The sequence below is a fragment of the Monomorium pharaonis genome, chromosome 3 (assembly GCF_013373865.1).
Source record: "Monomorium pharaonis isolate MP-MQ-018 chromosome 3, ASM1337386v2, whole genome shotgun sequence".
Taxonomy (NCBI): domain Eukaryota; kingdom Metazoa; phylum Arthropoda; class Insecta; order Hymenoptera; family Formicidae; genus Monomorium; species Monomorium pharaonis.
Window position 1 is genome coordinate 14,438,248 of NC_050469.1, and position 287,147 is coordinate 14,725,394.

The 287,147-nt window shown below is 37.7% G+C and overlaps 26 protein-coding genes and 3 long non-coding RNA genes across 78 annotated transcripts in view; 14 read left to right on the plus strand and 15 right to left on the minus strand.

Annotated features, from left to right (window-relative positions):
• Positions 1-2,081: 2,081 nt before the first annotated feature.
• LOC105834070 lies at positions 2,082-2,637 on the plus strand. The gene is made up of 2 exons (XR_001138858.2): positions 2,082-2,218; positions 2,304-2,637. It is a non-coding gene; the product is annotated as an uncharacterized LOC105834070 (long non-coding RNA).
• A 2,473-nt stretch (positions 2,638-5,110) lies between these two features.
• On the plus strand, positions 5,111-16,450 carry LOC105834067. 3 transcript variants are annotated; one of them, XM_012676283.3, is made up of 3 exons: positions 5,111-6,311; positions 11,981-12,876; positions 14,473-16,450. In XM_012676283.3, the coding sequence occupies exons 1-3, from the start codon at positions 6,286-6,288 to the stop codon at positions 15,009-15,011; spliced, it is 1,461 nt and encodes a 486-aa protein (XP_012531737.1). In that variant the 5' UTR covers positions 5,111-6,285; the 3' UTR covers positions 15,012-16,450. The 3 variants fall into 3 exon arrangements, with proteins under 3 accessions (XP_012531737.1, XP_012531736.1, XP_012531738.1); XM_012676282.3 differs by lacking the exon at positions 5,111-6,311 and adding an exon at positions 7,381-7,919; XM_012676284.3 differs by lacking the exon at positions 5,111-6,311 and adding an exon at positions 7,960-8,591.
• A 4,045-nt stretch (positions 16,451-20,495) lies between these two features.
• On the minus strand, positions 20,496-27,463 carry LOC105829075 (haloacid dehalogenase-like hydrolase domain-containing 5). Its single transcript, XM_036284376.1, has 4 exons — positions 27,301-27,463; positions 24,564-25,006; positions 22,958-23,772; positions 20,496-22,864 (listed from the first exon to the last, which is right to left on the minus strand). Exons 2-4 carry the CDS (start codon positions 24,618-24,620, stop codon positions 22,552-22,554), a joined length of 1,185 nt encoding a protein of 394 aa, XP_036140269.1. The 5' UTR covers positions 24,621-25,006; positions 27,301-27,463; the 3' UTR covers positions 20,496-22,551.
• A 981-nt stretch (positions 27,464-28,444) lies between these two features.
• On the plus strand, positions 28,445-37,436 carry LOC105830940 (eukaryotic translation initiation factor 2D). Of its 3 annotated transcripts, XM_036284464.1 has the most exons (10): positions 28,445-28,742; positions 28,997-29,384; positions 29,812-30,108; positions 30,175-30,385; positions 30,443-30,510; positions 30,657-30,799; positions 30,980-31,060; positions 31,137-31,341; positions 31,411-31,579; positions 31,659-37,436. In XM_036284464.1, exons 1-10 carry the CDS (start codon positions 28,687-28,689, stop codon positions 31,721-31,723), a joined length of 1,683 nt encoding a protein of 560 aa, XP_036140357.1. In that variant the 5' UTR covers positions 28,445-28,686; the 3' UTR covers positions 31,724-37,436. The 3 variants fall into 3 exon arrangements, with proteins under 3 accessions (XP_036140357.1, XP_036140356.1, XP_036140358.1); XM_036284463.1 differs by having other exon boundaries at positions 28,447-28,742; positions 30,175-30,510; XM_036284465.1 differs by having other exon boundaries at positions 28,740-28,874; positions 30,175-30,510.
• Positions 37,437-48,828: 11,392 nt separating this feature from the next.
• LOC105839793 (ELAV-like protein 3) lies at positions 48,829-95,294 on the minus strand. 15 transcript variants are annotated; one of them, XM_028191298.2, is made up of 10 exons: positions 80,073-81,338; positions 72,463-72,663; positions 67,770-68,005; positions 65,884-65,987; positions 65,085-65,238; positions 63,231-63,269; positions 61,469-61,727; positions 57,598-57,639; positions 56,350-56,352; positions 48,829-54,670 (listed from the first exon to the last, which is right to left on the minus strand). In XM_028191298.2, the coding sequence occupies exons 3-10, from the start codon at positions 67,963-67,965 to the stop codon at positions 54,346-54,348; spliced, it is 1,122 nt and encodes a 373-aa protein (XP_028047099.1). In that variant the 5' UTR covers positions 67,966-68,005; positions 72,463-72,663; positions 80,073-81,338; the 3' UTR covers positions 48,829-54,345. The 15 variants fall into 15 exon arrangements, with proteins under 15 accessions (XP_028047099.1, XP_036140361.1, XP_036140360.1 ...); XM_036284468.1 differs by lacking the exon at positions 72,463-72,663 and adding an exon at positions 78,910-79,062; XM_036284467.1 differs by lacking the exon at positions 72,463-72,663 and adding an exon at positions 78,825-79,062.
• On the plus strand, positions 81,345-94,355 carry LOC105837901 (cytosolic carboxypeptidase 6). Of its 6 annotated transcripts, none has more exons than XM_036284460.1 (8): positions 81,345-85,955; positions 86,552-86,858; positions 90,072-90,436; positions 91,248-91,681; positions 91,852-92,055; positions 92,197-92,420; positions 92,645-92,840; positions 93,192-94,355. In XM_036284460.1, the coding sequence occupies exons 2-8, from the start codon at positions 86,843-86,845 to the stop codon at positions 93,514-93,516; spliced, it is 1,764 nt and encodes a 587-aa protein (XP_036140353.1). In that variant the 5' UTR covers positions 81,345-85,955; positions 86,552-86,842; the 3' UTR covers positions 93,517-94,355. The 6 variants fall into 6 exon arrangements, 5 of the variants coding, with proteins under 5 accessions (XP_036140353.1, XP_036140354.1, XP_036140352.1 ...); XM_036284461.1 differs by having other exon boundaries at positions 86,627-86,858; XR_004962609.1 differs by lacking the exons at positions 81,345-85,955; positions 86,552-86,858 and adding an exon at positions 87,163-89,838 and having other exon boundaries at positions 93,192-93,581; positions 93,662-94,355.
• A 4,302-nt stretch (positions 95,295-99,596) lies between the features above and the next one.
• On the plus strand, positions 99,597-101,528 carry LOC105833318 (THAP domain-containing protein 2). The gene is made up of 4 exons (XM_012674974.3): positions 99,597-99,998; positions 100,230-100,419; positions 100,493-100,873; positions 100,971-101,528. Exons 1-4 carry the CDS (start codon positions 99,855-99,857, stop codon positions 101,057-101,059), a joined length of 804 nt encoding a protein of 267 aa, XP_012530428.2. The 5' UTR covers positions 99,597-99,854; the 3' UTR covers positions 101,060-101,528.
• Positions 101,529-106,940: 5,412 nt separating this feature from the next.
• LOC105828638 lies at positions 106,941-112,380 on the plus strand. Of its 3 annotated transcripts, XM_012667094.3 has the most exons (7): positions 106,941-107,096; positions 108,157-108,461; positions 108,577-108,976; positions 109,083-109,391; positions 109,463-109,853; positions 110,013-110,658; positions 111,268-112,380. In XM_012667094.3, the coding sequence occupies exons 3-7, from the start codon at positions 108,650-108,652 to the stop codon at positions 111,326-111,328; spliced, it is 1,734 nt and encodes a 577-aa protein (XP_012522548.1). In that variant the 5' UTR covers positions 106,941-107,096; positions 108,157-108,461; positions 108,577-108,649; the 3' UTR covers positions 111,329-112,380. The 3 variants fall into 3 exon arrangements, with proteins under 3 accessions (XP_012522548.1, XP_012522549.1, XP_012522550.1); XM_012667095.2 differs by lacking the exon at positions 108,157-108,461 and having other exon boundaries at positions 106,942-107,096; XM_012667096.3 differs by lacking the exon at positions 108,157-108,461 and having other exon boundaries at positions 106,957-107,096; positions 108,515-108,976.
• LOC105828637 (ionotropic receptor 25a) lies at positions 111,892-119,969 on the minus strand. The gene is made up of 6 exons (XM_012667093.3): positions 118,090-119,969; positions 117,327-117,685; positions 116,149-116,943; positions 114,316-115,154; positions 113,890-114,225; positions 111,892-113,823 (listed from the first exon to the last, which is right to left on the minus strand). Exons 1-6 carry the CDS (start codon positions 118,232-118,234, stop codon positions 113,484-113,486), a joined length of 2,814 nt encoding a protein of 937 aa, XP_012522547.1. The 5' UTR covers positions 118,235-119,969; the 3' UTR covers positions 111,892-113,483.
• Positions 119,970-120,824: 855 nt separating this feature from the next.
• On the minus strand, positions 120,825-124,530 carry LOC118644757. The gene is made up of 2 exons (XR_004962523.1): positions 123,323-124,530; positions 120,825-123,203 (listed from the first exon to the last, which is right to left on the minus strand). It is a non-coding gene; the product is annotated as an uncharacterized LOC118644757 (long non-coding RNA).
• A 5,015-nt stretch (positions 124,531-129,545) lies between these two features.
• LOC105828639 (putative tyramine receptor 2) lies at positions 129,546-155,578 on the minus strand. Of its 6 annotated transcripts, none has more exons than XM_028194324.2 (3): positions 155,500-155,578; positions 145,286-145,454; positions 129,546-137,608 (listed from the first exon to the last, which is right to left on the minus strand). In XM_028194324.2, the coding sequence occupies exon 3, from the start codon at positions 137,589-137,591 to the stop codon at positions 136,377-136,379; it is 1,215 nt and encodes a 404-aa protein (XP_028050125.1). In that variant the 5' UTR covers positions 137,592-137,608; positions 145,286-145,454; positions 155,500-155,578; the 3' UTR covers positions 129,546-136,376. The 6 variants fall into 6 exon arrangements, with proteins under 6 accessions (XP_028050125.1, XP_028050124.1, XP_028050123.1 ...); XM_028194323.2 differs by having other exon boundaries at positions 155,486-155,562; XM_028194322.2 differs by lacking the exon at positions 155,500-155,578 and adding an exon at positions 155,230-155,348.
• Positions 155,579-160,576: 4,998 nt separating this feature from the next.
• LOC105831058 (delta-1-pyrroline-5-carboxylate synthase) lies at positions 160,577-170,678 on the plus strand. Of its 2 annotated transcripts, none has more exons than XM_012670910.3 (6): positions 160,577-161,136; positions 163,810-164,155; positions 166,552-167,187; positions 167,388-168,205; positions 168,865-169,155; positions 170,165-170,678. In XM_012670910.3, exons 1-6 carry the CDS (start codon positions 161,038-161,040, stop codon positions 170,330-170,332), a joined length of 2,358 nt encoding a protein of 785 aa, XP_012526364.1. In that variant the 5' UTR covers positions 160,577-161,037; the 3' UTR covers positions 170,333-170,678. The 2 variants fall into 2 exon arrangements, with proteins under 2 accessions (XP_012526364.1, XP_012526363.1); XM_012670909.3 differs by having other exon boundaries at positions 160,578-161,136; positions 166,540-167,187.
• Positions 170,679-171,291: 613 nt separating this feature from the next.
• Positions 171,292-173,816, minus strand: LOC105831057 (U4/U6 small nuclear ribonucleoprotein Prp4). Its single transcript, XM_012670908.3, has 5 exons — positions 173,623-173,816; positions 172,876-173,443; positions 172,382-172,759; positions 172,082-172,295; positions 171,292-172,000 (listed from the first exon to the last, which is right to left on the minus strand). Exons 2-5 carry the CDS (start codon positions 173,399-173,401, stop codon positions 171,547-171,549), a joined length of 1,572 nt encoding a protein of 523 aa, XP_012526362.1. The 5' UTR covers positions 173,402-173,443; positions 173,623-173,816; the 3' UTR covers positions 171,292-171,546.
• Positions 173,817-175,268: 1,452 nt separating this feature from the next.
• LOC105831056 (histone H2B) lies at positions 175,269-176,136 on the minus strand. Its single transcript, XM_012670906.3, has one exon. It carries the CDS (start codon positions 176,119-176,121, stop codon positions 175,663-175,665), a length of 459 nt encoding a protein of 152 aa, XP_012526360.3. The 5' UTR covers positions 176,122-176,136; the 3' UTR covers positions 175,269-175,662.
• A 1,697-nt stretch (positions 176,137-177,833) lies between these two features.
• Positions 177,834-178,549, plus strand: LOC105831059 (histone H4). The gene has a single exon (XM_012670911.3). The coding sequence runs from the start codon at positions 177,884-177,886 to the stop codon at positions 178,193-178,195; it is 312 nt and encodes a 103-aa protein (XP_012526365.1). The 5' UTR covers positions 177,834-177,883; the 3' UTR covers positions 178,196-178,549.
• Positions 178,550-181,417: 2,868 nt separating this feature from the next.
• On the minus strand, positions 181,418-182,903 carry LOC114255472 (histone H3). The gene has a single exon (XM_028194220.2). It carries the CDS (start codon positions 181,875-181,877, stop codon positions 181,467-181,469), a length of 411 nt encoding a protein of 136 aa, XP_028050021.2. The 5' UTR covers positions 181,878-182,903; the 3' UTR covers positions 181,418-181,466.
• A 2,394-nt stretch (positions 182,904-185,297) lies between these two features.
• Positions 185,298-186,274, plus strand: LOC105840289 (histone H1A, sperm). The gene has a single exon (XM_012687176.3). It carries the CDS (start codon positions 185,405-185,407, stop codon positions 186,083-186,085), a length of 681 nt encoding a protein of 226 aa, XP_012542630.1. The 5' UTR covers positions 185,298-185,404; the 3' UTR covers positions 186,086-186,274.
• Positions 186,275-193,328: 7,054 nt separating this feature from the next.
• On the plus strand, positions 193,329-202,628 carry LOC105840917. 6 transcript variants are annotated; one of them, XR_001139414.2, is made up of 4 exons: positions 193,329-194,128; positions 196,313-196,516; positions 201,326-202,121; positions 202,200-202,628. XR_001139414.2 is itself a non-coding variant. In XM_012688002.2 (3 exons), exon 3 carries the CDS (start codon positions 201,326-201,328, stop codon positions 202,019-202,021), a length of 696 nt encoding a protein of 231 aa, XP_012543456.1. In that variant the 5' UTR covers positions 193,329-194,128; positions 196,313-196,701; the 3' UTR covers positions 202,022-202,628. The 6 variants fall into 6 exon arrangements, 4 of the variants coding, with proteins under 4 accessions (XP_012543456.1, XP_012543455.1, XP_028045506.1 ...); XR_001139415.2 differs by having other exon boundaries at positions 202,203-202,628; XM_012688002.2 differs by having other exon boundaries at positions 196,313-196,701; positions 201,326-202,628.
• LOC105840916 (homeobox protein 2) lies at positions 202,584-205,597 on the minus strand. Its single transcript, XM_036283663.1, has 2 exons — positions 203,157-205,597; positions 202,584-203,008 (listed from the first exon to the last, which is right to left on the minus strand). The coding sequence occupies exons 1-2, from the start codon at positions 205,527-205,529 to the stop codon at positions 202,691-202,693; spliced, it is 2,691 nt and encodes an 896-aa protein (XP_036139556.1). The 5' UTR covers positions 205,530-205,597; the 3' UTR covers positions 202,584-202,690.
• A 389-nt stretch (positions 205,598-205,986) lies between these two features.
• On the minus strand, positions 205,987-213,406 carry LOC105839878. Of its 2 annotated transcripts, none has more exons than XM_012686490.3 (4): positions 213,377-213,406; positions 206,851-207,024; positions 206,657-206,785; positions 205,987-206,340 (listed from the first exon to the last, which is right to left on the minus strand). In XM_012686490.3, the coding sequence occupies exons 1-4, from the start codon at positions 213,389-213,391 to the stop codon at positions 206,149-206,151; spliced, it is 510 nt and encodes a 169-aa protein (XP_012541944.2). In that variant the 5' UTR covers positions 213,392-213,406; the 3' UTR covers positions 205,987-206,148. The 2 variants fall into 2 exon arrangements, with proteins under 2 accessions (XP_012541944.2, XP_036139558.1); XM_036283665.1 differs by lacking the exon at positions 213,377-213,406 and adding an exon at positions 209,564-209,720.
• A 19-nt stretch (positions 213,407-213,425) lies between these two features.
• Positions 213,426-244,758, plus strand: LOC105839872 (cytosolic carboxypeptidase 1). Of its 6 annotated transcripts, none has more exons than XM_012686481.3 (19): positions 213,426-213,895; positions 216,221-216,369; positions 218,264-218,346; positions 218,914-219,025; positions 219,156-219,298; positions 219,707-219,851; positions 219,935-220,066; positions 220,140-220,283; positions 220,461-220,632; positions 221,888-221,957; positions 222,176-222,354; positions 222,443-223,061; positions 223,265-223,777; positions 223,871-224,049; positions 242,059-242,311; positions 242,638-242,762; positions 243,258-243,410; positions 243,680-243,823; positions 244,084-244,170. In XM_012686481.3, the coding sequence occupies exons 1-18, from the start codon at positions 213,558-213,560 to the stop codon at positions 243,789-243,791; spliced, it is 3,621 nt and encodes a 1,206-aa protein (XP_012541935.2). In that variant the 5' UTR covers positions 213,426-213,557; the 3' UTR covers positions 243,792-243,823; positions 244,084-244,170. The 6 variants fall into 6 exon arrangements, with proteins under 6 accessions (XP_012541935.2, XP_028049212.1, XP_012541931.2 ...); XM_028193411.2 differs by lacking the exon at positions 216,221-216,369 and having other exon boundaries at positions 213,426-213,732; positions 213,804-213,980; XM_028193412.1 differs by lacking the exon at positions 244,084-244,170 and having other exon boundaries at positions 213,651-213,732; positions 213,804-213,895; positions 243,680-243,791.
• LOC105839873 (C-type lectin 37Da) lies at positions 224,080-231,379 on the minus strand. 2 transcript variants are annotated; one of them, XM_012686483.3, is made up of 4 exons: positions 230,970-231,379; positions 227,595-227,952; positions 227,120-227,275; positions 224,080-226,037 (listed from the first exon to the last, which is right to left on the minus strand). In XM_012686483.3, exons 1-4 carry the CDS (start codon positions 231,013-231,015, stop codon positions 225,191-225,193), a joined length of 1,407 nt encoding a protein of 468 aa, XP_012541937.1. In that variant the 5' UTR covers positions 231,016-231,379; the 3' UTR covers positions 224,080-225,190. The 2 variants fall into 2 exon arrangements, with proteins under 2 accessions (XP_012541937.1, XP_028049214.1); XM_028193413.2 differs by having other exon boundaries at positions 225,903-226,037; positions 227,113-227,275; positions 230,970-231,371.
• On the minus strand, positions 244,346-257,504 carry LOC105839874 (mitochondrial uncoupling protein 2). 2 transcript variants are annotated; one of them, XM_012686484.3, is made up of 6 exons: positions 257,340-257,504; positions 251,806-252,309; positions 251,540-251,655; positions 248,746-248,855; positions 246,863-247,078; positions 244,346-246,709 (listed from the first exon to the last, which is right to left on the minus strand). In XM_012686484.3, the coding sequence occupies exons 2-6, from the start codon at positions 251,923-251,925 to the stop codon at positions 246,324-246,326; spliced, it is 948 nt and encodes a 315-aa protein (XP_012541938.1). In that variant the 5' UTR covers positions 251,926-252,309; positions 257,340-257,504; the 3' UTR covers positions 244,346-246,323. The 2 variants fall into 2 exon arrangements, with proteins under 2 accessions (XP_012541938.1, XP_036139557.1); XM_036283664.1 differs by lacking the exon at positions 257,340-257,504 and adding an exon at positions 252,762-255,929.
• A 2,662-nt stretch (positions 257,505-260,166) lies between these two features.
• On the plus strand, positions 260,167-262,222 carry LOC118644777. Its single transcript, XR_004962548.1, has 2 exons — positions 260,167-260,624; positions 261,202-262,222. It is a non-coding gene; the product is annotated as an uncharacterized LOC118644777 (long non-coding RNA).
• Positions 262,223-262,437: 215 nt separating this feature from the next.
• Positions 262,438-264,357, minus strand: LOC105839879. Of its 2 annotated transcripts, XM_012686491.3 has the most exons (6): positions 264,207-264,357; positions 263,850-264,015; positions 263,556-263,765; positions 263,354-263,483; positions 262,692-263,023; positions 262,438-262,581 (listed from the first exon to the last, which is right to left on the minus strand). In XM_012686491.3, the coding sequence occupies exons 3-6, from the start codon at positions 263,754-263,756 to the stop codon at positions 262,480-262,482; spliced, it is 765 nt and encodes a 254-aa protein (XP_012541945.1). In that variant the 5' UTR covers positions 263,757-263,765; positions 263,850-264,015; positions 264,207-264,357; the 3' UTR covers positions 262,438-262,479. The 2 variants fall into 2 exon arrangements, with proteins under 2 accessions (XP_012541945.1, XP_036140125.1); XM_036284232.1 differs by lacking the exon at positions 264,207-264,357 and having other exon boundaries at positions 262,456-262,581; positions 263,850-264,198.
• A 101-nt stretch (positions 264,358-264,458) lies between these two features.
• LOC105839877 (rho guanine nucleotide exchange factor 3) lies at positions 264,459-267,973 on the plus strand. The gene is made up of 5 exons (XM_012686486.3): positions 264,459-264,996; positions 265,509-265,750; positions 265,902-266,265; positions 266,530-266,958; positions 267,423-267,973. The coding sequence occupies exons 1-5, from the start codon at positions 264,919-264,921 to the stop codon at positions 267,858-267,860; spliced, it is 1,551 nt and encodes a 516-aa protein (XP_012541940.2). The 5' UTR covers positions 264,459-264,918; the 3' UTR covers positions 267,861-267,973.
• Positions 267,974-268,770: 797 nt separating this feature from the next.
• On the minus strand, positions 268,771-272,890 carry LOC105839876 (N6-adenosine-methyltransferase subunit METTL3). The gene is made up of 4 exons (XM_012686485.3): positions 271,801-272,890; positions 271,450-271,645; positions 270,369-270,875; positions 268,771-269,946 (listed from the first exon to the last, which is right to left on the minus strand). The coding sequence occupies exons 1-4, from the start codon at positions 271,952-271,954 to the stop codon at positions 269,157-269,159; spliced, it is 1,647 nt and encodes a 548-aa protein (XP_012541939.1). The 5' UTR covers positions 271,955-272,890; the 3' UTR covers positions 268,771-269,156.
• Positions 272,891-274,461: 1,571 nt separating this feature from the next.
• Positions 274,462-279,830, plus strand: LOC105837258 (cysteine-rich PDZ-binding protein). 4 transcript variants are annotated; one of them, XR_004962479.1, is made up of 2 exons: positions 274,462-277,519; positions 277,681-278,087. XR_004962479.1 is itself a non-coding variant. In XM_012681864.3 (2 exons), the coding sequence occupies exon 2, from the start codon at positions 278,528-278,530 to the stop codon at positions 278,828-278,830; it is 303 nt and encodes a 100-aa protein (XP_012537318.1). In that variant the 5' UTR covers positions 277,125-277,312; positions 278,479-278,527; the 3' UTR covers positions 278,831-279,830. The 4 variants fall into 4 exon arrangements, 3 of the variants coding, with proteins under 3 accessions (XP_012537318.1, XP_012537317.1, XP_036139829.1); XM_012681864.3 differs by lacking the exon at positions 277,681-278,087 and adding an exon at positions 278,479-279,830 and having other exon boundaries at positions 277,125-277,312; XM_012681863.3 differs by lacking the exon at positions 277,681-278,087 and adding an exon at positions 278,479-279,830 and having other exon boundaries at positions 277,129-277,519.
• A 201-nt stretch (positions 279,831-280,031) lies between these two features.
• The window catches only part of LOC105837257, a 37,047-nt gene continuing 29,931 nt past the window's right edge, over positions 280,032-287,147 (minus strand). For both annotated transcript variants that reach the window (XM_012681861.3, XM_012681862.3), the window contains one exon: positions 280,032-286,809. In XM_012681861.3, coding sequence (XP_012537315.1) covers positions 283,685-286,809 — 3,125 coding nt within the window. In that variant the 3' untranslated portion in view covers positions 280,032-283,684. The remainder of the gene's footprint in view (positions 286,810-287,147) is intronic.

Below are 287,147 nucleotides of genomic sequence, written 5' to 3' on the forward strand. Positions count from 1 at the left end.
CAACACGCGCGTATTCTCGGATCGTCTACCGGAGGCGAGTGCCGCGTTGCTTCGGAACATGTGGCTGTTACGAACCGGTCTTTCGAAATTTTAGATAGATTATGAAGGATCTGAACCTGGAAATTACGCAACATCGATTCTGGAACCCGGCAGTCCGTGGCGCTAGTATCATATACGTACGAAGTATCATATATTGTATAATACATTACTTGATTTTATATATATTATATGCCATTTGCACGTATTCAATTCTTAGAAAAAAATTCAGCTTTTTATTTATAATATAAGAGTAGCTATTATAAATAAGATTATATATTAATATATATATATTATACAAAAAATAATATACAAAATATACATTTTATAATAGCATTTCGACCAAAACCTATCGAAACGTGCTATAAATTTGAAATAAATCTGGCCAGTCAGGTCAAAACAAAACTAATTATTCGAGTTTTTTATAATAACATCTTTGCATTAATTAAGAAGTAAAAAATTTAGAGTAAAAATAAACTAACTTTTAAAGTTTGTAAGTTTGTATGTAACATCTTTATAATTCATGCTATGCATGTACTTTCCATAATAAAAAAACTACAAGTGTTCCAATTCTAGCATTTTTTTTGTAGTTTCTACAGAAAAATGCTAGAATTGGAACACTTTTGTAAATTTTTGTAATTTGTTTTTTAGAATTTTGTAGAAAATTTTTCCGCCAGGGTACATAAGTGATCTTTTTTTTTTATAATTGCATTACTGAACTATTATTAATAAGTTAAAGTAAGACAATTATATTTTTTCTCATTCTAAAGGCTGGAACATTTAAAAAAAAAACTTAAGCAGCAAAATTTAAGCGAATTGGCGGATCAGCCAATCAAGAATTTAAGGCAGTAACGTAAAATAATAGCAAATCCATATTGTTGATTTCCTTATTGTTTAAGGCCGCGTTCCAAAATTCACTGTCAGTACCGAAAATCTCTCATTAATATTACGTATATTGTAGATTTTTAGTTCGGCAGCCTGTGCCTTAGTACTTAAGTTTTTTGTTGTGTGTCCCGGTCTTAATGTATATTGCGTCAGTTTAGCAGTGCAGACCAAAGAATTTCATTGCCTTTGAAACGGCCAGTTACAGTTAAGGCGAATTCACACCTTAGCAGAAAAGCAGGAAGTAGACATTATATACATTATTAACGTACTATACGTAAATTATCGTAAAATATTGTAAAATGTAGAAAAAAAAAACTGTTAGAAAATGCTTGAATGACTCAACTCTATTCCCGATCGCTGATGGGTTCCTCGGTAATCCGCGCGATTACAATACCACAGCGGTTCTCCATCGCAATCTTACGTTGTGCAGATACGCGCCGCCGCCGTCGTTAACGGTGCAACGGTGCAAGTGGTGCAACGCGATGATACCATCCTGACTCATGTCGCGCGCGTGAGAACAATCACACTACGACGAGACACAACGACGAGACCGTACATGTATATATGCAGCGCAGCTTCCGACCTATCGCGACAATTTATGTGTGTTAAGCGAGCGATGCGTTCTCTTTCTCTCAAATGAGCGCGGAGCGTCGATCTTCGTGAGGAAGTTGTTATAACGTAACGACGAAAGCCTCGAAAAGGTACTCGGATGTCTGGCGAATGGGTTTTTCCGCTCTCGTCGCGAGCACAGTTTCCGGGACGAACGCTGCTACGATTTTTCGGCAACGAAATCGCGAGCAGGGCCCGAAATACACGAGAGACTTCTGTCGAGGACGCGCCGCTGAAATCGAACTAGATCGCGTTTCCCCAGAGGTAGCCTCGTAGTCTCACGCTCATCGCGATCATTGTCAACATTACGCATGCACATCACTCGTATACGCGGATCGCTGTACAGCTGCGCACAGCTGATGAGCGCGAATACGTCACGACTGCGGAACGCAACACATATGTCGTTAGATTCCAAAAGTAACCGACGCACTAGTATAGTTCCCTCTTTGTCGTTTACTTCTCGCCGGCTGACTAAAGCGGCGTTCGGAAATATCACCCGAGTATCTCCTCACGTATCTTTTTATTCTTGTTGTTCGTCGAATGTGAAACGAGAATAAAACTATATTCGAGGGTACTCAAGTGACGTTTCCGAACGCAACCTTAAGCGGCGTTTCGCGCTTAAATGGCGGTGGAACGTGCGATTATCGCGAGATTACGTCAAGAAGCACAATATCACGTGGCATAACGCGTAAGATATGTCTGAATTGTTTGTGAAATAATATAATAACACATAGCGCCGAGATACGAGTTTATGAGTGATATCTTTTCAATAGTGGAGATAACAAGACGTAGTATCGGCGAGATTGTGAAATATCTCTGGCTGACAGTGAGTTACAAGATTCGCGGCGTTCGGTGCGAATGCACCGGGACATCGGTGCACGTGCACCGAGCGCGTTATCGAACGTGCTTGCTTCCGAGCGTACGGGATGAACGGGTAACAGTTGGTGCAGGTGCACCAAGTGTACGGAAATGAGAATTATATAGGTAGGTTCTCGTATCACAGCTTTGGCACGAGACACTAAGAGTATCGCAATATCAAATACAGATATTTGTAACGTTTCGTGTGTGAGAGGATAAAAAGTAATAATAAAAGATGGTAAAAAAGTCGATGTTTCCAAAGTATTTCATGCTTCCTTTCTGCAGTCCTTCCGTTCCTTTAAAATCAGCCTTTGAGTTTATTCTCGCGATTTTATTTCATTATTTTTTTGAATTCAATAAAATGAACTTGATTAACTTCTGAAGATGAATAATCTCGGGTTCTCGAATTTGTCGACGTTCTTGTCAATTTTGCCGTATAATTTAATTGCGACGTATCAGAATGGTCGGAGTTATCGAGAAGATAATTCTGGCGTTATAAATACACGTATCTTATATATCTCGTCATGCCAAATAAATAGCGGACTGTTTTCGCTAAGTGCACGCGTACCGAAAGCCCCACGGTTCTTAAGTACACGAGAATTGTTTACGAAGAGCCTTGATGTTTTTACATCTCCTCTTTTTCCGCTTTTCGAGTACTGTAATTGAGACTGAATAAGCAGTTTGCTAGCTCATGCAAATTAAGAAGAACACAAGTGAACTTTAATAAGACATATAATTAAACAAAAATTATTTTCAGCTATGTCTTCAATTTGATAAAAATTTACTTATTACACGCATTAATTATGTGTATATATATATAATAAAATATTTGCAGACACGGAATAATTGTTATATATAGTATTATGTAATATATATAATTAACCGAGGACATAATAGAAGAGATGTGTAGGATGTGTGTCATCCAAAATAAATACTATCGAAAATATTTAACTTTATAGATTGTTTTGCAATAAAATATTTGTATAGAATTTAAGTTTAATTTTCTTATTGGTTAGTTAACAAATTAAAAGTTATTTAACCACTTCGTCGATAGGCGAAATTTCACTGTTCGTGTCCCTGTGGGCAAGAAAAAAAAAGTAATCGCAATTCAAAGCATTAGATACAAAAGATACTTTGTATCTAAAAGCTTTTGGGGTCGCTGATTACGAATCAGACATCAGAATTTTTAAATTCAAAATGGCGGATCTAATATGGCGGACCGAAAATATTTTAATTTAATTTATTTGGATAAAATTTATAATACGGGGGTTTTTGAATTGCTAAATTTGGGTTCACATTGGGTCCGCTATTTTGAATTTTGGAGTTTTGACTTTAGATTCGTACTTAGCGACCCAAAAAAACTCCTAGATACCAACTTTTATAACAATCGAAAAATTTTGATTATTTTGGGTCCGCCATTTTAGATCCATCATTTTGAATTTTGGAATTTAAACCTTGGATTCATATTCAGCGACACAAAAAACCTTTGGATATCAATTTTCACGCAAATCGATCCAGCCAATTAAAAAATAAACGATGTGCGCCATATAGCGTCAATGCCCCCTGGGGCACACATATTTTCCATGCCATATGGCGTCAATGCCGACGAAGTGATTAATTTTTTTGTTCTTGACGTTTACGTAATATTAGTTTTGTAGTATTTGCAAATTTGACGAAGAATAAACATTATGAATTTAATTACATTTAGTAAAATGTTAAGTTTTTTATATAAATATATTATTGAAATCCTAAAAATATTTGTACAATAATTTATTTGGATCTATTTACTTGTCTATTTACTTATTTACAAATTTATTCATCTAACACTGTTATAAGTTAAATTTTTTATTGTTTTCCTTTTTGCAGCTGCCTTGAGAGCTAAAAATATTTGCGACAAAAATGGCTTTCAAACAAGTTGAAAAAAACGAAATAATGAAAAATTTTAGTTACAAAGCAAAAATGACTTTATTTTAATCGTTAATTTGGAAGAAAAAATAATAAATTTAATAAGCCTTCATTTTAAATTTCGAAAATATTGGGCTGTCTGATATCGTAAAGTCAAAATCTAAAGGAAACATTCTCTCATTCAAAGAGTCAATAGAATATATGAGACATTATAGAGTCAACTCCACTTTGGATGCTCCGATTTTCGTATCTTTCTGGCGTCAAGGAAATCCGTACCTACGCTCATTTTGCACTTTCCAAATGTGGAAAGCGCGAGAGAGTAGGTGATTCGAGCGGAAATCGTCATTGGCCAGTGGTTTTATCGAGATCGGAGAACCGGCAGAAATAATCGTTGACGCCGACGGAAAGTTCATAACCCTGTCATCGTCCTTCCGAACACTTCGCAAATCACTCGGATAAGTCAGAAAAGTCGCGCGTGATCTCAGTGGCGTTACGTAACAGTCTGACGCACTCAATGCGTGCGAATGCACCGACGCGACGCAACGCGCCGGCGATTAATCATTGACGATACTCCCGCGCCAAGATTCTACTCGCAAGGAATAAAGAGTTTGTCGCGCTTTCTCTTTCGACTAACGAGAGAATCAACTCTGCACGCGGTGAATAAATCTTAGTTACATCGCAAACTTCAGTTGAAATCTACTTCCGACTTAACAAAATCAATCCCATTTCTGAATAATCCCACGTCTTTTTAATTAGGTTAAAGTTTATTTTTTTTTTAGGTTTAATTCCACGTACGATTCAATTTTTATTCTGTTGAAATTAAATTTATGTAGGATTTATATGTACTCAAACTATTTTAAAAACTTGAAAAAATTTCCGTTTTTTTCCTGATTATTCACATTATCTTGTCCATCTTTTGTATATTTGCACGATTTTTATCATGGTTTTATCATCATATTGTAATAGTTATAATTGCATGTTCTTAATTAGCAAAGTGCGTCATTATATGACTGTGTTCTTTATCGATCATCAGTATCGCTAACTTCCAACAATTAGACATGTGGAATTGAAGATTAGAATGAAAATTATATTACGACGTATCATAACAGGATATCTATTAAGAAAAACCAGAGAATCTCGAAATTATTTTCATTAATAAGAGATTAATTCATCATATGTCTTTAAATAAAATTTATCTTTGAAATAAGATCATACATTGTTCAAATAGTAGGTACTTATCAATATTGTTCTTTTAATAAAACGTTCTTTAATTGATTTTACAAATAATATTGCAGGAAAAAATTGGCACTTTTCATACCATTTTCCAAAATTGTTCTTCATTTTTTAAAACATTAAAGTTTTTTATTGCTAATGTAAATAAATATCATTATAAATAGTTTTAATAGTTTTAATTCTTTTCCTTCAATATCTCTTAAAAAGTGTTCTCTAGAAAAATGATATTGCACTATTAAAGTATTGTACATTATATTTATTCGGAACAAGGATGAAGTCTGTATTAAAGATAAATAACGACCCAATTTGTCATTGATATAATAAGTAGTGTATTTCCCAGGTATTCACATTATTTTGTCTATATTCCCTGTACATATTTATGGAAAGCGGTGGATAGAACGGTATCTAGATGGTTGAATACGGGGTCATGACTTCGAAGTTCGAGCCGTTTGACCCCTCTTTTTTTTGCAACACGATAATTCTTCGCGGCTACTTCACATAATAAACAATATTATCGCTCCAAGTACGATCGTTCAAACTTCATTTTTAAGTGATAATCAGGGAAATTAAAGTCCACGGCCGATTCAGTAGCATCAATCGTCTATATCTTAAACGGATGAATAACAAAATTCTATTTGATTACAAGGTGACGTTGAAATGTACCTTGTAGTTTCTCTTTGATATCTGATCGAAGTTCGAAAGAGTTGCGGACGATTTGGTTCAAGTGCCGGCGCGTCGCACCGAGGCCGCCACACGGCGATGAACATCGCCAGGATTAACGAACGGTAATTTCAGCGATTTGTTTCTGTTGCCTTTCGATACTGTCGAAGGCTTGCAGACGTACTGCTCGACCTGATATACTTAATCAATCATTACCAATCTGATACACAAATCAATCGCGCCCTTGCAAGAAATAATTCTATATATTCAGCGAGTTGTTTAGCCGAGCTTGAGCGATAAAACGGGATGAAGAATTTTGATTTCCTATCATTGTGTATGCTGACAGTCACAGATCACTTATCTAATTTATGGCACACGCTACGCGTACCCGTGAGAAAGAACAAGAGAGTAAAAAGAAAAACAGGAAATCATCTTCGAACAAAAAGAACGAAGAATAGCATAATCTACTGCTATTTTGCAGGAAAAAGATGAAGAAGAATGTCTTTATCTTTAGTGAAACATATTTATTCAGGGACTTGGCTGCATGTAAATATAGTGCTGTATGTAAGTAGAGAGTTTAAGGGTTTAAAAATTAAGATAAAGATTTGTAGAACGTGTGCCATTTTTTATATAACGCGATTGTTATACGTTATCTCGTATGTTTTCCGTCCTCTTGAATTCTTCAGTCTCTTTTATTCGAGTATCTTTTAGTAAGGGTTGGTTATTTCAACTTCTTCGTAAACTTATCTATTAGGTAAATACGTGTCTGTCGTTATTTATTTAAAGAAGAAATGACAATAGACGCATGCTTATCTAATAGATAAGTTTACCGAGAAGATGGAATAACCTAAATCAATTATTTAGGAATTATATTAATTCCTTCAGACAAATACCAAGGAATCCATACAATTTTTGAGCAATTATTAAATTGCCAAGTAATTATCAAATAAAATTAAATAGATAAAACAATTTTGTCTACTAAAATACAAACTTAAGATACTTAAAATATTGCTTCGTACGTATAATACAGTCATTCTCAAATTACAATGCAGAAAAATATGATCTAATATCTGGATTAAGATAATGTATCCAAAAATATATACAAAGATATGCGTATCTGGGTGGAATTTAAGTTCTAGGAGAGATCGTAACTTAATACTTATTCTTGATACTTTGCGGCATGAAATTACGTACGAATAACATTTCGCCCTTATGCCTCGGTAGAGTCTCATCGGTACGAGGACACCTGCATCGGCAACGATAATTCGTATCTGTCCCCGTTCGCGACGCTTATGGAGGCTAAACAAATCTCGCCTGGTCCGCCTGTGTGTCTGACAGAGGGGTCAGATAAGCGAATTGAGTTCGAGCTCCTCCGTGCCCCTAAGTAGGTCTTTAGCGGTGGAGGACCGTTATCCGACTCGCGACCTTCGACAAACAATTCGTCTGCGACCGTTTTGTCACGCGCTTCTCCTGACGGCGTCACGCGGCCGGATCTAGCGACACAGTGCAGCCTGACTCCTCCAGCTTCCCGTACGTTAGTCAGAGCGATCCGAAGACGCGATTATCGCGTTACGCCCCATTGACTCGGTGCACTATGATCACGAAGACCGGACGGTTTCAAGGAATCTGCACGGTGATCGATGAATGTCGGATGAAGTTCGGCGAATAACTGAACTTCATTTTTACTCGCCCGTCGCTCCCATTATGCAAATACTTGCGGTAATAATTGAAAGGTGCGCGAATAGTATTGTTTAGAAATTTACTTTGCTTCTACTCAAGTCTCTTAAACTTAAAAGTGGAAGAATGGAAAGGTCAAACGGTTAAGGAATTAATTAATCTTCAAGTTAAGGAAATGGAAAATATCATTGGAACCTTGGTGATGTTCTTCATTTCCTTGCCTCCTCACCTGCATCTCATTTTTACGGATTCCTCTTCCCTGAGCAGAAACTATCATCTAGAGATATGATCTGTCAAGGATGATCGTGGAGGTGGGTTTCACCTTCGCTCGTATCGTCTGCATATCTAAATAATCTGTAGATAATCTACCACCCACGCGGACTTCTGCTTTCGGCAGCATCCTTTTCCGGAAATACCAGACCAACCAGTTGGTCTGCAACCTTGAAATTGTTTTGGGGATATCCGATGCGACTTGTTTCTCGGTTCTTTCGTTTTTGGCCCGTTCGGAACCGGTCCTCCCACGGAACGAAACGGGCGAGTGGCCAGGTAAATTATGAGGTAAAACGGCGATTGGCGACGCAGCCAAGGTGTCAAGGTAGGGAGTTCGCTCCCGAAGCGGAGTGAATGCCTTTCCCGGCTTGGTCCCGGCATCTCAGTACTCCTGGAGCCGCACTAACTGATGGGACTCGACGTCTCCTCGCGCGCGGTCGCGATCAAGAAGGGTGAAGGTACGTTCGTTTGACCGGCGATGAGCCGATCAGGTCAAGTTCAACGATCGACAGGTCGCATCGTGTTGTTGTGGGCCGATTGAATTATTGCCTTGGGCAAGAATCGAGAGGTCAATCCCGGAAACTCCCTCTCAGATAAATCACGATCGAGTACCTCCCGTTTGTTGCATATACATTTGGATATTGAGTTTAATAATTTGTAAAACGCTTAATCACTCAATCGCTCCTATGTCATAAATCATGTATTAGTGAATACAAAAAAAAAGCGCATACGTAAAGTTTAAAATTTAAAGAAGTTCGGATAATATTTTGCCGATAATCGCATCTGAAACGCTCTAGTAATTTAGGAAATTATTAATTTCACGGTTTACGATCGTCAGTTAGCGTGATAGTGATGTTATCTTTTGCAGTGTGTGAAAAATAAACTGCATACGTTTTCCACGGGAATAAATCTGGTGAAGTGGAATTGATTAATTATTCGAATTTAATTCAAGAAATTATGTGAGAAAATTAGCTTCTAATTGAGCAATTCAACAAAAAACGTAATGTAGGATAATTATAATTACATGATGCACGCGCGACAAATTATGCACATATCAAACGCATTTAAAAATGCCACACGTAAGGATATCGTTATATATGAGAATCTTTACATAAATGAAAACATGATTAATCTCTTGCAGTCAAAAATAATTTAATCGCTGTGGAAAACACACTCTTTATGCAAATTTAAGTAAGATTTAATACAATTTAGCATCTCTTAATATCCGCCTCTTAATATCCGCCTTATATATTTCAAGTATCTCTTTCTGTGTTAATATTATCCTTGTCATTCTTGGAATTTTAAATGAACCTTGATATAAGAATAAATTAAAATAATAAGATGCGTGATATGTCCACAAAGCTAAATGGATGTTTAAATCTTGAAGATATATGAAATTACTTTTAATGTCAGACGAAAATGAAATAGTAAATTCGCGAATAATTGATAATCGAAATGTATTTGTTCCTTCACGAATCAGCTGTGACCTTAAGACCGAAAGTAGAGTGAATGAATGCAAGCGATATATTCTACAGATGCCTGACCGAATTTAAGGTCAAACGCAATAATTCACGTAGATATGGATGCACCATTGAATTTCGGTCGTACATTGAATCCCCAATGGAATTAACGGTTTTAGAAAGCTGCGAAAGAACCGATGGAACAGGAATCGCAAGGAATGACCATAAAGTTGCAGAACAATTTGCGTCGAAAACCAATTTCCGAGCGCGCGGGACACTTGGCGCATAAAGTCACCTTTTCTCCCAACGTCGTTACTTGTAACAGTACGACTGAAATATTAATTGAGCAATAACAATAATTATATCTAAGATTGATCTTAGATTGCAATGTAACAAAAAAAAAAAAAACAAATGCAATTGAGTCGTTAACGCATTCGAAAAATCAAGAGATTAATTCTTGTGTTAAGGGCTGGCTTTTGTGCCGTTTAGATATCCGTGCTGATCAAACACGAAGATTAAGAATCGAATAGGCTGACTGAAAGTCTTGTGCATTCACTCCCGCTATAATGACTTGACTAATGTAACGAACAATTACGGACTTGTCTCGCGTCGCATTGTGACTTTTAATTGTCACATTGTATGTACAACGCGACGCGGCGGCGCGGTCAATCTCGGAAAAGTAGTTCTCAGAGTAACGTAATGTAAATGATGTCACCGAACTCTCTATACACCGAGGGTCAACAAGGTGAAAGGGGAAATAAATCGAGCGAGAAATCGGGAAATATCCAAACACATTTGTCGCGTCATGAATTTTTAACTTCCTTTGTTAAGCATGAAGCTCTCGAAGGAGAGAGGAAAAGAATGCATCTCGCGACGCTCTCTAACATGACGCAGCGATCGCATACGCTTTCGAGCACATGGGATAAACTTCGGGCCCAAATACACTCTCTCTCCTCGAGGTGGGCCAGCACGCACGTGACTAACATGCTCGCGTTGTTCGTCACTCTCTCGTGGAACGGCTTTTCTCTTCCATTTCGGGGTCGCGTTTTAACGTGCGAGTACTTTCGATGCGCCGTGCCTCGATTTCCTGATTTAATATTTCTCTTATTTCAGAGATCAACGCGTATGTAAAACGTCAGTTGGGGTTTTTTTTTTTTTTAATATTATTTTTCTTGTTCCTTCAGCTCGACCGTATAATTTTGTAATTAGTGTTCCGGTAGAATTTGGCACACGTATGCTAATAAAAAAAAAACGAGTCTTCGAAAATGTCCAAAATTAGGACATCAGATTATTCGGGTTAATTAAATATTCGCAAGTCAAGTTGAAGATACATTTTTGCGCATTTTTGTTAGTTGCTGTGCGCCTCTCGACCGACGAAAGTGTCACGCCATCAACGATTTGTTGAATCGCGCATTATAATGCATGTTTACAGTCCTCGATCTATCTCTTCGATTGCTCGCATCTGTCGAATCCGGTCACTGAATGATAGCTGCTGCAAATAATGGCAAAGGACTTTGGCGAAATTGCCGCGGGGAGACATTCTCCCGTCCCGTTCCACTTACATCGATCTATCGCGACGAGCAAAGGCACGATAGTGTGTTTGTAAGAAACGCGGGCATTTAGAGACAATCGTGATAATGTGTGCGATGTTGCATCCCGCGAACACCATTTCTTCCCTCTCCCGTTACAGCGCACTAAAAATCCCACACTCGTTCGTTCCGCTGGAATAGCGGCAGACCGACTGCCGGTTCTCTTGACCGAGAATACCGTCATTAAAATTTACTACGAGAAATTTCGTTGTTAGCAACATGTCGCTGAGATATAATGATACAAATAATTAGAAGTACCCAGTACAGCAAAATTGCTCCTTCTATATTTTGATAAAAAAAAGAAGAAAAAATCCAATTACGGAAATTATTTTCCAATTCGTGATTTACCATATTTCTTTCTAGAACAGATAAAAAGGGAATTTGCAGATTTGGAACTTGGAAGGCAGAAAAAACTCTCTGCCTTTTTTTTGCAACAAAACATGTTCTGTATGTTTCCTTAACTCAATCATGCACAACGAGCACTCGAAAGGTCTTTCGGTGCTTTCACATTGCAAAAGATCGAAACCTGATTAGCAGTCGACAGTGTTAAAAAAATCGGTTCAGTAAACTGTATACATACTGAGTGTACACATAAAAATTGTGCTTGCAATAAAAAAGAAGCTTGAAGAAGTATTAAGATAGTTTACTGAAGATTCTCGAGAATTAGATTTAATAATAAATTTTGTATAATAGATATAAATGTTGCCCTCTCCCTGACTAATCGTGGGTACAACCATGATTACGTGAGATCTTTCATATTGTATTTTCAACATTTGAAAATTATTTTTCCTTTTTCAGAATCATGATCAGGCTTGCAATCCTCCTCGTTCTCGTAATCAACCTGGCAAATGGCCAGCTCAACTACGAGGGAAATCCGTTTACCGAATACACCGAATACATCGCGGAGGAGAGTAATCTGTCTGAAAAATCCGCTAGGAAAAATGACGCCTCGATCGATCTGCCTAATTCCGAAGTATCGTCTCGTCCTCAGAAGCTATACCCAATCGTTGAGTCTGAAAACGACGGACGCTCATTGCAAGCGATGGAAACCGATAATTTTCTCAAACAACAGACTTCATCTTCGGATACGTCCGCTCGGCAGTTTCAGGATTCTTCCGGAAACTCGCCGACCAGCCATGCGCAGGTTGCGCTAAACACATTCTTGAACTCCAGGACACCCGAGGAATCTCGTTTGTCTCTCGATCACTATCTCCGCAGTCAACAGCCGCCAGAGGATCAGTCGCGATCCTCGGATACGATTATCGGTCAAGAGCCGTCAAAGTCGATCGAACCCTTTAATCCTCATCCAATCTCTCATGTCGAGCAACAACAACCGTCGCTGGTTCCCCAAGTGAACCAGCAACAGGTGCAATTGACGTCGCAACCATTGAATCAGGCCCAGATAGTGTCGCAGACCGATCAACGGCAACAATTGTTCCCGCTTGCCGGTCAGTCTTACGGTTACGTAGGACAACCTACCGTGGTACAGGCGCTACAGCCCGTGATTAGGACACCCGCCGGAGTCGTCCTGGGGCAGAAAATGTTGCCGGTACCGCTCGTGCCTGCTTTCCAGTCCAGGAACGACATGATAACGCCGGCGATGTGGCGGGAGAGAATGAGGAGGATACGCGGGAAACCGTTTCCTTTAGCGCAATCCAGGATAACGCCGGCATTGTACCAAGGACCAATTGCAGGTAAGAAAATTTTCCTCAGAGAGGAAATGTACGAAACGAGTTGTTTCGATAAGAGATAAATAGTCTTAAACACAAACAAATAACAATTTTTCGCGAATTGTAAAAAAAATATCTTTTAAACCTTTTTTATTTCTTTCCATTAAAAATTTGCATTCATTATTTGTATCTTTTTTTGAGAGATAATAACGTTTTTTTTATAGCAAGGTAACTATTCAAATGATTCTATAATATAACTTCACGTTTTTACATTCCAAGTGCGTGAATATTAATCCGACAGAAATGTGACTTTTAACTCGATGTCGCAGGAATGCATGTTACGTCACGTTGCATATTTTTGTGCGAAAAGAAAAGCTGAATAAACACTTCTCAATGCATCAGCAATATGTCATCTTTTTTAAAAAATTAATATATAAATATATTATGTTAGTCAATTCATAAATCAAATCTGCATAACTATACCTCTAGATTCTAGATGTATTAATTAAATCTTTTCTTCGATCATTTATCATAATTTATAGTCTCTCATAATTCAGTTAGCAGAAAAACATCAATATTCTTAAACATATATGAATGATTAACTACTCAGATAACCAAGCATAATGTAGCATCCTCAGCAAACTAACGCATTACATATGTTGTTATATGTAATGCGTTAGTTTGCTGAGGATGCTACATTATGTATACCCAGGTAGCAAAAGTAGAAGGTACAACTATATGCGAATAATGTTTGACAACCTAAGGATGCATGTAGAATGCTTTTGGCAGGCATTTGTTGATGAATTTATCGTACAAGAATAAAAATAATTTTGTAGAACACAAATGTGGCGAAAAATAGATAGCATCTTTATTTAATTCACTATGCATGAAGAATTGTTAAACATTATTCGCATACAGTTGTACTTTTCAACTTACTCTTGCTACCTGCAGTATTTGCTATACATTTGCTGACATTGAAATAAAACACTTTGCAAATTTAGCAACGTGACTACTTATACGTACACGTCAGTTAAAGGCATTAAAAAAAAAGAAACGGTTAGTAATATTGTTCGTGATATAATAGCGACACGACAACAATAAATGATTGATAAAAAATTGATGCTGACACGTTACTATCAATTTGCCGTTGTTAAAAATAGAATTTATATGAGCTCAACCTAACAAACTTAATACTGTCTCATCTTGTTCCGAATTAATCTAAATTAGTTACTGCAACGATTGTTGACAACACGACTGCAACATCAAGACATTTGATTATCTAGGATATTGACAATTTGACCGACGACTTTTTCTTTTCTAAGATTTTCGGTTGTTCCAACTTCTTGGTAAACTTACCTATTAAATAAATATATGTTCGTCTTTATTTATTTAAAGAAAGAAATGAAGATAGACACGTGCTTACCTGGTAGGTAAATTTACCAAGAGGTTGGAACAACCGGCCCTAAAAGTAGTAGATGATAAAACGTACGTATTATCTTTGTTCTCAGTTATCAATATTCGTTTATGTTTGCAAAACAAACGCGTGTAGAATATACCGCGAATAAATTATATAATTCCTTGCCACGATCATAATGAAATTAATCGTCGTCTGGACGTCAGTTCCTTTCAAGGCCAAGGCACCGATGGAAGTGATCTATACGAAGCCACCGGGTTTCCATCGGGGACCACCCGTTCTCAGCAACCCACCGGTTCCCTATGAAGACGCGAGCGCCTGGTTCCCCGAGACCGATCAACCGCCTACCCACAAGGACGTTTACTACTCGCAGCTGTACGCACAGTCCTACGATCCTCATTATTACAATTACATCGCCACGACCGGCAAAATCCGGCCGTACTTGTACGGAAAGCTGGGCAAGCATCGGGAGGAGGAGGAGGACGGCATCTGGTCGGAGCTGTATCGCGGCTTCAAGAAGCACGGCCTGAGGAACATCATGACACCGACCTTCCTGCTAGGCATGACACTACCGGTGGTGACTCTGATGCTCTCCGCTCTCGTGCAGAAGCGATCTCTCGCGCGCTCCGGCGACGCGAGGGAACTGACTCAAGAGGACGCTCTGCGAGAATACCTCGAAAGGCTGCAAAGAGCGATGGAATGTTACGGTAAGAATTCCCGAAACGCGAAGCTAGACGAATGCTAGAATCAAAGATACGTTGGAGGCTCATGTTGGATGCATGACGTCAATCTGATACGTGTATCGGATAACGCGCGAAGAAGTAGCTCGATCGGCCACGACGTTGAGAGTTGCATTAGATATTCAGGTGGCAGCGAAATGTTAACATTCGAACTGTTTATACATCGATATTAAAATATCGGACTGCTTCTTTGCATTTCGCTCAACGACAATCGGATGTATGATCTTTTGATTCTGGAATTTGTTTACTTAACGCGACATTACACCTAGTTTCGAGTAAGCTGTCGTATGTTTTGGGATAAACACACGGCAAGAATAAGAATTTTTGTATTTAAATCGTGATAAAAATAATACTCTTAATTAAAATCGCGCGTGCTTTGCAGACATAAACATGTAGGTAACTGCATTTGAACAGAGGTTGGCCTCGTTAATCAAGTATGACAATTTCAGTCTATAGAACGTTAATACATCTACAGAATCGTAATAGAGAATATTATATATATATATATATATTACATTCTTAGAATGGTTGCATGAACCCGATACATCAAGGATATCGAGAGCACCGTAGATTCGTAAAGTAATTTACGCCATACCAAATCGTAACATATAATTTAAAAAAAGCAATGCGTTCTGATTGCAACACGTATTTGAGAAAGAAAGGCGAGCAATTTTTTTCAAACAATTCTTTCGACGGAAAAAGGAAAAAGTTTTATCCAGATATTTTAATTTTCGTGTACTCAAAGGGCCGTTTCCAGCGGAAAAACGTTTCGCGCACGCGATTCATTTCATATGCCGCCGTGCTACTGTAATGTACGCGATCACCGTAACATAAGTCTAATGACACACTAGCGTCATGTCATTAGCGTGTTACGCAAGATCCATGTGTCTCTCTCTTGTTTATTTCAAGTCGTTAGTTGCTATAATGCTAAAATAATAAAAAGAAGAATAGATAAAAACTACTAAAGGCTACTCTTCCGGATTAAATTTAGGAGAATTAAATAGCGAAAGGCAAGCACACACTTGCCGATGGTACTGCATTAAACACTGTGTATATATAATATGTATCTAATATATATAAAAAATATATATAATACACTTGCGTTAAGTATGTATTATTGTGCATATTTTGTTCACTGTTGCTGACGCAACGAACATTTCCCACATTATCCATCAATCTCGGGAAATCGAGCGCGGAAATCTTCCTTTCTTTTTTATTTTAAGCAAGAGGAGGAGGCACGATAGTGAAATCTTCATGAGAACTAAACTTTCGCGTTTCAATCATCGTTGCACCTGTTCGCCGGATGAAGATAAATTAAAGGGAAGAAAGAAACTAATTATAGCAACAATATTATTTATTCTTTCGTATGTGAACGCGACATCTCTCGTTTCGCAAAGATTATTCTACGGATTGTGAGTAACATTGAATTATACGTTGTAAGAGACAGGACAGAAGAGAGTGATTTATTGTCTTCACCCTGCAATGCCGTTGAACGTGATGTAGGGCAAAAGCTTCGAATTCTAATCTCGCACAAGTGTTGCAACCTACGCCTTTTATTGCAGTCACCATATAGGCAGTCACCTAATTTACGAGCTTATTAATATATTAGTTCAGGCTAACGTAATTGACCTTGTTGTTAAATTGCTAATCCGGTATCATTCGCTGGAACTGTCGTACATTCAAGCTATCTGGTCTATTAAAAAATATAGCACACAAGTTTTACAATGTATTCTTTTATACGCAACATACGCATTAAAAAGGAAAATGGTAGAAAGTTATGATCTATACAGAACAATTTATCACAATACAGTTTAAGTTTCAAAAGAAATTGACGCGTATAAATTTAAAATAATTCAAAGTAATATCTCTCTCGTTCGCCAACCACAAATGAATCAGTTATGTATTCTGAGATTATCAAATTAAACTTTTCGTATCATCATTTTAAAAATATGTCATGTGGAGTAATGTGCAACTTACAAGGGAACCTCGCAAACCCGAAAATTCTGATTTTAATGAAACTTGGCATAAATGTAGAAGGGGTAAATACATGAATTCAAAAATTTTTAGTTAGTGCTTATAAACAATTTAAAGAGTTAAAACTATCCTTCAAAAATTGAGGGTTTTTGCCTTTTGTCGATATACCTCGTAAACTAAACAAAATATAAAAAAATGTTTTATACAAAAGTTTTACAGTATAAATATTTCTATTTAACTATGCTGTTTATTTTTTGAAAAAAAACTTTCAAAAATTTACCCTTTATACATTCCCTATGTTAAATATTTATTGCATCAAAATTTCAATTTTAGTGAAATTCGGCATAAATATAGAGGGGGGCAATACACAAATTTAGAAAATTTTAATTAATGCTCAAAAATGGTTTAAAGGATTAAAACCACCCTTTAAAGGTTGAGACATTTTTGCCTTTTTTTCAATATATCTCGTAAACTTAACGAAACATAAAAAAATGTTTTATACAAGTTTTACAGTATAAATACCTCTATTTAACTACGCTGTTTATTTTTTTCTAACGTGTGCTTGATTATTCTGTTAAATTGTTTAAATTTTTAATCAAACAAAGCATAATGTTACACATAAATGTTGCAAATATTTTTAATATGTTAATTGTTTATTTCAAATTACACATATTTCTCCAACGCTTATAAATGGAAAAGATACAATTACATGAAGCAATGCAGGATATTATAACAAATAATGCAGCAATTGTTGCATACCGATACTACTTTGGAATTTCAAAATTATTGGAAAGTGGATTTAACTGACATAAAATTTTTAACAGATAAAGAGGAAGAATTTATAGAAAATGATAATGATAATTATGAACCTGATAATGAGAATAATTGTGAACCAAAAAACGAAATTTTAAACTATAAGAAAAGAAAAATAGTGGAATATTGGAAAAGTGGAAAAAAGACCGATACAATATGAGATAGTATAATTACTTTATAAATGTTAAATACATAAAAGTCAATTTTATTGAAAAATTTTTTTAATTAGAAAAACTTTTTTAAATAAATTTTTTAAATAAATTTATTAGAAAATTTTTGTATTAAAACAAATTTTTTTAAATAAACAGCATAATTAAATGAAGGTATTTATACTATATATTTGTACCCTCTACATTTGTACCCTCTACATTGTACCCTCTACAACCCTTACGGAAAAGACACTCTAATTTTGAGAGTTTACACCCATGTAACAATTGAATGTTAATACTCGATTTTGGGAGTTTATTCCCAAATTTAGGTGTATACGCTCAAATCTTGAGTATTTACACTAAAGATTGTTTATACTCGAACATTGAGTGTATACACCCAATGATTGAGTGTTCATACCAAAGTTTGGATTTAAATATTGAATATTTGAAAGTATACTCTCAACATTTGGATATGACACTCAATAAATGAGTGTATACTTCCAACATAAAGTGTGAACACTGAAACGTTGGAGATGTACATTCAACATCTATCGGTTGAAGGTATACACTTAATATTGAGTGTGCACTCTCAAACATTGGATTAGAAAATGTTAAATAAAAACAAAAGCAAGAAAAGCAAGTTCAACCGAAACATTCAACTATAGAGTGTTCAGCTGGCTTTGAGTATTAATTTGAGTATTACTTTCTACTTGGATGTTTGCCATTTAATTGAATGTTAATTTCAGTGTTATTCTTAAATTTACAATTAACATTGAAATTAACACTCAATTAGATGGCGAACATTCAAGTTGAGAGTAATAATACTCTAATTAAAAGTAAATTAAAGAGCAAACACTCAAGTTGAGTGTTTACACTGAATTGAATGTTTACCCCTTGTCCCAAATTATGCTCAAATTGAGTATTTTTTAAAGTGTTATTTTTAGTGTTTTTTCCGTAAGGGAAATTTCACTGAAATTGAAATTTTGATGCAATAAATATTCAACATAGGGAAGGTATAAAGGGTAAATTAAAAAAATTTTTTTTTCAATAAACAGCATAGTTAAATAGAAGTATTTATGCTGTAAAACTTCTATATAAAATATTTTTTGATATTTTATTTCGTTTACGAGATATATTGAGAAAAGGTAAAAACTCTCAATTTTTTAAGGGTGGTTTCAACCCTTTAAACCATTTATAAGCACCAACTAAAAATTTAACTGTATTCATTTAACTGTATTAACTAAATTCATGTATTCATCCCTTCTACATTTATGCCAAGTTTCATTAAAATCAGAATTTTCGAGTTCGCGAGGTTCTTTTGTTAATAAAATAGTAATTTTATTGAAAATAGAATCGATTAAATTTTAGCGATTTGAACGCGGAGTTTTGTCACCGTCTGTTTATTTCATCAATAGTATATACAAAAATATATAATAAAAAATTAATAATTATAAATAATACAATTAAATATTATAATACGTAAAATAAAAATATTTCTCTAGATCCGTAATAATTGTAAAAGCTTACGAAAATCAAATAACAACTTGTAGAATAAATACTGTTTGTACAAGGATGAGCTGTGTTCACAGTTTAGAAAGTAATATTAATCAGATCGTCGTATCAGGATTAAGCTGGTCGTGCCGGTTTTGTCCGATAGAATGCGACATGTTACGATTCTACAGTGTAGCTCACAATCTAGAATGGCTGAAACTTGTTAGCATATGTAAACCGTTAATAATAAAATGTAGGTCGCGTATACGAGTACCGTTTTTTAATTAGTTAAATCAACAAAATTGTTGAATAGAAAGACATCCCTATCATTCGGGATTTGCAATATCTCTGGAACATTGTCATGAATTACAATTTCAAACATTACATTAAATTTTAAACACAATTATATAATTACTAAAATTTTTTACAGATTTAGTTCCAATTCTGTCATAAGACTCTATCTCTCTTAATTAAATATTGTTGAATAGTATTTTTTTTTTCAAATTTATTTGAAAACACAATTTCTTGAAAAGCTTTTCCTGGAATAGAGGATAGGCAAATAAAAATTAATTAAGAAACATATGTAATAGGACATGCAATGTTTAATTAGTTATTAATTTATAAATTTTTAATTTTATTATATATTCATGAGGATTACTTTTCATTCTTATTTCTAGAAAATAGAATTAACATTTTGCAGAATTAATTTTATATGTTGACGAATTAAATTAACCATTACAGTTTTTGACTTTCATAGTTGAGATCAGGTTAAAGAACGGATTCACGTATAAACTTATTTAAGTTGCTTGAATTGTTGCCAAATTGATTGCAATCGAATTATTTAATCGAACCTGTGATGTCTCAACTCAAGGGTCATGAGACTCAGCCGTCGTAATGTCTGTGGCATGAATAATTATATGTTGCTGACAAGGTAAGTATTACACTAGGTAAATACCGAAATCACAAGTTTTAAAAAAAATTAAAAATATACTTTAGTATATGCATTGAAAATAACATTTCACGGAATTCGATTTCTTTACAGATTATAAAGGCGGTAGGTGAAATAAACAAACCTGCGATTTATTAAAATAAATTCTAATTTGCTCCATAAAAGTCACAGAGGCTACATCATCTGAAAATTTTACATTTGATATAGCTAGGAGATATAATATTGATATATTGCTCTCGATGAAACGAGATATTCCTCTACACATATAATAAAATTGCCTTGAATATAAAAAAGATGCACCATACTAAAATACATATTATGCATAGATATGTGAATATGAAAAATATGTAAATAATTATATACAAAAACTTTATAATTTTAAATATATGTATATAATATGTATAAGAATTTAACAAAATCATTAAAGATCATGTATAATATGTATGTAGATGAGTGTTTTGTACTTAGTATAGTGTATCTCTTTTTTTTTCATCAACTATCAAGTGATACTGGCGACAGAGGCAGAACTTTTATTGGCATGTGATCGTTGTAACTTTGACCGTTGCACGATACCTCATTGTCGCGAATGATTGGTAAGCCGGTTTGTTCATGATGTTCATTAAATCCTATTTAACTGATCAGTCTTTGTCCTGACGGACATTAACGCGTTGATCATTATTTGATTCTATCATTGTGTCAAAATCGCTCGTAAGAGCAAGTACAAAATATAAATGTGCGCTTTTATCTTCGAATTAGCTTGTCGTCAATTCATGCGACTTTTATACGTAGAATATCTCAGCACGAATGGCACCTTAAGTATTTTAGTTTAGAATCGATTAATAAAAGTTTTAATAAAAATTGAATAAAGCGTTTCTAAAATTTATTTCTATTATCTACACATTTCGAAATATCTTGTACAAAAAGAAATTAATGAGTCGAGAAGAATGCACAACAATTTAATTTCAGAATTAAATTTTATATTTTTAAAATTGAGAAGTGATCTTAGAATAGTTGTAAAAAAGAAAATTTTAAAATACATTCTACATACACCAATCCTTGTTTCCAAAAATCGACGTTATTTCACAATAATAAATTCGTAATAAAATCTTATCGATTGTTTCGAATTTATTTAATAGATTTTAATAGATCTATTTACGCGATCAAAGGTAATTTCCTTTAGTCTTTGTTACAACAAATATCTTTCTGTTTTTTATTTACTCGTATTTGCTAACGAGCTGCATTTTAAGACTAGACCTGACTATATATGTATACGTACATATATTTTGAAGTATAATTTATACATACTATTATTTTTAGTATAGATTACACTTTTGTATATAATCCTCGGAACACAGTGTAAATTAGCTGTAAATTTTAAGAGCAATCCAGTTACATAAGTCTATTGTTTTTTTACTATGGAGCGTTATACATATAAGATACTTTTACATATCTTGCATTGCTTTCGACTAAGTAAGACGTAATGCACAGTGCACTTTGCGGACAAAATATATTCAGTTCAGTTTACCGTATATCTATGACAGAATGATATAATAAGGTGTAACTTAGAATTTGTTCGTGCACAACGTGTCGAATCATGTAAGATTTTAGTATTAAATAGATATCAAATTATCCCTGGGGTATGTATCAGACTGTTGTCTAAACAAAATTTTATTTTAGTAGTAAATATAGTCATAAATGTACTTAAATTCGTAATAAAAATCTTTTATATACGTCTATTTATCATCTCAACTGTATGTACAATATTATTTTTTATATATTGTACTATCTACACAATATAAATTATCCTGAATTTATTTTTCATGTAGTTTTTTTTTAATTGATAAAATCACAAAAAGTATTAAAATTTGTTTCTCTTTTGTTAAATATATCTGTTAAGGCAGTTGAAAAGAATCAGAGATATTTAAAACCCCCCCCCCTCTCTCTCTAAATATATTATATCTTCATAACATATTATAGCCTCTCTTGCTATTTTCTATTTCTTTGCTGCGAAACATCGTCTATGATGAAGACTAACACTTTTTAAAAGATTATTTGCTATAATACTTACGTTATCATGCACACTCTTCCCTTCTCTTTCTATATATATCTCTTTTTTTCTCCAAAGATATAAGGATATGAATATCCCAAGACTATCTATTATACACTAACTTATTCAAACTTTTCTTCTTGAAACGCGAGATTAATAGCTTGTCCGACGTCCTTCACAATAAATGCCGGTTTACATAGACTATCGTCGACCGGCAAGAAATCTCTAGGACTATGTTCTGGTATGAATTTGGAATCTCGCTGGTGCACACCAGTCTCAACTAAAATACTAATGCAGGCCTTCACGCTGGGATCCCTCATATTATTCCCAAGGAGTTTCTCCAGGCTGCGAGTCTTAGTACCCTCCCCGGATCCATAGTGGGATAGATATTTGTCGTATAAATTCGCGCCGAAAATATCGGTATTAATATTGTCGCTGTAAAAGTCATATGTAGAGTCCATATTAGTTTGTAATATATAAATAAAAATCTATAAACATATTTAAAAAATATTTCTGAACGATACGCACCCAATAGCATAAATCGTGTCGATATTGTCTATGCCAATGCTTCTGGCGTGATTAACGAGCATTTGGTTGGCATGGTAATACGTAATTTCACTAGGCTTTCCGACTAGAACGGTGTATGTCATGTCTTTCCCTGTGACTTTCTTGTACAAGCTCTCAAGACACAATAAGAAAGCACCGTGGCCGTATCGAGGGATCGGTGCCTGCGACGCCCATAGCAAATCCATGTTGCATGCCAACACTGGAATGTGTGGATATGGAACAGCAGTAGGCAATACCGTGGGCATTCCGTTGGTAAGCAAAAGATCTACCATTAATTGCAACGATGTTTCCCAAATTACTGGCTCGCTCAAGAGCACGATTCCTTCGATTTGTGGGAAGTTTGGGTCAATGGGACCGCAAATAGGATTTCTTTTCTTTACGTTTACGTAATCTAAAGATGGAAAGTTTTTCGCCAGTTCCTCTATAGTTGTCGTTTTCTTGAAGCCCAGTTCTTGGGCTATATCAGTTATTGGACCTTGACCGGATATGAGAACTTGTTTGTCATGAAGAGAGTTGAACATTTGCAATGGTGAGTGGGCCAGGACAACTTGTGACTCCGTGACTTCAACGCCTATCCATTTTGATAGTTCTGCTGCTTTTTGCTTACGCAGAGAATTTCCGCTATTGGTGACGAACAGCGTGGGAATGCGAAATTTTCCATTGTTCCCTTGCAGCCGTTTAAAAGATTCTTTTACTGGTGGTAGTATCTCTTTACCACGTATTATGACGCCGTCAATATCAAAAAGTAAACCAAATTTTGGTTTTGTACTTAAATGCTGCAATCAGAAAAGAATAAATTATTAAACATAATACATTTAAGCTCTGGAAATTCTTTAAGTAGTATATAGAGGATACAGAATTTTTTACATAAAATTATTTTTATTTTAAAGTGGCATAAAGATACAAAAGTATTTTTATTTCAAAATAAATTACATATACTATATTGTTATACAAAACTCTATATTTTATTTTATAAAAAAATTTAATTTAACTTTTGCTAAAATTATATATATAGTAAATCATAATTAATAATAATATCATAAATATTGCAGTATTTTTGGAAAAAAATTGACTCAAATAAAATTGATATAAAATTGAATTTAAAAAATTGACTGTAAAAATTTTTAATAAAATTAAAATATTTTGATAAAATTTCTCAAGAACTTTGAACACGAGGACACTTATTTTATTATAAATTATTTATCAATGGCTGATAACAAGGAAAGATTAGCATCAAATGGGTCGATAAAAACAAGGTAAACACGACCTTCAATATGAATAATTCCAATAGCGATACATCGTCAAGGAGTGCGCATACATAAAACTAAAAATAATGCTTCGCACAATAACAAAGTTATGAAAGAGCATTATGTAAAATACGGACAATAACGCACAGTGACACAAGTGATGAGTATGCGCGATCTTGAGTACGCGGCGAAATGAAAAAGAGCAAAAGAAAAAAAAAGTACCGGAAAGTTTCATAAATAAATCGCTCTCATGAATCCGCGCTCTCAAAAAGGGAGGGGGGGGGGAAGGGGTAAAGGGAAAGACTAGCGGAGAAACTCACCCTGATTCCGGTGAGCCTCGCGACGTTTAGCCGCAGTAAGGCGTTGGCGATCGCCATGTCCTCCTGTTTCTTTCAATTAGGCGAATGATTCAATGATGAGACAATGAAGTGCGCGCGCGATCCCGTCGCGACGACCTCAAAACGCTCGCAAGCCGTCCGTCGCGGCTCGACCGTGCATAACGACGCGCTTTGAGGTTATGTCAACCTCACAGCACACCGCACACTTCGCATGTACTATCCGCACGTGCCGTAAGAGGACATGACGGCCGCGACTCGCGAGTCGCGCGAGCGGTACGCTAGGCCTAGCCTAGGCGCGGTAAAGGGGAACTTTTTCTGTCAAGTGTCAGCTGTGATCAGCTGTTATGTTATTTTCTCCAGCGTTCTTTTCAATCGAAACGGGATGAGACTTTGCATGGTTAAGGCTGCCACGTCACAAGATGTTACTAAAGATAAAATTTCATTAATTGTTCTGTTATTATATACGTTTGAGCATCTAATGTGAAATTTAAGCATAACCCTTGATTTAAAAATTATCACATTTTTGTTTTTCATTTTAGTTTTCAAAATCATTCTACAATAGTATAAATCTAATGTAGTTGTAAATGGTTGTAAAATGTTATAGGATGCAATTCTTTTTGCTCATTTTTATCAACGGAAATTAACTTTAATCTCCGTTTTTCTTACTCGTAGAATTAGAAAAAGATAAAAAGGAACTTAAACTAAGATTAAAGCTATAATTATTATCTACACAGCATGTCTTTCAAAAGCTTTCTGAAAGATATCTTGGAAATTAATATTGATACAATACAACATTGTAATCATTCAGAAATATTTGTAAAATATTTCATCATCAAAATCATTTTTGACTTTTTTCAGTGAAATATTTCAGAAATATTTTGAAATATTTAAAAAATATTTTGCATGTAATGTCTATCATTGAAAGTTTTTAAAAATGTTATATTTAATATGACAGCTAACATTGAAATAATTCTAAATGTTATTAAAATATTTAATACAATATTTAATACAAATATTTCTTATTTGATTTTTAAAGTAAAATATATGAAAAGTTTCTAAAATATTATTAACATTATTACTTATACTTTTAATTTATTGACATTAATTTCTTTTCTCGCGTCGATGTGTGAACTGAATACAACCTCATACAGCGCATCTTTAAAAAAGTTCTGAAAGATATCTGGCAGTGTGTTGTATGGAAAATCAGTGAAAAACTGTAAACTTTATTTATAATAATATAAGTTAACTATATACACATATATATGTTTCATCTTTCTGATAGCATCTATTGAAATGATCCATAACAAATATCTCAGATAGCACAAAATATTATCATAAATATTTATAAATATTTTACAAATTTTATATTTTCAAAAAATATTTTTTAAAGATTATATAATTATTTTCATAAACCATTTAGAAATGATACAAAAATTATTATCAACAATATATAAAATATATTTTTAAAATGTACTGAAAAATATTTATGGTATATGAACTTGAAATATTTTTTATATTCTTTGATAATAATGGTATAAATATTTATTTTAAATATTTTCATAAATGTGTAGCATAATTTTTTTTATACCTGACAAACTCGGACATAAAAATATGTACAAAATATTTATTCTTCTTATAAATATTTTATAAATATTTTATAAATATTTTGTGCTATCTGGGATATATGAATAAACATAATTAAAGTATTTGTGGATCATCACTATGCGTTAGATTGCATGTGCCCTTTTCTAAGTCAAGCAACGTCGACGATGGTTGACACTTGGATGGGTGACCCTTTTAACGTTTATAACACCGAAAGATTTCAAAAAGCAGTCAATGAAATATGAAACATTTCAAAAATATATTTCAAACATGTTTCAGATACATGAAATATCCGCTTTCATATATAAATGTCGCAAATATATTTTGGAAACTTTTCAGAAATATTTCTGACATTACATCAAAGCGGACATTTCATGTATCTGAAACATATCTAAAATATGTCTAAAATATTTCATATTTTATTTATAGCTTTCTGAAAACTTTCTGAAATCTTTCGGTGGTGTGTGGGTAACATTGATAAAAATAGACATTTGTATTTTACAATCATTTACTTGTGTGTATGATTACGTTATTATAAAATGGCTCTTGTATTAAAAAATCGCATTTTTTGAAATACTTATATTTTAATATAACTAAATATAGTTTTAATTGATTTTTCATAAATGACTCACTTTTCATATTAATCACGGGAATGATCGCAGTTGATGCATCTCCGATTATTATATAAATCCCTATAGTAGCAAAATACATTGGCAGTATATTGGCTAATATTGGTTAAATATTGATTATATTGGGAATGCATTGGCCAATGTTTTCCCAATGTTTCCCAATGTAACGCCAATATTGGTTATAAAACATATTTCACACATGGCTCCAAATTAAAATGCAATTAATGTTCAATATGAAAAATTGATTGGTTCAATATTGACCCAATGCTGAACCAATATTGAACCAATATTCCTTCTTAGACAAATTGGCTAAATAAGATGAAGCGTCCACTTTACAATATTGGACCAATATTGGGAATATTGTTTTCATATTACTTTCTAATACTGCGCCAATGTTTTTAGGGTTTGTTCAAATAATATTATATTCCGGCTAAGTGTCGGGTGGAAAAATAATTAATTAATTACAAATAAACGAATGACTGACAAACCTTTTTAATGCAATTGCACTTCAATTCTCTTCATACGAAATACAAACGATTACACATAGCAATTATTGACAAAAACGCGTTCACTTCCGGTCAAATGTGTGCGAATGACAGCAACTGGTCCTCCGGGTGTCAAGCGCTGTCTCTGTCTAACCTGGTCTAACCAGTAGCATAGTGGGTGCTAGACAGAGAAAGAAATTGACTCGGAACCACTAGAGATACTATAACAGAGATTCGCCAATGCGTTAACGATTTCTGATTGGCTCCCGTCGCTTGGGGTATAACCGGAAGTATGAGAGAGAAAAATAGATATAACTGACAGAGAAAGCCTAGCCGATCTAACCTGTAATCTGTCACCTGTCACCTGTCAAAAGAAAACAGAGTAAACCGCCATCGAAAACGTCATATCCGATATCCGGTTTTACCCCAAGACGGCACATTGGCGAATCTCTGTTACATTGGCCTAGTTTACATCGTGCATTTGATACGCGTATCAAATAGTAAATAACTAGTGAATGTGTTTAATCATTGGCTGATCAGCTTAAATTCACTACTTGATACGCGTATCAAATGCACGATGTAAACTAGGCCAGTATCTCTAGGAACCACGTCTCATCTTTGTCTTTCTGCCGAACATTTTCAAGGGCTTTTTGCAGGGAATACGTAGTCCATGTTTGGTTGCGTTCGGAAACGAGAGCACTCGGGTGACGTTTCCGAACGCAGCTTTTTAGGTCGAGGAAGAGGAAGAAGAACTAAAGGCAAGGACCAATCATATCAAAGAATTACTCAGTGCTTACTGAGTTTAATAGGTTTGTTCTGGTTGTCTATACTTTTACACTTCTACGAAAAGTATAAGTTCTTATTGGCTGGTTAAAAATATAAACCAATAAGAACTTATATTTTTCGTAGAAGTGTAAAAGTGTAGGCAACCAGAACAAACCTAATGTGATTGATTCTTACCTTTAGTTCTTCCTTTCCCTCCACACTCTCCATAGGCTGCGTTTCGATATTCACCAAATTCACTGCCAGTACTGAAAATCTATAGTTTACGTCACATACACTGTAGAATTTCAGGGCAGCAATCATGTAACTTTTTCCTTAAGGTGGAAACGTGAAAAGTGAAAAGTTTCATGTAACTGTCTCTTTCTATTGGTATTGAATAGAAAGAGACAGTAACTTGAAACTTTTCACTTTTCACGTTTCCGCCCTAGAGGAAAAATTACATGATCGATACCATACCCTGTACTGACAGTGAATATCAAAACGCAGCCATAGTTGTGGCAAATCCTCAAAATTGGTCAGATAAGGATGCGGCGCCGTATGGAAATTCAGGGTTAGGTTAGGTTTAAATGTCGTGCGCTCATCGATTGTGAATTTCACTCGTTCAAAATGTTTATCAAGCCATTCAAAGTTAAGACCAATTACCAGTTGAAGGGAACTGAAAGGTTCGTGAAACGTTTTCGAACGTTTTGATAGCTTCAGATTATACTCTGTATGCTCATTGTCAACCGAAGACTTTTCTCGTGAACGTCTCTTGCATACTCCAACGGAAAATAATGAAAAATATGAAAGAATTTGCAAGTCTAATTATAACAATCATGTTTTTTATGAGATTTATTTTTACAGTATATTTGGAATGTTTATAATATATATGTATGTATTAAATGAAGACTAATTATCTTTTTGTTATCTTTTTCAGGAAAAAACTATGTGAGGAAGTATCGATGGCATATCCGAGTCTGTCAGATGAAGAGATTCAGTCATTGTTGCCCAAGAAAGAATCTATCAGCATTATGAAAATACTAACTCACAATGGACATGTAGGCAAGGTGTATTGCGTCGCCAAGATACCCATGTTTTTTCAACTAGATTTGTATGATACTCTGTTGTTTCCTACAATCTATACGTTATGGCATCATCCACACTTGTTGAATGTCTTCACTACACACACACCAGTTGTATCCAATTTGGTACGTGGTGCAGATCTCATGTTACCTGGATTGATTCTGAAGGAGCCAGTGACCTTGTATAGCTTTGGTAAACTATCAAAGGGAACTCCAGTATCGATTAATACTGAGGAGAACAAGGTTTGGATCTTTATTACTCCATTGCTTAACTCATGTGGGATATATAAATGAAGTGATCAAAATAGGCGATTAATTAGAAGGTGTTGATTTAAAATTCTCAAGTTATTTAAATTTGAAAACAAATTGAATTGAATTTATTGATTCGAATTATTTGCATACCTTATTAATTATATATGTGAAAATTACAAATAAAAATTCAAAAATGGCAAGAAAAGATGTGATACTTTCTCCGCAGCATATGTCATTTAAGATATTGTATACAATATCTTTATATAAAATGTGTTATACTTGCAATAAATTGTGCTGCAAGTATCATGTCAATACTCTGCCAACACTTCTAAATTTTTAATAATGGTTTCATTGAGTTTTTTTATTAAACTTTTATTTGTATATAAAAATATATTTGCAAGAGAAAATTTTTATGTAGGCTGCAGTTGCTGTTGGCGTCACTGCGCTTTCCAGTGAGGATATGTATTTGGCAGCTGGACATGGGAAGTGCGTGGAAGTTTTTCACGTCATTGGTGATATGCTGTGTCAATTAGGCAAATCTCCAGCGAGGCCTAATTTAGGCTCACCAAACGTTGACAGTCCTACAAATATATTGGAAAATATTGAATCGACGAATCAAGAGACAATCGTAAATCAAATGGAAGTTTTGCCGGCTAAGTTGGATGAGCTAGACATCGCCGAGAATTTAAGCGACAAAGACGAAGTTATTTCTAAGGTAGATACGTCAGAAATTCTTTTGAAATTAGATGAAGATAAATTGATCATGTTTAATGTTATTTAGGAAGAAGATGAAGATCATGTAAAAGAAGATATAGAAACTGAAGATATACAAATTTCAAACGTAATTGAAGTTGTTGATCCAATTCAAGAAATGGACAGGCTACTGGAATATTGTTTCTTGAAAGCATGCAAAACGACAGTGAAATCTAGCGATCTGCCAATGTTATCATCTAACTTCTTCAAAAATCATCTGTTGGCTGCTTGTCCGCCAGGTAAAAATATTGATGTGAAGAAATCTCGTTATAAAAAGCTATCGGTTTTTCTAGCAGAAATGAAAGCCAAAGGAATAATCAACACATCCATCATGAAGGGTGTCGAAACATTGTTGTCCATTAAGGTAATATTTTTTACAATACTTTCTCGGCGAAAAAATGTTTTTTTAATCACTTTTTGAATTCTTAAAATATAAAGATTAGAAAATGTTTTGAAAATAAACTCTTTGACTAGCAGTGCATGATTACAAGAGATTTTCATTTATTTCAGTTTGATCATCCACTTGTGAAAGGATTAGTCGTCACTGAAGAACCAATTGTGGCTGAACCAGTGGTTTCGAACAGCGCCGTCGTGTCGGAATGTTATCGAGTGACCGCCGACGTTTTGCCGGTTCTATCAAAATTCGGCTATGAGTAAGTATGGCAGGCATGGCACCTGCTGAGCAACGCCATTTTATCGCGACGCAATATAATTGCAGAAGGGAAGATTTTCTATGCTGTGATGACAAGTCGCTGAATGTTACATCATTGTAATATATAAGCATATGTATTGTGTATTCATTTTACATCGAATATACACGATGATGATTGCAGAAAGGGTGACGTAATGAAAAGAGTCGACATCAGAAAGTATTTCACTGAGTACGTGAAAGCGGAGGATCTGCAGGATGGAAAGTAAGACAATGCTATTTACATATAAATGTGATCTCTCATCTCTTTCAATCATCATCGACAACAATTAATTTTGCAGAATATTAAAGTTAAATCCTCAGTTGGCGGGAATCATGCGTACTAAGGCTCATCAAGAGACAGTGACGATGGAGGACGGGATAAACAAGTTTATCGGACGCATGACGCACATGCATGAGGTTACTCTTGCGGGAAATACTTTGTTACACACGGGAAAATTAGAACCAATCGACATGAGAGTGACAGTGCGATCAGGCGGGAAAAAGGTAAAAACGGCATCTCGAGGAAAAAATTGATACAGGAATTTTACATTCGTTTTTTTAACAACATTGCAGGTAACATTGGTAAATAATTTGGAAACATTTGGAATCAATCCAAAGGAGTTTAGCAAAGAATGCCAGAGTATTGGCGCGAGTGCGACAATCACCGACGATCCTGGCAAAAAGACCCCTAGTGTTCTTGTTCAGGGAAATCAAATTTTATATGTGTACAAATTACTCACAGGTGAGTAGTTTTCATTTCAATATTTATTTTAATATTTTATATATATTATGCAAATTGTTTATAACTTTATTATTTGCAGAGAAATATCAGATAAAAAAGAATTATATAAGAGGATTAGAATTCGCCCCGAAAAAGAAGAAATAGATATTTGTAAAAAAAAGATGTTTAATGATTGTCAACGCTGATTGTGAAATCATTCCCATGTGATTTTATATATTTTTTTCGAGATTTTTATGAATGATTTATTATCAATGAGAGTGCAATTTTAACGAAACAGTTTTAATCGTAATGGGATGCTGCCATTTTAATTATCGTGGAATTATGTTTTCCAAGACAATTGGAAAATTAATATGTAACTTTCTTAGCAGAGGAAAATACGTTACGAGTAATTGTCAAATAAAAGCAACTTAGGAATGTGTAACATGTGAATTCTGATTATTATCATATTTATCCGATTCTCCATATAATTCCTTATCACTACATAATAAAGGATAATAATAATAATGTAATAGCTGAAGAAAAGACCAAGAAAAGATGCAATGAATAGGTAATATTTATGCGAGAGACGACAGGCGGATCGAAGTTTGTTAATATAATTTATTATATATCGAGGTTTCAACATGGAAAAGTACAAATATTGCAGTATGGGGAGGGCCCGCGAGCTCTCCTCGGGTGGGAGGGAGGGAGGGAGGAAAGCAGGAAGGCAGGATAGGGTTTTCGAAAGCACAGAAAGGTAAAAGGGGCGACGCACGTAAAGGGGATGCCTTTTGCAGGGATACAAGAGGGAATGCTGCGTTCGGATGAAAACTGAGAGCGAACCGCGTATATGTGTATAATGTATATGTATATGTATATAATTATTTCTCACATATATATAATATATATTTATATATCTTTATATCGCGCGTTTTATTTTTGTCTTAAATTTATCTCTTTCTTTTTTCGAGACAACGGGATGCCGATGGACGTCGCGGAAAGTGATGGAGGACGTCCGTCGGTGGTTTCTTTTTCCTTTTTTTTGCATGGATAAAAGGAAGGTTCCCTCCTCTCCACGGCCCCCATATATATCTAATACTCATTTTGTTCTTCATTTTTTCTTTTTTTTCCTCTTTTTGTTCTACTATACCTGCACGCACGAACGCGTTACAGAAAGCCTCACAACGCGCGCGTGCATGTTTCATGACAGTAATTACGCTTTTTTTTCTTTGTTCTCTTTCTCTCTCCCTCTCTCTCTCTCTCTCTCTCTCTCTCTCTCTCATTCTCTCTTTCTTTCTATCTCTATCTCTCACTACTCTCTTACTATCATAATCACCATCCGATTTAAATTGCTGATGTTATCGTTACTTTGCGCTTTCCCTAATCATTTTATAGACACATCGATTGATCGAGACATAGCGATCTGTTCTATGATTTTTTTTTATTAAGCGCGCTTTGATTCATAGAATCTATTCATAGATCATTGTTAATATCGTTGTGTGTAACAGATCGCGAAGAGAAAATTTGGGGATACGAAATTAAGAAAAAACATCGTCAATTATCGCGTCAAGTCTTGCGATTCTGTATTTAATTACTTCACTCTTTCCGTCATTTCTGGAGTCATTTCCTGCGATGACGATGTCTCTTTCAATTCGTACCACCAGGAATCCAACTATTGAATCAACAGCTAATTCTCTGCTTCGTTCCCAAAGGGTCTGATTATTAGATCAATTATATTTTACTGTCAGCGGCCGTAATTCAGTCGCTTCAATAATAATCGTCTAAAAGTCTAGAACTCATGCGCGTTTTGCCGCGTTGTTTCAGGTTACAATCATCAGTCTTCTTTTGTTGAAGCGCGACTTGCGATTAGCCAACCGCTCTTTTCCGCACGATTCTCGTCTTCGTTCTAATCAGCAAGATCACGATTCGAATATGAAAGAATCGCGACGAAGGACCGCTTTCTCCTCTCCTCAATCCCTCCGCATCATAAATCCGATCACTACGACTCGATCATCGTCGATTTATCAGCGGTTTTACGTTCGCGAAGGAAATCCTCGCGTTCGCCTCTTTTTCTCTTTTATGTGCTTCATCGTGTTTTTTATTTCATTCTACACCTTACACGGGGACATATGAAGCGCTGAAAACACAAATCAAATCCAGTTTCAGGGAAATGTGAATCAAGTACTCGGTATTCTTTTCATAAATTAATAGGCTGTTTATGTTGGAAGGGTTTTCTGTAGACACCGTTATTTTACGTTAATATTATTTTCTTTTTTATTGCAAAAGAGTAGCTTTACATTTTCAACGCCTCATATTGTATTTGTCGTTGTTATCATCGCACGAATCGTCATCATTGTTCGAATCGTCTCTCTTTTGCTCTCTTCTTACACTCACTCACTTTTTCTCGCTTCTCTCTCTCTCTCTCTCTCTCTCTCTTTCGTTTTCTCACTCGTACGGTTTCTTTTTTGCCTTTGGAATTTTCGTAGTTTTTTTTTTCTCTTTATGCAACACATAATGCGACTAGGTAGTACAGATTAATTAATAATTAATATCATTAGTTATACAATAATAACGTATGACTAGACAATGCAAGATAATAATTATATCGTAAATAGTAATAATCATATTATGGATCGCAATTCATATCAACAATGTAGTGGTGGCGCGCACGTGTTTCGAAGAATGTAATGTCTAATTACTGTTTTCTTCATGTGTGTGTGTGTATTCGCTTCTGTCTCATTGTGTGCGTGTTCCCATGTGCGTAACTATTTCCCGCTTCTTCATTTGTATATATGTATATTTATATATGTATATTTATATAAATGTATACGTGTGTGTATTAACTGCATGGTATGTATCCCTTCTTCCATTCCAACATAATTGTGTTTCATTCGTTTTGCTACGTGGATGTTACATCGCGAATGGAATCGGAGGGAGGGAATTGATTTGGAGATTCTTGAAAAATTGGTCGAACATATATAAGTGTTTTTAAAAAGATTTTTACATTTCTCCGTGATTCGACGTGATTCAGAAAAAAAAGGTCTTCCCCTCCCGTTCCGTTTCTACGGCATGTAATATCCCGTTTACACGCACTCGTTTCACAATGTACAATTTGTATAGTTTGCATGCTGTAGGAAGCTTTCTGTGTTTTAAATTATCGTCGGTATCCCGATTAACCCCTTAAAAAGTATCGACAATCGTCAGCGCGGCGACCAAACGGCTCCGCGCCGCGTTTCGCTTCGAGGGAAACCGTTTAATTAACGGATCCAGCTATCACGATGAAGTGCACGTAGTAATCCTGCCGCGCGATCCTACAATGTACATTTATGGAAATAATGAAATCATTATTATAATATATCTCTCGGTGAGAAATAAATAGCAACGCGACGCGACGCGACGTCCCGCGAATGCTCGTCACGTTAATTAACCGACGTACGCCGTTAATTTCGTCCAGGTCGTATTCAAGCAAGGAGCATGCGAAAACAAACACGAATGGAACGGATCTGTTTGAATGAACGCTGACAGATCCCCAGACTTCGGCGGGACCAAGTTTACGCTATTAATTTTTCTTTACAATATGTTGTAGGAAAAGCGTTTGTCGCATTCGTTTATATTCATTCGCAATCTTGTTCGCTCGCGATCGCTCGTTCTTGCTTGATCTAGAATCTAGATGAGTCTAGGACAGCAACGGCAAACCGTGAGATGTCTCATCGCTCGCAAACATTATCTTGCTCGATATAATAATACGTACGCAATAATCTGATAATAATATTCATGCGAGACGCGTAATATCGCGCTTTGTTCACTAATAATAATATACGTAATAATAGCGTGACGATAATAATAGCAATAATAAGAACGATAATAACACCAATAAGTAAGTATGTGTATTACAGAGTTCTGTCGAGAATATAATATGGTAATGTCTTTCTCGTTCTCTTTCTCTCTCTCTCTCTCTCTCTCTCTCTCTCTCTCTCTCTCTCTCTCTCTCTCTCTCTCTCTTTCTCTCTACGCATTGCTATACGTAACGGAAAAGCCGTTTCCGCGATTGCACAGGTAAACTTAGATCTCCGAAGGTGTAACGAGGGAAAATATCTCTCTGAGGCCCGTTTTTTTTTTGGCCCGGTTTCCGTAAAGATAAATCCCTACTCCTTAAGAGGTTAAAAAAAATCGTCCTGAATAGAGACTTCTTTTCTCCCGTCTTTGTCGTTTAATGTTACACGATATGCGATTTTGTGGCGTCGATGCCCGTCGACGATGGATCATCTCACTAGAGTGTCCATCGACGGGGATCGGAATGCCCTGCCCCAGGGCTTGCTCCAGGATGCGGGTTTTCGAATTTTCGAGTTCCGTTCGATAAACGGAAAAAAAATCGATCGGAAAAATCCTTGGGAAAGGCGAAACTCTTCCGCGATATATCCTCTTCCAGTCTGTTTCTTACGCGTATATATGTACGTATTGTTCCGTTTTGATACGTCCGCACCGCCGTGCGTTCTTTCTCACGACGGCGTCTTAATTATATATATATACAATATATATATACAAATAAAGCACATATGTGTATATATATAATATATACTAGTTTGCGGTCCTTACCGGCGCTCACGGAAACTCCCACGTTTAACCCGCAACTAATTCAGCGTTGTCGGGCAGCAACGCTCGTTAGAGATTCGATTATCTAATTAATTACGAATTTTATTCGAATCAAGTATCATAATCTTTAAGGTTTACAGGGTTAAGCTGTCTCCGCAAGTTCACAGCGCTTTGAGCACCGTGCGCGACAATCGATTCTCGTGAAAAGAGATCAATTAATCTCGCTGACGAGCTTCGAAAACACTGCATCGCCGAAAGCTACGAGCTACATAGAATTAATAACGAAATAAACGCTCGGCTTAAGTCCGCGAAGATAACTTCTCCAGCGAGACATACAGAGTATACTTTTACGTCACCATTCTAAGATTTGTTTTTTTTTTTTCTTTATTGAGCTCTGTGACGTATTAAAGCTGTTCGCAGTAGTAAAGTTTGGTGTATAGTCAGACATATGCTCGACGAGTGGTTCGTTTCCCGATTCGAGTGAGTTGATCCCCTCGTTCGTACCCTTTTCGCGAGGCCTATAAGGAGTAAAATCTATTTTTGAGAGTCAGCACTGGTCGTCAGCGGATGTTACTTTTTTTTACATTCCGATTATCAAAAATTTATTATTCTCCTTCCTCATCATTTTACGCACTAAATAACTTCATCGATTGCCTAACGTCGATTGTTTCGACAGGTATATTGGTACTTATCACGATGGTCGCCGCGTCAAAATTGAATTCGAATTAATGCAACAATCCCTTAATTATCCTAACTTGCCTACCCCTCTCCGCATTCCACCCGAGATTTGCTTAGTAATTACTACGTTTTTTTTCTTTTTTTTTTTTTAAATCATACCATCGTTAAATATTGAGTATCGCGAAATTAGAAATGCTTAGGTCTTCGCGATACTATCGTTATTATTATCACTTGGAGTTTTATACAGTCCTTGGTGCGAATCGTCCGATTAGATTGGAAGCATTAAGGATTCGCGTGAAATTCCTTTCGCGAAGATATAATCTTATCTCTTCAGCCCTCCCCGCCCTTCAGCAAACCATTCGGATGGTACTAATCGATTTACACATCCGTGTGCGAACGATTTGCTATTTAATTACAGAATAAGGTCTGTCGTATTGCAACAAATCTTTAAAATTGAATCAAAATGAAAAGAATTCAATCAATTCAATTTCGGCGATAAAATTTATAAGCTTCTATTTTTACGCTTAAATTCGTTTTGAATTACATTAGAAATGAACACAATTTTCGTATATAATATGACAGCAAATACCGACTTTAAAAAAAAAAAAAAGAAAAAGATAAGGAAAGAAATAGTGGTTTGGATGAAAAAGTTGAAGAAACATAATTTTCACGATAATCTTTCATAACGTTTAAAACAATATATCGAAAGTCATTCGAACAAAAGTTATTTATGTTAATGAAATTTGACATCCTTGTTTATTCTGTTCGTTCGCCTACGTTGTTCTCCTTTCGCGTTAACGAATGCATGTCACGTAATAACTTAGCGTTATCCTTATTTTAATGTACAGCTATCGCGCATGATTTCTTTTCCTTAATACCACTCTTATTATTCGGTTACAGTAAATATCACTATTAATACCGTATAAATCCATCATAAAATACATCACTTTATTTAGATCCGCGTACTTTCGCTTACGGCGTCTACAACGTTAAGCGCCTCGCCCTTTTCGCTGCATATGTTGCGTCAATTAATCACTTGTTTCAATGATAGCATACCAGATCCAGCGGCGATCCTTCTTCCTCGAAGCGTAAAAAAAAATCCTCTTTGTTCCCACGCCTAAATCGTCTAATTAATACCGTTGACTTTAGTTGATTTTAGTTAAGCCGAATTAACTGTTAACTGATAAAACATGTCATGTTTTAAAAACTTAATAAAAAGTGTAATTGAGATTTCATGTCAGTGAACTATTTAATACTATTTAAATAAATTAATATACATATTAAAAAACAGAAAATGTTATGTAAATTTTTGATATTTATATAAAAATTTCATCGAGACAAAAATTAGTTCTGAGTTTCATTGAGAAATCTTAAGATCCTTCTTTCTCCGGAATGCTCCGTAGAGTCTACTTATCTTGTTTGTCATTATATCTTGACAATCACATGTCACATCAATAAACAGATTGAGAAGAAATAACTTTTTAGCGCACTTTTTACAGCGGATAATTAATAGTGCAAGGCAGTTGATTAGACGGACACGTGGGATCAATGAGGAAATGTATCGATAATTCATCTTTCGTCTTTAAATGTGTGCGTGATTAATTAATCTGTCCGTTAATCCTCATTACTTAAAACAAATAAACTAAATTATTAATTCCTAAAAAAAGAGTGGTTTTATATATGTCTTTAAAATCGAAACATCGGAATATCGTGCATTGTATTCTTTATGATTTTACTCTAAATTAAAGATTAATCTCGCAGATAATCGTACACGCAAATCGATCAGATGATCTGATATGTGGGATAAAACATTTTTAAAAAATTAGTCTTAGCATTATAATCACGTTATAATTTCCCTCGTGGCCATCCATTTGTAACTCGTTCGTGTGCGTGATTAACTTTCCACGTTTCTTAATTTTTCTTTTTGGTTGACAGACGATAATTAAACAGAACAAAATCAAATTATAAAAATTTTAAAAACGTAAGTCTGTATCGTAATATTATTTTAAAACATTTTAAAAAATATTTCCATAAAAACCGTAAGCTTTAATAAATCTCAACAAATATTGTTATCTCAAAACGACTTATTTTTAAAAGAAATTGTTTGGAACTGGAGAAAAATAATAAAAACAGACGACGAGTCACGGATTAAAGTTAATTTTTCCATTCATTTCTTTATATCACGATTTGACATTCACTTCTTCGTTGATTAATAATTTGTATAACAGAAAAATACAGTATCATCATCAAATTAAAAGAAATATTGGACAAAATTAATTATCATATTTTAAAGTGTGCGTGTTTTTTGTCTTACGTCCTTTCCTCAATTGTATCTATCGATTGCACATATCAACATCTACCTGTGGCAACGAAATTATGAAACAAATCTCCGCGTGGAAATCATATCGCGTATCAAACGATGTGCGTGATTGGAATTCTCCGGTTCTCGATATCTCATCAATATGTTTGATACTTATAACGAGAACGAAAGTAATCGAATAGCACAGAAGTGTAAGTTATTCAAGGAATCATATATATTTCGTCCAAAGTGGCATAAACAGATCATTCGTCTATTTACAGTTACGATTATCGTTGGTAAAATACGATATTTATCTCGGATAGATCGGCGAACGAGGCGAAGCGAACGATGAAAAACAGTCTTACGTTATTTCGTTTTCACTTACAGGAGTGCGTGCGATCGAAAGGAAATGATATTTTATGTGCGCTTCGATCGTATCAATTTTTTTCTCTAAAATTCGATGAAAAAGGAATATATATCTCTCTTTTTCTTTCTCGCTCTCTCGCCTCTCGCATTGTCTTTCCTATTTAATGCGCTTAACGCTAACACACTTATAATCCTTTTCATCACACGTTCGTATGCCTTTTTCTGCTTTCTCACTCGGTTTTTTTTTTCCTTTTCTTATGGCACGATCCATTTATTTAGCGACTGCTATTTCTCACTGGACATATCCAGATAAAAGTATTGCACTGCATTAGCCTGCCGGGAAAAAAAGTTAATTTGACTGAATTTTTCAACTTGATTTAATTTCTTTTGAGTACAAGTATTTTAATTAAACTGAAGAAATTGAATCAAGTAAAACACGTTATAAAATTTAGTCAAATTAATAACTTTTCTCAGTGTGTCTGACAATAATCTTTATATGAACACTTATATATATATAATATATATAACGTTGTAATATCATAATGGTAAAATTGCTGTGGTAGTCATAATAATAGTAGGAGGCCGTCGCAACAGAAACGACGACAACTCGCCGATGCATACATTGGAAAATATCGATTGTATTGGCGATTTTTTAACATCTGGTAACTATGCCTGCTCATTTGGACGTTCTTCTCAAAACATATATTGTGCAACAAAAAAATGTTTGCTTTAACTCTAGAATGCTGTTGACATTTCACGTTGTGGCAAACGATCTTGAATATTTTGCACTGGCATCTGTATAATTCGATAAATTGACATGACAATTAAGAGAGGTACAGTAATACACTAATATTCTAAGATTAACAATTATACTGTGAATAAAATAAGAATTGTGTATAGTAAAAAAAATAATGTATAAGAATTATAAATATTATATATATAAGATTTATGCCAATTCAATTTAAATAAACGAAGTAAATTCAATTAAATTAATTAATATTTGTCCAATTTTGACCAAACCGATATTTATAATAAAATCAATGCTAAAGCCGACGCCTATAATTTTGTTGTTTTGATCAAGAACCTTCGCGATTGCACTCTCTAAATCTTGTAGTGCCTGAAAATTAAGTCTGTGCAGTTATTCGAACAATTTGTCACTATATATAAAAGTCAAAATTCATTCTTATAGGACTGAATGTGACTCCTAGGCAAATAATAACTCGAATAATTGCACAAGCTCAAACTTTTCACTCTTTTAGAGGAACATCTTACTTTACAAACATTTAGAGAGTACTGGTCTTCTCCAGATATAAGCTTTTTTTATATTCCAGAAAAAAAATGTAACCTCTTTGCTCTTTAATAATGATGATATTCCATTAGGTTCCGTTCAAGTTTACATAAAATATGTCTGCTTCAAAGGAGAGTCTGCTACATATATCTTTAGTGGTTGTATGATAATATGTTTATATAATTCGAAGTCAATAATCAAAAGCGCGTACATACACACACACACATATATATATATACATATATATATATATGTACATATGTGTTTATATATATATATATAATATTCTCACAGCTTTTGTACGTAGAGGATTAACGCGCCTGGAATGTATAGGAATGTATGTGAACGTTCTCGTTCGTCTCTCTGTCCAGCAATACCCGCAATAAAAGTAAAGAATCCATAAAAGTTCCAATGTGTAAAAAATCCCTTCAAATTATAATAGTTGCAACAATTCCGACCCTCGAAGATACATAGAATTATGCATGGTAAATTAAAGTAGCCCTTAGAATATTGAATACTGTACGATATTATTGATCGTCTGGGAATCGCTTAAAAGAGTGAAATACGGGAACGTGGACGAGAGAAGGAAGTCTTTTATGTCGCGCGGCAACCCTCAAGATTCGGATGGAATGTTTTGATAGAACGATTGATATTTTGGCCTCTGATCTTATACAACAAGCACCTCGGAAATATTCTGTCGAAAAATTAAGTAATCCAACCCTTCGTTCCTCTTGCCCCACCCTCCCAATGAATCTTTCGTATTATTCTAGTACTTCGTCCTCGCGACAATAAAACGGTTCATTCGGTGAAAACGCCGAATTAATTGTAAGCTCTTGTAAATAACCACCTTCCTTTCTTCTTTTACGTGATTATGCGCGAATTATAACGTTCTCCTGGAACTATTTTTTCTTCAGCTGTTACCCTCTGATTCGCGACACGCCACAAAAGTGGAAGATAAAATTCTTTATTAGTAGATTTTGATGAGAAACAAGATATGTGCACGTCAGAGAAATGTTACCGAATCGTGATAAAAATCATGAAAAAATTTGCCCAAACGGATCGCGTATGCGCGGCATATGTGATTATTAATTTTATCCTCCGGCGTACCGAGAATCCAAGCCAAGAATTATCGCGAGGACAATATTTCTCCTTTCGCATATGTTTTAGTATAAGTGAAATTCCATGTACGTTCAGCGTACATTCAACGGTGAACCTAACTCTTTATATCTGCATATCGTGTCGAATCGAATTAAATGCTAGTATTTAATTCGCATCGTCGTACACTGATAAGGAGGAAAGGATCGCTGCCGGGCTTCCTCGAGATGCCCATAAAAGCACTCGGGAAGGAAGATCATCTTCAATTGGCTTCTAAATTCTCGCGTTGACGCTAAACATCCCTGCTTCGAGTAGGCCTCATCTCCTGCGTACTGCATACGATTGACTGATCGCGAGACAACCTGGTCCCGACCCCAAACCAAGTCTGGACCAGTCGCGACCAGTCTGGTTTAGGAGACGGAGCGTTCATGCACGGTCTTTTCAATCATTCTGAACGCAGTAAACTTTGTTTTGTCCAACAAAAAAGGAGTTCGAGGGTAGTTGGAAAAAGAAGTTTTCCCTATATAGAAACTCTTCCCAGATGTTTGCCGAGGCTTCTGATGAGCCTCTTATGCCAGAGTCAGTCGATATCGCGGCATCAGGAAGGATACGGAAAAAGGAAACTTCATTTTCCAGCTTTCCTTTCGAAGGGCGGCTTCGTCGAGAAAAGCTCACCCTCGTACTTCACAGTCATAAAACGAGATCCCTCGCTAACGCGTCGCCACGCGTATACGCGCATCGAAGTACAAGTAACTTCCTCTTGTCGCACGAGGACGCTTAGTAGTTCGAATAGCTTAATTAGAAACGTGAAATTACGAACGTCGATCGTTGCGAGATTCGGTAACAGTCTTATCGATGAGCGAGCGAGTCTCTCGGCGCCATCGTGATTCGGAAAGAAGAAAACGACCGATGCGGTTGCATCGCGCCTAACGTGGAATATTAAACGAGATTATCGCGCTATTTAGCGATACGCGATGTGGCATATTTCGCCGCGGCTGCTACGTTATCGCACGTACGTGCGGGCTTGTCTGCTTCACGAGGTTGATCGAGCGTCAATTTAACTTAACTAATCAACGGGGACGGTCATGCCAGATCGTAGCAAGACCGCAGCAAATTCATGACGATTCTTTCAATGCACGCGGCGAATCACAGCTGTGGCAATGAGTCAATCAATTGGCGACGATCAGTTTAGCCCGCAAGGACGCGCAAAAACTGGAAAAATGTTTTTCACGTCCTGGTCACGAGGAGGACCCGACTTGCTTTCAAATAGAAGATTATAGACCGGAAGAACTCTACCCTTCTCCTCTCCTTTCCCCCCCCCTCCCCTCCCGCAATTAATTACGAAATCTGTCCCATTAAACGCACAACGAAAATCTTCGGGACACCCGTTAGAAAACCGATCTTCGTTTATCTCGAATTGTTCGTGTTTGTATTCGCGCGCTTTCCGTCTTCTTTTTTTTTTGTATTTTTTCCCGTTAGTTTAATAATTACATTTATATTCTTATATACTCGAACGTTGTGTGTATGTATGTGTGTATATGAGATGTGTATTTACGTGTATGTGAGTGTGCATGTGGCATTCTCGCTCCTCTCATACCTCCTTTCGCTCTCATTCGTTTGCTCTCTTTTCTCAACACTTGTCAATCGTTCTCCAGATTCTCCTTTTTTTCGCTCTCTCGTTCATCCTCGCGCAGTTATCTTTGTTCTGTTTTTTTTTTTTTTTTAAATATCACTATAGAGTTATCGTAATTAAATATTTATACACCCATTGACAGACTAGCTACCACGTTTTTTGTTTCGTTTAAATATAGTTTCATAGATATCAATTAATTTAATTAATTAATTAATTAGTTATTATAAGTTATGATAATTAATAATTATAATAATCAAAACATGTACAGAAGATTATAGACTATCTCACTGTTTCCCTTCCCCTCTCTCTATCCGTATATCCCTATGCTCTCTCTTTCATTTCCTGGACTGACGTATTTTCCTCTCTCCGCCACCTAATCTCTGTCCCTTATCTCTTTCCCTTTCTTATTTACCCTTTTTTTGTTACAGAGTAGTTATAGAGTAATTACCAGTTTCTTTTTTGGATCGTTGTGGCTCGCCTCGGAGTAATATTTCTCGAGTATTTTAAATATTTTCTATCTCACTCTCTCACTCATTCTCGTTCACTCTTCGTTCACATTCGCTCTGATTCTCTCTTTCTCTTATTTGCACAATATCCCTTCTCTCTCTCTCTTTCTCTCTCTCTCCTGCTTTCTTTCTTGTCAGCATTTTTAAAAATTAGTTTAGACAGTACATAAATACTTTTCTTTTTTTTTCTTAGTTAGGCCTACGGTGAGCTAGAGTTGCTTTTGCTGTTTTCTTTCATGACACTATTTCCGTTCCGCGCACACCGGATTCCGCATTCACGCACGCCGGAAGTGCACGCGGGCGTGCGTGCGTAAAATACGGGGTGTGCGTGCGCGCCCAAGTCCGCACAAAAAATAATATCCCACCCGTTCCGCATTACGCAACTTTATTACCTACCCCCTTCGTAAATGTGCCGACTCTGCGAATGCCGCTTGCATCCACTTCGCAAAAACTATCGTAGGCAGCAAATTGCTGCTTAAAAATAAAAATACTCCTCTACGTAAAGTTTTACGTTTAACCCGCGCAAAAAAATAAATTATTTACTTGATAGCCCAGATAATTGATTTCAAATAAAGATCCGGTTATTTGTCACGTACACCTGTTGTACAATAATTCGAAACTTTTTTATATGTTGGAAACTAAAATAGAGTTGCCAATGGTTAGAAAAAAAATGCATGCAAGGGCGCCCGCGAAATCCACAACGATGGTAATTAAAGTTCGCGGATGTAACTTCTATTCTCTGGACGGTGAGAATTATCGAGCGATGAGAGGTGGTTCGGATCGGAAAAAAAGTTTGGAGCGGGCGATGTTTATTCGATCACTGATGATGGCTCAATTGCAGATCGGATGATATCTCTCTCTCTCTTTCTTTCTCTCTCAGGGATTTTCCCTATACGCTACTTCTACTTTCCTCGTAACATGAAGGAAGAAGGCGATCGATGATGAGTAATGACGATGGGTGTGAATGAATCAATGGCTATGAGTCTTGTAATAAATTTATTATGCCGCATTTAAATGTATGAAATGGAATAATGATTACGAATGATCGCATGAATTTATGCGTAATAGTGAACGATTCGATGAAACAGATCGTGGCATTTCGATGGTAGTACATAACGACGCGATATGAGATGATGAACGTGTCAGCGAATCGACGAATGAGTCTTTAAAGCGAAACCGAAACAATCCTAGGATGAATATGCCACGATTGCGATAGAATGACACGATGCGATTAATGACAATGATTTCATGGACAATCTCGTGTTTTACAACTAACAAACAGATCGCCGCCACACACTGGCGATAAATTGTGCGTACTTTAGCATACAGCGACGCTGCTTCGACGTGTCAGGTACGGTTTCGCTGAAAATCTCGCGGCGGGGGATACCATTTTATCCGTCCGCGCATTCGCGAGTTCTCGGAGTCGATTTTGAGATTTACGAAAAAATTTACGCCACGAATTTTCAGCGATACCGTCCGCAAAACGATCCCATTGGCTGGGATCCTTTTGACCGATTATCAATACTGCGAAGAAAAAAAAAAGGGAAACGAAGTCGGTTTCGTTGTCATTCGAAATTTCATTCCCAGCTCCGAACAATTAATTTCGTCAATGTCAATGACTGCTCTGATTGCACTTAATTATATAATCAGTTTTTTTGTTCTCCTTGTTCAAATTGTTCGTACAATCGGCTCGCTTTCGGCGAGACGCCAGTCCACGGGGAAAAATAACGTTTTTTTCATATTTTTTTTTTTACTACAGCACCACTTTTGGATTTTCCCGGAGCTGCGCCTCGGCCGATCGATGGAGCTTTTATATTGCACAGATGCGAGGCGAATAAACATCGCGCGCGCACTTTACGTCGATCGATCTCCAAATTATTCATTTCGAGAAATATCAGCAATGGATAGATTAGAGAAAATTAAATAAAAACTGGTATAGGGATGACAATGAGTGAGCGATGCGCGGCAAGCCTTCAAAATATATCTCCAAAGTAATAATAGGTACGGGTAGTGAAGAATAGAATTAAGCAGACTTCTTTTACCAACGTCCACATTGCTAATATTTCCAAGGCGGCCTAAACGCGAGTAAGGAGAAATTTATACCATTATAAAAAGGTCCGTCAATCTCTTGCGACATACCAAGGAATATGACGATTCTCGTTATGGAGTTAACGGAATGTCCTCGAGCATGCAAAGCGAACGCCCTCGACGCTTCTGGTGTGCTCGATACCGCCCGCCGTTTCTTTTCTTTCGTTTCTTTCGTCGCCGACCTTTTTACGGCCGGTTTGCCTTCCATCTAGCCGAGCCCCCTCTCATCCCTCGCGTCGCCCTGCCGAGAATATCGTCTTTCTCCGCAAACAATTCCGCGCTGTTGTCCCGGGAGGACCCGTTGCCGAAGATTGTCTCCCCGAAGGTTTCTTAAGCTTCGAAAGTGGATCTGCCACTCGACGACGAGTACATCCCGGCCAGCTTCGCTGACGAACGGGCAATAGGAAATCCCGGCGACACCGTATCTCGAGTACTCCCGACCGAATCCGATGATTAAAGACCCGCGCCGCGCGTATCTGAATGAAATTCAAAGCGATTCAGCACTCTCGAATACGGTATCGCGAGAACGACCTACTGAATAACGCCCCGTCGATCCCGCGACGTTATTCCACGCCCTTCCCCGCAACAGTACTCGATTCCCATCATCGCGCGCCGATCGTCGTCCGACAGATTGAGCCGCGTTCGATTCTTCCAGCACGCGTTTTTCTCCCCGTCTCCTCCGCAATCTCTGTGCCCTTCCCTACTTCCTTCCTTTTCTCTCGCGCTCTCTCGCTCTCGTTCTCTCTCGCTTTCTCTCTCTCTCTCTCTCTCTCTCTCCCTTTCTCTCGCTCTCTTTCTCTCTTTCATTTTTTTTTTTTTACGAGTATAAGAGGGTACGAGCGCTAGTTAGTAGTACAATAATATCGATAATGCGACTAATGGTTAAATGTAAACCGTTTAATAAATGTAATATCGTTCGTTCATCGCAGAAATCAGTTAGAAACCGCGAATGTACCGATCTACTTCGAGACTCCCTTTCGAGATGCTTGCACAGGATGCCTCGACATCCTGCCGGTCGGGGGAAAGACTTGGCGTTTCACGGGCGCGCCTGTGCGAGCGGCGAGGTGCGCATCGGGTGTATCGGAAATTCGAGGAGGACCGCGTTTCAGAGGCGCACGAAGAGGGTGCGCCTTGTTTTTTCTCGTGTGCCCGATAGACAAGGCACAAATCTGGAAATTCGACTTGTGCAAGTTGAATTTGGAAAAAGTGAAAACACGAGTGTATTAAAAAAAAAAAAAAAAAAAAGATGTACGAATAGAAGTATTATGTATTATCTCTTAAATTAATTAAAGAGGAGAAAGGAAAGTCCTCCTCGAGCACAACGCGACACAAGGACGACACACTTTCGCAGATCGCACAGAGCAAGCTCGCGCAGCGTGGTAAATTTATGTATCGTGTGTAATGCCTGTCTAGTTCCGTGTTTGTATTCCTTCCCCTTCTCCGAAGCCATCGGTAATTATCATACTCATTATCATCATCATCATAGCGATATAACTAACAACGATTATTGAGACATAAATACAATACACATAATGTATATCTAACGTATATATAATAATCGTATGTAATATTATATTTAAGTAGATTAGCGTGCTCATTCTCCCTTTCTCTCCCTCTCTTTCTCGCGTTTTATTTCTCTCTCTCTCTCTCACTCTCTCTTTCTCAAATTCACGTCTCTCCATCCTTTCGCTTATGACATTAATTCGGTCGACAAATCGTTGCGAGCGAGTCGGCACCCCCTAAGGGTGGGGTAGGGCTCGCATTTTTTACTCTGTTCAATCACTCGGTCGTCAATCTTCCCTCTCGTCGTACTTTGCTACTCCTCTCCCGTTATGGACTTTGATTCGCTTTAGTTTTTTCGCGTAGACGTCCCTCTTTCTCTCTCTCTTTGGTTTACCCTCGTTAAATTATATTTTACTACACTTAACGCCTAACTCTCGCGACTTTCGAGCGACGCGCCTCCCTTCGGACCATTCGATCGGGATCGTAATCCAGGAAGTTATACCCCTCGGATTTCAAGAATCGACGAGTACTCGAAACGATAGAGTACCAAATATCGCCTTGCTCACCTTTCGAATCATTCGTCTTCGCGGAGGATACGCAAGTAACTCTATACTCGGATATCTTGCTGAACTCCAAGTTCGATGTAAATTGCTCGAACGAGAATCCGTGGATCGTCAGCGATCTCGACTCCCTTGGAAGTGGGATGGCAGGGGTGATTCGATGGTTGTATCTGGACATCAACATTGGCTCGCGGAGCTTCGTCTTTCGAGGACTATCGTCCGCGCGAAGAATCGATTTCGCTTGTACACTCTCTGTTAGTGTAACAAAATTATATTTATTTTTTTTTTTCACAGTATCGAGATCATTAAAACTTGACTCGATTTTCTTTCACCAATTCATATCGAGTCATCCCTCTACAATGCTATCATTTTCGATCACGACCCTTCTTGGAACGTACATAATACAAGTTCCGGGAGTAATAAATGGAATATTGAGGACTAGCTTAAAATTCGAATTACGCATATTAATCTCTAGACCATTCTACGCGCGGTCGTGAACGCCGCCAATAGAGCGTGTACTGATAATTTTTTTTTTTCCCCCAAAATCATCTCTCGCCCCCGAGAAGAACGTGCGTGGCATCACTTTCCACCGGTACGCCTGGCGCTTATCGAAATCGCAGCGTTCTTCAAAGGTTTTAATAATTAAAACGAGTAATTCGCACAGTTTGGTAGTGTCTATGGCGGTGTTCGCGACTTTACTAATAGTAATTATAAATAATGAAGCCGCTACGAACCAGGATCCATGAGCGGTGTCTCGTGCATCGAGGTCCAGCGGCTCGCCGTTTTTGTTTTTCTTTTTGTTTAATATCGCTATTACATCAGTCTGTAACTCGTGGAATGTCAGGAAGAGATCGTGGAATGTCGGTGAAGGGAGGATGGGTCGAGACTAAGGAACGAATCGGCGATAATTGTAGGTAGGGTCGGGTCGGGACGCCGGGTGAATGGCAACTGAAACAATTTTAATAGAAATAAAACAAACGACGTTTGAACCAAACACAAATCAGTTTAATCCTTAAATAAAACATAATAAGTGGTTATGTTATTTAATTAAATAAATAAATAAATAGTTGTATTAAGTAGTAGTAGTAGTAGTAGTAAGTGATAAGTAATGGTGGTAACATAGCGGTAGCGGTAATAGCAACGTAATAGTTATAGAGCGATTGGCAGAAAGTGGCGACAGAAAGAGCAATGTTAAGTGAGCAAGTGAAGAGTGAGTAAAGTACTTGTTTATATTTTTCTCTAGTAATATTATACGAGAGTAAGTAATGAGGTGTTAGAGGTTACACGTAGCTACTAGACGATAGACACAGAAAATATACACGATCATAAGTAATAATAATAATAATAATGACAATTAATAATAATAATAATAATAAGACGATGACGATGGTAATAATAATAATAGTAATAGAATAATAAGTATAATCATAATAATATGGCAATAGCGAAAAGGAGAAGATAAGTATAATGGCAAATGTGAATTCGCATGTGTAATATAAGAGAAACGTCCCGAAAAAACGGACGTCTCGCTGATACCGAGAGGATGCCGCCGAGATACAATTCATCTCTCACGTATCCGCGTGAAATTACTACAGCTGTTAAATTACTACAGCTATGGACACATTTTTCGCGGCAAGTGGCATCAGCACGCTATTAATTTATTTTCTATATTCTCAATAACGATCTATTAATATTCTATCGGTGCTCGCGCGAGAAAATACACGCGAAATATATATATCTCACATTGCGAATAAAAATTACCGTTCGCGAATCAATCGGGGGGGGGGGGGGGGGGGAGAGGAAATGCCTCATACATGTCTGCACGTACGAATGCGTTGGCGCTGTATCGACACGACATTCGTACAATGATGCTGCGATATAAATTACGAATATGAGCGATGAAGACCAATCATCGTTCAAACACCCTCCGATCAGCGAGTTTGCGTTTACGCGGCGACGTTTTAATGCCCGTCGACGCCTTAAAAATTTGCACTAACATTCGAGATCCTGGCGCCTCGCCGAGATGCTCCGTGTCCCCCACGTGCCAAGTGAGGGCTCGCGCGCGATTCGGCGGCGGCGGTTCTGAATAAAGTAACGTCTTAGAGAAAAAGAAAATCCACAACGCTCGTGGGAGTCGCGCGACTTTTCAAAACGAGAGAGAGAGCGTTGTATCCTCTGCCCTCGCGCGTCTCCTCGTGACTCCCGGACTAGACACAAAAAGGTACACATAAATAAGACAACATACATGTTATTTTTTTTTTTGGTTTCCTTGACTAAATCTATCCTTAACCGAGTATCGCTTAATTCATAATTATTAAGTACACGCGACCTGCGTCCTCATGCTCGGCCCCTCCCCACGTCTTCTTTTTCGGAGATCCGTCAATCGTTCGCCGTTCAAAAGTCGTCCCGCAGGAGTTCACGATGACGGTTCAAGGACTTTTTATCCGCATTCGTTACGGAATCACTCGGGTGAGCGATCCTGACAGAAGCGGGTGCGGAAATCCCTTTGACGAACGTGATATCTGCGCGCAGTCGAAGAGAGTCACTTTCGCAAAGTAATTTCTGAATTTTTCTACTTACAATTGCGGAGAGTCACTCCTTGAGCTGTGGTCGTTTAAAGTCTCCTTGGGACGACTTGCCGAAGCGGCAAAAGCTACGTATGCACTTACGGAGAATCCCTCCAGGATTTTGTCTATAATACAATCACCATTTTAATAAACCATCGATCCATGGTCATTCGAAAGAATGACGACAACGCGAGTGAGCATGAGGAATCCGGCTCGCATGCTTCGCGTCGTTTCACTTAGCCGCGCTCGTCGTTGCGTCCACCGTTTCCAGCTTCTCTCTACTGGTGTTCGTTACCGACGTCTCTGTCGTTTCCTTTTTCTTTCTTCGAGGGCAAAACGCACCGACGACGCGACAGTTTGCACATAGACTAGATACGTGATTCCTTAATCTGACTTGAGATCGAACATTAATCAATCCTGTCATTAATCCGTATCACATACCGGTCGCATACACCGTCCTCGAAGTACAACATGCAGGAACGGGAGGAGCTTTCTATTCCAGAATTTTAAAGTTCTAAAGAGATTCAATCCGCGACAAATTTGTAAAGCTTATATAAATTTTCCGTAATATCAATATTTTGAAACGAGAACGGTATCAATGCTCTATGAAACGCGAAGGTAAAATAACGAATGTTACATCCGTTTCTTCTATTTCACAGTACGATAACCGCTCTTGTCGTATCAATGTAATCAATATTCGCGGAAATATTTCCCCTAGGAACGTCAAAACGTGCAATGCTAATCAACGACAAGAAGCGTAAAAAGCCAAAGACGACGCTTGAGCGATCGCGCGATCTGAATTATTCCTTGATGTTTCACATACTATAAAATGTAAACAGCATGTATATTTACATGTGCAAAAATTATTCTTAATTTTTTTTCTGTTAAACAAGAACTCTTTGTTATTTTGATTCCCGATAGTCATGAAAATTTCTCGAGGAAATCATAAAATTGATGCCATCGCGAAGCTGCGGAACATCTCGTAAAATACCTTCTCGGACGGTGCATCCTCGCGGAGAATTGTCGAGAGTCAGAGAATCCGATCCTGCGAAAGCACATTTTTACTACCTAATAAATACGTCTCACATAAAAAAGGGGGAAAAAAAAAGAAAAACAAAAGAGACACATTATATACGCGCATATCATCAGCACGTATGCGCGGCAATGAAGACCACCTGAGTACTGACTAGTAGAAATGTAATGGTTATTATAGTTACGCGATTAGATCGCTTTGCGATCCCTCAGGCCGTGCTCTCTTCCTCTCCCTCTCTCTCTCTCTCACTCTCTTTTCCTCTTTCTACCTATACCTATACCGAGCCCCGAGAATCGCCGATTTCGCGATCCTCCGGGAGCCGCCTCGCCCGAGAATAAATACGTCCATTCTCATCAAACGGTAACATTCTAATTAAACTTACGGGGTTACATTAAGGTACACATCGTGCCCGCACACTGAAATCTTTTCCATGCGATCGTACGAACACGTGAGTGCGAGCCCTGCCCCACAATACCTGACTTTCCTTCTTTCTTTCTTTTTTATTTCCTTCCTTTCCTCTCGATTACCATACGGCTCCCGCACGCTTTTGCACTCGTAAACCCTCGAAATCAATTTTACCTTCTTTCCCCCCCGATATTTCCATTTCCTCCCTTCGCATACTTCGTCCGTACCTTCATCGTATTCCCCAATCTGTTTCTCTCCCGTTCTCATCCACACGACGCTAATACTCTAAAACTTATACATAAAACGAGTATGTATAACCACCTACTACTAAGCACTGTGTGTGAGTGTTTCTCTGAGGTTTCATTCTTTTATACTCCCCTCTATCTTTCTTCTGTCTCTCTTGCTCTCTCTCTCTCTCTCTCGCTCTTTCTCTTTCTCTCCCTCTCATCCATTCTCTTTCTCCTGCATTTCGACGAGTTTTATCTCGTGTGAGCGCGTCCCGAAATATGTTTCCTTCCACGACAATCCGCTATTCTCTTAACACCGCGTTTTGGTGATCGTTCTACTTGTACGTGCAAGTGTATGTGTATGTATGTATATGTATATTAATTGCGTGTCTGGTGTGTATGATTCAGTCTCACAGCCCGATATCGTCGTGACTAACCCAGTTATGGAGAGATGTATATTTAAGTAGAAAAAAAAAATAAAAATAAAAAGATTTGCCGAAATGCCTGGCGGAGGCTCTCGACGCATCGTCAAATGCTAATCAAAGGGAAAGTCCTTTTTCTCTCTTTCTTTCTCTATGCCTTTCTTCCTCGCTTTTATACCTCGTTTTTTACGCCTTCCTCTTTCTTTGAGCTTTCAATTCTTTCTGTCGACTTGCCGCCCTGTCCCACGCGGACACCACTTGGTCCACAAGCATGCCCCTTCGTGTATACATACATATAAATTGGCAATATGTATACACAGAGCGTGGATAGGTCGCTGTGTGAGTCACGCGTAAGACCTAAGAATCAATTCCTCTTTTTAACCGATCTTACCGCGTTATTCTTCTATCATCCTTTCGCGCGTCATCTAGTCAGGAAAAATGTATGCGTTTGTAGCTAGGAATGACACTTCCTATTCGACATCTTGTGATAGCAGAAGGACGCAAGACGAAGGGAAAACGCGCTTCGATCTCGTGTCCCTCTTGTCAAATTTTTTTCTATTTTATGTTAGTAAGATGACAAGGATGTCTCCCCCGATCTTCGCGTGTCTTCTTTTCACCTTTGACCCTGATCGAACGCAGGGACAGAAAGAGGAATTCGAAAGAGGAAGAGCGCAGCGAGGAAAAGAAGGGGAATGAGAGGACACGAGAGAACTCGTTAATATCTTCTTTTAACCCTCCCCCTCTCCCCATTGTTTTCCTTCGAGCTTTCCACACGCACAGTCCACGATTACATATCGGACAGTCGAACGATCCAATCTACTTTTTCTAATTATCTCTCGCGCGGCCTTCTTTCCGTTTCTTTAATTTCTTCTTTCTTAATTTCTTCTTATCTCTTGCTTTCTCTCTCTCTCTCTCACACATACACACATACGCACATACGCACGTACACACATAAACGCATACATACGCTCATAGTTTCTCTCTGCCTCTTTCTCTTTCACACACTCCTCGCAACTACACTTTCTCGCTCTGCTGGAGCTTCTTGCTGCCGGCCTGACGGTTGTTGTTGGGTTTGCTCTTCAGGGAGGTCTGCTTGGCTTGCGCGTGGTGACGCTGCTGTTGCTGATGCTGCGTTGCCGTATTCGCCGCTCCTGAGACGGCCATCTCGATCGCCCGAGTGAGATCGTGTATGCGCGACGGTAGGCGCTGAAGGAACGGCTGTCGTTGGGCCTTGACTCCTCCGTGAAGGATGCCGCCGGCGCCGGTGCCGGCGACCCCAAAGTGACTGTTGATATTGTTGTTACCAATACCGCCCGGCACCAGGCCAGGCCCCCGCTTGTTGTAAAGGTGACCCGCCGGCACCGGCACTGGCAGCTGTACCACCGCCGCGGTACGTAGCAGCCGATGACGACGATGATGATGATGATGATGATGATAAGGTGCCGCCACCGCCGCCGCGTCCGCTGCCGCGTCCGCCGCCGCAGCCGCAGCCGCAGCCACCGCCGCCGCTGCCGCCTGTTGCTCGTCCTACGCCGCCTTGCTCTTATTCGTCTTGAAGCTGACCTGGAGCACGCGGTTACCCAAGGTGTAGCCGTTCAGGCTCTGTATGGCCACCACAGCCTCCTCGTAATTGGTCATCGTCACGAACCCGAAGCCTTTGCACTTGTTCGTCTGCAGGTCACGGATCACCTTGACCGATTGGACGGCGCCGAACGGCCCGAACAGCTGCCAGAGCACGTTCTCCTCGGTCTCCGGTGCGAGGTTGTAAACGAAGATGCACCAGCCGGCGCCGTTCATCGTGTTACCGGGCAGCATCGAGTTCGCGAGAAGGTCACCCGCCAGAGGACTGTACCTGAAACACGGTGGCCGGACCGGTCATTAAACGGACATTGTCGCCGCGTCGTGGCGACTGACAATGACGGCCGCGGAGGCGACGACTGACAGGACGAACGATGCTGAAACGTCGTTGCATCGGATACGCGATACGGCAGTTATAGTCACGTCTAATGGCCCACCTCGAATCAACAACAGAGAAACGGAAATCTACATCACGCTTGGTCACGATAATTCATTTTAAATAACAATTTATTAAGATTTATACATCTTTAGAGATTGAATTTGTGTTTCATTTCTTCACGATTGCAAAGATTTTTTTTTTTTTTTTTAATATAGTGCATTTTATCTTACATTGTCATTCACGTTTCACGAGAGAACGCTTGAGCACCGTTCAGTTCAGATTATAAATAATACTTGCTAATGTTTCTTTTCTCTGAGTATAAAAGGATATATCTATGTAAGATTTTACATTATATACGCTACTCGCACAGTATATCGCAATCCCAATGAAATTAAACGTGTAAAAGATGCGAATATATACATACTGATGTGAACACCTATTTCGCGTGATATGTAATCAATCTTTTTCTTTACACAAATGACACTTCCGCAGACATCTACGTATGACATTGGCATAAAAAAAGTGAAAAAAAAAAAGTAAGGACCACGCGAGGACTAAGTACTACGTAACTTACGCGAACATTGTATGAAATATAAGTGATAGCATAAGTGATATATATAAAATAAAGATAGCGTGCAAAAATTTATAATATATATCATATACGTGCGTTACATACAAATATTTATTTCAGTTCGTGTGACATTATGGAAATTTAAAAGAAATGTATATATTTAATAATGTAAAAAAAATGTTTTAAATTTTTCATACAAAAAAATATTTTATGTTGACTACATAATTTTAAATGTATTATATATATATATATATATATATATATATATATACATATAGACTATATAAAAGCAGCATTCACTCTAAATAATTTTAACAAATTTTATTTTTGGCGCATTATGTAATGATGCGTCAAAAGACTGAAGAATCGCACACAAATTTCTATGCACTTATGTAGTAAACTTTGAAAAATAAAATTAATGAAACATTAAAAAGAGTATAATCATAAAGAGATAAATAGTAATGCTGACAATTTATAATTCTGAAACAGAGAATTATAAATTTTCAAATAATAATTAAAATTATCAAGTGGAAAAAATCAAGTGGCATTATCACACGGAATAGAGAAATGACATTTCATATTTTACACATATTTTATAGAAAGAAAATTAACAAATGCACGTTATCCGGATATTGATCCTTTAATCAAATGTAATTAAATCTTTCTTTCAAGCCATGCATTCTTTATAAGGATATAACGCAATATCCAGAAAAAGCAAGATTAAACAAAGATACATTAATGCTTCAACATTCATGCATTCACATGCATGGGGGATCGCATAGGTACAGAACGTGTTTCTTAAAACGCAAGCCAATCTCCTCGGATGGAGTTTTCTACGATAGACGTTAAAGTTAATTCTTAAATGTGTGGCAGAATTTTTTTGCTAGATAGACAAGAGATTTCAGAGGAATGGAAGGCACACGTCCCATACGAGGGCACTTATACAAGTGAGAGGGAGGGAAGAGGGAGGGAGGTATTTACAGTTGTAAAAGTATCTACGTACCTACTTGACGTCACAAGCCGCGTTAAAACAGGGCACATCTCGGTGAGTACTCAGTATAATGCCGAGGCCATAGTAATTACATATGCATTCATTACGTACGTAGTACGTTACACCGCGTGAAGTAAACGTGTGATACGTATCGTGTAATTTTTTTATGTGTACGCAGAGATATGTGCATCGGGTGGCTATATAGGACCGATTCAATTCCGTGTGTAATTGTATGTGTGCGTGTGTGTGTGTGTGTGTGTGTGTGTATAACCGAAAAAAAATAAATGATGGAATATCTATACAAGGACGAGGAAATGAAAGGAGTAACATCACGTTGCTTGCATATGAGTTCGTCGTTCATCAAGCATATGTACACATATGTACACAAGTATAGAAGTATTTGACTCTAAAGTATCATCGAGAACCAATTCATTGATATTTTTGTAATTTTAATTATATTTTAATTAATATTTTCCAAATAAAATTTCCTCAACAAATTTCTCTAAAAAAATATTACGGTGAAACATAACAAATCTCAATCTTTTCATTAAACAGAAATGTAAGTTCGAAATTATGTAATTTTTTAACGCATTTTTTTCTTTTTCAAAAAGTATTATTTTACGCATATTGCGTAACAATAGCAGCAAAACTATTATAATATAATCTATAAGCTGCAATCGCGCATTACTATACTACGGTTGCAAATACTGAGGCAATTAATCATTTTTAAATAGATTGCACTATGTAAAGATGTAGGAAAACCAAGGAGGCTTGGTTGCGAAACTAAGAAAACGTGACGTCACATATCTACCATTGTGTTTGCATAACTGAATCAAATAAAGATCGAAGCAAAAACAGATGCAGTGGTGGAAAATGCGAAAGAATAGTGGGACCCCGTTACGAAATTACATAACGGCATTACGTAAAGAAAGAGATTGGTGGTAAATATTTTATATCTTGAAAAAAATGTTCGCGTAAGATTTTCCAGACGAAAATAATTTAAAAAATTCAAGAGTAATAATAATAAAAAATTATAAACAATAACTTTTATTACCTCAAAGTTGTTTTAATGATAAAATCATTTCGCCATGTCATTTGATATCGAATTCGTAACGAGTCGAAGAAAAGGAATGTGTAAGTGAGAGTGAGAAAAAGAGAGAGAGAAAGAGAGAGAGAGAGAAAGAATAAAGCCACACAACGGAAGAAATAACAAAAATTAGGAGTGGAAAATGTAGCGGTAGTAACGAAAAAAATACTGACCTCTGTAAGCCTTTGTTAATGGCAAGCATGGCCTTGCCAGTGCTAAAACAAAACACAAAAAGAACAACGTAAGAAGAGAGATACTCCGGGATCGAGCCAAAGTCGGGGGATAAGTCGCGCTCCCTGTGTATTTTATTTTCTACCCTCTACGTAGCGGTGCGCTGTTACCCCAAACGGGACCCAATAAGGGATGCAACATGGGACTCAGAGAAACGACAATCATGTCGATATTTCGAGAAAAAAATGTAATATACAAATATATGTATATCACCTACAAAATAATACAATTGTTATTTCTATGATATAACTTCTCACACAATTTAAATAATATTATATGTTAGATTATAAACAGAATTAATTTATTTAGATAACATTTGTAAACAGAAAATTTATAATTTTTATTGTTTTGCTAAATAATCGACATGAAATTCATCTTTCGTGAGACCATTTCGGTTCTCTGTTAGGAGAGGAAGCCAAGGAATTATTGTCGCAACGGGGATAAGCGCTACTTAGGTCAGACTATGACCGTATTTTCTAAACGATGTCGAATATGTATGTTGAACTCGATATCGTAAGAATTCTCAAGTATAGAAATTTTTTTATATTTTTAAATTAAAAAAAAATATTACGAAAAATATTAAAAATTGTTAAGAGAAAAAAAGAAAAACATCTTATTTTAATATAATCGATATAATTGACGTCAAATTATATATTTTTACTTGTGTAGATATTGTAAAATTTGTGGAAGACAGACTGATTACTTAAATTTAAAACCAACTGAGTTTTGTCGTTTCAAATTTTTTATAACATTAACAATCCAATTAATTACTATCAGCAAACTATCCTTCCACTCTGTCGGAAGCGAAAATAAAATAATGAGAGACAAAGCAACAACAAAGTGCAGCTGCACTCGGTTAGCGCTTTATATTTGTGGAAAACAACGATCAATGTCTGTAACGAGTTTTAGGAGGATTTCGATAGTTTTGTATCTCAAATCTAGACATACGAATAGATTCTGACACGTGCGATCAATGAAGATGTATAGTGCATGTATCGTCTCCTTCGTACTAGAGCGAAAATTTACGAATATATGTATAACACGTAGATATCGCTCTCAATAGCGAGCATCGTGACTTATGAACATTATATGGGAGGCTCGAAACGAAAGAGAGATGATAAATTGTTAGTGTCCGTAGTCTTTAATTCTATAATTGATATTTGTCGTTAGGCAAATAATTATCAATATTTGTAAAATAATTATAAAAATATTTCTATAATAATTTCATAATACATTTAATAATTTGCCGAAGTAAAATATTGCAAAAGTAACAGCAGATATCAATACGGAATGTAAGACTACTGTGTACGCTTTGCTCCTTCATATTTCGAAAATGGCCAAAAATCAGCTTACGTTTCCAAATCAAACTTGGGCATTATTTTGTTTCTCTGCATTCGATCGGTTCGCAGTACAAATTACATACATCTGTCTCATCCACTGACCGCTGGCCTTGAGAACCAAAAAAGATGGAAAGCGGAAAAAAAATCAAAGTCTACATAAACAATGGAAAAAACCACGGCGAGTGCAGGTAAAGAAGAGCCAGCCAATGTTCTCTTTCTTTTTTTTTTTGTTTTATTTAGCAACATGGATGTTATCGAACATAGATCTATAATTTGATAAGGTCATGGAGCCTTTCGATCGACCTTGAGGTTGTTTCGTCGATATGCAAGTTTAATAGAATCGTATCGATTGAAAGATAGAAGGACCTTTCGAAACAAAGGTAACACGGATTCTTTATGGATTTATTCGTGCTCTGAAATACTTTATATATCTTTCCGCGATACGTTTGCGTTTCGCAAACACGTTAACGTAATAATTTGCAAAGACAAAAAATAAAATGTCTATCTATATTTTTTAAGTGATAATTGTGCGTGGTGGCACAATAAAATGGTGCACGGTAAAATAAATTTCAAAAATTCTTTAATTAAATGTTGTCATCGACCGGTACCCTCTCACAACTAAGTGAGAATATGAACAATACTGTATCTAATAATTACCGTGTAAATAACACAAAGGTCTAAGCCATAATTTCCGAAAGTAACAGAGCGTGCACAGTCACAATTTAAAATAAAAGACAGACACGTTAATGCATACATAGTTTAAATTAGAGTCGGATGGTGTAGGAGGAGGAGCTTTGTGCCGAACAACTCGATAAACGTGGAAATAACGATAACTGTCTGCTATCGACTGACCGATCGATCAACATAAATAATTATATCGACAACATATATTTAATTCATCTTAGCAGTTAAAAAGCAATACATAATAAAACAGCGGAAATAAATTTTTATTGCTCATTCAAACAATTTATTACTTTATTTATGTAAATGTATTTAGCATTGTTAATTTTCAATGTCTATAAAATAATCTTTCTCTTTTTTTAATTATGCTGTGAGATTTTTTAAGTAATAATGAAGCGTAATAATACACACTATCGCACACATGTTCTGTACGAAAAGTTATTTTTCTTCTCGTTGGATTATAAATAAAAAATCATACTGTTTTGTAGTACTAAGATATCATTAAAATAGCAAAGTCTCATGTTTATATATGAATAATCGATCGATCTAATCGAATAATTCGTGTTTGCACGACGTGTGTGTGTGTGTGTGTTTGTGTGGGTTGGTGGGTGGATGTGTGTGTGTGTGTGTGTGTGTGTGTGTAAAGAGAGAAAAATAGAAGGAAGAAGACAAATAGTATATGCAAGATAGAGTTTTTAGAAAGAAAAATACAAAAAAGAAATAAACGGACAAGAAGAGATTCGGGGATATGTAGGTAAATAAATCAGTAGAAGGAACTCAATGTGTATAGCTAAAGACTTATTAGGTAAATCAATCGATAGCGAAACAGAAGAGTAAAAAAAAAAGCGAGAAAACGATATGCGGTCGATCGGTCGCGATATTTAATTCGTACGTGCCCGGAGCATATGGTTGTGAACGAGGCAGTGCTGGGGAACAATTGGAACAGATTCAATTATAGAAATATATATTTAAAGGATGTATTTATTATTTGAAATAAGTTTTTTGTAATAATTTAAAAAACGACAAATCGTATCTAACATTTATTTTTATGTTAAATATAACATAATATTTATGTTGCTTAATATGTTAAATTAACACAAAAATTTGAGTGGATGATTTGAGACATGTAAAATGTGTTAAATTTAACACGAAATTTTTTACTGTGTGTTTTCTATTTCTCAAAAGTACAAAAATAGAAAATAATAAACAATTAGAAAATGGAGAAAATTTATTTGTCCCTATATGTAAAATAAATCTCATTTCAAGTAAAATGTTAATTATTATTTAATTATTTTGCATTTACAAAACAAAGAGTTGCGTGGTTCCGTGTGAGAGCGACGGACTTGCACGTGACAGGTTGTGAGTTTGAATACCCATTTCGTATGGATTCTTAAAAGCTTGTAATCTTTAATTATAGTTATAGTTATAAACTCTTTAGATTCAGGTGACGTACAGGGACTGATACAATCTCACTCGCTTCAACTATTACTACTACTACTACTGCTACTATTAAACAAAATACTTATTAAAAATATTATTTTATAGATGCATCCTTCAAATAAGTAATATTACTACTATTGTGCCATTTCAACCATTTTCCCCAGTATCTTAACAACCGCGACAAATCGTTCCGCGTAACAGCATTTCTAACGAAAGCCGTGAGGATAAGAGAGTAAAGCGGAAAGAGAGAAAGAGAGAGAGAGAGAGAGAGAGAGAGAGAGAGAGGAGAGAGACGAAGAGTTAGAAAGATAGTGAAAATCCTTGGGTAGAGCGAGTAGAGGCGAGTAGGTACCTGGATAGTGGCGACAGTGGAATGTACCTGAAGCGGCCGGTCGGATGGTGGATCGGCCCGCCGAAGCGTCGCGTGGCCTGTGGTGCGAGATAGGCGGCCAACGGCGGTATCGCCTTGTTGTTGTTGCTAGGGTTGTTGGCGAACTTGACGGTGATCGGCTCGGACGAGCCCTTCGGTATGGTGCCGTTCAGCTCTTGGATCGCCCGCTCGGCTTCGACGCGCTGGTCAAACCTTATGAAGCCGACGCCCTTCGACAGGCCTGCCGAGATGTGCCGAGGTAATCGGCGGAACACACAAAGATCGCATCTGGTTATTGCTGCCGACGCGACGCGCGACGCGACGCGACGCAAACGTTCGCCGAAACCGCGTCGTCCGATCTCTCTCAGTTCACGTACTTTTCTTCTCCGTTTCTCTTTCTGATCTAACTAGTGGCAACGTCAACGAAAAGACGAAACAGCAAAAACCAACTTGGAGGACTCTCGACTTTTTTTTTAAGTTAATATCGTTAATATCGTTATTAATATGCCTTTAGCTAACTTTCTTCTACTAACGATTAACAATTAACAAGGTGTCGAGTTATCACTTCGTTGCACTAAGAATTATGGAATGCATGCAGAACAGTTCACATTTCACATATTGCGGTGCATATTTTCCTGCGTTTCGTCGACAGCAGCGATTGTAAATTACGAGTGTAAATCGCTCATCTCTCGTAACGATGGAAAGACACGACTCTTGAGTTACACGTCGCGTTAAGAACTCGAGAGACGCTAAAGCTCATTTTAGGCTAGAAAATCTTTTCCTTTACATAGAGACAAAGCGAGTGGTTCGGTGCGCGCAAATTCGTTTCTTTACAGACACCACGACAGTGTTTCGTCGGGTGGACGTCTTTTTGTCTTTCTTTTGATTCTCTATTTTATCGTAGATCTATAATCGTTATTCGCGAAATTCTAGTGTCGATCGATAACAGGTAGACAGGAATGAAAAAAGAAAAAGTGAGACAGTGAGAGATAAAGAAAAGTGATAAAGAGAGAAAGAAAGAGAGAGCGAGTATATTTTCGATCGCGGACACATGTCGATATAATCGAGAAATCGTAATAGCAAATCATAATCATAACGAATGACAAAAAGCGTAAAGAAACAAAAATGGCGCTCAGGGAAACATTGGATGCGCGCATCATCTGTCATTGCACGACGAAGATGGACATGCTATCTTTTTTTCTTCTCTTTATATTCGGTCTCTCAAAAATCTCGTATCAATTAATTTTGAATTTGCCGAGTCGCAGTAGAACTTGTAAAAAAAAATTAAAAAAAAAACGCAGAACGTTAAACAACGCAATGTTTAATATCGACTTTGGATTTCGTGTATCAACTTCGTAAAGTTAAATCTAATAGTGATATACGCATACTGTAAAATTTCCAAGTCGCCGGAGTTGCAAATTAATTTTGACAAAGCGTCACCGTTAATAGGCAGATCCGAACGGATGTTATCGAAGGTGACGTTCGATTGGCAGTGATTACAAATTCGACTTCCAATTCCGAGCGACGCTCGATTACATCGCGGAGGAGAAACCGGGGTTCGTACTACCGTTGCGTTGTGTTTTATTTAACAACGACGGCGACATTGACGTGGCTACAGGGTGGAAAAAAAACGAGGTCGCAGACGACAGACGCGCGCGCATCGCAGACCGAAAGAAACGGCTGCTTTTCGTTTCAGCTAGAGAGCATAATGAGGGAAAAGAAAAGAGATTTGTGATTTACGTACCGGGCAAATTGTCTCCGCCGCCGGTCACAAACTGTCGTACTAAACAGAAACGGAAAAAATCATATCTCGTTAAAATCCAAACTGGCAGCACACGCGATTCGCTCGCCCCTATGATACGTTTTCGGGAGTGTCGGGGAATATATGATAAAAAACATGTTTGCGCGAGAAGACGGAGTGTAAAAAAAAAGTAAACAAAAAAGTAGAACATAACGGATGCAAAATAAAAAGTGACAAATCTCGTGCTTAAAAAAAAAAAGCCGCGACTAATAAATTTAATAATATTCTTTGTATAATTTCTCGCAACAGCAAAACTATTCGGAATTATTTAATTTCCAGCAATCTGTGAGGAAAACAAGAATCTGAATGAGCCAATCTGACTAATTTACGTTTGATGATTTAGTGGGATATCGCAATCATTTTTCTGCACATATGCTAATAAGAAAAAAAAATTTTAATGTAAAATTACACGTACATAACTGTGAAACTAAGAAGAAACTAAAAAGACCTAAAAAGTAAAAAACTATTATATAAATCGAAATAAACAAGTTTCTTTTATTTTATTCTAATTTACATTCAATTAGAATAAAATAATCATTGGATGGATATGTCTGTTGCTTTCATACGGGAAAATGATATATATGTATATATATATATATATCATTTTTTTAAATAAAATAAATCAACTGGGACGAACACGTAACAAGGGGCGAGCGGACTTCGTGTAAATAACGCTATTTCAAATCTCCTTAATCGTATAAAAAGCGTGAGCGCCAAAAAAGGAAAAATTCGGCGTATCGCGCGTATTTGTTCTTGCGGGAGATGGAAGAAAGCGACATTGGACGAACGTAAGTATCAGGGAAAAACGAAGCAAGCTTGGCGGATATTCGGATAATAGGGATACGCGCTGATAATGACGATAGCGACGAACGTGTCGGAATTGAGGATGGGAGTGAGGGAAGAAAGTGAGCGCGGTGAGGAAGCGCAAAATTAAAAAGATCGAGGTGGAGGCCATGAGGCTTTTGTGCGTGCAGCTGGCTGACCAAGGAGGGGCAATTGCAATAAATAAACCAAAGAAATTCGCCAAATGAAACTCAACTCGGAAAGGTTCGTAGTCGATTTAAAAAAAAAAGCGAGAGACACTTGCGCACGTGACACTGCCATGATGATTCGTCGTCGGTAGGTAAAGCTTCCGCCGCCGAGAACGAAAGTTGCGTGTATATGATGTAATATGCGAAGCGGTATATACTCGTGATATCATTGCTCTTCGTGCTCTTTCGAATGAGGAAACGTGTGGAAGAGTGTGTACAGGCGGAAAGAAAACATAACGAAGTGAAACTGATACGATCTCGTTCGCTCGGAGTATTTATTATCGTTATCGTTTCAACGAGCTATTCTTACTCGCACTTTCGTTGTCGTTAACGTTTATGGCGCACCGACCCACCCTACAAACAACGGACTCTAACCCCATGGCCTACGCACCTGTGATCTGGTTCAAGTATCTTATTTAAAGCTATCGGAGATTTCCAATTTTGTCGCTGTCCTTAAGTACACTTTTCTCATAGCTACTAATTTTATCGTATTAACAAAATTCGTTTCGACGCGAATAATGACAAGTTGGCGGATCAATCGGATCTGAAATCGACTGAAAGAAACCGCACCGAGGAGATATTTCGAACGATATCCGACAAAGCGTCGGGGTCTGTCGGATTCCCGCGATTTGCAGGTGATTGATTCGCATTATCTGGCGTTGTCGGAAAAATTGACAAACGGTCAGAAATATTATCGTGACGGTTTCAGCTTCATCGCGGGAAAGCACGCGAGAATTATGGACAGGCGGGTTTTGCGTAGACTTACCGGTGATGTTGTCGCACAGTATCCGCGACGTGATAATTCTGCCGTAAGGACTGAAGAGATTCTCCAGATCCTGCTGCGCCATATTTTTCGGCAAGCCGCTGACGTACAGATTCGCGCCTTTGATCGCCTCGCTGCTCGGTCTCGCGTACGACACCTAGAAGAACAAGAAAGAAATCGCGTTCCAAAAAAAATCGAAATTTTCAAACGTCCTTTGAACGGAGTCCTGACACGCAAATGTATGTCCATATCGCGTTATTTGCGGAAGAAGAGAAACGACGTTCGGGGATCGAAGTCGATAATTTTATCGGAAGTAGAAGAAAAAAAACAGGAGAAAGAAATCGTGCCGCCCTATAGCGATAATCATCGCTTTATTCTTGTTCACGCGCGCGATAAAATCCTCCCGAATCCAGGCCAGCCTATTTATTTTGCTGCATTACCGCCCTACACGCTCGCGTAGATGCATTTAGCATTCTAGAAATCGAGTAGAAACGCTTCACAAAGTGGTCGGCTGGCAAGAATAGACTATCGATCTCGATGATCGATGACGAAAAGGCTGCATCGATCTTTACTATTTACTTTTAATATTTCTCTTCTCCCTTCTGGTGTCATAGATCACAAACGGTAACTAAGATTTGTGATTTCTGAAGAAGAATCATGGTTTAATTGTGGAAAGTGGAATTTGTACAAATTGTAGCAAACAATCGCGTTTTACGTCGTTATTTAGGGTTCACGAAGGCAAATGAATGACAAACAAAAGCGTACATGTATGATAACTGCACTACAGGCTATCGCTACTCACCTTGATGGTTTTATTCTGTAAACGAAGACCATTGAGCGTGTTTATAGCCTTTTCGGCATCTTCAGGCCGGTGGTAGTTGACGAAACCGTAACCCAAACTCTGACCTGTAAGCAGAGACGTGCGACCCAATGAACATTGTGTCGTTATTGGATTTATTTTCGAAAAAATAGGATTGATCACATAAGATCGTGAGTCACACCGCGTGCGTAGTTTGCAAACAAAAAAGATGCGGTTTTGTGATGTAATTTGGCTGCTTTTGCTCTTGTCACGAATAAACGTCTCTTCGGCTTTACAAATGAGACATTTTGTTGTTTATCTGAGCGTTTATGTAACGACTAGAATAATCGAAGCGAATGGTTGAACGGTGCAATGCCAACTTTGATTTCCCCGATACGCTCCGGAATCAATTTTATGAATGGCGTAGTGGCAAAATATATATCACCAAATAATTGGCGGAATGCCTGAGGCAGCGGAACAGCAAGGACATACGAATGAATTATTTTCTAGCTTTACCAAGAAAACGATATCAGACTCTTTCGTGACTCTTTTCAGACGTCTTAATACGCCGAATACAGCCGGAAAAGATTTAATTTCAAATTAAATCAATATACTAATTTGATCGTTATCAATTTTTATTTCAATTTAGAATTTCAACCAAATCTGGAAAAGCTTCTCTTCCGGTACATTTAATAAATTCAATATACCCCTTGCACGTGCGTTTTTAACGCGTTTCAACAAAAAGAAATCGCGAGAGAAAGGGAGAGGCGCAGCAGGAGTAATCGCGAGTTTTCGGCGGGACGAAGGGAAAGGGTGTTCCGAACGTGACGACGTTCTTATCACGTGTGGTGCCGTATACGACGTGACACGGCACTGTCGCTATGCGGCGATCAAGTCGGGCGTAAAGCGGTAAATCTTCAAACCAAACGCCGCCCCCGCTCTCGCTCTTCGCGGCGGCTCAAAATAGCGCCGCGACGTCTATACACGTGCTCGTCCCGACGCCACTGCACCGAATATACTCAGCGCGCACGTACCCGAATTACGATAGATTACGCTCGAGTGCTTTCCATTTAGCGACATACGTCGATACACGCGCGTTGATCTATCCTTGTTACTTATCAAAAAGTAGGAACGGTACCGGCGTCGACTTATGCCACTGATATCAAAAACACTCATTGGCGGCACGGAGTTGCGTAAAATGTGAAATCGGAGATTTTGAAGACGTGTTACATAAGTAACGTGCTAGTTTTCGGCAAAATAGAAATTATTTGAACCGCCCACAAGCTATCAGCTTTGTGAAAACAGAAAAAGAGAAAGAATTGACAAAGTCACCAACTAATTATGTGTGCCGTATAGAAATTGGGAAATTTCTTACAAAAAATAGAATTGAATTTGATTCGGTAGGCATGCGTTTGTAAAAGGAAATAATTTAAACGGCTATGAGTAATATTATCATTTTAAGAAACGAGTTAGTTTTCACTCGTCTAATAATTCTTTTATGAGACTATTTCTAATCCATCCTCGGTCAAGTTAAATTATCTGAATAAAACAAAAGGAGAAGAGTTTGTAATCTAAAATCGCGATAATAAAAAATCGATTATTCGAGCTATTTTTTTAATTGTTGTGAATCTAGCTTTCCATTTTTTCCTAATGTTAACCCCCTTTCCTCCTCCTGTTAGGCGCAATATCTAATTATCTAGTAGATACGGATTAAAGTTACGGAATAAAGATTTTAAAAGTCAATTTAGACCGTGTTCATTGAAACCATGTCCTCTAACGATGATCATTAGACACCGTTAAAACAGAGCCGCTCGTTAAATGTTAGCCGACTCGAATTTAAACGTAACATAACGCGAAAAATGAGGTCGCAACAGGAATGCTGATCTTACCGCTGAGCTTATCACGGATTAGCTTGCAGCTCTCGACCTCGCCTATACTGGAGAACAGAGAACGAATCTCATCCTGTGTCATGCTCTGCGGCAAATAGTTCACTATGAGATTCGTCTTCGACTCTTCCTGCGAGGTCTGCCCGAGGGTCGATCCTCCGTTTTGTTGCACGACTGTGTCCATTCCGTTCGCCATCATTGCAATCCTCTAACGAGTCGTCCTTAACTATGTACGAAATCTGTAAGCAGAACGCACATACGTCACACATTATACTATTGAACTAGACATTACCGATTAAATAATTGTAATTGCAATGACCAATCAACGTTTGTATCGTTTGTATCGATTTCTGTCGATAGAGTTAAATATAATGTGGGATCCTCTCGGATGTAATTATGGTATCGTACTGGATCTGCATATTTTCTCAAGACGTTAAAAATATACTTCAGGAAGTTTCACTTTGAAAGCACAGCAAATACGAGCGATGTCGCAAGGCAAGGGAAGAAACTAGACGGCGTCGATGTAAACACGAATATCGAAGGACGTAAAAACGCGTGAAATCACAACAACGATGCACAAGACGTACCCTTGAAGTTTGAAAGTCTAACAAATCTCCTCGAGAGTTTTTGCGCTACCTTTACCGTGAATTCAAAAAAACAAATGTAAGTTAAATAAAAGAAACGACGTCAGACTGTGTACAAAACAAAATCGATATAAATTTTAATTTTGGCAATTCTTAAAAAGTTATGAGATAATTGTTAAATATATAAGAGACACGGGGAGGGGGCAGATTAAACTATAACCTACAATTATTTATTTAAAAAATACTTCTTTCAATTTTTTATTGGAATAAAGGTTTTGTTTATCGCAGATATATTTTGTATTAGGAAAATCGATTTAAAGTCATGAATATCACGGACAGAGTCCGTAAGAATAAAAAAATATATAATATTCACGGTTTGATCGTATAAATCTGAACAATGACTTTCCAAATGCACGAAAGGGACTAGCAGTGGTTTGGAAGAGCTTTGGGGTAACGTCCGATACGAACTCGGATAATTTAAAGGGGCCGACGACCCCCGTTTGTCATTTAAAGGGCTGGAGACCCTCTCATCTTCAAACTACGGAGGCACATCGAGTGCTATATAGGTTTACATACGCAGTGTCGTCCGAAGCATATGAAAGGTATACAGGGATAAGATTAATATTCTTAAATAATTCCTCAATGGCAGAAATTTTTTACAATGAAAGTTTAATTAGAGACTCGAATAATAAATCAGTTGATGCATTTGTGGGAAGTGGCGATCAAGTTCATCAGTTTTCTTCAATATTTATTTATTCAGCAGCGCGGAAGATAAAAGAAAGAGATGCTTCCTAAATTATTCATCGAGTTTCTCGTAAACAAATTATTTAAATCCGAGCAAGAAACCATCCTCGTTATCATTCATATAAACAAGGAGAAAAGTCGCTTTTTTAATTCCGAATTGTATTCGTAATTAAAAAAGCGACGGACTCCAAAATTATCTAGATAAATTTGTTCTTAATCGAAACATATTATAATTTTTACAGCTACTTAATTTCAATCGCTCGTCAATTAAGTACATTCGAGACAAATTCGAACACAAATCGGTCAGAAAGAAATAAATTCACGAGACCTAAATACGAGACTAATTGTGAGAACGACCCGGCAAATTCTTTCGCGCGAAACACCCGGTACACACGCGCGCAAAGGGAGAAACAGGAACGAAAGAGGGAGAGACAGAGGCAGAGCGAGGAAGGGGAATTACGTGTGGCGGCAGCGGCGGCGGCTACCGTAGGGTGCCAACCGCGGTGTTCACGGTTAAGGCGAGTACACACGTACACGTACACGTACACACACACACACACACACACACACACACACACACACACGCACACATACAGCTGTGATGACGACGACGCGTTTATCAGTCGGCACGAGCCACCGGCTCGTGTACATTTTTATTCTGTCCCACTCTTTTTTTACGCTCCCCTCTCGCTACACGCGCTCCCTTTTTCCCTCCTTGCGTTTAGGCATCAGCTGTCCTTCAGGGCCTTCCCCCCCACCCCGCCGGCTCGCCGACTCGTGATGGTCGCCACCCTAAAAACCGAGCTGTCCGCGATGCGTGCGTGTGCGTGCCGCGGGGTAACAGACAGCTTTTATTATGGCCGGCCCTCTCCCTCCACCCCGCGCAGGTTTCCGAACGAACTGGACGGTACGCGTATGGAAATATATGTGCAATTGCACGGGACAATGACACGCTGTGCTTCCCTTGTTTACGTCAAATGCAGCGGTGGTTAGCACGCGGTCGAGCTCGTTTCCTTAATTTATGTGAATGTAAAGTCGAAATGCAGCACGTTTAAGAAATCTCATGTACCTACGAGAACAATATGGAACATTTTTACATCATTTTAACGGGGGAAAAAAAACGTAAAACACGGCATTCCACAGATATTCTTTAAATTCTCGACGATACTCCAGGACGATTCGGTTTTTTTAAACGTGAACCAAACGAGCAACCTTTAAGTATTTAATATTACGAACAAAAGGTTGGGGAAAAAGATTAATAATTAACTCGCCTGGAGTTCACCCTACTGGATCTTAAACAGCGAGGCAAATTCGAGACGGGACGTGTACGGTGGAAATTAAGCGGGTAAAAGAAAAAAACTTCAAGTTTTGCGTCCGACTGCGGTGTTTACGGTGACGAGGGAGGCCTCACGAAAGAAACGTATTCGCGGAATGGAAAGAGAGGCCGACGCCGACCAACTCTCTTTCCCCTCACGCCTCTCGCCGCTCCCGCCCGTGCCTTTGTTTACGAACGCAAGGCGATAAAAGCGTCGCCGCCGCCGCCGCTCGCAGGAGTCGGAAAAGTCTCGCGGTGCGCTTTATCGCAGATACCGGCATCTTCCTCGGGGAGGGTATCGATCCGCGCGCGGCGCGTTGTTCGCCATCGCGATATATATTTTCGGATCCGACAACGCGCCCGAAGGCGGAAGAGAGCCGCCGAGCTGACTGTACATTGTCGCGCGCCCCGCGGCGCGGGTATACGCTGGAGTATCCTCGCTCCGCTCTCTGACTTCTGGGGCCTCGTCTCATTGTCGTCACCCGGGGACGACAATGCCGTGGACGCGTGCACGCACGACGAGGTGCTGCGGGCGAGGGAAAGGGAGGGGAGATAGATCAACCCTCGACGAAACTCTGAATGTAACGCGAGGCTATCGCGCGCGCCCTATCGAAGGGCCACTCGGCGGGAGGTCGGGAGAAATTGTGCTAATTAAATGGCGTCGATGATTTTCTCTTTTTTTTTTTTTTTTTAACTAAAATCTTTTATCAACTTGAACGATTTTCCGAGGGACACGGTTTGGAGTTGTCTCCAAAAAAGTTTAGAGTTACGCTCCGACCAATTACAGTCGCGCGTGTAGGACGTACCGACCGCGTCGTCGGGTTCCGCGTCACGCGGAAGCGCTTAAACGTGAAAATAATGTAAACATAAAAATAATTTTCGCGCGAACCCGAGTACGAAGGCAAACCAGATGGATGCCCGGTGAGTTATTTCGAAACAGCCCGGGATTATCGATCTGGCGAAATCGATAGAACGGAAATACCGCTTTATTCTGGTAAATGCTACCCTGTTATTTCAATTTAGGAGAGTCGCCTTATCCTCTCGCACGGATAATAACGCTCAATTATTTAGGCTATCGAAAAAATCTCATATCTGTCCTCAATCTTAACGTTATTATATAATTCATATCGGTGTCGTCGTAACCGTTGTTAGAAATGTGCTGCGCGTAATCGTCGTTAATTCCAATTTTAAAAAATCGCCGATTCCGAGGCGAAGTCGGAAAAAAAGAAATTCCCTCTATGAGAAACCGGTCGTCGTGCGCAAACGACGAGGTCTGGTCAGCGGACGGTCTCTCGCGGATTAAAGTTCGATTTGCACATAGTCCGCGAGATACGATCTTCGGCCGGTGGCCAGGTGGCCATGGCGACGGATCGTGAAAATCGCGTGGCCGGGGCCGATCAATACGAGCACGGCTCCTCGTCGGTCCCCGTGTGCCTCGCTCTTTCTCTCTCGCTCCTTCGCTCGCCCGGCGCTCAGTGAGAGACAGAGAGAGAGAGAGCGAGAGAGAGGGGGGGGGGAGAGCCTCCTTCCCCGCCGTCGCGTATCGCCGCCCCTGCGCGGTGTTTCCGAGGGAGACCCCTCCCGCGCGCGAAAAAGCGGCTCGTCGTATACGCGGTGTACGAAAGTACGTGCGCGCGTACGTAAACGCGCCGGGCGTTGAAAGGGGAACAGGGAGAGAGAGATAGAGAGAGAGAGAGCTGCGGTCGCGCGGAAGAAACGCGACGCAGAACCAGATTCGCGCACGCACGAGGGCTTCCTCGTCGGCAAGAAAAGTCGCGACGAGAGAGACGCACGGTGACACGTGCTCCCGAGACGCGTCGTTGGGAACACGAGAGACGACGACAAGTGCGCGGCGCCGCAGACTCCTCGCCTCTCTCTCTCACTCTCTCTCTCTCTGCCCGCCCGTTCGGCGGGACTCTGCCCCCTTCGCTATCTATCTCGCGATGATCGATTCGCTCCCCCGGGGACCGGAGGTCCTTCGGGCGCGCTGTCTCCTTTTTCTTTCCTTTTTTATCCCGTACAGCAACCTACGCTCGTTTGCCGGTGTGTATACCTGTTACTCTTTCTACTATCTCTCCTCTTCCTCTTATTCCCTGGTACGTGCCGGCCGTCACCTCGTTTCTCTCCCGTTTGTGTCGCACGCGAAACCGAGCACCGGGTGGTGCGGGCGGTCAGCCCCTGCGCAAGCCTCCGGCTCCCTTCGTTTCACACCTCCGCTCTGTCACCTCCGATGATGTGCACTGTTATCACGCTACTGCTCTCGCACCACCGCCCGGAACAGAAGGGGAAATCAATGAAAGTAAAGTACGGCGCGAACGCTCGTAAACCGGCATTTATGCCACCGTTCTCGGTGCACTCGGTAACGACGGGCGACGGCCGCGTATCGACATCGACACGGCGGTGGCTGCTTTCGGCGTAGAGACCCGAAGACGCGAAGGGGCAAACGACGACGCGAGAACGTGAGGGTGGTAGTAACGGTGGTGGTGGTGGTGATGGCGGTGGTGGTAGTAGTGGAGGAGGTGGTGGTGGTGGATGGTGGCGGTGGCGATGGTAGAAGGGAGGCAGGCCAGGGAAGAGAGAATGACAAACACGGTGCAGCCCGGCGTGAGAGTGCACAAACGACGTTTATGAGCGCGACGTGTACACGCTGCGCGTGGTACACGTGGGAATACAGATCGGTGGGACGGAGGGGGATGGAAGGATTCCCGGTTCGAGAGAAACGCGGCCGCGAGAAAATTAAAGCTTGTAACACTAGACTAAGAAAAAACGGAAAGAACAACGCGACACGGATGGTGACTGCCTACAGACTGACTGCTCCGCACGTCCCGATGCGGCTTCGCCCGCGGCTCGCGGCCGCTCGGCTCACCTCGGCCGCCCTCGGCCACCCTCGAGCGTGCTCGGGCTCGCGCTCGACTCGCGCTCGCGCCCCACCGACGCCGACGCCACGTCGCGTCGCGCCGCGCCGCGCCGCGCGAACCCCTTTTCCGAATATCCATGATTCGCTTCGGCACCCCCTCCCCCCGCACGCACCTAATCGCGCGGGGAAAGGGAGCTCCGTCGATCGAAGTGTATGTATGTATGTTTTGCATGTATGTAACGCTAATAAGTTAGGGACACGCGCATACACCCGAAATTTTCAAATCGCTCCAACTTATATCGATCAGCCGAGCCCGAACTGAGCTAGACAAGGATAATCGGAGTTGACTCGATTTGAACTCTTTCTTTTTTTCGCGCACCTCGCGCGAATTCCTATTAATAAAACTCGTGTATAGACGCGCGCGCACGCGAGTGTTCAAATCAAAGCATCTCTCGTTTATTTGCACACGGAGCCCGTGATTTCGACCGAATCGATTCAATCATCTCGCGAGGCAGAACTCGATAATGAAATATTATGCATTCATATTGATGCAATTGCAATTTCGAAACTAATTACCCGGATACAGGATGAAAGTTTATTTCACGCTATAAATTCATGAAATTATAATTTTTTAGGGAAAATTCGATCAAAGGTAAAAACCCTTTTATCAAAAGCATACTTTTGATTTTAGTATAAAATAAATTCTCAATATATTTTATCCGAGTGATTAGTTCTATCAATCGTATAAAGATATCTTGTTTATTCAATATTATTCTACTACAATTTTATTATTTTTACATATATTTCTTAAGTAAAAAATAAAGATAAAGTAGAATCGATTGCTCAGTATTGCAAGTTTATTTAAATACATTTTTTAATTTGATTTAAACGAGCCAGTAATTTTTTCAATTTAAATACAATTTGCTTTTGATAGAAACGTATCAACCTAATAAAGAGGTTCTCTTCTATTTTTTCGCAAAATATTATAATATTTGACGAATTTGTAGCCTAAAATAAACTCTCAATATTTCGTGTCCGGAGAATTAAAATTGCGACTGTAACTTACGATTAATAAAAAAATCTTCAACAAGAAGAAGTGAAATTTTGATCAGTCGATACGACCGATATTGAAAAATATACGTAAAATGCGTATACATTTATGCATAAGTGATAGAAAACAAAAGTGGAAGCCTAATCGGAGGGATTTCTTTATCTTGCTTCTTCATGAAAAAAATCTCCTTTTAATTGCGAATCTTTTCGATTCAGTTTCACCTAATTCTGCTCGGAGGGAAGGTAAACCCTCTGAACTCAAGTTGCGCTACCCTTCGCCACCTTAACGGGCTCTTCAAGGTTTTTGACCCTCGACGCACTACGGTATCGTATCGAGATAAGGGTCTCCCTCTCACTCCTCACGCTGTTCGTATTCGATCGCAACTTCGCGGAAAACCGCAACCTACACCATCTATAAAAAATCATCCGGTATGTATATATATAGCAAGAGATGTGTCAAGAGTTCTATAGTCTTGAAGATATCAATAGAACTTCAGTTCAAATCGATCCATTTGTTTTTAATGTAAATATAATATATATTTCAAAAATTATATAATTAGATAGAGGAACAGTACAAGACTCATTTGATGACACTCATCATCAGCTCTCGTGCAAAAACTTCGCTTCGAGAACCAAAAAGTTTTGACCCTACGGTTATCTCGAGGCCGTGGTCGTACAAAAGGCGATCGTCAAAATTTCACACGACATCACAATTTCAAGGAGAGCTTATCTCGTAACGAACGAAGCGCGTAATCGCGGGAAACGGATCGAAGTAGCTGCATCCCTGACCTTAGTCCGGAGTTCATACCCGGAGATCGAGCCGGCCGGTCTCCCGACGACGGTGTGTTACGGGCCGAAATTACACGGGTCTGACGAAACAGGCCGAGTAAGACTTGGCGGCCGTGCCAATAAACTCGGTGTTTTCCGAAAATTTATTTCCGTGCGTGCGTGCATGCGTGCGCCGCGCGGCGCAACGAGCGACGCGACGGTATTTTTACGGGCGAGTCACACGTCACGATGTGACACGGGAGTGACTGGGATTCGCGGATTGATCGGGATTAAGAAACGAGATCGGCTAGATCGTTTCGTGTCCGAAGAATTGGAAAACGCCAAGATCGACGAGATAAATTATCGTTCCTGATTTTATCCGTCTAGTGTGTCCATTTCCACCGATGTAAATTGAATTTCGGTCTTGGTTTGTCTTTTTTTTTTAGTTTTAAAAATTAGAGAAAGATAAGGAGAGATAAGCTAAATCGGCATTAATGATGAAACCGTTTCTTGAATCGGTGGGGGTGCTTGCGTGGCGCGAAGAAAAAAAAATCTCGAATCGCGCCCATGACCATACCTAATGCCAAGCGTCGCTACCTATTGAAGGATCTATAACGTTTGGTCAAGGTGCAGAACAAAAGGGAATAAAGTTTAGACTAGGGCACGGCCGCTAACAGATGCGGGACAGCATATGCAAAAAAAAGAAATGGCGTACACGTGTGCGTGCACCGCGTACGTACACGTACATCACTCGCATGCAAATTTCCTCCCCTTTCTCCCTTCCTCTTTTCCGCGGCTCTTTTTAAACTTATGACTGTCCCTTTCCAGGGGAAAAGGGGCGACTTGGGAAAGATTTAATCCTATCGCGACGGCTATTAATAATTATTAAATGTACGGAGCAACAACTCGACTTCCGTTTCTTTTTTAATAATACTTTGCGTTTATACGAAGCGAAAGTGAAAATATTGATGTAATGATAACTTGAATTTATTAATGGCTAAAAGTGTGCCTGCAATACAGTCTGTGTGTGTGTGTGTTGCGGTAAAATGCATGTAATCAATAAAAAGTAAAGTGTGTAAACATTGAGAACATATGTATTTATGCACGGCAAATAGCAATATTATTTTTTTCAAAGATTCTAAAAAACTGCGAGTACATCAGTCACGTGGCGAACTCTCGAATCATTCCCGTCGGCAAACGCAGACCTCACCCTCCTTAGTCACAATCCAGCTGTCGAAGCTACGTTTTCGGGGGTAGATCGCCCGACATCATTGGTCTGGCACGGCGGGCACGAGCGCAATTCCACGGGGCTATATACCTTGGGAACGATAATTCTGTCCGGCAACTTTTTCCAGGGTCATCGAACCCCTAACGAGATTCCGTCGATACTCCCAACTCGAAATCGATTTGGCCTTACACCAGCAAAGAATACAGTGCAAAGTTATTTAAAAGTACCGAGAACAAGCGTAAATATAGCGTCACGCGAAACATTCGTTGGTTTAATAACAGCTCTACTTCTATTTTCTGCAAACGTAATTATGTTCTCGAGGGAGGGGATATGTACAACTGATGTCTTAATCAATACGAAAATCTCGTTTGTGACGTTCATCCGTGCAATGGAATTTTAAGTAGTAAAGAATTCGCGGAGCAACTATTGTAGATCATTAAAAATCGTTTAATCGTACCGATCCTTTTTACCACGCATACTTACAATTAAAATTAAAAATATGAATAAAAACCGCATGTAAGAAAAAAAGAATGATTAGATTAAATTAAGGTCGTAACGCTTTAAAGCTGTTTTGACGAAAACTGATGATGATCTCTATAAGGTACGAGCAACGGCAAAGTTTTAATGTCGGCGATTATGGACGAGAGAAAGTATCCAAGGATACCATACAAGTTCCCTAACGGCCTGTTAAAAGCGTTGGCCCCGAGAACAGATTTGTCTAGTTTTAATTTTAGCTCTTTTCTCGCGTCACTATTTTATTATTCGAGCTCTGCGTAATAATGAACTTAACCATCGATCAGAGCACGCCATTACCCTTATGTTTATATTTACGTGCGAATTATTTTTCTCCACTCCAAACTTTCCAGAACTAAATCTTCTGTCTCACTGAAATCGAGAGATCCTTTTTCTATGTCGAATCGTAGCTACTCGAGCGTGTACAAGTCCACCACGGTTAAGGGAGCGATTTTTTTCAGGGAAAACTCATTAATCCGGTAACGTCGTGCAACGTCAAGATTACACGTGATCAATTCCTTGCCCATTTTCTCATGCAAGAGAAACCACTGGTGAAGTATAAAGTGTGTGTCCTAATTAAAGCTTCAATTCTTTCACGATTGATTTTTCGTGACACTTAACAATAAGCATTCCCAATTGGAATTGATTTAATATAATTATTATTACCATAAGTTTAAGTTTATTAAAATTAAAATTTAATACATGCTTCCACGAGGGAGAAGAACAATTTAATGAAGAAAATTAAATTCTCTCTCCCTCTCTCTCTTTCTGCATATCTTCTTTAATACTTCTGTAAGTATTCCTAAAATATATGAATAATTAAATTATATTTATATATGTATAATCATTTCAATAACCGACGTAGCAATTAATTTTCCGATAACTTGTGCATTCGTCAGAACAGTTTCGAGCAATTGCATGAATCTGTTATGACATTTCCTATTTCGAGTTACGATTACGTGGTCGTCCACGACGTGTTACTGCGTATGAGAGACGTACGTATACACGTAATGCATATATTACGAGTGCGTATGTGCGCGTCTCTGCAAAGCGATCATATTGTATACAATATACATGATGTAGGAAGAGAAAGAAGAGAGAGAGAGAGAGAGAGAAGCATGGAGAAGCTCCATTGATTGGTCGGTGGCACGGTGGAACGTTGCAGCTATCCTGGAGGTATATGAACCCCGATATATACGCTTCTCTCTCCGCCATTTCCTCTCTTGCCCCTCTTCTCTCTCTCTCTCTCTCTCTCTCTCTCTCTCTCTCTCTCTCTCTCTCTCTCTCTCTCTCTCTCTCTCCTTCTCTCTCAATCTCTCTCCCTCTTATTCGTCTCGCGTTTACCCTCGCTACGATTTTACCCTGTAGTGAAACGCAGGCGCGTCACATGGACCCAGGACGATCAATACGAGGTTCCCCAACCAGACCTAGTCTCTCTCATTCTCTCTCATTCATTCTATCTCTCTCTTATTCTCTCTCCCTGTCTCACGTTCTCATACACTCATTTTCTCTCTCCCGTTCTGCTTTGCTCTTTTTCTACATCTCTTAAATTTTCATCTTTACATCATCCTTTGCGACATCACGGATAATCTCTGATATTTTAATGTTTGTCCGAAAATTTTGTTAGACACGCTAAAAACGAAATTCGATTGTTCAATTCCGACTGACGATTGAAACTTTTCGTTTTTCTTTCTCGTCACCCTTTGCGCAATCTTATCGCTCAAATATATAAATATGTACAAAAGGTGTACTTTTAATATATTTATTATTAAATAAAACTATTAAACGTTAGTAAAACCTGTAAATAAAAAAAAGTTTCAATAAAACGTAGAGTAGAGAACTTAGTCTGTTCCCTATTTTTAATACGTCTGCGAGTGTGTTTATACATCAACATGAAAGAACGGCTCCGACTTCGGGGTTCGAAAAATAAAGCTCGCTGAGATTTATTCTTCGTAAGAAAAAAGTCAATATTGAATCTGGTATTCGCAGTTTCAGTTACCTAGTAGTTTAGCAAAAGAAAGCGATATCAATCGATCTTCACATCGGTTATATATCGTTTAGCTCTCCCTCTCTGGCTCACGCACCATTGTAATCGAGGCCGTCGCGGACGGAAGTGTCCCTCTCGAGACATCCTGCTTGTCCTCGACAAGGACCCGCAGTCCCGGTCCTCGCTCCGTTCCGGATCTGCTTGATGCCTCATCGTGCATCGCGAGAGTTCGACGTCTCCTCTCTACCTACTGCGTTATTTCAATTTGCTGTTTTTCGGTCGGTACGCCGCAGGATCGATAAGGGGTTGGATCGGGAAAGGTAAGGGAGGGAGGGAGGGAGGGAGGGAGGAAGGGTGAGGGGGGAGGGCGAGAAGTGTGCATGTGTATGCTTTATGCGTATGTACGTGTATGTATGTGCGTATGTTGCGACGTCGGTGCTCCCGCGACAGTCGCTTTCTGGTGCCACGCCCAGGGAGAGAGAGAAAGAGCGCGGTCTGGTGCACACACAATATCCGCGCGGTGCGTAAGCGTCAGCTGCTGCTGGACGCAACCGTTCACGGTTATGGCGGACCGCGTTATCGACGTTAAATGCAACTACTTGGCAGGGTTAATGAGCCCCGCCGGACGCGACTCTAGTTTCCGCCTTATAACCATTCCTCGCATGAGATTATGCAATTGGTTTTTTCTTTCCCTTTTTTTACAGCTAGATCCTGCCCGCGCACGCAACTTCGAAACCCCGAGTAGAACTTCTGGCGAGTATTTTATAATTAGCTCAATTCTGACGAAAAATCAGAATAAATGTGCTACAATTTTTTAAAAATCTCTCCACTATTATTCACTCTATAATTTTTGGGTTGATTTATAATTAAAATTTTAAAAATATTACGTGTATGACTAATTGGATAAAATACATATTACGTGTATTACAACTTTGTTTAACATTGAATTGAAAACAGGAACGCGGCACCAGTGCGGGAGCACCATAGGAGATTTTAGGAGACTTAAAAGGATAACCTAAATATGATACCGGAAGATTCCTCGCGCGAGAGGGGAATCCCCGGCACGGAGGACGAGAACATATACGTAAAGATCGGCAGCCGATCAGCGTACGATCGACGTACACAGATCCTCGCCAGTAAATAGTCAATAATTATAAATGGCAATAATAACAACAATAATAACAAGATAATAATAACAATAATGATAAAGATTCGTGAGAATCACAGAAATAACGAAAGTAAAGAAACAAATGAACATACCGGTTAACGATGAAAATCAGTGGTTGGAGGATGCCGATAACTGGGCGCAGAACGAAACGGCGCGGCGATGGGTTTTCTACTTTTAATTACTTTTATTTCTCTCTATTACGCAATATCTCGTACGTATCGTTTCGCGGCTGCGTTTTCCCCCGCGTGCGTATCTTTGTACTAGCGTTTCCTCTCCTTTCCTCTGTCAACAAATTTCTCAACAAATCTTACGCGACCCGGAACGTCCGGACCGACGATCGCGCGATCAACGTGGAGGCCGGTTTTCGATCATCGAACACGAGTCCCGGCATCGATCGAATTCCGTCGGGAAACGAGAAATACGGGACGATGCCGGATTATTTGTGAACACTCGATAACTATAACTCGCGACAGGAGATAAACAAATCTCGCGCGCGAAGACGAACACACCCAGTGTCTCTCTCTCTCCTTCACTCCCACCCCCGACCAACAGGAGACACTTCTATCTGTCCCTCTCTATTTGTGCCTTTCCCTCTTTCTTTCGTTTTGTATTTGTTGGTGCCTCTTCCGCCGATTAAAGAATCTTCCAGCTGACGATCTTGTTGATCACGCTACCGGTTCCTCGTTAACGCGCTCAACTCTCACGCTAGCTGATCTCCCGTTTTCTATCTGGCTTTCGCGTTACGTGAAAAGATCACGCACCATCTTACGCGTCGATTCGTGATTTTTCGTGTTGGGATCGCGACTCGCGTTAAATCGATCAGAGGGTTCGTCGATCGAGAAGGATGGATGACGTCGGGACACCAAGAAGACGTTCCTAGGGCAAGACAAATCGGGAGTACAAGTTGTAACGGAGAACGTATATAAAATCAGGGATCGAACAAAATCGTAAGATTGGAAGAACACGGAAGGGTAATTCCTCTGCTTTATCTTCGGCCGGATTCCGTCCGGTAAACTTATCTTCCCGCGCGAATCTTCTTGTGACAGTGTCACCCCCGAAGGCGAACGACAACGTTGCTCGACCGACACGTGGACGGGACAAAGCAGCAGAAACAAACTGAACGTTAAAGAACGACGACGACGACGACGACGACGACAACGACGACGACGACGACGACGATGAGAGCAACGGCTGTTTTTATGATGACGAACAATACCGAACCGAGTGTATTTCTTTTTCTTTTTTTCTTATGCCGAATTGAAGGGTTCAGAAATTAGGAGATATGCAAGCAAATAGTAAGAATGTTGCGGGTAAAACGGTGTCTACAACGCAATGCCTTTATGTGGTGCGGTAACTAAACTGACGAGGCTGAGTCCCGATGCCGACGTCTGCACCCTCCGGACGCCCGCCGCCGTCGCCCCCACCGTCTCGACTCGTCTCGAGGGTGGGATAGGACTCGGGGCGAAAAGAATCGCGAAAAACGCTCGGTCGAGGGAGATTGGCGCCGATACACGCAGACGCCGTCGCCGTCGGTGAAAGGTGAAGGAGAGGCCGGGAGCAACGCGGGAGAGGAGGTCAGAAGGGATGCGAAGGCGGAAGAGGTCCGGGAGAGGTGGAGGGCGGCAGCGGTGAGGACTCGGGAAAGGGGTGGAAATTCGCGCAGGCGTGATCGGCAACCCTCCGCATACCGACCACCGAAGGTTGGTTGGTTGGTTGGTTCTGTGTGCGTTGCCACGATGCACATATTTCCAAACATCGCCGCGCAGCTATGGAGAGATTTTTTTTAGTCATTATGCGTATACGAGACATTCCCGTGATAAATGATGCCTGGCTGGGAGGGGAGAGGGGGGAGATGAGGGTCCTATTGATTAAAACGATCGTCCCACGAGAGTTACAGGAAACTACCATTCTCGCGCGTCGGTCATTGCACGAGTAGACGCAATTACAAGGATGTTCGTTCGACTGATACTCAATTTGACGCCTTCCCGAACGATTTTTAATCACACATGTCCCTATGACTACCTATGAACCAGTAGACCTACGAACGCATTTCCAGTATTGAGAATTTTTATTTGGGCATTTGGTACACGGTACAGTTTGATCGGTCTTTAATTATGTCACAAATTGATATTTTACATCATTAATATTAAAAGTGAGAGACGATTATTTCTAAGTTTCTGAGGAAGTGTATATGAATAATCTAGAAATATAATATATAAATAATTTGAATAACGCGATCGTGGTTATTTTTATATCGATCGATAATTACACAGAAAAATATAGGCCGACGTGGAAACGGGACTCCTTCGCTCCATAGCCGGACAATATGTCACCCTTCTCCAACATCTACGTTTTTATGAAAGTAAAAGAGGACGGAGAGAAGAATGTAAATCAATGAAAAATATAAGGAAAAATGATAAATAGAAAGAAGAATTTATTAAAATTTATACAAATGTTAGTTTGCGAAAAGGAAAGAGACATATGAGAGATAAATAAAAATGTAGAAAAATAAGAGGAAGAAAGAGAGCGAGAAAGAAAACATTGTAAACACCGAGACGAGATGGATGTCAAGTTTCGAGCTACTGGATTCAACAGTGATGGATTAAAAAAGGGAAACGGAAAGGGAGGAGAAATACTAAAAAAAACGCGAAAAAGTGCAATTTTTTAAAACGAGACCTAGTGTAGTGTTAACTGTAGCATCCATCACACGGGCCGATCGATCGAGCTACATTACGACGGACGATCTTCGCGGGAAGCTGGCATGATTAATATCATGAGTGCATACGAACTTTTGAACAACCGTACATCGCCTCGATTATCGAGGCAGGGGGAAAGGGGAGACCAAAGAGAAAGGGGAGATTGGCTCAGAGAGACGGACGGGGTTGAGGGTGAGAGTAGTCATAAATACGCAGGCGCCAAATAGGGTACATGCAATGGAGGGGTTGATGAAGGACTGGATGGCGCAAGCGCTGGACAAAGGGTGTAAAAGCTCGCCGGGAGTGCCCGTTCCCTTGGCAAATGGCTTTTTGGTAACGCGAACGCGAACCAAATTTCACCATACAACGAATCCTGTATTATATTTGATAAAACTTCTTTCTCCCTCTCTCTCGTGTTTTGCTGCTCATGATAATACGAAGCGCTTCCGATTCACTCGCGAGAAATAAATGCTTTGCACAAAATATTATGAATGTTGAATCTTTATTATTTGTTTATTATGATTAGAATTACGCAAAACACTTGAGAGAATCACGTACAAAAAATTCCATTGTACAAAAATACAATACCTATCACTTAAAGTTATACAAAATAAATAATGTAAACTTACGATAGAAATGAGGAATTATTTATATTTCTTCCTTGTAGTAAGGCTGTGATGAAATAGGCTTACTTCGTTATATTTATACGAAGATCTTTACGCGTTATCGAATTAGCATCAAATGGTTAGAATAAACAGTTCGTACGAACGTGCGCGTCTAAAAAGTTTCACGAAGCAAACAGTGAACACATTTATTTCATGGCGGCGATCTCATCTGCGATTAGCGACCATGAACGAAGCGCGAATATATATGAGGTCTATCGATCGTTTTTTTTTTTATACACACATGCATGAGTCTGTTTGCTTCTGCAGCGTCAGGCGTTCGTTAACAAACCTCATGACAAATGATTTCTTAATGAGTTGTGCCATGGATGAAAGCACTCGATAGATATTGGACGAGATGATATTACTCGTGTACATAAATGGTTTCGTTTGCGTCACATTTCGATATTACTAGATATAAGAGATAGGTGAATAGAGTAGAGCAAAGGAGTCGCCGTTGCGGAACAAAGGGAATGAGAGAGAGAAAGAGTCATTGGGGAGAAGCGAAAAGGGACAAGGGAGACAAGGGATGTAATCTAATGGTAAATAGCACGTATGCATATAAGGGTCAGTCGAAGTGCGTCAGTGGCGTAGGGGATTGAATATTGCTTATCAACGTTCATGAAACAGGCAATTTTGTTATAAGATTTATATATTATATAATAAAATAAATGTACATAAAGAAGCGTAATAAAGAGCTTTAATTTAGTAACGAAAAGTATAACAATATACATTACGTTTATTCGTTTTTAACTGTTATAACCAATTAAAATAATAATGTAAAGTAATTACGTATGATTATAATTAAATAAATAATTATAATTTTATTACATAATATTTTATATTTTGTGTGTGTGTGTGTGTGTGTGTGTGTGTGTAAAATTGTGTGTCGAAAATCTGATGAGAATGTAATGTTTGATTATTTTTTCATGTGAATTGTACTATATCATATTAATCATTTTTTATTTGCTTATTTATATATACGTAATATTAAATCACAAAAAGAGGAAGAAAAGAAAAGAGAAGAAATAACTTTATAAAAAAAACTTGATACATTTAGCTGCAGATCCCAGCTAGAAATAATCAATGGATAGAAAAGAAATTACGCTTTCCTCTATGTCCCCGACCTCCTTTACACATCTCGTAACAATTATAATCTCTATGATCTTCCAAAAATAATTTTCGAACACAATCGCTGTACTTGGTGATGTCGATGTCGAAGAGTGCTTAAAAGTACGGTCGAGTCGTCAATATAACTGCTCGTAAAACTCGCCGATCGCCGGCGATCGATCGGCGCGGGTCGTGCCCATCCCACGTCTTAATCGCTAGAGAAGTCTAGACACCTCTTCCAGAGAAGGTCGCATAAATTCCGCGAGAGGACGGCGCAGCGGATAATTTACGGGGCCGCTCGTTCTCTTTGTGCTCCCGAGTGTCCTGGGAAGACCGGCGCGCCCATTCCACCCCGGGCGACGGCCGCGCCTCCTTCCTACGCCACTGCGAGGGTAGACCGAGGGGTGCCAGCGTCAGACGGAGCCGCCAACCGGGGTTCGGGGGGAGGGGGATGGTCGGAGGAGGGAGGGGGGGCACCGGGGGGGTCTTTCGAATATCGATCTCCCCGCGTTCTCCCAGTCATTCACTCTCTCTCGTGCAGTTCCACGCTCGTCCCTCTTCCCACTCGTTTCGCGCTCCCAGTACTCCCACAGAGCGCTAGTAGAAGGGGTGCGGTGCAGGGTGCGGGGAGGCGGCCGAAAGGGGGGTCTCCATCCGGAGGTCCCAGCCAAAGCCCGGCGGGGGAGGAGGGCATTCACCAGGGAACGCGCCGCCACCAACTACCGCCACTACTATCACCACCACCACCACCACCACCACCACTAACCGACATCCAGAAAAATATCCTCCGAGATCGGAGGGAAATTGGTTTACCGGATCTTGCAGAACGGCGCTTGTACGGAATTATTCCCTCTTCCGTTTTTCACTCCTCTCTGTGCTATTTAATTTACATCCTATCTTTGGAAATTCGTTACACCGTAGCCTCCTTCGGCTTTCACCACTATCTAGCTTTGTAAGAGAATTCAACGAGAAACAAGAAAATACAAAAAGTAAGAAAATTAATTCATTAACAAATCAGCTCGTAAAACGTTGTACAAATACACGGTATCTAAGAATATAATTATTTTATCATTACTATACAATTATAATCAATCATTTCAGATATTTGTTTTTCCATCGCAATTAATATTTCGTTCTCAATCTTATACCAATAGCAACCAATTATTGTGGTTCTCGTACTTATTTCATACACGGCGTCATTCCTTATATGTAATAAATCACCGCGTGTCCCGATTCATTTACCGATTTCAAAATTTGTTGCATGACGATGACAGAGAAATAAATAAGTGGCCAATGTCGTCTTGTTCGCGAAAATTAACGTCCGCGGAAATGTCGCCCGGAGTAGAGTTGTTACTCCGTCCGCGCCTTCTCCCTCTTCCTCTCTTTTCCCCAACCAGGGATCTTATCATCCCTCTCTCGAAACAGAACCTAGCCAAGGAGGAAGTAGATGGTCGTACTTTACAGTGTTGCGTGGACCAAGGAATAAGACCACAAATGTGTTGTAGAGGTACTTTACGTACACTACACATACTGCACACACACACACACACACACACACACACACACACACACACACATATCTACCCGCCTTTCTCGTCTTTTCTTCCCAGAAGTTACATAAGTATACCAACTAGCAAAATTACAAGCAAAATAGACGATCCTCGAGGATCGAGCTATACGGGAGTCGGAAATGACGTGACTGGCTGCTAACCAGTCTGATTTAACGGCTATGTGAAACCGTTTGATTTTCGGTGCTGATTAACTCTGCGATTGGACGTGAAGAATAATTGCGTGAGGAGCAAAGCCTTCTTATCGATCTTCAAAAGAAAAATCTCATTTTGGAGAATTGATTTCTGGTTGGGCTGTGCTCTCTATCGATTGTTCGCAAAATTTTACCATCGTTACTTGGAGAACCAGATAACGATGGTCACGCGAACTAGATAACAAAGTCACACCTACATAAGACACGGATATCAAATACAATTTTCACCGCTTAAAAGACGGAATTAAATTAGGAATGTCACTTTCTGAATAATTGCATCGTTTACGCTCCCAAGTTATTCAGTAAAAGATCTATTTTATAAAAGGGAATAAAATTCGCAGAAATACGTCAGCAATGTACTATAAATAAAGAGCGCAAATCATTGCGCCGCAAGTTTAATCCGAAGATCTCGGGAGGGCGGGGCATTTTTATTTCTCCAGTTAGACACAAGTTCGTGTCATCTACCAGCTTATCTGGAACAAGATAACCGCGCTACTCAAGACGGCCGCGCGTAGTATATCGATTCAACAAACCAAGGAAACCAGAATGGACTCGGCGACGGTGTCGCCAAGTGCGCAAAGTCGCTGCTCGCATGATCCAGTCCGGAACAAGTCCCGCCGTGTCCCGCCGACATGTCCGAGGATACCGGTACGTATCATACATACGTGTTTTTATAAGCCGCCTTCGAAGCAGGTCTCGCGGGACCCATTCGTGACTGCACGCGCTATCGCCGGCCTGTCACGCGTCCGTACACGTTCTCGATGGATCTCGCTCGCGATCCGTCAGATCGATTGGATCCACTTTGCGAGGGGTCACGCGAGGATCATCACGCGCTCGTTGATTGCACCCTGACATTTCCCATCTTGCACTGGCTCAAAACTCCGCCCGAGAGACGTAGGCGAACACCGATGCGGGATGTCAATCACTCGGCTGGAGAGATCGAGGTAGTTCTAAAGACGTAACAATTGAAGGCTCTTTTTCAACGAGCTGCATCGCGCACGCGAAATTGAAGCACGACTGAAAGTTGTGTTAACTGAACGCGAATTACATGCTGTGCCATAAATATATTTTTTGTGCGAGTCATGTCGAGGAAGCTATGGAAATTGTATCGCAAAGTCAATTTCCAGCGAGCAAATGAAGATTTTTTTTCTCTTATTATTAACTTTCGTTAGAATACAGAGCATGAAATGCTTTGAAATCGGTTGTCGACTATTGCTAATACTTTTGGAGAGAAAAAAAAGAATGTCTTATTATTAATTATGACAAATCTACGTTTGTATTTCTTCCCTCGCAATTAATTGCTTATTAAAGCTTGCAATCGCGATAGGTTATTGTCACGGAAAGTGATTTGTGTTCCTCGGTAACACGAGATAATTTAACGGTGTGTTAAATTTGGGAATTTCGCGAATATTTTCGACGCGCGCCTTATCGATTCCAACTCGCGCGACCTCATAACGACGTAACTGTCGTGGCAGCAATTAAAACAGAACAGTGTGCAGGAGTCTTTGTTCCGAGCGTTACAGAAATTGTCGGAAATTTCGCGCAATTTTACTGATGTATATTTTTTTGCGCGACTTTCTTTCTCTTTCTCTCCATTCTTTTTTCTCTTCTCTGCCGTTACCCGAGCTTTTTCCTAGTGTTTTCTATTTTTTTCCACTTTTAATTACATTTTCCGGCGCCATTCCCGTCACTATCCGATTTTCCGCCCCAAGAATTTCGCAATATTTCTTCAACGTAATCGCAGTGAAATATAATAGTCGTTTACTTTGGAAAATTAAAAAATCTTCTTGAGCAAATGATGCATTTTTATTGATAAAGCAGTATAATTTATGTAATGGTTTTGCAAATATTCGGACAAATATGAGCATTACAAAAACGAGTATATAATTTCCTCATTTTTCCTAATTTTATTTATAAATGTCACAGAGTGTATATTCAAATAATTAAATTAATTATTAATATAATTAGTAGATCAAGATTAATTGTTGATATGTGAGTATAATTTTATTCATTTATTAAATTCAATTATATTTTTATGAAACCCTACTTTATTTGTATATTATTAATATATATTTTTAATTAATCGATTAAGTAAGTCTTCTTTCGAAAATATCACAAACAGTCGACGTTTTATGTTATTGTAGTTCAAACAGCAAACATGGCAGACATCGAGACATGTTACTATTGATAGATATGGCTAGACTAGACATTCAACGTTTCTTGAAAAGACAAAGTTGCACTCTTTTGTTTCCGCGCGTTGAATCATTGATGATCCAACTATATCTTGATGTAAAGTTGGTATACCCTTCTTGCATGTGTTGGAAGACTATAATGTCCCTAGCTATAAAATGCGACATTTGCGTCGTCGAGTAGCGGATGTGCTGCAAATAGATATCGAGTGATCTGGATTTAGATCTGTAACTATTGCTACACCGAATGTATTGCGATAAGAATTACCATGATAAGAAGCGCGATAAAGACCAATGAAAATCTGTCCTGTGTGCAATATTTTGGCGGAAACATTACGGGTCTTCGTCATCTACTCCATTTTACAATTTTTGTTTCTGCGAGATAGTATCTTCCTCCAGTATTATTATATTATTTATACAATTATTTTATTATTTTTGCAACAATAATTGATATATATCAATCATATATTCTAATAGATATAACTGATTTAGGACATTTTTATTCATAAAAATGTTATAAATTGGAGAAAGAGAGGTCTATAATATTTTTCATTTTAGTATAATATAATTAATTAAAAATGTCAAATAATTATCAAAAGTAAAAGATGTATTTACTCTTGTGTTATAATAAAAAATTTCCATTCTATAATTTGTATATAACATACTAAGAAAACACACACACACACACGCTAGATAAGCGTGACGATTTCCGGATGTTAATCGACCTACAGTTAATCGACTTCTAGATAAAGGGTGATTAAATCGCTATATTCTGGCCGTCAACTCTGTAATCCGTGCAAAACTATCACAACTTTCGCCAGGTCTCTCAATCACGCTCTAATCTCAGGCATCTGTTGAATCAATCAGAGAGCGACTTCTGACCCTAGCTCCGAATGAGTCCGGGATCTCGTGACCACAAACGAGTTTTCTCGGTTTAGCTAGTCGCGATGTGGGTGAACGGGAAATCAGACTGTCGAATGTATGTACGAAAAATCCTTGACGCCTGACAGCCACGCGAATTCTCGCCGCGAGCTGATTCCTAATTCTCTTGCGTGGAGTCGTTTGTATTCACGCGAGATCGCGAGATTCCAGAGAGCGAGATTCCACGAAGGCGCACACGAGCGTGCGGCGAAATCGCGAGGTTCCGCTCTTATCGCACGTAGGCGGTAACACATACCACGACGTATAGAGCCGGTTTCACGAGGCCGTCAGTTCCTCATTGTCTTCCGTCCGATAGGTCAGAGTATCGTTTGCTGTACGTTGCTTTCTCTCTCTCTCTCTCTCGTCGATCTCGTCTAGAAGGCTCGATCGTCAGTCACCGGAAAGTGCCGGATAATGTCGCACTGTCGATAGATCGTTCCGTGTCATTTGGAAAATCATGGCTTTTTCTTGCGAGGGACGAGACCCCTTGGAGCATACCAGCCTTTATCAGCGCGCCGGTCAGACATTCCCCTGCTTCACGAGTCGTACAAACAACCAATATTTCATCGCTGCATTAAATTATTTTAAAATCTCGAGTCGATCAGGATACAGTAATAACATTGGCAGCGTTATTTTTTTTTTTATAAAGTGAAATTATTACTACTCCTAAGTTTGGTGTATCGTTATATTGGGAAAAAAAAAAAAAATGTTTATCTTGTTTATCTCCGTTCTGATGGACCGCTGCTTGCAGAGAGTGAAGACAGCGATGCCGAGGGTGGCTTGGGCAACGTAAACAAAATGGTAATGCGACCACCTGGCCACAGCGGTAAAGCTAAGAAGGGCCACATTTGCTTCGACGCGACCTTTGAAACCGGCAATCTCGGGAGAGTGGACTTGATTTCCGAATTTGAGTATGATCTCTTCATTAGACCTGACACTTGTGGGCCTAGATTACGCATGTGGTTTAACTTCACCGTGGACAATGTAAAGGCAGATCAACGGGTAATCTTCAACATCGTAAACATCTCTAAAAGCGCCAATCTCTTCCGACAGGGAATGACGCCATTAGTGAAGAGCAGCTCCAGACCGAAGTGGCAGAGAATACCGCGACAACAGGTAGGATTTGAAAAAGTTGGTAATTACTGATTTAATCTATGGTTGTTTACGGACTTTAAGTTGAATGCGTTGCTGGGTGATTCATCTTTAGCTTTGAACATTGGCGAAAAATTAAATTTTTTAAGTCTAAAAAATTTTCTAAATGGTTCAAAACTAATAGAAGAGCAATTTTAGAAAAGTATTTTGTTTCGGCTATATAATATGTAATTCAATTCATTGTATCTTAAGTTTGTAAATTCAATACGCGTCCGTATCAATCTATGAACCGGTTATTCCAACTTCTTGATAAACTTATCACATAAATATGTGTTTATTTATTAAAAAATAAATGAAGACGCATGATTGTTTGATAAGTAAGTTTACCAAGAAGTTGGAATAACCGGCCCTACAGAAAATCTAATCAATTAATTAATCAAATCCATTTTACAATTGCAGACATTTTCATTGTATTAACAATATCGCTAGTTTAGAGCAAATCTCCAGAATGTCCAATATCTAATTACTCCATCAAGCACCAGCAGTCTTTTAAATTAGAATTAGCGACATCGCGAATAGATGATTGCTATCACTCTAATTACTTATGCAATTTATGAAAATATACAAATTACTAACGTTGCCTACGTGGCTAATATTCTATATTATATGAGATGTTATTATCAAAACATGATTTTGACATAAACCGTTTTTATTGGTAACCCAGAAAATCTCTTTTGATGTTTACTTTATGAATGTGCTGTATTATTAATTTGTGTATTTCATCAATTGCATTAAAGTAATTAAAAATACTTATTTGTTCCTCTCGACGTTGCAGGTGTTCTATTACAGATCTGCGCAGCATCAGAATCACTACGTGCTGAGTTTTGCTTTCGCATTCGATCGCGAAGACGATGTTTATCAATTCTCTCTGACATACCCGTATTCATACACGCGTTACATGGTGCATCTCGATAACTTATGCAGCAGACTATTATACACGAAGAGAGAGACGCTAGCCGAGTCGATCCAAAAGAGGAATGTAGAGCTCGTGACTATAACCTCCGACCTCGAAGACGCAGAACGACCTAGAAAAGTAGTCGTCGTCCTCGCTAGAGTTCACCCTGGCGAGTCGCCGTCCTCCTTCGTGTGTCAGGGTTTGATGGACTTCTTGGTCAGCGCGCATCCTATCGCTCAAGTTCTAAGAGAGTACGTGATCTTTAAGATAGTGCCGATGCTAAACCCCGACGGTGTCTTTCTCGGAAATTACAGGTAAGAAATCGATTTTTAACACACCTTCGTAACTACGTGTTTCAATAAATTGATGGCAAATTAAAATTCGAATTGTAAACCGGCAAATAATTTTACGAATAAACTATTTCCGCTTCTCTTTATCATCGATAAAAAAAAATAATGTATATATGATCATTTTTTGCATTAAGGTCCACCGTGATGGGATTGGATTTGAACCGATCTTGGAATTGCATTTCCGAATGGATTCACCCTACCCTGCTTGCGACTAGAGCAATGTTGAAGTCACTCGATAAGAACTCGCATACCCCATTGGATTGCGTACTAGATTTACACGCTCACACTAATGCCACGGGTGTCTTCGTTTACGGAAACACGTATGAAGACGTCTATAGGTAACTTTAATCCATTTCAAATAATATTAAATGTTCCATTGAGCCAAATTTGAAAGAACCGAATTAGTCTATCGTGAAGCTACAGATTAGGAACTTAACGCCAATCGTGCCTGTAACTCAATCTGACTGCTAGCCTCTCAGGTACGAGAGGCACATTGTCCTGCCGAAATTGCTAGCTCAACACGCGGAGGACTATGAACTGGGCAACACCATGTACAATCAAGACCAGAACAAAGCTGGAACTGCTCGCCGCTATTTGTGCTCTATTCTAAAGGAACATGTCAATTGCTACAGCATCGAAATTTCCATGTACGGTTACAGTAAAAAGGGAATACCGGGTATAATGCCATACACGGAAGAAGGATGTATCCTTTCGATCATATTAATTACGATTATAATTGTATATACAATATGAAATACACACTGAAGTTACTGTATAAAAATTAAAATTAATTTTTTTAAACCTTGTACCTTAAGAGTTTCAGTTAATTAACTATACATGATGGCGTTAAAATTTGAAATAGATATAAATCTCATTAATATACATTGTCAACCGGAGAAAAGTGAACCCTTAACGAATCAAATACAGATTATAGATTAGGTCGTAATCTAGCACGCGTGTTCCTAGAATATTATAAGCTCACTGGGCTCATCCCATCAGGACTTCCTGATCAGCCATCAAGCAAACGAGCGCGCCAATCCCGGCAAAGACAACGTTTTCCAAGGGAGCCCAGACCAAGAACAGTCCGAACTCCAGCGACCTTGCATCTCGCCAGCATCTATGAGTAATTATTTTTGTTTTTCGCATATAAATGCATCGATTACTCAAAAAGTTACAAAGCTTTATTATATTCCGTTTATATTAAAGGCAAAATTAAGAAGAAATATTCTTTTAATCAATTGATTTATCGGTATATATTCTACTCTTTCGACTGCAGACAAACGATCGCATGGGAATGAAATATTTTAATAGCACAAGACAAGATTAATGGCGACAGTTCTCTGTTAAAGAGATTCCTAAAAGCAAAAGCTACTACATTGAAAACATAGAAACGTTAGTTCGAACTCAGGAGAAGGCGATGCCCATTGTTTAGCGAAGCAAATTACCGTCAGCTAATCTTAGACCGTATCATCAGATATTTTCGGGAGGAACCTGAGCCGCTCCCGAGCTCTCGTTACCGATCGATGAGCGGTACGCGGATGGGACAGCAGCCCGGAACCGGAATCGCGAGTGAAACTGGAACGGGTGTCGGCGGCGGGTGTAAGAGCTCGAGCTACAGGTTCCGGAGCCCTGGGGCACCTCTCGACAGGATGCAGACCCTGACGGAGCGACCCGCCGCTGAGCCGCGGCTCACCATTATCGATTTCAATCAGCTGACGCGGGGCGGTTTGGAGCTCGCGGCCAACAAGAACAGACCGGCGGCGATCCCACGCAAGAGGATCGTCAAGTCGCGTAGATAACGATCTCACCTCGATTAACGGGAGATCCTATAACATCTCCAAGGACGCGAAAATCAAATGCCGCGGTATGCCATTGTTATATCCTATACGTAAGAAAATTGTCTTCGTGACAACATTAAGTAATATTGATTCACGTGAAACGTAGGTGGTCGATTCGCGCTACTTCTGCCGGACGAAAATAGAAGACTTCTCGACGAGAAGAGGTACGCGGAGAAAAATGCAGTCCGGATGTTGCCTTTTACTTAAACGCTGATAACCAATGTCATTAAGAAACTTTCGCTTTTCTTCTCCGCATAATTTTAAATTTAGTTCAATGTGAATGCTAATACTGCACATTTTATCCTTCGTGTTATACGATACTCATGCTTTTACTTAAATATAAATTTTGAGTTTCCTATTAACATACTATCGTCTCTTTTCTCGCGAGAAAAGATGAATTTCACATTGCATGTTTCCAGTTCCTAATATATACTTAATTGTTACATTTTTTATGGTTGTTTATAACATCGTTGTTATAATATATGTTGTATAATACTATTTCTACTAAAAAAAAGTTAATATATTAATAGCAACAAAATATATATACAAATATTATTATATATAATATACAATAAATACTATTAAATATCAAATAAAACATATAGAGCATGCTTTTACATTATTAATACCGTTTCCGAATTGCATCTAGAGATTTAAACGTAAATTACATTTCTTAAAATATATATTGTTATGTTCTAAAATTATAAAAATTATATTGGATATTACATTATATTAAAAGTATGAAAACTTAATGTAATTTCATATCGGACAATGTGTTCTATTAAAAAAAAAAAAAAAAATGGAATAGAGAAAAAAACGTCTTGAATTATATTCAAATAATTTTTATTGGCTGATTACGTGATTTTATGTCTAATTAATAATTGTTTAATTAAAATTTCTTCATTAAAACTTTGTAATTGAGAAACACAAAACTGTCTGGTTTCTTGGGGACACTTTGTATATTCCGATTTATGTCGGGCACACTGATCACGATCACACGTGGCGATACTGTCGATCGCCAAGGGTAACGCTCCGGATGCATTTCGGGAACGATTGTGGCGGCCGTTCGCCGACACTCACAACTGACAGTGATTGAATTGCACGTACCTGAGAGAATGCGACAATAACGTTTCCTAAAACTCAAGGAATCCGCGCTCAAGGCACGCGCGCATTGGATGGACAGAAGACGCAGGTACTACGCGACGGCCCGTGTTACACCTGGCCGGATACGGACCTAAGGATACTCGGAGACTGGGCGTGGGTGTGTCCGTGCATTTAACGGCGACAACAACGACGGGAGAGTCGGTATACTAATCGTGCTTGCGAATTCAACCACGAACAACGAACAAACGAATTTACCGTGTGCGTGTATACGTGTGGGTGTTACGCGTGTACGTGGTAACGTTTGTGCGTGAGAGAAAGAGAGAAAGACAGAGAGTGAGTGAGAGAGAAAGAGAGAGAAAGAGAGCGGGTCGGTGTCCCTGCGTGACTAAGATGTGCGTTTCCGTGTGTATTTGTGTATGTATATGAGTGTGTGGGTGCGCGTGTATGTGTGTGTGTGTGTGTGTGTGTGTGCTGATTTGCAGTTATATATTATACGTGTACATGTCAATCAATCGGAACTGAAGAGGAACTAAAACGGAAAGAAATGAAACTATAGCGAAAGAAGGGAGCAGACAAGCGGCCAGTAGCTCTTCTACCCCTGGGCTCGAGACGGAACTGGCCCGTGGGCCGCTCCGACGGGTTCGCGAGACCCCCGTCGACGGATCTCCGCTTCCCCTCCTCACCGCCCCCTCCAACCACCGTCGCCGTCGCCGCTCCACGGCTTGCATCCACGGTTCTCGCCGTCCCCGTTTTCATCCTCCCCTCCTCGCCGTCGCGAGTGCGTTTCCCTCCCCTCCGTGCCGCCCCGTGCATCCCCCTCGAACCGGGCCGGGCACTTCGGGGTTGGACGAGAGCAGGGCGGTGGTCGTTGAACCAGGTATATAACGACTGACGTCTGCGTCGTGCCGGTTGCGCAGCAGCGAAACCACCCTTACACGGCCTTACCGTGCTCTCGCTTCCCTCCCCCCCTCCCTTTACCCCCGCGTTCTTCCCTCATCCAGTGCACGGGGTTGCAACCCCCGTGCACCCTATTGCTACAGCGCAGCTCTTGGACGATGGTTCCCCAGGAAAAGCGACTAACCTACGCGTACCCGGGCGGTACGTGCGGCAAGGGGACGGTAGAGGAATCGAGGGATAGCGGGGGACACGAAGTCGAAGGGGGATGGATTTGTGCAACGGAGTCGACGTGTACGCGCGCCAGTGGATTAATGTCGGAGCCGCGCTGGGTCCGCCTGGGCCGAAATGATTTAATTCCGGCTTTTAATCCGGGCTTTTATCTGCGCCTCGATATCAGATTATACAACGTAGGCGTCTCTTTTTTGCCGTTTCTTTTATCGGTCGCTACGGGATTGTCGCCAAGAAATCGACCGACTGAGCTTTCTCCGGTCCCTCGTTCTAACTTTTTGCAAAAATTCAACATCTTACCGTCCTCGCTATCAAAACTGTCGATTAATCACGGTCACGCTTTTAATTTGGTCTCGCATTAAAAATTTTGTTTCGTCGTCGATTGATAGCGAATTAAACATATCATAAATCACAATAGTTCCATTCCATTTCTGTCCTGAACAGAAATGAATTATAATCATTTCCGCTCTATAACTAAGACGCCGAACGACCTGTCGAAAGATTTCCGACATTTAAGCTATTAAACGCAAGGGATAACTAATGGAGTAACTGTTGAATCAATTTTTTAAAGTTTAAGTCAGGATTCTCCGTTTCTTAAATAATCACAGGCAGAAATCTATAAACATCTAATTGCGGGGATGATCGAAAAAAGGACCAATTTTGCCTAAATCATAAAAACAAAAAACGAATTTTCTTTCTATCGAAATATAATAATAAAGAAAAACAAGAAAAAGCTATCTCTAAAGAAAGAAAAGGGAGCGATAGGGAGAACGGATATCCATTAAAGGAGGAAAAAAAAACGGACACACTTTTTTGAGTCGTTTTTCTTTTAATGGATCTTTTCTTAGACCTACGAACTCTAAGCAGCTTCATCACCCCCGGGGCAACCATTTTATCTCTGCTCTCTGCGCTACAAGTTTATGGCTATAGTATCTCCGTGTCTTTACATAAAGCTAATAAAGTGAGCAAGATCATTCACGTGAAATTCGATCAGTCTATGTATGAGAAAAATTTTGCAATATTCTATTAATTTTTTATCATAATTTTTAAAAACTATTATTATAGCGCTTTTTATTTACTGAAATACATTATTATGATACTCGAATTTATTGGGAGTTTTTCTTTTCAGCTTTGAATTAGTATTTATTGCTAATTCTTATATTTACGACGGTTTTAAGATGTCATAAAATAATCTATTTTAAGATGTCATAAAATAATCATACAGCTGTACTAGCATCTTAAAATATTACTTAAGGTTATATTCTAGTTTAAAGCACGAAAAAATAATCTATTTTTGAAAATTTTTTTAAAAAACACATTTTTTAATATATTTTATGCAAAAGTCATAGCTTCTGTAGTATAGTAATTTCTGAGAAAACATGTCAGTTGAAAAAATGTATTTATGTTTGAATTTATATAATATAAAAACTAATACACATTTAGCTATAATATATATATATCAAAATTTGTAGATATATACTAAATATGTATAATAAGATATTATACATGTACAGAGTGATTCAGAACGATCCAAATGTTCTTGCAATGACATATTCCTAAGTTAATTTTGCGACGATTTTTCTTTTACAAAAATTTGACCAAAGCTTACTTTTTAAATTATTAAATAAAATAATTACCGAATCACACGGGAGGCATACAGAAGGTAGGCAGGGACGGCGCGAATCACCATCCAACACGAGTGATTACAAATTTAATGTCTTTATATTGTTTGACTGATAAATAATTTTTGGGAATGAACACTTTACATGTAACAAACCCACAAGTATCGATAAGTCATAAGTTTCTTCTTTCTTGTCACACAATACGCATCGAATTTACTCACGCACTTGATCGAGTGATTTATAAATCTATCGGTTTATTACTATTAATGACTATCGTGTAATCATGCTCTGGTTTATTTTTATAAAGAAATTAACAATTTAGATTACAGTAATTACAGATTACGCAATTACAGTAATTAGTCAGAAAATTGTTGTCTTTGACAAATTGTATTACGTATGCTTTTGCAGATTTACACACAAACAAATCTACATTCCACTGCCGATTAATTAATACTCTGTATTATTATAGTATCAGATTGATACCACGATTCATCGACTGCAATTTATACCGACAGATTTACACAATTGTGTGTAATGCTTTTCAAAAAACATAATCTTGACTCGTTTTATTGACATTAAGTCTCCGTGTCGGGTTACATGCGTTATGTAAACGCATTTTCTTCGAATAAATTTCGGTCGCTGAATAATTAATCGGTAGTAAAATTAATAGCAACAAACAGATAGATTTGATTATGTGTGAGTGTGTATAAATTTGCAAAAGTATTGATACGTGATCAAGTGCGTGAGTAAATTCGATGTGTATTGTGTGACAAAAAAAGAAAAAACTTATGATATATCGATACTTACGGATTTGTTACATGTAAAGTATTGTTCATTCCCGGTAAAATTATTTATCTGTCAAGTAGTATGAAGATATCGATTTTGTAATCTGTTGGATAACGAGTCGTCCCGCCCCTGTCTTCCGTGATTCGGTAATTATTTTTCTTATTTAATAATTTAAAAAGTAAACTTTGGATAAAGTTTTCGTAAAGGAAAAATCGTTTCAGAATTAATTCAGGAATATGTCATTCAAGGACACCTGAGTCATTTTAAATCACCCTGTATAGAAAATAGAAAGAGTAATTTTTGCCGCCCCTGTAAGATGATTTTAACATAAGTTAGAATTGATTATGAATATACGTACTGGTCTTAAAAAGTTTCTTGCGTTAAGTTAAAAAAAAAAAACTTTTAAGTTATATAGTATCTATTATAAATTTTATACATGCACACATATATTAGATACAAAAAAAATATAATGCGTGTAATATTTTGCTGTTCTATTACAAAAGTTATATATATGAAAAAAATATGTTATTATATAATATTTTTTATAAGGTAAATATGTAAAGGATATTAATATTAATAGCCTGTTGATGCATGTGTTTATTTAAAAAAAATTATACTTACATGTATATTTTTATAGTAATTACCAACTTTAAGCAACATGCTGCCATCTATCATAATTCTTTCAAAGTAGTCTTTCAAGACTGTTCTAATTAAACTTTTATAAGCGATGATTATAATAATATAATTCCCAAATATTACTAATAAAATATAAACAATTTTTTAAAATATCAAACAATATTGTACAGTGTATATTATTGTACATTTGCAAATGTTTTCTAATACATTAGACAATAACCGTGTAAATAACTGTTAGATTAAATTAAGTCCTCAAAAATGAAATGATCCTTGTTAAAACTCAATTATAGAGTAAATTCAACATTTTTTTTGTCAATTTTAATAGCTAAATCCTATCACTAATAATAAGGAATATATTTATGGTGTAAAATTAAAAGTACGTGTGTAAAATTAAAAGTATAATACATTGTGTTACTTTTACACTTTTTTAGTTATTCTAATAATTTAACACTTTACTTGAATTAACACAACAGCAATATGTTAAAGTAACAAGCAAATATGTTAAATTTTAACATAAAATTAAGTTTTAACTAAGATATTTTTTAACAAGAAAACACGAAACTTTTTACTGTATATATATATATATATATATATATATATATATATATGTATGTATGTATATATATGTATATGTATATGTATATATAAGTTTAATATGTGGTAACAAAATGTTGCAAGTTATTCCGTTCAGCCAAGCCAAGGCACAGTCTACTTATAGTGGGTGCTTTCCATTTAGTAACACAAGTCAACACAAGCATCGTTCTATCTTTTTTTATGTTCAATGAGTACAAAGATAGAACAATACTTGTGTCGACTTGTGTCACTAAATGAAAAGCACCCACTATGGCCAAGGCCTGTAAATGAAGGACGGAAGGGGAAGAAAGGTCGATCTTTGATGAGCGCCATTTTGGGGCTATGATGTATGTGTGAGTGTGTGTTGTACGAGAAATGTGAGCATTGAGCAGCTGAGCAGTAGTCAAGGTGTAAGATAGAATTGATGTATCGTATTAAAAAATATATGTAATAATGCCAAGTTGTAGTGCGAAAAATTGTCGCAATCGTACAGAACAAGGATTTCGTCTATTTAGATTTCCTGCTGACGAAAAACGTAAACAAATTTGGATTAAACAGTGTGTTAAATATCCAAAAGAATATTCGAGGTTATGTGAGGTATTGAATCTGAGTAAATAATTTTGTAATACGACTATTCAAGTCTAAAACATAGTAGAGAACTATACAAATATCAAAAATTATTTATTTTATATCAATTTTATTGAATTAAGTAGGATATAATAGTTATCGAAGCTTAGCAATTTCGTTATTGATATATTAAGTTTTAAAATTATATAGTTGAATATTTGGAATATCTTTAGTAAATACAATAAATATTTGTTGTTACAGTTTCATTTTGATGATTCTCAATTTGAAAATAAACGACAGGATGGACGACGTAAATTAAAACCCAATGCCATTCCTACAATTTTTATAAATGAAAAAAATATTAATGAAGTTTTACAAGATAAAACTAAAGTTTTACAAGAAGAAACTGAATCTTCTATAGGTGTTTTGTCTAAAGAAAATATAATTGATCGTAAGTGGCAAATATTATCTTAGCATTTTATTTTGTCATTTTTAATATCTTAATCATAATCTTTTTTTTATAGAAAAAAATATTCAGCATTATAATCAATCTGTGCCCATAGATACAGAAACTCAAACTGAAGTATATAACAATGTTGCATTTAATACTATACAATTTTCTGATAAAGATGGAACAATCAGACAAGCTAATGAAATTAAATATTTAAAAAAGAAATTAGTTGAAACAATAAAAAAAAATAATGAACTTACATTAAAATTTAAAAGAGAAAAACTGTTAAGACTAAAACACGACAAAGCACACAAAAATTTAAAAAAATATATGCAGTATTATTTAAAAAACATAGAAATACCATTTTTGAAAGAATTTAAATTAGGGTTAACCAATCAACGAGCAAATTGGTCTCCACAATGCTTGAAACTGGCTATGCAAATAAGGTATACTGGTAAGTAATTAGTTTCTTTAGTAATTGTTTATTCATTAATAAAAAGTAACATGAAATAATAATTGTTTATGGCTTATTATTATTTTTTTGTTTTCAGTTGGATGGAAAGCATATTTATTTTTAAAGAAAAATTTAAAATTACCGTTGCCATCCTATTCCACTTTATGTAGGCTGCGGTTGACTTGATGCTACAAATACTTTGACTAATCGAAACAAAAAATTTTACGAATTGACCAATCAAAGAATACTTTGAAGCATTCGTAGTGGCAACTCGACCGCATCCGTAGACACATCGTTCAACTAGATTTCAGCCCTGGCGTACTAAAAGATGTGAATTTCTTAATAAAAAAACATATCTTCATACCAATCAGACTGTATACTTTTAATGAACGAAATGGATATTTGCAAAACATTGGAATATGATGTTAGCATACAAGCAATACAAAGCATTAAATAAATGTACATTTAAAATATGTACATTAAATAAATGTATATTGTAAGGGTTAATATGACAAATGTATAGCAAATTGGGAAACAGCCAATGATGAACATCATAAAAAGAATGAGTTATGATTTGTGAAAACAACTTTTATTTATAAAATAAGTGGAACAAGTGATGTATTAATTAAATTTTAATAAAATCACTCTAAACTGATGTTGTAATATTGTTATGTTAAATAAGCAAATTAATATGTTGAAGTAAATAAATGGATTCCGTTTTTAGCTCGTTCCCAATGCTACAGCCAGAGAGATAGTATAACTGAAGCGTTTTTGAAATAATAAGAAGCGCGGGAATAAGAACGTGTTTAGACACTTACATGTTCTGTGTGTTTAGGTTAAGTAGCAGTAGTAACAAGTTTACATTATTTAAAAATACGGATAAACAAATTCTTCCATTCAAGAATACAATAAATCTTTTTTCTTTTCACAATTTTAAGGGTGTATCGGACATACAATCTTAAACAAAAGTGCATGAAATTTGAAATATTTAAATATCTACGCCTAATGCATAATAAATCTAGATGTAAGAAACTTGAACGATAGTTGGAGTCTTATTTTTACTCTTTCAAAGGTATTTTTCACGTATTTGCGATTTTTTTCACTTATGAGTTTAAACTTTTGACAGTGAAAATGTACAATTATCTCAAGTCATATTTTATTTCTTTAAAACGGTGTAGTGAAGACAATTGAAGCTTGGCAGATATTTTCAGACAATTGAAGCTTGGCAGATATTTTCATCTATTCATATACTAGATGTACAAAAAAATTCAAAACATTGGTACTATTTCTTCTATATTTTTTTAGCTGTTTCATCCGTCAAGATCGTCCTTTTCCATAAGATAGAAAAGAATACCATGTAAAATCAATGAAAATTAAAATAGTTATAACTCAACAACTGTTTAGTGGATGCGTTTTCAATTTTTTGCAGTACATTAGGGAAACTAAAAGAACAATTTCACAAATTTTTAGCAACTTTGTACCATTTTAAACTTTAGTCCGATACATCCTTAAACGAAATCAATGTCGAAGATGACAAAAATTACGTTGCTTGATGGTGATACAGGGCATATATATACTTTGGACGTTCTGAAAAAGTTGCTGCAAATGTTAATAAAGGTAAGACCCACATAGCACGGAATATTACAGTAATATCACAGAAATATTGTTCTCCCATTACAATCTTACAGTGAAATATCGTATAAATATTGCATAAATTACCAAAATATTACTACAATATTAAAATGTCCGCCGAAATGGATCACAGTAATATAATGGTGATATATCACGAATGTATTACTGTAATATTTACGTAGTATTTTTGTAATATTACGAAATTTAGGGTTCTGTGGATACTCATTCGACATTTATAAAAAATATGATCTCAAAGACGAGAAATTTAAACTAAAAATTCTACACCATTTTCAAATAAAAACATCTAAATAGAGAAATATTTTTACTAGATAGTTTTAACACACTTATAAAATACTTCGACAACTGTTTCATTGAGTAAATAAATTTGAATAAATTTCATTAAATAAATAAACTGCAGTAGAGAAGTAATGCAAGAAATTACACTTTCCGATTCTTTTCGAGAAAAAAGTTTAATATATTATTACTATTAAATATAATATATTTAAAAAAAAAGGAAAAGATTTATTGTTAAAATAATATGTAAGTCTTTTAAAGTCACAGTATATCTTGTTATTACAGATAATTTTCGTTGGCTACACGAAGCGATCTTACTATTACTTACTGTATATAAAGAGCAGGAATATCAATTAAAATCAGGAAAAATAACGGAAAAAAAATTTTGGAACATAATTGCTTCTAAGTTACTTGAGAAAGAATACAATGTAACAAGTTCTTAATGCAAGAGTAAATTTGCAGATTTAAAAAACACCTACAAAAAAATTAAAGACCACAATTAAAAAGTGGAAGTACCAAATGGTGGCGCTGACGATGCTGATACACCGGGATTACACCGGAATATTGGTATAAGAAAACTGAGATAAGTACTCTAAAATGTAAAATTGCTAAGATTTTTATTATAAATTTGCATTTATTGTCAAATATTTGATTTCTTACAATTATTCGTTGTTATACTTCATATTTTTCCGGTAAATCATTGTTGCCAGCGCCACCATTTGGTACTACATTTCTAACAGATTTTCGCCTCTCAAGATGCCATTTCATGGGCGTTAGTTGACGCGCGTCAAGACGATTTGTGACGTCATCACAGTATAACCAGTAGTGGCACTCAACGAAAAAATACGTGGTCGCGCATATCACGCTGCGCAGCTTTTGTTTTGGGCAGCCACCAATCAGATTCAAGGCGTTACCCAGTGAGAAATAGTACATCGAATCGACATCGATTCGACGTCGAAATCATCGAATCGACATCGATTCGACGTCGAAATCATCATTTCGATGTCGATTCGACGTCAAATTGATGTCGAATTCATTATCGTTTCTCACTGGGTAGGAACGTATGTACATACGTGCCTAGGGTCTCAATTCTGTACCGCATCAATACCGCATACCGACAACTATCGGTGTCGTTGCGCAGGTTTTTTACCATATAAAATATCTGCGCAACGACACCGATACTTGTCGATACAGAATTGAGCCCCAGATAACTTATAAGATTATTTTAAAAATATGGATTATAATAAGTGCAGTGTTAAACAAAATTAAATATTATGTTTTTATTCTTCTTGTTATAAAATCAAGCATAAATGTTTTTGTTTTATTTATACTTATTTTGGTTTAAATAAGTTTTTAAATCATTCTTGACTTATTTAATAGTTTTTAATATTTTCAAATTAATTTTATTTTGTATTTTTGGCAAATCTTTTTTCTTAGAAAAAATGATTATTATTACTTATAATGGGGCACTACCATTATGTTCTCTATTCGGTCCTGAATTTTAATGGAGGATGGTCACGTGGACCTCCACGCAAAGATCAAAGGTGCCGACACGGAGTGTCACTACTGGTTATACTGTGACGTCATGTTAGTTTCTGCGTCGACGCTGAAGATGTTCAAATTTTCTAACTTCTATAGCGTCAACCAGCGTCCAATCGTCGCGCGCGATAGACAACACGAGTTACAAAACTGACGCGTGAAAACGTTTGCGTCAGAATTGTTCAGAATAGGTCAGAATATTGGCGTCAACTGATGCCCATGAAAAGGTACCTTCACTTTTGGAGGCGAAATCAGGCTTAGGCCGGTATTCATAGTCGGGTCTTATATTTAAGATCATCTTAAGTACTGTTTTAAGATGCCATCAACCAATCACAGAGCCGTATTAGCATCTTAAGACATTGCTTGAGACGATCTTGAAATAAGATTTGACTATGAATACCGGCCTTAGTTTGGTTTCCTGGTTCTAGTTTTCATATCCAGAACCATAGGTCGGTATTCATAATCGGGTTTTATATTTAAGATCATCTTAAGTACTGTCTTAAGATGCCATCAGCCAATCACAGAGCCGTATTAGCATCTTAAGACATTGCTTGAGACGATCTTGAAATAAGATTCGACTATGAATATTGACAATAGAGCTTGTATTAATGGAGGGGCCTCTTGATGCATCGCGACACGCGCGGGGAGAATCGACAGAGAAGTGGATATATTCTGTCTTTTTTCGTGTAGGAATAGGTTTGTAACTATACAATCTGAGGCCCGATTCTCGAACTCGTACAAAAAAAAATTGCTTATAAAGATAACACTGTTTATTCATTAAGACCCGGTTCCACAACTCACGGTTAACTGCTAACGGGAGATTAATCGACTACCTATCTTTCTCTGTATTATTATCTAAGGAGAGACAGAAAATCTATTAACCTCCCGTTAGCAGTTAACCGTGAGTTGTGGAACCGGGCCTAAGTGGTACATAATTTTGAATCTAAAAGATGCATGCCAATCAATGCCCTAGTTTACACCGAGCACTTGGTACGCGTATCAAATAGTAAATAACTAGTGAATGTGTTTAATCATTGGCTGATCAGCTTAAAGTCACTACTTGATACGCGTACCAAGTGCTCGATGTAAAACTAGAGCAATGAGGGTACGGTCCCATGAAGCGGATTATGCGGAAGCGAAACGAGCGGATTACCAATCACAGGACCGTTTCGACAGAATCTTTGAAAGAGTTTTATTAGAATGATCCCGCGATTGGTGATCCGCTCGTTCCGCTTTCGCATAATCCGCTCCATGGGACCGCACCCTGAATGCACAGTATTACTTTCGTATGTAAAAATTTTTTGTACTAATTGTAACAGCTCGAGGCCCAAGTAGGCACCAAGTAGGTAGGCCCTGTCGTACTGCTCGTATGTGCGCTTCTTTCCTTCTAGAAAACAGAGTGATGGGGATGTTCAACACGAAAAGAGACAGAATGGGTGCTTTCCATTTAGTAACACAAGTCGACACAAGCATCGTTCTCTTTTTTTATGTTCAATGAGTAACAAAGATAGAACGACACTTGTGTCGACTTGTGTCATTAAATGGAAAGCACCCATTATATGAGAATATATGGTTTGTTCGCGTCGCCATCCCCGACATGCTCCTACTCCACTCCAACGCATTCTAATAGGTTGGCGTCATCGGAATCAACGTATTGGAGTGCGTTGGGGTGAATAAGAGCATGTTGGAGCATGTGACGCAAACAGACCCATATTCATGTCTGTCGATTCTCCCCGCGCGGATATAGCAATGGCATATAGCAATGGCTCCTCCATTAATACAAGCTCTATGGTCCGGTTTCACCAACGCGAGTTAATCTAATCGGTCGATTATTTTAGGTTATTCCATTGGAATTGACCAATCGTATTTGTCTTAAATAAAATTAACAAATGCGATTGGTCAATTCCAATGGAATAACCCAAAATAATCGACCGATTAGATTAACTCGCGTTGGTGAAACCGGGCCTATGTCCAGGGTATCGATCATGTAATTTTTCCCCTAGAGTGGAAACGTGAAAAGTGAAAAGTTTCAAGTTACTGTCTCTTTCTATTCAACACTAATAGAAAGAGACAGTTACATGAAACTTTTCACTTTTCACGTTTCCGCCCTAAAGAAAAAGTTACATGTGGTTTGTTCGCGTCGCCATGCTCCGACATGCTCCTACTCACTCCAACGCTTTGTAATAGGTTGGCGTCATCGGAATCAACGTATTGGATTGCGTTGGGGTAAATAGAAGCATGTTGGGGCATGTGACGCGAACAGACCTATGATTTCTGCCCAGCAAACAAAACGAACAATACTATCGAGTACATGATTGGTCGAAATCATAGGCCGGATCTACAATAGGTGTAGTAAAACCATGAGAATCTGACCAATCATAATTGAATGTGAGAAGAATAATCGAATATAATTGGTTAATTCCTTACGGTGACAGCCAATGAGCGCCTAGTTTCTAGTTAAAGCTTGACAGTCATTGGTTGTTGCAAGTCGCAACTGGCTGCTTACGATTTCTGTAGACGAGATTTTACGTTCTACGGGAAGTATGTGTGCCCAGCTTTAACGACACTTCCGACTTCGTGACCGAAAGAGGAGAGGGTAGAGTGCGTGTATGTGTGCGACACTGCGACGTGCGTGTCGTGTGTGGAGTGTGGTGTGGGGACTGTGGAGTCCTCTTCGGTTTAGTAGCTCGCCATGTTTTTTACTGAGTGGGGTGTGTAGAAGAGGCCGGGGTGAAGAATCATCTCTCGAGGCATGCAGGTACGTCGAGACTCCTGGTATCTCCTTGTCGTCCCGATGAAACGCGCGGGCGGCCGATCGCGGCGGACGCTCGCACGTTACGACGCGACTCCCGCCGATCGACGTCGAAGTTGCGTTTCGTAACGTCGTCACGCACGGGCCTTCGTTCTGGGCAGAGCTATGACTCAGGCGAAACTATAGCACGATCGACAAGGTTATTCGCATTATGCACCTCCCCTCGGGGGCTAGGGTTCCGTAACCAGTGTCTTGTACGCGTGGACACGCGACCGCGCGTCGCTGTCTCCCCTCGTCTAAATTCGCCCCACTCACGCGCGGATTGTCCGAACGCGCGTTCTTCGCCTTCGCGATAACACCTGAGGTATACGTCGATGCTTCTGTCCGCCACACATACATATATTTGTAGATAACGCGTGTGTCCCTTTAATAGCGATCGCAATAGCTCGGGCGTGTGTATATCACCGCTTGGCGACGTGTGCGTTTCCATTCCGCTTGTATTTCCGAATCCTCGCCCTTGCCCCTCTCTTTCTCTTTCTCTTTCTCTTTCTCTCTTTCTCTCTTGGCTTCCCGCGCACGCTGATGCAATCATGTTTCGTCCTGAACATTACTATGTTCAGCAAAGGTTGGCTCTATATATATGCACATGTGTACATACGTATACTATATCTGGCCACCTTGACATCTCTTGTATCTCTTTAAATAGATAAGCAAATATACGTTAATACAAAATGTTACCTACCTAATTAAATAATCCTTTTTCTTATTATCCATATATATGTTGCCCGTAATGTCTCGAAAGTTTAAAGTGATGCTGCTAATTTGAAAGTATACAAGTAAGGTAGAAAATTGTGCAAATTATTTTGTTTATATTTTTAATTCTTTAACAATTTATAAATTATTTTATTTTTATTATTTAATTTTTTAGCATACTTTATATTTTGTTATGAAATTGTAAAATAAATTATTTTATACGTGAAAGTACAATTATATAAGTAAAGTTGAAATAAAGTAAAATATTGCCTGGATTATATGCCATAAGATAAATTTTACTTGTTACTTTTAGTGTCAAAATGGGAAGGAGACTATACTTGTTATCCTTCACTAAGACCTGCCAGCCTCACTTCAACGATATATCCACCATCCATGCACAAAAACTAAAAATTTTTAAACAAGATTATTGAAACTTAAAGAAACGTTAACAATATTTCTGGACAATTAAGTAACTTGATACGAAAAATTCAAAATAAGAATTTCAGAAAAACGTTCGATAAATCTGTTAATTAGTCTGAAACATCGTAGTGGTGGATTCCATAAAATTGAAACATTTAACGACAATAATAAAATACCGTAATACTGTACTACTTATAGGTGAGTTTGAGCTCTCATAGATTTTAAATAATATAGTTTCTCTCTTTTTTTAGTGATTTCCTATTAAGACGCCACAACATCGTGATAAAATAAAAGCATGGCTGTAATTTTATAGGAGAGATGATCACCCTGGAGATAGTCAAGTTGGTTAGAGTTCCTGGGTCTAGGAGGAGATCTATTAGGAGGGAATGAGGAACCCAGCCTTGCATTTGGTCGGGATAGCGACGTCCCCTGGAGGCGGTGAAGTCTTTGGCTCAAGGGCCGAGGAGGAGTTGCGCCAGTGGCTTGAGACACGCTTGGACGCATTGGGAATTGACCCAGTTGCGTACTCGCGATTTGTGCTCAGCCTATTGCGCCGCCCCGACTCGGCCCTAAGCCCTCCAGAAGAGGCAATTGAGTTAGGCAGAGGCACAGGACGTCGCATACGTGCCCGACCTAAAGCAAAGCTGCCAACACATAGTGACGGGGAACAACGACGAGCTGTTGTGCAATGTCTGACAAGTGCTGCTGATGACGTATGTTTAAAATATAATTTTTATCAGGATATATATAATTCTCAATTTTTTTGCAAATGTTTGCATAGTAATTATTGTGTGTAAGAGAAATATTTTTTGTATATAGAAATATGGAGTAGATGCTCTAGTTGATGAATTGTGCATAAAATTGAAAGAATTAGAAGGAGGAAGTTCGTATGATGAACAAGAAGACTCCATGAAATCTTGTGATGAGCCCAAAACGAATTTAGAAGCACTCACACCTCGTGACAGGGCTCTTAGATACTACGCAGCATTTCCAGCCTTGCAATCCATCAAGAAGACTCCTGTACAGAAAGAGAGAAAATTTGCCAACAGCAACAACAATAAAACTTACGGAAATAATTTGCACAATAAAAATAATAGCTCTCGCAATAAAAAGACTAGAATGTCTATCGTGAGTATTTTAGTACTTTCTTAATTTTATGCAGTTATCGAATATTGGTAAATCGTTTATTTTTTTTTTAGAACATCGAATTACAAAAAGCAGAAGAGAAAGAGAGTTTTGGATTTGCTAAATCAATGGAACGGGAAAGAGAAAAGGAACTAGATCAATTAAAATTAGCGCAATTAAAAGCAAAGTTTGAGAGCTTAGAGGCACTTTGGAATTCAGTACCAGGCAATGCACAGGACACAGCTTCGATATGGGCAGCTCCGACACTTTCTATTCCTTCTGGACCTCTTTGGCCCACAGACACTACCAGGACAATCTTCACCTTACCCACTTCAGATAACGGCTACGCTACTGACACACCAAACCAAGAATCAATTGTTGACGAATCACCGCCTATTCCTTGGGATATCGATTTAATCAGCATTGAGGATAATGCAGACGAATGTAGCAATAAAGATAAAACAGGTCAGATATTAATGTACGATACAATATATTATAATTGAAGATTTATATCAAAATAATGTAGTCGAAAAGTTTGTATTATAAAAATTGTACAAATTTGTGTTATAAAAATTGATCATTTTTATTAGCGACGATTTTTATATTAGTAATATATTATTGCAGAATATAATATAAATTGGATTGATTCGGTTACGGATGGACCCTGGTGCTGGAAAGGAATTGACAGTAACTTATCTACAAGCTTGTATTATCACAACGTTCAGACAAGCGACTGTTTCTTTCCGGTAGCATCGAACAAAACTCCACTTGGAGTTTGCAAGGAATCTCGTTCGAGTCTGAAGGTAAACAGCCTTCCAGAACCAGACGAGGATCTACTGACTTCCGCACGTACTCACTTTCGTCCGATAAAGGACGATGGTCACTGGGCAGATGGGACAACGTTTCCTGTGAACAATACAGTAGAACGTGTTGCTTATCGCAGATCTGAGTCGGGAAATTTACTATACCTTCCTGGCGGAGAAAGCCCTTACATGGAGTACCGGGAGAATGACGCAACGGCTTTGCCCGCGTCTACGAATTTAACGCTGAAGTTTCGGGTACGTCAGTGTGACAAGAGCGTCCAAACTGAGCCCATACGATCTCCGGTCAAACGCCGCATTCTCTCCGAACAAGATCATTTTCGTTATTCTCCGGTTGGAGCTGAAGATGCCGTTTTACAAGAGCAAGAAAATATTGAAAAAGATTCTTTTGCTTTGGATCAACTTGGCTGGGTACAGTCAAGTGTACCTCTGCACAATGATAGAAAAAGGTAATGAACATTGTTAAAACACGCCATCTATTACAAGCGTCGATTACATAGAATGTGTAACGTCGTAATTGCGAACACTAATAAGAAAGAAAGCGACTTTAGACCAATCAATTTCTTGTTACCAAGTGGATGACAAATGAGTACTGTCAAGTTAAAATATGAGATTTGCAGTACCATACATTATGCATAATTGGATAATAAAAAGGAAAATTCACAGTATATACAAATTTGTATTTGTTACTAAAGATCTTGTATGTGTGATTTATTCCAAGTGATTAAAAAAAAACTTGAAAAGAAACAAAGTAAAGTACGATATATGTAGTATTTATATGTAATACTATTTTTATTGAAAAATGTAAAAATTTCATCAAAATTATATCAATCTTTAAAAGAAAAAAAAATAGATCAATTTTTTTATAGGATAAGTGTTAAAAAATGGCTACAAGCGAAACACTACAGTAATGATTTTGTTACAATAATACTTGTCTTGGGCTTATTTGCAATTCCGAAATGTACTGATAGTGTATCCGAGTAAAAGTTTTACGAGCACAATCTAGCTTTGTCACATTGCTATTGTACTTAATTATACACGTATCTTTTTTCCAATAGAAGGCACAGTAGCAGCTTCGGATGCCAGCCGCTGACGACTTTGCGTCCGTTGACCTTGTGAACCAGATAATGTAAGCTGCTAAATGATACTATATGACTGGAGATTTGAGGTTTAGCTATACTTTTTTTTCGCAAGATAAAACGATTGATAGGATTGTGAATGGGGGTCCTCTTGGCATGTGGAATTTGTTATGCATGTATCCAAGAAGGCACGAGTAAACCCCATCGTCACTCGTAATAAGCAACATGCAATCGAAACAAAGCGAAACACGAGAATATTAACTATTAATTTAGATAATTAATATTAACCCTTTGATGAGAGAGTAAAGAGGAAAGGAACAAAATAAGAAAAAAAAGAAGTGTATGTTAAACAGCGTTTCACGTTGCGAGAACGTTGAAGATGTAGTCCACGCTATTTCAGTTGTAGATTGTTGATTACTTTGTGATTTTCGAGGAGAAAGTTTAGTATGCTGATTTTGTAGAAAATTGTAGCAAGCAATTTTGTTTTTCACCCGACGTGCAGGCCAAGAGTATCTACTTATCCAATTCATATCGAAAAGAAAAGAAAAAAGTTATGAATTAGAGACAAATTTGAAAGGACAGTTGAGTACTTATTTTTAATGCCGCACGAATGCAAATCGGGTATTTAATTAAAGTGCTGTTCTATTTTCTTGTTGTTTTTCGTAATTATTAATGGATTATCTTATTCGTATTTCCCCTATAATTATGATTTAACTCCCTAGAAGATTAATCCCTCCTCCATAATCCTTTCCTTCTCCCATGTTCCAAATCTCCTTGTATCCGTTGCTTTCCTGTGCTCACCCTAAGAAAATCGAATAATTGAGAACATACGTGTAAACAAGAAAGTGTAATTTGAAAACACGCCCTTACCTTGCAAAAGGTATGCGAAAAAAATACAAAAAATGTTACTCTAGCATGCTGATGCCTTTGAAACGAATGTTGAATGATGTTAATGCGTCGAAGGAATGTGTCACTTATAAACAATTCTGTCTTTAGGAAATAATGTGAAAAGAACGTACGCAATGTAAAAAAAAGAAAAGGACGCTCGCTAAATAATGTACGGAAAGGATAAATAAAGGCATTGCAAAAACATGTAAATCGTATTTAAGCTTTAAATCTTTCACTTCCACTCATTAATTTTTTCTCTCTTTCTCTTTGTCCAAGTATATTTTGCAACTTCTTTTAAAATTATCTAAAACCACATATCTCACAGACCACGCGCGCGCGTGGTTGGTAACTATATGGTAAATATACTCTTTTATATATATATATCGGGTATTTGTATGTCCGCGGACTACTCCGTCATTTGTGGTCCGATCCTCTTGCAACTGATATAAAAATTTCTCAAATTTTTCAGGGATGACTGCCATGGACTCCAAAATACAGGTTGTTTAAAAAAAGGATCTATTTTTTCCAAAAGTTACGGCCGTTATTTTTGAAGCACCCTGTATTTTTGCGCGAGTATTTTTTGTCCAGATTTGTAAATTTTTAAAAATGTTTTTTTGTTGTAAGTGAATAGGCTAGTTCAGACATACTTACATTCTTACTTTAGTGTATAAGATTTTTAAATGTTTAAAAATTTTGGAAATATTTTTGGAAGATTAATTTTTAAATTCGTTGAATTAAACATTGCAAAATTGTGGTAATGTTTAAACAAAAATTTGATTATAGCAAAGTTTACGCGAATGATGACTGTGGTTTATTTAAATTTTTTAAATCTGACAATACGCATTTTTTAAATATTAACTAATTACGCATTTACCACACGTGCGAGTCTTTGATCCCTTTTTAAAAATAATATATTTGCACAAAGATAATTTGATTGAATCGTGTGGAGGCAGTCCCACACTACTCGGCAGGACGGAATTCCAGCTGGGTGTGCGTAAACACATTTCCTCCTACTTTTGCAAAAAAAAAAGAACGTGGAAAACCGCGTAAAGCACGGGCGAAAAATCTAGTATATACATGTATATGCTAAAAGTATGCAAATGGATCCTATGAAAATGTTACTGTGTTTCATGACAATTGCTCTGTACTGTACGTTACACCCGATATAAAAATTTGTAAATCCTCATGAATTTTATCTAATATCTAATTAATATACAAAATTGACTGTTAAAAAAAAACATTTTTATTCTTTTTTTGTGCGATAGTTTTATACTTATTCCACAAACAAATATTCCTCAAGTTTGAACTTAAAATCTTGATCTGAATTGCGAGATTGTTTGTGCAGGAGCAGGATGCAAGTCAAACCGAATCGGTTTAATCATTTTCGCCAATTTTGTTTTCGGAGGCGAGGTCTGATGTAATTCGTTAACTTTCGCACGGTGTCGGTAATACCAGTACTCGATGGCTAACGTGAGACAAGCCATGACGATGCCCACAAAAATTACGAGAAACACACCGCCGATATTATGAATACTGATACCATCGCTCTGATTATTTTCTAGATCACAGGTCTGCCTGATGGGATTATTCTTCCACCATTTATCCTTCAACCTTTCTAATCTTCTTTTGTTCAACAGTATGAGGATTCTGTAAAAAGATGGATTTAAAGACGTTTGTCACTTTCCAAAAAAAAATTAACGTCCTCGTACGTACGCGTTGTTAAATTGATCCTTGAGTGGTGAGCCTTGTTGGACAGCGATAGCGTACGGTTTCCTTGAAAATTCCTCTCCGACCTGGACCAAATCGCAATTTGTCATGACGAGATACTTGATGGTCGAAGCATCTTCGATGAAAGCGAATTCATTATTCGCATACTGGCCTAGCCGTCGAACTCGCCTTAGAGCTTCGTCGATGTCGGCCGGAAATCCAGCCTCTTTCATAGCTTGAAACATTTTTGTATACTTGTCACTAACAGGATAATCCCAGACCGCTAGCTTCGCTCTTTCTACATCCGACAAGCTATCATTCAAACTCATATCCTTCCAAATTCTGTGATAATTGGAAAAAAATACATTTAGAAAAAATACATTATAAATAAGATACGATTTCAGAAATAATCGCTCTCTGTTATTCTCTTACTCGTAAAAGCGTGTCTCAATGTCCGTCATCCTCTGGAAGTAAACATACGCCGGTGAGTTCACGATAGGCGCGTACTGTATTTTGTACTGCTTGCTCAAATCCTCCAAGGTCTCGATCGGTATCTCGAGCCTGGATACCGTGAGGAAGGCCGCCAAGTTAGCCGTGTACGACGCGATGATGATGAACCCGAAGAGCCACCACGTAGCTGCCACCAGTCTTCCCGATAAATTTTTCGGCGCCTCGCCGCCGCCCTGCGGGGTCAAAGAGGTCATACAGAACCAAAAGCATTCTCTGAGATTGAACTCCCTCTTCTCCTCGTCGTCCTTGTACTTGTCACGATTATTTTGATAGCTGTATGGCGACCATCGGTCGAACATCCACATGAGGAAGCTGGTGAAGAAGTACGCCGCTAATATGCAGAGCCAGACCTCATTCTCCAACACCGTGAGGAATTTAAAAAGCGACGTCGACGGCTTCGTTTTCTGCATCATGATCGTTAAGCCAACCAGGTCGTAATAGGGCACCGTGAAGTCCACAACTTTCTCACGCTCTGCCATGACCCAGAGCGAACTCAAAGCGATGTCGGCGCGTTTTTCTATCAGCTCCCTCATCATTCCGTTCCAGCTGCCATTATCACTCAACGAGCCGTACTCGTGATCCTCCACTTCGCGTATCTCGTATTCGAACGGCACGGTCTCGCGAATCGCGTCTAGCAGGTCGATGCAGAAGCCGGACCACTCGCCGGTTTTATTGTTGTACATCACGAAGGGTGGATGCTGCAGAGCGATCACCCTGTAGTTCGTCACTGCGGTGTTATTCATGATTTTCTCGTTGGTGACCTAAGAGCGAAGAATCAGACAGAAAATAACATAAGATTAACACGGATTGACGAGCGTCGTATCGAACTACTTCTGAAAACTACTCCGGAGGGTGTGGCGAAGCACGAAACATGAGTGAAACTAAATACGCAAAAAGGGTATGCTTTCGTGACGCTTTCATGGCGCGATATAATGCACGAGTAAATAAAAGTACATGTGACCGTACACTCTTGCCACCTTGAACTTTTTTCAGGCTAGATAAGCAAGTGTCATTAGGAAACGGCAGCGCGACAGATATGATCGAGAGATATTAATAAAAAATGGAGCTTACCCCGCGTCAAAGAAATTTCTTTTTTTTTTTCGATACAATCTATTTTAATAAATATCTCAGTATTATCATATTTATGCATTTGTTAATGCTCTTCGCCGCGGGCAGTCGATTTAAAGCAAAATCGGCTTAAAAGTAAACTCGAGTGTTTCAACGCTCTTTATTTGCCAATATTCATGCGAACATGATCCAGTTTAAAATATACCTCGCAAATAACAAGCGAATATTCAAGGGGGTCAAATAAACTCCAATGACGATTTTCATGCAATCCCAATTCAATATGGACAATCATTTTGTTATTTTTTATGAATTATTTCCGAATGTATCCATTAAAGGGGGGTACAGTATACAAGAGGAGGAAAAAAAAACATATGAACCATCGATCGCATAAACGTCGCTCGGTCAGGCACGACGGTCAAGCGTGATCAATAATCCTCGGATATACGGCACTCGAGAATTAAAAGGGAAAATCGAAGAAACTGCAATATTGAAAACGTTACCGTAATTTGGGAAGAAAATTACTTGCGATGTACGTACGTATATCGGATATCCGTATACGGAATTCCTTTATTTTCGTAGCAATCGATTTCACTTCCAAGGGGTTACGAATAGAAACCCGATATTAAAACGTCGTCCTTCAGTCACGTGACACGTCTTTCACGTCTTGTTTTAAGCATTTGCGCTTACCTGCAAGGGCTGCTCGATGCCCGCCTGCCACTCTCCGCTTTCCTCCTTCGACGTAATTCTTTCCCGCTCGATGTTCACCATGTACGCCAACATTTTAAAGTCCGCGTGATGTTCTCCGTTTTTCTTACCCCAGCTGATGCCTGCGTACGTCGGCGTATAATTCTTCGAGGTCGCCACCAATTTACCCAAGAAATCCAGATCTCTCGTTGGCGTGTTGGTCTCATCGTAGCTGTTGCAGTCGATATGACGAGGTGCCAAAGGCCAGTCGCCGTTGTCCAGGGCCGATTTCATCGCGTTAACGCCCAACAGGGTCAGATCGTAATAAAAGGCCGACGTGATAAGCGGTTTCGGGAGTGACCTCCTTACAATAGACTCAGCTTGATTTTCATTGTTCACCATTGGTGATTTCGGCTTTAGGAACAGCACAGTGATGTTCTCGCACGCGCAGCTCGGCCACAATTCTTCGTCCAGGGTCAAAATAAACCAGCCGTACTTTCGTCCGGTGAAGCTCAACGATTGCCCGGCGTCCAATAGCATGCTGATAGAACCTTCGTCGCCTAGTAGGAAATAGTTTATCACGTCCAAATCCCGCAACTTCGACAACTGCACCTTCGTGTTGTCGATCGTTTTCTCCAAACTGTTAATGATGTGTCTGGTCGGCACGTTCAGCAACAGACTCTTGTATTTGTGGTTCATAATGAAATTTTTGTCGTAGAGGATGCCAGCATTGGTGATGTTCAACTGGATCGCCAATTGACGGATCGCCTCGGGCACTAAGTCGCTTGGTGGCATTACCTGGAATGCAAAATACCGAACCACGGAAATATGCAAAATCATTTGAAGAATTTTCGAAGAACTAAAGAAGGTTACAGATTCCAGCCGATTGTCGGATAATTTTGAGCTAGAATTTACATTTATATGTATCTATGTATATTTTTGTTTTATTATACAAGACACAAAGATCTGATTGTTCTAATTCCACTTCTGATACATGATTTACCTTTTCTCTTTTTCTCTTCAATGGGAAAAAAGGGGAAGAATAAAGTGCAAGAAGTTGAGCTAAAAAGAATAGTTTTTAGGCGCAGGTCAGATATATTTAACGTAACGTGTACATGTCTATCAGTGAACACAATGTGTGTTTCACGTTATCAGGATTTGTCACGCGCGTAATATCATACCTGGATCAGATAGTTTTTTTGATCAAGATCGAGATCTCTCCAATAATAAATATCACCCTCCTGACCGAATTGGGCGGATAACGTTGGAACTCCCATGGCCGCGGTGAAGGAACTTGAAGTTTCGGCGCCCAGGTTCGCCATCGTTATGTCCAGGATCAGATCCGGAACGGTCGAGCCGCCTTTACTGATGGCCGAGCTCCAGGTGTTGCATATAGCCTCGAGACTTTCGCTGGAATCGCTGTCGTTGATCTGTACGGACCAAACTTTGCCCAGATGACCGGGATACTTCTCCCCCAGAGCCTTCAATGCGGCGGCCACGCTCGCATTTCCCGCTTCGTTCTTCGCATCATTAATTATAACTAATTGGGGAAAAAGCATCGCGTCGATGTGGCATGTAAGAAAAACAAAACAGAAGGCAAAGCCAAGTCAGACGATTAATCTTAAAGCGTAACACCTTAAGGCGCTCTACTGCCTTAAATAGCTGCGTTAATGAGAAACTACAACCGTGCGCCGTGAGACAAAAGCGGTTATCGCGCATCGGATCTCTTGAAAAGCGTAATGGACTGGCCTAAAAAGCTGTCCTCGCGCAAATGGACTCTTTTCTTTCGTGAGACCATAGAAGGTGAATTTGTGCTCTCGTTCATCGACAGCGATGCAACTGGCGATGATACGGATTGCGCATCGATATCGCGTCATATCGGTTGTCGCGCGCTACGCAAGATTTTTCCAATTAAACTTCTCAAACTTTACAAACGAAACTTACAAAGATTCACCGGTCTCGACTGAGCTGGTTTCTGTTTCTCATTTGACGTCGTGTCTTCTACTCCGTAGGCCGTGAAAGCCGCCGTTAAAACGTACAGCATGCAAATCTTGGCGACGACACGACTCCGGCCCCCTCCGGATATCATGGTCGCGAGCGAGCTAGGCGTCTTTTTGAATAACTTGGAAACGAACGAGACTCGAAGGGAACGGAAGGCAAAAGGTAAATCAACTCGGTCTGAACACGGGAAATTCTTCACAGCGATACGAATCGAAGTTCCGAGCGTTGCGCAATATCACTTATTGGCGTTCTCGTCCTCGCGAGAACGGGGAACATTGATGGTGCATTCGGTTCATTTCAGTTCGCCGCGAGTTTAAGGAAATGCCTCGTGTGTATTCGCAGTATTTCCCTGCACGATTAACTGCAACCGCGTCTATATTGAGCTTTAATATCGTTAATACGGTCTTGAAGCCGAGGGCTGTGCGTGGAACTAGGACGCGCCGGGCTGGAGACCCGGCCTTCGCGGTCCAGTTACGACTCGAGGGTTGAAAACCTCGATGGTCGCCACCGCCGCCGTCGCCGCCGCCGCCACCGCCGCCGCCGTTATGGCATCGTCGGGAAACCTCCTCTCGGGACGATTCTTTTCGGATCCGCCATATACGCCTGGAAATTGAAAGCGGATATTGCGCGTAGAAAGCGGTCAGCTGTCTACTGACAGGTCACTTCGCAGGCGGCTCCGCTTCAGGGTGGTATCCTGCGTGGTTTATTTGTGTTTGTCCATCGGTTGCCGCGGGGATGACCCTAATCAATCGTAGTCAGCACGTGTGCTACTAGCGCGCCTGTCATCTTCTCCTTTTAACAAAAATTTGATGGATGTACCGGCCGGTTCACGTGTTCATCGTGACGCTTTCGTAGACGCGCGTGATGGCTCACCTCTTTATAACAATTCCACGTAAATCAGTCAGTATGTTGTCTCCTCGATCTTATCCCACCAACCCGATATCCCACTGTCGCTGATAAACGGATTATACGTTAATTATTTCGATCGGGAACGCGAAGCGAAAACAATGACAGAGTTCATTGGCCACATGGAACCAAACCGGGAAATTGAATATGTCCGAGTCAAAACGATCGAGAATAATTTGCATACGCCGAAAGAATAACCTGACCATCTGTGTGCGGATAGAGACTCGATTGTACAAGGATTTGCATTTACGCACTGGATACGATGCGATCGATCGCTTCCATTTCGTTTGTTTGGTACTTTTCTGAAATCGATTTAGCATTCGAGAAGGACTTTATTCAACCGGATAACCGCATTCCAGTTAAGTAAAGAAACCATTGTCCCTTTTGCTCCCTTGTATGTACATATTTCTTTACGTCACAATGATGTCGAAGATGATAGAAAATAAGACCTGAGGCAATCTTTGTAAAACTCGAAAGAGTTACATAAGTTGAGCAAAAATAAAAAACATAAAGGATAACAGTTTTTATTTATTCGGGACAGAACGGAGGCAGGAATCAACTGTTACTCTACGTGAAATTGTACTCCATATTTCCGTTAATATAACTGCTATCTGGATGAATTTCACCTGTGACGGTGATTTATAATCTGTTGAAGTGCACTTCGTTTAAATATTCAGTTTGTGTGTACCATGAAGCGCGATTACTTCATCACGGTGCGTGATTTTCTGACACATTTCGAATCTTTTTCCCCCCGATTTTAACGAGATTAATTTTACATACAACTTCTTTCGCTAAAATCATTTTAAAAAATAATTTATTAATATACGCGCACGTTACTTTTGCCAGCCAATATCACTTGTGCACAGTAACTCTCAATTTGGATGGCATAATCAAAGGTTACTTTTGCACACGGCATCACGCGAACTTACATTTCTTACATCCAAATCGACCGGTTGCGCGAATAGTCGAAAAAACTATTGTACATTCCGTGGTCCAGTAATATATAATTGCGCGATACGAAGTAAACTCCGTCCTTGACACACATGCAAACTGCCGCGGTTAACGAGCAAACGGGATTACGAATCTCGAAACGTATAATTTAAGCACAATCAACTCGAAGCCTTGTAATATCTAACTCTATCTGCCACGTTCAAGGCGTCAGATACGCGCTAATATCGCGTGCGACAGTACTATTGAATGGTATGCTATTATAACGCTGTTATTATTATTATTGTTATTATTACTATTACTATTTTTATAGTTATTACTATTATTATTATTATTATTATTATTATTATTATTATTATTATTATTATTATTACTTTCGTTATTAAAATCGGAGATTCTTATCTTAGATAAGAAGCGAACATTTTATAATATCGACTTTACATTTTACATATCTAAGGACTTGAGATCGGAAAATAATTTTTATCTCGATGTTCAATGCTGAAATTTTTGGGATGTGATGAAAACGTCTCGTGAAACGGAAATAAAAAAATATTATTTTAACCTCCGCGCGCGAACTTTGCTTTGATGTCCACTTTCGAATGTAACTACTTTTGTTTTTTCGCGCGGCAGCGAAATTTTCGTTGTTTTTGTGAGTGTCACTCTTTCTCGGTATGTCTCTCGTGACCGCGGCAGTAATGTTTTATATGAATAATAATATGACGCTCGCAAGAACATCCCAATGTGAATTAAAATATTGTCGGCCGTATCATTAGCATGAATCTCTATTCAATTCTTTATTACCCAAATACTGCATTCTCGTTGAATTTTCGTTCTACTATTTTTCTTTTACTTATTTTGCAATTCGCTCTTTTTTAGCGAGGTTGCAAGTCATAGTTTGTTAGTGCCAAATATCTACTCATTGTTTTGCAATTTATCATTTTTTGATCGTGGTTTTCTGTATTAGAAGCCTGCTTTCTTCATTGCATATAAATTTTTGTGTATAACAAATATAATATTTCTTCTCGATTGGCCATTCCCATAAAATTAGCTCGCTCTTTTAATAATCTGACTACCATTCAAGCTCATCTGTCTCCACAGATTGTAAACATTCTTGCGATTATTGAAGCTGTTCAACTAAAACGAGCTCCACTATGATCGATTCGGTCATTTCATATGTGAGACGAGCAAATATGTATCTCTCTCGTTGGTCAAACGAGAGATAAAGAGGTTATTTGTGGGAAGTATTAATTAAACGTTAGATATACTCCCTACCTCTATTAATTCTGTTGTTATATTTAGGAACCGCGCGAACTTTTAATCGTTCTCGAGCGTAAAAGATGCAAATGCGTTGGCCAACTATAATCGCCTTCAGCAACGGAAGAGCTAACACGGATTACAGTAATATCAACAAAGCTTATGTCGAATTTTCAATATTAATACGTAAAATTGTTACGAGACGTGTAATTAGAGTGATTCTCGGCTATGAGATCATTAAATGAGATTATTAATTAAATTTGCCAATATCGGTATTAGAGCTTTTAAATAAATCATATAATACATTACATCAGATCCAAAATATGAAATACCTTTATTATGTATCGAATTACAATTTATTAGAGTGAAATGAGGCATATATATTGTATTTCAATTTTAATTCAGGTAACTCGATCAGGTACAAATTTCACGTTATATCAATTATTATCTTCCAATTTTGACAAACAATAATACCAATTACTGAAATATGCCTTAAAATATGACACTTTTCACTGACTCTTTTCGCACAATTAGAAACTCTTCTAAATAAAATAATAATAATACATTCTTGTAACATAAATACGTCAAAGGAAAAAAAAAGAAAGGTATATACCAATAGTACAACAGGTATTGTAAGTTTACGATCGTCTGTTATCAGGAAACTTTAATAATTCTTTGTCAAGAGATTTCTTCGTGTCTCTAAAAATACCGGCTTGGTTCGTGACCTCTATCCGTTTTTCCTTATACGTGTTGTCGCGATTCCTCTGGGAGTTATATAAAAACGTTGTCTTTTGCTCCACCAAATAGCACGTACACGCATCGAAGCTCTTATTGATTAATAAGAATTTAACAAGTAGTTACGCATTGTTTTGCAGATATTTTTAAAGGTTTTTAAGAAGACCAAAACGTAAAAACCTCGTTTGAACCGAAATCACTTAAAATTTACTTTTTATACTATCGGCGAGTTAAGAATTTTTGTACTTGGTACTGTCTCCCGATGTCGTCTATCACGCCAATCACGCCGCTCCAATTGGCCGCTGCAATGTCAAATACCGAGCAAGATTGTACACCGCTATGATAACGAATTCGAAAAGTCGCCAGATAAGGCGACCACCAATTTGCTGGACAAATTCTTGGGCATCGAACCGCAATTCTGCGGCGTGACATCGACATCGAGCAGAATCGGTGGGAAGCAAGCTCCCTCAAGTTTGCGAAACGCGAAGATCCGGTTCGTTCATGCGCTTTCCGGACACATTTCCGTAACGGAAGGGCAAGTAATTCTCGAACAGATATGCAATGATGATCGACGTGACGAGAAACGCTATGACGAAATCCCAGCCGAACGAAATGTTCGAGGATTGCGAGAAACTATACAGGAACATCGCGATGCCATTAAATTATCTTTGTAGAACAGTGTACGATGTGCAGTTCGCTACCTATACATGACGGAGGAGAATCTTCAGGACGTAATTCCTCAAAGTACCAAGCAATTATTGAAGGCTTTGGTGATATATATCAACGATGTCATTACAATTTAAAATCGATCATTTTATTTATTCATAGAATTAAAATGAAGAGCTTTAGATGAATTTTAAAGCGCCATTTGAGGGTCTCGTCAAAGGATTTTTTCATCTCTCTCTCTCTCTCTCTCTCGGGTGCGCGCGCGTCGGTTGAATATGTAACTGAAACAGAAACTTAATCCGATTAATATAGATAACGTATAAACTATCGAGAGCACATTATTATTTGTTACGTACATGACGGTTTCACGGCGATGTCGGTCACGTTCGTCAGCAGGTCTTCCGTCATAAAGGTCCATTTTCCCATCTATTTGCCATTCAGTCGAACGGATCGAAGTCCTTGCTACTAGATTCTCGTGCGTCATAATCAAGATTTGCGCCACCGCGTTCAAGAGATCGATGGAGGAGCCGTAAAAGGCATTGCTGCCGCTGTTGTACGTACAATACATAACGAACGGCGCATAAACGGTTATTACTACGCGATACAGCGGCCTTGTGACATTCATCTTGCTAGCTTTCAAGCCGCTAATTGCTTTGGAAACACTCACGTGAGATCGCTGTGACTTGATAGGGCCCGTCCCGGTTATTGCATTTTGGCTAATCCCCGTTTATAAAGCTCTGCTAATCAGCGATACATATTAATTTATAGGACAGACATCAATTGTGCTAAATGGCAATATGTCATATCACATTTCTCAAAATTGCCAATTGCAATTAATAATTGGGAAATCGAAGCTTGACTGATGTCCAGATAATGGAATAAGCTGAGAAATCTTTCTTTGAAGCGAAATCTGATTTTAGATTAATTTCCTCTCTGGTGGCGAATTTTCAATAAAGTCGAAAAGCATATAGTCACATCGATTTATCGGCAAAATTCATACTTACACACAATACCGATAACGGACTTATTGAACGTGCCTTAATAAATTATCTCGTACATACATGTATTAATAACGTTTGCTCAATTCGGTATCGAAATTTAAATTTATAGTGGGAGGCACGGACCTCAAAAGCGGACCAATTTTAGGATGCGAAATTAATGCGGTACATTAATTACTTCCCATTATTTGAAATCATTTCACGCGTCGACCGCTATGATGCGATACGAATAAATAGCATTCGGAAGTTTGTATTCGTGCCCAAAAGTTCTGGCTAAATATGCGTACGTCTTTTTTTTTGTCACTTGCCACATTCGTTATTTTCTGTTTTTCCGCAACCATCGTGTATGTACTCGCGAAGTAATATACCGTGCAAAATACGGGAAATGAAAACCAGTCGCGCCAGAAGGTCCCACTTTCACGAAAAAGCAATCTTTATGAGCTTCGTCTGTTTCTGTATGTTTTTTCTTTGTACATTTGGTTGCCTCCGGGATGATGCGGTCTATTGCTTATCAATGTCCCTCCATCCTTTCTTTTTCTTTACAAAGTATCTTCTTTTCAATAATAATTACAAACGCTATGAATGCACACGGTTCTGTTGAGTATTGTTTCTATAATTTTCGTGAAAATTAGGGCACGGACGAGCACACATGTTTATTGTATACGCGTTTTTTATATAAAGTGCAATTTTGTTCGGTACGTTAAGAAACGTTGTTTGTTTTTCCATGAAGCTGTATGTACATGCGGTGCAATAATAATTTGAACTGAACTGCTTAAGTATAATTACAAACAGAGTTCTAAATAATGCATTACTTTTTGTAATGCATTACGGTTTTATTAAAGAATATTTTTTTAATAACCAATACGAAGGTTCTCAATTACGCATTACTTTTGAAATAATTAATGCGAATTTTTTATTACGCATTACTTTTTAAATAATCAATGCGATTTTTTCCATTTTGGATTACTGTTTTAATAATTAATAAGTAAAAAAATAATTACTTATTAAAAATTAATAAGTAATGCATTATTTTTTAATTTGCATTTTCATTACCCTAATTACAAATAAGTGAAGAAATGTCAACTACTTTGGGAACATAAGTACAAATACTAGAAAGTATCTTCCATTAGATGATATGTATAATAGTTTTGATAATATTGTTCTAAATTTTGCAATAATATTAAGTTTCCTGTAACACAAACAAGAATAAGCATTTGACAAAAAGAGCTTTAAAACCCTAAAACAGTAGGCAATAGTGCTTACATTTTCTTTTTTTTTAGGTATAGGTAATCTCACAAAATATTACAAGTTAACGTATGTAAAGATTCATAAAAGCTTTTCATTTCGACGGAAAATGTTTCTTGTTAATGTATACAAATACTTTTTATGTTGTTCTATAAAATGCAATATATAAATAAAGATTAAATTGTGTTATTGGAATAAATACTGAAAATGATTTACTAACACAAATTATTATTCAAACCTTGGAAATTTTAAATAATTTTCAATGTTTTCGTACAGGCAATATGTTCAGATTTCCATCAGTTTTTCGTTCATTTCGCATTCAAAGCGTCATCGAGATTAGTATATATCTTGTAAAAAAATATGCCGTCCGAAAAGCAAGTTAGAAAGACTGTGACTAGAAATACGAGGAAATTCAGATTTTAGATGAAAGGATATCAAATTCATGCTCATAGTGCGTGAATCATTATAAAGGCAGATAAGTTGAAAATTAAATTCGATAGACGTTAAAGCCTGCATGTGGATGATGTCGTGGCTAATTGCATTAATATCTCACTGTACGTATATCGTACAACGCTATGTTCTTCATTCCAACAAGTCTACGCTGCTAATATATCAAGTATGTAAACGCGAACGTACTTATTCAGAAAGTCTCGTAATGTCAGAGTAAATATTTCGCAACCAATGTTTCGCAAAATCCAACCTTTACGAAAGGAAATTGAATCTTCTTTGAACAAAAGAAAATTAAATTCTTCGTTGAACTACCAAGCTTAAAAGACTGCGAACAAAGATATTAGATACAATTTTCGTCAATTTGAAGCGACCGCCGGTTTATTGGAAGAATAATGATCTGTTATTAATGTAAATTCCATTCTGAAGTAACTGTATATAGATTAATAATGTAATTTTTTTATTCCCTACTTTTTTCCTGTCTGCAATTATCTCGCATTAATTTATTTCTTATTAAGCCCTCCCTCCAATTATATTTTTACCAATTATACTTTCATCGTGTACGTATAACCATGATTTACAATACAAATATTTTACATATAACAATACATGATTTATTTTAATTATACGAATAATATGACCGAGTTCGCAATTAAGTTTATTTTAACAATTGGAATTTATATATCTCGTTACATTGTTATACTCTGTTTTCTTTTATATAATAAAATTTATTGAGTATATTAACGAAACTGGAAAACCCAATCACAACTGAAAATCACTTCACGTTGCTTTTGATTAATTAGTTTCATCTTTGAATGTAATAATATGAGAAACAACTCTTAAGACGGTATTTATAGTGCGATTTTATATTATACAAGATAATCTTAAGTATGATCTTTATACGCTATAATATTATTTGATTAGTTGAATGGAGTCTTAAGTCTACTCGTAACTAATAAACTTAAGATCAAACTATGAATACCGATTTTTAAACTTGATTTTTTTACCGCAATTGTAGTGTGCTATTTACTTTCAAACATACTTGAACCAAAAGTAATATATATATAAATAAAATAATTGTTGTTTTGTAAAATTTAACATGTAATTCTATAATATAAAGATTAGAAATAAAATATTGTGCTGTTGGAGCAAAGATTGAAAATTATTTACTAATATAACACAAATTATTAATTATTAAAACCTTTGAAATTTTAGTCATGAAAATGTAATCAATGAATACGTGGGTATGTAAATCGTGTCGGCCATTTGGAATTATCGGAATGACGGAAAAACGAAAATATCGCACGCAAGACGATACACGAGGATCCATAAATTGCACTAATCGGGATAAGTGAGAGGCCGGCGTGTTTTAGCGCTCAACTTTTCCTGCGGGACGGCAATAGAGCGAGCTTTAACCCAAAAGTTTCTAGTACGGCGCGATAAAAGGAGCTGTTGCGAATATCAAGCGTTCAATATTAGACTCAGCTCCAACTCAAAGCTTCGGTTATTTCATAATTTGCATGATTCGAGCAGTTTTACAGAGTATCCATTATCCAAAATGCCATTACGTTGTCCAACTGCAGCGCCTTTTTATTTAATATTAAAAAACCGGTATTTGATCGAAAATCTCGGATAATTTATTTTTAAAAACTATTGCCTTTTTATAAAAATCTACCGATTATCGACAAATAGTAGATTTACTGACAAGTATCTACATCCCGGTGAGAAATAGTACATCGAATCGACATCGATTCGACGTCGAATTGATGTCGAATTCATTATCGTTTCTCGCTGTGGGATGTTGCAAGTATCATAAGACAATTAAGGCACCAATGCACGTATAATATAGAAGTACGATGAGCTCCGTGTGAGACGTGCTTTTCATTTCGTATTCAGAAAGTAATCGCGATAATTTCCATCTCACCCCTTCCGAGTACTTCGGTCGCTCCTGATAACGAACAAGCGGAAATCCATTAAAGAAAATTGGCGGAGCAATTATCCGATCGATAAAAGCGCATTTGTCCGTGATAAAATTGTCGGAGGTGACGAAACAGCGACTGCGGTCGGCTGTGGTGAAATTTGCGTTGCGAGCTTCCCTTTAATCGGCGCAGCGCGGCGCGGCGAAGGGAGGACGCGCTACAATCAAGCGTCTCTCGCGCTCGCGGACGTTTAACGCGATCTCCTTCTCGTGCAGGTACCGTGGATGTCGCGCGCGGAGATTGCGCTGCGGGGAAAACGGACTGTGGTGCTAACACGGAAAACGACCGGGTTCCGACATCGATTTGTACGTCGCGCGCGGTGCTCGCGTGTCCGCGCGGGACATGGAAAACGCACGTTTTTCGCGACGTATATACACGTTAGTGCTTCGTGCGAGTCTGCCTGTCGTCCACCACGTCGGCGACACAGCCTGCCTTATTTAATTGCAAAGTTCCTCGCGGATTCTTACGTGAGCGAGCGTGTGCACCTTGGCTGCCGCGCACGAACGAAACGACGCGCTTTACGTTTCTCCTGGGAAAGAGGGGGGAGGGAGAATTATTAGCGCGGACGATAAGTAACGCGACGCACGATTGTGTTCATTCATGCATACGAAAATACCTGCGTGCACGCTTGCCTGATGAAACCAACGAGATTGTCGGATTATACTAGCGCACGTATTCCTATACGTACACTGATAGAAAAATATATGATATTTACGACTATAACTGCGTAGTAAAATAATTAGAGTTAGGAATATCATTTTAATAGTAATTATTACTATAATATTGGTAATAATAACTATATATTTAAGGTAAATGCTTATAATGATTATCTTATGGCACAACTAAGTGTATAAAAATTTTCATTTTGGTTTATAGCAACCATATCATAAGTTACATAAACTAATATTATGGTTATAAGAACTATAATATAATTTAAACCAACTATAAATTTATGGTCCACTGAGGACCCGACCATATTTTATAGTTATTCAACAATGTAAATTATAGTTATTTTATTACCAATATTATAGTAATAATTACTATAAAAATAACATTTCTAACTATAATTATTTTACTATGCAATTATAGTCGCAAATATCATATATTTTTCTATCAGTGTACGTGTTCCTCGCTTCATCAGACCCGAAGTCGTCCCCAGGAACACGCGGACGGCAGCGCGAGAGGAAGCTCACCACGATCCTCGCGCGTTCAATGATATTTAACTTTTATGTACACGCAACGTAATGACGCAGGTATATCGCAGGGTTCCCTACTCGGACTATTTCCTCTATTTTACCGAAATTTACGGTTACGATATATCCAATCCTCTTATCCCTCTAGTTCAACGATTCTTTTCGGACTGTTGAAGATATCGACATTTCATAACATCCGGGGATTTAATAGGACATTTGATAGGAACGAGTGACTTGTAGAAAAATTATAGGCTAAGATAAAGAGAGAAAGAGACGTCTATTATATTGAGTTTTGTTCGCTCAACAATTTCAATAGATTTATCGTCGGCCTTTAGACGGGAAAATGATCAAAACGTTTTATTTCAATAAGGTGCAATTATAACGCACGATTAAACGTGTGACAAATAAAAATAATATAAGAGAAATTTTACATACAATTCGTGCGGGATATTAAAAAAAATTGTTTTAAATTTTCCGCGCCGTATATTAAAAGATCGCTCTTTGCTGAATTTACTTTATACTCGTTACTTTGTGCGACAGCTGGTACCTCACGTTCATTTTACACGTGTGCGTAAATTAAAATTTTCAAATCCAAGAGTGTTTTACAAAAAGGGCCTATTACGTTCTCTGTAGGGACTGTTATTTTATGTGTATGTGGGCTATATCATATAGAGGGAATTGCCACGTAACACAAACAATGCACGAAGCACTTGGCTCTCGTAACAATGCAACACGACATAGACGATTTCGCTGGGGATTTTCAGCATCGCGTGCACTGCATCACGCGAAATATACTTAATACTTCTCATTGGGTAGTCCGTCGTAAAAAAAAAAGAGCAAGCGCCTTCGAACCGTCAGCCCAAATTTGCATTATGTACGATACGGGATATTATATAAAGGAAAGAGCTTATCAGGATAACTTATTATATTTGTAAACTGTTACGTAAGAAATAGAGATACGAGATAAGATAAGTTTGCAAAGTAACAACGAGATATCCCTTATAAGCAAGTTAATAAATAATCAAATATATTGTACTCACATGTATATATATTCTTTTATTTTCCCTTTTCTATTCGATCGCACAAAACAGGCACGCAAAATTCTGAAGGAATTCACAGTGAACATCGCGTAAAATCCATAACACCATACAACATTGTTTATTTTCAATATTTCATTGATATTCGTACATTCATCTCATACGTAATATTTCTTTAAAATTAACGACAAGTTTTTACCATACGCCACGCACCTATGTAAGAATTAATACTAAATCGGTAGTAATTTAAATAGTAATAACATATATCTTTTTTTTTTTGTAGTAAGAACGCGTAATAAGAATTACAATTTTAAAAATTATTGGGTCAATCGCGCGTATCAACATCAATTCTGCTATATATGGCCGGAAGTTGATTATCAAGATATTCGTAAATTGTAAATGTTACATAATATCGACTGAAATTCGTGAGTCGCGTACGTATCTTTTCTTAATGACTTTATTCGGCATTTACGCAAGATTTTCACAACCTCTGAGCGTCCGTAATAAATTGGTAGTCAAATTGAAATAAATGTTTCCCTGTTTATCAATGTTTACCACGGTAGATAATTAGATAGATAATCGTCCATAGATTCGATGCACTCATTACTCGCACACCGGTCATTTGCTGTGCATACACGCACGTCAGTATGTCTTGTTCATTAATTGGTTTTGCATGCACACAACCAAGCGGCAGGCTCACATGAACGCTCGTTCGGTCTGCACATTCCAGAGATGCGAGCGGAGCTCTTACACAAACACGCACGCACGCACGCACGCACGAACAGATTTCTTCCTGTAATCCTCATTTTGCTTAACGGGAAGTTTGCGGGAAATTTCGTAACATAATATTGCAACATGTAAATTCGCCATGTTCGCCTCGCGCTTGCATCGCAAGCTTCTCATACGTCTGTTTTTCACGAGTGACAGATTACAAGCAGATCAAACAAATGTTACATCCATCCCACGTTGAAATATTCGTAGGAACGGTTACGCTTGAAATGTACATATATATAAATCTAGAGAGCGAGCACCGTAACAAAAAAGGAGATTTATACAAACATGATTCACAAAGCTTCGAACTTTTTCGTTACATCCAATTCGACGAATGAAAACTACATACGCACCGATAGAAAATATTTTAGAGAACTGCCTCGTAAAACGCAAATTGAAAATTTAACGTTCGTTTAAACTAGTAATTTAATTTATGATTGTAAATTAAATTTTATAATCACTCTTATACGGTATAAATATGAGTAATAATACGATCACTGTATCAGTCAGTGAACAAGTAAAAATGACTTTATATAATTGCACATTTAAATCAAAAATGATATGAACATTTATTGTAGGTTTATTCTGTAACTCTTCACGACAATTCGGTATCATGTTATCGTGTAATAAAGTCATTACGCAGATATTTTACAAGGAAAGAAAGCTGCGCAACAACAATATAATAATACCGAATTAACGTTAAAAGTTACAGGATATAGGTCTTGTTCGACGACTGGTGCACTGACCGTATATAATAAGTACAATACGAATAATTTTCTTTATTTATTATTACCATAATATTCTCGATAAAAAATTGTTCCGGAAAACCTTTGTCGGTTTCGCACGTTTTTGGATTTTGTACCTGTGAAACGAGGATAAAAGCAGCTTACTATTGAAATGCTGTGGCAATTCATACGTTTGTGATATCAATTTTCACTAATCCAACATCGAGACGAGTAAAATGCCAAATACGTTATGCCGCACTAGGCATTATTTGTTTCTCCGTTTCATCCTAGGTTATATCGCAACCAATCTATTTTCTATTTTCATTTGAATTTAACAATATTTTTCACTCGAGAGCGCATCGAGTTTTTTCTCGCGCCCTGTGATAAAACATATGATTTTCCCCTTTTCAATACACATATGTGTTCATATTTTTTCGAATGTAAAATATACAACGTGTGGATGATTCAAATCTTCCACTCTCTTCAAAAAAGAATTTTAATATTTTTGTAAATATTTTAAAAATATTAATATATATACGTACACGTATATAATATTTAAAAATTAATTGCTTCTGGGTTTTAAAGTACAAAAATCATATTATAAATATGACATAACATAAATATTTATAAAATGTATTGTAAATAAGTACATCGTTTTTATCCGGATGAGAATTTGTATCTTTTGATTTAAAGAAAAAACAGAAATTATTTCTAGATTTACAAACATGGAAGAAAAGAGAATTCACATTGTACAAGAAAGAACTTTTTAAACTGGAAAGGAGGAAAGCTCCGCGGGCAATACCATGCACAGAGTATCGCTGTGTATTGCTATACTTGTAAATCACAACCAACCGAGTATCAGTTTATCAACTAGGTGTGTGTGTGTGTATATATATATATATATATCTTTTTATTTATTATACGTATCTAGAACTGTATATTCTTTGTATCGAGCGACCAGGCTCGAGCACAACGTGGAATCCTCACGCGTCGTGAATCGTTTCGTGGCATCTATATAAAACATTATTCGATAAATTATTTTTTAACGATTCTATTATTAAAAAAAAAAATGAGACGGTAGATCATTCGACGTAAATTTCAAGACAGGAGATTGAACGAGCTACGTACCGATTCACTTATGCAAGAATCGCATTGCTGATACGTATATTAATATAATGCGTGATATAATATATAATATAATATCATAAACTACGCATTTTGAGATTCCTACCCAAGATATCTCAAGATATAAGTATCTAAAGGATCCAATACTACCCCACGTAACGTTATAACGTAAAAAAGACAGCAATGAAAAATTGGAGATAAAGCAGAAGAGAAAAATGCAGCAACAAATTTTACAACTTTTTCTACCAAGTGAAAATGTGATAAATATATTATTTTGGCACTTATCAATATCTTTGCAAAAGTAACAGAAAAAAAAGTTTTTTAAACTCAAACAATAAATTTTTTATGCTGTTATATACATATAAAGGTGATTCAACGTATTTTACATCGGTTGTTTAGTACTTTAACGGGTAGTTAAACAACTTTTCCAAAACATTTTATTTTAAGTAAGTTACTTCTTTGAAATGTCCTATGATTAACAATCACGAAAATTGAAAGATTTATAAATAAATAATGACGTCATTAATATCAAAATCAATATTTTGGAAACAGTGTAAACTCAATTTTTTAAATCTGTTAAAAAAATTTGTAGTTACCACTTAAAAAAGAAAAGTTGACTTTGACATGATCTTTAAACTATCTCCTAAGGTCAAACATGCTACGCTATTTCATTTTTTCCACAAAATTGCACAACTTTTATTTCAAATAATTTTTGTAAAAAACTTATTTATTTATAATTTTCATGTTACGCAAGTCACTTTCTATCTATAAAAAAAAAAAAATTTAAAAGAGCATTAATCAATTGAGTTTACATCGAACAACTTTTTGCTGTATTTCAAATAAACGCGTTCACAAAAGAATCAAATCGAACGATGAAATTTTTATATGGAACTCTTACGCGCTAGATTTCGCATAAAAAATACCCGCTGAGATCCTATATATAAATAAGAAATGATGCGAAACGAGTGTCAGCGTTTAGGCGTACTCAAAGACACGGATTTTTTATGCAAATGGGATTCATGCGGAAGCTTTTTCGTAGTCACGTGAAAACGTAATCCCATTTGTATCAACCCCGCAGCCAAGTTTGTAAGTTCGGAACTACCTGTAGCATTTTGATTGCAAAGAAAACAGAAGCAATGTACTTTTTAAAGATGGGGGGGGCCCCGCGGCATGGTTGGTTCCTTTCTCTCTTTCACTCTTTCTCCCTCTCTTGGGTAGGAGGCAACGCTGCATCGAAGAGTATAACTCGAGTAAAGAAATGTTCCCTATCCTAGTAATTAAAAATCTTATGTCGTTCGTAGCACGGCTACGAACGTGTTCTCACAACCTTATCACAACCTTATTATAGAGTGCCCTGGTGACGAGCTTACCACCGAGTATGATCGTCAAGATCTATTTTTTCTTCTTATCTAGGATTCACTTCAATCTGTCCGTTTGGCGCGGCACTCGAGGAGATGGCGGTTTCTCGCCGCCTGTTCCCTCGTTTTTTTTTTACCCTTAAAGATACTTTAAATTGTATTGTGGTCATATAAATAGAACTTCGCGTATGCAAGAAATGCAGATGTATGTGTGTAAGTTTACGTGTGTGTGTGTGTGTGTGTGTGTGTGTTCGCGCGCGCGTAGCCTACAAGTCGTCCCGTAATCACCGATACATCCCTTATTGATCGGCTTGCAAAAAGAGACGCAAAGAATGGATATTCACTTGAAAGTTGCCTCTTCGAAACCACTCTTAATAGTGAAAAGTTCCGACAATCGACAATCATTTCTGATTCCGTGTCCGCTGAAGAAAGGTTTTCAGTAAAATACATAGTTCTCTGTTCGATACTCTCTCTCTGGAGAAACGACAAAAGTTCGTCAACAAAAGTTTAAACTTCTGAAGCCAGAATTTAAATGAATGGATATAACAAAAGATTATTCCATTATTTACGGCCGAAACGTGTTTTAATGACGAGTCAAAATGAAAGATTGGAAAATCCGTGATGTAGCTCTCGCGGATCTTACGAAAGTTGGATATTAAAAAGTTGGAAACGATGAACGATGAGTCTGCCTATTCGAGCTCTAAGAAGGAGACCGTCTATTAATAAGCTAAGAGAACCGTCATTATAATAAATAGCGGTGATTCCGGGAAACTTTTGTAGTGGTACGCGACGGTATCGTCGCGCGTCGACGTGAATACGTCGGGAGGCGATTTAGTGTGTGACTTTAAACGCATGTGAAACCACAACAGATTTTGCGGCTCGGCGTTGTTAACGTCACCATTCGAATAAACAACCGCCTCGTCGACGGTGACAGTGGTGATGGTGGGCGTGGTGACGGTGACAAATGCCTCTTACGCTGTTTTCTTAAGCTACGTGCCCCGCGACCGGGGTTCATGGGTAGTTAGTTACTAATAATTATTCACAACCGTAATACTTGCAATTGTTAACGTTCGGTGGACGTACGCACGTCTACCGGCTCTACCTAAAACGCACGTACGATTATTTTCTCCGTTTGTCGTTGGTAGAAGAAAAGCACGTCCCCTTCCTTCGGTCGCCGACGCGCGCTCGCCAAAACGACAGACTGTTACTCGACACCCCGTTTCTTTCGCTCTCTTTCTCTCTCTCTTTCTCTCTCTCTCTCGTGGCATCGGGGAGACGGGGGGAAACTGTGCGCGACGAGTAAAGAAACGACGGTGGAGCTTCCCGGCAGACCTCCCTGATGACCTCGATTTCACTACATTCCCAGTATCGAGCATTATTGATCTAGTGATAAATCGCATTTACACGCTCTCGGGCGCTAAATTCAATCATTAATCATCTTCCATCGCAGCTAGATTGATCATCAAAACCACGGAAGAGAGAAAATTCATACAGAGCTGACGATGCTTTACATAATGATATTCGGGGAAGGTGGTGATCGTCGCCGGGGTGAAAAGGGGGGGAGGGGGCCGGCACCGAACACAGGAAGCATAATTTCCTTTATCACTCCAGCGGAAAGTTTTCCTTCGAACTTTCGCCCTTGAAAGCTCTTCAGGAGCGGATTAGCGCCGGCCTGGCTGCCAATCTTGATTGCGATAGGCGCTTCGCATGCACCTCTCGGATGAAATATCCATTTTCTCCAGCGTCTTCTCGGGATTCCTGATAAATTTTCTGGCAAGTTCCGACGATAAGTGCACATCGCTCTTCGGGCTCTCTCTCTCTCTCTCTCTCTCTCTCTCTCCTCGGAGTCATACGGCAATCCGTTATAACAGTCGAAAAAGATTTTGTCGAGATTCTTATGGTGTTCGAGTTTTCATTCCATAAAAAAAGAAACGTTGAAACTTTGAAAGTCGCATATAATAATTCACGAACCGTGCAAATATTTGATTCGAAGGTAGACCGATTCTACCGAATTCTAATAATTTTCGCGTCAACGATCTTTAATCTTCTTCGCGTTACGACGCCGCCATCTGATGAAACTTACGCACGTTCTCCTCTCTCTCTCTCTCTCTCTCTCTCTCTCTCTCTCTCTCTCTCTCTGCTTCGATATAAATAGCAGTGCGTTATTACATGTTCCTTCGGTAGGGAATTATGGCCGTGTTTTCTTCATCGTTACTCATCGGATAAGTGTAATTGCTCGCGTCAACGGGCTCGATATCTTAATTAAGCGCGGTAATCGAAAATAAATTATCAAGTTTCGTAGGGGAAAGTTTCGTAACTCGGCGTAAAACGGTAATAATCCTGCGAATTTGCTGGTAACTTACTTGCTCTGAGTTGTCGTTCCGCAACGGCTCGGCATTTCGTAACTCGTCATCGTCATCGTCGTCGTCGTCGTCGTCTGTGTTGACTGTGCCAAGTTTCCATCGTAAAACATAACAAGTTGCGCGCGAACAAGCGATCGGGATGAGCGAGACGTCTAAATTCCCGTTAATTGCGGACGTATCGCCATCCTGAACGCGAGGCGACGCGCTTTTCCCTGGACGAAGAACTTACTTAACGACTCCCGGTTGGTTAGCAGACGGAGAGTAGTACATAGAGAAGCGGTGGCGTAGCTAGGGGCTGTTACGACGCGCGGCTCGCGATCGACGAGAGGGATTCGGACGACGGCGGCCGGACGCCAGGTGGAGAACGGAATCACTCGCAGGAGAATCCCTCTCGTCTCTCTCTCTCTCTCTCTCTCTCGATCTTCCAAAGCAGCCCCAAGGGCCAGCTGGCAGCCACCAAGTGGCGACGGCCGCGAGGGCTCAACGAATTCGCAGCAGCCGCCTGAACGCTCTTCTGTAATCGAGATTGAAGATGGTGTAGATGAGGGGGTTGAGAGCGCTGTTGACGTAGCCGAGCCACGTGATGAAATACACCATCCTCTCAGACGGGCAGCAGGCCGGGCAGAACGGCACGATGACGTACATGAGGAAGAACGGCAGCCAGCAGACGACGAAGACGCCCATGATGACGCCGAGGGTCCTCGCCGCGCGTCTCTCCTTCGACAAGGAGATTCGCTGTCGCTCCTCGATGAATTGGTAGACGGTCGTCGAGGTGGCGGGGATGGCGCCACCGGCGCCGGCACCCCGCCTGGTGGACGCGGTGGTACGACGGTCGGTCTCGCCTATCGTCACCTCGGTCGGCTCGTCGTCGATCAGCGACGGCTTCGCCTGAAGACGGGGGGTCGACCGCTCATTGTGATTCGTCTCGGAGCTGACCGACTCCTCGGCGTCGTCGGTCTCGCGGTGCCTGGTGGACTGCACCGGGCCCAGCCTGCTCTGCCGGGCCCGTTCCCGCAGCCTCCTGCGCGTCGCCAAAAAGATCTCCAAGTAAACCAGGCTCATCAGCAGCAGCGGTATGAAGAACGAGCCCAGAGAGGAGTATATGACGTAACCCTGCCGTCTGGTGAGCTGGCAGGGCGTGCCCGGCTCCAACTCCTCCGGCCAGTCGTTCCAGCCGGCCAACGGCGGCGAGCTGATCGCCCCCGAGAGGATCCACACGCCGGCGATCGTCCCGAGGACTCGTTTGAGGGTGCGTTTCTGAGCGTAATTGATCGGATCGGTGATCGCCCAGTAACGGTCCAGGGCGATCGCGCATAAATTGAGGATGCTCGCGGTGCAGCAGAGCACGTCGCACGTCAGCCACAGCTTGCACAGATGGATCCCGAAGATCCACTTGCCCAGCAGCAGGTAGGCTACGTTGAACGGCATCACGAGGATTGCCACCGCGAGGTCGGCCACCGCCAGCGAGACGATGAAGAAATTCTGGACAATCCGTAACGGCCGATACGTGAATACGCTCAGTATCACCAGCGCATTACCGAACACGGTCGCCAGCACGAGGAAGCCCAGGGTCAGCGTGGCCGCCACCGCCTCCCACGTCGGCAGATTCGAGCCCGTCTCCTCTTCCGGGACGCTGCAGCCCCCGACTTCGTAATCTTCCGACATCGTTCCGCCCGACTCTCCGCTCGAGTTCATGTCGTCCGGGATACCCTCTGAAAGTCAGATCGTTCGGTATCAATTCTTTCCTCCTCTTTTACTCCCCCTCCCTCCCTTCCTAATACTCTTTTTATTCTTCGTTTTATCAAACGGTATCAGTCGTAATTTATAATGCAAATTCACAAATCTAGAACCGAAGAGCTACAGCTTAATACGATCGATTTAAATATGCAAAAGTCAATCCAGCTCTGAAATCGAACGTCCAAACGAATACGTTTATCCAGCTCGAATGACATTTAAGCAACGTTCGATATGTGGAATATAAATTCCGTATAAAATCCCAGGCTGCACTTTTTGAAACATTTTGAAATGTCGTTTCAAACGAAAATTAATACAGCGACTTCGCGTTTCTTGCACGGAAATTTTGTGCGGTTGTGGAAATAAGTTGCCATTCGTCAATCTAATTCGCTTATTTCTGTCAAACTTTTCAACCGGCAATAACGTTGATCAAGTTGAATTTACCCAGATAAAAATCATATCAAATTGTTGAAGACAGATACGTATACACGTTTAGCGTGTATGTGTGCGAAAGCGATTCAAAAGTTTCGAAAAATACAATTTTTGTTACATGTATGTACGTCGAAAGTGGTCCCTTTCGTGTCACTTTTTTTGCGGGTCGCCGATTTCAGCACTTTAACATTATTGCACAGGTCCAGCACGCTTGATCATTTCAGCACTCTTATGTGCATTATTTTGCGAAAACATGCATATGGTAACTCTCGCAGAATTGACCTGCAACGTTTCATCACTTTCGCGAACCTAACCTTGGTTAATCTGTTACTTTGCGAAAACCCAAAATACTTAAAGCATCACACGTCGGCGCCAAGATAACAAAAAATATAGTATGCAACACGGACGTAATGACATTTTTTGTACTAGTGCGAGTGAACACATTCGTCTACGAGTCTTACATCCACTTCGCGCACTCGTGCACAAAAGACTGACTTTACACCCTCGTTACATAATGTACTATTCTTCGGGACTGTAGATCAAAGTGAGTTTTGGAAAAATTTTCAGCGACGATTAAAACAAAAATAATAGCAGGTATATTCTTTTTGTTTAGCTTAAATTGTTTAAGAGAACGTTAAATATACTTTGAACATGTCCATATCAAGTTTTATTTTTCTTTAATTTTCTTAATTCGCGCTAACACTTTTATTCACATTTAAATTTTGTATCGGTGATCAATAAAATTCTTGTGGATTTATCGTTTAATTTATTTCGGAATATATTTTTGTAACAAAGGCAATGGCACGCTGTCTGATAAATGGACCCAGCGGAGTCCAACGGAGTTGAGCAATCATCATTATTCACATGCATATTTATGAGAAATTAGATCGTACAGCTCGGGTTTAAAAATGTAACAATAGGTAAAAATCGTTAATGTCCCTAATAAATCGCAACATCAAGTATCCCAACGGCGCTTTTTTTCGTGTCATAAATTATCGGCTCGCAGATTACGGGCACCTATATTCGACCGCACGCACGAGGTATTATTTTCTGCACGAAAGGTTCTGCAGTCTGAAAGCGCGGAAAATGTTTCCACTTTCGTGCGCCGAGTGTTCAGGGAGCAAGTCCGGCTTTGTTACGCTCCCGCGGCGCAGGAAACATCGCATCGTCAATAAAAATACTGGGTTTAACGGAGTTTAAATACAGTTTCTCACTCGGAGAAACGGTCAACGCGACGAAAGCCCCCCCCCCCCCGCCCCTCCCCGGAATGCTTGAATACGCGTGAAACGTGACACGGCACGATTCCCGGCATTCTCACGGAACTTTGTGCTCCCCGAACCGTTAAAGACCCTTTTCGATATCAAACCGTTTCGCTAGGAAAACTCGCCGACGGATTTCTTACAATCCCGAGTTCCTTTTTTCCTTCCTGCGAAGAGATAGAGTGCGATCGCGACGCAAAACGGGTCGCGCGAAATAACATTTTTCACGTTCTCTCACTTCTACGTAATTATTCCACTTGGAAATCCGGGAAAACATCACTCCCCGTGGTAACTCCGTTCTGTTTGCCGCTCGTCGTGTCAAAACCGTCAGGTACTTCATCATCCGAGAGTACTCGGAGTCTCATCCTTTCTCTCTCTCTCTCTCTCTCTCTCTCTCTCTCTCTCTCTCTCTCTCTCTCTCTCTCTCTCTCATTTGTCTAACTGTCCCGTTCCCCCTTCTCGCCGCTCGGCTTCTGTACGCCGACCAATTTGAAGTGCGAGAGAACTATCAAACTTCATTATTACACATGTTTGCCTACGGGGTAAATATTGATTCAGTTAACGTCGAAAGGGGACGAAAGTACTGCGATACTGCAGGGGAGCGCTTTTCAGATGAGCACGGGAGCTCAGCGAACGTTTTTAATGCTTCGTCCCGGCGAATCGGTGAACCGCAAAACACGAAGACGGGGAAAAAAAGAGAGAATCGCGCATCACGGTCGGGAGATGTTAATCGTCAGAGAAAAATCGCGGCGGGATTATCCGCGGAGAAGAGAGGAGGGAGAAGAGGGTCTCAACCGGCGGAATATCCTCCAGCCTGACTATTTGCAGTCGAAGTAGCGGCGATATCAAGCCTCGTGTTTGAGTAAAAGGAATCACGGTATTTTCATAATAACGCAACATCGTCCGAGAGATGGGGCTTTTTTTGTAAGCTCATTCCAATCCGATCGATTTCGCGTGTAAAAGCGCGTTCCTCGTTCCGACGATGGCTCTCGCGCCTTGATATAGGTAGCCGTGCAGAAATTGGAGAGACGCGCGGCGGCTGATTTTAAATCGATGGTATTACGTTCCACTTACCTACCCGCAGGAATACATACGCGATTGATCGTTTCAAGCGCAGTTAATATTACGTTCGACACACATCAATTCATCCCTATACGGAGAGAAAAATTTCTTTAGATTTAAGAAATTTTCTCTTAGAAATAGTCCAAACAAATCAATTTTTTTTAAGCCAAAAAATGCAATTGTTTGACTTTTCAAATAACATATTTTTCTTTTAAGCAATTTTATTATATTATTCAAACAAAACGTTGTTTCGCTCAAAGTAATGTATTGCTTCACCATTGTATTACTTCAGTATTTGAGCACATGTTTCTTTTTTAAGGAGACAGAAGCTCGTGACTGAATTATTCGGTTCGAATACGTGATTATCGCTACACACAGAAAAAGAATTCGTTACCGAAGCTAAAATTTTTAGCCATGACAGATGTGTCTTTAAGACACAATAAGTACCACGTAGGCCCCAAGAGATTACTACGATAACTTGATAGCATAGATTGATCCGTTTTCTGCCACCGTGGTCTGCTTATGTAGCCTTTGGAGTGTAAATTGCATTACGAGAAAGATGCCGCGTGCGTCGTCACCTAGTGACGGTCCGCGAACTACATCCCAACTTTATAATGTTTATTCCAAACAATAAATTAATTATAAGCTGCAACACTCTTATTTCAATCAAACATATTTTATATCATTTTTATTCAAAGTTATTCAAAGAAATGTTTTATTTCATGGAGTAATATTTAGTATAATCAAAGAAATTGTTGTTTCATCGAAACATATTGCTTCAAACAATTGTGTTATTTCTGTCAAACAATATGGTTTAATGTAACCAAATGTACAAAATTTGTATTCAACTAAATAATGTTTGCGTTAAAGAAATTTTGTTTCAGTGAAACAAATGTAATCCAAACAAATCAAAATAATAAATGTAAAGAAATCTTTCTCTCAGTGTATGTATAACATATATGTACACACGCACGTGCGTCCACTCGCTCCCGAGAGACCGGTCGCGACTAATATTGGAACCTCGTAATATTTAAAAAGCTGTGCCAAACTTGTTATTAATCACAGAGCGGCTAAGATTCATCGCTCGCCGATGAATGCGCCGAGTTGGAAGACTTTACATCAGATAATACGGACTATTCCGCCGGGCGCAGCATTTCGAGCTGCGAGATGCACGTAATTCCCTGCGCGTGACAGTTCACTAGTGAAATTCGCTCGACGGCGCAAGTTTTCGTTTAAAAAAAAGGGGAAGGGACGAAAAAAAAAAGAAGAAGAGAAACGAAGTTAGAGCTCGCACCGCCGACAGCGTCCATGACTGAACACGTCGTCCCAAACAATTCGATTACAACTCCATCGCCAACGGGGTTTCGCACCTCCAACTGAATTACAAGCCCGAGCCGTGCAGGATCGCCGTTTAGAAAAAAATTGTGCCAGCGCGTCGAAATTTTTCCTAAAACGTCGTGCGGTCCGCCCGCCGTGCGCGAACCGCGTCTCACTCTCTCCTTCCCCCACTCTCTCTCTCTCTCTCTCTGCGGACGCTGAAATTTTCAGGGTAGAACGGGTTAAAGGCGGACGCGCGCACGTCCGAGAGCACGTACACATGTAAATTGCCGTCCTTAAAATTCCGTGAGGCGTGGATTGAACGGGGGGCTCTGTGCATATTTTCCGTCGGTATCGTGTCACGTGAGATAAATTTCGCGCAATCGATAAATTCTATTTTACGTGCCGCAGTATGATAGCGGTGTAGTGTTACGTGACGTCGGCGCGCGCGCGACCACGTCTCCTCTTGTGCGTTGCTACACGCCGGACCATCTTGTGTTCCCGAGCGGCAATTATGCACATTCCCGCTACATTTTTAGAATCGATTTACGTGCACTGTCTCGCCGGAATGCATTTTTTGTTTTCGTAAAACGACGTAAAATCTTACCGAAGTGACTGCTTGAAACGTGCGATTTTACATACAAAAATATATCAATTATACAAAAAAATATCATTCTACAGGCAAGAAAACTATTTACTCATTTTATTTTATTTCGTTCAAGTAATAGTTTTCTTCCATCGAGAATATTTTCTTAATATTAGTTTTAAGGTATACTTGTCACAAGTATTAGAAAATCTCAATTTTTTTTACTTGTAATAAGAATTTATTCTTGTTTCAAGAAATTAATTCTTGTTTTAAGAATATTATGAAACTTGATTAAAGAATTTTTCGTTGGACTCTAGATAATAAGTAAACGAATATTTGTTTGAAGTGAATATTCTTGTTTGAAGTATTACACAGAAAAAAAGAATATTCTTATTTTGACAATATCTCCAGTTTCAAAACGAAAATCTTGAAATGAGATTATATCGCGTTAAATCAAAAAACTTTACTTGAATGAAGATTTATTTCAAAATTTCATATAGTTTAATCAAGAAAATAATATTCTTGTTATTTAAGAATAATTTTCTTGAATGGAAAAGAAAAAATATTGGATAGAAAATACTACATGCTTAAATCAAAGATTATAATTTTCTTAGAATAAAATTATCAAAACAAATATATCATATTTTTAAAATAATACTTATAGTATTGAAATAAGACTATAATATCTTGAAATTCAAGATTTTCAAATTCTTCTAAGAAGATTATACAATATATGAAACAAGGATCGCGTTAATTTGAATACATAAGTTTCAATTTGAGAGTAATTTTTTCCGTGTACACTTATTAAGATTCGGAATATGTTTTAAGTAAATGATACTTGTGGCAAGTAGATTTACGAATATCGAAAGAAATCAATTACTTAGAATTAGAACAAGCAATATTTATATGGAAGTAGTAATTATTTTTCTGTGTGTACTCTCTCTCTCTCTCTCTCTCTCTCTCTCTCTCTCTCTCTCTCTCTCTGCCAAAAAAACAATTATTCAATTTACCCTTTTTCTAATAAGTAAGACGATTATGCAACAAAGAATATTTCTTTGATAATATTGTTAAAATGTATACTTTTATCACAAATGAGACAAACCCATTGTCATGTACTCGAAAAAGGAATTTATATTCTTTCGAAGAATATTATAAGATTAAATCTGAGGACAATTATAATAATAAATCGAATTTTTATTTTAACTTAATAATCTTGATTAAAGTATATAAAATTATGTTATTCGAAATAAATGCTTTTTATTTAATTCAAGTACATATTTTTCTGTGTGTACATAAAAATTTAAATAAATTAAGTAAATAGTACTTGTTTCAAGTAAATGATGAGTATTTTATTCATTGAGAAGGTACTTTTTGCAAAGATAACCGTTACTTAAATGAAGAGAAGTAAAAACTGTTGTTCTTGGTATAAGAATAATATTTTTCTTGTGTGTATACACGAGGCGTCCCGATCCCCTTCATCCCTTTCTCTTCCGCCCTTCTTCGCACAGCATCTTTAACTCACTTCAACTTTCGGAAATTTGAAATTCACCGTACAGAGTAACAATTAGAAATCGAAAACATCCAGTTGAAAGCACTTAATGTCGGAAGAAATACTTTTCCATTCACTTAACATATTGAGAAATATTTCCGATTCGCGTAATTTGTTGGGTGGTTTAGCTCTCCTATAGAATTTCAGTTTGCTTGAGCTTATAACTAGAATATCCCAATTAAAGTGCGTCAACTACCATAACTCATAGTTGTTTCCGAGTTCTGATTAGAAAAGGAAGTACAATCGATTCCAATTCCAAAGCCCAGTTTAAATAACATTTTGTGTATTGTTATATCGTTACATTGTTCCATTCTATTGATAACGCTGCTAAACCGCATACCATAGTAATTTATGCAGTATACAACAATCCCATTTTATTCTTTGAAAATACCATGTCTATTATTTTCAATATATAATTTTTACTTTTAAAACCTTTTATGGAATAAAGGTTTATTTAATGAAACGAGATGCACAAGACGCGTATTTCCCGAGGCATTCCAATGTTAAACGTAATTTTTCACTGTTAATGGTTTTTTTCTCTTCCAGCAAGCATAAAAAACTAATTATCCGCGAAAAAATTATTTCTCTCGCACATTTCGAGCGCACTTGAGCGGCGCGCTCGTAACATTTTCCTATTAGGAACGCGACGGCGTATTCCCGCGCAATGACAAAAGACTATTGATTTCATGAGTTTAACATGAGACAATAACAAACGGATAATAGTATTAGAATTATACGCGCGGCGTATTAGCGTGTATCGTTCACTTCATTAGTAAATCAAACGTTAACTCGTAATGTTTCGGAGTACGGAGTATTAACAGCGGAATGCCGTGACTCTCTGTCTCTCAATAGCAATCGATGAGGCGCAATTGGCATGAACGCGAAAGGGCACTTGTCGAATATTTGGAGCCCGTTCCAACATTAATCGCGAATCAGGTCACAGATCGTAAATCTCCGTCGCTTACGTAATTAAAAAGTTATTTAATTTTTCAACTCATATATGACCTAACAATATTTGCAGCCCCAATATTTAAAGAATCTGCAACGATGATGCACGTCGGGTAGACTGTCTTCCATATTTTTAATTAAACTGTGCAAATATTAACATACATTGAAGCGAAACCGTGAAGCAAAAACAATCAAGTTTCGTTAATAAACGTACTGATCTTAATAATTTTTCGTCACACGATCACGCTCCGAGACGGTATAATTGTAATGAAATCACCGTCGATTGTACTCGGTGCGAACGAAATCAAGGTGCAGCCGGAGCTGTAGAAGTAAGCCAGAAATCGGAAGAAAGTTTCCGGTAAAGTACTCTAAAATAATTGGATTACCCGAGCGAAGTGGCCTTAATTCTTATCTGACGAAATGTCTCGGTCGTTCTCGCGGGATCTAACGGTCTTTCGGCTGCGATTTCTTATGCAATCTCACCGAATGACAAAGCACTTACTATTAAATCCAGCGCTGTGCGTCTGGGTCTTTAATGCGAAGCCGTCAAAGATACATTGCTCGTCACATCCTGGCCCGGCCCCGTTAACGACGATCGACGATCGATCGACTGATTTCAACAAGGAACGTGGATCGAATCGGTCATCGGTAATCCCCACGGATTACACCATCTGCAACGAAAGACAGAATCCGTTTATAATGGAGATTGGAAATTTTACTTATAGACTTATCGAAATATGGTTGTAATTGAATGGAATTTTGATGGACGCGCTCTGCCATTGATAATTAAATGCATACACAGCGAATGCGGAATGCCACCTTTCCGTCGACAGTGTGAGAAACTGAATTTCGAGCAAAAACACGAGAGCTAATTTTATGGCACCCTCTACTGCACCTCGCCGTATCACGAATCACTGATTTTCATATTATCGTCGCGTGTATATATGTGACAAATAAAAATAGAGTTACGTGTGCCGGTATCCTGATGCACGTTTTACGCGGACGCAATAAAATGGAACGCGTAAATACACGGCGAATGCTGCATCGGAAAGTTTGCCCGATCTTCCTCTCCTCCCCTCCCCCCCTCCCCCTCCGTGTACAGAGAGGACGTTTTACCGCGGTAAGGGAAAATTTAATTCGCGACTTAACCCAGTTTCGGAAGAAAGTGCACCAAGATCTGTGCACTACGTGTACACGGCTTGCAACAGAAATACTTGGCGATAGGACATTTATAATGTAAAAGCAAACGCGGCGAGTAGCGCAGACTGATTATATACAGGCGCACTGTTTTGTAAATTTCCCGGGAACACAGGGTGGTAAAAAGTTCCGTACGGATCCGGCAAACGGCAACTAAAATTTGTCCGTGTGCATGTACTACCGCTGTTACAAAACGGGAGAGGAAAACCTCGTTCTCGGAAATTCGAATACATCGAAGTTAAACAGAGAAAACAATACGGGGAAAACGATATAAAAGTATTGTAAAAACAACGTTAACCTCGACATTTAACCTGGAATTACCGCGTGTATATCCGTCATATTTTTTTTAGTAGCATTTTTTTCCAACCTGCGAGAAGTTACTTACTTGTCTTAATTTTCCACAGAGCATCGCGATGCATATTCATACATTTTTACGCTATCGGAAAAAAGTGATGCACGGACAATAAATAAAAACTTGGTTTATAAAAATAAGAGATGTGAACATTCTCTCGTGCCATCTCGTTATCGCGCTGCAGCGCTGCTAAATTGATCTTTATGCTCACACTTTTCACAGGGCTATAACTTAGAGTCTTAAAATATACAAGTAACGCGAGAATGATTATAAAACAAATGAAGATTGCGCAATGTATTCTCACTTCTCTCCATTAAAATAACCGTGGGAATATGTTGCAGCCATTACCGCGGTACTGCTTGACATTATCACCGCGATTTGCGGAGCTATATAGATGCACCCCGGGTACACAAGGAGGGTTGCTCTGCGAGTGACAATAGTCGCTTTTAGCGGCTAAGGGGTTAAATCGACATTGCGGCACGCCCCTACATATTTCGTCCGTGGCAACCTTTCCACTTTGGAAAAGGTTCGATTTTCCGGAAGGAGGACAAACGTCTGCGCGCATGAAGATCGAGAAAACAAAGGGGAGATTTAAATCGCGTGACACGGGATGTCACTACCAAGTTTCTATCGCGAAATGAAATTTCGACGGTAAAACTCGACAAAAGTAGAAACGCACTTATAAGAGAGACGTCGAATTCTCCCGAGGAAAGTACGATGGCATACGGCTGAGGGATAAAATATATTGTACGGAATATTATTCAATAATAAGTTGGAGGATACGCTTCTGAGGGGGTCCGGATTTAAATTTAATTCGCGATTCATGTTCCATATTGTCGCCTCGATAGAAAGTAACGTGTAACTTGATTTTAGAAAATTCCTTTACACGTGGGGACTTTTATACAAAGGAAGAAAAGGGGAATACCAGGTCATAATATAAGAGGAAATTAATGAATATGTATTAAGTGTGGAAGAAAAATGAATAGGGGAAAAATACACTATTGCAACGTGCTGCTAAAGGTACATACATATATACAAATGCAAGGGGCGTTTTTGAAAATATACATATCCACATGTTGTTCCCGTCGTAAATTCGTATCCTATTTACTATTCCAGCAGGATCTCGAGCTCACTACTCGCCGAACTGGCGTATCGATTCCTACGGGATTCATCTCTCAATCGAATTTGCTCGTAAATGCACGCAGGAGATAGCAGACTGGCGATTGACCTGACTCTGAAATTTATGATCCCGAGCGAAATGATTGAAATAGTCTTCGAATGTTGATATAAATTCCGCTGCATTTTATATGAAGATTTCAAATATACGCGAAATAGATGAGGTTTTTCAACAAGTATCAACGCCAGGATACTTTAATACCGTCGGTAATAGCTTTGAACGTTAATTACTCTCTGATTACTCTTAAATAGTCGGCTTTCCAGTGGTGTTCCAAGTTCGAACCACGCGTTCTAATCGCTTCGCATTACCCGGCTAGTTTGACTAGTAGCAATTGTAATTCTGATAAGTTTACGCTTTAATTACTTCTACTTATCTGACACATGTCACTTGCGCGATGGGGGAGCTCCAATTTCGCGCTCGACTCGACATTTCGTCTTCACGCGCGACAGCTGCGTTGCCCCGTGCGCGATATTACGTCACGTTTTACAATGTCTGCTGGAAGTAATTTAGCTGCACGGCAAGAATTCGAGAATATGAGAAATGTGTTTGACTAATATAAACCGGGAGCGCCAGGGCGTTTCTAGGAAGCCCGCTATTCCCATTGTGCGCGCGTCGTCGAATTTCATATTTTACAGAATGAGTTTTACGCAATGAAAAGAAGAATTGGACGGGATATTATCGTATGCCGCGTACACAGCCGCGCTCCATCGTGTATTTTCCTTGCCAGATTTCGCTGATAGATCCTTCTTTCGTAGGGAAATTGCTGTTCGCTCTGCAGGCAGCTTATTTCGCTGATCTATCCTCCACGCACAAAGGTGGCAGAGGGGAGGGGGGAGGGGGATGGAGAGGAGCAGCTGCTTAAATGCCTCGTGGTTTTCATAAATTTAAATTCCGAATCCAGTTGAATCAAAAGCGCCCGCGAGGTAACGCCAATCGCCGCGTGCAGCACACGTAGCTAATATATTCTCTCTCCTGTCGCGTTGCCGGCGTGATATCGCAACGCGAATTTCATTTCTTTGCCCCCCGGCACAACTTTTTCCAACCATAATTATAACAAACGCTCGCATAATATTAAAATCAGCCGTTTAAAAGCGCGCAACGCGCCGCCTCTACCGTATACCGTGTATAAAGGATGATACTTTAATTTACATATTCGCGCAACTCGGATATTCTTGCAGTTACGCGGCAAAAGTTTCATCGGGCAAAAATCGCGGGGTATTATAATTTATACGAGTAACTATGAGTTACTTTTGATTCTCCGCGATTCTCGACCGCGGGGAAACTTTATCTTAATAATTTTCGGCGCGTACGTACGTAATTGGACTTTCAAAGTTATGTCGATTCCCCCCCTCCTCCCCTTTTTTCCTTCCCCTCCGCCGAACTCCGCTTCTTCGATGGGCTACACAAAGTTACGCGTAAGTATCTTAGCTGAATCAGGTCACTTAACCTTTGCAAAATGCATGAATAAATATACGCTTATGTATAAACAGAGCATAAAGATACGAAATGCTAATAACAGTACGTAGAAATTAAATTTAGAGAAGGGGATGAACGAAAGAGTCGAGAACTACTTCTATAATTCAACTTGTGTACCAAGAGACTACGGTGTCTCGTAGCTTTGCCCCCTCATATTAATGACATCGCTTGTAAGCATCTTAAGTAAACCCGGTCAGTGTCTTGAGAACTGAAGGTGTACCGTAACACGGGTGATTTCCTAGAACGGGGACAATCAGCGAGAAACGCGGGAGATTCTCGTTTCAAATTTCGATAGACCTCCTTCTAGTTAGAAAGCTCTCTCTTTTCTCCCCCCCCCCCCCCATCACTTTTACGGCGATAAAAAGAACCACCATAGCGGACACTATTGTGCGAAACTTCTTCTGCACTTTCAACAGCCCTTTGTATCTATATTGCCGCAGCGTTATCTCTCTTTTGCCGGTATCCATGTAATAGCTAGCGATCGCTGCAAACAATGCTTAACGGCTACCGCAAAAATTCATAACAGTTGCGTGGACAAACTGCTTCTCTACGCGAGTTTGTAGATCTTCCAGTTAATTGCGCGTTTAACTTTGCCTGGGCTTTGTGAATTTACTGGTCATTTAACACGTTCCGATGCCCCAATGATCAGCGTTGTAACGCGTCTAATTACAGTGCACAATATATGAGATACCAACTTTCAGCTATGAAAATGATTCATGCTCGAAATAATTGTGATCAATCTAATTCCTAATGCTTCTACGACCCTCGTGAGCACACGTACATACATGTACATACGCGAATTATACAAGGAGACGTACATTAATTAGAAAATATCCTATTGGTGGCAGATTCCACTCACGTTAATTAAATTGCACACCGAAGCTTGGATACGAATTTCAACAAAATTACGGAGTTAAAGCGGTAAAGAGGCATGAAGCAGTCATGGAGAGCAATGTTTTCACGAGGATACGTGACAGTTGTTGGAACAAACTAAATAGTTTTCACCGAGTTTATAGATTTTCAGACAAATTGCATACAACTTTCAGAAATACGTATTTATACGTATTTACACGTATTTTAATGAAAGCTCATATTTACCTACTTATTCTTTATTTGCATTAATCCAGCGTAATTACCACGAAATAAACAAATTAAAGCTATTCAAAAATGTAACGGTTTCAAAATTATTAAAAGTACAGTTTTTAAAAATATTAACAATATTGTATCATAAGCGAAACAATATTACAGTTAATGGTTTAGAAAGAGATGAGTAAAAAAAATATATGGACGCATTAAATGAACAATTAGGATCCCTTGTCAATTGCTGATGGAGCAGAGACGTGACGCAAAGTATCAAAGAGATCAATTCTAGATCCATTATCACAATGGACAAGCTGTCGCGCTTCGCGCGGTAGATACATAAAAAGTCAAGTGACCGACATTCGAGATATATAACGAAAATTCTGAACGATGAAAGTTTTTCCAAAGAGCTATCATTACATTAAAAAAGATTACTTTTTATTACACGTCGGATAATGGCGACACGTTCAATTTGCGTGCCAAAAACTTGATTTGGAATAAAGATCGATGATAAATTTAACTGACATAAGTATAGAACGTCAATTATGTGGATTTGATATATATTGAAAAGAGGAATTCTCTTGACTGCGCGGAGAGAATTTAATACTTCAGCGAATTATTTGCACAAGCAAAGTCAAGCGTTAATAAATTGATTGTTAAAACAGTGATCGGCCAAATTGAGTCACACGACAGAATTTTTAGCTTTTTATATCCAATATGCATTTTATTATTCGATATCTCTTGGTTTTCTCGTTCGAAAATTCATAATTCAACATCATGATATTTTACGACAAAATTATTTCCGCGAGAAACTTATTTTTCCTTTTTAATATCAGAATTACTCAAACGTAAAGTTGAAGTAAGAAAAGTTGAGCGTGGTTTGGTGCTCAATTAATTTTAATTATAATTACTCGCTTCTTTCACTAAATATCGCGGACGTAGCTGTATTTCGCAGTTTTCAATCAACGTTATCACAATATTTTTTTATTGATATCCGTTACGGAATTTAAAAAATGACATTTATCGAGTGGTTGTATTTATAAACGAAAATGTAGGTATATCATTTTGGATCGTATGGAACGTTTCAATTTAGAATGCGGTATAATGTGATTCCATACATTTTTGTCAGCGTGGCGATATTAAAATTAAACTCATTTCTTTACATTCTATATACGTTCTGTATAATACATAAGAATAATAAATTCGTGAACGAAAAAAAAAAATTACAAACATTCTGAAATAATCTTTCCTTTACCAGAAGCAGCTTTTGACATCCCTCATTTTACGACGGACAGCGGAAGTGTGCGATCCGGTGCCATTTAAATTTTGCAGAAACTATACATAACACTGGCTTTTTATAATTCATGTTTTGCTCAAAGTCACGTACCGCTACGCATTTATTGATCTTCATCGAGTATGAATTTTCTCACGTGTGAGTTTTTTTTTAAATCCTTAAATGAAGATAATATTAATGAAAATAATGTCAAACGTATCGACATCTATTATACGTATAACGAAAGAGAAATGCGATGAAGCGGAGAGTATTTTTGATCTCGAGAAAGGACATATTAGATTTAACGATGAGCGACCTATTATCACGTCACAGTAATTTTCATTTATCTACGGCCACACTAACTGGTACTCGTACTAGTAGTATTAGCATTATACAAAAGAGATCCCTCATGGATGGACAACTTGCTTCCGGTCAATCTATTACTGCCGTCCTATATATACCATGCATCAGTACCTTTAGCAATTTGAAAGAGCATCCCCTAATCGATCGCGATGTCCGACCCTATTTTGTGGCATAGATAGTGAAAAAAATTCATAGGGTTTTCTCGTGAAAACCTGACAGAAAATAACGTAACATTAATTATAGTCATTAGTTAATTAGTTCACGTAAAAAGAACGTATACTTTTTTTGTAATTCTATTGTAATCCTCTTTTTCTTATGCGTCAAATCAAATGCAATTTCTTGCGCGAGTAGAGTTTTAAAACGCCTCTGTGTAAACACCCTCTCTCATGCGTGAATTAATAAATAGGAACGGAAAATTTAGCAAGTGGAGTATTTTTGCTGGAAACAGGATACATTTAGTTTAAATTACCGGCCGTTTATTAATAAAGCTTAACGGAAACCAGGATTTATGAGATATTTTACAAAATTATTTTATCAGACGTTTCGATACGCTTCGTTTGCAGGCCAACGCTGAAAACACGAATATTAAAAAATTTATGCTTTTCATAAATTAGATCCAATTTCGTAGAAATAAATTTCGCGGTTCAATTCCATTTGCGTATTTTAAGCGGGACTTTGCGTGTGGCACTTGTTGCCCGTTAGCACATAGTAATCTTCCTGGTCTCGAAAAAAAAAAGCATGCAAAGATCTTTCCCGATCTCGTGATTCGATAGTCGATAGCCGTTCCTCGATCGAGAGCGTCCGCGCGATTCCGTATCGGGGTGCACAGTATCGGTAGCGATTTTAAAAAACGACTCGCTAAGCGATATTTACGCGTCTCCGACGAGTGCTCCTACACGATCAGTTATTTATAAAGCCATTCACGATAATCAATAACCTATGCCTCTCTCTTTCCTGTGCGGCGAAAATTCACTAACGTGCCAGCGCACGTCGAGCATCTCCGTCGCCATGGCATGGAGCGCGCGCGCGCCTCGCCTATTGCAATGGACCTAAAAACCGCAGCAACCAAATTACGCTATACAGAGACGAATTATTCACGTAATATCATATTCGTGAAATATACGCGGGCAAATCTGTACGGATTACAGTTCTCGGTGATCACGCACGCGAGGCGTAAACACGTATGTACACCGCCCACTTAAATATTTATAAACAATTGTATGCAACATATTAACGGATAAGGAACAGGGTCGTGTCTGACGATAAACATTTTGCGAAAAGAATGTGAGAAAAAAATACGAGAAAAAAAAGAACGAATCGTGTAAAATGAGGGAACGGGATAAAAGTATTATGCAACTTTTTAGAATGAATTCCGCTCAGAATTATCCAATTATTTTCTAGATAGCTATTGTATATTTTAGAGGAAAGAGAACAATTTCAATTGGAACAGTTCTATAATGCATCCTCAGATATCGTTTTCTCGCAAAAGAAAAAAAAATAATTAAATTCGAGTAGCAAATTGAATATTTTCGGATTTTAAAAAATTACAAATAATTAAGATTTACATATAAAATGATATTAAACACAAAAAAAAACAAATTTGATCGTAATTGGCTCTTTTCACTTATTTGTGGGTTACACTTAAACTGTGTAGTTTAAGTTATTATTAAATTTTCTTCACATTTTATCCACTAAAACTAGCTTATCCATTAAAACTATAATCAACATTCCAGGTGTATAAAATATCGACTATGTAAAGTAAAATCAATATTAATAAATAATTTAAAAAGTAGAGTGTAACACAAACAAGCTTCGTGACAAATTGTTATTAAATACGTAAATTGCATGTCTGTCGTATATATTTAAAATAATTTCCCGATTTCGAACACAAAATTTCCGTTAGAGATCCAAAATGCTTTTCGATCACTCTCATTTATCAAATTAAAATATTTACATAAAATTAATAAACCTTGAACAATACACATTTTGCAAAAATTTAATTTTTAAATAAATATTAAAAAATAATTAAACAATACTAGATGCTTTATAATAACATTTCAGTCGTTCGTAAGTTCAGTCCTGGTCATTAGTAATTAATCCACTCGTTTATTTTGTCAGCAAATAATTCAAATATGAGAAAGTGACAATTCACGTCACGTTTTTGCGAGGCTAAATTCGGGACTTTTCCTGTAAATATAAGTAATAAGATTTTTTGCGTTAAAAACCATACACCCCGATACGGCAGAGGTAGCTCTTACTTGTCCGGTTACTTTCACGAAGGGGCACGTTGAAAAATATTTAAGTGGCACCAGCGTGAAAGAGTCGGGCGGAAGAGAGGATAGCACGGACCAGAGCATCTGGCCGAAGATACGCTCTAACTACTCCTTAGCCGAGAAGAAAACATCGACGTTCGCGCTGTAACCATCGCAAAAGCTCTCACGAGACGCGTAACGCTTCTGCGTCCCGGATGTATACTCAAAACACTCCCCTAACATTTGCCGAATTAAGCGATCATTTCGACGCTCGTGGCGAGACAGAGAGAGAGAGAGAGAGAGAGAGAGAGAGAGAGAGAGAGAGAGAGAGAGTGGACTCGCGGGAAAACATTGATTCAACGACAAAAATGCATCCGTCCGAGAAAGACTCGCTCTTCCATCGGCTAACGACAAAAATCGTCTCGCATTCGGATCGAATTTGCACAGTTCTCTGGATCGCGGTCCTTATCGAGGATGTAGGTTTCACGAGCGCTAATGTCGCCGGAGAAACTCAGAAAGTCAGAGATGAAAAACGAAAGTCAGTTCACCTCGATGCAACTGATCCTCGAGCATCGTATCCTCTAAGGGGGAGGGGAAGGGGGGGGGGAGAATAACTTTCTCGCGATCGGTGGCGAACGAGCAAAGTACACCAATTTCTAGCGCCGTCAGAAGTCAGAAGTATAGATTACCAGGGAGATCGTAGTATTCCCCGGGGAAATAATAGGGCAAATTACGAAGGGACGAGGACCGGTTTTCCCTCGTCACCTACCTACCTACCTACCTACCTACCTACCCACCCCGCGATCTCTCTTTCTCTCCCGTGCTACGGATCGGTGCTAGTAAGTAGATCGGACGGAAATTGTGGCGGGGAAACCCGCGGGAATACACGTTCTCCAAGGCGATAGGCGCGGAATGAACTCTCGATCGATCACAAGAGATGCCGAAGATTCCGATAGGAGATCCGCCGAGGCAGCGACCGCGGATGACACTCCGGAACTTTGATGGAACGCGGCTCGCGAAGGGTGTTCGCGCTTATCACGGCCATCGCGTGCAACCCTCTCCGCCCGGGGTCCGCACTTCGCGATCGAGAACCTTTCCACGCTCGGGGGATCGCATCTGCTGCGGCGGCGACGGTCGCGGGACAACTTCCGCGAGGGCTCGCGGCTCGCCGCGGCGAGCCCTCGGGGGACCCCGCGCCGAGAAACCGGGGGTGGAAACGCGGTGCTACAACCCCCGTTCGCTCGCGCTTCGCCGAACGATAATCTCTCTCGCGTACCTGAGATCGGTCGATCGGTGGCGCAGGGCGCGGCGGCATCGTCCCGTCGCAGCGCGGCGCCGTTCGACGAGCACTGAGCAGCTATTCTGCGCCAACCCGGTTGCGTCGACGTCGAAAAGACGCGAACGCGCTCTCTCTCGCTCTCTCTTTCTCTCTCTCTCTCTCCTTCTCTCTCTCGCTCGCTCTCTCTCTCCCTCCGCCTCCCTTTCATCCCCGCGCCTTCTTTTTCTAATCGGTCGCCGTGCGCGCGGCGTACCCTCTCGCTCTCACCGGTACCCGCAGCTTCCCTCGGTCCTCCTCCCTCTCTCGATCCGACGCTCTCCCACGCTCTCCCGCTACGACTGACGACGCCAGCCGCCACCGCGCGCGTCGTCCACCCGATGCTGCTCCTCGTTTGAGCGCACCCGCCGCTTTGCGCAGGCTTCCGTCGAACGCGAGAAACTCTCTCTCTCTCTCTCTCTCTTCTCCTCTCGTTTTTTTTTATTGGAGAAGGGAGAGGGAGGACGGTCCGGAGGAAAAGGTAAAAACGAGATAGTTAAAGAGACCAGCGCGCGTCGAGGGGATGCTATTCGCAAGAGGAGGATAAGAGAAAGGGGCAAAAGGGAGGCATTTTGTATATAAAACGCGGCGTGCACGCCTCCGTTGCTTGACACCTCTCTCTCTCTCTCTCTCTCTCTCTCTCTCTCTCTCTCTCTCTCTCTCTCTCTCTCTCTCTCTCTCTCTCTCCCACTCTTTTGCCGACGATATCATTCCGCAGGTGCAGAAACTTCTTGTCGGATGTCGTTAACCTCACGCTCGTCCGATTTTTTTTCCCTTTGGCAGCTTCCCGCATTTTGTTCGCCGATGTTGTTGCGCCGCGGTTTAATAGCGCTCGATTCTATTCGGTAAGGTTACTCGCGGGAAATGCGCACGGTACTATTTCCCGTGTTGCACCCGGGCTTTCTTATCTGGTAGCTTTAATTACTCGGCGTGATGGAAACCTAAACGAGTATGTGCTATCTTTATTGCGAAATATATAAATGCACAGGTCCAGTATCAAGGCCGTTTGTACGAGACTGCTGCCTATTTTAAAGTAGATTCATTAGGAACTGAAAATTTAATTAAACGTTATTTCTTTTTCTCTTTTAATTGTCACCATTAAGATCAAACACACTTCTGTGTCTGACATTTAAATTGAGATTCTGAAAGCCAAATCCGCTTCTCTCACGTTATCTAATTCTAGAGAATATGGATACTATTTCGTGACATTTTGAACTTTATAAATGATACAGGAAATGAGGAATATATACTTTCAAGTATTTACACTTTAAGAACTTTCTAAAGAGTACGCTAAGAACGGTACTGCTATCAAAAACTCTATGACGCATACATATTCAAAATTTACTCAAGTTTTGCCAGAATGTTTTATCAACAATAAAATATTTACAATAAAAATGGAATCTGCCCTTTAAAAAAATTTTCGATACGTCATCCACAAATGGATTTGTACAGAATTTATATCCTACATCTAAAATGGAGACAGATATACAAAATTGTATTATCCTTTTTATCTCTTATCGTTAGTTAGTAATTTATGACATGCAAACTGCGCTCTGGATCTTTATAATTCATGATACAAAAGCACGTGATTTGTATTTTCGTGGATCACGTAGAAATCATAAAGATAATTTATCAATGAGAGGGATCTAGCGATGAAAAGAGGAATGACTGACGAGCAGATAATCGAAAATCATCCCGCCTTGCATTTGCTTCCAACTAATAAATAATCTTCTTCAGGTTCCTCTGTCGCGAGCGGCTTACAAGATGTGAATACGAAAGCTAATAAATAAAATGTACAATAGGGGTTGGCGTCATGTAACAGACAAATCGATACGCCCAAGTAAACCACCGAAGGCATTCAAACGCTTCTCTATCAATCGAGACAGATCGCTGTCAATAAGGTATAGATATAGTTTCGCACCTACAATACGTTTGATAATGAGAAGGACGTACTGGATACCGATATTAGTGTGCAGTTAGGTATATATCATGTCGTGTGATTTATAAGCTTTCGTAGATTCGTCAGAATTAATCGTCAAATAGATGTATGTATGTAGATTGCACTACGGACGCGTATTCCTTCCCCATTTTTCTACAAAGAAGGTATATGTATAAATCTATACTAAAAAGAATTCTAACTTCCATTTTCGCAACTATCACGATTATCTTAAACAGGAATAGTCATCGCCATTATTTACCACGTATAAATGATTACTTGAGGTTTTTACACCGCAGTTCAAACTCATTGTTATTAACTGTATATTATTATATTTTATTCTATATTATTGATTATTGCATAATTTATAAATATCTATTATACATATAGATTTAATCAATATTTTCTGAAAAAAGTAAGGAGAAACCAAGAAAAGAAGCACATTCAGCAGCTTATTATAACAATATCTAAAAAATAAAGATAATATAGTTAATAAAGCTTTTATTTTGCGAGATTTTATTGGAATTGTATATTTAAAGATTCATAACGAATAGTTGGTAAAAAGGGAACAAAATATATTATGTAATACTTACTTTTTAGCAATATAAAGCTATGTTATGATGTAATGATTTTTATAATATATTTGCTCTTGCAGAAATAAGTTCTTAAGATGTAAAAATAATTTACTTTTATTATATTTATTTATTAATTTACATTTATAATACATTTTACATATATAAATGTAAAAACTGTAAAAAATAATTTTTAAATAAGAATTTAAAAAGTTATTTATAAAAACATGATAAAAATCATAATTCTCTTGTTTCTATTGTATAAATTAAAAATTAAGATTGCTCAAAATCATCGAACAAAAGTTCGAAAGTATGAAACAGTAACAAATTCTGCTGTGAAACAAGCTTCATTTTATTTGACGTTGAAAAAACACTGCAGGTGACTATTCGCGGGTTGCTCGATTTATTTATTTATTATGTGACAAATCTGCGGCCAAAACATTTGTAATGTATCTGGGACACCTCGCGTTTAATACCGATCGAAGCTCTTAAGCAGGATAATATACCGTCACCGCAAAGTTTGTTCATTAAAGCTGTTAGAGCGAACCTGTTAATAAACAGAAGCTAAAGCGGCTCGTATAAATATATTCAAGAATTACGCGTTGTACGAGGAAGAACGTGGTTAAAGGGATTTTATCAGACTCGGACAGCCTTGTTGAAGTATTCCCATTGTATATCTTTGTATGGGCTTTCATTCAGCTTGTAAGCCGCTCGCGACAGAGGATCCTAAAGAGGATTATTTATAAGTTAGAAGTAGGAGCAAGAAGGATGACTTTTTCGATTATTTGCTTGTCAGTTTTTTTGCTGACAGGTCTCTCCATCGATGGATTTGTTTCGTTGATAGATCGTTTTTTTTTTTATCATTTCCATTCCATTTATGTACTTATAAATTATGGGGTGACATTTATACACAAATTATTTAAGCGAATAATTTGATTTTATCAGCCAACATTACTGCAACATTTTATTAACACACACTTTGTCGATAGAGCAACAAAATTAATCCGTTCTTTATATATTTTATTATTTGTATTCTGTTTTATTGTCTGTTGAAAGTCCACGAAGAAGATATAGTTTAACCTATATCTATCATTTGTGTGAGATATCGCTCATATTTATTGAAGAAGATGCGCCGCACGTTTACATATGAGGGATAAGCCCTAAATGTATCGAAAAAAAGATGTATCTTTATTTAAGACATTTCTAAGATCTACCTTTCCCGTTTTCTGTTTTTCGTTACTCTACAGTAATCTTCCCACGAGAGAAATTCTTTTTCCGAGATATTCATGTTTGTTTTACAGGGAACGAGTGGAATTTATTTGTGAGAATGCATTCTAGTAGCAAGAATGACCGTATTTTATAAGAGAAGCACATATTTTAAGCTGAAGCTTGAATTTCATATCTCATTAATTAAAAACATGAAAGTTCGATTAAGCGTACAATACCTATATTTATCAAAATTTTAGTTAAGAGCTCATTTAAGTCTTTATATAATAACAGATATAAAATTAATTTTTATAACAAAATAACATCTTTTTAAATAAAACTAGTTTTTTTAAATAAATTGTTGTGGGAAGCTACGTTATCAAATTGAGTTTTTTCATTTATTATGTAGTGTCATACATTTCTATAAATAATATAATAACAAGGTTTTATAAATATAAGTGGGAAATTATATAATGCATTCTTTTCTATAATCTCTCTCCTTTTAGAAAGAAAAGTCAATCGAAGTGAAAAGCCAGTGATACATTTTCATTAAAAACAAAGGTATGTTTAAGAATAAAAAAAATACTATTGTTAAACAAATATATTTAAATAAAAATGTAACAAAGCATTAATTATACCTTACCTTTTTACTTAAGTCTAAAATGTGTAATATACTGTTACAAAATTAATTGTCTAAACACATAAAATATAGGGAATTTATTTTATGTTACAAATTAAAAGCACACTTTTGGTGAAAAGATTTCATTTCCAGTCAAGTTTTCCCTAGAAAGTGATAAAATTTGATAATTTCGTAGAGATAAAATAAATTTCCATATCCGGATAATCAGTTCCGTGGCTGTATAAAGTAAATACATAAACACATATATCACGTTACACGTATGATGTAACAACACGCGGTCAGTTAACGATAAAAATCGTAGAAAATACAAAGAGCATATGTAAATAATGATACGATATGTCCCAAGAGTTGATAGGTCTCTTTATGCCAGTGCATTATACGTATACATATCTCTTCAGATCGCTTTAGATTCCACGATGACGATGACATTTCGTTTATTATCGTCAATTAGCATTTTAGTACAGTATAACTAAAGGAGGAAACCACACACGCATCGAATTGCCCACGCATGGAAGCTCCGCTCTTCATCGCGAAGCATTTTAATCAGCTTTATCGGATATAGATCGGCTCGTTTGGCATGTCGTGACGCAAAATTGAAAAAGAACGAGTACGTTATCAGCGGCGCTGTTTGCACAATTCGCAATCTTCGAGGTCGAAGTTCACCGGCGGCAAGGCGGATCGCATAAAGCCGCTCGGACTTTGCGTGACCCTGGGGACCGCGGCTGGGAAAACGTTTGGAAAAATCGGGGGAATATAAGGTCGGTCGTGACGTGCGCGACATCGCTCTCGGGATCGCCTCGCATCGCAGATAGGAGGTTTCCGCGGCGGAGGAGAATTCCTGCCTTTTCTCCCTAGCACGCCTCGTTCACACGACTCGTCTCTTCTAATCTGGCCGCGATAACGACGTCTTTCGAAGTGATTTCTCGTAGAAAGCAGTAGTGTGTCGTTGACCATCGCCGCGGCCGCTCTACCTCGGCGATCGAGGTACGACATCAGCCCCCGCGTCTCGCCTCCTCTCTCATTTCGCGCGTCTCTCTTCGTTTCTCTTCCTTTTTTTTCCGCCCCGGTCCAATCTCCGGGAAAAATCAGCAAACAAGTCAGATCGCCGTACATTGGTATTCGTGACACCGCAACCGAACACCGCGGACTCGCCTTTTTTTTTCCTCTTTTCTCTTTTTCCTTTATTTTTTGCCGTACCCGGTAAACGATCTGTCCGCGCGCGAGTTGGGTGATCGTTGACATCATAGAGCTCGGAATAAAAGAGATAACTGTTACATAATCGCGACTTTCGATTCGGGAACTTTTTGAAAATTAATATAGAGAAAGAGAGAAAGAGAGAGAAAGAGAGAGAGATAGAGAGGGGGAGGGAGAGGAAAGTAGGCTGAATTAATCGTGCACTAAGGAAGATACCCGCCATGTACTCGATTCTGCTACTAACGAGATCCGCTCGGCTCGGTAATACGCCACGAAGACTGACCTCGTCGTTCATGGGACCGCGCTTGCCGCAGCTAATAGTACGTGGAGTTATTATGTATGACTTCGTACTTTCTACTGCCGTTACTTATTTGTCGCGACTAAAGGGGCACATTCGTGATAACGTTGTAATAGCGCGACCGACCATAAATTCGGAGAAACTGTGGTTTAAACCATTCGGGGTGTATTACGACATACGCGGAGCCTCGGCTCTCGCGCACCGACCTTCCGCGCGGGTTTTAAATCTTATCGATCACCGCGGTACGTGTTTGTCCGCGATATATATATATATATATATGTCGTCCCTTTGAGCCCGCGAGGTACACGAATGAGTCGAGGTAGCGTTAAGAAGAGTACAACGTGTGGTTCGACACATGTAACGGGTTCCATTAGCGGCGATACAAACACGCGCTGCGACAGACAGTTGCCCGAACAGTCGGCGGAACTTCGCCTCCTGGAAAATGAACGCGTTCGCTTTCGTCCGTTTATATCGTCGCACGCGCATACAAACCTAACTGGAGGGAAAAATGACCGTTTCTGCCGATAACTGGCACAATTTGCAGGGGGTGTTCGATGCCGCTCTCGTACGTGCTGCGAGTGTTTCGTGTACCCGAGTCAGACCGTGACAATGCGGCAATGGCGCGGCGCAACGATAACGCATAGATGTTGGATAGACAGTCGTTGAATGCGTATCCAAGTCGGATGACAGTTACCGCTACCAGTATAAAATACACGATATATCGATTAGACCGGCGAAACTTATTTATTATAAATGTGACAAGCGGTAGGAAAAAAGGACTGAAAATTCAATTGTCAAGGTATTCATTGTGTGACTATAACAATTCTCGGTCGTGATTACATTATAAACAATAAGAACGTTTTAAGGTTGGATACAAAGTGCAAGAAATATTTTTTATCAGAGAATTTTAATAATATCTCAATAATAATGTAACAAAGACAAAACGAATACCGTTACTTTTTGATAATAAATTAAATTATTACAATTATTAATTAATAAAGCGCACTAAATAAATTAAAATATGTTTTACATTAAACAACTAAAAGAAAGTATAAATAATATCAAAAATAACATAACAATGATAAAATAAATATCGTTATTTTTTAAAGATGTAATAAATAACATTGTTTTAATTAATTAATCGTATGCATTTTGCTGTAAATTAATAAACTTTTTCACAGAGACATTAATTACGAGATTTATTTATGATTCGTTAGTCTATCGCTCAACAAATAAATAAATAAATATATTGCTTCATTATTTCTGCATTTAATGTGCGTACAATTCTTCTTTTGTATCGTTGCTGGAACAAAAATATCTTCCGCATCGCAATAATGCCGAGTTTTATCAAGTTTGCTCTCACCAATATTTCCGCAAATAAAATTACGTACCGATAAATGCACGTGTGGAAAATTGCACTTCTCTCTCTATCTCGAGTAGTATACAGCCAGGAATTGATTTATAAAAATAGAATGCAAAGATAAGCGGATTACGATATGATTTATAATGCGCCATTGGTAATCGCGTAAAAAGCATCCCTGCAGTTGCGAAAGTCGAGTTTATGTCACGGGTAATTATGTTTGTTTTCGTATCGAGAAGACGTTCGTGAAACGTGGAAAGCACACAAGATCTCGCGTTCTCCGTTAACTGCCACGTTATCAAGTGTATAGTAAGAAAATAAGAGATATGAAGAATCATACAGACAGATTGTAAACAGATATCTGATACATTATCATTTCCTATAAACGCTCCTTAGATAATTTATTATAATATGAAATTATTTTTTACTAACTCAATAAAGCTACTATCATAAGAGATAACATCGATATGCATCTTAATTAAGTCGTTTATTCTGTCAAGAGTTGTGATAAAGATAAAATTTTAATATAATGCGTCAATGTATGACAGTTTTATTCATTTCGATTCTTCCAGAGATACATAATTTTGCAGTAATAACAGTGCCAACTTCAAAATTTGATAAATTTTTTTAATTAAACAATTTACATCTAATTTTTCAAAAATATAAAGATGTAAATTGAAAGAAAGATTGAAATAAAATTTGTTTTACGTTGCAACATACATATATTAACGATGAGCATTTTAGTAAACGTATTAAAAACGATAAATCAATAGCATCGTCATGTAACAAAGATAAGACGCGACGATAATCTTTATACTTAAAAAAAAACTTTGCTCTTGGAAAATACCATGCGTCTTGTACTTTGACTAATTCAATAAGAAAAATCAGCTTTGCTTACAAACGTAATTTAACTTAAAAAATATTCTCGCTTTATTAGATAGATTGGTATGCTCAAATGAATGTGATCTATCTAACATATCTGTCTAAAGTATAAGCAAGACAGTGCCGGCCCGTTCTCGCGTTCTCACTAATCTTTGTTAGCGTCTTATATCATTATAACTTTGTAATTTCTTCGATGAAGATTCTGAACTTTCCAACAATACCAATTCCTTTACTGCATGAACGTAAAGGGTACGGTAGCTAATAACGTCTTACTTACACTTAACAAGCATTTGTCAGGCAAAATTTAATATAGTAAAACATCTTTTTTTATTGAAAACGATAATTTAGTCGGGACTTTATTCGGACTCTTTCTCCTTTCTTCCTTCTTACAGCTGATTTCTTATCTCATTTATCTCGTGATTTTATCTTATTTGTCATGAAAAACTTTTCAAGAGTAATGGCGTGTCGCAAGCGTACGTGCGGAGGGAACTGCAAACGTCGGAGAAACCACGAAGGCAGCAGACCTTTACGGAGCGCACTGAATTGAAATACGCCCGCCGACTAGTAATCAAGCTCGGCAGTGCCGTTATAACGAGGGAAGATGAACACGGTCTGGCCCTTGGACGTCTCGCGTCTATCGTCGAACAGGTAGCCGAATGCCAGCTCGAGGGTCGCGAATGCATCATGGTAACTAGCGGGGCAGTCGCCTTCGGCAAGCAGAAGCTCACCCAAGAGCTTTTAATGTCCATGTCGATGAGAGAGACTCTGAGCCCTACGGACCACACGCGGGAACACGCAGGTAATCTTCTTTGTTTTAATAGTAGTAAATAATAAAAGTTAAAGTGAGATGGGACTAGTAACAGTCCCTAATGTCATCTAGATTTAAAAAGTTCTTTTAAAACTCTCCGCTGGTTTTCGAACTGGTTAGCCTCTCCATCCCAGCCCAATGTTATGCATCAAGCCTCTTTCTTCCCAGGCTTCTTCGCGAGGATTCTTAGACTCAAGAAATATGTAGCTCCATCCAATCTGTATCTTTCGCAAGCAAGTTCAGGACATAAAATGTGCAGACGCTATCTTTACTCTCTTCGCCTCAAAATCTACAGTCCTTTTGCTCGAAGAATTTGAGATTAGAAGCGTGCCCTGAGGCTCGTAAGAGAAACAATTCCCAATCTCAATATATTTCCGTTACTCTTTTGTTCTGTTTGGTATGGAATGTTTTATTAGCTGTCTAAATTAATAAACTAATTATTAAGATAATTAGATATCTCTAACTTTATATGTTGTAATAACAATGAAACACTACACTGGCAAATATTCCGCTTTTCTCCTCGACAATTTAGCGCTGATTTTGTATCGTAATCTCATAAGAATGTAGTTTTCTTAAATGCTGCAGTTTTACGTATTCAAACACTATTGTTCGCAAATCTCTAAATTCAAATTGATTTATTTTATAAGTAATAAATATTCTTCTCTTTACTCTTCCTACAAGGTGGACTACTGAAACATCAATGTTTGATACGCGCCAATTTCATGTTCTCCTGCACATACGTTCATGTGTATATCAGACTCGATATCTAGGGTAGTACGATGCATTCGATGCTCGCTTTAATTAATATTTTTATGCACATTAGCACTAAGGGGCAAATTTTGTATGCGTACGAGGATAAATTTCTATTAGCATAATTGGAGACCAGAATGTGATAATCTTATAGTTTACGTTATTTAAGTCTCTTTGAGAGATCGGTCGAACAACACCCCTAATCAATAATGTTCTCATAATTCCAATTAATAATATATACCGCGAGTCGTGTGCACAAAGAAATTATAATAAAGTTTAAAAAATGCAGTTTGTGTGTTTTATCGATGTAATTTTCGCTTCGAGTTTATACAGGTAGCGTTATTAAATAATTATTTTAAAGCAAATAAAATGTGATCAGCACGGCTCACCTGAATTTGCATATATTACGAGATATAAAATTGTTATTACAAAATAGCCATCTGAAAGAGCATTACATAATATGATAATCATATCGTATATCCCCATATAAATCAATTATATCTGTTATACAGAATATATATTTGTAATAAGTTTTAGCATTAAAAGATTTATTATTTATTTATAAAAGATAAATATCAATTTTAAAAAGCTGATAAAATTTTGCTGTTGGCGAAGCATAAATAATTTGTTGCATAAATTATTATTTTATTATGAAAGTTATTCCATAGAAGCATTTAATATGCATCGACCTGGGAAGATAATAACTTCCTCGGTAACAATTTTCCTTTGTGATAGAAATGTTCTTATTGATATTGCAATCTATTCCTTATTAATGATTCATTGATTTAGTATAGTATATATCATGTGTGGAAAGTAGAGACAATTCAGCGTATACAATTTACTGGTGGGTTATTAATATTTTTACGAGACAGGTGACCGAGTCAACCTTGGGCTATACATTTTAATACCTATTCAGTTAGTAAAGAATTACAGCTACTGAAGAAAAATAATACTTGTATATGTCTGAAATGTACAATGGAAAAGAGTAAGATAGTAATTTCTTTAATAAATTGTACTGTCAAGCCGTTGAAGAATCGTTAACGAGCTTCTTTCTTGAAATGATAAATAACTGTTTGAAGATTTTAACAAGAAAATACAAGCCGATCGTCCATAATTCAACTGTCTCTAAGAATACCCAAGCGAGAGGTGTTAACGTTTCAGTAACGAAATGGTAGTTTCAAATATCTATCTGGGCAGCCTGCCAAGTCGACAATGTCCGGTCTGTCACACACACACACACACACACACACACACACACACACACACACACACACACACACACACACACACACACACACACACACACACACACACACACACACACACAGATTGAGCTAACAACTGCTCGACGACGAATTCCTGTGGGATTCTATTTGTTCTGTGAATCTTGTCGAGTATATATTTTCCGATCGATGCAATTTTCCGTTCAAGAGCAATTTTCTTCGACGTCTTGTCGCCAATCGTTCATTTTCTTTATTCTCGAAATGTTTCTCAAAAATTGTTTGTAACTAATTTAAAAAATTGCCCAGTCACACTGTAGATTTCTTTTTTGTTTTGACGTTTTACCTTCCCAAAGTAAGAGAAAAAACATTGAGTTTATATCCCTCATACCTATATTCATGCAGGAACTATGTTAGAACCTAGAGCAGCCGCTGCGGTGGGTCAATCAGGTCTTATGTCCCTCTACGACGCGATGTTCGCCCAGTATGGAGTCAAGATTGCCCAGGTGTTGGTGACCAAGCCCGACTTCTATAACGAGGAAACACGGAAGAATCTCTTCAGCACCTTAAGTGAACTGATCAGCCTGAACATTGTACCAATCATTAACACGAACGATGCGGTATCTCCGCCACCAGACGTCGACGAAGAGATCGCCGGCGGTGGTGGTAGAAAAGGAATATCCATTAAGGATAACGATTCCTTGGCAGCTATGTTAGCGGCTGAGGTCCAAGCGGACTTGTTGGTCCTCATGAGCGACGTCGATGGGATTTACAATCTGCCACCTTGGCAGGATGGCGCGAAGATGCTGCACACCTTTAGTTCCGATCTGAGGGGTACCATTAAGTTTGGGCAAAAGTCGAAGGTAGGCACAGGTGGCATGGACGCCAAGGTCAACGCTGCACTCTGGGCGATGGATCGTGGCGTTGCGGTGGTTATTTGCAACGGCACTCAAGAAAAGGCTGTTAAGAGCATCATGTCAGGCAGAAAGATCGGAACGTTATTCACGCAGGCTGCCGGCTCATCCACGCCTGTCGAAGTGATTGCCGAAAATGGTAATATTTTTCTTTAGGAATCAAACTAGAAGTGTATCTATATGAAATAAGACAAAATTTGCACAACAAAGGAAAGGCCTCTTTTATGTTTTCAATATAATTTTATTAGATAAATGTACATTAAACTGCAGCTTATTCTACACTTTTAAAAGTAGAATTTGACGATTACATAATCATGAATACCGCAAATAAAATTTCAGCCCGTGTCGGCAGTAGACTGCTACAGGCATTACGCCCGGAGGATCGAGCCGAATGCATCAAAATTCTCGCGGACCTACTCGAATCCAAACAGTCCGAGATTCTTGCGGCAAACTCGATGGATCTGGAGAGCGCAAGCAAAAAAAATCTAGCAAAGGCCCTACTATCGCGTCTGTCTCTAACGCCGGCGAAGCTCAAGTCTTTGAGTTCTGGTCTGCATCAGATCGCGGACGATTCGTTAAACAATGTAGGTCGCGTGCTCCGTAGGACCAGATTGGCCGAAGGTCTGGAATTGGAGCAGATAACGGTGCCCATCGGAGTGCTACTGGTGATTTTCGAGTCGAGACCGGACAGCCTGCCTCAGGTAGCCGCCCTGGCCATGTCCAGCGCCAACGGGCTTCTCCTGAAAGGCGGTAAGGAAGCCTCCCACAGTAACAAGTACTTGATGACGCTCGTGAAGGAGGCGTTGGACAAATTCGGTGCTTCGAACGCTATTTCGCTCGTGTCCACGAGGGAGGACGTGAGCGATCTTCTCTCGATGGAGAAACATATAGATCTCATTATACCTCGCGGTAGTTCAGACTTGGTCCGCACGATCCAGGAGCAGTCTAAGCACATACCCGTCTTAGGACATGCCGAGGGTATCTGCCACGTTTATGTCGACAAGGATGCAGATGTAGAGAAGGCCATAAGGATTATCAGAGATTCTAAGTGCGATTATCCCGCCGCGTGCAACGCCATGGAGACGTTATTAATACACGAAAGTCTTATGAACGGCAGCTTCTTTAGTGACGTGTGTAATATGTTGCGTAAAGAAGGGGTGAGTTAGCATTCTCTAAAAGTAAAAACTGTAATCGTGAATACACAAACATACACACACAAATACATTTTATAATTTTTTAAAGTTAGTTTTTTAAAGGATTAAAAAAAGATTTGCGGTAACTCCAAAAAAATCTAAAGAATCAAGAATTTAAAAAAAAACTTTTATTTCTTCTTAGTTTCTTGGTATCGCGCTGTATTTCACGTACTACGTTCGTGGGTAGAACTTTCATCAACAACTTTTTACCAGGATTTTGTTAGAAGTTAGGAACTCAAGTTATATCGAGACATATATTTGCTCCTTTGAGACAGAATAGGAAAGATTGACTTTATCTCTACAACTTTTTTAAAAATATGAATGGAAAAAAGTTTTTGATAGAGTGTATATACATTAATTTTATAATTTAATATCACTTTCTCATTCCAATTAATTATTAAAACCTTTTTCCACTACAATAATCGAAACTTTATGTTGTTTAACATTAATTTTTATTACAAATGTATTAACACAAGAGTCCCAGATAGCACAGAGAGTTCAAAAAGAACTCAATTGTATGTCATCAATCGTGAATTCTTTTTGAAATGCAAAAAGAATTCATAATTGGTGACATACAATTGAGTTCTTTTTGAACTCTCTGTGCTATCTGGGGTATTTTCCAGGTGAAAATCAATTCCGGTCCAAAACTGGGCGAGTTATTGACCTTTGGCCCACCTGCCGCCAAAAGCATGAGAACCGAATACGGTGCACTCGAATGTACCATAGAAGTAGTTTCAAACATCGACGATGCCATTAACCACATTCATAAATATGGTAGTAGTCACACCGATGTTATTGTCACCGAGAAAACCAGCACAGCGACGCATTTCCAGAGAGAGGTAGACAGCGCGTGTGTCTTCCATAATGCCAGCACCAGATTTGCAGATGGCTACAGATTTGGTCTTGGAGCGGAGGTGAGACCGCTAATAGCTTCAATTCGTTTGCTAATTTGACAGTGGTCAAACGATCGCCAAAAATCGCTTTTAATGACGATCATTTGATACATGTATCAAAGTGTACCAAACTGTACTAGAACCAATAAGATATAAGTAAACTTTTATTTTATTGGTTCTGGTACAGTTTGGTACATGTACCAAACAATCGCCAAAAATCACCTTAAATGACAGTATACCGAGGCAGTGTTTCAAAATTGCTGTCAGTACTGAAAATCTATAGTGTACGTAAAGGAAACTGTAGATTTTCAGTACTGAAAGCAATTTTGAAACACAGCCTGACGTTATTCAGAATGACATTTTTATGACGTAATATTTTGGTCCTATTTTTCAGTCATTCCATGACATTATTATGACGTTATAATTTGATCCTGCTTCTTGGTTAACAAATATAATATTTTTTATTTTGTTTTTATTTTTTAATTTATATAAACGTAATCAAAACATAACATATATAAACAAAAACTTTTAAAAATTATTCATCATTATTTAGAGTTTGACTAGACAAAACTATTAATAATAATTAATGTAATATCTTATATAGTTAATACTATTAATATTTTAGAAGTACATAATTTATTTTTATCAGAAAAACAGAGCAAAAAAATATTTTTATAAGTTATTCCACATGTTATCTCGCATATGTAAAAAACAGTGAAAAAACTGTTTTATATTTACAAAAATATTATTTAACTACACGTTTCACCTTTCTGACATCTATCGAACTGATCTATAACAAATATATGTATTCATGAGCATCAATTGGTTTTGCCCAGTCGAAAACGCCATAAAATTAGTCTTTACATTAAAAACTCTTTTTAAAAAGTTTTATAAAAATATGCTTTAGAACTGGCTTCAATTCTAAAGCATATTTTTATAAAATAAAAAAATATCTATTAAAAAAAATATCTATTAAAAAAAATTATTGATAAAATAATTTTTCACTAATATATACAATTCTTTTTTGAAGGTCGGTATTTCCACGGCACGTATCCATGCACGTGGTCCAGTAGGAGTGGATGGGCTATTAACGACAAAATGGATTTTAAAAGGCGATGGACACGCGGCCGCGGATTTCGCTGAAGGAGGCAATAGAACTTGGCTCCATCAATCTTTACCTCTCACAGAATCAATGTGAATCGATCGCTCTAACTTGTAATCTCGGGATAATTAGAATCATTCATAAGATACTACAAATTATCTTTAAAGGAAAAACATTGGGAAATGTAAATCGAAAAAGCTCAGGCATGATAGACTACAAACTAAATAAAATATTATCTTATCTAATTATTTTTAATATATATACATATTGAAACAAAATTGAAAATTGTGGCTACATCAGTATAATTTATTGACAATAGAAATATTTATAAATTTTTGCGTTTGTGAAATAAGAATAGGTCAATATATTATGGACAGGAATAGCATGTCACAAAATTATTGTAAAAGTCATAAAGATATAATTTTCGATACATCTAAAAAAAGAGATTTTAATAAATTAATGTTATAAATTATTATATAAACTCAAAGAGTACGTTACCCTATTTACTACCATAAATCATTCCAAGAATAATCAATATTTCTATCGATACAAAAGCATTGCGTACATAATACAAAAAAAATTGAATAAAATTTAAAATGGAAAAAATAAATTATATTCTAAAGAAAGATTTCATCAGTAGAACAATTCAATGTTCATAACAGAAGTTTTAAAGAATGTATTGTCATTTTCAAAATTTCGCTGAAAGTTTGTTAATAACGTGATAGTTTACTTTCAGTACTCGTCTTGAAATGCACTTGACAAATCTAGACACAAGAGTTTGGATCCTGCAGTTAACGCGTTCGCGACTCTTTATCAAGAATGATATAAACATTGGTACAACAGTACTGCACCTATTAAATGGACAGTTGCCCCAATTATAAATAACGTGAAAAGTTTATACAATATTATAAAATTTATTTTACGGAAAACATATTTCTCTAAAATGCATAGTAAAACTATTAACGTAATATTAATATATTTTTAATAATAGTTAATATTTTTACATATTTTCAGCAAGCAATTATGCAGGCAAATATACAGAGAATAAAAAAACATTTTTAATATAAAAAACATTATATTTTCAGAGATATTAATTTTTATAAAATTATTTACCAAAGTACATGATCGTAATATGAAATGACATGGCAATTTCGTAAAATTACAATACACGTGATGAACAAATCGAATTTGCTAGAATGTTTCTTATGAATATTTTTTGCATATTTACGTAATATATAAAAAAAGTGCTAAGAAAATAAATATTTATATTTCTAGCATAGGAGTTAAAAAAAAAAGTTCTATCAACCGTTTTATTCTGGAGCCCATAATTTAAACGTTCTGTCGTACGAACTGGTTGCAATAAATTTATGATCGGGTGACACATCAACGGACATGACTTTTCCATCGTGACCTGGTAGCTCTTTGAGAGGTTGCCATGTCTTGTTGGACCAAATTTTGGCCGTGTTGTCGTAAGATGCAGTTACCAAGTACTGCCCTTCTGTTCTTTGGTACTTCACGTCGGACAGCAAATTAGTGTGTGATGGTATTGTGTATATGCAAGTTCGCTTTCGCAAGTCCCATATTTTGCAGGTGTTGTCTTCGCTCGCCGTCGCTATATGAAAACCGTTTGGCGAGAAATCGATGCCTAAAATGGACGTTAGATGACCCTCCATAAACATTATGCATCTGCCAGTACGCAAGTCCCACACTCTGCCGAAAGAGTCCTGACCGCCTGTAGTGCAAACGCTTCCGTCGCATTGAAAGCTAAATAAATATGCAAATACAAGAATAAAAACAGTTCAACATAATTAATTAAAAACAAGTAACACATGCGAGGAAATATACCTAATACAGTATACTGCTCTAGCATGACCTTCTTGATGAAGTACTTCCGCTTGTTGCTCCAAATCCCACAATCGCCAGGACGCGTCGTGACAACACGTGCCGAGAAATCGTCCAGATGGATGAAACGCTATCCTGTTAACTCTGTGAGGTTCATGTCCTTCCACTTCTGCTAATGGTTCTTCACCATTGCCACCACTCCACAGTTTCACGGTACCTGTTATAAAATTTACCTATTATAAAATTTATTTAGCAACAAGATAACATCATCATATAATTTTGTGTAATTTAGAATATGCATACCATCTGTCGCACAAGATGCCAGCACGCAAGTCTGTCCTGCATTATCACCTATCACATCTTCAGTTATTGTAGCTTTTGGATGAAAAACAATACAGCCAACACTATAATTGTGTCCTTGTAAAGTGCGTAACAAAGTACAGTCAGGTACAGACCATAACTTGCACAAGCCTGACCATGAAGCTGTAGCAAGAATTTTTGAATTAGGACTAAACTGGCAGAAGGAAATGGGTCTCGTGTCACCAATTTGAGAACAATAAATGCTCAATGCTTGTAACTTCTTCAGAAGTTCTTGCCTCTTTGCCGTACGAGTTGCAGCAGGTAATAGTAAATCTTGCCTTGCCTTATCCAATCGTGCCTTTGCTCTGGGCAATGAATACACTGTAAACATATATAAATTGGATGCTTACAGAAAAATAATAAAGATTTAAACACAATAACATTTCTATAATATTTTTATACAGCATCAATTACACATGTGTGTAATTATGACTCACTTGCTATCCACGATCGTGCAATTTGCAAAGACTCTGGCCCCTCGTGATACCAAGTTGACTCCGTATCCTTTTCAATGGTGTGAATCGGTTTATCCTCCTCTTCATGTTTCTTTTTAATAGCGTCCTCTCCTACACTGGCTAATAATTCTCTTAATCTTGTTCTTCTATCCGCTGGACCTTCCCCGAATAGACATATTGGCTCGCCTAATTGTCTCAGATGTTTCTTTACTTCAGAATCGTCTGTAGAAACATTAATTTGTCTGGCCTTTTTCCTACGCTCAAATTCCTCCAAAAGCGCCTGTCGATCTTTGGACATTTCATCTTCAAGCTCCATGTACTCATTCGAGATATGTACATTTCCTCCCGAAGCAGAAGCATTGGCAACATCGTTTGCATTTGTAACATCTTTCTCTTCGTCTGTAGTTTCGACCGCAGCTGCAAGTCGTGCACGTTCTGCCTCCTCCAGAGAGCCATAGTGGACAGTTTTCTGTTTCTTCACGTAAACCAAATCCTCGTCATCGGACATTTCAGGAGGTTATGTGTAACAGTGATCCCTCCTTTTATTTGACTACAAATATATTGCACAAATTATTGTTGTTGACGAAGATATTTCAAGGTTACGAATGATAGAACAACAGAGCAGAAAAAGCAAGAGAATTGCTAACTGAAACTAATGTTACAGAGACATCAAAGCTTTTTCCTAAAACCTAACCTATAGCATGTGTTTATATCGCTGATAATACTTACGTTTTAAATTATTCAAATTTAACGAACAAATCCGTAACTGTTTGTAATATTTACACTTTTAAAATGTCTCGCAATTTCGAGATATTTACACATCGTTTAATTACCACTCACACGTTTTACACATGCATTTCACGATCCGTATCTTGTTACTACAGTAAGCTAGAAACGTTCTTTGGTTGGTCATACAGTACAATCTCTTAAAATTCTCTATTCTGTTTGGTCGATTCCATTAGACGATGATCGATTTACATCAAAAGGAATAACAATAAAGAATAAACAATTTATTAATGAAATTACCCCACAAGCAAAAGTAATATTTAAGAATAATATAAAAATATATTTGTAACATCATTAAATTTATAATATTGTCTAAATGATTTTATTAACAACTTTAAACTTTTAAAGAGAATAACATCTCGGCAACATTGACAATGTCAGTTAAAGAGAATAATATTATAAATAAAAAAAATTTTTCTGCTTTAAATATAAATACATAAAATCGTGGATAAAGTTCCCATTAGGTCGGATTTCCGATTTTTTTGAAACTATAATGTATTTATAACGTATTTTAACGAATTTTATTACATAGTATCACAGTAAGAATACATAGTATCAAAAAAATCGGAGATCCGACCTAATCCGAACTTCAGCCAAAAATGTTTCTACCTTTTTAAATTAATTCGTCTGTTTGTTTTTATTTTAAAAAATTTCAAATTAACTTACATTATAAAAACAATATAAAAATTATCCTTTTTTAGGGAGTTCCTCTGTTCAGGCCCGACACACAATAAATGGCACAGTAAAAAAAAAATACTCAAATAACTATTTTGTTGTCTTCTTTTTTTGCTGTATATGATCTAAAATTCTAAAATAAATAATAGTGAATATGAGAAAAAATTCGCCTATTAATGAAGTACTCTTTTATTACTGAAATAATTTTTTTTTATTGAGAATAAACATTCTCACTATTATACCATCCTTAGATAACTAAATACAATTTGAAATTTATGTTATATCACTAGCGCACATTTACCACACTTACGTGCTGTATTGCTTCGATTATTATGAACTTTTTTTATCCTATCAATTATTTCATTCAAACGAGCAAGTGCGTTGTTTCAAAAATAAAACAGTACTTTTATCGACAGCTAAGATGTATCGTAAAGTTTCACTAACATCTGTTCATTATTTCTACATTTCGACGATAAAAACCGAAAAATCATGAAAATTTATCCCATAAAAGCCATGTAAATAAAGTTTTTAATATCTAAATAACTAGCTAGTTCAGTTTTCTGCAATTTTGATAGTTAACTTATACATTTGAACTTTTTTACAATAAGTTTCATGAAATCTGTTTATTTTTATTTATTAGCAACGGAAGTCATTTAATTAGTTTTTTCAATGTCTTTTTAGTATGATCATTATTTTTATGTAACAAAACTTTTGAGAAAAAAGAAAATAATATATATGGATAGTATATCACATATTTCGTATATAAGTTCATATATTTATGTTCTTACATAAAAAATATTTTTACCGAGTTTTAATCTAAATTAATTTCTAATTTAATTTTGTGGTTAAATTATAATTCATAAGTAATAATTTAAACTTGATAAATTCATTGATTTAATAAATATTATCTGTAATTTTTTCCAACTAATTTATATTTTCTGTAGTAAAAGGTAATACATGTATCTAGCAATGATTGTCTAACAATTTATAATCAGTTATTAGATACATTATAATTCAAAATGTTCTACTTAAAAATTTATTCAAAATTCTCTATAATTTAATTTTTTTGTAATAAATCTGACCTGTTAATGTCTTGTATATTTTATTTGCAAATTTTTCATAATTCACATGTATGTAAAATAAAATTGACGATTTCTGAAAAATGGAATATTGAAAATGATAATTGGAACTGGTATCTATTATATAACTCTCGAGCAAAAACTTAACATTAACATTTGAAACACAAGAGAATATCCAATGTTACGAGATAATGAGTGGCCCTGAAAAGGGCCGTTTTGTATTAGCAATTCACTTCGAGCTTGTGTATTTGGTAACAGCCTTCGTTCCTTCACTGACAGCGTGTTTAGCCAGCTCGCCGGGTAGAAGAAGTCTTACAGCAGTCTGGATTTCCCGAGATGTAATCGTAGAGCGCTTGTTGTAGTGAGCTAATCGTGACGCCTCGGCAGCGATGCGTTCGAATACATCGTTGACAAAGCTATTCATGATGCTCATAGCCTTGCTGGAAATTCCAGTGTCAGGATGAACTTGCTTCAATACTTTATAGATGTAGATCGCATAGCTCTCCTTCCTCTTTCGCTTCTTCTTCTTGTCAGTTTTACTGATGTTCTTTTGAGCTTTCCCGGCCTTCTTCACTGCTTTGCCGCTAGCTTTTGGTGGCATGGTCGCTTTTCTCACAGGAACGTTTTCTCGTACTGTCTCAGAAACTACGTGACTGTACTCGAGCAAATTCGAAGATCGAATGAGCATGTTACTCCGAATTGGCGCATATATAAGGCAGAAGAAGTCAGTAAGAGCCACCAATCACGCGCGAGGAGCGCTTTACCGCAATGCTATTGGTCGGCGCGCGCGTCGCCAAGCCATAACTAACGTTGCTCTCGCTCTCTCTTACATTTCAATATAAAGTTTTCTTTTCTATCTTCCTAATGGAACAATACACTACGCTGAATTCTATCCTTTTAATTTCATTTATTAGTATATCCTGAATAAAATATGGATCTTTATGTATCGAAATATGGAGCCTTATTATTAAACAATAACTGCACATTTTAGCAACAAAATTTATTTTGGAAATAGTAGCGTCTTACTGTTCTTTGCATGCTACTAATGCGTGCTAGTTTAAATAATAATATAATTTATTAGCTCTACAACGATATCGCTATAAATGATAATTACCCAGATAGCACAGAGAGTTCAAAAAGAACTCAATTGTATGTCACCAATTATGAATTCTTTTTGCATTCGTAATTGATGACATACAATTGAGTCCTTTTTTAATTCTCTGTGCTATCTGGGTATTGCTACATGGAAGCTATACGTTCAATTTACGTATAACGTTGTTCCAGAATTACCTGTTAAATATCTAAATACATTCTCACGACATTGAATGATTCTAAATTGTCGGAAAAATAATCAATAGCAAGATTTGTGCATAATATTTGTAGACAGATTTTGGATAATATCATATTAGATTAGAAAGAAATAAATTTTCCGTCTCATATATTTTATATTTTTTCTGCATACTTCAATATCTATCGAATTCGAACGTATCTAAATATACACACATATATATATATATATATATATATATATATATATATATATATATATATATAATATATGTATACACTTTTTACGTTAGACATTAAACCGTTTCCGTCAAAATTATTACTACAATGTTATTGGTTTCTACATTGATCCAACAAATTATTTACAATTTGAAAAACGGCTTGTAGACATACGTATGAAAGAAACGTCTTATGTCCCTTTCCATCAATTGGTATAATTTTATGTTTTTTTTCTCTAAAATAAAATATCTTTGCTTACAAAGCACATACATTAAATAAAATAACTTTAAAAAAATATTTTTATCTTTCGCACATTTATTTATCAGATAAGTAGTGTAATTTACCTTGAAGTACAGATTACTGACCGCTCTCTAAATTGCAATCAGAAACCACTAGTGTATTTATTTCTGATTGTGATTTAGAAAATAGAGATATATTTTACCAACAATCTGAATAACGACAGTAAGATTTTTAATCATTAGATATGTTACTTCATAGATAGTTTATCTGAAGGTGGAATAACCGGCTTTTCGACATATGTATTGTCTGGAATTTATGTGAAAACAGTGATGTTTTTTACCAATTAGTGAGTGTACACAGTAACATTAAAATAGGCAGTGGCTTATCTGTAAAACTGTTAAAGGTGATACAAATCGTATCAAAAATTGTACGCATGCAAGGCTGCAAGACATCGAGCGACATGTATACATCTACCTACACATATTTTTTTTAGTGTATCCTAGCCATCCGTTGGTGAACAGCGGCTCGATTCCAACATTTGTGTATAGCGATGTCAAGAAAGCGGGCGACTGTTTTGATTGGCTGATGGTGACGTGGAGGGGAGAAGCCGGCTCGGCATGGTATAAAAGTGCACGTCCAGGGAACCGCCGCATCATTCGATCTGCGATTGTCTTGGTTGGTACTTCTTATCGTAGACTTTCAAGATGACTGGTCGAGGTAAGGGAGGAAAGGGATTGGGAAAAGGAGGAGCAAAGCGTCACAGGAAAGTTCTTCGCGATAACATCCAGGGCATTACCAAGCCAGCTATCCGTCGTTTGGCACGACGTGGTGGTGTCAAACGTATCTCCGGCTTGATCTACGAGGAAACCCGTGGCGTATTGAAAGTCTTCCTTGAGAACGTTATTCGCGATGCTGTCACCTACACCGAGCACGCAAAAAGGAAGACCGTGACTGCCATGGACGTCGTATACGCCCTGAAGCGCCAAGGCAGAACTCTATACGGCTTTGGTGGTTAAGCGAAGAACAGTGAACTCTTCGATCAAATCGGCCCTTTTCAGGGCCACAAATTTTTCAAACGTTTGGACAATTTCTATTCGTATGTAATCTATATAAGGTAATTCAAAATAAGTTCTAATATTAACAATTGTAAAACATTTGTAAACAATTACTAAAAACAAATACATAACTTTTAATATAATTATAAAGTATAAAAACATTGGTTTTGTAATGGGTATCTAATTAAACTATAACTAATGGTATACTTGTATTAATGATTATATTTACTAATGATAATAGTTTTGCACTTCTTAATGAATCATTTATTGTATACATACGCGAATATTTCGTAATTAAAAAATTCTTCAAATTGATTTTTTTGTCTTAAAACAATTGCTACTATATTATCAAAATTTATCGACAGATTACTGTGAGCATATTATTTATGCAAAACTCAACCTACACTGAATGTAAAAAATATTAGATATACATTTAAGTCGTGAATATGTAGAAGTTTAATATAAATTTATAGCTATAGATAAAGTGGATTCATAAGGTGCAGTGCGTATGAAGTTATATTTTATAGGAAAAATTATATACACTAAAATACTATCACTAAATTAATATAAAAGTTTTAAAATAGATATTTTCATGAAGAAATATGATTTTGACAATGTCAATGAAGAAATATAATTTTGACAATACTAGAGTCACCGGCCCATCGAGAATAAAGTTAATCTTTTAAAAACCATACAACGTAAAAAATCGTTAGTAGGAAAAACGTCAAGTTTGTTTTATTTTGATCTTGATGTGTGTTAGACGACTTTAAATATTTCTGAAATACAGTTACAAAAAATAAAATTCTATTAAGTATAAAGTCAAATATCATATATAGGTTTAAAAAGCATTATTTTTCAAGATTCAGATTTCTCAAAAATATTTGATTAATCAAGCTAATTTTATAATCTTTTGCTAATTTTTTATTTAATGTATGCACTTTTCGTTATCTTTTATATATCTAAACATGTTTTTCAACCTCTGAGATTTTTAATAAAGTTTTAATTCTTTTTATAATTGTAACACGATTTAATTTAAAAAATTTAATATCACAAAATAAATCCAGCAAATTTTTTAATTATATAAAAAAATAGTTTTCATAATAATTTTTCCGATGTGTATTTTAATCTTTAAATATACCAATACATAATATATATTAGAATACATAACGGAATAATTATATATTATGAAAACACTAGATAACTAAAACGCATCTGTTTTTAGATCATGTTCAATTTTTAATTAAATCGTTGCAATATTTATATCAAATATATCAAATAAAGATGTAATCAATACAATTATCTTTTTACAAAAGTAAATGTCTTGCACGTTTTAGGAATATATGCGTACATATGTGAAATAAAGAAAAATAAAAGTATTCCTTTTGAGAAATTTTAAATCTCATTAATTCTACAAATTTTAAAATCGATTTTAATCATGTTGTGACTGGACGTATCTTAAGGCGTAGTCTACAATGAAGACTTAAGCTTTAAGCCGTAAGAAATTAATCACTCACAATTGAGTATTCTTATAAAAATCGACTGTGATTGGTCAATTTCTTATGGCTTAAACTTAAATCTTCATTGCAGACTAGGTGCAGACTAAGGCCAAAAGCAGAGAACGAGACGTAGGTGTCGTAGTCGTAGTCGTAGGGTAAGGCAGAGAAAAACATAAGTCATACATGTAGTAGTATACTATTCTAGAATAGTAGTATATTACGACTTACGTTTTTCTTTGTCTTACTCTACGACTACGACTACGACACCTACGTCTCGTTCTCTGCCTTCGGCCTAACAGTCAAAGTTGAATACACTTCTGTCAACGATAACGCCAAAATAGTCACCGGAGTTTATCTTTTTTTTCTGTGATTAAATCTTGAGTAATTAAAGTGGATTCGAAAGAAAAAGTTTTTCTGTAACATAATGTTAGACTACATTCCGCGCTACCACGGAAGAAATCAAGTTACAAAAAAATTCTTAACCTAAAAACTCAAGAATTTATGTTAAAAGTTTCTTTGTGCGTTGATTTAAGTTAAATTTTAAGTACAAACTTAGGTTCATATGGAGTACTTAACGTAACGTAACGCATAACAAATATTTTAAAATACAATAATTTTTATGTATTTTTATAATAAATATTTTAAATAAAAATTTTTTAATTAAATTATTTAATATTTAATATTTTATTAATATTTTTAAAAATATTTATAGTAAAATGAGTATATAAATAATAATTGACATAAAAAAGATAAAGTTCCAAGATTATTATCGATTAATCGATTATTATAAGTTTAACCGATTACAATCGATTCCTATTTTTACTATAATCGATATAATCGATTCTTTAAAATGACCGATTATGCCCATTACTATTGTTTACACCGATCGTTTGATACGCGTATTAAGTAGTGAATTTAAGCTGATCAGTCAATGATTAAACACATTCACTAGTTATTTACTATTTGATACGCGTATCAAACAATCAGTGTAAACAAGGCCAATAAGATCATAGGTAGTAAGGTTCTGTAGTATTTTTATATTGTATTATCTGTAGTTATTTTTTGTTATCTGTATTAGTGTTAAAATAAAATATTATAGAGTACAGACTAATCTGATGCAGGTATATTGAGATGAGCTAGGGAGCATATGTGATAGTAAATTAAGTAGAATTTAAAGCAATAGAATGGAGAGAAGAGCGGATGAATGGAGGGATGAGTGTTTAAATTTTCTGTAAACTAAGTTCCTTCTTTGTAATTTGTATTGCTAAAGAGAATAAAGAATTATATTGACCAACCAATCCTTAATTCATCATACTCATTTTCAAGAAAAAGAATTTTCAGCATATTTCCCGTTTTATTTGACGAGTCTTCTCAATTATTAATATTGCATTCTCTATAAAATGAAAAAGTAGATTTATTTTTAATTAAAAATGGAAAAAATTACATAAAACTGAGTTTCAAGAAATGTCTAAAAATAATCATAGCATTTAAAACTAAACTATACATATTATAACAGTTAAATAAAGCAAAAATTGATATTACAAAAAAAGTCAAATTGGACAAAATATTTAGACAAACAGTTAAAATGTGATTTAAAACTTTAAAAATAGTAGTGTTAAAATTTTTAAAGATTTAATTGTAAAATGAAAAATGTAAGCGAAGCGAGATGATCTTTCGTATGAAAAAATTGGTGGCCCTAAAAAGGGCCGATGTTTTTTTATAAATTTCTTTATAAATTAAGCTCGTTCTCCACGAATACGACGTGCCAGTTGAATATCCTTAGGCATGATAGTGACTCGCTTGGCATGAATAGCGCAGAGATTAGTATCTTCAAATAGACCAACAAGATATGCTTCGCTAGCCTCCTGCAATGCCATAACAGCAGAGCTTTGGAAACGAAGGTCAGTCTTAAAATCTTGAGCAATTTCACGAACAAGACGTTGGAACGGCAGTTTGCGAATCAGCAATTCGGTACTCTTCTGATAACGACGAATTTCACGAAGAGCTACTGTTCCTGGTCTGTAACGATGAGGCTTCTTCACTCCACCTGTGGCAGGTGCACTCTTACGAGCCGCTTTCGTCGCCAGTTGTTTTCGGGGAGCTTTACCTCCGGTAGATTTGCGAGCAGTCTGCTTCGTACGAGCCATTTTCGTAGAGTCAACGATACGTCACGGAACGACAGTCGATACAAAATTGCGCGGAGGCTTCTTTCTGCGGCTGTATTTATACCAACGTCGTGCATTCGATTCGTACAGCCGGCTCAACAGTAATTGGACGGCACACCAGTGGTGGGGAGCCGCGATATTGAAGCGCGCACGCGCATAGCAGCTATGTTTCAACAGTCCAATGCATGCTTCTAAAGTAAAGGATATTCCTCGCATAACATGTTATAGATGGGAATATAAAAATGCGTAATATTGCTTTCCTGGATCGTCTCATACATAACTGTGATAAATCAATAATAAATACAAATTAAAGAAATTACTTCAAACGTATTGTAACAATACGTACGAAGAGAGCATATAAAAAAATGAGAAACTATATGTATAATTATATTTATATATTTGTAATCTTTGTTAATTTTTTTTAATGGAATCAAAATCTCGATAAAATACTCTGATATGTTAAGATAATATGCTAGAGATAGCTTCTATGCTAGAGATGATTGTGATTCAGATATTTTTGTTGTTTTTCATTTGCATATTGAGTTACACATGTACTATAAGAATAACTAACAATTAATAATTTAAAATGATAGAATACTGTTTATATTTTGAAAACAACTGAAATATTTAGATCTTGTATTCCAAACTTTGAAAATAAATAAAACGGTATTTTAATATGATATATAATATTAATTGAAATTTATATAATATCTTAATGCAATAATAGTTAATTATAATGACAATTAATCACCTATTATTCTCTAGTATTTAGTTGATGTGAATATTGATCGTTGAGTCAATCGGCTTTATCAAATATTTATTTTTGTTTTTAGTTGTTTAAGTATTAATTAATACTTAATTACTAGACAACAATTAATTTTAACGTACAATATGACTATATTATTCTCAGCTTACGTAAACATAAAAATTGTGAAATTATTAATATACATTAGATAGTATAGAGGCAAATAAAAATATCGTATTTAAGTATTAAATGTTAAGTGCGTAATTTAAAATCACATTTTCTATAATTCCGCGTAAAAGAAAAATTTTTAAGAGAAAATTTAAATTAAGAATTTTTAGTGATAGATATTTCAATAATATAATAAAATATTAAAATCTACAGATTTATTACAGAAAATGCTTCATTGAGGAACAATATACCATAGCTCTTATCTTAACTAATTTTTACTTTTATCTAATAGAAATTTTATTTAAAAAATATTACATAAATTTATAATTAAATACATAATACATTGAGAATTGCAAGATATGACATATCTAAGTTAAGATTTATATTATTATTTTATTAATTTTATTTTTTATTCTTTTCAAATAATAAAATAATTTATTTCAGCGTCTTTATATATGAAATAAAAATTCGACCAATGTAATATTTATTTTTTATTAATAAAATATTTTCAGATGTACATTTTCAAGCGTTATAAACAATTTAAAAATTATTGTTGTTGTTATATATTAGGAAGTTAATATTAAATGCGAATAGTAATTAAATATAAGTATTATTGTCGGAGAAATAAAACTATTTTAGATGTGCACGCTAACCTATAAAACACAAATCAATGAAGTGTAGCTTTTAATATTATTTTATTTTTGATACTATTATTTGATCAAAAGAGAGTATTTGAATCTGTATGTATATAAATGTGTTATCCGAGCTATATGCATGCATAAGTATGTTTATGTATATTCTCTTTGTTATATTTTTTACTTTCAAGTACACACTGCAAACGGAATGTAATGAAAGTTTATATAAATATAACAATTCTGTTTTCATTTTAATTTTACACAATTGTTTTAAAAAGCTTAGTTGCGTAAACGAAGTAAATATAATTTTTTTAAATACAAGTCTAATAATAATGAAGAAAGTACACACAATACACAAATGATTTAATTATCGTTGAAAGTTCCTCAAACTTATATTATGGACAAAATAAATAACATTTCACAAAAGTAAGATAGTTACAGACGCAATCAACACTGCGTATAGAATAGCTTGGAACTAGATAGTGATCTCAATCTACTGTGTTTATACAAATTTTTCCCTATGAACTTGATAATAAAATTCAAACCGTACAAAACAAATTTAAAAAAATTCAAAATGCTATGCATTTCGGTCAAATGAAATGTCTCATATATATATGTACATACATATACGAGTATCTATCTCTCATATACGATTCCTTAAAAATATCGATATTATTATAAAAAATATATATTTTTTGAATTTAGAGTGACTCATGTTTTATTGTAAATTCAGCGAAATTTGAAAATATATCAAAATATGTGTACAGCACTTCTAAAAATATTAATCTAGAGGTAATGCGCCGTATGTTGTGCACAGGGAGATTAATCAGTGCACCGTGTATAAAAGCCCTTGAAATGTTGTTCGAGCGCAAATGCGTTATAAAAAAAATCATTTTTCGGAAGGAATCATTTCCAGAAACGGAAACCCGTGTATGTCGATCGATTTCTATCTCAAAATGCAAAAACATTTGTATCATCTATAGAACTGATCGCTCGGAAGTATCAGTAGGTTACGGCTCGGTTTTAACGTTTCCTTAGCCATACAGTTCGCGGATCAAAAGTGAATTACGGTGTTAAATTACGCTTCGCGTTACCAAATTTTGAGAAGACGAGCGTTTAACGTTTGCCAAACGTAATTTGTCATCAATAGGAATCTCCACGGGTTATTTCGTTATCTTGTCTAAGATTCCTTACAGTAGCTTTGGTTTAACCGCGGGAGAGCAATCGACGTGATATAGGTGGCCGCCTCTGCGTTTATACGACATTTCTCGCATGAATTTGACAATTATGCGCGTAACATGGCAACATAATTGTATCCGCGCGTCTCCGGGTCGATAATGACATTTTACACTATTCCATAAAATTGTCTGCAAATGTTACTTTGTAATCGGCATACACTTTGCGTCGCAGCGACGCTTGTATTCTGCCACCCGCGTAAGTTGGATTTTTCAGCGGGAATCTGGCGACTCGCTCGGGATAAACGCTCGTGATCGGCTAGCACGGCTATCACGACGTTCTGTGAGCCGCACGAGTGACCTGATTTGTCAATAATTAAATTGTTTATTAACTTATTTCGCGGATCGAATCGGGCCTCGCGAATGAACCGGGTGCGCGCATCGCACGGAACCGCGAAAAAATGTACGGTGGTCGCGCGGGGGGCGGTTAAAACGCACGCGAAACGAAACTAGCTACTCGCTTCTACGATTCGGGGGTGCGAACGCACAACCTTCATTGTGCAAAATATTGTTTAAACAACGAACAATTGATAGACGGTCTTTCATTCCCGGCAGCCTGCTACCTGCAAGATTGGGAGGGCCTCTCTCCATGGTCCGCGCTCACGGTACTAGTAGCGCGGTCGCCGATAGGCACGCGAATCTTGAGCGTCATCTGTGAGCGTTTAGAACGAAAGTTTATATTTGTACTTCGTCTTTGAACGTACGCAAAACTCTCATTCTTGCAATATGGAGGATAAGAGCGCATCTAATGCTACGGCTACGGAAAACGCAGCCGCGCAGCCTGCGAAGAAGACTGCGAAGTCTAAAGCGGCGAAGGCACAGCGACCCAAGTCGACGCATCCGCCGACTTCGGAGATGGTCACCTCGGCCATCAAGGAGCTGAAGGATCGCAAGGGTTCGTCCGTGCAGGCTATCAAGAAGTACATCGCCTCGACTTACAAGATCGACGGCGAGAAATTTGCTCCCTTTATCAAGAGATACCTGAAGGCAGCGGTCACGTCCGGTGCGGTGGTGCAGACCAAGGGAAAGGGTGCGTCGGGTTCATTCAAGCTCTCGACTACCAAGCCTGTTCCGAAGAGTAGTGGTAAGGTAAAGCGCGCCGCGCCGAAATCAAGCTCGGAAACCAAGAAGACTGCCGAGAAGAAGGTTACCAAGAAGGCACCTGCAACGAAAAAAGCTGCCGAAACGAAGAAGACAACGGCTGAGAAGAAGTCGGCTCCAAAGAAAACCGCCAAAACTGCTGCGGCCAAGAAGGGCGAAGCTGCTGCGAAACAGAAGGCTGCTGCGCAAAGCAAGAATCTCTCCAAGACTAAGAAGGCTACCAAGGCCCCGGCTGCGAAAACTAAAACACCCAAACCAAAAACGACAAAGGCAGCAGCTGCCAAGACTGCGAAAGCAAGAAAATAATTCTCTGACTCTACTTCTGATACTAAACTGGCCCTTTTCAGGGCCCCAAATTGTTCATATGATAGAACAATCTCTTCGCAATGGTTCTTAAACTTTCTTTTTTACAGGATCACTCTTTAGAAACTTCAAACGAGCAATTATTAAAACGTTTTATGATATTTTAATAAATTTCGAATTACGTTATTTATATTCTATTCGTATATCATTTTAGAAAATTCTTTTTAATTTTTTTAATTCTATTTTTTTGTTTCCCGATGTAAGTTGATAATTTCATCGAATGAGAGAGAACGTGTATTAAATATTTTTAAAACAAAGTTTCAATCGTAGAATAATAGAATAAATGATAAAACGATAATTTAAAATTAACAATTGAATTCTTCGAATTAGAAATGGATCTTGGCTCAAGCACATGGAAAAACTATCATCAAATTGATATTCTTTTATGATTAGGAAGATACTCCATTCGTTACAAATAATGACGACTAATGTACAATCAACGTTTTTTCCTAGAAAAGCGAAATAAGTTAATATTTTTTAAAACGAAATTGAAGTAAAATTGAAAAATAATTTAATTTTATTATATTTACTTATATTTAGTTTTATTATATTTTATTATATTTTTATTATATTTACATAAATATAAATAAAACTTGAAAAAATTAAATTAAGAAATTAATTCTTGAAAAGAATTTGTATTAAATTAAAACGTAATTTCTTAAAATTAGATTACTCTAAATAACAAAATAAATTATAAAATAAATTATTTTATTCATAAATTAAATTTATATTATACAAATATTTTTATATAGAAATTTATTTTTATCTTAGTATTTTTACATTGATAAATTTTTCATTTAAAGAAGATTAAGTAAAATTTTATGTACTTTAAAAATAGTTCAAAATTATAAATTATAGTTAATAAACTTTTAACTAGCAATATTTTAGTTATCCAACCTTATATATTTATAGACCTTTACAGTCTCTCAAGTTTATTTTTCTACGTATATTTTTACGGATAAAGCAAAAGATATATGAATTATAGAAACATTCAAATCTTTATGTTAATTTATTGTTTATCTTTCTCTTAATGATACTGTAGATCGAATTTGTATTATACATTCTAAAAACATACGGAGAAATTATTTGCCATTTAAGATTACGTGGCCTTTCACATAAATGGTTTAGGTTTAGGTTAGTTAATTCTAATATTCCAGATTTTTCCAGTTAATCATCTTGTTATCTTTATGGAAGAGATAATATCCGTGATATAGACATGAAAAGTTTAGTTAAACCTGAATTAAATCGTGCTAAGGTTGACTGAATATATATAATATTTTATATGTTAATTGGTACATCACATGTTTCTCTTTATTTTGTTCAGCAATGTTTTCGGAGAATTCTGGGATTCATAAAATTTAGCAAGCAATGCCGTAACACGATACAAACGATTAAATAATACTTTTATATAAACATTGAAATATTTTTCATATTCATTTTGCATTTCTAAAATTGGACTATATATAGTATATATGTATGTGATGTAGAATAACTGAATGAATTATTTTATCAGTATGTCGGTAAAATCGTTTCATCATTTATGTATATCCGTCAATTAACGATATACATAATCCATTAGTATTTGTATTTGTACATATATGTACAAATAAAAAATACATGTAGTAAATATTTTAATCAAATTCAAGTCGATATAAATATAAATAATGCCAGAAACTACATGACCCAGATATCTTTGAATATCAAGTTTATTATTTATCGTAACAGATGTCGCAAATGTTGCTACTAGTTTAAAGTCACTAAATTTTTTTTATATAAAAAAAGTCACTAGAGTGATAAATTACCGCAATCCACCGGTATGAAGTATGAAGTTAGCTGTCGTACTAACACTTTCAATAATTTGGAAAACGCTAGTCGTTTGCTAGTTTTTGCATGTCTTTTATTTAATTTGCATACTAATTATTTTTCGCAAAAAATTGAAATTAAAATTTGGACAAGTCGCTATTGGAAAAATCGCTATTTGGAACTTTTACTCATGATTTCGTAAATATTTCGATGTTAAAACGTTTGCTAGTCGTTTGCTAGGTCCGTGTATACAAGTATTATTCTTATTTTATCGATACATTGTTTAATATTTGATTTATTAATAATTAAAATATCTAGTAACTTTAATTCTTGTTACTTTTAGGCGACTCGACACGCATGCGTTATTCTTGTTTGTGCCAGAATATTTTCCAAGTTGAAGAGCAATTGTCGTACTAACACTTTCGATGATTTCGAAAACGCTATTTAGGAGAGGCAGCTCCGATGACCTTAACTTTAACTTGTGTTATCAAGGTACACCCTTTTGAGTGACCTTCAAAAGATTTTAGCCGTCGCTCATAATTCGTTAAAAAGTTATTCACAAAAAGTTTTATAAATACGACACATAATTATTCAGTAGGCCTATTCTGTAACTCGTTAAGAGGTGTCGGTATCGTTAAACTATCGTTGCGCAGCTTTTTTACCATATAAAATATCTACGCAACAATTGTATAACAATACCGATACCTCTTAGGCCCGGTTCTACAACTCACAGTTAAATTAACTGGCCGATTATTATATTGGAATTGACCAATCGTATTTGTCGTTGCAAATTAACAAATACGATTGGTTAATTCCAATGGAATAATCGGCCAGTTAATTTAACCGTGAGTTGTAGAACCGGGCCTTAACAAGTTACAAAATTGCACTACAGGGCCGATTTCACCAACTCCGGTTACCTTAACTGGCCGGTCATTCCATTGGAATTGACCAATCGTATTTGTGGTTAAGCAAAATTAACAAATGCGATTGGTCAATTCCAATGGAATAACCGACCGGTTAAGGTAACCAGAGTTAGTGAAATCGGCTCTCAGTATAAGAGTATATCAGATGAGATTGCAACTTTTCATGTGTAGCGAGGTCCACCCCCCCCTGCTTACAGAGTAAAACGACATCCACGCTTGTATACTTTTTACCAAGGATTTGCGACATTAGATTTGAAATTGTGGCCAAATAGCGGCATAAAATGTTTGAGTTAGGAAAAAATACGGTGAGGGAGTGCAGGAGGAGGGGCGGAGCCTAGCAAACAACTAGCAAACGTTTTAACATTAAAATATTTACGAAATCATGAGTAAAAGTTCCAAATAGCGATTTTTCCAATAGTAAATTGTCCAAATTTTAATTTCAATTTTTTGCAAAAAATAATTAGTATGCAAACAAAATAAAAAAACATGCCACAAAATAAAAAAACTACCAAACGACTAGCAATCGAATAGCGTTTTCCAAATTATTGAAAGTGTTGGTACGACAGTTGACTTCATACCGGTCCGCAATCCGTATCCCTCTGTGGACTCAAAATGGCAGGTGTACACTTTATATTATTTTAACCAGGGCCGTAATTTTGTACCGCATCAGTACTGCATACTGACACCGATACTTGTCGGTAGGCGGTACAGAATTGAGCCCCAGAAGAGATGCGAGAGAGAAACAAACTTTGAGAGCGGTCACTGCGGCCTTTTTCATGCGACTGAGGGTGCGGTCCTATGGAGCGGATTATGCGGAAGCGGAACGAGCGGACCACCAATCACAGAACCATTTCGACGGAATCTTTGAAAGAGTTCTATCAGAATGATCCCGCGATTGGTGATCCGCTCGTTTCGCTTCCGCATAATCCGCTTCATGGGACCGCACCCTGAGGATGAGGTCCCATGGAGCGGATTACGCGGAAGCGGAATGAGCAGATCACCAATCATGGAATCGTTTTGATAGAACCCTTTTAATAATTCCGTCAAAATGGTTCCGTGATTGGTGATCTGCTCGTTCCGCTTCCGTGTAATCCGCTCCATGGGACCTCACCCTGATATTTGACTATAGCGTCATTCCAAGCAAGATGAGAGAGAGACTGCCGTAGCCCAATAGTTGCAGTCTCAAAACTCAGAAAGCGTTGTACTTTGTCCTTGGAGAGACAGTAATCCAAAGGGCAAAAGAATTAAGAAGAAGAAGAAGAAGAAGACTAGCATCAGCGCCAAACTTGGATGTAAAGCCCGTTTTACGTTAATCGCAAGCAGCCAGTTGCGAATTGTGACATCCAATAAGCGCTTAGTTTCTAGTTAAAGCTCGACAGTCATTGGATGTTGCAAATTGCAACTGGCGACTGTGATTAATGTAGAACGGGCTTTACATTCACGTTTGGCGCTGATGCTAGTCAAATATCGGTTGCACGAAAAAGGCCGCGATGGCCGCTCTCAGTTTCCTCTTTGATTTTAACTACACATAGGCCGGAATTCATAGTCGAATCTTATTCAAGTTCCAGCTTAAGGGGATCCAGGAGTGCCTTTGAAATTTGATTGAGGTCCTTACAGTGCAGCTGTACTAATCATCTTCTGTTATACCAGAAAGAAATCTGAGAGCGGCCACCGCGGCCTTTTTCGTGCGACCGATATTTGACTTGCATCAGCACCAAACGTGGATGTAAAGTCTGTTTTGCATTAATCGCAAGCAGCTAGTTGCGACTTGCGACATCCAATAAGCGCTTAGTTTCTAGTTAAAGCTCGACATTTATTGGGTGTTGCAAATTGCAACTGGCGACTGCAATTAATGTAGAACGGGCTTTACATCCACGTTTGGCGCTGATGCTAGTCAAATATTGGTCGCACGAAAAAAGCCGCGGTGGCCGCTCTCAGCTCTCAGGTTATACTGCGTAACAGTATAATGTATTGTGAAAGAAAGAGTTAAGAGAAAAACATTGAAATGCTAAGTTGGTGTGTTGATTTGTGTAAAAATCGCTTAGAAAAAAAGAGCTTGTTTATTTTATTTGCCAATATGCAATAGAAATAGCGGTGATTAGAATGGTTAGGATATAATATTGTAAAAGTAATTCTTACTTCTAGTCGTAGCGTTGCAATGAAAAAAATCTGTTAGAAATTATAAATGTTGTGGTAAAAATAAATAAAATAAATTTTATGTTTAATTGTTAGTATTTATTGTTTTTTCCTTGTTTGTAATACATGTTTGTATAAGAATGTAGGTTTGAAATTGCCGCATAATGGACTCAAAATGGCGGACGATTGCAGTACTTTATCAATCTAGTGACTTTATGCTAGCGTCTTCAACCTTCAACTTATAAATTCGTATCGTTTCCATTTCATGCAAAGTCTACAATGGTCTAGTTTACACCGTTAAATCAGTTGGTACGCGCATCAAGTTAGTGCGGACTAAACATTCGATATGTCCCTGTTTACACCTGTTTACACCGTTCCATTCCTTTTTACATGACATTTTCACTGTTGATATAAAAACTTCTATTCTAACTTTCTAACTAAAAATTCTAACTTTTAATCTCAATCTAACAACAGCGGCGGTATACACTTGATCCAATTTGAATTAAATTAAGCGTTTACAGCGCGCTGACATCTTTTGATACGCGTATTAATTTGGTTACTGATACTCGCGATTGAGGAGTATCAGACCTAGAGCGCACTAAAGTAATCCGCGAGCGTTTATACCGAGCGAATCAAGCGATTTGATATGAATATAGTACTTGATACGCGTACCAAATGGTCGGGGTAAACTAGGTCAATGTCAGTAGCATAATGGAGTAGAAGTAAGAAAAGTAAGAAATATAAAATGAGATTTGTCCATTTCATTTACTCCCGGTTTATAATTGCATGAACTCCAGAATCGAGAGCCCCAGAACGGTATGCTGCCGACTTCAAGCTGCATCGGCATGGCAGGTAGTGAAACAGCATCAGTTATCGCACGAACTTCTTTAGTAGCGTGGAATAACTTTATCGGCGGATATAAACCGGCCGACCGATAGCATCCGCCATCTAGCAAAAATAATCAAGATATATAAAGATAAAATATTCAATAAAAATTTATTCTGTTTATCAAAAGAAATGGTTAAATCAGATTGTGTGAATTTATGCAAGATAATTGTTGACTAATTATCGTTTAATTTAAATGTTTAATTTAAACATTTAGTATTTCTCTGTGAGATACTTAATTCTTATACCTCGTTTATTTTTTGTTACATTTAAAGAATTATAAATAAATTATGACGAAAAGCGTTTAGAGAAGAAGATGCCTAACTGGATGCAAATGTGTAGCACACAACCGAGATTGTCAGGCCAATAAATTGGACGTCGTGCGATTTTGGAGATGACGATAAGTTCTCGAAGTCGATAAAATCCGCGAACACTGTTTTCGTCGGGGAAATTTATTCATATGCACGTTGTGCACGGAATTGCACAGCGTTGGAAAGAGATACGGCTGCCGAGTGCACGGCGCGCGGTGTTCCAATTACTACGCGCATCATCGCCGAGCGAACGAAGCCTCGTCCGAAGGTCATCTTTGTGCGAGAGCGATGAACCTTTTGAACTCGGAACGCGTTGCCCTCGTCGAAAGCGAACGTTCGCCGGTTCGGAGCCAGTTAAATCGCTCGGATCGTTTATCACGGGATATGCTCAATCGTTTTCTCGCGCATTTTCCACTGCGTCACTTTCCACCGTCCGTCATTTTCCAATGCGAAAAATGATGTCGATTGGATTATTTGACTGGACAGTCGAACCTTTCGGCGCACACGTGAGAGATTTCTCTCTTACAATTAGCTTCACCTGCATCGTGTCGGCGGAATCTTTTTTTAATCTTTTGGGATGTTTTCTTTACAGACTAAATCTGTCTGTATTGCATTCCGACAGACTAACAAGTCAATAATAAGATCGACAAAAAAAATCACAAAATTGTATTTATAGAAACGGTACAAAAAGGTCTTATTAAACAATATTTTGATGTATCAAGAATGAGAAAACGTGTCGCAATTATACATACAATTATTCAAGTTTTTGAATCTCCAGTAAATCGCGATGTTATATAAAAAAAAGATTACATAAGAAAGACGCGTAGAAATTTATTATGTATATATAATCACGATATGCGTAAAAAAATTTCGTTCCAGCGGTGCAACGCTTTCCATTTTTCGTATTATTGTATCCAAATTTGATACACAAGGATAATACGATATGCAAATACGCAACAGACATCTATACCTGCCTTAATATTTTACGAGGGATGATCGGAAACAAATTTGCCATGTATGACTCTGACATAGATCCGAAGGCCACGTAGAGCCTTGACCTCAATTATAGACTCCAAAAAGAAACTTCACTCGTCTTATAACACTGCCTCTCTCCTTTTCCATCTGTACTCTTTTCCTAAAAAAAGATAATTTGCCATATATCTGTATAGTTAATTTTCTGTATAAATATAGTATAGAACAAAAAGTCGAATGAACTTTTCCATCGAAGATATCTTTGTGCGCGCGAGAGAGTCGATGTGCGTTTCGTCTCCCTGCCAGCTGGTAGGTTCTTTGTTCGCGCGCTCGTTGAGCAACAAGCGAGCAAGGAAGCGGAGCGCGAGCACGGGAAACCTGTCAATGCCATCGGGTTGACGCACGTAAGCGTGGTGGGTCCTCATGCGGCGCGGCATTCAGCAGCGTCGCCCCGCGCCCCTCGCTTCGCTCCCCCTCGCGTATGTAGTAATCGCGGGCGAGTTTAACGCAGCCGATCCCGTCCTGGTATTACACCGGCGCCGCCGGTCTCCAAAGAGCCGAAAGAAAGGGAAAGTCCGCCGTAGACCGGCCGCGAACTTTAGCGCTCTCAGTCCACGGAAAGCGAGCGTGCGTCCGCTCGCGTCGCGCGCGTGCCATCTCGTAGTCCGTGCTGGCGAGTGAGAGAAGCATTTAGACTCGTAGAAAGAAAAAAAGAACGGAGTTTCGAAAAAAACCAAGTGCGTGCGTGCGTGCGTGCGTGCGTGCGTGCGTGCGCGTATGCCGGTCTCGCGAGCTTCGAAATCGCATTGGCGCGTGTCCGCCCTCATCGCTGACGCTCCTCGTCCCGGATGCACGTCTCGCGAGAGGATAAGGGCGCAGGGATTCGCGCGCGGTCTCGCCTGATGCGATGCGGTCTGCCGCGACGCGGAGCTTGGAGGCTGTCGGGATAGCGGAAGGTAGGGTGGAGGATGCAATCGCCTCCTGTTGCAGCACGCGTAATCGCTGACCGAGTTGCCGGTCAGAAACCCCCGTGTTGAATAAACTCCTCGAGTTAAGTAAAATTAAGTTTTGGCGATTAGTGACCGAGTGAATCGTTCAGATTCCTCTCTAAACGCGCTTCGATCGATCTGTTTCGTTTCGCACGGGAAAATATATTGGTCCCAATCTTGGCTGAATACATTCTCACGATAGACTCGCCAGGAGTAAGAGGCGACTTGACGTAATCGCTTTGCGCTCGGTGTATCAACGTGTTTCTTACGACGTGTCTGACAAAATTGTCTGACACAATATTTATAAACGTGGTTCTTCGCACAAAGAAATTTGTGACCGTTGCGAATGTTTTATCGTTCTTTTTTATTGTATTAATTCAAACGATCAAATAATAGATAATAGATAATCAATAAGTTTAACCACGTGCACAAGGCGTTATCTTTCTTTTCACTGAACTGTTCATTGGAAAGAAACGTTACGGGATGATTGAAATATACGTACGGGTACTTGCCGAAACCTTAATAGATGATCCAATTTGAGAGGATATACAGCGCGTTTACGTAATTTCACAATTAACCACTAGTATAAAAACGCAAACCCCTTATCTTGTTACGCTTGATCATTGACATTACATCGCGCACTTAGATTGCGTTATACGATGACGTCGCGTTGAACGCTAGTATTATATAGCTCTTATGCAATTGTGAAAATTTCACTTTTCTCGATGCAGTATGTCTGGCGCATGCGAGCGACTATGCTTCTTGCATTATTACGTGTACGTTGCAGAGATTGTAATAATTTTTCGCATCAAACATTTTCTCATTCTTCTCTCCTTTTTCTTTCTCTCTCTCTCTTTCTCTCTCTTTCTCCCCCTCCTTTCTCTTTCTCTCTCTTATTCACATATTTAATATAATTCTATTCTCGGTAATTTTGCATTGCTTCACGAGCTTGCCCAACATTCCTGCTACGAGATAAATCTAGTATCTTGAGTACAAGGACAGCCACGTAGTTTCGACAGAACCAGTAAGAAAAAGAGATTGGCGAATTCTAAGGAAAGAGGAAAGCGCACCTCTCTCATGAATTAGTGCGATAGCGTTAAACTTATTGTGCGCCCATTACTTTTTCTGTAAGATTTTCATCAACATTGTCAATTTATTTATATGATTTTGTTCTTTTTTTTAATAAAAAAAAAACCGCTTGAAGATAAGTATATAGACGAAAGAACAATACCGATTTCAATATATTAGTGTGTTTTCTTACTGGTTGCTGTTTGAAAAAAAATTTAGGACGAGTCAATTTGTGCAACTATTTTTAATGTTTTGTCGAAACATGAGTTTAGCAGCATTATGCAATTATTATGAATAACCTGCGAAATTGTTGCATAATTAGAAGCTGAAGTAGCGCACACTTGTGGATTGACGTAACAATTGGGACGTCATTTTCTGCTATGTTTGATTAAATAACTCTACAACGTTACTAATGCGTATGCTAACGTATATTTCCATTTGCTTTACAAATATACAGTTGACATATTTTAAATTAAGGTTGAGCGGTTATGCGTAAAATATAAATGTATGCAATGTAAATTATGATCTTTTGTAATCTATTGATTGTTGTTTCGTATCATCTACGTAATCAACGTAAACAATAAATTAATGGGTCATAAAAAGATTTCATCAGGAATAATAAAAATTACATTGCAATTCTTATTTTTAATATTATATATTTTAATTATATTAATATTAAAATTGAATATATATTACCAACTTTATAATTTAATTACTTTTTTGTATTGTGTAATAATTTCAAGGTTATAATAATTAACATCTCTTGTATTGTCTACATGAAAAATATTCGTGTAAATGTGACGCATAAATAACCTGTGTAGATGTAATTTTGTAATTTACAATTCTGATTGAAATAATTACAGTTTCAGTACAAAAACATTTCAACATCAATTATGTAATTATTAATTATACGTTTACATTCGAATTATCATGTGCAGATGAAAGATAACGTTTCCAAATGTTAAACTATGCTTTTTTTCATATCAAGATCTTTAAAACCCTAAAGTCGTCCTTCGCGATGAGATTAATACATTATAGATGAGAGGACTTGGAGTACTTGAAAAAATTGTTCTCTGCTTTCAGTGCACCCCTCGGAATGTACCGACGATGAAAGACCGAGCATGATCGGGGAGTGCTTCACCTTCGTGAAACCGGATAGCTCACGGAACACTCACGAGTGCCTCGCTCCCACTCGTGTTTTTATTCTCGTGTGCCCGACCTCTTGACCGGCGGAGGATCATAATGCTAGAGCCAGTTCTGGGAACGTTGTCGATCTGGTGGCTGGTGGTATACGCCAACATTTTGCTCCTGCTGTCGCCTTTGGTGTTGCTGATGATCGTCTTCCTCCCGAATTTCCCGATCCTGCTGCTGCGGCGAATCTGTTACATACCGATCGAGTCGATCTGACCAAGATTAAATCGTCGATCGATTTATCGGTCGGCGACTTATCGGATGATCTTATGTCACTTTAGGTGTGTGCAGATCGCGAACACGTGGCTGATAAGTCTCGACGCGCAATCGAAAGCAGTTTATATCTGTAACGTGTATTTATAGTAACATTGCGTGCTACTCGAGAATAATCAAAATGAATGTTCAAGCAATCGCGAAACTTTCGTCAGTTTCGAGTTTGAGGTTTCAGTTGCTCACGTAATCTTAAATTAAGTATTTATGCGCTGTAGATTGTTACGATTCATGACAATGCGTTTATACTCTTACCTTCTCCTCCTCCCTCCTCCCCCTCTACCTCCCTACCCTCCACATTATGATATCGCGAGTGTGAATTGAGCTGAAAAGCTTGGCTTTGCTATCGCAATTATTAGATATATTGACATAAATATCGTGAAACGTGTATACCAAACGTTCGTCGAACAAAGAATAATGCGAGGCTTATCACGAGAGACTCACGTGCTCGCGCTTCCACGCGTATACACGCTGATGCCCAAGTGAGTTTACTTAGCAAGCTGTACGTAATGAATTCCAACGAGACGCTCTTCTTGTTCCACTTGTTGTGCCGTACGCGAGAGCGGATTGGAATTTTGAATGTTACGGCGCGATTTACATAAAAATCTTTTTAAGCTTCCTCATCAACCGTTTTCTCATTCGTTTTTTGCATACTTGTGCGTTAGTAATTCGTTGCGTACGTTAGTAATCGCAACAGCAATCGCGTAACGGGATGCGTCAAAACGAGAGAAATCAGAATTGTGGAATTTTATAAATTCTGAATGCGCACGCATATATATATATATATATATATATATATATATACGCATATGTATCTGCTCGAAAGTTTTGTAGGAGAAACTCATTTTTATCCAAATACTATATAATTCGTTAAAGGAAGGTCACCAATACTGTCGTATCATTTTGTTTTTTAATATTGTTTTAAACAAAAGCTAAAACAAAAGTTTAAAAACGTAAATGTAAATTGGAAAATGTCTTTTATCAGATATGATGTAGCAATTTTTATAATACTATATTTTGCAATAATTGTTTTTGCAACAAAAGAACAAGAATAAATTCAAGTCGTTGTCTTCCGAGTCACTTGAGTAATTTGTAGAAAATATTTACAATTTAATGTACATAAGGGTTTCTAAAAGTCTTTCACTTCAATATATATACATACATACATATATATACATATATACATATATACAGAGTTGAGTAGTAACTAATTAAAAAGTTGAAAGTTATTAACAAAGTTAAAAAGTTAATAATTTTTAATTTAATTTAGTTTTAAATAATTTAATTTTTAACTTTAACTAGTTATTTTTGAAACGTATAAACTTTAACTTATTAACTTTTTTCCTAAATTAAAAATTTTATTTGGGCAAAGGAAAAAATTATAAAATAAAAATTTATTCCTGTATAAAAAACAATATTTTTTGTTATTCCATATAATTAATATTATAATTTAATTTAAAAATAAAATATTAAATATATTTGATAATCAATACTGTAATTATGTTGGTAATCTGACTTAAACAAATTATACGGCGTTTTAATTAAATATAAATAAAGCTTCTCAAAATTAACTTTTACTTTAACGTGAGTTAAATTAATCTTAACGTAACTTTAACTGAGTTTTAATTTATGTAACTTTTAACTTAACTGAATTAATTTTATAATTTATTAATTTTAATTTAGTTAAAAAAATATGTTAACTTACCCAATCCTGTATATATATATTGTATATATATGTATATGTATATACATATATTGAGTGAAAGACTTTTAGATATGTAATATGTAAAGGTTATATTTGTTTTTAGTAGATTTTATATAAAAAAAGCCATGAATATATGAAGTATATAGATATTTATTTTTTTTAATTATCTAAATAAATTATGATTTTTGGCAATGTTAACTCGGTACACTGTTTAATTTCTCCCAAAAAATAAGAGGATACCTCTTTACTTAAAAGGCCTAGCTACGTCAATATTCCCAACCTTCTTCTAAATAATAATGGCGCTTGAATAATTATTGTAAACAGCATTGTAGAAAATTAAGCGGCGATATTAACATAACATTATTACAATAAATTGACACCACCAGTGCTGTGCGAAAAGAGACACAATTAGTGTGTGCATTTTTAAACATTAACCTTCTGTCGCATACATTTCCGTCTGTGTCGTTTTCAAGGACAAGTATACAAGCGATTATCATAAAGGTCCGTAATTAGAAGGCAAATTGAGAAAACCCAAGGTGAACTACTTTGTGCGATGGTCGAAATCGATACATTATTATCAAGTTATTTATGAACTTTGTAACTGGCAGCGCGCTGGAGAGGTCGAACGATTAGTACGTGCTACTTTGTTTTCTGATTGAATTTCTCACAGGTAACAATTTGAGACAATAAAACTCAGTATTTGTAATTAGGTTAGTAATGATTGACAATGGCACACGTTGAAATATAGAATTCTGATGTTTTTTACTCATCTGTAAACTAATTCGTAAATATTACGCTTACACTAGCGAGTTGACAAAGAATCTCGAGAATTTTTGACATTTAAAATACAAATAAGAATTCTATCACGTCTTTTACACACATGATATGTTGTAGTGGGAGAATCTAGACAGAATCTGGATGAAACATCTGGAATAAGGACATTAGTTAGTCGTTTGACACGAGATGTAATACTTAAATCACACTAGCGATTGACGATTGTGTTCGCGTTTGCGTCTACGATTGTCTCTTGATCAATTAGAAGGCCACTGCTAACGATTATGATTAGCGATTCTTATTTAGCCGTCCGTCTATTTGTCAAGAGATAATCGTAGACGCAAACGCGAACGCAATCGCTAGTGTGATTCGGGCATAAGATGTAGCGTATTGGTGCAATCTGTGCGTTAAATCGTCCGGACGTATACGCGATCGAAAAGCGCAGCTTGCCCGCCGACCCGCGTGTCCTCCCAGAAATCGTTCGTGGCGCCTGCACTCGATCGCATCGGTGAAGGAGACGTATCGCAAACGGCTGTCCTTCTACAATTTTACCGGTTGATATAAGCTGGTCCGAAGTTGGACATTATAGTAGCGATCGGAGAGTACTTTCGCCGAGAGTCGCCCGTAGTGGGGGAGGCAGGACTTGAACCCTGGAACCCCATGGGCCATATATACTACGGGCCAATGCAGCGCTCTTGCTACTTGTGGTGTCAGTTTCTCGCGGATTCCCCGTCGTACAGGAAACGCATAGGAGAGAGAAGCTGATAAGCGCGAAGGTGAGTAGACGAAGCGTGTAATCCGCGCCGCTCCGCTCAGCCATAGCCCCGAAGACGAGCCGATTCGACAAGGTGGACGTGACCGTGGAGACTAGGAAGTGATACGTGCAAATGACACCGTGAAGCCGCGAATGCTGATGAGATGATTCACTGGTGCAATGCCATGCGTCCCCTGCGATCTCGCTGACGGACTCCTATCAACCGACAGGCTTTGGTCGTACCTTTCGACCCTTTCTGCCTGACATCTATTTTCTGTTGATCGTACGTGCTGATTCTCGGTCTGTATTATTGGTTTAGTATATATGCCTTGAATATTATAAAACACAAATTTGCACGAATGTACATAAAACAATTTTTTCGTAATTAAAGTAAAAAGAAACCGAAGGATTGGATCTTCTTTAATTTTTGTTTCATCCACACACAATAACCTTTGATATTTTTCATTAAAAATAATCTTCTCATCTGCATAATCGGCAGTAAATGTGCGATGCAGCGACGCGATATAGCATCGCTTGGCTCCGCCCGTTTGTGGCTTTGTAACCCGTTTGGCTTCGCCAGCTCCGTATACTCCTCTGAGATAGCTTGAACTTCAAACACGATAGGAATTCAAATGCGATAATTTAATCTCGAGTACACGCCTATGAGCACGGCCGGAGTAACATTCCGTGCACGTTTCTTTCGGATTATTTGTATGCGGCGTTTTGCGTGCTCACACGCGAGGTAACTTGCGCCACTGGTGCCGGTTACTTTTCAGAAACAATAATGGTGTCAGCTACTCCCGTAGAAACACTCCCATCCCATTCTCGGCACTATTCTCCATTTCGCATATTTTCAATTATTTGAATTTCGATTATCAGGAAGAATAATATAATTAAATTAAATTACAGATATCCCTCTACTAGTGACTTACGAATTTTCAGACTTATTACGTCCGGCATTCTATTAATTAAAGGTAAACTCGTTGACGAAGCACTCGTTAAGCACAACGATCCATAATATCTATATTAAATATTAATTTTATAACTCTATAAATATTATATTAACAAAAAATTATAATCTTTAAAAAAAAGTTTGTTTTATCATTTCCTAAATGGAGATCTATAATTGTTTTTAATCAATAAAATAACGTTTTATTTATATGAAATATACATGTTATTCGACTTACAATCAATTCGATTCATGACCAAAGTTTCGAAACTTAACTTTATAAGTAGAGAGATATCAGTGTAATAATCGTGTAAAATATATATAGTTGTCATAGAATTCTTTTGCAGCTATTTTTTTATATTAAATTGACATCCTTATTACGAATTTAGTGCTGATATTAAAATAAAATAAAAAAATACTAGAACTAATGGGAATATTAATTTCTTCTTCCAGATGAAGCTGCTGATCTTGTGCGTGTTAACTACCGTTGCGTTTGCCGCGCCGGGTCTCCTCAAGGTGCCAAGGGTGTACAACGCCGTGATAACGAGCAATCAGAATCTGTCGCCGTCGCGAGCGTTCCCCGTGATACAACCGGTCCTCCATCGAACCGCCATCGGTTACGTGCCGCCGTTCTATTACACGCAGGTAGCGCCTCACTTTGTCGGGCCGGAAGTGGTGCATTATCCGCTGCTCGCCGCGGATGGTAAGGCGGCCGGCAGCAACCAAGCGCAGGCCTCCTCCTCGACGTCGCGTCTGCCCGAGTCGACGAGCTTTGGTGTCGCGAAGGAGGACGAGGACGCAACCACCGCCGATCGTACGAAGGAGAACGGCGATACGAAGAACTCCGAGAAGAAAAAGGACCCGGTGCCATTGACCTTCTATCCGAATTACCATTCTCTCTACTACCATCCGTACATTTACACGTATAACGGCTTCAATCCGCATCTCGCGCCCGGCACTTACTACGTCGATTACCAACCGTACGAGTCCCTGGAACCAATCCCGGCTACCACGCCGAGGAACGCCGACTCCGGCCATCTGTTACCGAGCTTCCACGACGAGAAGGAAATCCACACGACGGACGACAGAGAAAAAATACCGGATGTACCACCGCCACCTCTTCCGACCTCCGGACCGAAAAGATCTTGAGCTCTTACAAGGTGGAAGTGTTTTGAATTGAATTTCGTGATAAGTAGACGAGGAGGGAAGCTTCATGAATCTCTTTTGTAAAGGTTGCAAGCGCGGATAGGTACGTCGATAAAATATCGTCAAAATTTTTCGCTCCTGTTTCCTTCCCTTATTTCTCTAATTTGTTTTTCTTTTCAAGAAGGTGAAGGCCTTCATTACAAACATTGAAGAATAATCAATGGCTCGCTGAAGCGTTTGGCACAGCTGTGCAATCAATTGGCATTTAGTACATTAGTCACGCCATTATATTGAACTTTGACTGCAACTGCTTGAGTACCGTATATAATTCCCAATATACGTGACGATGCAGATGTTCGATAAAGTTGAAGAGTTCTATCTATTGATGCTATATTCTAATATTAAACCAGAAGAGCAGGGTTCTGATTATTTTTGTAATTTGTGTCTTTTATAGAGAGAATTTTGAATTCTTTGTGATGCATTTTACGTATACGTTAGTTTGTTTTGTACCTCGAGATTAATTGCTTAATATTAAGTTAAACTAAACGAACGATACCACAATATATTTATAAAAACATTACTTCTTTATATTAAAGATTTTCTATACGTACACGTGACGTAGTGTTACTCGACTTATTTTTTACATATGCTCCTTATATCTCTCTTCCTTAATTAGTCTACGTTATCGCAAGTCTGACCAGTTTTGTTGACGCCCCAGACTTTTATTATATAGGAAAATCCTTCGTTCTCGTAACCCTGTAGCCTGAGCTTCGCATACTCGTGGCCACGTCCCCCGGAATCCAACCTAACTGTCGCTCTGGTCTCGTTGTAACGTAACGCCTCCACGCAGGTGATGCAGACCGGACCCTGAATAATCACCTCGAACAACGCGTCAAGGTTCGAGGGACCAGTTAATCCGAGAAGTAAATTGTGCTGATACACAATCTTCCCCTCGCATCTTCCCCATCGTAGGTTGCCTCTGACGTTGTCCTAGAAAATCAAATCCTCAATCAATATATACCATTACAATATATTACACAATAAGCTGACGCAATATGTAGTATATATATTAAGGAACAGTACTGAGATCGAAACGTTAGAAATTCGTACGAAAGTGACATTAGGTTTATTAACGCACGTTATCTGTTGAATTGTGATTGCAATCCTCGTCGTCCAGCCCCGTCTCACGGGTGGAATTTTTTGCGTGCTTGAGTCGCGTTTTCGGAGCTAAAGTGCCAGATAAGGACAAATTCGTGCATGGCGTGGGCGTGACGAAATAGTCCAACGCGTTTCTTTCGATGTTACCGCTGCTTCTCGTCTGAGACAAATCCGCGTCGGATTTGAAACCGAGGCCGTTTTCCAGAGCGACGTTTCGCCGACTGTCCAGTTCGATCGGCACCTTGTTGTACCGTGATTCATTGCTGTATATTGGATCGATCCTTGCGGATGAATGACGAAAAGTCGCACTGTCCCTCGCCGCTGACTCCTTACTAGGGTATACACGTCCGAGATTGAACAGAGTGGCGTTGTTCGTCGTCAAACGATTCTGCGACACGTCGTTGTGTTCCAATCTCGGAATAGCGCTCGTTCGATTAGCATATCGCGCGTTTATCTCACGCTGCCTAGCGTAATATCTTTCCATGACAGCTTTTCGCTGAGCGTAATAATCACTGTCGTTTCTAATCGGTCTACTTGCTTCACCCAAAGATTTTGCAAGATCCCTTTTATCTTTGTCGCTTAAATGTTTCGGACGATCCCATGTATTGTAGTCAGTTCTGTATAGTGGAATTCTTGTGAGATTTCCTTTATTCTCGGGTTTCAACACTTTATTTGTTTCGCTTGAATGTTTGGAAAGATCTCTTTTACTCCTGTCAATTTTATATAACGGAACTCTTGTTAAATTTGCTTTATTCTTGGTTTCCAATACTTTGCTTATTTCGCTTGAATGCTCGGAAAGGTCTCTTTTACTCTTCTCAATTCTGTATAATGGAACTCTTGTTAGATTTACATTATTTTTGTTTTCCGATACTTTTCTTTCTTCGCTTGAATGTTTAGAAATATCCCTTTTACTCTTGTCAATTCTGTATAATGGAACTCTTGTTAGATTTCCTTTATTCTTGTTTTCCGATATTTTATTTGCTTCGCTTGAATATTTAGAAGTATCTCTTTTACTCTTATCAATTCTGTATAATGGAACTCTCGTTAGATTTACATTATTTTTGTTTTCCGATATTTTTCTTTCTTCGCTTGAATGTTTAGAAATATCCCTTTTACTCTTGTCAATTCTGTATAATGGAACTCTTGTTATATTTGCATTATTTTTGTTTTCCGATACTTTTCTTTCTTCGCTTGAATGTTTAGAAATATCCCTTTTACTCTTGTCAATTCTGTATAATGGAACTCTCGTTAGATTTACATTATTTTTGTTTTCCGATATTTTTCTTTCTTCGCTTGAATGTTTAGAAATATCCCTTTTACTCTTGTCAATTCTGTATAATGGAACTCTCGTTAGATTTCCTTTATTCTTGTTTTCCGATATTTTATTTGCTTCGCTTGAATATTTAGAAGTATCCCTTTTACTCTTATCAATTCTGTATAATGGAACTCTTGTTATATTTGCATTATTTTTGTTTTCCGATACTTTTCTTTCTTCGCTTGAATGTTTAGAAATGTCCCTTTTACTCTTGTCAATTTTGTATAATGGAACTTTCGTTAGATTTCCTTTATTCTTGTTTTCCGATATTTTATTTGCTTCGCTTGAATATTTAGAAGTATCTCTTTTACTCTTGTCAATTCTGTATAATGGAACTCTCGTTAGATTTCCTTTATTCTTGTTTTCCGATACTTCACTTGCTTTGCTTGAATGTTTTGAAAGATCTCTTTTATTCCTGTCAACTCTATATAGTGGAACTCTCGTGAGATTTTCTTTCTTTTCATTTCCCGATACTTCACTCGCTTCGCTTAAATGTTTTGAAAAATCCCTTGTATTATTAATTCTGTATAGCGGAACTCTTATAAGATTTTCTTTATTCTCGTTTTTTGATACTTTACTCACATCGCCGTCGCGATCAAGCACTGTATGATCGCTCGCATGCGAAGAACGTGTTTCCGAAAATGCAGATGCTCTTTTGTATTTGTTTGCGTGTCCCGTATTCTTTCTCAATACGAAATGCTCGTATTTCTCCGGGTGCACGACGTAACGTAACGATTCCTCGTCCGAGAGAAAATTGTCTTCGTCAGATATCGCTTCGTTAATATCGAGGTGAAATTTATCGTGAGCATTTCTGCAATTGCCGCTGGTGCAACCGCCCGACACGCTGCGAGTAAGACTATCATCGTTGTATTTGTGCATCACTTTTATGATCACCGGTCCGATTCTGGACTGTTGATACGGAGTTTTCATCGTAGTCCTCTTTCGTGGTTTTCGTAACTTCACAGTTTCCGAGAATGATACGCTCACAAAAAGAACGAGTGCCGCGATCGCCCATAACGTCCCATTGCGAACAATCATTTTCGCGACGTCGATGTAGACGAGCGCGCTCCAAGGAAAACGATGTACTGATGGATTCGAACACTTCTCATCATCTTTGACCCTATTTTATCTCGGATTCTCGGGGTAAGTAACCTCGACACTTTTTTTTTTCAACAACGATCGATTTATTGACGCTAAGTTGCTCCGCCGCTATCCTATATTTTTTCTGTGCGTCGGCGATATCAAATCAGTCGAATTCTGTCGAGTTAATAAATAGCTGTTCCGATAATATGCGCGATGAAAAATTGACAAATGCCTGTTAATAAATTTACAAATCACTTTAACCAGCTCTCACAGGGTGCGATTCGAAATGGGGAAAAGATAAGTAAAGTAAAACGTGTCAGAATCTTAATTTTTATTACATATATCGTGCTTTATGCTTATATATATATATATATTTGAAATATAACAGTGTATTATTTCATTTTCTTAATAATTTTTTTCTATTCATAAAAATTTGGTCTAAAAGAATTTTTTTTAACGCATCCCGGATGTATAAATATAATTATAAAAGTAACTCTAAAAGAGCGAACGTTTATCGTACTATAATTAACTTTCATTTGTATGCTACGTTGTGCATGTAACGAGGAATATTATCTTATACCGCTTCTACAGTTATAGAATCATCATCTTGCTCGCTATTTTCCGGTTTTTTCGCCTCTGTGTTCGGATCAACTTTCGTATCTAACTTCTCAATGCTGTCGTAATCGTCCTCGAAAGACTGTTCTGTCGATGTCGGCGGAAGTATCGGAGAAATTCCTGGATGCGATGGTGTTAGCACGGGATAAACCTGAAATAATATAAATTACTATATTCATTCGTATCCACACAAAGAAAATTGTCTCTTAAAATTTACCTTCAACATTGCAATAGTCGTGAGATAATATAAACTTTGAAAAATTTTACTGTATACTTTTAGTAATATTTTACTAAATTAATTTATAGCATAAAATAGTAATCCTATAAAAATTTAACTAAAATTATAATAAAATTTTTCAAAGTCCATGTTGTCCCGAAAGTATCATGATTTTAGAAGTAAATTCTAAAAAAAAATTCTGTTTGCGTACAATGTACAGCTCGAGCGGTCTTTTTGAAGTAACAATTACCGGATTTAAAGGAATCCTGATATCATAAATCGGCGTTCCATAATAAAAGCTGTAAGCAGGGATGTGAGAAATTTCTGGTTTGCTGCTTACATGAAGAGTGTTTGGTATGCCTCCCGCGTTCGAATAAATCTAAAAGATGGATAACATTACAAATAATGTCCACGTGTAATTGTCGAGTATTTTATAAAGGATACATTGTAAACGTAATAGGGAGAATGCGTATTTTGATACGCGGCGAGATATTGCGGATGTGCGTTGATTTCAGGTGTCGAATACAGGTAATTCGTGTCGACTAAAGTCGACCATAGTGGTTTCGATACTGCCGTTCCAATTATCACCGCGAAGAAAATCGCGAGCAATGGTAAATTCTGCAAAAAATCAAGATTGAGAAACATGTCGCTTACAATATGGCTTCCTAGCCAGAAATAATTAGTTGATGATTAGTTGAATCGATATATCAATACATGGCTGATGACTGTTTGATATTTTCATCATTTTTTATTCTATCATTATTGTCTTTATCAGTATTAATAGTGCGCAATGTTTAGTTTCTGAGAAATAACGGGTGCTTATTTTTTTTAGAAACCCGTGTCAGCATTGGCGACCTTCCTCCAATATGTTATGCATTTGATTGCGCAGAATTGGCCGAAAGACAATAGAATTCATATAAAAATATTTATAATCGATCAATTAAAATAAAAATTATGATAAAGTCGAAACTGATAAAATTTAATATCTAACAGTATTAGACATCGACCATTCATCTATACGTCGACGTCGAATCGGCTAATAATTTCTGACTGGGTTTTAATAGAAGGAGACCACAACAAACATTAAATATATACAGAGTTAACAGCGCTTCTATATTTGTTTTCTTAATTGGTCGATATCATCGGAGTATATGCGCTTGTTTATCGAAAACCGTAGACGCGGAATATACGCAGCGCAGCAACTTTTCAAAATGTTTACGGCGATGCCCGTCGGATATCGTGTGTTGCATGCGAATGATCATCGAATTGCAAATAAAATGAAATTACCTTCCATGAAAACGTCATGACGTCAGCGTAGTAAGATAATACAATGTTCTATTAATATATCCCGTACTAACTGTTTCGATCTACTTGTGTTTTCAATTCGCATTGTTTGTACAGCGCAATTTTTTGCGATATTTTCTTGATAAAATTTTCGATATATTAATCAAGAAATCTCTCAACGTGAAACAAACTTTGTACTTTAAAGTCGCGGAAGCGCGACAAATGACTGATATAACTTAAGGGAGTTCCTCTGCTCAGGCCCGGCATAACAAGTGGCACAGGAGTTCAAGTAAAGAAAAATATTCAAATGACCATTTTGTTGCCTTCTTTTTTTTGTTGTATATGGTCTAAAGTTAATAATGGTAAATATAAGAAAAAATTTGGCTATAAAGTACTACCTTTATTACTGAAATAATTTTTTTAAAAATTGAGAATAAACATTTTTCACTATTATACAACCCTTAGATAACTGAATACAACAATTTGAAATTTATATTATATCACTAGCACACATTTACCACACTTAAGTGCTGTATTACTTCGATTATTGTAAACTTTTTTTATCTTATCAATTATTTCACTCAACGAGCAAGTGCATCATTTCAAATATTCAACAGTACTTTTCTGGACAGCTAAGATGTATCGTTGTAAAGTTTCACTAATATCCGTTCATTACTTTTATGTTTAATACGACAATAAAAACTGAAAAATTCTGAAAATTCATCGATTCCCATAAGAGCCCATGTTAATAAAATATTTAATATCTAAATAACTAGCTAGCTCAGCTTTCTGAAATTTTGACAGTCAATTTATATCACTAATTTGAACTTCTCTACAAAGTTTCATGAAAATCTGTTCATTTTGATTTAGCAGCGGAACTCCCTTAAGAAGTATACAATGAGAAAACTGTCCAGCAGTTCTAATTAAAAAAAACCGTTCAAATATTTTATTCGATTGATTTTGAATGGATTTGGGGCCATTCGATGAAATAAAAGATGCCTTTATCTAATGAAACATATTTTCCGATAAAATATGAACGGATAAGCTGCGATTTATTTATCCGTTTAAATTTGTATACAATATAATTGGATATTATATTCGATCGAATAAAAACAGGATGTTTTAGCCGATCAAGCTTAATGTCCGATTTAATGTACCACATCCAATTAAAATATATCCGATAAAATACAATTTTCAAAAGTTCGATAAAATATATGCGTGCGCGCCAGTAAACGATTGCAATTGGTCGTGCTACAGTCGTACCGATCAAACGTGCACGAGCGCCACGAGCCTGTTTCTACTTCGTTCATTGTCAAAGCAGCGTGTGTGTGACAATATTGCGTATTGTGTACTAGAACAGATTATTCCAGAAGTGAGTCTACAAAAATGAACAGTACAATTAGATCTGTTCTTCAAGTATTCAAGATTCATTGCTCGGATATGATATAATCGGACTATCACTTATATTTAATAAGTGACAAAAAAAGCCACATTACGTATTGCGAACGCGAATCGGATTGGGGTGGATCGCGTATCAGAATTTAGCCAATCAGGATAAGGCTGCCTTGTCCTGAATAGTTCAATTCTGATCCGCGATGCGCAATCCCAATCCGATCCGCGTCCGCAATACGTATAGTGTGACACGGGCTAAACGGATAGTTACTTTTTAAACGAATTTTCCAATCAAATTTAAACGGATTTTTTTTCTGAGCGTAGAAGTCGCTTCAAAGAAAACAGAGACAGGAGCATGGAGCTTCGTGTCATTTCAAGTCAAATCAAGCGCCGCTAGATTGGCAACACGTAAATAGGCAAACGGAATAACAATGCCTAGCAATTCCATATAATAGCAATGAATCACCCAAGGCAAACTCACCCGCATGGTTTGTCCCCGCAGGTTGCCGATATAGTCTCAGATCGTATCCGCACTAACTTGAATTTCAGCCCTACCTGCGATTTATATATTCCCGGCCTGAAAAGCAAAGCCCCACCTCGTCGAACATCATCTGCGGCTTTTTTTGCTCCTACGAACGTTTACTCTCGTTGTGTTGTCGTCTCTTCTCTCCCGATCGCTCGGACAACGCGCGTAAAATACGGCTTACTACTATCCCTCCTTCGTCTTTCTTTTTTCATGCGGAACTCACGTAGCGCGATTCACAGGCGAGAACCGGCGGGAAGCGGCCTCGGTATCAGTATCGGCTTGAGTATCGGCTTTAGGAATGATTGAACCCGAGCGTTTCTTCAACAGCGAAACTATATCGCCGATATGTTTGCTGATATCCTTGATCGTAAACTTATGAACTTGTTATTATCTGGTTTCCTCGATTAATATATGCGCCACTGGAGAGATTTAAGAATATCCTCCATGTGTATCCCGATGTGTTTCCGCCTTTCGATTCGCGATTTTTTTCGAGAAGAAAATGTCAAGGGATCACGATCGGGGGCGTCGACGTACTTAGAGCTGTGAGAAGCTATAAGGAGAAGACCGATTCGCTCTGCGACGACCGTCCCAGGCTATCCCGTCCTGTCGGGAATTTCGATGCGATAGACGCACGGAAGAGGAGAACGCGAAACTCGTAAACGTAAAATTCCGCGAGAGAATGGATCGCGCGGGATTATGCGGCGGTCAATAAAGTCCGCCGCGTATTGATCGCCGTGTAACCCTAAACGTCCTTCCCGCATGATTTGCGAAGGACGGCGAAGGGGAGAGCACGATGGGCGAGCGAATAGAGCACCGGATAGCGTGAGCATACTCCGGGTTGTGGTATGAACGTTGTAGCATAGCACCGGGTCCCGTGAACCGGTTAGGATCTTGCGCTTAGATCATGAATACGAGGCGTGGTCGCAGTCACCGGGTGTCCGACCGGGTGGATAAAGTCAGATTTGAATTTCTAATGTCTCTCGTCGACATCATCCGCGCTCTACGCAGCGTCCTTTTTATTGGCCTCACGTCACGCTGTGTCGATCCGACAGTTATTAACGTTCGTAGCGTTGACGTTCAAAAGCCGCGTGGGTGTACGGCCATCGAAACGAACGGTCACCTTGATGACGGTTTGGCGGCTGAAATTCGGCGACGCTATAATTCGGCGTTTATGCCAACCGTCGTCGATCAGATAAACGCTGTAATGCTCGCTATGAATGACGTTAAGGTGTAATTTTGTCGATGCGTATACGTTCGTCCCGATGAGGACCGCTGATAAAGCTGGGAGTCCCGGGGAGAACAGGTGAAAATTTAGCAATGCAATGGTGCAATCTGACCGTTATGATGAACGGCTGTCGTTCAGAAAAGTGGATAATGAATACTAAATGAAGGCGCAATAAATCTAATCGAATACTTTTTCTATTTTCTCCTTCTCTGACGATTCCATGTATGTGACTGATGTGACGTGAATGTTTATTGTCCTCGTTTCTCTACGTTTTAAATAATTTAACAATTTTTGTTAATCCACTTAAAAATTCTTAATCCTTAACGACAGTATGTGTCATTCGGCAGATCGAATAGCAGATTATACGTGAAACGTGATTAAACGTTACGTTTCGCATATAAAATTTAAAATTTTAATCTTTATTTTTATTTTTCATGAATATATATTAGAAAGTGTTTGTGTATGTGAAAATATATTTCACATCTGAATAACGCAATGCTGCGTTTAGTTTATCAATGATTTGGTAAGTTTCCTCATTGTCATCGAGTAAGGTTGGCAGCGTTACAAGGAAGAAATCTGCACGCGGGGGCTTCGCTTCGACTCGGGACTCTGTAATTACATAGTAATCTACATACAACATTTTTTATGTATTCTCTTTCTTCGTGCAAGACCAACAATAATCGTGAACAACGCTGTACTCGAGTTGTACGGTGAAGCATGTTATTAATGCCACAATCAACAAAAGATACATAATTACAGCATGTGAAATTATCGAGATTAATAAGATTTTCGAGTTGCCGATCGAATTCGAAAGCTTGCGCTTCATAAGCAGGGACAACAAATATTAGCCTGGCGAGAGGAAAGACAGAGAGAGAGAGAGAGTGTCCTAGGAAAAAAGTCTTCATATCAAAGATTAAATAATATATCAAATAATACCAGATCTAATTTTTTATCAATTGTTTTATAAAATTAGATTTACTCCGATATAATTTGATTTATTTCGATGTAAAGATTTCTTTCTCGGGGATCAGTTTGAATCGGGACGCCCTTTCTCGGCAATCGATAGAAAAGCTTCGTGAGAGGCCGACTGGCACTCGTGGAACTTCGCACGTCTGCTAATCAATCCGTTGCATTTCGCGAATTGCATTCGCGTTCATCAACAAGTGAACCTCCAGTGTACACCTGAGCCGGCCTGGTTCGGTCCGATTCGCCGAAGATGTTAAGCGGGGTTGTGCTCCAGTCGCTGTTCGACCCTGAGGTCGCGTAATCCCGAGATGTCAGCCGTCGTCGCGGCGGAAGAAGTTTCGAGGAGAGGCAAATCAGACCGGGTCGCATTTCCCGCTCGACTATGAAACTCGTGTCATTCCGACGGCGATTTTAACGACGCAGCATGTGTCGTTTCGTGCGCGGCTTTAACGTCTTCATGCCGGTGAACGTGCCGCACGTGAACAAACACGGGCCAATGTGACAGCCGCACGCGAGTATCGCACCGCTGACGTCACTTTCTCGCTCATTTTACTCCTAGCAATTAATGTGAATAATCCAAGTTTCCTTGCCTGGCGTGGCGTCCCAATTGCACCAAGCGGATCCGATTTCAATGATCGACCAAGCAAATCTACCTCGAGCAATTCGCGCGTGTTTCGAAAAATTTCTCGATGTTACTTCATCAACATACATAATATGCAACACCAGATGAAATTTGGCATTTTGCAATTTGTTCACCTGCTCGTCGTAACTCATTCGCACGTCTTTTCGCATTCTTGCGGAACCAATGACGTTTTGGAAGACCCGTGAAGTCGCGGAAGTGTTTTTCGTTTTGGCAAACCGAACGCGATCTTTGACGGCGCTCGGTAAATAAACAGCAATTATTTGCCTGAGATATCGCGCTAGATCCTCACGAAAGATGCGGAAAGGTGCGGAGAGAGATTTCAAAGTCCCAGATGTTTCGCTTTGCCAGTTTTCTATTTCGAAAATTATTTCGGAAACACGATTTTACCTCACTCCGTTTTGCCTCACGTTACAAAAATCAAATCCAATGTAAAAATACCCGTTAGACAAATACCTGTAAATATATTTTTTTTTAATCTCGTATATTCGTTTAATAAAATGTGTCGCTTTTGCAAAGTTGAAAAAAGTAATCGATCGCTTGTAACGAAATTACAGTTATTTTTCTATATTTCAATATAGTATGTGTTCAGCAAAATAAAGTGAAAAATCGGTAAAATTTTGAGAACCACTTTATAAACATGAAAGTTAAAATTTCCTTTTTTTTAACAATACTAAATTATTGACTTACGATGATTTTTTTTTTATTAGTTTGAATTTGACGAATTTCTTTATCTACCGAAAATTGAGAGAAAAGTAACTGAAAACATAACAACTCGTTACTTTTTGAATAACCACAACTGTAACGTGTTTTTCGGAGTCAATAACTTCTAACGGTAATTAATTTACTTTTGACTACTCCAACAGTTATTTGTATAAGATATAACTTTCTCAATCGTGTGCTTTTGGTCTCCACGGTGAAAAGGGCTCGTACTTACATTTGGACGATGCATCGCGGCGCATCGGTCGATGACGCCAGGGAGGACTGCTGGAGAACGCGAGGGTGTTATCGCTCGGATGAGAGAAAGGGGGCGCGATTTTCGGGAAGCGGCCGTCGCTAAAAATAGCCGTGCTTCGTGTGTATACGTGTGTGTGTGAGTGTGTGTGCGCGCGCGCGGTATGCATTTAAACATAGTTTTGGCAGGCGGAGAAACGTCAAACTGCCGCGGAGTGGCGAAGCGTGAGGATCGCTTCGCGAATTTCGCGCAGAGAGATCTCGCGTCTCGCCGTCGCGTCGTCGGAAGAAGAGAACAATTCTCCCAGCGGACTTTCGTCACCTCTAGAAAAGTTTCTCGTAAAAAAAATTTCTTGCCACGAGCCTCTCCGTATTCACGATTTGTTTTGAAAATTCGGTTCATTCGACAGAAGCTTCCTTCGACAGATGGGGGGAGAGGCATGAAGGGTGCATCGGCGGGATACGACAGGGAGAACGTGGCCGGCGACGTCCAGCAGGAAGAGTAAAGAGCCTAGAAGAGCCAGAATCGTGTTTCCGTGTGCATGTGTGCGTGCGTGCGTGCGTGCTCGCTCGCTCGCCATCTCGCGGTTGGTTTCCGCTCGTACACGGTCGCGTATATTTATTTTCAATATTCTTTTCTCCGACGATCGCTTTATTTATACGGCGCAAGGCCTTTCATTTTTTTTTCTTCCTCAGCGAAATTTGTGCAGCGCGGTACAGTCGCCAAAATAGACCGCTTGTCTCGCGAAATTTCAAAAAACTTTAATGCCGATAACGCCTTTCATTATTTTTCATTATCAATTACAATTATAAATCATTTGATCGCGATCTTCCTTAATAGATTAAGTGCCTCAACCGGTTTTCCTTATACGTAATGTAATACTGGACAGTATTAAATTGGTCAGTCATTATAACTTATTTTGAGCATTAAAAGTATTATAAACAACACTGCTTTTAATACTTAAAATACGTATAAATTACTGGTTCAATTTAATGCTGTTCAGTATTACATTTTTACAAGAGTCCCTTATAAAAATATAACGTATAAATATAATTTAAGTATAAAAAATACTGTTGTACTTTTAGTATTCAAAATAAGTAATAATTACTGGCAAATTTATTAATGCTACCCAGTATTACATTTTTTGTAAGGGATTTACAAACAAATTCCGTGCAATTCTCTAATAAATCCAGACGGAAGACACCATCCGGCCACTTACGTGTATTCGCGTGTGCGCGTTGAATTTATCTTGTGCGATATCTTTATCTTTTTTTTTTTATCAAGACCTTAGCGACCCGGTGCACATCCCGTTGATACCGCTCGATCCATTAGACGCTTGGATTAGTTTTTAAGCGTGGCGATTAAGCGTTACGGCATTACCGGCCGCTATACAAGCCGTGTACGTACATTAATCGTCGTTCAACTCAAAATTATCGGGCAAGTAGTGTGCGTTGTCGTTAAAGAAACCCACGAGAAAGATACACGCGATATCATGTTCGCTGATTATTCCGCTGAGTGAACCGAAGTCGGGGAAATTTTGTTGCGATTGTTACACCGTATCCCGCGGACTCTCGTCCAATCGCTTCTCTTATTTAGCGCACCGATGCAACGCTTAATGCAATTAATAACTCACGCACCCTCCTTTAACCCTTTGAGGATGTTTACACGTTTCGAACCGCACGCTGCACGCGTGAGGATGGTGCACCCATTTAAAAAAAGAAAAGAAAGATTCTACGTTTTTGTAATTTCTAGCCATCAATAAATGTATCTTTTGTCACTAAAAAAAAAAAAAACCTCAGTCTCTTTTTGTTCTTCTTTTTGTTGTATCTGCCTGCTTGAGGAGTTAAAATAGCACCGCGTCGAGTATTCCGCCGCATGCCGTCTTTTCTGCTTTCAGTCGCTTCGTCGCAAGTATTTCACGCAGCTGGGGATTAAACGGATTGAGAAAATCAGAGGCCAAGCTTATAGCGGACAAGTAGAGCCAAAAGTCGAAATAATTTCAAGATGCCTCCGATATATCGCCGGCGATCCCTCATAACGCGGCCAAGTGTCGTACGTTAATGTGACATCGTCGCGGCGTTAGTGCGCAGTTGGACGCCTAATTAATTAATAATTAGTTCCTGCCGGGACGTCCTTCCCGGAATCGTCGCGCGCGCTTATTTTAAAAGCGTCGCGTTAATTAACCTTGGCCCGAGAATCGCGCCTCGTGATTTTCCGATGCGCGGTTGACTTTAATCCCCGCGACATTGACTAACCGCGACCAGCCGATTGCGAATGCGAGAGATTAACAGTCCTTCCCGCGACCGCGTTGGCCGAAAGCCAAATAATCAAGACTCATTGATGAGATCGAGGTGCACGCCATTGTCCGTCCTGTCCCCCGTGACGGTGGGCTATCGCTCTTGCAGATCTATCGCGGACATATATCCCAAAGCGAGTTTTAGGGCACCGATAAGGAATAGGAGAGGGGCAGGGGGGAGGGGGGGGGGAAGGGAACGAATGAGGAAATAATCGTCAATCATCCTTTTCCGGGGTACCGGTAAGGCAATGCGAAAGCACACGTTAGCTTGCAAGCCTCTGCGCATAATCCTCCATCATCGTTTCACTTGTCATTGTAGACACCGAGTTGTAGAGACGCTTTAGCGCCTAGCGTGCGTATCGTTTTGGCGTGTTCACTTTGCCGTAGGCCTACTATACATACGCTATACATACACGAAATCAGAAAATAGCTTTTTGCGATTTCACGCGCTATATCGACGCCCATCGAACGGTTGCTCTGGGAGAGTAATAAAATGATATTTCGTTGTTTTTGCGCGATGCGCTGTTTAGTGTGATGTCAGCGGGTAATAAAAACGCGGACGAGGTTGTGAACGATGCGCTGTTGGAGAAGCTTCGTACTTACGCGGCTAAGCCGCAGGAAGCGGGCGACGCGCTCAGGGCGATCGCGGCCAAGATTCACGCACGTGTCACTTCATCAGGTACATACGCAACTCCACCGGAATTCCACGTCCCGTGGTGACTTTGTATTTTATAGAGGGTATCGTGCCAATTTAACCTTTCTTCGTGGCATTTAACTGCTAACGGTTTCAATTGTTTATCTTGATGACATAAAGGCTACATAATATATACGTATACGTATACGTTCTGCGAGGCAATCTAAGCTGAATAAGACTCACAATTTATTTTGAGGATGTACATATATATACTAAAATGAATTAAATAAGAATAAAATTTTTATTTCTCACAAGATGCTCGCAAAGCGATAAAATATTTACTTTTAACTCTTTGTTTCGATTTTATCGCGAATTAGCGACGCCGCGCCACGGTAATTTCCTTTCTCATTAGTGTTTTGTATCGCGTGTCGTCTCCATTAACGGTTTTGTACGATAAGCGTACAATATTGCGCGCGAATCGCGATCGCAATAAAGTTCTAAACGAGTCAGAAGGTAGATTGGACACTTCAGGGAGAAATTCGTGCTGGTGCATTATTACTCTCGGCGAGCACGAAATCACGGTGGAACTTTGTGCGATTTATCACTCTCATGTGATTCCCCCGCAATGAATGGCGAGGGAGATCCGTCCGTCACGTTCTGCGCCATCGCAATGTTACTATTGCATTAGCTTCCCGCCATTTGCATCGAGACTTGATAAAGTGTACACGAGTTACACGAAATTTCGAGCAGAAGTGTCGAACATTCATGCGAGATCAGTCGAGATAGAAACTGCGATAAAAACAATACGGTTGCGGGAATCGCACGTGTGTGCGTTCCGGGTCATAGCACTTACGATCAACGGTATGCCAAAATTGTGTAACGCAAATTCAGATTATTTTCAAATAAGCTGACAACTTTATACAGATGATGTGTTTACCCAGCTGCAATTTCTAATTTCCACTTCCGATATCATCGCGAGATCTCGCGATGGATTTACGTGTAAATATTATTTACAAAAAATGTTGAATTAAAAAAAATTATCACAATTAATATCATATTTTCGTGTGACATTATCGATTTCGTTCGATGTTTTATCACCCGCACTGTCATTATTGTTTCGTATCGAATATTAATTCATCAATCTGGACCTGGACCTTCGGACGATTGGCGAACAGGTGTGCGAACAGCAGTCGATTGCTATCGTGTGTTTTACTTTGGAATAGAAGAACCGCCTGTTAGCCGATTGCGTAATCACTTTCGGTAAGACTGACGACAGACCCGTTTTGGCCGGCATCCAGAAAACTATGGCTCCGAACGGTACACGGTACTCGGATCGCGCCCGTGCACCAATTTGATAAGGGCCTGGCAACCTTCCCCCGCCGGTGTTCTCGCGATTCGCGAAATTTACGGGCACGGTTGAGTTTCAGTTTTGCGCATTATATCGCGATTGCGGCTGAAATTTTGCGACATAGTTCGATAGACACCACTAAATTTTCCCTGTAGGTCACGTTTCACGTCACCGCAGTTATATCCATTGTCATGACATCAGAAGCGAAAACTCATGCTCGTAATTTGGATCGTATAGCGCCACACACGCCACGCTGCAGATACACACCGTTCATGTGCATTTGCAGTCGTGAAGAGACGTTCGCGATTACCGCCACGTGAATCTTTTTATCAATGCCGTGACATTGTTCCTAATTGGCACTACGTCAACTTTGGATAAAAGCAGTATATCGTGTGCCAATGTACCGGATTCTCGATTTCTCAGAGAACGTATATACCGTGTCTCTTGAAAAGCTACCTGCCATCGACAAGGCACTAATGCATCTATCGCCACGAATAAATTGCGATTTATAAATCTGTTTTAAACGCAAACAGATATATATATATATATATATATATATATAAAACAATTTTCGTAATATATATCTTCCAGATCGTCGGATACGCGAGCGCACGTTGGACAAGCTCTGGCGGAAGAATTCCGGCGCGATGGAATCGTTCCTTATGACCCTGGAGGTGAATAATTTTTAATTAAACTAATCCTTCGGTGAGTCTCCGTCACGTTATCCCTCGCTCCCGTTAATAGCGTACGCGTAGCGTCCTATCGGATAAGCTACGATCGTTTTGCGTGTCGCTAACAGCGGCAGGCCGAGATCGATACGCGATATGTGTGCGAGAGAGGGAGATAATTACATGCGGGCTTACGATTTCATTCGGTGGATATACACCCATTGACACCCCACGTGGAGCCAAGAGTTCGAGTAACCGTGGTAACTTAGTACTATCGGCGAAATATCGTTGGCCGCGTGTCACGCAACACGCATCCTGCATTGTCTTACACGCGCGTGAAAGTCGCGGGGACCGACTCCGAGGTCTTGGATATCCGACAAGTATCGGAACGTTCATGTGTAAAATAGTAATATAATATAAAGTAATAATTGCTTTACTATATCGTATCTTTTATCCTTCTTACGTTGGACAGACGGAAAGAGAACAAGAATCAATGCGTTTCTACACAATCTAAATACGTTGGGAGGAAATTAAGGTGGAATTGAGGTTGTTTTCTTTGAAATTTCTTTTTAGAATTGCAAGGACAACGTTGTTAACTGCAGTATCGCCGGTATTGTGCACGAATGTATATCGCCTCGAATGACCAAAGGCAAATCCAAGGAAAGAGGGAGCAAGAGTGTCACAAGTAATGGCAATTGTTTATTAAAAGGAAACAAGGTTTTATCGAGAACGCGGATTCTGTCGAATTCGCGGGTTCGATAGCGTTCGTTCCTCCGAGAGAGATTGAAAGTAATCGCGCTCGTTCTTTATAATAGGAACCAGTAGCCGAATGGCGGTCATTCAACTGATCAACTTGGGTATCACGCAAGTACTAGTGAAACTTTTAATAAATCTGCAGCACGCAGACACGATTACGAGCGAAATACTCACTCAAGACATCCTCTGGATTTTGGGACAGGTAATTTTTTAAGGCGACGTATTGTTATAAACTTCCTTTTAATTTTATTTTGTAATTGGGAACAATTATTTCGCTTGGTTCTGCATGGATAGAAGGATATTCTCTTGACACACGTTATATATCTGCACAGCAGAACTTTTATCGATCGCGTTGCGTATGTCTGTTAAAATATTTTTCAATTTATATTTTTCTGGACTACAAGACTTATTTCGACTATTTCCAACTTTACATTGTAACTTTAGGCATTATTATACTTTAATAGCGCTTTTAATTTGAGATTAGATAAAAGTTCTTAGATTAACAAATAATATAATGACTTTTGAAGCAAAAATAAACACGGAATTAAAAAAAATGTTTATAATATTCCAAAGAATATACAACGTCGAAAATATTTTGCGATTTTTTTAGGTGGCTCAAAGGGACCAGAAGTTTGTGTCAAAAATGAAACTGCTCAACTCCGTAAAAGTGTTCCACGCGCTGTTAAAACAGCATTACAACAATAGCAAGATGTTATTGCCGCTGTTGTTGATCATCAAAACTCTTGCTAAAAACTGTAAGCAACGCTTTTCTTTCATGTGTCTGACAATTTGCCTGAGACGCTCGAGGTTGACGAACGCGTTATTATCTTTTTTATAGCATTTTCCTTACAAACATTGGTAAAGGACGGCATCGCTTGTAGTCTGGAAAAAACGTTTGTTAGTATCGGTTATACTCCACATTTGAAATTGAGGACATTACTGGAGTGTTTCAAACATTTAACGACCAATAGTAAGCACGTGTGTTTACAATGTAATCGTTTATTTATTATTATCTTGTTATTTACGATATATTTTGCTTTCAGAATTATGTTGCGACAAATTTGTTAAGACGGGAATGGTGCACTTGCTGATGCGAATCTTTGAGAGGTGGGAGAGATTCGATGGACAAATGCGCTTGAAGATTTGTAATTACGCTCTAAACACGCTTCAGCATCTCTGCGTAATAAGTAAGTTGACTAGGTTATAAGTCCTGTAAAAAATTCTTTATAAAGAATGCTCTGGAAGATGGTCTCTAAAAAAGATATTAATTGCCAATTTATATTTATCATTCTCGGCTTATGTATCCTTAAAAATCACCGACGCGGTTAAAGTCGTTTTTTTTTACCCGCGTTTTTTTTTTTTAGAAGCTGGAAGAAAGGCTATCAAGTCGAACAATGGCCTACAGCTACTGTACCGGTTCTGCACGAATTGCCCAGAGGATAAAGCTTATGACTGCCTGCTGTCGCGTATCTGTGGGATAATCAATCAGTGTCTGGAGAAGAGGGAATTACCGGTGCCCGAAATGTCGCCCGCGAGGTGAACGAAACATTCAAGGTTATCTCGACTAGTATACCGTATTTTGTGATAATCGTAATACGATATACTGGTTATATTCCGACGCATTCACAAAGTGCTTTTCTACAAATAATATTACACATATTGCGGACTTACTAGTGTTGTTTTATCTGTATATTATGCGAAAAAGTAACTTTACCGAACGCTTTATCTATGCTAAACCGAATTAGTTAAGAGCTTGGTGAAAATTTTTCTCAGAATTATAAAAGTTATACATGTAAAAAACTACACAAAAATTTTGACAATTCTGAACTTTCACTGCACTGAGAAAAATATCCAGCAGTTTTAATCGAAAAAAAACCGTTTAAACACTTCATTCGATTAATTTTGAATAGATTTGAGACTATCCGATAAAATACAATTTCCGTTCAAAAGTCCGGTAAAATATATGCATGCGCACATTTCGGTAACTGCGTGCGCGTAAACGATTGCAATTGGTCGTGCTACATCCGACCATGTACTGATTAGACGTGCACGCAAACGTCACGAGCTTGTCTTTATTTTGTTCTAAGCAGCGTGTGTGTGATGCAATATACAGAACTGAACAGAAAAATTTATATATTACATATAATCATTTCTGCAAGTTATTAAGACATTAATTATATATTATAGAAAATCGGCGGGTATTAAATATGTCTTGTTCGGAAATTTTGGAAAGGAAATCTCCGAACAAAACATACTTAAATATTTGCCGATTTTCTATAATATATAATGTCTCCATAACTTACAAAAACGGTTTTATATATATAAACTTTTCTGTTCAGCTCTATATACTTTATCAGCTCATTAACGTTAGTGTTCATTATCCATATAGTTTGAACAAATTTTTTGAAAATATTTACCGATATTTAATGGAAAAATTTCGATCAGAAGTTAGGTTTATTAATCGGATCTGATATAATCGAAGTATCCGTTTAATAAGTAAGAAACGGATATTTTAAATCGGATATTATTGAGCGGACATTTTTGATCAGTTATTTCCATCGGTTTTTTTCCGATTATAGGAGAATTGGTAATATCTGTTCGTTACTTTTTAAACGAATTTTCCAATCAAATTTAAACGGATTCTTTTCCGAGTGTGGGAATAATAAATTTTTCTTAGAATTTTTCACATAATTCTTCTGCTTTTATGTAAATATCAGAAATAATAATCGTTTACAATCACGGTTCTACACACTAAATTTTTTATTCTATTCTTTTTTTTTCTTACATGCAGATTTGTTCTGCCCGAAGTGAATGTCAACAGGACTAACAGTGCGGAAAGCGGTAGCGATATCGATAGCCAGGTATGTACGTACGTCTTTATGAAAAATCAAGACACGTTACGAACCTCATATTTGATGTGGTTATAAGATTTGAAAGCATATGTTTAATTAATAATAACGTGTACGAGTTCTAACAATTTTCATTTTACGTATAAAATACCGCAATATCCAAAATGTGTGTAGTGACGAAATTCGTGTCATTAAATGTTCGTGCGCCTCAAAAATTGATTTCTGTATAGGCAAACAGCGTGGCTTCGATCGGCAGACACTACAGCGATCTCGATTCTGGGGATGACGAGGAAAGTCACGACTCTAGAGATGCAATGAACAATGAAATTCACATAGATGACGAGGTAGACGAGAGCAAATTCTTCGCCGGGATTTTTACGTCGCAAAGATCCGAGGAAGATCTCGCTGGGTAAGTGAGACGTTATAGACTCACGTCAACTTGGTCAACTGTAATCACGTCAACACAAACACCCCCCTTTCTTTTTACTTGCCGTCAGATACCATACGTACTTCAAAGAGTTGGGAAATTTGCGGTCGCAGCTACACAATTTCGTTGGGACGTCGAACGTCAAACTGATCGATTTTTTTCTGATGGAGGACGATCAGATAAACTCGCCGTTCGCGAAGGCGGGAAAGACGAAGACCTCGATCAAGGACTTCACGAGATCTAACGGTACGGCGAAGAATCAATTGGTGAACGGCGTGCACAGTTTGAAGGTCCTGAAAGACGTGTCGGCGGGCGTCACGGATCGGCACGCGTATTGCGCTGTAGCGAGCAGGGTGAGAAGCGTTATCGGTTTCGTCAAGGTCGCCTATCCGGACCTGATCGGTGGCGACGGTCTGGGGAAAGCCGAGCCGCTCAACACTAAGGACAGGAAGGTTTGCCGCGCGAAACTGTTGACCTGCGTGGAACGCGGCCTCCACGCCGTCACCGCCATCCAGGAAGTTGTTTATGATCTCGATGCACTCGCGCATTCCGCCTCCCGGGGAACGTCGCTCGACGAACAGCTGTTCGACAACTGGGACGAGAAGAGGCTCGGCAAGCGTAATTTGGATACAAAACGGTTGCAATTCGAGTCCCGATTCGAAAGCGGTAATCTCAGGAAAGCTATTCAGGTATAGTCGGCCCGCTACTCGCGCAGTTTATGTAATCGATTATGTTCGAATTACATAAGGCTTCGTGGTGACTTAGCGTCGCAATTTCTACACTGTACATAAGATATGGATTCTACAAGATATATACATATAGAAATTCATTTCATTTTCATTAAATTTCGTTACATTAATAATTCATGTGCTCCTTCCTGCTTTCTCTTTAGATAGGCTCACGGGAATACGATCTCATTCTGACGCCGGATGTCAACAGCGGTTCCAGACATCAATGGTTCTACTTCGAGGTCTCCGGTATGGAGGCAAACGTAGCGTATACGTTCAATATAATTAACTGCGAGAAGACGAACTCGCAGTTCAATTTCGGCATGAAGCCGTTACTGTTCAGCGTTATGGAGGCGCAATGTGGTAGGCCAGGTTGGGTGAGGACCGGCGTCGATATTTGTTACTATCGAAATTGTTATCAACGGTCCACCAGAGGGAAAACATATTTCACCACATCCTTCACGGTCACCTTTCCGCACGCTTACGACGTTTGTTATCTGGCGTATCATTTCCCGTACACGTACAGTCGGCTGATGACCAACATTTGGCAGTGGACGAAGAGCATCTCCGCGGCGAACGTTTACTTTCGCGCGGAGACGCTCTGCGAGACTCTAAACGGCAACGAGAATCCTGTGCTCACCATTACGTCACCGGACTCCACGACCAATCCTATACATGTAAGATGTCATTTCAGATATTTCAAATTTTTGCGTGACAGTAAGTCGTTTAACGTAGCCAGCTATTTAAAGTTAAGTGTCATCCCCCTTCAGGCACGGAAGATAATCTTCTTAACGTCCAGAGTACACCCCGGTGAGAGCAACGCCTCTTGGGTGATGCATGGAACCATGGAGGCTCTCCTAAGCGACAGCCAGTATGCCAACAGTTTGCGTGACGATTATGTGTTCAAAATAATTCCTATGCTAAACATAGAGGGAGTCGTGAACGGCTGGTGAGTTAACGATCGGGCATATATTTTTATCAAACCGCTTTTTTATTGAACGAAAGCTCTGAATGAAGACATGCCTAGCTTCTAGCCTAGTTTTAGCATAAAACTTTCTAACTTTACTAACTTAAAGATAGAATGATATAAGAGGAAACTGCGAATGCAGACGCGTGATACCATATAAGATTGTAATCGTATCTTTATTAAAGTTTAGTTACACAAGTCGCACATTCGCGCCGTTGTACACAGAATTAATATGGAAGTGACTTACCGTACGTAGTAGCTAGAGAGAGTAACGTTTTTTTGTTGATGAAACTACATACTCCGATCGTCATACGTCTGGATGACCGAAACATTTACAATCGACTCTGGGTGATCTCTTTAACATCCATCGCGCATTCCAAGATATTTCGAGAATCGTTTGGATGTCGAATGTTCCGTCTTGCAGACGTATAGATATGTTAACTATGATGATGATGATTATCACTTTTATGAAGATACATATAAAACACTAGCGGAGAAATCTAATTTAATTCATATAAAAACTTTTTTGTTTTATTTGTTATTCATCCTATTTTAAAATCCGTTATTAATTGTGAATAAACGAGATAAATGAGAGAAGATTAAATAATGCGATGACAACGATAATCCGCCGGCGTCATCGGTGATAAGATATGAGAGCTGAGTAATCGAGTAAATGCCCTTGCGAAAGTGTGTCAGCTTGTCGAGTAACGTCGGCAGGAGAATAATATTCGTCTTCTCGATTGGGCTTTCTTTTTCGATCAACCTTTGACAATATCATTTCAGAGCCGCGGCGTTCGCCTCGTTCATGTATACATTTCAAACACCGAAATTTTAACGGACGGTTCGAAACAATCATTTCTGCCTGCCGCCGACCGAGAAAGCTGATAATAGTAGGTTCCTCTCTAATTCGAAACTATCGAGCATTATATCGGATACGCCTTAAAAGTTAGAGCTAAACGGCGAACGGGTGACAGAGCTCGCACGTGTCACGTGTGCAAAACGCACTCTGATATACATATACGTATGTACCTAAGTTCCTCAAAAAATATCGATTTGCGTGTTTTTCTTTTTCTGCCACTTATAAAACGAAATAACGCGACGTTGCCTAGGAGGAAGTAAAGCGTTACTTGGACGGAGGGTCTAATACTTTGCCGTTGGTGCGCACTTTGATGTTGTACCTGTAGGCCGGTTCCGCCTCTGGCAGGATCGTGCTACTGTCGTCGTCCTGGTCCTTCATCATCGCCGAATCCGCCGCCGACGCCGACGCCGCCGCCGCCGCCGCCGACGACGACGACGACGACGACAACGACGACGCCGTGTCCGCCGGTTGATCATTGACGTAGTCCTGTACGCTGTCGTACGGACCAATCGTGTGGGCGTCCTCGAGACCGTTGTTCGGCAATTCAGTCTCCGCGGTCAGGTCGCCGTAATCGGGGGACTCGCGATGCTCCATCTTCATCTCCGACGAGAAGGAGGAGGAGGCGGAGGATACGACGGGACGGGAGGCCGACGGCCGCAGGACCTCGCGAGTCTCGAGACCGTCGAAGACGCTGTCCTTGCGCGCCTGAGACGCCACGGCGACGTGCCCGGTGAACAGGCTCGCGATGTCCGGGATGTCGTCCGGTCTGATGTCGTCCAGGTTCCCGACGACGGGTGTGCGCTCGCGCTCGTTACCGTCGTCGAACAGCGACGTCGCCGATGCCGTCGTTCCCGTGTGCTGATGCTGCTGTTGATGATACTGATTGCCAGATGCGGGAGCGGCCGTGGTAATTAGCCTGCTGACGACCGGGTCCTCTGACAGTTTCTCGCCCACGGACGTGTCCGCTTCCGATGATGTCGCTTCCCGCTCGTTCTCGGCGTCGATACCCGAATCGTGGTGATCGTCGATGTTGGCGCCGTCGATTCCATGATCACTCGCTTGGTCGTCGCTGGCTGGCACCGAGGTGGTCGTGATGTAGGGCCTATGATTTCTGAAAAGACAAACGGGTTCGTTCAACATTCTCTTGTCGCCGTGGTTTTTTTTATCAATTAAAATCATTAATTTCTTGCGAAATCTATTAAGGTATTTACAATTAAATTAGTGTCAAGTTAATCTTACAGTTATTAGTGGCTTAATTTAAGCGCCGTATTAATAGCAGCGAAAAGCATAGCTTCACGTCAATGGATTAACATAAATGTTTTTATAGCAATTATTTATATTGAAGTCGTGTGTGTGTGTGTCTGTGTGGGTGGATGGGTGTGTGTGTGTGTGTGTGTGTGTGTGTGTGTGTGTGTGTGTGTGTGTGTGTGTGTAAGAAGTGCATCGTTTGCGTATCGTTTATCGTACGTCAAGAAGCGAGAGAGTAATTGCGTTATTAAGAATAAGCTGAAGAGGCATCTGCTGGAATTCCGTATCGTGGCTGAGGTATTCTCATTCATCGACACTTATGCCCCGAAGCTATTAACTATGTGAGTAAGATCCCGAAGAACTGGTTTAACATTGGCGAGTCAAGATCCAGAGCGTCTCGATCATCGCAATAATCGTTTCCCATTCTATTCCGTGAATTGCGGAAGAAAAAGCGTTCCTCATTTCAAGCTATTTCTATCTCTCGCTATAGTGCACGGGGGGGGGGGGAAAGCTTGTTCCGGTTTACAAGAGTATCACATCGTTTCGCGTCCTCGTAAACTTTAATAAATACTTACGCTGAAAAGGAAAAAAAGAGTTTCCAGTTGTATATTTAACGAGATTGAAATTATAATGACGCGAGACATACTTACGAGTCGCGAATGCGTATAACAATAAATTTTCATATCTCGCTAAAGCCAACCGTCTTCGTATGACTTCCCACATACTTCGGTAGCACGAGGGATAAGCGCGCGCGTTGTACAATTATCGCGATATGTGTTTGCATAGCTTATCGCTGGAGGGCTTCTTTACTTTCTGTCCGTGCATAAGCGAGATTCGCTTAGAGTACACAGGTATTCTCCCTTTTTCTTTCTCTTTCTCTTTCTCTTTCTCTCTCCTTCCTTACGACTCGTGTATTTTTGTGACAAGTATTATCTCACCTCTTACCCCTGAGTCGCGGAGACTGGAATGCTGCCGTAGTTGTAGTAGTAGCATCGTGTTTGCTCGCAGATAAAGTCCTTCACGAGAGTGCAATCCTGCGCCTCCCAGGCTAACGTAGGTGCCACCATCGCGACGCATCCATCCGCGCTGCCGCTGTCGCCGCTGAAATCGAGAAACTCATGTTTTGGAATTTAAACGAGAATACCTGTTTTGTGGTTAGCTATTCCACGCACGAGTTTCCGGGTGTTAGAACTGCGGAAGAGAGCGGCTGATAACCGCGTCGCTCATAAACAACCACGAGTATGCGGTTCTTCGATCATGAAAAATTATTATTGGCTGTTTGAAACTTGAATGTTGTTCATCATTTCTAGGGTTTAGTGAAGACGCAGACATTCAATTACTTCTCATCGGATATTTCGACATCTCCTGGCGAACATTAACTATTTTTTTTTTTAAACTAAATTAACATTGAAGGCATTACCTTTCGCGCGCCACTCTTTGGGGTTCGGTGCCGGGTGGTACGTCCGCGGGTCTGTTGCCAGGTCGCTTCAGCATGTAGTCGAAGGTGACGTTAAATGGTAGACCCGTGCTCATCCATAAAAACATGTCGGTGCCTAGCTTGTTGCCGGAGGTCCAAAAGTCGTATTTCGTGTAACCGGCGTTCTTCAGGTATTGCGTCATCGTGTCGGCCTTCTCTTTCGTTTCGAAAGACGCCAACTGGAGGCCCAGAGAGCGGCAATACTGATACGCCAGGAAGTAATTTAATTCCGGGCTATAGGGATTCATTCGCGACACAAAGTACTGTATGCCATCCAGCTGAATCGTTGTGATCCTCTGGGCTGTGAACGAAACATTTTACATTTCTCTTTAATACTCAGAGTTGCGTTTGCATCATGTCTCGTTTTAAACGACGCTAGTTAAAACTATGTTACAAACGTACTCAATTGCAGCACGTGTGCAAAATTAGAGTAAATTAGTTGATCCCATTCTCGCGATACGCACGACAATTCGACTGTATACATACGTATGTATGCTTGGCTATATAAAACAACGCAATAACAGCAGTAACAATTACATTTATTAAAGAATTACTTATTTGTAGTAAAATTTATTAATTTTGTACAAAATTCAGTTTCCTGCTATCATAATATATTGTGATTATTTTTTATATTGTTATATTAAAAAAATCTATTTTCTATATACATATATTTATAGTTGAAAAGAGAAAGATTTTTAATTTTATTGAGCATTTCTAGTAACAAAGATATTTTTAGAACGACTTATGAATGGTGTCTCTCGTTCAGTTCCGACAAGGCCACAAATGGCAGTAGAGACACGAGAGAATGCGTTCAGTGAATATTAATGTAGCACTCCATTTTAGTGTCACAGTGCTCGAGAGACTAGCGATCGAGAGAACCGTTATTATTATTAAAAACATCCCTCTATTTTTTTGTCTTTCAATCTAGCGTGCAAAATGACATCGTCATTATAGGAATAGTGGTATTAAAATCAAGATTTTAACTTGGAAACTTTTCAGAGCTTTTTGTTTGTTTATGATCTTCAAATTTAGCTACGACGAAAATTCGAAAACAACTCAAAAAGAGATTGTTTAAATTTATACGTTAAGAAGCATCATTTTCATAGCATTATACACGATACAATAGTGATACAAGGTGTAGCAAGAAGAACGAAATTGAAGCGACGATTTCAGCGTTGTCCGCTTCATAATACGATTTTAATTTCACTCTAAATGCGTACCCTGCCGCGTCGCGTTTTTAGCCGGCTTCACAATGACTGAAGTTTTACGACAAGGGCAGTGTTCACATGATATATCAAGTTGCGAGTTCATTGAACCACGACGGCTATTTGGTTAACTGTACTTATGAATTATGAAGCGCCGAGAAAGAAAGAGAGAGAGAGAGAGAGAGAGAGAGAAACCCCCGAATAGATCCTAGGTGGACGAATGTCCCACGCAACTGATGTCTCTCTCATTGTTTCAAGTCGCGATTGTTCTCTGCTCTATATCACATGTTTACGGCTACGAAGACTGACGATGATAAGAAAAATTGATTTTTTAAGTTTGAAATCAGGAGACATTTGAAGAGGCAGAAAGAGTGAAATGCGAGGGGTATCAAAATGCCACAGTAATTATATGTTTGAGGTGAGTGAATTGAGAGATTTCTTGGTACTCTTGCGTAAGAGAGTTACGAAACAAAAGGGGGCTTTGCTTCGAAGAAAAGAACATGTTCATCCTGTACGTACAAATCACAGTCACGAAATTCAAAAGCCCCATTGATTAACGAGATCGAGATAAAAAGGATCGAAAGATCAAACGCAGGTGGAAAAAAACAAGCGATATTGTTGCTCATTTAATTTTTCGAAAAGACAGACAAGACAGAAATTTGAAACTTCTTTGTTGCGGCACACTGTGGAATCCCGGCGTGATTGAAGTGGGTTTCTCAAGAGACAGAAGCAATTTCGCGAGTGAGCGAACCGCGTCGTTATACAACGGCCGGCGAGGCAAGACACTCGGATATCTCGTAAGAGATATCCGTTCGGCCGGTTGGCAGAAGTCTAGTCACGGCTCTGGATACTTCGTAGAGGCGCATCCGGGGCAAAAACGTTCCGGATCGTGAAGTTGGACGTGCAGGTGGTGGTAAATGACCCGAAGGCCTTGAGACGTCTGCCGCCGGTGTATGCGCGCGCGAAAGAAGAGAAGCGACTAGCCGCTTTAACTACAGCTTCGTTCACATATAATGCGTTCCCGCCGTTTGGCTAATGATACTCGACGAGATTCCCGGTCTAAGAAACGAGTCCACGTATACGAACAACGCTCGATCCTCTATAAACGGTCACGGTAAACGTTCATCTGCGTGTGTAATTTCTTTCTCCCTCCCCTATTTTTAATGACCACAAATAACGAGCATTTGAATACCCTTCGTGCACAGGGTTATCTCTTCTCGCAGGATGTAATACTACTTTTCCTTACAGATACGAATACATGCGTAAATAACAAATTTACCCCTTTCGGCATACGAATATTTTATTTAAAAAAAATAAATAAATTTTTACTTTTTAAATTTGTTTTTGTTTAATAATTTAAAGGTAGTGGTTTTTGTCAAAATTTTAACAAGATTTTTGTAGACTTTGAGTACTGCATTATAATGGGTAGAATTAAAAAGAAAAAAAAGAAATTCTCTGAAGAGACGCGATATACCCAGTGTATTATGTGCCGTTTGTGTTCTACCATCGGTTGTTTCCGGTCTTAACTTTGAATGCGTTGACAGTTGGCGTAGAGTTCTTTTAATGATCAAAAAGTGCTTCGAAAACATCAAGTAATAAAGAAAAGTTTTAAACTATAAAAATATATTTGAAGGGAACAGTATTAATAATTATTAATTAAAATAGTGAGAATTAGAGAAAATTGGAAATTCAAATATAAAATAAATATTTGAAGTTGGTTCAGAAACTTAAACTATATATGATATAAAAATATAATGAAAGGAAATGTATGTCATCTTCACAAAATATTTATATACTAAACTACTTATAGTGAAATATATATATATAATATTTAAATTTAGTCAATTCTATTTAATTTTCTCAATTGTACAATTTTATCTTTTTTATAATTTGGCAATTTTCTTTAATCAATTTTTATCAAAATGTTTATGTCGTTTTCACGAGTAACATCGCGCGTTAAGTGGACGATCAGAAGATGTCGAAGAGAGTGTACCCAACGTGTCCGTAATGAAGTTAAGAGAACAATCATTTCATAATAATGAAGACGTCACCGCGGGTGTTAAAGCGAACACGAACGAGCCGGCATTGTGTCGTGGTGCAAAAGGGTACTAACCTGAAGCGAAGACCGCGACGACGAAGAGCAACAGGATGATCTTCATGTTAGCGTGCCGATTACTGTGTTGGCAGTGCGGCGATCAAGCAGTCAGTCGTTTCCGTTTCCGATTCTCTTCCCTCTCTTTCTCTCTTTTTAGCTTTATCTCTCCCTCTCTCTCTCTCTCTCTCTTTCTGTTCGGAATACACCGGATGTTAGTGTTAGGGTCGCGTTCTCGGACTGGCTTCTCGCTGCGCCGTGAGCCCCCTTAAGAGTCTTCTGCCCGGATCCCAGAGGAGGGGGTCGTTGAAGATGATTCACTGGCTAACCTAGAGCAGGAGCCCAACGCGCGAAGGGGACGGCGGCGGTGGCGGCGGTGGTGGCGACGACGATGATGATGACGAAGTTGACAATGATCGACCGCATGAAGACAAATTGAAAAGTAATCAAACCGCATTAAAAAAAAAAAAAAATCACAGGTGACAAGATCGAAGAAAAAAGACACAGTGGACGTTCATGCTGAACAACGTGTAGGCATACCCCGCGATCGATGACGCTTTAATTCGGCACGGATCGTTCTTCTCTCCTTCCACCCTTAACTGCAAAGATGATGTGCAAAATCGAGGATAAATATTAGAGTCCGGAGGAATGCCTTTCTCGTCGCGGCCGTGATGTATTCGAGAGAGGTGAACCGTGGAGACGTTTAACGAAAGGAATCTTTCTCGACAGACGAACAAAAAAAAAACGTATTCTCGGACACTTGACAGGTTGTTTTTAACGATTAGAGATTTAGATAACTTGAATAAGACGTCCGGGGAATAATTTTATTCCGGCTGAGTGTCGCGAGTACCGAGCAACACGTACGCATCTTCATGTCGGATAATAAATTAATCAACTTCGATCGATCATCATCGTCGTTAAGGCAAACAATTATTTTTGCAACAAGAACCGCGGTCACTCCAGTTGTCGAAGGAGCAGCCGGCTTGTCAGACTTGCGTGGATACTCTCTCGTTGGCGCGATTGTAAATTAGCGCGCAACGTGCGATTACGTCGGTTAATTATATTAACTAGCAAAGTCGTCGTATGAGTAATGTTTGCTCGGCGAAGAGGTACGTATAATCCATTTGCAAGCGGTGTATCGCGCGGACGTGAAATAATGGAAGGGCGAGTAATAGCAAGAACGTCGTTATCCCCGGTATCGATCAACGTAGCGTTTACGTTAATCCCATTAATAACATCTGTAAGCTCTCGCTCGCGCGCTTACTTTGTTCCCGACTGTAACACTGTAAATCCGTCTTCGCCGTAACCATCGTAACGCCGGTCGCTTTTCTTACGCTCGCGGTACGGAATTTTACTTTGCCGCCGATCTTCACGGTTCTCCGTGGATTTGTATCGACGGCGAGCGGCAAAAAGACGCCGGGTTTCAAGGCAGACTTCATTTCTGAACGCCTCCTCTTTGAACGAGGTATACCTATCCTCTTGTACGCCCCGATATCGTCTATCCCTAAAAATTCGCCTCGACTTCATTCGTCTGCGTAGCGACACGCACGATCGTGCCGCTCAAATCCAACGCTAATTGCAACAAATCGCCTGCCTCCGAGAAGGAAATCCGTAAATTATACCTTTGATCAGCGGAAGGCCGGCTCTCGGTAAATATTGTTTCACTTGGATACCTGGACCTCGAGTTTAGAACGCGTAAACCGAGACTCGATTATCAATACGCGACCAAGTTTCATCTAAAATATCGGTCTATCTGATGATACGTGTAAACCTCTTATTGATGATTCTGTCGAATAAGAGTGTGTTCGAGGAGACGCTATTAGCGCTATCAGCATCAGTCTATCCTTGTTCTACTTTTAATGAGTAATGAAGATAGACTGATGCTGGTAGCTCTAATAGCGTCTCCCCGAACGCACTCTTATTCGACAGAATCAAAGGAGAGCGTCACGCGTGCTTCAACTGGGCGCTTTCCTCGCGTCCTTTGGCGCCGTCCTGTTCTCCCGGCGCTCCTTATCTCTTTCGGAGCGCGCATCGTCATCGCAAGCCCCGAATGGAATTCTAGCTCACCGACGCGTGACCACGCGGTAACACGCATACGCATCGCAGATATCGCGGTGCGGCGCGTGCGAGGGCTACCGGGCTCGTCTCAATTAAGCTTTCGGATGATTAACGATACGAGATTGTATCGTGGAACGCGTCACCTCGGTCGCCACAGGTTAACGAGTTATCGCATTCCTCGTGTGTCCTGCGTTTCATTTGGTCGTCGTTGATCGATCGGCGAGAGAGTCATCGATCTACGTATTCCTTGCGAGCTATCTCGTCTCTCTCTCGAGAGAGAGATATTTCGCAATCTTAATGCACGCGAAATGCCGACGCTTTTTTCGGGACCACGATATTTCGTGTCGGATATTTCGGTAATTGAAATTTTATTTCATCATTGTTGTCGAGCGTTTGAAACGTTTGTCCCTGAAACGTCGACAAGACTCTCCCGAACTTTAGGTTTGTTATTAAAATTTGACGTTTATCTCGACGTGGGCAGTTTAATACGAGGAAGTTTTGTTTGCATTTATTTATTATTTGCGTTTCATTTTCAGTTTTTTTCTTTTGTTTCGATTTGTTTATTTAATTACATATTTAGTACATATTCTTTCTATAATATTTCTCGCAGCGAAGACTCTTCATCTTTTAACCAGAGCCGTGCAAAAAATGTTTAAATATTTGATTATGTTATTTAAATATATTTCTACTTGTTTCTGTTACAATGAAACTGTAATCGGTATCGAATAAATCGGCGCGAGTCCATATCGATAACGCGGATCGCAAAAAGATTCGCGTTTCAAGGCAGGCTTCATTTCTGTCCACGTGTTCTCGTCTGATCCGGGGGATCGATCCACCTGTTCTTGGGATATATCGCGAGTGAATATTGGCTCGTCGTTCGTTCACAATATCGAAACGGGTACGAGACGAACCGAACGCATCTCTATACGTTCCGAAAAGAAAACGCAGCGCGTCTCCCGATCCATTCCCCTTGTATCTCGGCCCCTCTCTCTCCCTCGTCGTCGTACACGACGGTATTATCGCTCTCGCGAGGATTCTGCCTGGTACAGCGGAATCATCGGATCAATGATCAGATACGCGTCATGTTATTTCTGGTACGTGGCTCACTGTGCGGGCGATCGTGAGCAAAAAGGACCTTGCGTGACATCCAAGACCTACCGCACAACGGAAACCGTCTCTCTATTTATGTCTCTATCTCCCTCTTTCTCTCTTTCTCTCTCCGCGCAACGTTCGCTTGCAGTGCAGCTCTTGCACGGGAGGATGCCGTGCCGCGAGCTTAATGACAGGGTAGCGCGCCGTTGACGGTTTCCTTCGTGGACCGCGCGATTCAGGAATGCAGATGAATCGGCCGGAGAGGCGTTTCGCAATTCCCTTCGTAGCGACTACTTCATTAAACGCGTCCTGATACAGGACGCGATCTTGTGGATCTTATCAACGGAGAAGAGTGTTTTTACTAGAGAGAGAACCGATATTCTCCCTCGACCGAGGAAGATTCATCGTATTCCTCGTATTACCGTGACACGTCTTTTCTTTAATACCGAGATGAGGCATTGCAATAAAATTATTAATCAATTTTTGCGCTTAAATTGTAGATTCACGATTCCAAGAGAAAATAGGATATTCGGTTGCGGTAACTTTGTTCAGATTTTCTGTGCGTATCGTGAACGCTCGGGCTTATACCTTGCGGCGTAAGTCACGTTCCACGTTCCGGTACCTTGGTATAGGTCAGTTTAACAGGTTGGGTTTCCATCGCGGTATTCCCGTGGGAATGCATCGCGTTCGCTCGAGTGTACTTAGGTCCGATGAGGCTTACGGGGTAAGGGTTCTCTTCTCTATATAGTGATAGGTGAGACGAAAGCAGAAGCTCGGTGTACTGGATAAACAAGCGATTCTCTACCACCACCACCACTATTACCATCACGTTGTCTCCTCGTCCTTCTGTTCTCCCTTACCATTACTTTTCTCTCTCGTTTCATTTTCTTCTTCATCTTCGTCTTTTCCTTCTTCTCCTTCTTCTTCTTCTTCTTCCTCCTCCTCCTCCTCCCCCCTTTCGCTTGATCCGCTCCATGCGAGGGAGACGCTAGGAACAACTTCTCACAGCCGCGCCAAGGGACTTGGTCTTTTTTTGCTAAAACAAAAGCGAAGACGGGGTACGCCGCGGCGGCCAGCGGCGGTCAGCGGCGACCAAGAGGAAGAAGAGTGGAAGGCGGCTGGAACAGGAAAGTTGAGGAGAGGCGAGGAGCAGGATGCCACAGGGAGATTCTTGCCGAGGTCTATTTCAAGCCCTGCCAGCAATCGCTATGTAAGGTCCTCTTCTTTCCCTTCCTCGCATCTCTTCTCATCTTTTTCTCGTCCGGACCCCACCGCCCCTGTTGCTCTTACCGCTACCCCCTTCGTCTCTCTGCCCCGAGAGCGCGTTTCTCTTCCTCTCCTTTTTTCTATGTGTACGGAACTCTCGGTTTTACCTCGCGAACAGCCTCGGACCGAGACGATCGGAGGAGCCATACTGCCCCGAAGGCATCGTCGGCGTTTGCTCCTCCATTTTGATACCTCTAGGACAGTGATCCTCATGCGGTATTTCGCGATTGATTGAGGGAACACGGAGAGTTTTAGGCGCATCTATAAATTTTCTCCGCGACAAGGGATGAATTTCAGGCAAACGGATAATAAATCGACGAAACAAATTTCGAAATGATATTCTTCCTACAAATTCGAAGAGAGATCGATAATTTTGATATTTTACATATTTTACCACACATATACTAATTTGCAAAAAAATTTATAACAATTCTGCGAATACCGTCTTTGACAATAGCTGGATACATCTTTCCGTATTCGATTCTCAGAAATAGTGAAGCAACGTCGAGGAAGGGAATCGACTCGACAGCCGGGGGGGATAAGGTACCAAAAGGCGGGAGTATTTATAGAATTCGGTTCTATGCCGAAAGAATCTCCAATTATAAATGTGTGCGGGAGTGGCCGAGCGACTTCATAGTACGAAAGGGCCGCACGACCTTGCACACTTTTTTATGGTTCACTCTTTGGGAACCATAATTCAGTTAGTGCCAAAACAGCTTACGGATTTACTCTTTTTTTTTTTTTGCAGAGTTTTAAAACAGTGACTCTCACCTACTGATTTTAGTCCTTCAAATACTTTTACGATGCAACGTAACTCTTTTCGTCAGAAATTGTACAATATATTAACAAGTAATTTGATGAGTGGCGGTTCATACGACATATATATATTCGGAGGAATTTATATGCCCAACATCAATGTTACCGGTTTGCCGAGCATGATAGTAACATTTGAAAGTTTTCATTTGTTATTATAATTTGTTAATCTCTTTCAGTTGAAAATTAGCAACAGTATAATGTGACAATGGTTAACAATTTCTCTTTTATTTGCTTCAAAATGTTATAAACAAAAGTTTTTCTCTTTATATTAAAAAAATCCAAGAATTGTAAAAAATAAAACTTATTTTTTCATTTTTATATTACGACAAAATGGTAAAACGGATAAAATGTAATCTTGGAAAGTGTAAACGTAGACATGTAATTACAGGAGAGTATTGGATTTTTACTCCAAGTTTTACTCAAACCTTGCATGACGGGAGATCGCAACCGTGAAACAGCGTTTGGCGTCTCGTTTTTCCTTGCATAACTACATTGTCCGGATAATCAATCATTATGTAGAAGACGGGAGGCGGGGTATGGAGGCTCCAAGTTGAGAACATCCCCTTCGACTACCGATCGTAGTTCTCCGGAGCACGGTTCATCGATTACGTACCCGCGTATCTTATTATGTAGACGCTGTCTCTCTCTCTCGCTGGATATATTTAGACAGTTCGTTTCTCGCGGGATATAATGAAATCATAGCAGCCGCACGGAATGTGACGTGGTGGAATCATGCGTGGAATACGTAATATCACGGGCGCGATTGAATGCGTTATCGATGCGCCGGTCTCCTCATTCTTTTTTTTTCCCCTTTCTTCCTTTTTTCTCTCAATGCGCGACGGACGCAATTAATGACGGAACACTCGAATGAGGCGTAATAGCGAGCCATAGAGATCGCGAATTATTCGGAAAAGTTGATCATTCCGCGTTGCCACGGCCGCTTTACTCACGCCCTTGTTGCGGTTACGTGCCTGGGGTTTAAGAGAGGACGACCTAGAACCTGAAACCGTGAACCTGAACTCGCTTGCGATTACGGGGTCGAGGTGAAGAGGTTTGCCCCCCTGAAGGTTTTAACACGATCCGCCAGCTCGTTACGTACGGCTATGGCAGTGGCGGGATTTTTTGCCTCCCGAGAAAAATATCCCTCTACACGCGCGAGTACGTATTCACGAGGTATTCACGCGCTCTCATGCCGGGCATGTAAAAATAATTTACACGCGGCAGCGCGCACCATTATCCTTACATATGCAGATTGGACGTACGCGACGCGACGTACGCAACAAAGTGCCCTGGTAAAGCGTGATCAGCTTAATACCAGATTTATTCCTATGTATTCAGGCAATTGCGCGGAATGAAGTGTAATTTTCTTTTCAGTACATCGCATTACCGCATTTTTCTTTCTGCGTGTGCGACTGTGTGCTGATAATTGCATGCAATATGGGTTTTCTTTTTGGTGCAATAAATGTAATTTTATATATATGTAGTGTGTGTGTGTGTGTTTTTTACGTACTATTTCATTGACTGATTAACTGATAGTTATTGCTGTGCTTTACAACGATGTTAATTTTTTATTATTTGCACCGTATATTTTAAATATAATATTGTAGGTACGCAATAAATTAAATTTAATTAAAAATTACAACACAATATCTTTGAAATTTTTATTTCACTTCGCGTTTTGTATCGTTAGAATTGATTGAACTCAGACAGGAGGCAGAGGGAGGGGGGCAGGGGTAGGATCGCGTAGGAAGAACCGGTAAGAGCAGTATAATTTTACGAATGGCAGTTCTTTTTGATACCTACCAGTTTTATCAGTGATCGTCCGATAACAGTATGACCGGAAATTGCAAATCGTGTGGACACTCAGCTGCCCTAAGAAGATTAATCAACAGCAAAGAGAGAGAGAGAGAGAGAGAGAGAGAGAGAGAGAATCTCGTGACCGTCGTGCTGCCTCGGAGTGCAGTCGCTTCAGTTCTATGTAATATCACGTCTCTCGAATTAGAGAGAATGAGGAAGACGGATAAAAGTGGCTAATATATCGTCGAATCATTTAATCCATGAATCTCTATTAAAAACGACCGTGCTATCTGGTCGGTCTATTTCTAGAATAATTTATTGGAGATTCCATCATGAGAATCTCCAGCCATTTGCATTAGACATCCTGCGTGTGTTTGTAATGTCATTTCATATCGACATCTTGAGAAAACACTTTGGAAAACACTCTCGGCGCTTAGAATTTCGCTCGCACTCGCAAAAACCCCGCGAGGAAGCGGCGCATTTTGTTCCTCGCGAGAGAAAATCGCGTCGGCGCACATTTTAGTGGGAGACGAGACGAGTGCCTTCGGAGAAACGGTTGACGAGGGAGAGAGAGAGAGAGAGAGAGGGAGGGAAGGAGGGAGAGAGGGGTGGGAAGGCATAGAAGAAGCGAATGGATTTGCTCGCCCTTTGCCGTCCGTAGAAAAAGGGTCGACTCCGGCCGGAGACCTTGGGTCGGAAGAGGAATGCAAATCGAGACCGGTCACGAATATTCTAATGTGCAGTTAGTCCTTACACGACGATTGCGAGAGAATCGTCATTCGGTTTCCTCCACCAGCGCAACGCCATGATTGCACCTGGGGACGCGTGTTTGCGCGTCCAGCATACCCGGCTCGATCCTCGATTAGATGCCTCGCGTACCTCCGAATAACGCTGGAACGCTGGAGATGACGATGTCGAATCTCGTTACGACCGACGTATTTGCGGTATTTTTAGTATCGTAAACAGGCAAACAGGTTGCCGTCCTTTTCCAATTAACGCTCGCAATAGCCTCTCGATGTTGCCGTTGATTAAGCTAGATGTATCGGGGAATGACCGACCGAAGAGAATCGTTATGCAGATCGTTCAACTTGTTCGCTGAAAACTTTATCTATCTTTTATCGAATTCGCAGTTTCCTCAGACGCTAGCTAATTCTCTTATATGCTAGTTATTTTTGTACCATATAATTTTATATATAAAACGTTCACAGGTATAATACGCTTTCTTTAGCGCTTTCGTAATACGAAGGTGTTTATGACATCTATGATATATATCAGGATGTTATGCACTTTTGCGTGTGTAACGATGCTGGCAACGTGTTACGAAACGCGACGCGACGCGTTCCCGCGACAAAATCGCGTTCATGAGAGCGCGAGATTTAAAGACGTGGAAACGTGAAGTCGTGAAGGGGGGAGGGGGGAGGGGGGGGAGGGGAAACATCCGCTGGCGGCTGCTGCACGATCAAACCCCGGGATAACCTCGGAGAAAATGCTGCTAGACCGTAGGCATACACAAGAGGGGACGACGGAGATAGATGCGAGCGGACATGATGGTAGTAAAGTTCACGGAAGAAATACACGATACGCAGAAGAAGGCCCATAGGAAAGCACAAGTTCCCAAGGAGGAGAGGATTTCGCTTTACGATCGCAAGAACGGACCGCGAGTTCTCGTTTCCGCTCGTCTCTTCTTCGATTTTGTTCCGCCGGCCATTCCGAGAATTCTCGCGATCTCCGATATCTTACTGGCCCTTTTTTGTATGCGCCCGTTCTTGCCGCGCGTTACTTTTCTACGACTAGATTTATGCCTCGCTTACGCGGAGGTCGTAACGCGAGTGCGAAGCTTAATGGGCGGAAAGGCAAAATTAGTGCAAGTCTAACATCGATTATTATACTTCGGAGAATCCCGAGATTGGCGTGTTTGTATCAACAATTTGAATCTACGGCTTACGCTTATAATCAATTAGAGCATCAACGGCGACGATCGACCGAATCTTCAATCGAAAAACTCAGACAGGCAGTTTCAGTTGTACGAAGGAGGATTCGCGAGTATCCGATCGTTTATAAAATACTCGCGGTATCACGTAACGTAAAAGCGGTATCCTTTGAACGTTTGACACGGAGCAAGTCCGAGACGAACGGTCGGTTACGTGTAATTTGTACAGGATCTCTCCTTCACGGAGGTGAGAGAAGTTCGCAGTCAAGGTTCTCACCTCGAAGTCATTGACATTGCCAGCCGACACGAAGAGACTGATACTAGCCATTATATGAAACGATTAATAAAAGCGACACTCTCATTGTATAGTCATTCAATTATCGTTTCCAAACACGTGACTCATCGCGAGTCCCTTCTACATTAGACACGCATCGTCGAAAAGATTTCCAACGTTCGGAAACTGCGGAACAATTATTAAACGACAGCATTGTAGAAATTTAAATGTATAATTGTTATTATCCACTAGAGGCGTGCAAATAGTTGGAATTCGAATTGAATCGATATAGATAGACATATTTACCTGATAAATGAGTTTGACGAGAAGTTGGAACACCCGATCTGGTTAATGTTGAAACCTGCATCTTTCTGATTATGAGTTTAATTTCGGGGAGGGATTTTCGCGTGCAAATCTTATCTCGGATCTCTAGACCTACGGAACGGGGGGAGTCCCCGTCGGGGAGACTCGTTCGCGGATGCAATGCTCTCGCCCGTCAGATGTTGAATGTTCTTAATGGCATTACCTGACGAAGCATTGCGCTTCTCGGCGTGATTTCGTTTCGGTGCGCGTTCTGAAACGTGCGCGGTGCGACCGCTTTTTTGGCGTTGCATGCGTATGATGAGATCTATTATCTCGAATGACTGTCCTCTTTCGCAGGCGGCTTCTGCGGACGTGGCGCGCCGGTGAACGTCCTCTCTCTCTCTCTCTCTCTCTCTCTCTCTCTCTCTCTCTCTCGCGGGCGCGCGGCGGGACACCATCAAGCGTACACCGTCAGCGCGCCGGCATATGAACGGCAGCTCTCGTCTTGTACTTTCGCGGTTTAAATTGCGGTTAAATATAAATAAACAAGCCTTGCGCGCTGCGCTAATTAACAGAGGCTAAAGATATCCGTCGAAAAATGTCTAAATCGACTCCCCAATGCCCTTTCGTGGAACTCTGACGAAACGCGTCGACAAACATTTGTGCACTTTGTCGTGTTACTTCGGCGCAGCTCGAAAAAAAAGAAGAGGCATTTCGTTATTGATAAAGATCAAGATTATATTATACTTATTAGTGCAAAATGACAAGTACGTCGCCGGCAAGACGACAGAGCTATAATTCAGGCGCGACGATCTTCAACGGCTGTCACCTGCCGTGCCCCGCTGGGGCTATTAGCTATGCGCGACGCGAAGGCGTCGCTTCCTCCGACTCGGTTTCCGGCCGCCGGAAACGTCCTTCTAACTGCGGCTGAATCCTTAAATGAAAATGATCTCTCGCGCGGAGGTCCCCTCCGCTTTTCGATCGCCGATGATCGCAATCGTGACGAATCGAACGGCTGCGCCGTTGCGTAATCCGCGCTTCTGCATATGCAGATACATTTAAAGGGAATTGCCGGATATACTTTATGCCGCGAATCTAAACGAGCGTCTTAGGGAATTGGTTAATAAATAATGCTCGCAGATTACCTCTCCCGAGACAGAGAGAGAAAGAGAGAGGGAGGGGGGGGAGGGGGACATAAATATTTCCGATATTCTCGCGCAGCGCAAACGCTCCGGGACGTTAAAATGATCTCATTACGAAGTCGTTCGGAACCCGCGTGCGGTGAATATTGAAACGGGGCAAAGCCCGTAAAAACGAGTGAGAGATATACGGTCGCATCGGGAAGGGCTAGCTCGGAATTTCCAGTCCGCGAGATACCTGACACGAGTTTACGAGTGGATCCGTACGAGGAATGGCTCGCGTTGTTAGAAATATAGCATTTTTGTGTTTTAACGATCGCGTCGTCGGACGCCGAATGGACGTTGCGGAGAGCGCCCGGGTGAACCGGTGTCGATTCCTCTCAGCTCCCTCGTCGTATAGTCTCTTTATGATTCTGTGATCTTCGTTGTCGGCAGCAACCGATACGGTCTGACGAACGAGGACCTGAACCGACGCTGGAGCAATCCCAATCGGATCTATCATCCGGTGATCTATCACACCAAGGGCCTGATGGAATATTGCGCCAGGGTGCTGCAGAGGCCGCCCCACGTTTTCGTCGACTACCACGGCCACTCGCGGAGGAAGAACGTGTTTCTGTTCGGTTGTTCAAGGTCGGGTTCCTGGAGCGCCGCGGACAGGGCGAAACCGGACCAGCCGGTGCAGTATTTGGTAAGGGAATCGAGGCTAGGTAATATTTTTAGATCGCGCGCGCGCGCGGCCGATCATTTATCCTACCGTTTACCTGCCACCGGGCCGACCCGCCGGACGTTTATCACTTTCAGCGACCGTCCTTTCAACGTGAACGTTTTCGATTTGCACGAGCAATTACTCGCTGACAGCCGCCGATTCGTTTCGCGCGTCGCCTCGCCACATTTAATGTCATTAGTTACCGAGAAAGTGCTCCGAGAAAACGTTTCTCCTCTCGGTCCTTGATTCTCGTCCAGAGCCTCGCCGAATGCGATCTCGTAATCTTTGCGACTCTCTTTCTATATCAGATGTTACCGCATCTCATGCAGAGGACCTCGCCGGCTTTCGCTCTGCCGCTTTGCTCCTTCAAGGTCGAAAGGAACAAGGAATCCACCGCCAGGGTCGCTGTATGGCGGCAGTTGGGTGTTCCGAGGTAAACGCCGTGCCGGCTGTGTACGTATGGGCAGATTGAGATCTGGCTCGCAATGAGATTTCGTGTAGCAAGATCGAGGTTACGCGTGTTCCGCGAAAAAAAAAGGATTCTCTCGTCTACTTAAATCGCACGTCATTTTGCAATTAATATTAAAATTAAAATTATTTTTCAAAATTTCTGAATAATTTTATACAACTTTTCAAAACGTTTCGATAATTATTGATAAAATGTCATTTATAAAATCTGTTGAAAGTACTTTTTAGAAATTATACAATGAGATATCTTGTTTGTAGAAATCTTAGAATATTCCAAAAATTTACACATATATTACAAATTCTAAAAAAAAAAAAAAAATATAAACTTTCTCGGCATTTCCAAAAAGTGTTCGAACTCATATAAAAATTCTAAGAAAAAAATTTTTTATTATTGGACAACGTTGAATTATAATCGGAAGAATATGCCGACACCGCACTACTTAATGTTTTATTTGAACAGAAGCTACACGATGGAAAGCAGTTTTTGTGGATGCGATCAAGGCGCATTGACGGGACTACATCTCGACACAGAACACCTCAAAGCCATTGGGAGAGATTTCTGTCAAGCTTTATATATGATGACGGATGACGGTGACGATTGGGCTATTGGAAAGTACGTGTAAAGATATGATTCAGTTTTCGTACAGAAAAATAAATTATTAAGTATAACTTTTTTGAGACTGATTGAAATAAAATATCTGTTAAAAGAAAAAATGCAAAATATCGGGAAGGGAAATGTGTCTCTAGTCTTTGTATCTAATATTTAATCTGCAAATTATTTTCTAAGATCATCATTTTCGAAGAAAATAATTTTTTTTTAATTGTAATTCTCTACGGGTTAGAATAAAAGATTTCTACAGATTGATGTGTTATTGAACGTAGATCAACAGAGCAAGCCTGTTGTCCGAGAATGTGTGTTTTACGAAACTCACGGAAGATACCGAAATGTATTCAAGATAAACACGCTATACATCATACCACGGCTCTTTCTTAGCAAACAAGATAATTAGACAATTGTATTATAAGGCAAGATTTGTGTGTGACCATCCGTGTGTGCATATTACTAATTTAACGCTTTCACTAAGTTATCATCATGTTGCCCTTTCTCCCTCCCCCCCCCCCATTATTGATCAAACTAATATGTTTCTGTAAACTAACGATAAGAGTCAGTAAGTGAAAAGAACGGTCACTTGATTTATATATTCATTACTCTTCGAGTTAATCAACAATTCGGTTATCATTCAATATGTTTCTTGTTAATTGTATATACTTGTTACTTTTTTCAGAATTTCTGAGGGAAACGATATTACCGCAGAATTGGGATGCATGGACAACGATGTATCTTGCAGTAGTGAAGCCAATGATTCCGATTTCGAGACTTAAGGGACTGCACTCTAGTCAAGTATCAGAACAGCTATTTCAATAATAAATAAAATTCATTACGAATACTTACTCTCCTGCACTTTCGAATTTTAAACATAACACAAATTATTTTCATTCTGAATAAAATGACACAGTACAAACTAGTGCTTTACAAAGACAGATATCTCAAAAACAATATTTATTTAAACATTGTTAACAAACATTTAAAGCTATTCTCTATAAAAACACTTTACATATTGTAAAGTCTATTTGTACATATCTCGAAAATCAATATTTTGCTTAAATTCCGTGGTAAACGAGATTATGTTTGCTATAGATTTAACATGCGAGACTACTTAACAACTTAACAACTATTTAAGTTAGTATGACCGCGTACAGTTATTTAGCTCGAAAACAATGACATCTAGAAAACTTTGTATATTTTTGGGAAATTTGAATAATCTCTAAAAGAAAGCAGGTTCAGAGAATACGAAAAATAAGGGAGCTGTATCATTCCTTAATACGATACCTCGCTCTATACTTTGTACTCATAATGAATGATAATATAAATATAGAAAATAAATGTTAACGAGTGGTAATTTCCTGTAAATATTCATGAAGTCTCGTCTTAAGATTTTCTAAGCGATTACCTAGATTCAGTTTTCAATCTTTACATGTATCAATGTAATGACAATTGTAATTTTGCAAATTTTGACTGTTAGTAGACACGTGCCGTACATCTAGACGATAATGAAGAATTTAGAAAGTCAATAAGCTGTTTTAATGATCTTAAAAAATTAATAAGTCAATTTACAATAATGTGCGTGGAATCCGTAAATATGCTGAATAATGTTAGAATAAATAATTTTCTGTATCAAGTAATAGTACAATTTTTTAGTAGTTAAATTTAAATATGAAACATGGCAACGTATTATGTTAATATCAGTATTCAAATTATAAAGGCGGAGAAAGTATTACATCCGACATTTCATATATCTTCATATTTGCAGAATTTATGGACGTTGTACGTATTACTTTTTAATAACATTTCTTTATTATCTATAGCAATTTTTTTTTACAGATAGATCTAATTCTTGATAGACACATAATTGTGTCCAATTAATTGCTCAGTCATGTAGTATTTGTACACTATACTCGTATATGTACATCATTATAAGATAAGAAATAGTTATTGTTCATCGAAATTCGACGATACGCATGTGTCGCGCGGATGTCAAATTGCATCGTCATCTTGTAAAAGTTAACAATGATTGTAGTTCAAAATAAATAACAAATACGTCTATATAAAAAATTGTTTCGTAAAAGAGGATGTTCAGTACTGCTTTTCGTAGGCTGAATTATGCATAACAATGTAGTTTGAACAATTTGTCGAGTAACTTACAATATACATTGTGCCCTAAATAACGTTAATTGACTGAATCAAGATTATGTTGTACATGCAACAAATTGCGCCTTATGTCTACGAATCAGTTAATTAAAATGACGCTAAAAAGAAAATTCGTTAATCTGTGATCACAGTTCATGAGACTCTATTTAGATTTAAGCAAATATATCGGAATGAACTTCAATCGCATTATTGTCTGGCGCGTTAATGATTTGAAATCATCGTATATAATCCATCTTATCGAGAAATGATTTAACACCTTATTATATATATATATATATATATATATATATATATATATATATAAAGCTGACGCAATCTAAATATATTATAAATTGTCAAAAAATCCTGACGGTTTCTATTGGCGTAAGCGCGTATTTGCACATTTAACTGAAAACTAAAGCAGATGCCAACCGTAGTTTTAGTCTCGTTCTTATAGTGCTAATGGCTATTTCCATCGATGCAAATAATTTTTGTTGATCAATGCTTAATCTATCATTGAGTGATTTGATAAACATCGCGCACATTTAGAAAAACAAATGAAAAAGAAGCAGTAATAAGAAGATTGATCAGCATCAGCTATAGTTGCATTGTACGAATACCGATTTTCCGGTGCATCTACGTTTGACTCGGTTTTATCTAGACAAACGTTAATCTTCTACAGAAGTAGTGATGAGGTAACTCAAAAGAGATTACAATGGATTATACCGATTTTCGCGCCGTTTCGGCAGAACAATCGGACTCGGTAGACTGAAGACCTCACTCCGTGCCGTAAACCTTCTTCATGTGCAACTTAATCTGCTCGTATGTCACCCACAGTACGATGTTCCAGGATACAAGCCGGTAGAAACTCGGTACGAAGCCCTTGTAGAACGCGCTCGAACCTTCCTGGGCGAAGGTCTTGACGGCGCAGTCGATCGCGCCCTTGTACTCGCCGGTGGGGCTGTTCATGTAACGTGTCTTTATGACGTCCACGGGACTCGCCGCCAGGGTGGTGCAGAGTCCCGCGGCCGTCGCGGCGGTCAGGTGGCACGGTATCCCGTCGTGAAGGTAACCGCTAGCCAGGATGAGATCCTTGATGATATCGTAACAGACTATCTCCGCCACGTTTACGATGGCGTTCCGCGAGATATTCGGTATGGTTCCTGCGCGCGACAAAACAATAAACGCTTAGATTACTTTCCACGATATTAACAGAATGTTTTATTTTACCTCATCTACTGCTTTAGCAATTACGAAATTTTACTAATGAAAAAAGTAGCACTTAGAATTGAACAAAATTCCATGGAAGGGCTCACCTTTCCAAAGACCTTTCACGCCTTCTCCACTGGCGATACTCCTGTACGCTTGCAGAGTGGAGCTATATCTCACTGTTGATCGCCCGATATTTCCAGCCTGCATGCGGATCTTGACGACGTCGGTCGGCTGAGCGATCATCACCGCCAAAGCGCCCGTCGTAATTCCCGCGGCGACACGTACGCCGACGTTCATCGAGGTACCGCTTTTATTGTTACCTGTTGAAATAAAGGCGCATGATGAAGGGTTGCGACCGTCAGAGGGAGAATCCGACGGATAATTTAGAAGTGAGATAGGATGGACGCGGATTGCACGCCCATCACTTTTTATTGTCTCAAATTTGTTCTTCAATTTGTTGTCCAATAAGATCAATATGAGATATCTTTATTCACAAACGTTGGCAAGTTTCTCAGAGTCACTTTGACTCCCTTTTGATATTAATTACGAATAATAAATTATTATTGAGAATAAATATCGCTAATCTTGAAAATAAAAACCTTCTCATTGATCAAATCAGGATAATAATCACGAATGCGATCAATTTTGTGTAGAAATAGAAAAAATATAATATCGGGATTTTATTTTAAATTTACAGATTATAAAGTTTCCGTATAAATTCATTCTATCTCATTTTCCCACGGCATTACCGATGGATATGCCCAACTTATATTCAAAATAGATTTAAATTACAATACATCGTCTAAAATAATTTTAATATAAATTTTATGTATAATTAATATTCTGAATGAATTATCGGAAATATACACATATGTGAAAGTCCAGGATCTTAATCTAAAATAAGAAAGAAAAATGTTTTAAATATGATAATAATTTACAAAATTCTATAATTTAATTTTTTTATACGTTTTTAACAATTTTGAAAGAATCATAAAATTAAAAACTCTGACGATGTCGAAAAATAATCAAAAAGGTAGGCATAGCGATCGATTGAATCGTAAGATTATAAACATCTGATTAAGATTTGAGAAATGTCTCAGCGATTTGTCAAAGATGAATTATTTTAATTTGTTATATTCAAACAAATACATTTGCAACGAAAAATTTGCAAAAAAACTAACAGTTTAAAAGTCATTTTGACGAATTAAAATTTTTCTATAAATGTAAGAGTGGAAAAATGCATAAATATATAATAATCTCACGATTGTCCAATAAAGTAAGTAAAAGTCAAGAGATATGTTCGAGTTCTCGCCCTTATTTTATATATTCAATCTTTTTGTTCTTCCATTTTCATTTTCTGACTGTTAATTTATTTTTCTTTCAATTAATCTTTCTTCTTCTTTTAGCTTTGATAATGTAGACGAGAATGAGGAAGAATGTATTTCCAACATTCCAAACAATCTAATCCATGTATCAAACTTATGAAAGTCTGTATTCTTTTAGCATCAAAGTTCAATGTTCTCAACATAGTTATTAAAATAACCAAGAGACAACGTTAACAAAAATTTATGTCGGCGAAATGCTTTATTAAAAAGTAATAAACATTCAGAGATTTTCATCAATTACAATAATAATCACAATAAATGTTCGAGGAATATTGGTGGAAAAAAATTTGACAGTCTAATTCGACAAATAAAAGCCTATATTCTTGCAGAGGGAATAATTTTTGAACATTTCTTATAATTATTATAACAATTATTAGAAAAATCCTTAAACGTTTATAACTTTTCAATAAAGTATATATTTGGAGATAAATTTATATAAACTTTTTTTCATACTTGCTCGATTTCATTAACATGTTCTATAAGTATGGTCCCGAGCTTTCTGGACACTTTGTTGTCCACATATTTATATAAACGCGCACGACTATTGTTATATATATCATGGAAGATATATTATGAAAAAGTTAGGAGTTTGTTGGATGTACCGTCGAAGATTCCAGCGTAGAGTGACTTCACGCTGTCGTAGAGGCCCAACCGTATGCTGGCGAAACACATCTGTCTCTGGAGTCCCGCGGATAGACCTCCGTACAGGCTCCTGTAACCACCCTCGCTCAAGCTCACCGCCCTCACAATTCACCCTCAAACCCATCTCCAGGGCATCTTTGGTCACACATTTCTCTTTTTCTCTCTCTCTCTGTTTCACAATTTCTCTTTTTAATATTATCTTTCCTTTTACGCGCAATATTGCGCAATTTCCTTTTTTTTCTCTTCCAACTATCCACACGATTTCATACCCCTTTTCTTTTTTGTATTTGTACAATAAATATTCTAGGCATTTAATGCTTTGGCAAAAGTCAATGCTATTTGCTCATAAAGCTATTTACAGTTCGAAGGCGCGCGAGAGAAAAGAGAAGCGGCTCGAGAAAACCAAGTACTAATCAAGAGAGAGTGCACGGAGAGAATTTTCTCTTAAAATTTACCTTCAAAATTTGATAATTGTGGGAGGATGTGTAACCTCAAGGAATTTGACTATACTTTTTAGTAAAATTTACTAAAAGTATAGTAAAATTTATTATATTTTTAGTAAAATTTACTAAAAGTATACTAAATTTGATTAAAAAGTACAGTAAAATTTCTCAAGGACACATTATCTCATAATTAGCAAATTTTGAGGGTAAATTTTAAGAAAAAATTTTCTCCGTGTGTGCATCATCATTAGTTAGCCATGAATTTTAATCGCGATTAAAAAACTCAGACAAGTAAGAAGACACCGGCAAGAGGAAAAGTAAGTCGTTGCTATATAGGCAAAGTAAATAAAATCAAACCAAAAGAAAGAGAAACTGAGAAAGAAAGGAGAGAAACTACGTGAGAACTTAAGAGAAAAGTGTCACGGAAGGAGAGATGTGTGAAAGGGATAAGCGGATTGTCTTTCGTGCGTGCGCGTGAAATTTTATAAGCAGTTCATCGGTGAGCGATAGCTATCGGATGATAGGAAGAAACTTCGTGACATTTTGTGCGACATACAAAAAAGTTTACGCGAAATATCACGTATCCGTTCGTATCAGTCGTATTATAAATTCTTTTTTTTACAGAAATTGTTAGGTATAAATTTATAAACATTTTACATGAGAAAAACAAAACAGAATAATGCGCCAATTTTGCGACGAGCAGTAACATGAACGAAACAAAGACACAAAAGACAATCCGCGCGTACAAGATAAAAATAAAAATAATTATTTGTAAAAATAATAAAACGATAAGAGAAATCGATAGAAATGCCATCGACAAGATTTATTACGCTTATCTTGTTCCATATACATATTTCGACCTTCGTCGAATATAATGCGTAATCCTTGAAAGTTAGTTATATTTATTTGCTTATTTTGCTTGCACATAAATTATTCAATGTACGCGAACATTTGTCCATGGCATCTAATCGAAGGGCAAAATTAAAATCATATTTTAATTTTATTCAAAGATTAATCGCAACGTACTAGAAAAATTTCTCAGCAGTATTGTCATTGTACGGATATGTGCCAGATATATCGAATAAAATGTCGATAATAATACGTAATAGTCGTAAACATTTTCTCATCGATCTTTACTTTCCATATCACAAGGATAAAAAGGACAGTTAAACAAGTAAATCGATATACGTCGTAATGCTTAAATAAGGCCACTCTGACATGGTTACATAATAGCGATAATATAGTAAACATGCTAAACATTTATTGTAACAGATAAATACATATAATCAAATTATGCAAGGAATAAAAAAACTTGAACAAGCATCTTTTCATATTTTAGTCGAACATAATTTGTGGTTATATATTAAAATTTTTAAGTTATGCGTTACATTCAAACAGATTTGTTAATATTTATTGCAAGATAATGGTTCCAATTACGTTTCGTTATTTAAGAATAAAATAATTTTAATTAATTTATGTAAATTTATCAGTCAAACATTTAAAAAAGTTAGTGAGTAAACAATATACATATATATAATTTAAAAAAATGATTATATATAACAAATAAACCGTAAATTAAAAAAAAAATTTTTAAGTATACAAGATAAAAATATATAATCTTAATTGTTGTCGACATAATCAAATGTATATTATTGTATGTTTTCAATGTAGGTTATTGCATGTACTAAATATAATTTACTACAAATATCATAATTTCAAGGAAATATTAATGAAATGTTTGGAGAACTTATTAGAGAAATTATTAAAAATAATTATTAAAGATTTTTACTTTTTTTCTTAAATATCAACAATGGTTGAAAAAGCGCTTTTACATTTTATAAAATAAAACAAATTAAAGATTGTAAAAAATGATCTACATTTTTATTATTTGTATGTAAAACATTTAATTTGCAAGTTTAAATTAAAATCCCGTTCTGTAATTGGAACTGTTAACTGATGTATTTCATACATCTAATTTACTAACCAAAAATCAATTAACTTGATTTGGCACACGTCAAAACAAAAAACTGTGTATTACGAAGAATATCGCATTTCAGATAGATAATTGTATATGAAATAGTTATTGTATCAATAAATGATTGCTTCATAAATCTTTTCTAATTGTAAGTACAAGTTTTAATTACTTAACAAGTTTAATTAAAATTAATTGTTATTTTTAGGCAAGAGAAAGCCCTGCACTCACAAGTTTTCTATATACTTCTTAAAAATTATATACAAATATTAATAGCGCAAATAAAACTGTTTTACCTACCATTCTTTTTTAAAATTATTATTAAAATAACAAACGTACCTTGCGCCTTCATATCTGACGATGTTTGCCATAGTCTGGAACAATCCCGGCTGGCTTCTTACTGCAAGGACCGATCCTTCCGCCGATAGTAATAGGGCTTGGCCTTCCCCCGCAATCTTGAAAAAAATCACACTTCGATTGTGAAAGAAACAATTCGATTTTCGAAATGGAAAATGAGAAAACGGAAAAAAGATAACCAGGCAATTATTTTGAAAAAATACAAGAATATAAGCCGACCACAATTGCCATTACTTTATTATTATTACCTGCATTCTGACTTTGGCGGTGTCCAAAGGAAAAGTGGCTATATCGGCGATGCAGGCCGCGGTCCCCGCGGTAAGTAACTTCACGCCAAGTGGAAAATTGTCCGATGTTCCCGGCTTCATGATTTCTGCTGTTCGGTCACACTTTTTCTCTTTCAAGATCTCTCTTCCCCTTGTCACTGCGCGTTGCTAAAGGTGTGCGTCTCGTGGAGGATTTTTAAATAAATTTCCGCTGATTTCTCTCCGCTCGACGGTAGAAATCCCTCGTAGAGCTCGCTCGTTCCCTTCCAGCGGGATCCTTTTTTTTTTTTCTTTTAGGCAAGCGATTCTATGTACACTATATACAAGTCCTACCAGAGGACAGGAACCTTCAGATACTCATGAATCCAATTGGAGGTCTTAGAGACACGGCTCCCTGAAGTGATCGGGATACGCGTGGAGTAATCCCGATCGCGAGCACTCGTGTTTGATTTCCCGATGGTGAACTTCTTTATACATACTATTCTCCTGCAAACAAACGATGCCAAAGAACTCGTACGATTTCTTCTTCTTTTTTTTTTTTGTGCGAGGAACAATCGGCTCGGGGACGAACGCGATTGACTGTCGCCGCGAAGCTGACAGCCGCTACTTTTATCCCGCGAGAGAGAGTGGGTGCCATGGCGCGTTTTCCGCGAAGTGAAGCGACTGATAAGCACAAAAAGTGTACCGCGGCGTAATCGCGAGACCGAAGGTAACGCCACTCGGATGCGCGTTTTATCGAGTATCAAAACGACCATTGAACGAGCCGGTGCGTCTCGCGACCATTGATCGGCGTCGAAAATCCACTGATAATGCACGCGTGGCGTGAATGTTACTATCGCGTTCTTATCGCGGACCGCCACACGCATCACGCGATGAGATCCCGAAATATCTTGGACGAGGATCCAAGGTATCGTGGCCATCGTAGCGACGTAACGTACCGGTAATCGCTTCGTGATCAATAATATATGCGGGCGACAGATCCGCCTTCGTCTCCGCCGTCGTCGCGTCGTTATCACGTGTGCCTTATCCCAATTACGTTTGACAACGGCCGGGTTTCCCATGCACCGATTGCGTTGTAATGCCGGGCTTATCGTAGTTTCTCCCCTCTCTCCCTCCCTCCCCCCCGAAAGAAGGAATCTTGGCCACGGCACGGCCGGACACCGAAATAGAACGCCGTGGACGAGGGAGAGAACTTTGGCCGGCTCTGGTGACTTGCCAATATCGGGAGGAGAGGCTCGGAAAACGTCTTAATTCGCGATTGTAATGATTAACATCTCGACGCTTTAATGACACATTTCGATATGTTGTTGGTCATTTCTATCGGCTCGGCATCGTTTGTGCTGCTGCTTGGCTGCAACCTGACACGAGGGACCGCAAAAGTAATCGGAAATCGCAATGCTAATACGATAGCATATATCATATACTCGCTATCGCGGTATAAATTATTGATAAATATGGATGAGTATAGACTAAATAAACGGAGAGAGTAGGATTCCGAGTTCAGAGAACGCGACGTAGCGCGACTCGCAGACTTTGTCCGATCGTTTTACTTTGCGGACCGGCGTCTATTGAATATTAAACGCGACTGGTTGATCCGTTATTGAACTTAAACAAGCAATTATACGGAAGAAATTAATGCATCTGTGTGTATGCAGTATATTCTCTGTATTCGGTCAATTGAGGAAACGATCTGCGGACTTTAAGCTTCCTCATTTTTTTTAAACGCAAACTTGGGAGAGACAGGCATTGTGTGTTCAGGGATCAGCAGACGTTCTATCTATTGCTTTAATTTTGTAAATGAATTATATATGCTATCTGATTGATCAAATCCTGTTAAAGCAATTTACGTAACAAACAAATTGAAAGTTTCAGTACATAGTCCAACAATCACATCTCATGCTCTTGTGCGTCTTAAAATCTACCAACAAGACAAACTCGTATCGCGAGAGAATGAACGTCGCCGAGCTCGTAAAGAACGCGGTACAAAGTCCATGTTTGAATTATTTTCGATGCGTGACGAAGGCGTCGCGTTGATGCCGTGCCTCCACTACGTCACATGCGTTTGTCACTGCGAGTATTGAATTGTAAAATAAGCTTTATCTCAAATCCCTGCAGCTGCCATCACGCGGGCTATATATTTTCAATTTTCACTGTAATTTGGACATAACTTCATAAAATTTACAAAAACTTTGTCTAGAAATTGTTTTATATTTCAAGATTATCTATTTTCGCCACGATATTTAACACTTTATACATACGTTGTTTTTCGGTGACCGAAATGATTTTTATTAGTTTTACAATTTTGTAAAAAATTTGAAAATTATTAAAATTATTAAATGGAAGATTAGTTTTCTTTTTCTTGTGTGTTAGACGTTTGGATTTTGTAATCCGGAAATGATTCAACGATATAGGACCGAGAGAAAGAGAGGGGGAGGGGGAGAGAGAGAGAGAGAGAGAGAGAGAGAGAGAGAGAGAGAGAGAGAATGCTCTTGTAAGCTGAATAGTTTACTGATAATAATTTCAAAAAGTAAGTTGCAATTTTTATCAATAAAATAATATTTTATAAGTTAATTGCGTTTCTTTAACCGCACTATATTTCTTAGTAGTCTGTACTTCTTGTTATAAAAAATTATTTTTATATACTTTTAAGAAGGAATTAAAATATTAATCATTCCCTTGTGTTCTTTCAAACATGTCAGGATAGCCTTCGAGAAACATGGAAGTCTTATGCGCGATATCCTTTTGCGAGAATACAACGATAGTATGAAACGAAAGGCTTTGTATCGATTGTTTTTGTCGCGTTGACAGAAAATTGCGTAATAATGTACTCATACGGAAAGAATGGCGAAGTACTGTCGACATTGGCTGCGTTCAGCAGAAAAAGCAGCTTTGCAACTGTTGTAAAATTCTTCAACACGATTGGTCCTTGCTCTTAGTTCCTGTTAGATCCAAACGTATAAACCAGTAGTGTTGAAGAATTTTACAACAGTTGCAAAGCTGCTTTTTCTGCTGAACGCAGCCATTGTTCTTCAACATAAAATTGATCAAAATCGTTATTACGTGATACATAATAATTATAATATGCATATAATTATTTCTTTAATTCTAATACGTTTAATCTTTTTTTTTTTTCTTTACTTTCTCAAAACTCTTACAATTGTGTCGAAATTTTCTTTATGCCGGAACGTTGCTTGACGTAATCTAATTGTAAGATTATTTCGGTCTAGGTCACAGCAAGTCAAGTTCGAGCTCATGCATTATTTTTCGGACAATTCCCTCGCTTCGAGCGCTTCAAACTTTATCGTCGTGAGAATCACGATCGATAGATTATGTTACGACATGTGTGTGACAAAGTAAAACGAAAATTGCACGCGAAAGTAGCTTATTTGCCATATATCGTGGGGTGGGCGTTTAGCGGAATCAACAACGTAAGTTACTGACTTGCGTCGCAAATTCGTTGCGCATCTCTGCTTCGCGTGAAACGACACCCCGCTTCCTCGTTCGTTCCAGCGTTCGCATCTCGTTAAATCGCTCGGAAAACCGCTGACTCGCGGACATATATTTTTTACGCGAATTTAAATGCCGGTTGGTGCGTGGGAACCGTTCTCTCGTTTATAACTTGTGACACCGTAGGCCGCGTCCGGTGATTCAATTTCTGTATGTTTGCATATATCAATAATGTCAGTCATCGCTAATTGTAATTAACCGAGGATGTGCTATTTTTCAACTGTTATTACACATTTTAAACAACAATATTAAATTGTGACGAGCTGATAGGCATTAATAGAATCAGAATTGAGTTTTTAAAAAATTTTTTAGAATTTCTAATTACAAGTAACATTCTAGAGAAAGGATCAATATTGCATATTAATTGCATTATCATCTGTTAATCGACGTTATCAACATTTTTTTTTAATGGAGTCAGTAGCATACTGCATTTATAAAATTATATCACTGTTTTTTTATTAGGGTAAACTAGGCCCGGGAAAAATGTTTCTGGAATTCCGGAATATATATGATTATATATGGACACTTTTTCATACTTAGCTTTTTTAAAAGAAGCAATGCAAAAATTAATTTTTAAGTAGTTTCTGTCTTTTCAGTATAACTATTATTTTTTTATATCAAACAGAACTTTTACAAAAAAAAAAAAAAATAAATAAACTAGTGTAAACATATATGGACATATTTCATATTTATGTTTTTATATGAAACTTTTTTTTCTCGGAGGATCATATCGAAAAAGATGGCCATAGACTATAATTTTTTCAATAATTTTTAAGTAATATTATGATTAAGTAATGTTCTCGTGGTCACTTTTAGACATTGATATTTACAGTAATTTATGCATATTTAAAATATTGTAAATATATCATGTTTTTACTTTTGACTACCCGCAAAGTTTTTTACGTGTTCATTAAAAATTGCCAGAACATTAAATAAATTACAATTAAGCTGTCATAATCATAACTTGTTAACAAGTTCTTTTTGTTTATTTATATGCTAATACATGTATTTTATTTATTTATGGGTAAAAATTCTATTTCAAAAATTGCTTTTTATAGTTAAAAAAAACAAATTTTAAATCAAATTAAAATTAAATATGTGGCAATAAAACTAAATATGTAAAATTATAAATTTTTCATTATTTTAAAAAATGTGTTAAGTTTATAAAATATATATGGCTAACTGTCCTATAATACTACAGCCTATAGAATATTTTTCTGTAAAAGTCAAAGATGCTCATGTTTCAATATTTTGGTAATATAAAATTTCCATTGAATATTTTCACTTTAATACTCAATAGTATTACGCGCTTTAAGCTTCGAAAATGTAATATATAAATGCTATTAAAAAAATAAAAAAAATAAAAATTTGTAACCAAGTTTATCCTACACATACAACTGAAATATCTAATAGATGCCTACATGATCGAAGCAGTCATGTTTGCGCAAAAAGTCACTGCACAATGCATCTGCATTGCAAATCGATTTGTATTGTTACATTCAATCAGCTGACGTGTTTTGTAGGTTCGCTACGATCTGCGCGGAATGACATTCATAATTTGGATGCCAGTTGACATTGATTTTCTACCAAATGGTTGAATCTTTTGATAAAGATAGAATGTGCCAAACATTCGCCCACGTTGTACACACATACACACAGCGTATCATTGATGCAATAATCGCGTTACTTCGATAGCTAGCTTTATTGTAAACGCGTGTCATAATAATTCGAAAGCATTGTAAAATATGACGAATCTGCCGAGATGCATGGTGGTAATGAAAAGATGACTTCCGGCTAGCACATTTAATACACATTGATAAATAGTAATATTGTTTTAAAAAATGAGGAGAAGATGATTCGGGCTTGATGAAGGAAATAAAATGCAAATGAAAACATGCAAATGGAAATGAAAATAGCCGGTGTACACCGTTTGATTGCGCGGCGTTTGCGGATTAACAAATTGTAAAATATCATGAATTACAAGAGAATAAAAATCACGAGTCACTTACCAAGTGTACAGTGAATGGGTAAAAACACAACTGAAAGGAGTTGCGAGTGAGCAACGTTTATACCGGTTCGTCGGCCAATGGAGGAAGATCAAAGTCGAAGCCGCCCAATGAATAGTCGTTTACGGCGTCATTTTCCACCAAGGAACGCGGAGCTTGCGGAAATCGATAATTTCTAGAAGCGCGATGGCGGTCACGATCGGTCAGATGGCGCGGGGGCGAGTTTGCACCCCCTCTACGAAAGGGTTTGTTGAGGAAGCTGCGTCATAGTTAAAGATCAACGTTTGGTAGCAAATTTACTTTCTATTAAAAAAAAAACGAAAAAAACACACAAAAGAAAAAAGAAATTAGAAAAGGAAAAACAAAAAAGAAAAGGACAATTTAAAAAGAAATAAAAAAAATTTTCCGCTTAAATACATAAAGCTTAATTAAATTAAACGGGTCATCTGTTTCGCGTATTTAATTTCTAATTTAGGCGACAAAGTTAAATACATTTAATGACATTTCGTGACGTCAGCTGTTTGTATTTTAAAGGCTTTAAACAATAATGACAGGCGCAGCATAATCTATACTCGTAACGTTGCGCAACTCAAATTCTTGTGTAATAACATTGTGTTACTTTGACAGATAATACAGAAATAAAGAATGAAACTGTAATTATATTTTTGCGTTTATCGGTGTTTTTTAATGTTTGGTTTTTACATTTGTCTGTCTTCTCGTGAAATAAACTTATTTTATCTATTGCACAAGATATGTAAAAAGCACACATTTATAATGTAAATTATAAGTATATTTAAAATATATCGCACTTACTATTTTAACATATATAAATGTGATTAGAGGAGAGAAAAGGGTTATAAATTACCATTTTGTTTTATAGAAATAACTTAGCAAATATTTATGTAACATAATTCTTGTCAAACATAAAGTTCTATTAATCATGTTAATTATAAGTAAAAGTTCTTCGAATATTCATAATGAACATACTTAACAATTTACTGAGGGAAAAAAGATTATGAAATCTATAGGGGGATATACATATATGGGGACATACACTATCAAGACATATATTCTTTAACGAGCAACTTACTACAAGAGCGATACTTTATAATTACATAACTTACTGATTATTTACAAAGCTGTCAGATATAAATAGAGATGCATCAAATCTTAAAATTTTTAGTAAATTTTGCAAAGTTCCACGAAATTAAAAACAACACATAAACGCAGATTATAACTTTTAAAAGCACGAATCCTTTAATTTATCCATTGTACAATTTTTTTTATTAACAAATAATAAGTTATTTAACATTAAAACAAAAATAATCTTTTTAGTATGTGTGTGTGTGTGTGTGTGTGTGTAAAATAAAATAATCAAAAACCTATATAGTACATTCTGTCGAGTGAGTCCCAGATGCACACAGTGTAAAACGGACACCATCAATGAAATTTTATTTAATTTATTCTAACTTTAACTAAAGCAGTAATCTAATTGGTGCTGTCCGTTTTACATTGTGCGCATCTGGGACGCTCCCATCCACCCCCGCCTTCCATATATTCCTCGGATAAAAGACTGAGTATTTACGAGTATGATAATATCAACTTATACATAATTATTTATATAATTATGCAAGACTATGTAATATATAAATCTAATATAATATATAAAAGATATGTTTAAACATGATCATATACAATTATGCACAATTATATAACATAATATGAAGTCAGATATGATCATATATGGTCAAATAAAGACATAAATTTCATATTTAACATAACGATTTATATATGATCATGTAAGTATAACTGTATATAACAAAATTTACTCGAATATATATATCTTTATCTTTATACAACAATAAGTTATATATAAAATATTTTCATTCAAGAACTGCTTATCTAATCCCAATTAATCGAATCGGAGTTATATGTAACATCATCTATCTTGTACTTTGACTTTTCAATAATAGAATTTATTATCTTTATATTATTCTTTAGTCATACCAAACATTTTCATATGAGCTTATGTTGCTCAAACATAAAAATATTGAAATAATTTTTAATTTTATTGCCATAACAATAATTGTTAACTTTTTATTACTTATTTTAACTATCGTATCTCTTAATTCTCGATATTCTTTTAATAACTTGAACCAACTAACGCGCTATATAAAAATATAATTTTTTATTTCTTGATTCTCAAAAAAATTCAAAAAATAAAAGTTAAAATTTATTTAAAAAATAATGCATTTCCAAAAATATTCCAAAAATATTCTAAACAAAAGTTATACGATTTGTGTGTGTAAAGGCAAACAAATAATGATAAAATCAATTTTTGATGAAAAGTATTAAGGTACATTTACAAAAAAACTAAAATAATTTTAGAGATATTTTATATTTTATCACACCTTATTTAACATAAAAATTGATTTTACCATTATTTATTCCCTTTTACGAAATACAGATACATACAACTTTTATTTAAATCATTTTCTTCTGAAACACGTTTTTTAAGCTATTTTAGCATATTTTAAAAATAAGACATCCTGTATAATCTGTAATAGAAATTTGCTTGATTAATGTTTATAACCAAAAGTTCAATTATCAGATTTTATTATGTTTAAAAGTTTTTATGTTAATACTTTTTCTGGTCATATATGTAATTACGACAACGTGTAATTACAAAATAATAAATGTAAGATATTATCATATGATAACAGAGTCATACAAAAATTACATCGCGCAACAACGAAAATTTTTTACGACAACGATAAAAAACCTCGGTACCGATTTTCATGACAATTCCAATGACAAGAAACAAGTGAGTCAGATTGCACGATACTCATATATGAATTTAGCAGATTGTATTAAGCAAAAATATCGCGTAATCTTCTGTGCCGATTCGGGTATCAACAAATGGCGATAATTATCGCCACGCGGACTTCGCCATGTGTTTGGCCATCGCTATGTACATCGCTACCGGGGCACTTGGTATAATTCAACAGGCCTTGTCGATGATCGGCATGTTCCTGTTAACTTTATTTGGTAAAGCGATCTTATTAATCGGCCACACAGTGATAGGAAGTTATAATACCTTGAGGAGAAGACATCAAGTTATTAACGAGGAATGGCAATCATATACGGATTCCGAGGATGATCCTATTGCCATCAGGAGTGAAACATCCCTCAAGTCAAAGCATTCTTCTCAGACAATAAGACATATTAACCCACAAACGAGCCATTCGACTAGTGAAACTTCTATTTCCATTTGAACTTCATCAAACGGTATATTTCTTTAAAAAATACTATAATGCTCAAATATTATTGTAGCCGCATAGAAAAATATATCAATTCTACTAAGAAAAGCGATTATTACTAATTTGCTTTTTTAGCGAGTAATAATTATTTTTTAATATTTTCTTGATAATTATCTTAAAATATATTTGTCGCAAATTCCAGATTTACAAAAAAATATGTGTGTGTGTGTGTGTGTGTGTGTGTGTGCGCGCGCGTGCACTACACTACAGTACACACGCACCCCCTCCCCACACACACTTAAAAGAAAAAAAACTATAATTGAGAAATCGCTTTTCTCAACACAAGAATGATACTTTTTTGCGTGCAATATACGTGAAGATAATTTTTTTGCTTATCATGATTCTTAGGGTACCATTACATTTGTCCGATTTTGTCGTACGACGAGTTTGTCAAGACGTAGCGATTGGCTACCGACAAAAGTTTCCCCACTTGCTACCTATCGGCAGCCAATCGCTACGTCTTGACAAACTCGTCGTACGACAAAATCGGACAAATGTAATGGTACCCTTACGGTGTATTATTCATTGTCACGAAATTTTTTCAGATATTGATTGCGAAGTTATACTACACAAGCATTGAGAATATTATACTATTAAATAAAAAGAAACATACGTATCTAGTGCAAAAGTATATCTGTTCTATCAGTTATGTAAATAAATTACTGTAAAAATTCTAAAATAATAACACAAAATTGCAAAAATTTTGTAAATAATTATAATTGAGCGTAATTTTTCCAGGTAATTAATGTTCCTTCTAGTTTTAATATTTAATAAATTGCCTATCAATAGGTTAAAATTTTTATAGATTTTTATGAATAACAGCAACGAGATTTCACAAGATTTCAACTGATCATGGTCTAAAGATGACAAAATAAATTTTTTATTGATTGATGTCAATTATGTGTTCATTAATGTATATAATTATTGTGCAAATATCACAGTCATTAAAAATAACTTTAGCTTGTCTTTTTTAGAATAAAATCATGAATTTCAAATTTTATTTGAAGATAAAAGCCTTACTTCTAATTGCGGCTCTTTGGTTTATATGGAAATTAGTCACAAAAATAGTTGCATAATATTTATATTCTTTATATGTATAAATATTAATTTCAATAGCAAACATTTTGATATTACAGAAAAGGCTATATTATAGAAAGCTTATATATAAGAGTATAAGCAAGATTCAATAGCATATATAGTTAGAAAAGTTCTAGACGACAATACAAGTGGACGGAATATGTTAATACATGTCAATACATGAGAAAGACTTGCAATACATATGCTTAAATCTAATTCATTTTATACGTGGACGGAATCATATCGCAATAAGTTCGTAAATATATTTACTAACGATACAATAAAAATTTATATAACTTGTACTGTTCCACATCATATTGATTAGTCTGTTCATTGTAAAATAGTTAAAAAGTAGTGTAACTCTTATAACAAATTTTTTGTGCGTAATAGTCTGTACATAGAGTCGGCAGTGACTTCATTTAATTTGAAGAATTACTTTGATCATTATATATATATATATTAAACAAGAAAATATATATGTATCAAACATTCAGTTGACAAAAAAGATATTTGTGCAACTAAGTTTTTAATAATTTTATATAAAACGAAAAATATTACAAACTTATACAGAATAAATTTGTATTAAAATAAAAAAAATATATATGTAAAGAATAATTCTTTTCTTTGCAAAAAAAGGATGGCAACATTTTTCTTTGTAAAAAAATTATCTCAAAAAATAAACAAATACCTTTTTTATCTACTAAATATAAAAAAACTATATATGTACGTTATGTATATATTGTTATTCAATTAACGGGCATGGTCGATATTGCGCTATGAGGCGTTGTAGGTCGAGAACCAGCAATAGAGTGGGTCGTTGATGCATTTAAAGACTGCAATGTTCCAATCTGAAAACAATAACATTTTAAATTCAAAACATGATTTAATTTATAACTATAGAATCTTTGTTATATTATTATAGGTACATTATAATTATAATATAAAATAAAAATCGTACCCGCAAATGAGCCAAATCTTCTAATCTTGTTAGATCACATAGTTCAAGATATAGAGAATATACAAGAAGCCAACCATATGCACAGATACAGATAAATACTATCCATAGAAGACACATCATGATATTATAGGCAAATATCATATCGTTTACAATGCTAAAGAATATAAAAGCAAATAATCGGAAAAGAATAAAAATAGCAAAACTGTACAGCCATGGCAACATTTTCTTTTCGTATTCTTTCCGCAGAGCTGTAATCAACATTAAAGAAGTCGCAAAGATGACTATTCCACCCAACATAGAGAACAGTGCAAACACGATCAGAGCATTTCGAACTGAAAAACAATTTAAAATAAACAGAAATGTAGTTCTATGATTAGATATCAACTTTCAAAGTATATTTATAAAATTGTCTTTTTTCAATACTCTGTACATACAGTAGATCATGACACTTCTTAATTGATTTTCATTACTTTGAAAAATATAAAAGTTCTTCAATGACTTATATATTCTTTAATATCTCTAATAAATATTTGTATAATTTATTAAAGAATAAATTGTACATAACTATCTTAATTACTTACAGTGCTCTTAGTTAAAAAAAAAGAAATTTGTAAAATTGATGAATTGTGTCTACAGAGTATTAAATAGAAAAATAATCTTACCATGTTGATTGCCTACATAAACAAATTCATACGATATGATATAATATCCATAATGTATGGAGCCAGGTGCAGCTTGTGAGAGACAGTAGATGTCAAAGATAGCTGTACATATTGTGAAGAAGGCTAGACACTGTAAAAATATTTGTTCTATATTATTTAAAAGGGCACAAGAGAGCATTTTTAAAGATTGCCTTTGTCATACCAATGAGAATATGGCGGTAAACATAGCGCTTCTTTGAATATCGAGGAAAACAGGGTGTGTCACTAATGGCTTTTGATACCAAGGAATTTTGACACTGCGAGCAGACCTTGACGATCTGAGATTTGCACTGCTGCGAGTGGTGGTTACATGGGAATACACAGACGGCGTTCCCATACTGGGAGACTTCTTTCCATGATGCATCTTGACTCACTTGCAAACAAGATTGAACAAGATCAATCAAGCATCAAATGACATAAAAGGTTTGGTAATAGTCTATTTATAATTTATACTTACAACTTGTAGAAATGTCACACAGTTAGTGGTTATGCAAGTTACTTATGATACGTAATGTGATTAATGATGTATGTATTTGTATTTAATAACCTCTTCTGGAATAGACATCACATAAAGAGACTAGTGAGTAGCATTAATGTTTTGCCAGAGGTGTTCAAGTTGTTTTCTGCATAAATTTATGATATTTCATCAATAGCTGAATCACTTTAGCAAAAAACGCACGCTAATATAATAACGAGTTTATAAGTTTAATAACAAATAAGTATTATGACTCATAATTTCCATTAGATTTAAAATTTTTATGCTACAATATCAAGAACACTAATTGCACACATGCGTTTATGTAAATGTACTCACTTATCGCACTTGCATACTTCGAAGCGCAAAGTGTTTTAGTTAAAATGTCAGGTGAAGTGGAAGTAAATGATAAATTGGGTGGAGCGGGTGGAGTTAGACAGAAGGCGTCAATTCTATAAACAGAGAGAATGAGAAAGAAGAGTGAGAGCGCTCATACTTATGTTTTGTGTTTCATTCACCAGCGCCTCTATATGCAGAAAGGTGCATGAAAGGTGCACTAGATGTGGATATGGAGCAAGCGTTCTCGGGTTTTTTTTTTTTGATATCTCACTTCACAAAGCAGAGAGACGCTTATTTCTGCCAGATTTTTTCGTTTCGCGCAAAAACGCATCGAATAAGTATAACTTTATCGATATTGGAAGTGAGGTTGCTAACTATATAAACTAAATAATTTATTTACACCGACTTTACGCCAGCAATAAGAAATATTTTTTCTTAGATTGAAAAATCTTATTGTAGCATTAAAATGAATGTTGATATTGATCTTATGTCACTTTTCAAAATCTAAAATGTTGATTTTCAAATAATAATGATGCTGTATCGTATGTATGAGGTGTAGGTGTAAGTGTAGAAACATGAGGTGTAGAATGGGACCCTACAACCGTTCCGGCGAATCTGTGAAATCAAATATTGTGTGTGGTTGATGCGACTCCGGAGTCCGGAGTTGAGTTGTTTGTAGAATTTTGGAGTTTCTTTCCTTTTTCTCGAGATAATGGATAGTAACATGGATGATGAGTGTAACACGACGATCAAGGAGATATTTCAGGAGCCACGAAAAAGATTCTGGCTGGTAAGTATATTGATTTATTTTTCGTAATGTCTCGTGTAATTAATTGCCGTTACAACTGACATTTGAATATCAATGTCATCATTTTTCTGTATACACGTTGTTTTTTGGCACTTTCTTTACACACGTCCAATTACGGCACTTCCGAGTTACTGCCAAATTAATTTTCATTGATAAGTATTTAAAAAATGATTCAAAGACTTACTGAATGTACTTTATCTTTAAAAAGTATTGATTGTTTATTTTAAAAAAGTATATAAATATTATAATTAATTAGAATGCTTTTAGTTTTTTAAAGTAAAATGTGTACGTAGAATACAAATAACTTCATCATGTGTATAGTGAGTTAATATCAGCGAGACTGTGTGTTTCATTTTAGTTTTTCTATTGAAACGACACTGCTGTCATGTACACACAGCACTTTATCCACTGTTCAAGTGTCAAAATCTTATATTGCCAAGCAATAATGATTATTGCACTTGATGTCTTAAAATTGCAAAAATATCTTGTCATAGAGATCAAGAAAACGGTTGAAGAGCGACGCGATGAGCGTTAGCTCGATGGACATATCCATGGAGTCTGACATGGGTAAAAAGAAGAAACGTCGCAGAATCACAGAGGTTGCTAGCAGTATATTTTCCTCTACCACAGCAAGTAAATCCAGAAATACTTTGCACAGATCCTTCACGATACAGCCAAACTCTGCAGACCTGTCCATTGTTGAGGACGAAGCAGACACAAGAACCTTAAAAAAAAAGTAATTGTTTGAGAATGACACTTGTAATAACGTTTAGCTATATAAAAATTTTTAGATATTTACTGAATTTTACAGAATATGTAAAACTAAATGTATAAGAGCATAGACGAATATGTAAAAATTCTGCAAAATAAACCATGTCCTATTTCAGATTGAATAACGCTACCGAGAGCTGTAGCAATTTGGCAATCAGGAGTTGGATATCTGACATTGCACAGCCACGTGGCAAGGAGCGAATAAACAGCATATTAAGTCGCAGTGAGATTAGGCGACAAGAGGCTATTTATGAATTATACTGTGGCGAAACTGTGCTGCTGAATGAGCTCTGTACACTGAGAGACTTTTACTACAAACCAATGTCAGTCACTGAGATCTTTACATCCGAAGAATTATTCACACTCTTTGGCGATCTTGTAAATCTTATTGAGATACATAGTAACTTGAGGGACGAATTGTTCATGTTGCGGGATAAATACGGATTCACAAAGACCGTGGGACCAACTCTATTAAATTGGGTCAGTTAATCGTTTTCTTTTATCAATATATTTCATTGCATATTATAAATAGAATTGAATAAACTAATATTTTAAAAAATTAAGTTAAAATTAATGATTGATTTTTAGGGAGATTCCTATCAGGGTCTTCTTTAGCTAACTTAGATTATGAATTTAAAAAAATTGTGTAGAATTAGAAAATCTAAGATTCATTAATTACAAATCCACCATTCTCATCCAATCATCATTGTGCATGAGGCGACGTTACTTTTATCGTGTTTACAGTTATCAACATTAAAGAAACCATATCTCGAAAGGTGCAGAACATTGGTTTGGGCGAGACATTTATTGGAGGAGAAAAGATTTACGAATAAGAGGTTTCAATCGTTTCTAAAGAAGCGCCTAGAGTCACCGCATTCCGTCGATCTGTGGACTTACTTGGATGTGCCACGCTCAAGAATTGTGAAGTATCCGCTGCTGGTGAATGAGATCTTAAAATATACTCCTACTACCGATACAGATCATCTACCATTGAAAGAGGCGAGTAACGTGCTGTCTGATTTGCTAAAAGATATCGATCACATCATGGGCGATGCTGAATGTAAGCTTGCTCAATCAAAAATAAACACAAAAATCGAGCACGATCCTGAAAATTGTATCGCCAGTGCCACAGAGTTGATTACGGAAGGCCAGCTTAAAGATATACGTGGAATAGTAAGTTTTAATTTCAGTTTCGTACATGCTTAGAAAATGCATACTGTAAATTACTTGAAGATATTATTCTTGTTTCAAGGATTTATCTAAAGTTATTACAAGTTTATCATAAGCAAATTTATTTACATATATTTTAAACTGTAATAAAATTTAATATTTTAATCAAAAATATGAAAATAAAAGTTTGATTTGCTTATTATTCTAATTTTTTCTCTTTGATAAAATTTTATAATATACTTAAAAAAATATAGTTATTTTTTAACGAGTTTTTTTGTGATGTACACATATTTTAAAAGCGTTACCAAAAAATATTCTTTGAATAATATAATTGTTGTCTAAAAGAAGAAAAATAAATTGAGTAATCACTTTTCTTAACAGTACAATTGATATTTTTTTGTGTAAGAAATAATGTATATAAATTTAATCAAAATAGATCCATTGACATGAACCAATTATATTTACAGAAATATTATTGCTTCCTTTTCGACACTTGTTTCGCGATAACTCGCCCTACGCGGCGTGTTAGCAAAAAATACAATCTATCCTTTTCCGTCATACCTAAGGAGCAGATGTATGTGCAAGTGGAGGATAAAAATACCGTAGAAATCTGCTTCAAGATTGGAGAATTTTCTTTTCTAATGGAAGATGGGCACAAAAAGAGACATTGGGTTGATTCGTTTAACAAGATACATTCTAAAGTGTGTATTCTGGAAAAAGTGTTCAACACTGACGATAAAGAGAACTTGTTAGACAATACAGAATTACCAGAGTCAAATAATTGTGTCACAAGAACGTCGATATGCAGAAGAACTTCTACAAGCAGTATAAATGATACTCTATTTTCCTTCTCTATAAAGAAGAGTCTGCTCAGGCAAAAACGTAACAGTATTGGTTATATTTAATATAAGCTCATTTGCACTTTTATTTTTTCAATAAGAAACATTCTTAATGTACGAAAATTATGAAGTATCTTCAATTGATTAATATTAAAATCCCAAATTATTACAACGAAAAATTATTCTACATTGCAATCTTCCTTCACGAGATTTGTTTTATATTTGAAAATTGTCAATAAGTTTTTAAAATGTAGGTATCTCTATACATATGACTTACGAATTTCTAGACTTATGATATACGCAGCTACAATAGTATTGTTTTTAATCATTTGTTGAAGTTAATCTGTTTTTTTAACTTAAACTAAAATTAATTTTATAATATTAAATATTAAAAATTATATTTTTAAGAAAAACAATTTTGTCATTTTTTCAATTGAAGTTTATAATCATTTTTAGTAATAAAATAAATTTTTTTCATGAATAATATATAAAATAGTACTACTAATATGTCAATTTAAATATGATTAATTTAACATACAACCAAAATGTCGGATGTAAACTTGTCGTAGGTAGAGAGATACTTATATTACATGTTCCAACATAATAATATAAATTTAGAAAAATTCTACTTATAACAGTTATATTTATATTTACACACAAATAATATAAAGCAATTGACACATTACGTTTACAGCCTGTAATGATATTGTGCTAAGGTAGATTGACTTATACGTCATAAAAGTTAATTTTAGCTTTTTCCAGGGATTTAATCCACATTGATATTCTTTAGTAATTATTTTTATTTTATAAGGAAGAACACACGACTCATACGTGTGTGTATATGTACATGCTGGGCAAAGTATGACTTAAAAATAATGTAATATATATGTACAAATGTCATCTATCTTTAAATATTCACTGAACATCAGTCTTATATTTATATATAGTTATATTTATATATAGTTATGTGTTCATTTTATATTAGCATATATTTATATGGTAAATGAAATTTATATACATTTCTGCAATAAACTAATAAAAATAAAATGGCCTCAATTTATTATCGACAATCGTTATCTAGAAAGATTTTAAATATACATATATCTAAAGAAATTATAATTACAACTTATAAAAAAAATTCTAAAAGAAAAATATTAGCAAATAAATATTTACTCGAGAATGTAACGATGACGTCTGAAAGTTATTCTGTTAATGAATTCAATACATTGTAAACAAGATAAACCATTTAAAAAAAAGCTTGGTATACATTTTTTCAACATTAAGATTTTATTTTTTAAATTCTTCAGAAATTGGATTGTATTATTCTTTCTATTCAACTTTTTATTGATTGAGGATAATCTTTTATGACTTGGTAGGCTTCATCGAGTTTCCATCGGGATAACGTTTTTTGAAAGCTTTAATAAGTTGCGGATCAATCAAATGAACACCGTCCACTTGGTTGCCTAGGGTAATCCAATTGGGTTGTACATTGTGCGGTCGACCAAACAATTCGATTTTCCTTGTGCCGGGACTCATACGCTCGATAATTCCGTAGATCTCGTCAGGTTTATGGCTAGTAGCGCGAACCTCTGCGACAATTACATCGCTGTCCAATCCTCGATTGATACGAGGATTGCCTTTCATGCCGACCAGACAGTGTTCTTTGCCATGATTCAGCCAATGGCCTGTCCTACCAGTCCGTATTATCCTTTGCAACTGATTAGTCTTCACCCAAATGATTTCATCGACTCTCTCATAGCCCCACAACTGCAGGCACTCTCTTCCTAGTTCCATGGCTCTCCCAGTTACCCAAAGGAACAAGAGTCCTTCATCCTGTAGCGCCGGAATTCCCAATTGTCTCATCTCATCGTCCGACATGGTGCCGTAAGGCAACTCCATGTGGATGTCCCATGGCGGATCAGCCATGATCACAGCAAATTTGCCAAGAACAGTCATGTCAAGGTAACGCAAATCACATTGAATCCACTGTGGCGGATATAGAGTCAATTCACTACCCACGTTGCCAGTACTACTGCTACCATTTTTACTATCCAAGTTCAATGTCTTGTTGGAGGCAGTATTGCTTGGACTATCAGAGTCATTGATTTCCTTTGGTTGAGCTGTGGGACCATCTACTTCATAGTGAACATATCTGTATAAAAAAATATCTTTCATTCTAAATCTTCTTTAGTTCAAAAGTAGAGATAACCAAACCTATATGTGTATAATTTATTTATAACTCCTACATCTATAAATTATGTTTAATATTATTTGTGCAAACAATAATTTATAGATTGGCGAAGGCACAGATTTCAGAAATAGAAATTTTTTTATTTTTTAATTATATATTATTTTATTAATTTTAAAATTAATAAAATTAAAATCAGATATAATAATTTACTTGCTTGTATTGTCTACATGAAAAGATGTAAACATAATGTAAACAATACATAAATAATCTATGTTGACATTTTGAAATTTACAGCACAATCCTTATTTCGAATTACAAGCATCTGTGCTAGGAAATGAATTTGATTGTATACTGTAAATAAGTAGCATTTTTTATGTCCTTACTTGCATGTATCCATGTGAAAGCAGGTATTGAGAAAACTACAATCTCCCAGTGATTCATCTGTGTGACTCTGTATGATCTTCTTAAAGTGTAACTTTTTACACTTTTCTGCAAATCCTGGACCACCGTTCAACTTCATACAGTCTACTTTTGTGCCATGCGGACAGAACTCCATGACTTGAGCGCCTCCCTGAGAACGAAATCGTTCTGCCAACGATTTTTCCTTGGAAGTCTGTTTGGATAGCAGATCCAAGATCTGTTCGCCAACTTTTTTACTCTCCTTCTCTCTAATAGTTGGCATTGAAATCAAGGACATGATGTCCTCAGTGCTCTTCTTATCCACTTTTGCCTGCTTCTCTAGAGGCACATGATCATTCAATTCGGACATAGACATTTCTATGCTTTCAGCATTTTCTGTATCATCAGACTGAGACTGACATGATGATTGGGATTCTGTTACCGACAACACTGTATACCCAAATACTCCATTCTCCGTAACTTCTTTGATTCTAAAGATATTACAATGTTTTTTATATTAAATATATCATATTAATTAAATAATTCTGGTAAAAAAAACTTTAAGCAAAAATTTGGTGAAATTTTGATAAACTTAACATTTTATTAAATTTGATGCAATTCAATGAATATAAAACAAATTTTCAATTATTTTCTATTGAAAAGATCATTTTGCATTTAATGAAAAACTAATAATATTTTAATAAAAATTTAATAAAAATGTGATTAAGTAAAAAATTATTAATATTATTTATTAAAAAATTGACTATAAAATTTTAATAAAATTGTATTCAATTTATTTATAAAATTACAAGAAAAAAATCATAGATATTTTGTGGATGAATTAATCAACATCTTACTTAGTGTTCAATAATTTATCATTGTCATTCGATTATAAGTTTGGCTTTTCATAAAATTTATTGAAATTGTGATGAAATCATTGATCATACATAAAATATATGCTAGAAACAAACAAAATTCAACAAAATGTCATTAAAATTTAATAAAAATTTCATTAAAAATTGTTCTACCAGACTAATATTACATGATATAATAACTTTCACTAACTTAACTATATCTTGTGTAGCCAGCTTCTCCAGAATCTTGTGAATATCCGAAGAAGATACATCAGCATTGAGATTTTTACGTAGTTGGTCTATCAAGTCTGCGGATGTTATTGGTAGATTAGGCAAGGACTCGTGCAAGATGCAAAGTACATCTCTTTCATATTCGCTGTGATCCGAGCGTGAAGATGCATTAGAATCTGCAACAGATTTGTATGTTTAAATCAGAAGTAAATTTTCTTCTCATCTCATAATGTTGCAAATGTTAATAATAATAATAATAATAATAATAATAATAATAATAATAATAATAATAATAATAATAACGTAATCGTGACAGTATGTTAGCTATTACCAGGACACGTCGACTCCGCTGTCAAGGTGGATGAAACCGGCGTAGAAGTGAGCGTGTACAATTCATGCCTCTCGCGTTTTCTTTTCTGTAATTTTTCGCGATAGCTGTTCCTCTTTATCTTGATCGCTTGTATTTCCTCAAAGGCATCAGACATGATTTGAGTGGATTGTGCACAAAAACATTTTTTTTATGCAAATAAAGCAGCTGCGGATTAGACAGCAGTACACAGCTTCGCCTCTAACCTATCGGTTAATTTAATTTTTATTTTATTGGAAATGAAATATATGACACTTTAACGGATAGAATCCATCAATATCGAGGTTATTTCTATTGCATTGACTGCATTTAAGTGTTCACAGTTATTAGCAAGAGAATATGTCAAAACGTGGCAATGCAACATTTGGCAACGTTTACTCCCTTGAGCCGCCTTGAGGGAGCTTTGTTTCTTTGTCACACGCGTGAGAAGGCACTGTGATGAGCTGATGAGTGTGATCTGTGGATTCTGTGGTGCGATTTCAAGCCCGGGCACGCTCACGCACACATCGCATTTCGTTTATCCGTGAGGCGCGCGTGCTCGGCTGGGATCGGCGTGAGCCGTTGCGCTGTGCGCACTCGGCTACGTTCGCGGCTGAGCGTTTCTTTCTTCTCTGCCTCTTTCCCCATTTAACGTTTTGACTCCGAGGCGGTTGCCGGCGTCTAAAAGCCTATATAATTATTATAAAATAATTTATATTTACTTAATTTTTATATTTCTTCTGAAAAACTAATTTTATAAATGTTTGATATAAAAAAAAATGGAGAGCGACCTTTATTCTCTGAAAGGAAGAGTGAGAAGCCCCGAAGGGCTCTATCACCCCCATTTATGCTCTCATGTTTATATGTACTAATATATACCATCAGTACAAGTTCAAAACTCTCGATACCTATATATATAGTAAAGAATAAACGAACAGTACTTGTGAGAAATATATTAAAGTGTATTTCAAAAGTATCGTAACTGTCCATCTAGTGGTTAATAAATGATTTATTCAGAGTGGGTATAAAGGCCTAAACGCACAATGCCAGGCAACAGAGGTAATAGGAACAGAAATAATATTATTTCTGTTCCTATAACGCACAATGCCAGGCAACAGAGGTAATAGGAACAGAAATAATATTATTTCTGTTCCTATTACCTGTTGCCTGGCATTGTGCGTTTAGGCCTTTATACCCACTCTGAATAAATCATTTATTAACCACTAGATGGACAGTTACGATACTTTTGAAATACACTTTAATATATTTCTCACAAGTACTGTTCGTTTATTCTTTACTATATATATAGGTATCGAGAGTTTTGAACTTGTACTGATGGTATATATTAGTACATATAAACATGAGAGCATAAATGGGGGTGATAGAGCCCTTCGGGGCTTCTCACTCTTCCTTTCAGAGAATAAAGGTCGCTCTCCATTTTTTTTTATATCAAACATTTATAAAATTAGTTTTTCAGAAGAAATATAAAAATTAAGTAAATATAAATTATTTTATAATTATACCAATCAAACGCGATTATTTTCTTATAATGAAATTACTGTATAAAATAAAACAGCACTTTTAAAAAACTTATTGAATTGAATTTCAAAAGAAAAACCTAAAGACTATATATCCAGTGGCAAATAACTGATTATGATTACTATATATAAGTTATATGCCTCACGGATAGGAGGAGTGCGATATGTGCGTGAGCGTGCCCGCGCGGGCTTGAAATCGCATCACAGCCCCCATCCAGTCTCCGTATGGGTACAAGATGGTGGATAGCAGTCATGGTGGGGGGCCATTGGCGCATCTTTGATTATAGGGCTGCGTTCCGTTTCAACGCATGATGCGCATAATGCATTGTTCATCCTTGTTTAACGTTTGACAAACAACAAGGATGAACGATGCATCATGCGTATCATGCGTGAAACGGAACGTACCCTAGGTCTTTAGCCTGGACCAGTGTTGCTGACCGGGCTTTGAATCGCGCCAGATTTGGAAAGTCGTGCGGGTCGCTCTCATTCCTTTCTCTGACAGTCTGACAGACTTTATTTCATCTTGCTTCATCGTTTCATTTTCAATTGACTGGATCATAGAGCTTCTGATAGATTCTGGTGGTCAAGATCTAACATTGAAAAGAGGTAAAAAAAAAACATTAATTTATAATACGACCAAACAATAGATATCACGTTTTATTGCATAAACACTCCTCAATAAAACAGTACGTAAAATCCACGTTGTTTTCACGTGGAATCCACGTTTCTATATGAATTCTACGTGGATTTCGTCTACTGTTTTATTGGGATTTGTTCTAGAGATTTTTTTTCTTAATATTCAACATCACAGTAAATTTAAGAACCCCGGGTACTTATATTATATTATAACATATATATTGTGACGTGACAGCCGCAGGCTGCTGTTCGTCACAAGGGCCTTAGCGGCCCTTACACGTTAACATCACGCGGGTCCTGCGTCCTCCAGCTCGGGATACATCATACATCATACGTATCATGCGTGAAACAGAACGTGCCCCAAATAACATTAATGAAATAGATAAATTGTATGTTAAAAACTGTATTTTTTAAATTTACTTCGATCCTTTTTTTGCCATTTTTAGTTATATTATTTTAAGTTACTTTTTTCAGGTTTTTAGTGGAAGAAGCAGTTTATTAACAAGAGGTTTACATCTACATCAGTTTGTAAAGATGAGATATAATAATCTTTACAAATTGATCTAGATGTAAACCAAATAAAGACGTCAGCAACGAATTTTACAGTTCATAAAACTGTTAAATATAACGATGTAAAGTTGCGACCTAATACACATATTACGATGCAAATAGAAGATTCGAATTATTACACGATTGTAAATATCAATATGCACAAAAGTAATATAAATGTTACACATAATTCTAATAATGATATTCAGGAAAGACCTCAACATAATGATACTAATGTATCTCAAACTAAGAAGGCATATCAACTAAATACAACAAACACTAAAGGATGTTCTTAAAATCCTTTAATGTTTGTTGTATTTAGTTGATATGCCTTCAACGTCGCAGGTATAATAATATTACTAATGATAGTCCTGATTATTCTCTCGAGAAAGAATTCTACAACATCTAATTCCTCTGCTCAAAGTTATCATAGTCGTAATTGTCAAAATGATTTAAATAAAGCTAGTATTAACAAAGAATGATAGCAGTAATATAAGAGACACAATTTACAATAACGATAAGAATTTTCTTCAAAGAAATAGGTTCCAGAATAACAAAGACTCTTTGTTATAACAGATAAAATATCAATAAACTAGAATCGGAGTCTTGCAGCAATACCTCAGTAAACGATTATTTAGCTTTTTATAAAAATACACATTTGTCAAAAACAAAATTTACAACTGTGGAAGTAATACCGCTAAATAATGATGAATATTGGATATATAAGTTAGAAGTTGCAGATGCATGTAACGATTTAATGATAAAGTTACAAGAGGTCGTAAAAACGTCACGTAATATGCAGCCAGTTATCGATGAAGTTTGTGGCGTGATGTATAACACTATTTGGCGAAGAACTAGAATAACATCTTGAATCCTACTAAGGTTCATTTTATTAATTTTGGTAATGATGAGATAATAAAAAAAGATATTCATCTCAAAGATATAAAAGATCTGATTAAAGTGCCTAAATTTGCTAGAAAAATTCGCTTGGTGCGAATCACAAGAAAGCTGCGAGAAGACGAAAAGATTTCTATTAAAAAGTTGTTTGTAGATTTTGAAAACACGACAATAGTAGAAGTAAAACAAGGACAATTGGAAAATTTATCTTCATATATAACAAAAAAGTATTTTAAATATTAGTTAAATAATACTTTTTGTTGTACATGAAGATAAATTTTCTGCAGCAAAAAAGTTGTCGCAAAAAGTTTCTGAAACATCATCAGATAAAAGTATAAAAACTAAGATTCAAATACCTAACATCTTAGATGATATTACTAATTCGATGAAACAAAAAAAGATTTCTAAGATGCAAATTGCTGGTTTGATACAAATCAACGAATCAACGAATCAACGCAAAAAAACATTTACAGTGTAACTTTATGTCCAACTTTATATCCAATATCAAGATAAGATTCAGATGGTTTTCGAAGACTTGGAGGAAGAATGCAAAAAAGTACAAACATCTGTACATTACAAGTATGTATATTAGTTTTATCTATGTATGCGCATGTGTATGTGTTGTGTATACTTATATATATATTTTATGCTGATGTATTTTGATATAACAAAATGTTTGTAAATTACTGGTTTTTATTATTAATTTTTTGATATTTTCTACTTTAATACTGTTATATGTGAAGATAATAATTAGAGGAATTAGATTATATGTAGTAAAAAATTATAGTTTTATTTTAAAAATGACAATGATTTTTCTATAATCATGACAAATTGTTTTCTTTTTTTTCGAAAATTAATTTTATTTAAAAAATTTTTATTTTTTCTTTAGATAATATATCTTTTAATTAATCTTTCACATACACTTATTTTTTCAATCTTTGTATACACACTGGGTAGTTACCACCCACGGCAATTTTCAAACGGCTGTATATCATAAACATATTTATTCTAAAATTCTGAAAAAATTCATGGATTAACTTTAATGTTTATAGAAAGTTATTTACATATTTTTGGTATTAAAATTTAAGAAATTTTATGTTTAAAAAACTATATTTCGCGATTTAAAAAAATTGGTTTTTGCAGTTTTTTTCCATTTATTATTTGAAAGGTATACAGAGCGCTGAATTTTTATTTTTAGGTGATAACCACCCAGTGTGTATGCAAAGTGTTAAAATACAACTTTGATTTCAAACATATCTCTATCTTTTGCACATTTTTGAAATTTTTGAAATATTTACTAGCAACAGTTAAAATATTGAACATCTTGTGTATACACACACACACACAATTTTACACATAAATTTTTATATGTTATATAGAATATCTTTCATTGAGCATAGAATAATTAATTTATTTTTAGACCAAAAGCAGACGACTTAGTTTGCTTTAATTATTATACTCGGCTAATTGTATTGATCTTAAATTTATTTTTGAAAGCACGCGTTTATGTACTGGCATATCTTTCTTACCTTTCTAAGGTTTTTGGTCGAGGTTTAATATATAAAAATATCTAGTTAAAGTTAAGAATTATTAATTTTCATAAAAACTGAAGATCGAACCGACCGCGAACGTAGCCGAGTGCGCGACGGCTCACGCCGATCGCAGCCGAGCGCATATGCCTCACGGATAGACGGAGTGCGATGTGTGCGTGAGCGTGTCCGGGCTTGAAGCTTGAAATCGCATCACAGATCACATGATCACAGCACTATCTGTCTCTTTTCCGTTACTCGGCGACAGTCTGTGTTTGTATTGCTGTACAAGAGGCGATGCGCTTGTGCAGTCCAGTTACCAGTAGTATGTTTATGATCTAAGCCAAGGTAAGGGAATTGTTCGGACTCATTCAGACTGGCTTTCACTGTCGTTGCGTAGTCGAATTTTTTCAATAATCTTCCCAATTACTTAATTTGGAAAGTTTAAATACCGAAAAAAAAAATAGATATTGTGATGAAAAATTCATGATGTTTCATATATAAGCATTAAAGGGAAAGAAAACAGCTTGAAGGGATATAACCTAAAAACGTAAGGTATGTACGATAATATACTGGAGTAGGCGGAAGGCACACTAAAACCCCTCCTTCCCTCAAAGTATGTGCGATAATATAATATAAATTATATCTTCGGTTTAAAAATTAATTCGTCTTTATATGTCCATTATTTCATGTTACAATTGTGTAATTATTTTCAGGCAGATATATGGACCATTTCAAAATTGCTGTCAGTACTGAAAATCTATAGTGTACATAATGGTAACAATAGGAGCTTTCCAGCAAGTGACACAAATTGACACAGTATTTCTGTTTTTGTTTGATATTCAGTGAGAGACAAGGACAAAATTACTGCTGTGTCAATTACACTGTCTCTTGCTGGAAAGCGCCCAATATATAGTATGCTTTCCAGTAAGACACAATGTAACATAGTGTCCATTAGTGTGAGAAAGAACATATCAGTGTGTTTCACTTACACTAGTGGACACTGTGTTACACTGTGTCTTGCTGGAAAGCACACATAGATTTTCAGTATTGACAGCAATTTTGAAACACAGCCTTAGTTTGGGGGGGTTCTAATAAGAAGAAACATTTTATATAGGAAAATTAAACAAATAAAATTTAATTACAGAAAAATTTATAATCTGAAACTTAAGGTACAATAATATAATGCTTCTTTAATAATCTTTTTTGATATGTAAAAATAATTTATCTTTTCATATGCTCATGCAATTTAATTATTTTCAACAATTATTTTTAACTATTTAGTTTATGCATTATTTTTTATTATAATGAAAAGGTTCATAATATTGCACATATGAGTTCTAAATACAGAGAAACATACAAAAAGAATTTCGGCTCATAGAAACTGAAGATAGAATAATAATATATAATTTTATAAAAATCTTATCTTAATATCTTATAAAAATAATTTATGAAAAAATGTGAAATATATATATTTTTTTCTAGGTACTAATGATATAATATATAATTTTCAGGTTTTTCAATTTATTTAATTTCCACATTTTTTAAAGAACAAATCTCAACATGGTTTGTGAGAAGTGTGAAAAGAAATTGGGCAAGGTCATTACTCCGGATCCTTGGAAGACAGGTGCAAGGAATACAACAGAAGGCGGAGGTCGAAAGGTTGGAGAGAACAAGGCTCTTTCTGCAGGAAAAGCACGATTTAATCCATACACCACAAAATTCGAGATTTGTAGAATATGTAGGCAGAAGGTTCACCAAGTAGGATCCCATTATTGTCAGTCCTGTGCATATAAGAAAGCTATTTGTGCTATGTGTGGCAAGAAATTGATGAATACAAAGAATTATAAGCAGTCGGCTACATAAATTTCAACAATCCATGATATGGATGTATTTGAAATTAATAATTTATCATGACCTTGTACTATTTATACAAGTTTACTAAGCGTACATAAGTTTATTAAGTGTTCAAATAGATTTATATAGATAAATAATTTATATTGATTTTTATTAATGTAGATTACTTTAATTAAGAACTTGTAGCTCTGATGATTCAACATTTGCGAAACGTCGGTGCAATGCTGTACCAGGACGCGAAGCAACATGCCGCCATATATCAATGGCCGCAAAAGCTTTAAATATAAAATTACTACTTTAATCTTGATTTAACTTACTCTTTATCTTTTTCTAATTCTAAAAATAAAGTTACTCTGCATTGATGTAAATAGAAACATTAATAAATAATGACACATGAGATGAAATAAAACCTTGAAAATATTTTGTATTTTCCATTGTAAAAAACATTAACGCGTTAAGTTGTAAAATTGTTAAACGTATTTGTTAATTCATTAGTGTCTATATGTGTCATATAATTTAAGAAAAATGGTGCAAATATCAAGTGTTATCGGTCAAAACAGTACAGTTAATAATAAATAGAAAATAAATTATTTTAACATAAGAGTAAATTAAAAAAAATTTTTTTACATAAATGCGTTTACTTTATTATATGCAATTTTTGACAAACAAAATGAAGATTGTATAAGAAACTGAGGCATATATATATATTTCATAATAAAATGTTTACATATCATGCTTTTTTATAATTTTTTTTATGAAGTCTGTACAGCCATGTGTAATAAAAATTGTCAATATTTGTATTACCTTTAATCAAGTCTACAATAAAGATTTAAGCTTTAAGCCATAAGAAACTGACTAATCACAGTCAATTTTTATAAGAATATTTAATTGTGATTGGTCAATTTTTTACGGCTTAAAGCTTAGTAATTCATTGTAGACTACCCTTTATCTAAAACAAAGTAATATTTGTGTAACTGTGATATTAATAATATTAATTGCAGCTGCTAAATTGTCTAGTAATTTTTTTACCAACGAACCTATTTTATTTATTATTAACTATTAAGTTTAATTAGATTTCAAGGCATATTCCTACATATTTATTTTTTATATAATGCAAATTATTCTTAAAGTGCGATATAATCATAATAAACAAAAATAATCTTTATCTTGACATCTATACATAAGAAAATATAATCTTGCAATACGAATGTCTAAAAATATATACTTTTATTTATTAAAACTTTATACATTTGTTACTAACAAATTATAGACAATATGTTACCAACATGTTAGTCTTGAAATAAATTATATTACATTTAACGTACACACAAGAAAGACTCGATGACTGACTTGCGTCAATTAACAATAACATCGCTTCTTTAATAATAGTTAATGATACCAGCATATACTTGTACAAGGTGAAACATTTATATCTTGATGTCAATAGCGCGTTACAGTAAATCCATATATTTTACAATTTCTATTGACTTTTCGAGGAACATCGGATAACAATAAAAAGACACGATGCAAGATGCTATAAAAGAAACATTCTGATCATACAACAAAAAAACACGCTCTTCTTTTTACATACCATTGAAAATAAAATTTCAACGTGCCCAATATTTACTTGAGCATCAATATATTTGAAGCGAATAATACAATTATGCATAGGATTTTATTAATTACTCACATTTACTTGGTAGCTCATACGAATGGTACTCGTATGTATGAACGATTACATATAAAATTACGAGTTACACAAATGTTAGTACGTTAATAAACAAAAAGTCATTATATATATATATATATATAAAGTCTCAGATTTACAAATTATTTTGCTTACATGCTACGCGGTCTATTGTTACACGGTCTGTTATTTGATTACAAACGTCTTATTGACGATATTAATTATATCGTAATGGACGTATAGAATGACATAAGATACTTAACTAAAATAAAATATTCAAAGTGCGAACAATAAGATAATAATTTGATTTTTTATCTCCACAGAGGGAATAATCGTAACATATTTAAAAATTAAAAGGATACAAATAAAAAAACTTTACGTTCTCGCTATACATTTGGCATTAAATGTGATTATTTCATTTTGAGTCACTCTTGAAATAAACGTAATATAAAAATGATATTCAACAAAAAATGGAATAATCACATTCAGCACATGCGCAATAAGAGTACGATGATTAATATTAAATAATTAAAAATATTAAATAATTAAAAAATGAAAAAGGAGAGAAAGCTATTATACGTAAAATATATATAAAAATTTCTTGCCAGTTTTTAGATAAATTAGGATATTATGTACCATCTCATTATATATTCTGTTAATAAATTCTAATAATACTCTATTAAAAATTATTTTGATTGAAAACAAGGAGAGTAAAAGTTAACGAACAATGCATAATATCTTTCATAAAATGCGTTAAGTTTGCTAGTCACACGTACACGTTTAAAACACTGGCCTACATTTATGTACGATACAATTATTGCAAAATATTTGGAATAAAAATACGATTATCACGTTTACAAGTATTATCTATTCGTACAATGATCGATCATGATATATGTATAACGCGCACTGTAAATCCTTAAATTTTACATACACGTTTACAGTTCAATTCTACCTCAAGTAATCTCCTCTAATTATAATTATTCTTTATGGCACGCAGTTTTTCAGCACTTTACTGATTATCTCGCACGATACATCTCGTATTTATTATCGACATAATGGATGTCTTTTAATTAATTTCCGAGTGATTTAAAATGTGTGTAGATATTGCAAACATACTTAGACCAATTTCATTATATTATTTGTATTAGCAATGCAGCAACACTTATATTACCAAAATATTTTTGATTTTTTTAAAAATACTAATATAAGTTACATACACAAAATTAGAAGACAAATTAAATACAAATTGATATAAAAATCTGAGATATAATATCACGTTTCTCTCTTCGTCTAAAAAAATTGTTACAATTTTGAATATTTTACATATTCACACTTCAAATGAAGATATCTTTCCGTTTGAAGGATAAAACTTCTTAGTAAAATCATGAAAGAAATTTTCCTGCATACATATTCCCAAGCAGATCATATTGAAACACGTTTAAATGTTTAAAAAACATTTAACTATGTTTTTATGATGTATAAACATGTTTATCCTTCAAACGTTTTTAACATTTATTAAACCGCCAAAATATGATTGACGTATAAGAACAGTATTTTGCATTAACTAAAAATGAACATTATAAAGACTTGTAAAACGTTTTTATAACATTTAATAAATCTTTTATTCCGAAAGGCACTATAATAGCTACTTTACTGTTATGTATAAAAGACCACTATAATGGCCGCCTGTGGTTTTATTGATAATATGAAAAGTATATTACTGTGCGTTTATAATAAAATGTTCAATTTTATTACTTTCTGATTTATAATTATATATAACATTAAAATATTTTATTTTTTTGCGGCGAACTAAAGTGGCCAATTGTTAAACTGTTTTATGTGTTGCATAATACACAGACTCGTGGCGTAATGGTGGTCAATGCTGTCGTTGCAAAAGGATTAAATAATTTAAGAAAACGTACCAAAATTTAAATGTTTAATTTGCAGCTTAAACATTTAAATTTATTATGTTTAAAATACGTTAAAATTGATTTAACTGTATTTATTAAGTGTATTTTGAATCTAATTGTGCGGTTTGGGAATGTATTTACATATAATATATACTATGTGTAAAACACGTAGAGAAATGTCTCAATCACTTTAAGAACTGCATCAACACATACGTGACATAAAGTTAATCATTCTCTCTTTTCAGATTTTTACATGTTATTACTTACTTTTCATAATAAAATTTTTTTGAGGTCTAATTGAATTGAAGACTGAACATCATGAAAAGAAAGCTAAATGTCAAAAAACAAAAAGTCTAGAAATTGATGCAAAAAATATATACATCAATATAAAAATATTATTTAGTTTAAAACTATTGTTATGACACACATGGTCCTTTTACTCGAAATTTTCATTCGAATCTTAGAAAGGACATTATCCAAAAGTACTTTGTTTTCTGGACATTTGAAGAACATTTGTTAACAGTACAATTGCTTTTCTATTAAGGATATATTACGTATGTGTTCAAATATGGAAAACATTACAGAACGTTTTATATTGTATTTGAAAATAATAGAAAAAATTTGATGATTTTTACTTGGATTATTTTAATAGGAAATAGAAATTGATTTAATAGAAATTAAGAAATAATGAAATTAAATTTGAAATTAAAAGATTTTAAATTATTATACAAGTATTTTTGAAGTTCAAGATGTATGTAAATTACGTGAAATTTTATTGCGATATAAAGATTGTTTTGTAAATAAGTAAAATTTATTTGTTTATTTACAGAACAATTACTAATCTCAGAATCGCAATAAAATTTTACATAAATCTTGAATACTTAAAATTCTTACACAAAAGAATTGGTACTTTTGTTATTGTGATTAAAATAATTTAATTTTTAATAGTAAAGTAAATGTGTGAACTTTAAAAATGTAAAAATGTGTTGTTAAATAAATATATGTTATTCACACAACTTTCATATGCATATGCTTTATTTAAAATATAAATGTTAACACATTTCCAATTTCAATTTTCTTTGCAAAAAAAAACTATACAGATAATACATCCTTAATCGATACAATCGTTTTTCGTCTTCGTAAAGAAATGTCGCATAACGAAGAAATATCCTACATTTTTCAAATAAGATATCTCTCTTAAGCTAAGTAATATATAATTATTTCTGTTCGCATTTCATAAAAAAATCGAGGATCGCGAACATTCTAATTCGTATCATCCCTGGATGAGAACATGATGTTCGTCACGGGTTGTGGTTGGCCGGAACTGGGAGTCCAGCGATTCTGCTCTTTGTCAGCCCTGAAGATCCAGTGCTCAAACTTCTTGTTCTCCGATTGTTTGACTTCTGTTCCTGGATGCTTGTCCAAGATCTGGGCTCCCTTGCCTGCCGCAGATTTATACTCGGATACGTAGACGACCTGCTTGTCTGTTCGATCTTCCCTCGGGCTCTTCGTCATGTCCGATCGTCTCGGCGGTACCGGGGGTTTCTTACCGGACGTAGGTTTGCCGTTCGATGTCACTTTGATCTCGTGTCGCGCTAACTTCCGCGATTCACCATTAGTCTCCGTCGTTATTTCCTCGTTCTCGCTGTCGATCTCGCGAATGCTCTCCCTGTTAGGCGACACTTTGATCTCCGTGATGTAGGTCATTTTTTGGGCAACGTTCGACGGTACAGGCGTATTAGGCAAAGGTGGATGATTCTCTGTATTCTGCGCATTGTTATAGTCCATTGACTCTCGGACCAGACCGCTATCTTCGCTGTTTTCGCCGCTCGACACACTGATGCTGCTGATGTTATGACGGTCTTCCTTAGGTGAAGACGGGCTTTTACTATTCGCCGTCACGTTCGAACTGAACTCGTACTCATCCTCTTCCTCCTCGTCGTCCTCGTTACGACTCGAAACATTGATGATGCGTCTAGCAAAGTGCGTATCAGCGAACGTGGAGTCGGTCAGTGATTTCGTCTTGATCGGTGAGTCGCGCTGCTGGTTCTCTGTACTCTGCTGTTCAAACTTCGTTCGATGCGTTTGAAACGTGGAGAAAGTCTCGCCGTTCTTACCCTCTGCGTTTTTCTCTCTGTCTTGAAATTGGTCGCGCCCAGCCAATGATTCCGACTTGGACGCATGCACTCGTAAATGCGTCGGTGTGGATGTCCGTTCCACTTCTCTCTCGGTACTCTCTCCCGACGTCGTCCTGTTGTCCTCCGAAAATGATCGCACGGTCACGCGATGTTGTCGATCGGCGTGCTTCTCATGCTTACAGTCGGCGCTGTGTTGGCTGCACCTATCCTCGCAGCCGCGACAATGCGGTCTATCTACGGTCACTTTTAAGATGGGTTCTTCCACAACTGCCTGCCTACCGGCGTAAAGCGACGCGTCGTTAATGGGTGCTCTTTCTTCCTTCCGCTCGTCCAATCGCGTCAGGTTGATCTTCGTCATCGATTCCGAAGATGTCGGTGAACCGCTTGCGTGCAGCTCGAAATAGCGCAAAGCGCGACTAAAGTCCTCCGACTTTTCCGACATAGAACTACTATCCAGTTCGTTTTCGGCATCTACCTCGCGCTTGCTTTTCTCGGAAGATCGTTTCTCCTCAGCCAACTGAAATTCTAGGTCCACTTCCCTTGGGGTCGGACTCTTCACCACCTGACCATCGTTTACGATTCTGGCCAAGGAATTGTCCTCGTCCGGATTAAACATTCGTTCGGTGCGAATGAACTCCTCGGTCAATCGCTTGCTTAACGGCAGGTTGTATAATTCGATGCTGTCGACCTGCTGATCTAAATCCTTATCGTTGGGCTTTTTGTGTTCCAACATATCATCTGCCGTCGCCGTTGCAGTGATGACGTCTTCTTTCAGCTTGATCTCTACAGCGGATTTGGAGCGCTCCAAAGTGCCGTTGCTTTTTTTCCTCGTACGCGCTTTCCCAAGTGTCTTCTCCTCCGCTTCGGTGACAGTTTCACTCCAGATCACGTCTTCCAGAGTGCCCCACTCATTCGACTTCTTTAGCTTCCGTCGATCAAACGTATCGATCTGATCGAGTTTCGTAAGATCCTCTGTGGACTCGTTGATGTCCTCGGGCGGCAATGGCGCTTTGCGCTTCTTCGCCCCGGTTTCGGCGCTCATGTCGAGACTCTGCGCTCTCTCCAGGGTCGTCGCGGTCTTGCTCTCGTATTTGGACAGATCACCCAGGCTGGCTGCTTTCCTATACATGTCATCCTCGTCCTCATTGTCGTCCGCCTCTGGCACGGGCGTGCGATGAATAGTGATGTCTGCTGAATTCAACTCGATTGTAAAGTTGTTCTGCATTTCATTGTCAGTATCTGACTCAGAATTCCGTCTGTTAATCGGTTGATTCTCCAGACGATGCCTTCGGGCATCCGCGGCGGCGTCAGTGTTTTCACGTGCCTTGTTCACGTAATCGCACAACAATTCCGTGTAGTCGACGATGCTATCGATAGTGTCTATGCCGTCTTTCTTTGCGGATAATACTTCGATTTGATTTTTCGGCGGCGCTGGTGCCTTCCGCTTCTGAGGACTCTTAGCGGCATCGAAATCGGGCTGTACATTCAGGGGTTCAGAACTACTCTTTCGATTTCTGCGAGCCGCTATAGCCGCATTGTGCACCTCTGTTGGTACCTCAGATGGTATGTTGAGTCCCCCCCCGTCGACATTCTTGTCACTTTTGTCCGGTACGTCGACGCTACAGGTGCTAACAACGGTGATTCTTGTCGGAACAACGCTGTGGTCCGCGTGTTGCTGAAGACGCTCGTTACAGAGCTTCTTTTCGTCGGCGTCACTCAAAGTCGCAGATTGCCTATTTGTCAGCGACTTTTCCGCGTCCATCTTGCGCGAGTGCTTTCTCTCCAGATTTGTATTGTGCTCGTTCTGGTTCTCGATACGATGTACGGTGCCGTCCAGTGCCGGCAATACCTTGATGCCGAATTTGTGATGATGATTGTTCTTCGCCTCGTCGTGACGCCTCTCGAGACTCTGACCGCTACCCGGCATCGATTTTGAGGATTTTACGGTCGAATTTATCATTGAATAATTGGAGCCTACGGACTCGTTTGGATCAGCTATAAAGAGCCGTTTTGCAACGCTTTTATGAACCCGCGACATTTCCGGGATTGATTGGCTCCTGTAGAGAGGATGGCAAATTCTTGTGGGACTCGGACCTACGCTTTTCTTCAGCAAGGTCGCTGGCTTAGAACCGCTGCCACCGCTCTCCACTTCCAGTTCCACATCGTATGGCGATGCGTAACTCAAAATCGTCAATGCATCCTCGTATACCATGTTGCGGAAGCTGATTTTCACGCTGGAGATACGATCACCTGCAATGAAAAAAAAAAAAAGAATGATTCAACTATTTCGCCTATTTTTGTTATGTAGAAGGTAAAGTCCTATTTACTACTATATATATGTATAACAAACGATTACGTTTATATATGTAGAATAGTAATATAACAGTTACACACTACGCACTAATTAAAGCATCACTTCAAATCGGTCGAAAAATTGGTAAAATTTTAATTCATAATTTTTTGAAAAATTATAGAGAGATACATTCATATTTTTCAAGAAATTTATCTAGCGAAATTAAAATAAATTACTCTATAGATTGCAATAAATTTTATCGAATATTGTGAAATTGCTATTCGAAATATCACGC

Excerpts from the sequence above, each read along its gene's own strand:
- LOC105839878 (XM_012686490.3), bottom strand. Across the intron at positions 206,786-206,850 it reads CTCCCTATTACGTTTACAAT|ATTTATTCGAACGCGGGAGG; the intron begins GTATCCTTTATA and ends TCCATCTTTTAG. Across the intron at positions 206,341-206,656 it reads TCAGGATTCCTTTAAATCCG|GTTTATCCCGTGCTAACACC; the intron begins GTAATTGTTACT and ends ATATTATTTCAG.
- LOC105840917 (XM_012688001.2), top strand. The coding sequence starts at position 196,472 with ATGCTAGAGCCAGTTCTGGGAACGTTGTCGATCTGGTGGCTGGTG. Across the intron at positions 196,517-201,325 it reads TGTCGATCTGGTGGCTGGTG|ATGAAGCTGCTGATCTTGTG; the intron begins GTATACGCCAAC and ends TTCTTCTTCCAG.
- LOC105833318 (XM_012674974.3), top strand. The coding sequence starts at position 99,855 with ATGCCAAGTTGTAGTGCGAAAAATTGTCGCAATCGTACAGAACAAGGA. Across the intron at positions 99,999-100,229 it reads AATATTCGAGGTTATGTGAG|TTTCATTTTGATGATTCTCA; the intron begins GTATTGAATCTG and ends TTGTTGTTACAG. Across the intron at positions 100,874-100,970 it reads TATGCAAATAAGGTATACTG|TTGGATGGAAAGCATATTTA; the intron begins GTAAGTAATTAG and ends TTTTGTTTTCAG.
- LOC105839872 (XM_012686481.3), top strand. The coding sequence starts at position 213,558 with ATGCATTTAAACATAGTTTTGGCAGGCGGAGAAACGTCAAACTGCCGC. Across the intron at positions 220,067-220,139 it reads CAAACATTTAACGACCAATA|AATTATGTTGCGACAAATTT; the intron begins GTAAGCACGTGT and ends TTTTGCTTTCAG. Across the intron at positions 223,062-223,264 it reads ATCTCAGGAAAGCTATTCAG|ATAGGCTCACGGGAATACGA; the intron begins GTATAGTCGGCC and ends CTTTCTCTTTAG.
- LOC105839876 (XM_012686485.3), bottom strand. The coding sequence starts at position 271,954 with ATGTCTGATGCCTTTGAGGAAATACAAGCGATCAAGATAAAGAGGAAC. Across the intron at positions 271,646-271,800 it reads AGCGGAGTCGACGTGTCCTG|ATTCTAATGCATCTTCACGC; the intron begins GTAATAGCTAAC and ends AATCTGTTGCAG. Across the intron at positions 270,876-271,449 it reads GCTACACAAGATATAGTTAA|AATCAAAGAAGTTACGGAGA; the intron begins GTTAGTGAAAGT and ends TAATATCTTTAG.
- LOC105839873 (XM_012686483.3), bottom strand. The coding sequence starts at position 231,015 with ATGAAGATCATCCTGTTGCTCTTCGTCGTCGCGGTCTTCGCTTCAG. Across the intron at positions 227,953-230,969 it reads CGTCGCGGTCTTCGCTTCAG|CCCAGAGGATCACAACGATT; the intron begins GTTAGTACCCTT and ends TTTCGTTCACAG. Across the intron at positions 226,038-227,119 it reads CCAGTCTCCGCGACTCAGGG|AAATCATAGGCCCTACATCA; the intron begins GTAAGAGGTGAG and ends TTGTCTTTTCAG.
- LOC105830940 (XM_036284463.1), top strand. The coding sequence starts at position 28,687 with ATGTTTATCAAGCCATTCAAAGTTAAGACCAATTACCAGTTGAAGGGA. Across the intron at positions 30,511-30,656 it reads AAACATTGTTGTCCATTAAG|TTTGATCATCCACTTGTGAA; the intron begins GTAATATTTTTT and ends CATTTATTTCAG. Across the intron at positions 31,061-31,136 it reads GAGGATCTGCAGGATGGAAA|AATATTAAAGTTAAATCCTC; the intron begins GTAAGACAATGC and ends TTAATTTTGCAG.
- LOC105831057 (XM_012670908.3), bottom strand. The coding sequence starts at position 173,401 with ATGTCCGATGACGAGGATTTGGTTTACGTGAAGAAACAGAAAACTGTC. Across the intron at positions 172,760-172,875 it reads TGCACGATCGTGGATAGCAA|TGTATTCATTGCCCAGAGCA; the intron begins GTGAGTCATAAT and ends ATATGTTTACAG. Across the intron at positions 172,001-172,081 it reads AGAGCAGTATACTGTATTAG|CTTTCAATGCGACGGAAGCG; the intron begins GTATATTTCCTC and ends ATATTTATTTAG.
- LOC105828639 (XM_028194324.2), bottom strand. The coding sequence starts at position 137,591 with ATGAACTCGAGCGGAGAGTCGGGCGGAACGATGTCGGAAGATTACGAA.
- LOC105831059 (XM_012670911.3), top strand. The coding sequence starts at position 177,884 with ATGACTGGTCGAGGTAAGGGAGGAAAGGGATTGGGAAAAGGAGGAGCA.
- LOC105837258 (XM_012681864.3), top strand. The coding sequence starts at position 278,528 with ATGGTTTGTGAGAAGTGTGAAAAGAAATTGGGCAAGGTCATTACTCCG.
- LOC105839793 (XM_036284466.1), bottom strand. The coding sequence starts at position 67,965 with ATGATGGCGAACGGAATGGACACAGTCGTGCAACAAAACGGAGGATCG. Across the intron at positions 63,270-65,084 it reads ACTGTGCGACAACATCACCG|TACGACAGTTTGTGACCGGC; the intron begins GTAAGTCTACGC and ends GTTTCTGTTTAG. Across the intron at positions 61,728-63,230 it reads CGGCGGAGACAATTTGCCCG|GCCTGTCGAAGGGCGTCGGC; the intron begins GTACGTAAATCA and ends ACATCTCGGCAG.
- LOC105828637 (XM_012667093.3), bottom strand. The coding sequence starts at position 118,234 with ATGATATCCGGAGGGGGCCGGAGTCGTGTCGTCGCCAAGATTTGCATG. Across the intron at positions 117,686-118,089 it reads GTCGAGACCGGTGAATCTTT|TTATAATTAATGATGCGAAG; the intron begins GTAAGTTTCGTT and ends TTCCCCAATTAG. Across the intron at positions 115,155-116,148 it reads GCATCGAGCAGCCCTTGCAG|GTCACCAACGAGAAAATCAT; the intron begins GTAAGCGCAAAT and ends CTTCGCTCTTAG.
- LOC105834067 (XM_012676282.3), top strand. The coding sequence starts at position 7,831 with ATGTCGGATGAAGTTCGGCGAATAACTGAACTTCATTTTTACTCGCCC. Across the intron at positions 7,920-11,980 it reads CTTGCGGTAATAATTGAAAG|AATCATGATCAGGCTTGCAA; the intron begins GTGCGCGAATAG and ends TTCCTTTTTCAG. Across the intron at positions 12,877-14,472 it reads GTACCAAGGACCAATTGCAG|TTCCTTTCAAGGCCAAGGCA; the intron begins GTAAGAAAATTT and ends TCTGGACGTCAG.
- LOC105839874 (XM_012686484.3), bottom strand. The coding sequence starts at position 251,925 with ATGAAGCCGGGAACATCGGACAATTTTCCACTTGGCGTGAAGTTACTT. Across the intron at positions 247,079-248,745 it reads CTACGCTGGAATCTTCGACG|GTAACAATAAAAGCGGTACC; the intron begins GTACATCCAACA and ends TTATTTCAACAG. Across the intron at positions 246,710-246,862 it reads CGTGAAAGGTCTTTGGAAAG|GAACCATACCGAATATCTCG; the intron begins GTGAGCCCTTCC and ends TGTCGCGCGCAG.
- LOC105839877 (XM_012686486.3), top strand. The coding sequence starts at position 264,919 with ATGGATAGTAACATGGATGATGAGTGTAACACGACGATCAAGGAGATA. Across the intron at positions 264,997-265,508 it reads CACGAAAAAGATTCTGGCTG|AGATCAAGAAAACGGTTGAA; the intron begins GTAAGTATATTG and ends ATCTTGTCATAG. Across the intron at positions 265,751-265,901 it reads ACAAGAACCTTAAAAAAAAA|ATTGAATAACGCTACCGAGA; the intron begins GTAATTGTTTGA and ends GTCCTATTTCAG.
- LOC105829075 (XM_036284376.1), bottom strand. The coding sequence starts at position 24,620 with ATGGCGATCGCCAACGCCTTACTGCGGCTAAACGTCGCGAGGCTCACC. Across the intron at positions 23,773-24,563 it reads CGAGGCTCACCGGAATCAGG|CATTTAAGTACAAAACCAAA; the intron begins GTGAGTTTCTCC and ends TTCTGATTGCAG. Across the intron at positions 22,865-22,957 it reads GACACGATTTATGCTATTGG|CGACAATATTAATACCGATA; the intron begins GTGCGTATCGTT and ends TGACTTTTACAG.
- LOC114255472 (XM_028194220.2), bottom strand. The coding sequence starts at position 181,877 with ATGGCTCGTACGAAGCAGACTGCTCGCAAATCTACCGGAGGTAAAGCT.
- LOC105840289 (XM_012687176.3), top strand. The coding sequence starts at position 185,405 with ATGGAGGATAAGAGCGCATCTAATGCTACGGCTACGGAAAACGCAGCC.
- LOC105840916 (XM_036283663.1), bottom strand. The coding sequence starts at position 205,529 with ATGATTGTTCGCAATGGGACGTTATGGGCGATCGCGGCACTCGTTCTT. Across the intron at positions 203,009-203,156 it reads ATCACAATTCAACAGATAAC|GACAACGTCAGAGGCAACCT; the intron begins GTGCGTTAATAA and ends TTGATTTTCTAG.
- LOC105828638 (XM_012667094.3), top strand. The coding sequence starts at position 108,650 with ATGAGGAACCCAGCCTTGCATTTGGTCGGGATAGCGACGTCCCCTGGA. Across the intron at positions 108,977-109,082 it reads TGACAAGTGCTGCTGATGAC|AAATATGGAGTAGATGCTCT; the intron begins GTATGTTTAAAA and ends TTTTGTATATAG. Across the intron at positions 109,392-109,462 it reads AAAAGACTAGAATGTCTATC|AACATCGAATTACAAAAAGC; the intron begins GTGAGTATTTTA and ends TTTTTTTTTTAG.
- LOC105831056 (XM_012670906.3), bottom strand. The coding sequence starts at position 176,121 with ATGCTCATTCGATCTTCGAATTTGCTCGAGTACAGTCACGTAGTTTCT.
- LOC105839879 (XM_012686491.3), bottom strand. The coding sequence starts at position 263,756 with ATGCATCATGGAAAGAAGTCTCCCAGTATGGGAACGCCGTCTGTGTAT. Across the intron at positions 263,484-263,555 it reads TTACCGCCATATTCTCATTG|TGTCTAGCCTTCTTCACAAT; the intron begins GTATGACAAAGG and ends ATATTTTTACAG. Across the intron at positions 263,024-263,353 it reads TTATGTAGGCAATCAACATG|TTCGAAATGCTCTGATCGTG; the intron begins GTAAGATTATTT and ends ATTGTTTTTCAG.
- LOC105831058 (XM_012670909.3), top strand. The coding sequence starts at position 161,038 with ATGTACTCGATTCTGCTACTAACGAGATCCGCTCGGCTCGGTAATACG. Across the intron at positions 167,188-167,387 it reads CGAAGTGATTGCCGAAAATG|CCCGTGTCGGCAGTAGACTG; the intron begins GTAATATTTTTC and ends ATAAAATTTCAG. Across the intron at positions 169,156-170,164 it reads GATTTGGTCTTGGAGCGGAG|GTCGGTATTTCCACGGCACG; the intron begins GTGAGACCGCTA and ends TCTTTTTTGAAG.
- LOC105837901 (XM_028192914.2), top strand. The coding sequence starts at position 89,778 with ATGGCTTTTTCTTGCGAGGGACGAGACCCCTTGGAGCATACCAGCCTT. Across the intron at positions 89,839-90,071 it reads CAGCCTTTATCAGCGCGCCG|AGAGTGAAGACAGCGATGCC; the intron begins GTCAGACATTCC and ends CGCTGCTTGCAG. Across the intron at positions 90,437-91,247 it reads AGAGAATACCGCGACAACAG|GTGTTCTATTACAGATCTGC; the intron begins GTAGGATTTGAA and ends TCGACGTTGCAG.